At 43.1% G+C, this 250,741-nt stretch overlaps 5 protein-coding genes and 6 non-coding genes across 33 annotated transcripts; 9 read left to right on the top strand and 2 right to left on the bottom strand.

Annotated features, from left to right (window-relative positions):
- Positions 1-22,829: 22,829 nt before the first annotated feature.
- RAD51C (RAD51 paralog C) lies at positions 22,830-62,807 on the bottom strand. Of its 5 annotated transcripts, XM_045069972.1 has the most exons (10): positions 62,611-62,807; positions 59,517-59,775; positions 58,681-58,847; positions 55,271-55,404; positions 42,777-42,908; positions 33,248-33,314; positions 31,573-31,633; positions 29,493-29,539; positions 24,063-24,123; positions 22,830-23,087 (listed from the first exon to the last, which is right to left on the bottom strand). In XM_045069972.1, the coding sequence occupies exons 1-10, from the start codon at positions 62,726-62,728 to the stop codon at positions 23,033-23,035; spliced, it is 1,101 nt and encodes a 366-aa protein (XP_044925907.1). In that variant the 5' UTR covers positions 62,729-62,807; the 3' UTR covers positions 22,830-23,032. The 5 variants fall into 5 exon arrangements, with proteins under 5 accessions (XP_044925907.1, XP_044925906.1, XP_044925908.1 ...); XM_045069971.1 differs by lacking the exon at positions 29,493-29,539; XM_045069973.1 differs by lacking the exons at positions 29,493-29,539; positions 31,573-31,633.
- A 32-nt stretch (positions 62,808-62,839) lies between these two features.
- On the top strand, positions 62,840-188,823 carry TEX14 (testis expressed 14, intercellular bridge forming factor). 5 transcript variants are annotated; one of them, XM_045069968.1, is made up of 33 exons: positions 62,840-63,402; positions 89,816-89,952; positions 117,953-118,067; positions 121,317-121,482; positions 121,916-122,052; positions 127,168-127,249; positions 128,327-128,457; positions 129,592-129,705; positions 130,709-130,832; positions 133,742-133,920; positions 138,113-138,264; positions 139,579-139,769; positions 140,516-140,666; positions 141,880-142,790; positions 146,769-146,875; positions 148,948-149,073; positions 149,274-149,362; positions 150,662-150,943; positions 151,796-151,896; positions 153,472-153,591; positions 155,504-155,570; positions 157,775-157,856; positions 172,814-172,876; positions 173,377-173,504; positions 174,341-174,546; positions 176,263-176,359; positions 177,770-177,835; positions 180,121-180,198; positions 180,929-181,028; positions 184,683-184,775; positions 186,664-186,773; positions 187,957-188,008; positions 188,448-188,823. In XM_045069968.1, the coding sequence occupies exons 2-33, from the start codon at positions 89,817-89,819 to the stop codon at positions 188,482-188,484; spliced, it is 4,593 nt and encodes a 1,530-aa protein (XP_044925903.1). In that variant the 5' UTR covers positions 62,840-63,402; position 89,816; the 3' UTR covers positions 188,485-188,823. The 5 variants fall into 5 exon arrangements, with proteins under 5 accessions (XP_044925903.1, XP_044925905.1, XP_044925904.1 ...); XM_004747278.3 differs by having other exon boundaries at positions 62,842-63,402; positions 177,761-177,835; XM_045069970.1 differs by lacking the exon at positions 153,472-153,591 and having other exon boundaries at positions 62,841-63,402; positions 177,761-177,835.
- LOC123389203 lies at positions 73,039-73,202 on the top strand. Its single transcript, XR_006603802.1, has one exon. It is a non-coding gene; the product is annotated as a U1 spliceosomal RNA (small nuclear RNA).
- On the top strand, positions 82,465-82,628 carry LOC123389204. The gene has a single exon (XR_006603803.1). It is a non-coding gene; the product is annotated as a U1 spliceosomal RNA (small nuclear RNA).
- LOC123389205 lies at positions 87,512-87,675 on the top strand. Its single transcript, XR_006603804.1, has one exon. It is a non-coding gene; the product is annotated as a U1 spliceosomal RNA (small nuclear RNA).
- LOC123389211 lies at positions 94,495-94,712 on the top strand. The gene has a single exon (XR_006603809.1). It is a non-coding gene; the product is annotated as a small nucleolar RNA U3 (small nucleolar RNA).
- LOC123389212 lies at positions 104,951-105,164 on the top strand. The gene has a single exon (XR_006603811.1). It is a non-coding gene; the product is annotated as a small nucleolar RNA U3 (small nucleolar RNA).
- Positions 117,546-117,763, top strand: LOC123389210. The gene has a single exon (XR_006603808.1). It is a non-coding gene; the product is annotated as a small nucleolar RNA U3 (small nucleolar RNA).
- LOC101670330 (glyceraldehyde-3-phosphate dehydrogenase-like) lies at positions 124,754-126,050 on the bottom strand. Its single transcript, XM_045069975.1, has one exon. It carries the CDS (start codon positions 125,976-125,978, stop codon positions 124,977-124,979), a length of 1,002 nt encoding a protein of 333 aa, XP_044925910.1. The 5' UTR covers positions 125,979-126,050; the 3' UTR covers positions 124,754-124,976.
- Positions 188,824-199,821: 10,998 nt separating the features above from the next.
- On the top strand, positions 199,822-223,535 carry SEPTIN4 (septin 4). 8 transcript variants are annotated; one of them, XM_004747285.3, is made up of 14 exons: positions 199,858-201,517; positions 202,171-202,215; positions 203,624-203,631; positions 217,302-217,595; positions 217,970-218,063; positions 218,501-218,587; positions 219,083-219,206; positions 221,676-221,810; positions 221,923-222,040; positions 222,130-222,231; positions 222,420-222,516; positions 222,605-222,767; positions 222,955-223,054; positions 223,320-223,535. In XM_004747285.3, the coding sequence occupies exons 1-14, from the start codon at positions 199,930-199,932 to the stop codon at positions 223,377-223,379; spliced, it is 3,015 nt and encodes a 1,004-aa protein (XP_004747342.1). In that variant the 5' UTR covers positions 199,858-199,929; the 3' UTR covers positions 223,380-223,535. The 8 variants fall into 8 exon arrangements, 7 of the variants coding, with proteins under 7 accessions (XP_004747342.1, XP_012909110.1, XP_012909109.1 ...); XM_013053655.2 differs by lacking the exons at positions 199,858-201,517; positions 202,171-202,215; positions 203,624-203,631 and adding an exon at positions 212,074-212,385; XM_004747292.3 differs by lacking the exons at positions 199,858-201,517; positions 202,171-202,215; positions 203,624-203,631; positions 217,302-217,595 and adding exons at positions 212,250-212,385; positions 215,876-215,936.
- Positions 223,536-224,336: 801 nt separating this feature from the next.
- On the top strand, positions 224,337-250,072 carry MTMR4 (myotubularin related protein 4). 8 transcript variants are annotated; one of them, XM_004747293.3, is made up of 19 exons: positions 224,337-225,017; positions 226,481-226,519; positions 230,255-230,344; positions 230,725-230,841; positions 231,359-231,441; positions 233,231-233,391; positions 233,508-233,604; positions 233,788-233,901; positions 235,013-235,209; positions 235,471-235,599; positions 236,068-236,179; positions 236,665-236,860; positions 237,097-237,282; positions 237,384-237,554; positions 237,697-237,851; positions 243,819-245,217; positions 247,057-247,167; positions 247,434-247,522; positions 247,740-250,072. In XM_004747293.3, the coding sequence occupies exons 2-19, from the start codon at positions 226,517-226,519 to the stop codon at positions 247,915-247,917; spliced, it is 3,588 nt and encodes a 1,195-aa protein (XP_004747350.1). In that variant the 5' UTR covers positions 224,337-225,017; positions 226,481-226,516; the 3' UTR covers positions 247,918-250,072. The 8 variants fall into 8 exon arrangements, with proteins under 8 accessions (XP_004747350.1, XP_004747351.1, XP_004747354.1 ...); XM_004747294.3 differs by lacking the exon at positions 224,337-225,017 and adding an exon at positions 225,148-225,292; XM_004747297.3 differs by lacking the exon at positions 224,337-225,017 and adding an exon at positions 225,346-225,830.
- The last annotated feature ends 669 nt before the right edge of the window (positions 250,073-250,741 follow it).

Raw genomic sequence — 250,741 nt, 5'->3', positions numbered from 1 at the left:
CTGCCAACTGTTTTCATGTAATACTGTATTCTAAATCCCTGACCTGATACTGTTATTTTAAGATTAGGTGGGTTGAGCTCACTAATGTACATTATGGCATCATGTAAAACAGACATCCATTCTTTCTCCTAGTTCAAGATTAAATAATACATGATAGAAAGCATATAGTGAGTAATGCACATAAGTCCTCTATAACTATTTATTTTTGTCTCTGAGGTAAATGGAAAGACCCAATAAATAAGTCTGTTTCCAGACAAGCTAAATGTATTTATACATGTTTTGTTTAAAATATCACCAGTGTAGAACAACTTTTCTATGAGATGCCAAGAAAGCCTTTAAACTCCTCATTTGTCTTTGTTTTCAATCCACCTGTTCATTTCCATTTCAGAATGTCTAGAAAAGACTGACAGAACTTTTAAGGCTGCAAACCTAAAAGTCCACAACTTTACATCCCAATAACTTTAAAATCTCAGAATTTGACATACTATAACAATTCATATCAAGCTACAGCTTCTTACTTTATAATGTAGTTGCCTCCCTCATCTAGATGACATTTGTGACATTAATTTATGACTCAACTCACATATCAAAGGGAAGTGTTATATGTTGAAGAAACATTACTAAGAGTAAAAAAGCCCACACCTCTTTATTTCTATAAATGAGAGGTGTGTTTGCTTATATTAATAAAGATATTCCTTCACAAATATGGATCCTATTCCTTTCATTTGACAGAGTAGCTTTGCCAGAAGGTTGCTGACAGCAGTGCTGGGATCTCAGAGCAGCTGTGTAGGATGATTTTGCCATTGTCAAGAAGTCTTTTTAGTCATTATTTTGCATTGCTTTACTTTCCTTTTCAGTTCCTTTTCTCCTACACTTTCCTAATCCCCTAACTATCTATTAAAAAATAGTGAGCTACGAAAGTGATAATACCAAGAGTATTTAAATTTTTTGAGAGTTTTTTTTTCTTCGTAAGAATTGCTCTCCTTCTAATCCTTAGATCTTTGAAGGAAATATACAATGCCCTTTCATGGATAATCATAGTAATGATGATATCTATAAAATTAAAAAGAATTGTTAGGGGCTCCTGAGTGGCTCAGTCAGTTAAGTGTCTGCCTTCAGCTCAGGTCATGATCCCAGGATCCAGCGATAGAGCCTCTCATTGGGCTCTCTGCTCAGCCTGGAGCCTGCTCTCTCTCTGATACCGCCACCCCTCCCCCCACCTCATGCTCGCTTGCTCCCAGTCTGAAATAAATAAATAAAATATTTAACAACAACAAAAAAAAGAATTGTTGAGTTTGGCAGTTTCTTATCATATGACCCAGGAATTCCTCTCCCAGGTATTTACCCACAAGAAATGAAAACACGCACACCAAACACATACACACAAAAACGTGGTATATAGATGTTCACAATAGTTTTATTCATAATAGCTTAAACTTGGAAATAACACAGATATCCATTAATAGGTGAGTGAATAAACAAATCATGGTATATTCATACAATAGACTACTACTCAGTAGTAAAAAAATTACTGATGAATACAATGTAGGTGAATCTCAAAAACATGCCAAGGGAAAAAAATCCAGGCACAAAAGCGTACATACTATATGATACTGTGTACATGAAATTCTAGAACAGGCAAAAATAATCTATGGTGGTTGCTTGCAACTGAGGTGGCATGGGAGATTCATGGCAAAGGAGTGAAAAGGAATGTGGAGGGGTGGGGGATTAAAATGTTCTATATCTTGGGCACCTGGGTGGTTCGGTGGGTTAAGCCTCTACCTTTGACTCAGGTCATGATCTCCGGGTCCTGGGATCGAGTCCCACATCAGGCTCTCTGCTCAGTGTGAAGCTTGCTTCCCCCTCTCTTTCTCTGCCTGCCTCTCTGCCTACTTGTGATCTCTCTCTGTCAAATAAATAAGCAAACAAAATCTTTAAAAAAAAAAAAAAAACAAAGAAATAAAATGTTCTATATCTTAACTGGGTGGTCATATCTATATATTCATTTGCCAAAAATTATTAAAGCAGGGCACCTGGGTGGCTCAGGCGACTTTATTTATTTAATTAATTTGAGAGAGTGTGGAGTGGGGGGATGGGCAGAGGGAGAAAGAATCCTCAAGCAGACTCCCCACTAAACATGGTGCCCAACACAGGGCTCAATGCCAGGGCTCTGAGATCTTGACCTGAGTTGAATTTGAATCTGTTGCTTAACCAACTGAGAGCCTCCCTGGTACCCCAAGTGTCTGACTCTTGATTTCAACTCAGGTCTTGATCTCAAGGTCGTGAGTTCAAGCCCCATGTTTGGCTCCATGCCTAATTTTTTTTTTTAAAGATTTTATTTGTTGGGACGCCTGGGTGGCTCAGTTGGTTAAGCAGCTGCCTTCTGCTCAGGTCATGATCCCAGCGTCCTGGGATCGGGTCCCGCATCGGGCTCCTTGCTCGGCAGGGAACCTGCTTCTCCCTCTGCCTCTGCCTGCCATTCTGTCTGCCTGTGCTTGCTCTCTCACCCTCTCTCTCTGATAAATAAATAAAATCTCAAAAAAAAAAAAAAAGTTTAAAAAAAAAAGATTTTATTTGTTTATTTGACAGACAGAGATCACAAGTAGACAGAGAGGCAGGCAGAGAGAGAGAGAGGGAAGCAGGCTCCCTGCTGAGCAGAGAGCCCGATGCAGGACTCGATCCCAGGACCCTGAGATCATGACCTGAGCTGAAGGCAGCGGCTTTAACCCACTGAGCCACCCAGGCGCCCTCCATGCCTAACTTTTAAAAAAAATTACTAAAATGTACATTTTCTGTAACTGTATTATAAGTAAATTAAAGTTGGTTTTAAAAATTAAACACAGGGCGCCTGGGTGGCTCAGTGGGTTAAGCCACTGCCTTCGGCTCAGGTCGTGATCTCAGGGTCCTGGGATCGAGTCCTGCATCGGGCTCTCTGCTCAGCGGGGAGCCTGTTTCCTCCTCTCTCTCTCTCTGCCTGCCTCTCTGCCTACTTGTGATCTCTCTCTGTCAAATAAATAAAATCTTAAAAAAAAAAAAAATTAAACACAGGGATGCCTGGGTGGTTTAGTCGGTTAAGCATCTGCCTTCTCAGGTCATGATCCAAGGGTCCTGGGATCAAGTCCTGCATTGGGCTTCCTGCTCTTTGGGGAGCCTGCTTCTCCCTCTCCGTTGCTCCCGTGCTTGTGCTTTCTCTCTGTCAAATAAATAAATAAAATCTTTTAAATTTTTTAAAATAAAAGTTAAACAGAATAGGGGCACCTGGGTGGCTCAGTTGGTTAATCATCTGCCTTCAGCTCAGATCATTACCCTGGAGTCCCAGACTTCCTGCTCAATAGGGAATCAAAGTCTTCTCCCTCTCCCTCTGCTCCTCCCCCTACTTGTGCTCCCTCCCTCTCTCTTGCTTGCTCACTTTCAAATAAATAAAATCTTTTTTAAAAAATTAAACAGAATTGATTAATATGTTAGTCCCTGTCCTTTCTGTTCTTGTATCACTCCTACCCCCTTCGCTCTGTATTATAGGGAGGCTGAACCTTTCAGGCTAGATTCACCAGGTTCCTTGACAGTTGACTTCCAGCTGAAATTTTCTCAGTGGGAGGTATTGGCAGGAAAATGGAAGTTGGGAGGAGAGGTGAAAACCAGGATATTTATTCCCTGTCCCTTATCTCAGTTTTAATGCCTACTGCATCTCCTTGGTAACTTTGCTCCCCCTGAATATGTCTTATCGAAATTCCAATTTTTGCCTATGACAGCAGTCTCTGAGCTCCAGAAACATCAACTTCCTTCATTTGTCCATCAGCCTAGAGATGGAAGTGGCTTCTAGCTTCCTAATCTTGCCTGCTAGGGACCCAGTATTTGTGTTTTCCAAAAATCCATATGTTGAAATCCTAACACCCAAGGTGACACTAGTAGGTGGGGCCTTTGGGAGGTGATTATGTCATGAGGGCGTGGTCATAGGATTAGTGTACTTAGAAGAGAGGCTCAAGAGAGACCCTTATCCCTTTCTACCACTTGAGGACACAATAAAAAGGTGGCTTTCTATAACCAGACACTGAATCTGCCAGAACCCTGATCTTAGACCATCTAGCCTCCAGAACTCTGAGAAATATATTTTTGTTGATTATAAGTCACCCAGTTTATGATATTTTTGTTATAGCAAAATAAGACTGTCTTGGGCGCCTGGGTGGCTCAGTGGGTTAAGCCGCTGCCTTCGGCTCAGGTCATGATCTCAGGGTCCTGGGATCGAGTACCACATTGGGCTCTCTGCTCAGCAGGGAGCCTGCTTCCCGCTCTCTCTCTCTCTGCCAGTCTCTCTACCTACCTGTGATCTCTCTCTGTCAAATAAATAAATAAAATCTTAAAAAAAAAATAAGACTGTCTTACCTTCCCTTTTAACTTTTCAGCCCTTCTATCGCTTGTATAGCCAATTTCCTGATTCTATTCCCTCTGATTTCTTAACTGGATCTCAAGTGATACAGTAACAAATACAACTTTATAAAGAACTATAAAATATATTTTATATATAATATAACTACAAAAGGAGTAAGTGGACACTAAAGCAAGTTTAGATCATAGTTGCTTCTGGGAACACTAAGCTTACTTGAAGTTAGCAGTAAATGATTTTCTAGAATTAAAAGTTATGATAAATTGCCAGGAGTTCAAGGGTAGTGGGAAATAGAATGAAGAGATAGAACACAGCATTTTCAGGGCAGCAAAAACTATCCTGTATGATACTATAATGATGGATATATAACATTAGCCATTTATGAAAGCCCATAGGATGCACAACACAGTGAATCCTAATGTGAACTATGTACTTTGGTTAATAATGAATTAATTCAATTATTGGCTCAATTATTATAACTGTACCTAATATAAGATGTTAAATAATTGTGGAAACGGATGGGGGAAGAGGGCATATATGGGAACTCTCTATCCTTTACACTCCTTTTTTGGTAAATCTAAAACTGCTCCAAAAAATAAAGTCTACTAATTTTGTAAAAGTTAATAAAAATATTTGACATGTGGTAAATAACTGATACTTGTAACTAAGAAAAATCTATTAATTTCAACTTATCTTCAGTTAATATTTTCTTGGTGGTTATGCAAATGTACACGATACTGTCTGTTCTAAAGTATGCCTGTTTTATCTCTTTATAGGCAAAAATAGAAATACTATCTCCAGAAAAGCTTCGATTTTATTATTGCTAATTATAAAAAGCTATCAATTTGAAATTGATGCCATATCTCAAGTGATAAAGCAGATGTTTTTATATTTTTGAAAAAGCATAGTAACAATAAAATGTATAAATATAATCTCAGATCTAGTACCCAGGAAAATGTTTAAGGCCAGGCCTTAAATGTTAAAATGTAAATATAAGGATGTGTAATTTTTCATTCATATTTTTTAAAATGAAGAATGGCTAATGTCTAAGTATTTGTTAAGATGGCAATTCACTTGTGTTGTCAAACTGACCAGTAGGGAGCAATAGAATACATGACAACTGAAAAAACTGAGCACATGGAAGTGTTTTCAAATAAGAATTTCTTCCTCCTTTCTCCTCAATATACCCTAGCTACATCTTTTCCATTCTAAATCAATAACTTTAAAATAATCTCCATTTGCTGCCAAAAATATGACTGTTATATTAATTTTTATTCCTTTTCTATTGCAAACTAATTGGTCATATTGCAGCAACAGTCCAAAGCTGTCAAAAATAAAATTCACATTAGGTAGTAACAGGCCTGCATGCACTATTTCATTGGTTTTAACAAGCAAAAAAGTCCCCCAAAGAGCCTCTTTTTTCTTGATGCTTTTTACCACTACTGATAAAAATCTTTGTTTTTATCCAGCATAGTTCTTTGAGGAACCAAAATTATTTGTGAACTTATTATGACATGCTTATGAAAGAGGAAGCAGGCAGGGGTTTGTGGTAATTTCTGATGAAGTTACTGTAAATGGCTAACGTGGTATAATCCTTCTGTAATTAAGGGTTCTTCTAAAATGAATGGACTTTTAAAAATCCACTTCAATATTTTATTACTAGTTTTCACTTTACAGAAACTAAAAAGTGCTTTATGGTGGAAAAAAATCTATATTATTATCATCTAATCTTTAAGTCCCTTTATATATTTACTTAGAGTAAATACATGCTAGAATTGAGAGTGATATTGATCATGTTCTATTTCAGTCAGCAGATGCCCATTACCCACTCTGGAGCATTCCTCAAAAAATCCAACTGCTTTTTAAAATAAAAATGAAGCAGGCAACTAAATATGAAAACTTCACAAAGGTGGTTTCTATGCCCAGAGAGTTCTGAACACTTTATTCTTTGTTGAGTGTGGATCTAATGGAATTGAGCCACAATGACATTTGTGACTAGAAGGGAAGATGGAAATGATTCCATTAACCTAGAGTGCTGTAACATATGGTAATCATAGGTGGTAGAATAGCTGTGTTGGAAAGAGTAGAAGTAAGCCATGTGGCACAGACATTATCAATTACCACACATGGCAACCATGCTGACACAATGTATCTTCTCCAGAAAGGAAATGATTTGGGCATATGAAGCCATTTGTTGCCTTATGAAAGAGTGATCTATAAATGACATATCTGGCACCAGTAGAAAACACGTGGTTTCTAGTAATCCTGCAAGTTGAGGACTATTAAGATTTGATGAACCTCCATAAACCTAAATAACAATACAATAGTTATTTGAACAAAAGCAGCAAATCAAAATATTTATGCAAAATAAATTTGGGTCCTTCATGTATAAAATTATTTTTTAAATTATCATGTAAGATTTTGGAATTTTTTATCTCTGGAAATATATGCCAATAATTTCATGAGCCTTGGGGCACCTGGCTGGCTCAGTTGTTAAGCGTCTGCCTTCAGCTTGGGTCATGATCCCAGGGTTCTGGGATCAAGCCCTGCATCAGGCTCCCTGCCCAGCAGGAAGCCTGCTTCTCCCTCTCCCACTCCCCCTGCTTGTGTTCCCTCTCTCACTGTCTCTCTGTCAAAAATAAATAAATAAATAAATATTAAAAGGTAATAATAATTTCAAGAGTCTTTAAGGTATAAAGCCTATGGGCATAGGAAAAGGTCAAGATTAAATCTAAGCTGTACTGGGAGATGGAATTACAATAATTTGTTCCCAGTTTTGAAAAAAATACTGAATTTGAAAAACATATTAAAAACTGTGTTCTAAGAAAATCTGATATATAGACATTCTTTCAGATGAGTGCAGGGTAGATTGAAGAGTTTGAAGACTGAAAGATCAGTTGGGCAATGGGAAAGCATGAGAACATAGAGAGAACGAGGTCACTGGGAATGAAAATGAACACAAAAAGCTAAAAGACACTATACAGGAAAATCTGAAATTCTAAGCACCTAAAGATACAAGTTGGAAAGAGCTGGCAACCCACCTAGGGAGGCTCTTAGAGGCTATTCTGGATATCTATTACATATAACAAACTACCTCAAAACTAATGGCTAAAACAGAAACTATTTCAAAGTATTTCCCAGCTCTGTTTGTTGACTGGGCTCAGTTAGGTGGTTTTCATTTGTAGGTCTCATGAAGTTGCAGGCGATAGCAGTTGGTTGGGTATAAAGTCATCTGAAGGTGCAAATGGATTACATGTCTAAGAGGAGAACTCACTTGGATTATACCTTTTTTCATCTATATTGAAAAACATTGGGTGAAAAATTACTAACATGTACATTGTTCTCAAGATGCTAATTTGACTGTGTTGCCAAACTGAGAGCTGAAGCTGGCTATTAACTGGGGGGTCAGCTAGGCCTATCAATTTTAATGCCTACATATAACATTTCCAACGTGATGGCCTTATAGTAGTTAGACTTCTTACATGGTGGCTCAGGATTCCAAGAATGAGTATTCCAGTACATATGACAAAAGAGGCATAGCCTTTTATAAATGGTGTCATAAGTCAGTAACACCACTTCTGTGGTACACTATTCGTCAAAGCAGTAATAGGCCCATTCAGATTTAAGAGAAGGGGACAAAACACATCCCACTTCCAGATGAGAAGAGTATCAAAGAATATTCAGAGACTACCACTACCATAGTGATAATCAGCTGCATGAATTTATGACAAAGTATAGCAACTTGAACTTTGAGGTTCAGAAGTATGAGTGTTCCAATCTTAATTACACAGATGGATGTTAACTGAAAAATCTCAGAAGAGACTGATGTATAAAAATCACAATAACATACAGATTTACAATGAGAACTATTAACCTCCATCCAGACCAGACATCTACATTGAGGCTGAAACTAAAGTAACTAGGATCCAATTTATTAACCAGTTGATCACTTATGTGCATGGAATCAGATTAAGAGCTCACTATGATTCAGATATTTAATAGCATCAGACTGAGATAGTCTGATGCAATCATTTCTAAAGTAAGGATCAGGTGTCAAGACCGATCTAAGAAGGACCCTCAACCTTTGGACAGAGCTTGAGTAGTTACATAGAAGCTTGCTCCATTTTGACCTTCTGTTTTCTACCATACATAGTGTTTATCAAGGCTTCTTTTGATTGACACATTTTAAGAATATGGCCCCATGCCGTATTTTCTCAGGTTAAAGTTTCCAACCGCACTTTTGAGGTTTTGGGCCAAATAAATCTTTGTTGGAGGGCTGTAATGCATATTTTAGGATGTTTAGCAGCATACTTTTACTTCTACCCACCAAATGCCAATGGCACCTGTCCCTACAGTTTTGATGACCAGAGTATATCTACACTGCCAAATGTCTCTTGGGAGATAAAAATCATCCCAAGTTGAGAACCACTTCATTAATATAATTAAGAGCATGGGCTCTGGAGTTAGACTTCTTTTGAATTTCTGATAGGCTGTTTCCTACTTTGAGCAAGTTGTAATTTACAATGTATATTCCTTGTTTTTGGTCACCCAGCAATTATACCATTTTCCTAGCAGCATCCACTCTCTTTGAGGGAGTTACCTCTCCTCCGTTTTATGTAGTTTGGATAGAATTTCTGGCCTCCTCTTACACAAGCCAAAGATAATTCTAGTGAGTTCTCCCAGATTCTATCACATTCTGGAGTCAGACACTGATCTAAGTTAGGTCAAAAGATACTCTCTCCCCAGACTTTAAATGTTGAGCAAGAAATAAGGATAGAAGAAGGGTGATAGTTCATTCATTGGACTCCTACCATTCTCATGGTCCTTGCTGTCTGACACTCTGAAATTAACCAGATTATGCATTTCCAAGCTGATTTCTTCTACCTTCCTACCATTTCCGTGCTTTTTTTAAAAAATGTTTTTACAATAAGTTCTTTTCGGTTTAAATTGCCAGTAAGTTTCCATTATTTAAAACTGAAGAATACTAATAGATGAAACTTACCTGAGGATAAAAATACTTACCCCTAAAAGTTATTAAATGGGTTACTTTAAAATAATACATGTAAAGGACTTAGCATAGTCCCCGGCATGCAGCAATCATACAATAAATGTTAGCTACAATTAGTAAGACTCTTCAAGATTTCATAGTATAATTCTGAGAGCAAATTTATTTCTCTAAATTCCAAGTTCTTGGAGCAAAACTCGCTGACACTAAGTATATCTCTTATAGAAGTAATAATTTGGCAACTGACTAGATATGAAGTCGTTATGAGAGTAGACCTTTGAGAAAGATTCTAAAATTAAGAGAAGTGGAGAACAAACTGGTGGTTACCCAAGGGGAGGTAGGTAACAATGAGTAAACTAGGTTAATTCTCCCAAGGTCGGAAGGAAAAGTGGACATTTTAGGTATTCTTTCATAATAAACAGAAGCCAATTTGGGCTGATTTAAACAAAGAAAAAATTTATGGGAGAGCTAATAAAGTAGGAGAAATATAGTCACTTCAACTATCTTATCCAGCCATTGCTGCTAAGATAAGCATTTTTTTAAAGATTTTATTTATTTATTTGACAGAGATCACAAGTAGGCAGAGAGGCAGGCAGAGAGAGAGGAGGAAGCAGGCTCCCCGCTGAGCAGAGAGCCCGATGCGGGGCTCGATCCCAGGACCCTGGGATCATGACCCGAGCCGAAGGCAGAGGCTTTAACCCACTGAGCCACCCAGGCGCCCCTAAGATATATGCATTTCAATCATTTTTTTCCTAGTTTTGGGTCTTCCACTCAAGTTTCAAGGAGTAGAGAGGCAGGAGCATGATTGACTTGGCTTGAGTTCCCTGCCTACCCTTCACTAATGAGGGGGCAATGACACCAGAATTTACAGTCCCACTAAGACTGCATAAATTGAAGAATGGGAAACACAACTGTACAAAAGGAAAATGGGGAGCTATTAAGTAGGAGACATGTGCTCACTTCAGCAGCACGTATATTAAGAAGGGAACATGTATGTTGATTATCAAAAAACACCATATGAGTGTATATTAAAGGGGTCTCCAATTCAGGCAGAGGATGAGATGCCAAGGGAAGAGAGTTTCAAAATGTTAAATGTTGCTTAAAAGATGAGGACTGTAAGGGGAAAAGGCCTACAACTCCATCAATTTTATTGAACTTTGGAGAATATAACTTCGGTAAAGTAGTGAACGTGAATATAAAAGCCAGGTTAGAAAAGGAAAGGAATGGGATGCCTGGGTGGCTCAGTTGGTTGGATGACTGCCTTCGACTCAGGTCATGATCCCGGAATCCCAGGATTGAGTCCGCATCGGGGTCCCAGCTCCATGGGGAGTCTGCTGCTCCCTCTGACCTTCTCCTTGCTCATGCTCTCTCTCTCTCTCAAATAAATAAATAAAATCTTTTAAAAAATTTTTAAAAATAAAACCCTTTAAAAAAAAAGGAAAGGAATGCTGAGAGGTCCGGTTTTTAGTAAATTCATAAAGTGCTTCTTCCTCTATAGTGTTCTTTATCTAAATTAAGCAACTCAAGGCAGCCTTGAAAGCATAACCAAGTTTATAAATGTTGCACTTCCATTTTCATTAAATATCTGAAAGCCAGTTGTGTGCCAGGGATACCGTCCTAGTGATTAAGATCCCAGCTTTCATGGGGCTTATAGTCCAGTGGGAGAGTTCAATAATACGTTAATAAATAATGCCTTCAGATAGTGATAAATGCAATGAATAAAATTAGATTATTACGACAGTAGCAAAAGAAGAGAGGTCAACATTGTGTAGGATGCTCAGGAAAGGCCTCTTCAGGGCGATAAAGTCTGAACTAAACATGAAAGACAAGGAGTGAACCACATGGAAACCCAGAAAAGCTGGTATAAAGATTCTAAATCAAGAATGAACTTGTGTATGCTCGAGGAACAAAGTTCCATGTAACTGAAACACAGGAACCAAAGTGCAATGGATAGTATCATATGAGCATGGAAAGGAAAAAAAAAGTCAGATCATTTAGAGCATCAGTGAAGAGTTTGGCTTTTATTCCAAGTACAACAGTAAGCCACTGGAGAGTTTTAAGTAGGGAAGTAACATAAGCTGGTATATATTATCTTTCTAAAAGATCCCTTTGGCTGCTACCATAGAAATAGGTTATAGGGGAGATAAGTAAAAGTAGGGAGAAAGTTGGGAGGTTATTGCAGTTATCCATGTGAGGAAAATGACTATATTTAAGACATATTTTGTGTATAAATGACAGGACTTGCTAATATGGGATGTGGGATTGAGGATATGAAAGAAATCAAATATCTTCAATATTTGGTTTGAATGAAACTGGGGGTGTTTGAGGGGCTAAGTCTGAAATATTACACATGTAAGTAAGATTACATATTACACATGTAAGTGAACTCAGGTTGATGGTTGATTATACCAATGTCGAGCTGAGAAGAAAAAACATGACTGATTTACTTACTTACTTACCAATATCCTCCTTTTCATCAATTTGAAATAATTCCTTATCTACCATTTTCGAATCTAATATCTTACCCATGAAAAAAAAACTTTTAAAAATAAGTGAATCGGGGTCCCTGGGTAGTGGGAGAGGGAGAAGGCTCCCCGCTGAGCAGAGAGCCCAAAGTGGGGCTCAATCCCAGGACCCTGAGATCATGACCTGAGCTGAAGGCAGATACCTAATGACTGAGTCATCAAGGCGCCCCACATTTCTCTTTTAAGATTTTTATTTATTTGACAGAGAGACAGAGAAAGCGCACAAGGAGGCAGAGTGGCAGACAGAGGGAGAGGGAGAAGCAGGCTCTCTGCTGAGCAGGGAGCCCAATGCAGGGCTCGATCCCAGGACTCTGGGATCATGACCTGAGCCAAAGGCAGCCATTTAACTCACTGAGCCACCCAGATGCCCCAAGTATCTGACTCCTGCTTTGGGCTTGGGTCATGATCTCAATGTCATGAGATCAAGCCCCACATCAGACTTTGTGCTCAACAAAGAGTCTGTTTCTCTCTTTCTCCCTCCCTCCCCATTCTCTCTCTCTCAAATAAATAAATAAATCTTTTAATAAATGAACAAATGAATGAATGAAGGGGCACATGGCTGGCTCTGTAGTAGTTCATGTGATTCTCTATTTCAGATTCGTGAGCCTCACACTGGGTATAGAGTGTTTGTACATACATACATATATACATAAATAAATATAAAGAAACCTTACAATTCACAAAGAAAAATGCATTAACCAAACTGCTAGTATATTCTAATAATTGTCCTCCACAGAATTTGCCTTTAGAGTTTGGCTGACATTAGAATAAATTTGCATTTTTCATAAAACTGCCTTCTAAGATATCACTTAATTCCCCATAATCAGAGAACCTCTGTCAAATTCAAGACCCAAGGCCACAGCTAACATAAATAAATTCCAAATGGAAAGATTTAAACATAAAACTTTTTGTAAAAATGGGAGCATTTAATAATCATGGAGTGGGAAGTTCTAAATAGAAGACAACACTCAGAAACAAAATAATGGTGAAAGATTGGCTATATAAAAATCATACTTTTATAAGGCAAAAAGTTAGAAAAACTGGGGAAAATACAGGGAATACAGGCCTAATGCCTTCCTTAAGATGTTAAGAACTCTTATAAATTAATAAGACCAACCACTCAACAGAAAAATGGACAAAAAAATATGAACAGCCACTTCATAGAAAAAGAAATAGGGTAAATGGGCGTACCTGGCTGGCTTGGTTGATAGAGCACACAACTTTTGATCTCAGGATCTTGAATTCAAACCCCATGTTATGTACAGAGCTTACTTAAAAAAAGCAAAAAAAAAAAGTAACTTGAAAGTGAAACAAAAGATGTCCAACCTCACTTACCAGAACAACAAAATTACAAAACAACACAAAAAGATAAGAAAATGTAGTATCACAGTATGAGATGTCATTTCTATAAATCAAACTGACAAAAAAAGAGAAAATATTGTGTTGTCAGGGTGTGGAAAACAATTACTCTCAAACATCATTGGTAGGGATATAAATTAATAGTCTCTGTGAAGGATAATCTGGGTAACATTTATCAAAATTTTAAATGCACTCTCACCAATTCCTTATCTCTTCATAAAAAATCTGATCAACCTAAATATCCATCAATAAAAGAATGATTAAACAATAGTATATTTGTACAAGGGAATATCACACATCAATTTTTTCATTGAGAAAATTCTATGTGTACTGATAAATCAATAAGGTATAAATTTGAGTGATAAAGAAAAAATGTATTTTAGATACATGGAATAGCTGTGGAAGGTCACACAAAAAACTAGTAATCATGGTTTCCTCCTAAAAATGAACTGAGTGACTAAGGGACAGGGGAGGAAAGAAGAATTACTTTTCACTGAATTTAAAATCTTGTGCAAATATTACTTTTTAAAAATTAACTGAAAAACAAATAAAAAAGAAAGATGAGAAGAACATTTTTTCTCTCGAAGAAAAAACTCATTAGATTATAAGTTACATAACCAATTGTGCCTTTTTCTTCGCTTTTGCTTATATGACTTCTTAATACAGATTCTCTTTGCTGCTTTGCTTTTGTCTTTAATCTACATTGATTTTTAAATTTTGAAATAGGTAAGACTTATTTCCATGAGTTCTTAGATATTTCTGAGAACCCAACTTTTTATATTCTCATAAAATTGGCTACACATAAAATCATTATCAGAGTAATGGTATATTTATTTATTTATTTATTTTTAAAGATTTTATTTATTTATTTATTTGACAGAGAGAAATCACAAGTAGACGGAGAGGCAGGCAGAGAAAGAGAGAGGGAAGCAGGCTCCCCGCTGAGCAGAGAGCCCGATGCGGGACTCGATCCCAGGACCCCAAGATCATGACCCAAGCCGAAGGCAGCAGCTCACCCCACTGAGCCACCCAGGCGCCCCCAGAGTAATGGTATATTTAAAATCTCACATCTTACTACACATAAGGAGAGCCAAATGCATAGTGAGAGTCAAATGGATAGCTGAAGCACAGAAAGGCCAATGTCAATGATGAACTAAATCTGAAAACAGACAAAGGATTATAATGTGGTTGAAATACACGAAATCTTGTCAACATGTTTTATGCCAAAATCAGTTCTGAGGGAGCAAAATGTTCTGTAAATTTTTAACAGTAACAGTAAATTTAGGCACTGACGTTAACTAAAAATACATATTATGAACAGCCAGCCTCTCTTCTGCAACTCAATGTTTTTTTTTAAAGCAATAGAAAATTTCAACATTATGTCTCAAAACTGAAATGTAATGTATTGGAATAAAATCTCTAGTATTATTGATTTTGAAAATGAAAAATGTGTAAATGTCACTCTTTTCCCTATTTTTTAGTATTGCTCACTTAAACTGAATATTTAATAATGCCTTTACAGGAATGCCTGGGTGGCTCGATCAATTAAGCATCTAACCTTCAACTCAGGTCATGATTCCAGGGTCCTGGGATTGAGTCCTGCATCGGGCTCCCTGCTTAGCAGAGAGCCTGCTTCTCCCTCTGCCTGCCGCTCCCCCTGTTTGTGCTCTGTTTCTCTTTCTCTCTGACAAATAAATAAATTAAATCTTAAAAAAAAAAAACCTTTACAAAAGCAGAAACCACAAAATTTCGAACAATGAATTTTTTTTTCCCAACAATGAATTTAGCAATCATTTAGTCCCATACTGTTTTATAAATAAGAGAAAGACATGATAAAATAAAGGGGCCAAAATTGACATGGCTTATTAATGTCTTAGCTGAAATTACAATGCAGGTCTTCTGACTCTAGTCTTAGTTTTTTCTGCCACATTATAATCTGATAACTAGATGTAAACATTTTAGTAGGTACATTATCAACAAAAAAATACAGTAATTAGAAAATAAAAATAGCTAATCTAAGAAATGCAAGTAAATTTATTAGGGTTAAAATTTAAGCTAGTAGGAACAGTTAGAAAATATTCCAATGACAAATCTACTGTCCTAAATTTCATAAACAATAAAAGTTTCAGGAAACAAAAAGTTTTACTCGCATAAATTTGTAAGCCAGACACTATTAGAAACAACCCAAATGAGGGGCACCTGGATGGCTCAGTCAGTTGAGCATCCAACTCTTGATTGCGGCTCAGGTCATGATCTCTGGGTCATAGGATCAAAACCTGCATGCTCCAAACTCAGTGGAGTCTCCTTCTCTTCCTCTCCCTCTGGCTCTCCCTTCATGTGCGCACATGCTTTCTCTCTCTCTCAAATAAATCAATCTTAAAAAAAAAAAAAAAGTTCATCAAGAGATGAATGAATAAACAAAATGTAGTATATACTTGTAATGGAATATTGTTCAGCCATAAAAATGAAGTTCTTATACAGGCTATACCATGGATGAACCTTGAAAAACATAAGTGAATTAAACCAGGCACAAAAGGAAAAATGTTGCATGATTCCACTTACACAAAACACATACAATAGGTGCTTTTGTAGAAACAGATTAGAGATTACCAGGAGTTTGATGGGCAGGAGACAGTGCACAGAATGGAAAATTATTGCTTCAAGGATGCAGAGTTTCTGTTTGGGTGATGAAAAAAGTTTTCGAAATAGTGGTGATAGGAATGGCTCAGTTGGTTAAGCATCTGCCTTCAGATCAGGTATGATCCCAGGGTCCCGAGATTGAACCCCACACATCAGGCTCCCTGCTCAGTGGGCAGCCTGCTTCTCTTTTCCCTCTCCCTCCAACTGCCACTCCCAATTTGTGCTGTCAAGTAAATAAAATCTTTTTTAAAAAGGTGGTGATAACTATACAACACTGAATTATATATTTAAGAATGGTTAAAATAGCAAATTTTGTATCTATTTTATTACAATTTTTAAAAGTAAAAAAATACTTTAGGGCACATGGCTTGCTTAGTTGGTAGAGCACATGATTCAATCTCAGGGTCATGAATTCAAGCCTTACATTGGGCATAGAGTTTACTTAAAAAAATAATAGTAATAAAGAATCAAGCAAAAATTTCAACACCATTATTAAATTAGATATATTTCATAGTAATAACATCAACCTATGCATGGCAAGTGGTATTCTTATCAGACCATTGGGAAAACAGAATTTATTCTAAGTCTTATTTGAAATATTCATTCAACAAGTAGTTGTTAAATGTGTGCATCTTATACTTTTGATGAATGGATGGATAGAAGGAATGAAAACAGACATGCCAGCCTATCCCATCTATCTTACAGAGTTGCTAGAAGGATGAAATTAAATAATATAAAAGTGTTTGAAAATCACAAGGCAGCGGCGCCTGGATGGCTCAGTGGGTTAAAGCCTCTCTGCTTTCGGCTCAGGTCATGATCCCAGAGTCCTGGGATCGAGTCCCGCATCCAGCTCTCTGCTCAGCAGAGAGCCTGCTTCCTTTTCTCTCTGCCTGCCTCTCTGCCCACTTATGATTTCTGTCTCTGTCAAATAAATAAATAAATAAATAAAATCTTTAAAAAAAAATCACAAGGCACTATATGAATATTTTAAGTTACATATCCCCCCAAATTCAAATTAAAAATATAATACCCTGGGAAAAAATTATAATACTCTGGGAAAAAAAGTCTTCAAAAAAGGATAAATTGCGGGGCACCTGTGTGGCTCAGCCAGTTAAGCATGTGCCTTCTTAGTGGAGAGCCTGCTTCTCCCTCTCCCTCTGCCACTCCCCTACTTGTGTTCTCTCGCTCTAATAAACAAATAAAATCTTAAAAAAAAAAAAAAAAAAAGATAAATGGTGTGTAAAACCAGTAAGGAATCAGTTTAAAAAAAACTACTCGCCTGTTTGAAAAATTATAATTTATGCATTAAAGATACTGGTGGGACTATCTCTAAGGTTCCCTCTAGCAATCACTGGACTGAAATGTTAAGCTTCTATCCTGAAAATAAAACAAAACAAAAATCCTGAATTAGGTTGTCCAAACTTTTCTTTTTTTTTTTAAATATTTTATTCATTTATTCGACAGAGAGAGAAATCACAAATAGGCAGAGAGGCAGGCAGAGAGAGGGGAAGCAGGCTCCCCACTGAGCAGAGAGCCTGATGCGGGGCTTGATCCCAGGACTCTGAGATCATGACCTGAGGTGAAGGCAGAGGCTTAACTCACTGAGCCACCCAGGTGCCCCGAGCTTTTAATTCTATACCTTATTATAGTTTATACCTTTATTAACTTTTTTGAAATCAAACTTATTTTCCAAGTGCATTAACATGGAAAATGCTTCTCAGAGCAGAGCAATTCTGAATTGCTACTATTTGTTTATTCTTCCCAGAATGAGTAATATTTAAAGTAGAATATTAATGGCCTGTGTTGTACTAACTATGGCCAGAGCATGGCAAAACATGGACATATATTGTCCAATATATATTTGGACATATATGTCCAATATATTTATAGTATATATACTATATATAGTATATATATTATATATTGGACATATATGGCAAAACATAACAAATATTGTGGAAATAAATGTTTTTTGTGTGTATGCAAATGTAACTGTGTGTATAAAAGAATTACCAGAAAGGGTGATCAGAGCAGTGGCATGAAAAGCATTGAAAGCCAATATACATCTTTTGGATTTACCACATTGCCTAACCACAAAATGAAAGATGCATGCAATCATTGGTTAGCCAGGAGGTGAGTTTTTTGTTTTTTTTTTTTAAAGATTTTCTTTATTTAGGGGCACCTGGGTGGCTCAGTGGGTTAAAGCCTCTGCTTTCGGCTCAGGTCATGATCCCAGGGTCCTGGGATCGAGCCCCACATCGGGCTCTCTGCTCAGCAGGGAGCCTGCTTCCTCCTCTCTCTCTGCCTGCCTCTCTGCCTACTTGTGATCTCTGTCTGTCAAATAAATAAATAAAAATCTTTATTAAAAAAAAAAAGATTTTCTTTATTTATTTGACAGAGAGATCACAAGTAGGCAGAGAGGCAGGCAGAGAGAGAGAGAGGAGGAAGTAGGCTCCTTGCCAAGCAGAGAGCCAGATGCGGGGCTCGATCCCAGGACCCTGGGATCATGACCTGAGCCAAAGACAGAGGCCTAACCCACTGAGCCACTCAGGCGCCCCCCCCTTTTTTAAAGATTTTATTTATTTATTTGACAGAGAGAGATCACAAGTAGGCAGAGAGGCAGGCAGAGAGAGAGGAGGCTCCCTGCCGAGCAGAGAGTCCGATGAGGGACTCGATCCCAGAACCGAGATCACGACCTGAGCCGAAGGCAGCAGCCCAACCCACTGAGCCACCCAGGTGCCCCGGAGGTGAGGTTTTAATTGATTTACTTGTAGCATGAGGTCACATCATGAGTTGAAACAGAAGAGACTGGCAGGAAGATTTATACTTACAATTTATACTACGTATATTTTATAATTAAGAAAGAACAGGGGCAACTGGGTGGCCTCTGCCTTTGGCTCTGGTCATGATCCCAGGGTTCTGGGATTAAGTCATCAAGCCCCCACATTGGGCTCTCTGCTCAGCAGGGAGCCTGCTTTCCCCCTCTCTCTCTGCCGGCTTTTCTGCCTATTTGTGACCTCTGTCAAATAAATAAAATCTTAAAAAGAAAAAAAAAACAGTCCTTGAAAAATAAAACTTTCAAAAAGCTAAGGAACTATCATTTCTCTTTGTATCCTTTTTTTCCCTTTCACTTTCATAAATGGGAATGACCACCTATGAATACAGTTAAAAATGTCAACAAGTCTGTCCCAGTGCTTTGCAAACTTTAATGTGTATATTTGTCACAAAAAGACCATTATGTCTTGAATTATGTTACCACATGAATTGAGGGGCTGAATAATGGGTTCCCCCAAACATTTACAACCTAATCCTGGAATTTGTGAATGCTAATTTACATGCCAAAAGGGACTCTGCAGATGTGAGTAACAGCCTTGAGATAGGGATATTCTGACTGAGCCCTAAGTGTAATCACAAGTGTCCTTATAAAAGGAAGGCAGGAAACAGATTTGGAAAAAGGCAATTGAATCAGACTGGAAACAGAGAGAGACTGGAAGATGCTACACTCTGACTTTGAAGATGGGCTATGAGCCAAAGAATGCAGGCAGCTTCTAGAAGCTAGAAATGGCAAGAAAATGGATTTTCCCTACACCCTACAGAAGGAATGCAGGCTTGCTGATGCCTTGATTTTAGCCCTGTGAAACTGATTTCAGACTCCAGAACCGTAAGATAATAAATGTGTGTTCTTTTAAGCTACTAAATCTGTGGTAATTTTTTTACCAAAACAATGGAAAATTAATATAATTTCCATTTCTTTTAAAAAGGAACTTCTATGCTTATTAAAAGCACTGTTTATAACACTAAAAAATATAGTAATAACAAACTCCAAAAAGAAATTTAAAATTATGCACAACCATTAAAAACGATCATAAAAAATTATGAAGAGCACAAGAGGATATATATTTGGCTCTTTAAAAAGCAAGTAACAATTTTTTAAAAGATTTTTATTTATCTGAGAGAGAGAGCATGAGAAGGGAGAGAAGCAGAGGGAGCAGAAGATTCCCCACTGAGCAGAGAGCCTGACATGGGGCTTGATCCCAGGACCCTGAGATCATGACCCAACCTGAATGCAGACACCTAACTGGCTGAGCTACCCAGGTGCCCCCAAATTTCCTGAATTTCTACAGACTGCATTCTCTTCCCAAAATTCATGTTGAAGCTCTAAAACTTCAGTGTGACTGTATTTGGAGATAGGGCTTTTAGAAGATAACTAATGTTAAATGAGGTCATAAAGGTGAAGTCCTAATCTGATAGGACTGGTGGCTTTTTAAGAAGATGAAGAAAGATCTCTCTCCATGCACATTCACCAAGGAAAGGCCTTGTGAGCACAGAATAAGTAGACGGCCATCTACAAGCTTCATTGGAACCACACCATGCTGGCACAATGATCTGGGACTTCCAGTCTCTAACACTGTTCGAAAATGTTGTTGCTTAAATTTATGATATTTTGTTATTGCAGCCCAAGCAGACTAAGATTTAAGTGTATAACCAGGAAAATAATGATCTTCTTAGCAATAGTAACAACTTTGAAAGGCTATTTTAAAGATTTTATGTATTTGAGAGAGGGTAGGAGGAAAGGGGAAAGGCGAGAGGGAGAGGTAGACTCCCCACTGAGTGGAGTGCTGAAATACAGGCCGATTGATCCTGAAACCCAGGGATCATGACCTGAGCCGAAGGCAGATGCTTAACCAACTAAACCACCAGATGCCCTGAAAGGCTATTTTATATAGTTTACCTAAAAAGAATTGCAAACAAAAAGAAATACACTTGGCTTTATCTATATTCTGGGTCCTATAGTTCTTTAAAGTAGTGTTATGATGCTTTATGAGATTTCTATAGTTCTGAAGCCTAGAAACACTGGTATTTATCACTTATAACCCCCTCACTCTCTTGATTTTATGATCTGAGCAGAGAGAATATAAAATGATGGGTAATTTTTAAAATAATGCCTGCATTGATAATAAAAATATATGCCTTAAAGACCTCAAAAATAATTACAACCAGTCATTCTTCACTAAAGTAGTAATTTGAAATTAGTTTTATATAATTGGATGACCAAATACCTGATTTGCCTGGGATGGCCCTGATTTATGTCCACTCTCCTGCTGTAACTGTTAGCAGTGTCTAACTTCATTCTCAAAAAAGTCCTGGAAGGGACGCCTGGGTGGCTCAGTTGGTTAAGCAGCTGCCTTCGGCTCAGGTCATGATCCCGGCCTCCTAGGATCGAGTCCCACTTTGGGCTCCTTGCTCCGCAGGGAGCCTGCTTCTCCCTCTGACTCTGCCTGCCACTCTCTCTGCCTGTGCTTGCGTGCTCTCTCTCTGACAAATAAATAAAATCTTTAAAAAAAAAAAAAAGTCCTGGAAAACTATGGTTATTCTATATATAATCAATTACAGAATCATTATATTTTTAAAATTTTATTCATTTAATGGTCAGTCTGGGACTGGAAATACCAAGTATCACTAAAATCTGGAGAACATGGTTGTCACAGTATATGATATTGAATTATTTAAATAATTTTCTTCCACTGAAAACCACAGTAAATTTTGTGAATGAATGGAGAAGTACTAAGAAGAATCAGGTGCCAAAATTTTAGATAATTTTAAAACTACTCAAGAATCCAAATTCTTAATTTATTCCAAGTTTTAAGAATATTCAAAGGAAAATGTCAATACATCTAGAATTCTAGAATGGATCACACCATGTTTCCAAAATGTAGAAATAAATAATTATCAACTTGAGTATTCTGGAAGATGAACATTCTAGACAATTTCTAGATAAGGTAACAGCTCCAAGTCCTTCCCTTAACATAAAGTAACATAAAAAATAAATAAATGGTTTAGGATTTGGGGATTAGGGTCACTAAATTAGGATGGGGGTCACTACTAAAATTTGTATCCTACCATTAAAACTAAATACAATAATATGCTGACTCATGGTGCTGGCTTTTCTTTATAATACTAAAAACAAGCCTTTTTCTTTTTTTGTAGTTTTATGAACACAAATACGACATGCACATAAACTGTCTATTCTTTTTCTTGGCTGCGCAGCCTGGCATTGGGACTGGTGACTCTGATGGCCAGCAGGATTGCTCTTTCCAGTGGCTTTGTGGTTCTTGGAGGATATACTGTGAGCAATCTCCACACAGTAAGATTTGCTACACATCAGCAGCACTTCAAGCTCCTTGACACTGTGGACCAGGAACTTGAGAAACCACTGGGCAGCATGTGCTTTGTTTTCTTGTTGCTCCTGTAACCAGTTTTGGGCATCAAGATCTAGCCCTCGCTTCTGTGCACCCTATTGTCAATGACTCTGGGTTTTCGCCATTGTGCTTAATTTTGATATATCAGTCTGCCTGGTGCTGGATGAACTTCTTGATTCTCTTTTTAACGGTATTGGGGTTCACCAAAGGTCTGAGGGCGGCCATGATGTCAACTAAGAGATGGCTCACAACCAGGTCATTTTTAAGAATTATCAAAACTACATTTAGGGACAGTTGGGTGGCTCAGTTGTTAAGTGTCTGCCTTTGGCTCAGGTCAAGATCCCAGGGTCCTGGGATCTAGCCCAGAACTTCCTGCTCCACGGGAAGCCAGCTTCTCCCTCTCCCACTACCCCCTGCTTGTGTACCCTCTCTCACTCTCTCTCTCTCAAATATATAAAATCTTTAAAAAAAAAAAATCTACATTTAAAGAGAAAAACCCAATAGGAATGTGAAAAAAACAAAGAAAAACAAACCTTTTCTTCCTAGGATTTTCTCGGCAACTAGCAAAGAAAAAGGCAAAAACAATCTGAATGGTAAATTCAGATTGGCTACATGAGATCAGCTTTCCACACTTGCAAAAATACAATACCTGCATTATCTCTGCTGTTACTAAAAGTGAAAACAGGGCAAAATATAATTGTAGAACTGCTTTAGAAAAATTCAGAGAATCATACTCATTTAATGTTTTTCACATTCACTTCATATGCTCTTGATTCATATATGCCACAGTATGTGTTTATATTTTAAAATAAAGAGTCTACTACTTGTATATATTACATCTCACAGCATCAACACATATGTATACTTTAAGACTAGTCTTTGGATTCCTGTTCTTCTGATTCTCGTGACCGTTTCCGGAAATTCAGTGAACCTTCTGTTTGCAAAGAAGATACAACAGCATCTCTAAATCCCTGAGGCTAGAAGATGAAAAAATATACAAGTATGGTTTAAGAACATCTAAAATAACAATTGGTTTTCGAAATATTTTTAAGTTATTGATAAAAGAGCTTTATTCTTGAGACAGAAGTTATGAAGCACTGCAAATGCAGAGGTTAAACCTCTTGAATTGGTGTCCAAGCCAAAGCTGTACTAGAGTATTTCAGATCTAGAGTATTTTATATCTGTACTTATTTATTTATATATTGTTTATACATACACACACGGAAGTAACAGTGCATTATAAAAATACACTCCAAAAGAAAATCTTAATGAACTTTATAGTGACTCTATTGAAGAGTAAAAGGAAGTAACATGTACTAATTACTTAGGTGCTTTACAAATTTATTTTCATAATTAAATACTCAAAATTTAGTTTTCCAATTAGGATACTTTAAATGCACCTAAGCAGTACAAAGACTGAGTTGATAATTCAGTTTCAGAATTTCTTTTTATTTCTGTTTTTGTCTTAAAAATAAGATGCCAAGAATATATCTGGCTCAATACTACTGATAAATATGCATATTTCAGCCAAAAAAGTGTGTTCTATGATTTTAAATTATAGGAAAATTAACATTTTAAAGCAGGATATATTTGGTGGCTATGACAGAGCTATAATATCTACAGACTAAAATGGGTAATGTTAGTATTTTTTCTTGGAAAATCTTTAACAACTTTCACTTTAAAAATTTTTAATATCCTGACATTACATATGGCATGGAACACACTAGCCTACAAATAAGTATTTCCTCTGTTCTTAAGAATAAATTTCAGTACAATTGTCACCGGAATATTCTGTATATATACTATTTTGAGGATAATGTTCTAAGCATCGAAAGCTGTCCTCAAATATGCTTGCTGCCTACAGAAGTTAACAGAAGCAATTTGTAAATGCTCTCTTCAGATAATTACTGCCCACCAACACCAAAACCCCACTCTAATCAAATAATACTGACTGTGATTTGAAACAGTACTGTAGATTCCTTCTGGCTTGGTGATTTGTACAATGTTGCCAACCTGCATAGAGAAAAAGAATAAATATACACAAACACATGATCTTAGTTAGTTCAAATGACTGATATAATAATTTACATTTAAAATTTTTCACTACAATTCTATTGTTTCCTTCCCTAAGGACACAGAAAGCAAAGAAATATCAAAAAGATTCCTTTAATCAATAACTATATGTATGCATATAATAATTATTACATATAATAACAAGAGTTGTTTATATAAGTGGAATTTTAAAGCAACCTAAATGTCCAATGAGTAATTCAAATAAATTTCTACATGACAAAATACTATTGATGCTGCAGAAGATATGGAAAAAAAATTTAACAATATAAGAAAATGTTAATAATATATTAAGTAAAAGTTACGCTGTGTGAGCCCACATTTATGAGTATGTAAATCAACATATATAGAAAAATTACTAGAAGACTACAATCAAAAAGTTGTTACTACAAGATAAAGATTATTTTTGTTTGTTTTGTTTTTCCGACTTTATACAGTAATTGTGTTACTTGTCACGACAGAAGTATTAGACAATTTCTTGGGATATAAATGAGGAGTACATAGTCTTATATCATACTAATACAAATAAGCAAGGAAGACAGATTCGTTCAAAATGATTATATCCAGAGAATCATCTTCATGACAGAACAAGGTCTGTTTAGGTAGAATCTTATTGTGTTCTCTACAAAGTAATATAAAATTGAAAGCTGAAAGTAGTTAGATATAAAATTCTAAGCTCTTATTAAGCTTGCTCAAATATTGTAAAAGCAACAAATATAAGCAAAAAATTTTATTAAATTATTTTTTAAAAATTTTTTAAATTAAGTAATCTCTATGTCCAACATGGGTCTCGAACTCATGTCCCCAAGATCAAGAGGCTTATACTCTACAGACTCAGCCAGCAAGATGGCCTATGCAAAAAAACCTTTTTTTTTTTTTTTAAGATTTTATTTATTTATTTGTCAGAGAGAGAGAGAGTGAGCACAGGCAGAGAGTGGCAGAGGGAGAAGCAGGCTCCCTGCGAGCAAGGAGCCTGATGCGGGACTCGATCCCAGGACGCTGGGATCATGACCTGAGCTGAAGGCAGCCACTTAACCAACTGAGTCACCCAGGCGTCCTGCAAAAAACTTTTTTAAAAAAGATTTTTATTTGTATATCTTATTTGAGAGAGAGAGAGGGAGAGAGAGCAGGGGGAGAAGCAACCTCTGAACTGAGCACAGAGCCAGACAGAGCACAGAGCCCCACAGGGATTGTGGAGCTCAATCCCACAACCCTGAGATCAGGACCTGAGCTGAAACCACGAGTTGGGTGCTTAACTGACTGAACCACTCAGGTGCCACCTAAGCAAAAGCTTTTTAAGTGCTTTTCAAAATTACTCTAAAATTGATATAACTTATTCACAATAGCCAAAAGACAGAAGCAACCTAAATGTCTGACAGATGGATAAACAAAATGTAGTTTTTACATATAATGGGATCTTATTTAGTCTTGGAAAAGAAAGTTCTTGTCACGATGTACAGTGAACATTGAAAACTATGCTAAGTGAAAAAATGCCAGGCACAACAGGATAAATATTGCATCACTCCACTTACATGAGGTGCTTAGAGTACTCAAATTCATAGAAGGTAGAATGGTGGTTGCCATAGACCGGGGGAGGGAAGAATAGCAGTTAGTGTTTAATGGAAGCAGTTTCAGTTGGGGAAGATGAAAAAGTTCAGGAGATGGATGGTGGTGACGACTGCACAATAATGTGAATGTACTTCATGTCACTAAACTGTACACTTAAACAACAAAACATTTTATCATATGTATAATTTACTACAGTTTAATTTTTAAAAAGTGTTTTAAAGTAGGCTCTATACCCAACCTGGCGCTTGAACTCACAGCCCCAAGATCAAGAGTTGTATGATCTACTGACTAAGCCAGCCAGGCACCCCACAATTTATCAATTTTAAAAAACTGACATACATGAGGAGCACTGGGTGTTATATGCAACTGATGGATTGTTGAACACTACATCTGAAACTAATGATGTACTATATCATGGCTAATTGAATTTAAATGAAAAAAACAAAAACAAACAAACAAAAAAAACATACCATGTCCCTCTCCCTACCACAAAAAACAATGATGTAACTGCACAAAATGCAGATTCTAACTTAGAGAAAAATCATAAACTCTCAGAGCTAAAAGAATCACCTTCTTACATACAATGTAATGCTGATTTATTTTTACTGGCTGCTTGGAGTTTGTTTTCTACTTGGTTCAAGGCACATGGTTACAGGGTGTCAGGAAGGCTTGAGTGTGGCTTGGACAGTAAACAGTAGGGTTCTCTCAAATTCCCTTTTGGTGTTTTGCTGTTCTGATATAAAAGAACCCACTGCTTCTGCTTGCTGTAGACTGCCTAGTTTATGGGAGGGAAGGAGAAGAACTCTGATGAGCCTAGCACCTTCTCAATGAGCCTGGTGGCTGGTATGGCTACTCAGGATTGGGGCCCAGTGTTGGTTTTTCCAGGCTGGCCACGAGGCTGCTTCCTCAAGGCTTCCAGAGCTGAGTCACAGGTGATTATGCTACTGGAGGCCTGAGGAGATTCTGAACCTTCTGGAGACTCCAACACTATAGCCATGAATGGGAGAGTGGACTTCCCAAAAAAGAACCTTGCCCACCAATAACCTGAATCAGCCTTGGCAAGACCAGGGTGGCGAGGGATGGCTGCACTTGCACAGGAGATGTTACCAGAAGTGGAACCCAGGACACACTGGTAACAGGTGGCCACAAGCGAGCTGCTGGAGGAGATGGCTGCCATGTAGTCGCTTGTGGGCTGGTGGAAACCTTGGCAGTAACCCCTCATGGGCCTCAACACATTATCATGGGTGCAGGGATCAGGATACTAGGCCACAGAGCCCATTTGCAGAGGGATCCTGGAAGACTGCTCCACAACAGAGGCAGGAGCAGTTTCTGATTTGTTTTCAAAGACAATTCAGAAGGACGCATTGGTTCATTATATGTTACTCTTCAAAGTTTGAAATTGCCCCTCTGCTCAGACACAATTCAAAAGAGAAGCAATCAGCGGTGCCTGGTGGTGCCATTTGTTAAGTATCTGACTCTTGATTTTGGCTTAGGTCATGATCTCAGGGTCCTGGGTTCAAGCCCCACTGAGCGCTGAGCCTGGTTGAGACTCTCTCCCACTCCTTCTCCCTCTGCCCTTCCCTCCTAGTGCACATTCACTTTCTCTCTCTCAAATGAATAAATCAATCTTCAAAATAAAAAAAGAGAACAGGTGCCCGGGTGGCTCAGTGGGTTAAAGCCTCTGCCTTTGGCTCAGGTCATGATCCCAGGGTCCTGGGATAGAGCCCCACATCGAGCTCTCTGCTCAGCGGGGAGCCTGCTTCCCCACGCCCCCCCGGTCTGTCTCTCTGCCTAGTTGTAATATCTGTCAAATAAATAAATAAACTCTTAAAAAAAAAAAGGCAGAGAAGCAATCAGAGATCACAGTCCATTAGTTTACTGTTTTAGGTTTATACTTTTGGACAAAAACAACAGAATCCAAAATGTCATATATTCTATAATTGCAACTGTAGGCAAAAATGAAGTAACTGCTGTGTAATATGTAATATAAGAATACTTGTGTTAGGGATGGAGATTATAAATTTTTACAATGCTTTAGTGTTAATTCTATCTTTAATACAAAATATAACAGATAAAATGGGGCGCTTGGCTGGCTCAGTTGGTAGAACATGTGACTCTTGATCTCCAAGTTGTAAGTTGGAGGAGCTCCACTTCAAGCTGAAATTACTTAAAAAATATTTTTTCAAATAAATAAAAGTTAAAAAAATAAATATATATAACAGAAAAATAGAGGAATAGCTCATTTTAGCCTACCTTATTACAAAACATCACTCTGATTCAATAAAACAAAAATTAGCTAACCTGAAAAATTAGTATCTAAACCACCTTATAATATCACTATATATCCAAAAAGATACCCAATACATCTGAATTTTGAGAAAATTATTAAAAAATAAATAAGTTTTTGGGGCATCTGGGTGGCTCAGTTGTTAGGTGTCTGCCTTTAGCTTGGCTCATGATCCCAGGATCCTGGGATCGAGTCCCACACCGGGCTCCTAACTCAGCAGGGAGCCTGCTTCTCCCTCTCCCTCTGTCTGCTGCTCCCCTACTTGTGCTTATTCTCTCTCTGTCAAATAAATAAAATCTTGAAGAAAAAAAAAAGTAAACAAGCTTTCAAGCTTTTACGTGTTTATTAAAAATCCTAAAGTCAAGTGGTCATTAAAAATTCAGGTTGAAAAATTTCCTCAAATTCCTAAGTAAAAATAAAATAATTTTATGTCATATCTGCATCTCAAGAAATCTTTTTAAACAAAAAACTAAACCAAAGAATCACTTGGCTCATGGCCCCAGCTGAGATGAAGCTTAACATATGGCTGAACTACACAGTTTGGGTCAGGAAGAAATAAGACAGAAGCACAATTTGTGCTCTAAAGCTGAGCACACATATGAAACACTGTGTGGGGGTGTTGATATATTACTCCACTCTATCACCAGATCTTCTTGGAAAAGAATGATATAATTCTGAACAATCTCAGCCTCGTATTATCATGAATATGCTAACTGGAGGAAAACCCGCACAATATACAGGACAGAGACAAAAGTACTTATTTGAATAACTGCTGGAATGTCATTTCATTGTTAGTCAAAGGGTAAAAGTCAGGTGTTTTGGTGAAAGATGGGGACTGGAGTATAATATAGGACACTAAGGTTCAATTCTCAATATAAATTTGGCTAATCAAGATTTTTAGTTTTCTGCTCAAACTGGAAGTTTCATTTTTATAACTATTTTTCCCCAGTGTGAATTTCTATTTTTGTCCTTTCAAGATAAACTAAATTCCGGAACACATACAAGATTTCATGCAACTCTAATGACTTAAAGATAACTGGTTTCTTTTTTTTTTTTAAGATAACTGGTTTCAAACAATGAAGAATAAAACTATTTAATTCTATTAAATGAGGTCAACTTATTTTGATTATAATAAAGTATGCACATTACTTATCATATATCCCCAGCTTGGGGGGGGAAACAGTTTAGAGAAAAGGATTTTACCTAAAAAGGAAGATAAGAGCTATACTTCCAGATTTGCTGGCAATCAACATAATACTGTAATTACATTGTAGAAAAAGCAATTACAGTAAAAGAAACAGACTATTATAGAGTCAGCTATAAAATGTGGATATTACTACTTATTTCATAGTTATTTGGAAAATAAAATTAAATACACACACACACACACACACACACTGCTTAACACAATAAAGGACAGTTAATAAAATTTCAATAAATGGTAGCTATTAATTACCCTTAATCTTTCTGGGCAGACTTGGTCTTCTCATGTAGGTATAGATCCTTCAAAGAGTTATTAAAGGGATTATATGAAATATTATATATAAACTGCCCAGTGAAATACCTATCACAAGCAAGCAGTCCTAAAATGATAGTTTGGGATATAGAAAAAACTTATGGGAACAGAGATCCCCTACATCCATCTAATTCAGGGAATTTGGGTGTTGATTACGTGTCTGCCTTTACCTCAGGTCATGATCGTGGGGTCCTGGGACGGAGCCCCACATCAGGCTCCATGTTCACAGGGAGCTTGCCTCTCCCTCTCCTCCCCACTTGTACTCCATCTTCTCTCAAAAAAATAAATAGAATCTTAAAAAAAAAAAACAACTATCTAATTCAATATTCAACACCATTCTCCAATTTCTTGGAAAGGATGAGTAAGAAGCTGAAAGTCATAAAATGGTTAATGCTTAAAAAATGAGCTTAATTTTCTGATCACATGGGTACCTTAACCAAAGCTAACTTCTAGAATTTGACAAAGGCAAACATTTTCTGATGAATGCATTAAAAGATGAAACATCTTGGTTTGCTCATATTTTTGTATTTTAGATGTATCTCTATTAGTGAATATTTAATAGTAGAGTAAGAGTGGACTGCTACTATATACTCATTCAAGGAGAATCCCTAAAAACATTTACACAGTGGGGTGCACTTTACAGAAAACCTAAATCTGGGAAAGTATAAGCAGTATGTTCAAAAGATTCTCATCTGGAGAACTATTGCCAAAGGGTTTGTTGCTGAGGAAAGAATTCCTTTTGTGATCCAGAATACAATGACTTATTTACAGAACTGGGGAATGGAAGTTAATTGTAAAGCACTATGTGTTACGGAAAAAAAAAAAAAAAGTTACCTGAGCTCCTTGGAATTTTTTTTTTTTTAAGATTTTATTTATTTATTTGCCAAAGAGAGTGCGCACAGGCAGGCAGATAAGTAGACAGAGGGAGAGCCTGATGCAGGGGTTAATCCCAGGATCTCAGGTCCATGACCCAAGCTGAAGGCAGACACTCAACCAACTGAGTGACCTAGGTGCCCCACAGAAATGTTATTTTTAAAAGAGACATAAACCACAAGAATTGGTTTCAAAAGATGTATATAAGTGTAATAAATTCTGCATGAGCTCAGAGTAAGGAAAACCTAATTTGGTCAGGCATGATTTTTTGTTTCAGTTTGGAGAAGAACAAAAATAAATGTAGGCAAAAACTAAGACAATTTCACTGACCAGACCTGATACATATTTAAGTAACCCTTTTTTCCATCTTTGCCCACATGCTTTCTCAATTTCCTCCTTTCATTACAGTATTTCCAAACCAACTGCTTTCAGTTATACAAATTAATCTCAAAGCAGAGGGGCTGGCATAAATCTGACATTTCTAGAAGTGTAGAATAAAAGACTCCACAGCTTTCATTTGCCTGTTTTAAAGAAAATGAAAGCTGGTTTGTTCACTTGCTCAGCAGCTTTAAAAACAAATACAAAGGTTTCATGCTGTCATAGTTTTATTTTAAAGAACAATACTTGTGAAAGGCAGGTAAGTAACTGGGTAACAAAAGTAGGATAGCAAAATACAAAAGAAAACAAAAATAGACACAATTTCGTACAAGAAATATACTAAGCAACTATGAAAAGCCATCCTATTTTCCACATAAATTAGTCCTAAAGCTAACCTCACAAGTTTTCCTTTGTCCTAATTTTATTCTTCTTTCAATCCCTTCTAGGAACACAGAGTACCCACCTCCTTCTGCAAGGCTAATAAATGGTACTTGATTTCAAAGAGCTTTAGAAGGTAGCATTCCTTGGCCACCTACTCATTTCAGGTGTACCCCATCATTTAAATATTCCAAAGAATTTCCTATGTTAGCTAAATGTGCAGTTTAACAACATGTTTCTATGTTTTCTCTAGGTGACAGAGGACAAGGCAACAAAAGCTTTCATTCATGAGACACTATAGATTTCACCCACTGCAGTAGATCAAAGAAAATATAAATGTTTAGTGTAATTAACCCAATATTCAGAATAATTAACTTGTTTCTATACTGACCTTTGCTTTTGGTCCCAATGAAAGATTAGCCGTATTGTAGCAGCATGTCCCCAACTTTCCCCTAGTGGGAACAAAAACAGAACAACTGTATATTGCCTTACTGACAAGGTTATTAAGTCTCTCAGAATGCCTCTGACCAAAAGAGTTTTACTTTACCTAATTTAACATGAGAATATACTTACACTTTCAAAACCCTTGTACACATGGGTAACATCCTGAGATTAACAGATTTTTACCTAGCCGTGGAAATACTGAAGATCATTATCCTTTACTTGCTTTCAGAAAACTTTATAGTTTGAGTCAACATTTTGTCAATCTTCTGTATCATCAGACCTATTGCTGGCTACCAGAAGAAAAGCATAAACTTCGACAGAATATTCTTTTTTTTTTTTTAAGATTTTTATTTATTTATTTGACAGATGGAGATCACAAGTGGGCAGAAAGGCAGGCAGAGAGAGAGAGGAAGGGAAGCAGGCTCCCTGCTGAGCACAGAGCCCGACGACGCGGGACTCCATCCCAGGACCCTGGGATCATGACCTGAGCTGAAGGCAGAGGCTTTAACCCACTGAGCCACCCAGGCGCCCTCGACAGAATATTCTTGAAGAATTTAGTAAAAAAAATCTTGAAGCACTGTGTCCTAACAAAACCATGACTGAAGTTAGAAAGAACCATAAGGGGGGCGCCTGGGTAGCTCAGTGAGTTAAGACTCATTTTTCGGCTCAGGTCATGATCTCAGGGTCCTGGGATGAGCCCCACATCGGGTGTCTGCTCAGTGGGGAGTGTGCTTCCCCCCCTCTCTCTGCCTGCCTCTTTGCCTACTTGTGATCTCTCTGTCAAATAAATAAATAAAATCTTTTTTTAAAAAAGTAAGTCATAAGTCTGTTTACTGTAGTGTGATCTGTATTTAAATGGATTCACCCTTCCTCCTGCTTAAGACTTTCTTTTTTTTTTTTTTTAAAGATTTTATTTATTTATTTGACAGAGAGAGATCACAAGTAGGCAGAGAGGCAGGCATAGAGAGAGAGAGGAGGAAGCAGGCTCCCTGCCGAGCAGAGAGCCCGATGCGGGACTCGATCCCAGGACACGAGATCATGACCTGAGCCGAAGGCAGCAGCTTAACCCACTGAGCCACCCAGGTGCCCTGCTTAAGACTTTCTGAAGGGGTGCCTGGGTGGCTCAGTGGGTTAAAGCCTCTGCCTTCGGCTCAGGTCACGCTCCCAGGGTCCTGGGATCGAGTCCCGCATTGGGCTCCCTACTTGGTGGAAAGCCGGCTTCTCCCTCATCTACTCTCCCTGCTTGTCTTCCCTCTCTCGCTGTGTCTCTCTCTGTCAAATAAATAAATAAAATCTTCAAAGAAATAAGACTTATCACCAAATAATCAGAAACAATCTCTGCTTTCATGGAACTTCTAGTACTGAACAAGCATCACATGAAAGAGATAGAAAAAATGTGCTAAGTTAATAATGCTTATCTGGGGCATCTGTGTGGCTCTGTTGAAAGAGCATGTGATTCTTAATTTTGGGATCGTGAGTTCAAGCCCCACATTGGTTGTGGAGATTACTTAAATAAATAAAAAACTTAATAAAAATGCTTCTCTGGGAATTGGGAGCAGTAGGCTGGGGGTGGGGGATGGTGGGGGGGGTGGAAAAAAAAAAATGCTTCTCTGATTACCCACCCAATGCAGGAACAAGCAAGGCCTGATTTCTATCAATCTTCGTTGTCATCTGATTAGTTAAAAGTACCTAAAAAAAAGAGTGAGAAAATTAGGTGAATCTCTCCCCAAAATTACCAAGGAAATAGTTCTGTGATTTTAGTGTTCTGAATACAACTTAAAGAAAAAAATATTTAGATTTTATTTATTTAATTGACAGAGAGAGAGAGCACAAGTAACCAGAGTGGCAGGCAGAGGGAGAGGGAGAAGCAGGCTCTCCGCTGAGCAGAGAGCCTGATGCGGGGCTCCATCCCAGGACCCTGGGATCATGACCTGAGCTGAAGGCAGCCCCTAAACCAACTGAACCACCCAGGCGCCCCCAAAAAAATATATTTAGGTAATGAAAACTTTTCTGATAAATTTTTATTTTTTTTATTTTTTTATTTTTTTTTTAAAGATTTTTTATTTATTTGACAGAGAGAGAGATCACAAATAGGCAGAGAGACAGACAGAGAGAGAGATGAAGAGAAGCAGGCTCCCTGCTGAGCAGAGAGCCCCATGCGGGACTCCATCCCAGGCCCCTGGGATCATGATCTGAGCCAAAGGTAGAGGCTTAACCCACTGAGCCACCCAGGCGCCCCAATTTCTGATAAATTTTTAAATTTGCCTATAAGTTATCTGAAAACATGATTCCATTGAATATAATCATTTTTAACAGACAAGAGCAATTGTGAAAATGGGAAAATAAAAATATCACAGATAATAAATACACAAGAGTATAAAGAGACCACATAATAACTTCGTAACTGAGAGCACTGGAAAAACCTTACTTCAAAAAATGTAAGTTTTGGATGGGTGCCTAGGTGACTCAGTCAGTTAAACATCTGCCTTTAGCTCAGGTCATGATCTCAGGGTCCTGGGATTGAGTCCCATGTCACCTGCTTCTCCCTCTCCCTCTGCCTGCTGTTTCCCTTGAGCACGCTCTGTCAAGTAAACAAATAAAATCTTTAAAAATAAATAAATAGGGGCGCCTGGGTGGCTCAGTGGGTTAAAGCCTCTGCCTTTGGCACAGGTCATGATCCCAGGGTCTTGGGATCGAGCCCCAAGTCAGGCTCCTCTCTCTCCCTGCCTGCCTCTCTGACTACTTGTGATCTCTGTCTGTCAAATAAATAAATAAAATCTTTAAAATAAATAAATAAATAAACAAAATTTAAGTTTTGGATAAGCCAATAGAAACCAGGGCGCCTGGGTCGCTCAGTCGGTTAAGCGTCTGCCTTTGGCTCAGGTCATGATCCCAAGGTCCTGGGATCGAGCCCCATATTCGGGTCCCAGCTCAGCGAGGAGTCTGCTTCTCCCTCTCTTTCCGACTGCTACTCTTTCTGCTTGTACTCTGTCAAATAAATAAAACCTTAAAAAAAAAAAAAAGAGGGGTGCCTGGGTGGCTCAGGTCATGATCCCAGTGTTCTAGGATCAAGCCTACATCAGGCTCCTTGCTCAGCGCGAAGCCTGCATCTCCCTCTCCCACTCTCCTTGCTTGTGTTCCCTCTCTCACTGTGTCTCTTTCTGTCAAATAAATAAATAAAATCTTAAAAAAAAAAAAAAAAAAGAAAGAAAAGAAAAGAAAAAAAAACCACCATACTAACAGCAGCAATATCAGTAGTGGTGATAAACATTTACTGAGTACTTACTATATGCCAGAAACTATACTAAGTGCTTTACTTTCATTATTTTATCTAGTCTTCACAATAACTCTATGAATGAGGTAATATTATTAATATTTTTTTAGATAATTATTCCAGTTTAACACATGAGAAATCAGAAGTTTAGAAAGATTGAGTCTGGGGGCGCCTGGGTGGCTCAGTGGGTTAAAGCCTCTGCCTTCGGCTCAGGTCATGATCCCAGGGTCCTGGGATCGAGCCCTGCATCCGGCTCTCTGCTCAACGGGAGCCTGCTTCCCCCTCTCTCTCTGCCCGCCTCTCTGCCTACTTGTGATTTCTGTCTGTCAAGAAAAATAAATAAAATCTTTAAAAATAAAATAAAATAATTAAAAAAAAAGAAAGATTGAGTCTGGTATTTTTGATTTTTTTCCGACCACTGTTGCCTCTCTAGAATATATTTAATCAAAAGAGTGTGAGATACTTAATAAATAACTCAATGTTTACATCTTTAGGAAAGTGGCAAATATACAATTACCATTTCTGGTTTTATAGGAAACAGACAAAAATTATGAGAAAAGATTTAAAATCATAAAGAAAATATAGGAATGGTAAAAAATAAAACCCAGTAATCAGGTCAAATGACTGAAAATTATAACTATACTAGTCTGCTAATAATAGGTGTTGCTTTACTCAAGGATGGCTTTTAAGGCTAAAAATAGTACTAATTCTTTTGGATTAAACAGTGACCTATAGAAAAGATTCCATGTTTTGAGGGATAGTAATTTTTTTCTTTTTTTTTAATTTTAATTCCGGTTTAGTTAACATAGTGTTATACTGGGTTCAGGTGTACAATATAGTACAACAACTCTATACATTACTCAGTGCTCATTAAATGCACTCTTTATTTAAAGATTTACTTATTTAAGAGTAAGTGAGCAAACGGCAGTGGGGGGATCCTTGAGCAGACCCCTGCTGAGTGGAACCTGACATGGGGCTCAATCCCAGGACCCTGAGACCATGACCCAAGCTGAAACCAAGTGTTGGACACTTAAGTGACTGAGCCACCCAGGCGCCCCAAGATAAGTGTACTTTTAATTCCTTTTGCCTATTTCACCCATTCCCCCACAAACCTCCCCTCTGGCAACCATCTGTTTGTTCTCTGTAGTTAAGAGTCTGGATATGTGTATATGTATCTACACACACACACATCCCCCCCCCATCTTCTTTATCCATTCATCTGTCAATGGACACCTGGGCTGCTTCCATATATATACATATACATATATATATGTATACATATACATATATATATATATATTTTAAACTGGCTGCATTCCTTTTTTTTTTTTTTAAGATTTTATTTATTTGACAGACAGAGATCACAAGTAGTCAGAGAAGCAGGCAGAGAGAGTGGGGGGAAGCAGGCTCCCTGCTGAGCAGAGAGCCCAATGCAGGGCTCGATCCAGGACCCTGAGACCATGACCTGAGCCAAAGGCAGAGGCTTTAACCCACTGAGCCACCCAGGCGCCCCTGCATTTTTTTTTTTTTTTTAATTTTATTTATCAGAGAGAGGCAGCCCAAGCAGGGGGAGGTGAGGCAGAGGAAGAAGCAGGCTCCCTGCTGAGCAAGGAGCCGGATGTGGAACTCGATCACAACTCTCGGATCATGATGAGCCAAAAGCAGATGCTTTATCCACTGAGCCACCCAGGTGTCCTATCTTGGCTATTATAAGTAATGCTGCTACAAACATGTGGGTGCATATATCCTTTTGGATTACTGTTTTCTTACTCTTTGGGTAAATAGTGCAATTACAGGATCATATGTTAATTCTAACCAACAGATCACAAGGTTCCTTTTTCTCCACATCCTCACCAACACTTGGCTGTTTGTGTTTTTTATTTTACCCATTCTGACAGTGTGAGGTGGTATCTCACTGCGGTTTTGATTTCCCTGATGGTGAGTGATGTTGAGCATCTTTTCATTTGTCTGTTGGCCATTTTGTACATCTTTTTTGGATAAATATGTGTTCATGTATTCTGCCTGTTTTTTGATTGGATTATTTGCTCTTTGGGTATTGAGTTGTATAAATTTGGGGTCTGGTTTTTTTTTTATACTACCCTAAAGCCAAAAGACATTTATTCAACCCTATAAGCATTGAGTTGTATAAATTCTTGATATATTCTGGACACTAACCCCTTATTGGATATGTCATTTACAAATATCTTTTCCCATTCAGTAAGCTGTCTTTTAGTCTTGTTGACTGCTTCCTCTGCTATGCAGGAAGCTTTTTATTTTGATGTACTCCCAATCACTTATTTTTACTTTTGTTTCCCTTGCCTCAAAATGAAGGATAGTAATTTTAAAGTACAGAAAGACTGTTTAAGGTTGACTGAATACAGTAAAAGATTATCAGGCACCTCCCATCCCCAAATTCTTCAGAAAGAGTTATTTTAAATATTCTTCCAATACAGATCTTCCCCCCAGAAATATGACAGATACTACTGCAAGCTGACAGTGATAAAGAACTTCTATAAAAAGCAATGAGAAAAGATACCTACTCTGAAAAAGGCATCAGTTCCATAAGAAAACTGAGAAAGAAAAGGCTGGCTATTCCCCCTGCAGTGATAACACCCTAAAATTTTTGTTTGTCTACAAAGGAGAAATCTGTGCTCCATCTAGGTTTCAATTAGGCACAAACTGGATGACATGACTTTCTTCTAGTTTCTAGACATCACTTTCTTCTAGTTTCCCTTCCCTGAAGCCACAGTGGTTTCCCCATGTATTATCTCACATCGGGCATCTTGGAAAAATCTAAACAGGAATTTAAATTGGTAATTAACTGAAATATATGACTAACTGGCATCCCCAACATGCAGAATACACTTTACAGACTACCAAGTGTTTAAGGTCTAGCAACTGGGATATTTATTTGTATCAAGACTTTTTGGTTAGAGGTGCACCATTCAATTCTGCAGCCATTAGGCACACACTCAGCTTTTTTTTTTTTTTAAGATTTTATTTATTATTTATTTGACAGAGATCACAAGTAGGCAGAGAGGCAGGCAGAGAGAGAGGGGGAAGCAGGCTCCCTGCTGAGCAGAGAGCCTGATGTGGGGCTCGATCCCAGGACCCTGGGATCATGACCTAAGCCAAAGGTAGAGGCTTTAACCCACTGAGCCACCCAGGCACCCCACACACACACAGCTTTTAAAAATTAAATTAAAATTAGACATTCACTTCCTTCACAGCATTAACTATTTTTCAAGTGCTCAACAGCCATGCAACTGCTGTTACATGCATACAGAATGAGCATTTTCATCTTCCCAGAAAATCCTCTCAAAGAGCAATGGTTTATAGAGTACAGGTATCCCCTGCTTTTCAAGAGTTCCTATTATGCCACTTTGCTTTTATGAAAGACCTACATTAGTACCTGTTTTTGCTAACCATAAGAAATCCAGGGGCACCTGGGTGGCTCAGTGGGTTAAACCTCTGCCTTCAGCTCAGGTCATGATCTCAGGGTCCTGGGATCGAGCCCCAACATCGGGCTCTCTGCTCAGCAGGGAACCTGCTTCCTCCTCTCTCTGCCTGCCTCTCTGCCTCATTGTGGTCTCTCTCTCTCTCTGTAAAATAAATAAATATTAAAAAAAAAAGAAAGAAAGAAAGAAATCCAAAGAGAGGGGTGCCTGGGTGGCTCAGTCTTTAAGCATCTGCCTTCAGCTCAGGTCATGATCCCAGCCCTGCATAAGGCTCCCTCCCTGCTCAGCGGGAAGCCTGCTTTTCCTTCTCCCACTTGTCTGCTTGTGTTCCCTCTCTCACTGTGTCTCTATCTGTCAAATAAATTTAAAAATCTTAAAAAAAAAGGGGGGGGGGATTTTCACTTTTCTAAAAAAAAGTGAAAAGATACAGTATTCAGCATTTGTTTTGCACAGAAACATCACCGAAGCAAGAGTACACCGAGGCAGGGCGAGCAGCATCACCAAGCTCCTTCCCCTGGGAACGATACTCAGCATCAAGCTTCCATCACTTTGAGCTATGTCTCTCTTAGGGTATCTGTGCTCTATCTTGATTTACTTTGTGCATTCATTAGCAACATCTGTCCTAAGGTATCAGAAAAACCTAAGAAAAGTTATTTTTTGAGTCTGGGAACGTGAAAACAATTTTCCAAATAAATTACTGGTAGTTGGGGGTGCCTGGGTGGCTCAGTGGGTTAAAGCCTCTGCCTTCAACTCAGGTCATGATCCCAGGGTCCTGGGATCAAGCCCTGAGTCAGGCTCTCTGCTTCGCAGGGAGCCTGCTTCCTCCTCTCTCTACCTGCCTCTCTGCCTACTTGTCATCTCTGTCAAATAAATAAAAATAAAATCTTAAATAAATAAATAAATTACTGGTAGTTGCTTCTTTGCTTTATACCTTTTGGCTTACAAAATGTGTTTTTGTTAGAATGCTCTACTTTTGGGGGCGCCTGGGTGGCTCAGTGGGTTAAGCCGCTGCCTTCGGCTCAGGTCATGATCTCGGGGTCCTGAGATCGAGTCCCGCATCGGGCTCTCTGCTCAGCAGGGAGCCTGCTTCCCTCTCTCTCTCTCTCTGCCTGCCTCTCCATCTACTTGTGATTTCTCTCTGTCAAATAAATAAATAAAATATTTAAAAAAAAAAAAAAAAAGAATGCTCTACTTTTGGATAGTGAGGGAAACTGGGATATACATTACACCTCTCGAGGAAAATGTACATAGATGTACCGGTTTACCAACTGCTAAACATCCCCAAATCAGAATTTGCACTTTTGGCAACTACTTGTAAAAGAATTACAGGCCGACTGCAAAAATACTGGGTTTACCATATTAAAGAGTGAATCTTTAAAATAATGAAGTAGGGGCACCTAGGTAGCTCAGTTGGTTGAGCATCTTCCTTCGGCTTGGGTCATAATCTCAGGGTCCTGGGATCGGGCCTCACATCAGGCCTCTCCCTCTCCCTCTGCCTGCTGCTCTGCCTACTTGTGCTCTCTCTCTACCTCTTTCAAATAAATAGTCTTAAAAAAATTTTTTTTAAATAAATAAAACAGTGAAGTAACAATCACTTTTAAATTAGAAACTTCTCTGCCTTAATATTTGTTACCCAAATGTCCTTCAACTGATACACAAACAAAATATGATATACTGAAAAAATAAAAAGTTAATCAGTCATAAAAAGGATATTAATATATGCTAAAACATGGATGAATCTTGAAAACACTGTGCTAAGTTAAGGAAGCAAGACATAAAAGGCATAGAACAATTCTATTTAGATAAACTATCCAGAAAAGATGAACTCACACAGATAGAAAGCAGACTAAGGGTTCTTAAGGGGATGACAAGAGGCTGCAAAGGGGAGTGATGGCTAATGGGCATGGGATTTCTTTTTAGGGTGACAGAAATGTTCTAAAATTAGACATGATGGTTGAACAACTCTGCAAATATACTACAAACCATGGAATCATACACATTTAAAGGCTAAATTTTATGGTATGTTAGTTAAATCTCAATAAAGCTGTTAAAAAAATTTCTGCTAATAATCAAGTTAATATATCTCTGAAAGGATTCTATCATAGTTTGACAAAAACTTGAAAAGACTCAAAATTGGTAAAGAGGTGGAAAAACAAAAATTCCCATTTACCGCTATAGAGAACATTCTCTGGAACATGCTTTCTGAGAGTGATTTGATAATATATACCAATACTTAAAAACAGAGATATCCCTACCAAAAATAAAAAATAAGTAAATAAAAACAGATATCCCTTTGACAATACTTTCAGGAAAAACTAGATAAATGGACAAAAAAGCATATATAAAGTTTTTTATCTTTATTTATTTATTTTTAAAAGATTTTACTTCTTTGTCAGAGAGAGAGAGAGGGAGAACACAAGCAGGGGGGGGGGGTCAGGCAGAGGGAGAACAAGGAGCCCTACCTGGAACTTGATCCCAGGACTCAATTGAGCCACCCAGCCATCTCAACTGCAGTTTTTTAAATGGTGAAAACCTGAAGCCAACTTTAAAGATAATAGGGGGAGAGGGGTGATTAAAAAACTATTCTATATTGGGACTCAGTAGCGCATGCAAATTTTGATCTCAGGGTTATGAGTTCAAGTCCCATGTTGGGTGTAGAGATTACTTTAAAATTAAGAAAAAAAACTTAGTAAGTTTGGAAAAATAGGTACACCAAACTCAAGAGTAATCATCTCTGGGTAACAGATAATTTACTTAATTTCTACATTTCTGATTGTTTAGAACTTCCTTTACAGAAAGTATATAGAAAACTATGAAATGTATTTATATGCATTTATGAATTTATATAATAAAATGTATTTATATGGTAAATGTATTTATATGGTAACTGGGAAATTTAAAAAAATCAAGCTAAGAAGAATTTATAAAGAGGGAAAAGTATGCCCTCAACCCCACAAAATCCTTCTCCTAGAAGTAGTTATTAGGAACACTTTGATCCTTTCAGAGCTTTTTGTTGATATATATAAATATAATGCATAAATAAAATTTTTACTTTTCTCAAAAGTGGGATCACATAAAATACACTGTTACGAAACTTGAATCTTTTTACCTTTTTTTTTTTTTAAGATTTTATTTATTTATGACAGAGAAAGAGAGCAAGAGAAGGAACACAAGCATGGGTGAGCTGCAGAGGGAGAAGGAGGCTCCCGTTGGAGCCAGGAGGCTTGATCCTAGGACAATGGGATCATGACCACAGCTTTAAGGCAGACACTCAATGACTGAGCCATCCAAGCACCCCTTGAATCTTTTCACTTAATCGTATATCTGGATATATCTTGTTCTGTGTTAGTATGTGTATATTTACGTTACTCTTCTTAAACACTGCATAGTATTCCATGTTACTGTTTACATTACTTTTTTAATCAGAAAAAATAAACCTATTTCTGTTCAACAAACAAAACAAAACTTAAGGAACTATGCAACCCATTAGTCTTGAGTGCCCCCTACTGGGGGCTCTTCCTTGATATTAACAATGCTAAATTACAAATTAATACAAGAAATAATTCAAACACAGGACACTATGCTTTTCAGTATATGGCAAAAAAAAAAAAATCTAAAAACTCAAAAGAAAGGATACATGTTTTGAAATGATTTTATCAAGGAGTTCTTTATGTACTTAGGCTGAATTACAGGTATATGCTAAGGACTATAATTTTCTAAGGAAAATCAAGTTAGGTGGCTTGATCTTTTCCCATCTTCCTCCTGAACAGCTGTGTGTATTGGTGTGAGAGGTGATATGGGGTTGCAGAGTGGAAAGTGATGGCAAACAGGCAGTTAAAAAAAAGCTTGTTACAAAAAAAAGTTGTCACCTCACTCCTTTTTGTCTTGTCACTTCCAACTTATCTTTATACCTAACCTCACATTTCAAATCTAGAAGAGTTACCTCTACCTTCAAACATCTAGGCTGTTCACACTATGTAATTTTTCTATCTTCTGTGTCTGTGATTACACAACATGTATTTTAGTATATGTGCTGCTGAAGCTAGCGCCATACAACATGTAAAAATAAAAGACCCAGAGTAAAAGAAAATGGGGACATTAGAAGAGCTTACCTGAAAAACAACAAATATATTTAGGTAAATAAAACCCAACATTGCCATTACCAAAGGTGGCCATTTCTTTATCAAACAAGTCCATTTTAAAATATGGTATCTTGATTATGCTTGTTATATTCTAGAAAAACTAATACACAACACTTATGACTGGAATTAATTTTTCCTAAAAGTCGAACAAAAACTACATTCAAAACTCTGTCTGTATTATGTGCTTTTAGTCAAATTCTATTTAGCTATTTCTAGACATTAATATTTTATACAAGCTTGACTTTATTATATAATTCTCTTGGCTAATAATACTTACAGCTAATCTGTGGCTATTTGCAAGGCTGATCATTTGCTGGGCTAGGCCATTTAGTAATCGAGTACGAAGGGCTAGGTCATCTAGGTCATGACGAAAAGGAAAAGCAATACCATCCACTATCACTAATCGAACCTAAATACAGAAGAGATAATGAAATTAGGTTTGGTATTAAAATAAAATTTTAAGAAATGGCATCCCAAAAGCATGTTCATTGCAAAAAAAAAAAATCTATAAAATCCAGAGTTCTATTTCTAACTCTCCAAAATAAATCTATTCACCCAACGCTTTCTGCATTAATCACCAAAAGTTAAAATGTACTCTGGTTTGATAATTTATAAACTTGAAAAAGTAATTCAACATGAAGAAGCAATATTTTTCTTATACTTTACCACTATACACAATCTTTACAGAGGCATTTTACACCAATAAAAAGGACTTCTGAAGTCTTAGTAAAATAAATTCTTCAGTATTTCAATTTTACCTTCAAGATTTTTTATGTTTAAAAAACTCTTCAAATATTAAATTATTATATCATCTTCAAAAACTTCAAATTCTAATGGTGAGTGCTATGAAGTGTATAAACCTGGCAATTCACAGACCTATACCCCTGGGGCTAGTAATACATAATATGTTAATAAAAAATTAAAAATTAAACAAAAAACTTCAAATTCTTGGTATACTTTTTCTCCTTAATTTTAAATATAAGGCAACTAATCATTATAGAATCTGCTATAAGACAGAATTCAGCATAAGGCAGCGTCGTCCTGAATTCCAATCAAAAAGGTTCACTTAGAGATGATAAACACTTTCATGACAGTTTCACTTCTAATATAATCCAAATAATGGCTCCTAAAGTGAAGCTAGAGTAATATATAGACTTCACATCCAAGAACAAACAGAATTTGGAAACTAATCCAAATATAAACAAACCAAAAAACCCACCCTGTAAGATTATATATATTTTTCTATCTAATAGGGATTAGACTAAAGAAGAGGATTTGATAACACCATGTCTAAGTAACCCACTTTTGTATCTTTTATTTAGAGTATTCATTCCTTCATTCAGCATGTGCTTACAGATACCTACTATATGTTAGTCATTGTTGCAGGCAGCAGGGAACAATAGAAAAGGTCCTTCCTTTCTTGGAGTTTATGGAGTGGAGTAAAGGACAATTAACATGTAAACAAACACATAAATAATTTCTGATAATGACAGGAGTTATGAAGAAACGAAATTGAATAAAATGATGATGAGGGACGCCTGGGTGGCTCAGTTGGTTAAGCAGCTGCCTTCGGCTCAGGTCATGATCCCAGCGTCCTGGGATCGAGTCCCACATCGGGCTCCTTGCTCCACGGGGAGCCTGCTTCTCCCTCTGACTCTGCCCTCCACTCTGTCTGCCTGTGCTCGCTTTAACTCGCGCTCTATCTCTGACAAATAAATAAATAAAATCTTTAAAAAAAAAAAAATAAAATAAAAAATAAAATAAAATGATGATGAATAAGTAGGTGATAAAGTAGAGGGAGGCTAACTTAGACTAGTGTAGGGAAGGAGTCAATGAAAAGGGAGGCAACAGAACTGAGTCCTGGATAAGAACCTCTACGAGGAGGGGCGCCTGGGCGGCTCAGTGGGTTAACCCTCTGAGCCTCACATCGGGCTCTCTGCTCAACAATGAGCCTGCTTCCCTGCTCTCTCTTTGCCTACTTATGATCTCTATCTATCAAGTAAATAAATAAAATCTTTAAAAAGGGGAGGGGGCACCTGGGTGGCTCAGTGGGTTAAGCCTCTGCCTTCGGCTCAGGTCATGATCCCAGGGTCCTGGGATCAAGCCCCACATCGGGCTCTCTGCTCCTTGGGGAGCCTGCTTCCTCCTTTCTCTCTGCCTCTCTGCCTACTTGTGATCTCTGTCAAATAAATAAATAAAATACTAAAAAAAAAAAAAAAAAAAAACAAAACAAAACAAAAAAACCTCTAGGAGCGAGAGAACCCACATATAAAAAAATAGACACATACTTTTGTGCATGGTGACACATGGTAACTAGACATCTTGTGGGGATTCTTTCATAATGTGTAAAAATATCAAGTCACTATGATGTGCACCTGAAACTACCAGGATATTGTACATCAATTATACTTGAATTAAAAAAAAAAATACATTAGGGGCACTTGGGTGGCTCAGTGGGTTAAACATCTGCCTTTGGCTCAGGTCATGATCCCCCGTTCCAGGGATCAAGCCCCACAACAGGTTCTCTGCTCAGCAGGGAGCCTGCTCCTCCCTCCCCCGCCTGCCTCTCTGCCCACTTGTGAATTCTGCCTGACAAATAAATAAATAAAATCATTAAAAAGAAAAATTACACCAAGGCACCTGGGTGGCACAGTCCTTGGGCATCTGCCTTCCTTCGGGTCCCAATCCTGGAGTCCTGGGATTGAGCCCTGCATCAGGCTTCCTGCCCAGTGGGAAGCCTGCTTCTCCCTCTTCCACTCCCCTGCTTGTGTTCTCTCTCTCATTGTCTATCAAATTAGTAGCAAATTTTTTTAAAAATACACCTTTGTTGTTTCACTTTCATCACACTTAACATAAATAAAAATTTCAACCAGCGTTCATGTTAAAACAGTACTTGTTTGTCACAAGATGTGCAACTTCTTTTGAATTGGACAGCAATCAAGTGCTCATTGGTAGCATGATTTTGCCATAGGTCAGATATGGAGACATAAGAAAAACCTCAAGAAAAACCTCACATATGCTGGTGGTAAGAATGTAAAACTATCTGGCAACTAGAAAAAACATTTCAGTGATCCTTCAAAAAATTAAAAACAGTATTACCACATGACCCAGAAATTTCACTTCTAAGTACATGCACCAAAGAACTAAAAACTGGTACTAAAACAAATGTATATACATACATGTTCATAGCAGCCACAATTCACAATAATCAAAAGGTAGAAAGAACCCAAATGTCCATCAACAGAAGAAAGGATAAACAAACAGAAATGATATATACATACAAGAGATTATTATCCAACCATAAAAAAGAATAAAGTACAGATACAAGTTACAAAGCAGATGAATTTTGAACTATCATGCTCAGTAAAAGAGCCAGGCCAAAAAGATCACATATCGTATGATTTCCTTTATATGCAATACCCAAAATAGGTAAATCCATAGAGACAGAATACAGATTGGTGGTTGCCAGGGTCTTTGCAGGGAGGGAGGAAAGGGAGCAATTCCTTAAAGAGTATGAGTTTCCTTTCAGGGTGATAAAAACATTTTGGAACTAGAGGTAGTGGTTGTCAACACTGTGAATGTATTACCTGCACTGAATTGTTCGCTTTCATTTATTTATTTGACACAACGAGAAAGGCGGGGGGGAGACAAGTGCATGCATACAAGCAGTGGGAGTGGGACAGGGAGAAGCAGACTCCCTGCCAAGCAGGGAGCCCAATACAGGATCCTCTCCCAGGACAGGATCATGACACAAGCTGAAGGCAGATGCTTAACCACTGAGCCACTCAGGTGCCCCTGAATTGTTCACTTTTAAATGGTAAATCTTGGAGGCACCTGGGTGAGCTCACTCAGTTAAGCATCTGCCTTCAGCTTGGGTCATGGTTTTGGGGTCCTGGGGTAGAGCCAAGCCACCAGTCAGTCTTGCTCCATGCTCAGCAGGGAGTCTGCTTCTCCCTCTCCATTCCCCTCCCACTTGTGTGTGTGTGTGCGTCCTCTCTCTCTCAAATAAATAAATGGAATCTTAACAAATAAATAAATGGTGAATCTTACTATGTGAAATTAACCTCAATAAAAAAAACAATGAACACTTTCTGTAACACTCAGTTGGCTACAGAGATTTACAATAAAGAATATTACACATTTTATTATTATTTGTAAATGGTGTGCTAAACATTTTTTATGTCAGCAAATTTATAATAAACTTATGTATATATATATGTGCATACACTTTTTTCTTGGAAAGCCAGTCACTAAACCTTTACCAGTATACCAATTAAGCGGTAAGAAGAAACAGATCATATGTGTGTGTGTGTGTGTTTATTCGTTTATATATTATTCATTCAGTGGTTCCCAAAGGCCAGAAAGTGATAAGATGATATATACACATTGCTGAAAGAAAAAAATACTGTCAACCAAGAACTGTGTATCTGGCAAAAGCATTCTTCAAAAATAAAGCAGAAATTAAGACAGTCCCAAGGTGTCTAAGAGTTGGTTGAGCACCTGACTATTGGTTTCAGCACAGGTCTTGATCTTGGGGTCATGATTCAAGCCCCATGTTGGGCTCCAAGCCAAACATGGAGCCTACTAAAAAAATTTAAAAAAAAGATAATTCAGCTAGAGAATTCATTGCTAGTAGATGTATTGTAAAAGAAATGCTAAACAGAGTCCTTCAGGCTGAAAATGAAACATCAGACAGTAACTCAAATCCACACACAGAAATAAAGAATATCGGTAGGGGCACCTGGGTGGCTCAGTGAGTTAAGCCTCTGCCTTCAGCTCAGGTCATGATCTCGGGGTCCTGAGATGGAGGCCCATATCAGGCTCTCTGCTCAGTGGGGAGCCTGTTTCCCCTTCACTCTCTGCCAGCCTCTCTGCCTACTTGTGATCTCTCTGTCAAATAAATAAATAAAATCTAAAAAAAAAAAAAAAAGAATACCAGTAAATGTAACTACATATCTAAAACTCAGCATTAATGTACTTTCAGTTTGTAACCCCTCTTCTTTTCTTACATATTCAAAAAACAACTATTGGGACGCCTGGGTGGCTCAGTGGGTTAAGCCGCTGCCTTCGGCTCAGGTCATGATCTCAGGGTCCTGGGATCGAGTCCCGCATCGGGCTCTGCTCAGCAGGGGGCCTGCTTCCCTTCCTCTCTCTCTGCCTGCCTCTCTGCCTGCCTACTTGTGATTTCTCTCTGTCAAATAAATAAATAAAATCTTTGAAAAAAAAAAAAACAACTATTAAAAAATAATTATAAATCTATATTGATGGACATACAATGTATAAAGATATAATCTGTGACAATAACATAAAGGGGAATAAATGGAGCTATACAGCAACAAGGTTTTTGTATACTGTTGAAATTAATTTAGTATTAACTTAAACTAGACTGCTATAAATTAGGATGTTAATTCTAATTCCCCAGAGCAACTAAGAAAATAACTAAAAAATATATGATACAAGAAATGAGAAGGGAATCAAAATGGTACTATGGAAAATATCTAACAAAAAAGAAAGCAGGAATGGAGAAATTGAGAATAAGATACAGATCTTCCTCAACTTACATCAGGGCTACATTCCAATAAACCAACACCAAGTCAAAAATATTAAGCTGAAAATGCATTTAATACACTTAACCTATCAAACACCATAGTTTAGTCTAGCCTAACTTAAATGTACTCAGAAAGCTCACATTAGCCTACATCTGGGCAAATCATCTAACAAAAAACCTATTTTATAATAAAGCACTGAATATTTCATGTAATTCACTGAATACTGTACTGAAAGTAAAAAACAGAATGGTTATATCGGTACAGAATGGTTCTAAGCCTATTGCTTGTTTATCCTCATGATTGCATGGCTGACTGAAACCTGTGGGCCACTGCCACTGTCCAGCATCATGAGGGAATACTGGTACCAAGTATCACTAGCCTAGGAAAAGATCAAAATTCAATGTACACTTTTAACTGAGTATGTATCACTTTTGCACCATTATAAAATTAAAAACTTAGGGCGCCCACATGGCTCAGTGGATTAAACATCTGATTTCAGCTTATGATCCCCAGGTCATGATCCCAGGGAACTGGGATTGAACCCTGCATCAGGTTCTCTGCTCAGCGGGAAGCCTGCTTCTCCCTCTCCCTCTGTTGCTCCGCCTGCTTGTGTATGCACTCTATCTCTCTCTGCCAAATAAAATCTTAATATATCATAAATAAAATAAAATAAAATAACTTGTAAGTTGAATTATCCTAAGTCAGAGATTTAGGCATAGAACGGACTTTTTAAAAAGATCTAATTATAGACTTTCTACGAGAGACTCAGTTTAGATCCAAAGATACAAACCAATGGAGCACATGGCTAGCTCAATTGGAGGAGCACGCAACTCTTGATCTCGGGGTAGTGAGTCTCAGCCCCACACTGGGTATAAATATTACTTGAATAAATAAAACTTAAAAACAAAACAAAGATACAAATAAGAGTGTAAGGATGGAAAAAGATATTCCCTTGCAAACAGTAACCTGAATAGAGCTGTAGTGGCTATAGTAATATCAGACAAAAGAGACTTCAAGTGAAAACTTGTTACAAGAGATGAAGAAGGGTAAAAATAAATAATTTATATAATATGAAAAGTGTATAATAATAAAAGGCTCAATTCATCAAGAAGATACAGCAATTATATGCTGTGATAGCAACTGCATAACCTCCTCCCAGTTGCTCCCCAGCATCCTGACTAACCCACCACCTCTCTGCTCACCAATAAAGGTTGACCCATAAAAAAGAAAAAGAGGGGCGCCTGGGTGGTTCAGTTGTTAAGTGTCTGCCTTCAGCTCAGGTCATGATCCCAGGATCCTGGGATTGAGCCCAGCCCCACTGAGCAGGGAAGCCTGCTTCTCCCTATCCCACTCCCCCTGCTTGTGTTCCCTCTCTCTCTGTGTCAAATAAATAAATAAAATCTTAAAAGAAAAGAAAAGAAACAGATATATAAAATGCTCCACTCAAGAGCAGAATATACAGGGGCGCCTGGGTGGCTCAGTGGGTTAAGCCGCTGCCTTCGGCTCAGGTCATGATCTCAGAGTCCTGGGATCGAGTCCCGCATCGGACTCTGCTCAGCAGAGAGCCTGCTTCCCTCTCTCTCTCTGCCTGCCTCTCCATCTACTTGTGATTTCTCTCTGTCAAATAAATAAATAAAATCTTTAAAAAAAAAAAATAGAGTTTAAGAGCAGAATATACATTCTTCTCAAGTGCACATGGAACATTTTCCTGGATAGACCTAAGTGTTGGGCAACAAAATAAGTCTCAATAAATGTACAAACATGGAATCATATATAGAATATTTCTCCGGAATAATCTATATATGGAATCATATATAGAATAATTCTTGGAACAGAATTAGAAACCAGCATCAGAAGGAAATTTGGAAAATTCATAGATATGTGGAAATTAAACAGCACACTTTTTTTTTTTTTTAAAGTAATCTCTATACCCAACATGGGGCTCAAACTCAAGACCCCAAGAGCACCTGGCTGGCTCAGTCAGAAGAGCATGTGACTCTTGATCTTGGGATCATGAGTTCAAGTCTCACATTGGGTATAGAGATTACTTAAACAAACTTTAAAAAACAAACCAAAAAAACCCCAAATAACAACAACAAAAGAAATAACAACAACAACAACTCTGAGATCAAGAGTCAGATGCTCTTATCAACTAAGCCAGCCAGGAAACCCTAAACAACACATTCTAAATGAATGAGTCAAAGTAGACATTACAATGAAAATTAGAAAATACTTAAAAATGAATGAATATAGGGACGCCTGGGTGGCTCAGTTGGTTAAGCAGCTGCCTTCGGCTCAGGTCATGATCCCAGTGTCCTGGGATCGAGTCCCACATCGGGCTCCTTGCTTGGCAGGGAGCCTGCTTCTCCCTCTGCCTCTGCCTCTGCCTGCCTCTCTGTCTGCCTATGCTCGCTCACTCTCTCTCCCTCTATCCCTGACAAATAAATAAATAAAACCTTAAAAAAAATTAAAAAAAATGAATATAAAAACACAACATACCAACTTATAAAATACAGTGTAAGTAGTGCTCCATAGGAAATGTAGAGCTCTAAACAACTATATTTTGAAAGAAAGATCAGTCGGTCTCAATATCTAAAACTTGTACCTTCAGGAACTAGAAAAAAGAAGAGCAAACTAAACTCAAAGAAGGCAAAATAAAAGAAGTAATTAAAAACTAAGTGGAGACAGGGGTGCCTAGGTCACTCAGTCACTGGGCATCTGCCTTCGGCTCAGGTCATGATCCTGGAGTCCTGGAATAGAGCCCCACATCAGGCTCCCTACTCAGCAGGGGACCTCCTTCTTCCTCTCCAGCTCTCTGTCCTTGTGTTCCCTCTTCTCACTAGCTGTGTCAAATAAATAAAATCTTAAAAAAAAAAAAATCAGTAGCAATAATCAAAACAAGAAAGAAACAATGGGGAAAATGGATAAAATCCAAAGTTGATTCTTTGAAAAGATCAACAAAACTGACCTTTAAACTAAGAGAAAAAGACTTGGGCAGCTGGATAGCTCAGTCGGTTAAGCATGTACTCCTGATTTCGGCTCAGGTCATGATCTCATGATTGAGGGACTGAGACCCCTATTGGGCTCTAGACTCCAGGCTCTCCACTCAACAGAGAATCTGCTTGAGATTCTCTCCTCTCCCTCTGCCCCTCCCCCTGCTCGCACCCACCCTTTCTCCCTCTCTCTCTTTCAAACAAATAAATCCTTTTTAAAAAGAGAGAGAGAAATGACTCAAATTACTCAAATCAGGAATGAAAATGAGGACATTATACCAACTTTATAGAAATAAAAACAAAATGTAAAGAACATTCATATGCAAAAAAATTAGATAACCTGGGTAAAATGAACAAATTCGGTGAAATACACAAACTATCAAAACTGACTGAAGAAGAAACAGAAAATGTGAATGGATCTGTAACAATGGAAAGAATTGAATCAGTATTCAAAAGCCTTCCAACAGTAAAAAAAAAAAAAAGACCAGGACCAGAGAACTTCACTGGGGAATTTTTTTTAAGTAGACTCTACCTCCAATGTACGGCTTGAATTCATGACCATGAGATCAAGAGTGACATGCCCCTTCACTAGCAAATTTTATAAAACATTTAAAGAATTTACACTAGGAATGCCTGCATGGCTCAGTCAGCTAAGCATCTGCCTTTGGCTTGGGTCATGATCCCAGGGTCCTGGGACAGAGTCCCAAGCCCCAGATCAGGCAAACTGCTTAGCAAGGAGTCTGTTTCTCCCTCTCCCTCTGCTCCTCTCCTTGCTTGTGCACTCTCTCTCTTCCTCAAATAAATAAATAAAAAGAATCTATACCAATTCTTCTCAAACTTTTCCAAAAAACAGAGGGAATACTTCTGAATTCATTCTATGAAGCCAGTATCATACTGATACCAAAGCTAGATAAAGACATCACGGTAAAGAAAACTACAGACCAATTGCAGATGCAAAAATCCTCAACAAAATACTACCAAATGGAATCCTGCAGCATATTAAAAGGATTTATATAATAATGCTTGGCCAAAGTGGACTCTCAATAAATATTTGATGAATAAATAAATGTGCAAGCCAAAAAAAAAAAAGCAGCTCTATATTCTCATTTTCTTCTAGTGACGAAAGAAATGCTGGACAATTATTTCAAAATTTACAACCCAGTAATTCATCAAGTAGAAAATATGAAATATAGTGGTATATTAATTAAATTTAATTGAATTATGAGGCACCTCGCTGGCTCAGTGAGTGGAGCATGTGACTCTTATCACAGGATTGAGTTTGAACCCCATGTTAGGTGTCAAGAGTACTTAAAAATAAAATCTTTTTTAAGAATTTATGGTTAAATCCACAGATTCAATAGAATCTTTTATCAAAATTCCAACCACATTTCTGCAGAAATGTGGATCGAGTTCACTCATATGGATCGAATTCAGATGAAATTGCAAGAAGCCCTGAATAGCCAAAACAGTCTTGAAAATAACAATGTTGGAAGACTCACATGTCCCAATTTCAGAATATACTATGAAGCTACTAATCAAAACCACGTGATACTGGCAAAGAACAGACATATACATTAATAGAGTCCAGAAATTAACTCACACATCTATGGTCAACGGATTTTCAACAAATGAAACGGATGCCAAGCCCATTCAATGGGGGAAAGAATAGTCTTTTTCAGTAAATGGTACTGGAACAACTGGGTGTCTGCATACAAAATGAAGTTGGACACTTACTTCAGACTATGTATAAAAAAATTAACTCAACATGGATCAAAGTCCAAATTAAAAAGCTAAAGCTAGGGATGCCTGGGTGGCTCAGTTGGTTAAGCAGCTGCCTTCGGCTCAGGTCATGATCCCAGCGTCCTGGGATTGAGTCCCATATCGGGCTCCTTGCTCCGCAGGGAGCCTGATTCTCCGTCTGACTCTGCCTTCCACTCTGTCTGCCTGTGCTCGCTCTCGCTCGCTCTGAGAAATAAATAAAATCTTAAAAAAAAAAAAAAAGCTAAAGCTATTAAACTGGATGGAGTTTAGGACATGCTACTCCAAAATTTGGTACCTTGGCATACTGAGTATCCTTTTAACTATTTATTTATTTGGAAGAGAGCACAAGCATGCACATGCATGCAAGGGACAGAGGGAGAAAGAGAATCTTAAGCAGGCTCCACACCCAGTGCCTGATGTGGTTCGATTCTCTTTCTCCCTTTGCCCCTTGCACTCACACTCTTTCTAAAAAAAAAAAAAGTCACACACTTCAATATGACTGAGCCAGCCAGGCACCCTTAAAGTGGGTTTTTTGTAGTCAACATATAGTTCCATCTTATTTTTTCAGCCACTGGCACAACCTTTTTGAAGGGCAATTTGTGTTTAACCAAAAAAAGAAAAAAAAAAATTGGGGCACCTGGGTGGCTCAGTGGGTTAAGCCTCTGCCATCAGCTCAGGTCAGGTCATGATCCCAGGGTCCTGGGATCAATCCCTGCTTCCCCCTCTCTCTCTGCCTGCCTCTCTGTCTACTTGTGATCTCTCTGTCAAATAAAATCTTTAAAAAAAAAAGTCTCAGAGGAGGCTTACTAAAGTTTGGTCAAAGACAGTCTCTGTCATGTGTAATATTTATCAAGATTAAACATTCACGGGGCACCTGGGTGGCTCAGGTCATGATCCCAGGGTCCTGAGATCAAGCCCCACATTGGGCTCTCTGCTCAGCGGGGAGCCTGCTTCCTCCTCTCTCTCTGCCTACTTGTGATTTCTGTCTGTCAAATTAAAAAAAAAAAAAAAGATTAAACATTCACATACTCTTTAATATAATTCTAATACTTAGAACTTATACCATAAACAGGTACACCTGGATGGCTCAGTTGGTTAAGCATCTGACTTCAGCTCAGGTCATGAACTCAGGTCCTGGGACGGAGCCCCGATCAGTGCTCAAGGGGAGTCCCTCTCCCTCTGCTCTTCCCCAGCTCATGTTCACTTTCTCTTTCTCTCTCAAATAATAAAATCTTAAAAAAAAAAAAAAAAAAAGAGTTTATCCCATAAACATACTTACAAATGTACCCCAAGGATTGTCTCCTTGGATGTAGGGATTATCTTCAAACCATTGTTAATAGTATCTAAAAGGACCACCAATAAGAAGAGGATTAAACAAATTAAGGTACTGAATCTCTTCCCCCTAATTTTATGTAGTAGAATACATAGAATATTCATCTTGTAAGCTGAAATTCTATTTCCATTAAAAAATAACTGCCCATTTTCCACTTCCACTCAGGGCCTTGTAACCACCATTCTATTTTATGTCTGAGTCTAACTACTCTTCACACCTCATATAAGTAGAATCATACAGTGTATCTTTTTTTGACTGGCTTATTTCATTTAACATAATGTCCTCAAGATTCATCCAAGTTGTACCATATGTCAGAAATTCTTTTCTTTTTAAAGATGAATACTATTACATTGTATGTGTATACCACATTTTGCTTATCCATTCAATGGACACTTGGGTTGCTTCCACGTTTTGGGCAATATGAATAATGCTGCTATGAACAAAGGTTTACAAATATCTCTTCAAGACCCTGCTTTCAATGTTTTTGGTGATAAACAGAGAAGTTGAATAGCTGGGCCACAGGGTAATCCTATTTTCAATTTTTTGAGGAACCACTATATCATTGTTTTTGAGGCAACTGTACCATTTTACATTCCCACCAACAGCAAAAGCACCTTCTTAAAATGAAATAATATGTAGCTGAAAAAAAACGAATGTAAAGGTTTATCCACATGTAATGATACAGAAAGATATGCAAAACACTAAGCAAAAACAGAAGGTGCAAAACCATATTACAGTATTATCGCACTAACAAATACTAAAAATAAATATTGCAACATGTATAAAAATTTTTTTGAGAAGACACAAAAGAAACAGTGAATAGTGGTCAACTTTAGGGAGAGATACTAGGAAGCAGTAGAAGGGAAGTTTTTCCATTTTATACCTTTCTAAATAGTTTGTCAGAAGCTATTCCACCATTACTAGAGACAAAACATCTTTCTATATTATTTCAATTTCTTACTTTGGGCATAAATTATATATGAATATATGTTAAATGTGTATAAAAGTAAATTGTAGGACAAGGAAGAAAGGTTTTTGAACAGACTTATGCCACACTATACTTATTTTTCAAGCTAATCAAACACCTCCAAAGATATTCCAAAGGTTAGCTGTATTTCAGTAGTTTGAGCCATACCTTTGAGTGTTCTGAAAGGAAGTCTGGAAGGAGATAAACTTGTGCCAACAGCTCTGTATAGTCACGACAACGAAAATAGTAAATATGGGAAAGAATATTTTCCAGAGTGAAATCCTCCAAAGCTTTTGGGTGCTCTAGAATAAACAAAACAATCTTTAAATAAAGTAATCAGTTTTACTTGTTTTGATATATTGGTGATTGTAGGAAAACAATACATTTGAGTAACAAAATGCTTCACTGTGAATAAGAGAACTATTCACTTTAATTCAAAGATAAAAAAATTAGAACAAAATTACTATAAACTACTCCTACATAATTCTTGACCTCTTATTTTCACCTTCTCCACTATTTCCTTATATGCTAGGCTATCTAGAAATTGTTTATACACATATACAACTCGGGTTTTAAAGCCTACCTTTTCATATTTCTAGTTATTTGCTTCCATTAAATAGAAGTAACATAATGGAGTTTCTCTTTTCTTGTTTTTTTTTTTTTTAACTAGGATTGCAAATTAAGAGTTTAAAGGGAAAATGTTCAAAAGCAGCATCTTTTTCCCGTATGATAACTTTTTCCCATTATTACTATAGCATAATTTGATATTTAAGTAGAAACAATGTAAGATTCTCCCTAGATTATATATTTTTTAAAAAACCAGTTTTGGGGGCACCTTGGTGGCTCAGTGGGTTAAAGCCTCTGCCTTCGGCTCAGGTCATGACCCCAGCATCCTGGGATTGAGCCCCTAGGGCTCTCTGCTTAGCAGGGAACCTGCTTTCCCCTCTTTCTCTGCCTACCTATGATCTCTGTCTCTCTGTCAAAGAAATAAATAAGATCTTAAAAAAAAAAAAAAAAAATTTTGGCAGGGTGCCTAAGTGGCTCAGTTGGTTAAGCATCGACTCAATTTCGGCTCAGGTCATGACCTCAGGGTGTAGAGATGGAGTACTGCATCCAGCTCTGCACTCAGCAGGGAGTCTGATTGAGATTCTCTCCCCCTGCACCACCTTGCTGGTGCTCTCTCAAATATATAAATAAATAAATAAATCTTAAAAAGAAAAAATGGTTTGGTTTTATACATATTACAGAGAGAAGCCAGTTTAAAATTATTGCACTTTAAAACGTCCTTAAGATTTAACATTAAAAGGGCGCCTAGGTGGCTCAGTGGGTTAAGCCGCTGCCTTCGGCTCAGGTCATGATCTCGGGGTCCTGGGATCGAGTCCCGCATCGGGCTCTCTGCTCGGCAGGGAGCCTGCTTTCTCCTCTCTCTCTCTGCCTGCCTCTCTGCCTACTTGTAATCTCTCTCTGTTCAAATAAATAAATAAATAAGATTTAACATTAAAAAAAAAAACAACACAAGAAACTAAATTTCAGAAAGCACTGCCTATTACAAATATAAAGGTTCGTTTTTAACCATTTTTAACCAAAAAATAACAGATTAATCACAGCAATCACTTTATAACCCAGTGCCACACCTATAATATTCACAGTAAGGTTTTAAGACACTATTACAAATACACATTGTGACATGGGTAGTTTTAAGGCCTTTCAGTAGATATACTGGTCATTAGTTAAAAAGGACACCTAGGAGTACCTGGGTGGCTTAGGTGGTAAAACATATGCCTTCTGCTCAGGTCATGATCCCAGGATCTTGGGGTAGAGTCCTGCATTGGGCTCCCTGCAGAGGCTTCTCCCTCTCCTCTACCCCTTACCACTGCTCCTGTTTGCTCGCTCACTCTGTCTCTCACTCTCAAATAAATAAATTAAATCTCTAAAAAAAATAAAAAGGGGCGCCTGGCTGACTCAGTTGGTTAAGCAACTGCCTTCAGCTCAGATCATGATCCTGGAGTCTAAGGATCAAGTCCGACATCGGGCTCCCTGCTCAGTGGGGAGTCTGCTTCTCCCTCTGACCCTCTCCCCTCTCATGCTCTCTCTCTCTATCAAATAAATAAAATATTTTAAGAAATAAAAATAGGGGTGCCTGGGTGGCTCAGTGGATTAAGCCTCTGCCTTCGGCTCAGGTCAAGATCTCAGGGTCCTGGGATCAAGCCCCACATCAGGCTCTGTGCTCAGCGGGGAGCCTGCTTCTCCCTCTCTGGCTGCCTCTCTGCCTACTTGTGATTTCTCTCTCTGTCAAATAAATAAAATAAAATCTTAATAAATAAATAAATAAATAGGACACCAAGTACTCATATAAAAATTAAAATATCCAGCTATTACATTCATTTAAAGGGAATACAAGCATCTTATGAAAAGTATTGTTTTTTGGGGTTTTTTTTTTAAAGATTTTGTTTATTTATCTGACAGAGACAGTGAGAGAGAGAACATAAGCAGGGTAAACAGGAGAGGGGAAGCAGGCTCCCTGCTGAGCAGGAAGCCCCACATGGTGCTCAATCCCAGGACCTTGAGATCATGACCTGAGTTGAAGGCAGACGCTTAACAACTGAGCCACTCAGGCGCCCCAAAAAGTATTGTTTTTTTAAATTACTAAAGAATGAGGACAGGACAATAAACTAAAACAGTCAAACCAGAAACCATTTAATTAAAAAGTAGTTAAAAAAGCAAGAAGTTGGGGTTCCTGGGTGGCTCAGTGGGTTAAAGCCTCTGCCTTCGGCTCAGGTCATGATCCTAGAGTCCTGGGATGGAGCCCCACATCGGGCTCTCTGCTCAGCAGGGAGCCTGTTTCCTCCTCCTCCTCTCTCTCTCTGCCTGCCTCTCTGCCTACTTATCATCTCTGTCTGTCAAATAAATAAATAGAATCTTTAAAAAAAAAAAATTTAAAAAAAAAAGCAAGAAGTTAAATACCTTTGAGTATTTAAATTATTTAAATTGAAATTACCTTTATATGTTTTCTTAAAAAAATCAAACAATAGTTCCATATGAGAAAAATTTTAAAAACTTAACACAGTCATGAAGTCAATTACATTCTACTCAGAACCGCCTAAGGTCAATCACCTTAATGTTCTAAATATTTCCAACATGGTTTTTCAAAGCTATCTTCAGTGGGAAACCTGGGTGGCTCATTCAGCTGGGTATCTGCGCTCAGCTCAGGTCATGATGCCAGGGTCCAGGGATCTAGGCCCCACCTCTGGTTCCCTGCTCAGCTGGGAATCTGCTTCTCCCTCTGCGCCTCCCTCCACTCGTGCTTGCTCTGGCTCTCTCTCTCAGATACATAGATAAAATCTTAAAAAGAAGAAGGAGAAGCAGCAGCAGCAGCAGTGAAGGCCATAAGAGAAGAAGAAAAGGGAAAAGGTCAGTCTAGGTTGTGGGATTTCTAAGTCTAAAAGAAAGATCGGAGAGTTTAACACCAGGACACTGTCAAGTCATTAAGATTCCCGTTCCAAATGGTTTCCTGCTGAGGCTTGAGAGGAATGTTAATCACTTTTATTATATAGAAAGAGGATCACTTGCTAACTTACCCCCTCCCATATGTGTTTCTGCTGTAAGGTGAAGGTGCTGAATGCAGGCAGTAGCAAGGTCTACCACTCTATCAACCATAAAACTTCCTTCAGTATCAATAAAAACTGCTTCACCTTCCACTCCTCCAAAACATTCTGGTATCTGCACATCTACTGCCAACTGCATACTGTCAAGAGAAAGCTAAATGACCAAATCATTATCATAATCATCTCAGGCAGTGTTTTCAAACTCCACATCACCACCCATTACGTACCACATTAGGCAACAGATATGGCTAACTTTCTGCTCCAAATATATGTGAATCAACTGATATTTGGATTAGGGGGAGGGTGTACCCATAAAACCATGATTAAGGACTTTTTTAGTGGTTTTTAGGTCTTTGGGAATGAAACCCTTCCTCATACTAAACCTACCTTCAAATATATCCTCAGGAATTAATATTAAAAAAATACAATAAATATATGTATTATAATACACACACATATAAAATACATTATAATAAATACAACATTCATATTTTATACTATGTTATATATAGTATGTAATAAAAATATAATAAAATAGAAGACCACCTGTTTACCCTAATGATCACATTACAATGTTGCAAAAGAAACATTTTTGGATACCAAAATAATTATACCTATTCAAAGATGCAGTACTGAAGTAACACAAATGGTAAACTGATTTTTTTGTGTGTGCAAGCATACACACACAAAAAATTAAGAGCACATACATGCATTTTTGGGCTCCTGAATGTACACCCACAGCACCATATTCTATTACTTACATAAAATGTCATTAAGCCTACCCTTAAGAAGAGAACATTTTACTTTACCATAATTGTGTCTTTCCAACACCCGGTACACCACAAATTTCTGTTGTTTTGGTTAAGGGTATTCCACCCCCAAGAATATTATCTAGTGCTGAACAGAAGGTAATTATGAAGCTCTGGGTATGCTCCTGCTCAAGAAGTTCCAGTGCTGTACAATTCTTGCCTGACTCAGCTGTAGCAGTGTATCTTGATTTAATTGTAAGACATTCTCTTCTTAAAATCTGTAGAGTTTCTAAGGCTTCCTCTTTAGATATCCCAACTTCTGAAAATAAAAGAAAAAAAAAACAAAACAAAACCTTGAACTCTGATTTTAGAAATTTAAGTCTTAACATGCTTTTGGGTTGTCTTTATTAATTTTAATTTTTAGATAAGAGTGATGCCAAGAGTAAAGAAAAAAAAAACATTCCATTAACTACTGAGTTTTTCAAGTTATAAAGGCATTTATCTATATTTTCTTACCCTTTACATACTTAAAGAATTTACTTATTACCTCAAAAACAGAATTCAGAAACCTAAACCTCTAAAGCATCTGAGTACCTACAAGAATATCTCAGGAAGTAGAAATAAAAATGTACTGGCAAGGCGTGCCTGGGAGGCTCAGTTGGTTGTGTCTGCCTCCAGCCGAATATGAGGCTCCCTGCTCAGTGGAGAGTCTGCTTCTTCCTCTCCCTCTGCTGCTCACCCTGCTTGAGTTCTCAAATAAAAAAATAAAATCTTTACTTTAAAAACAAAAAAAACAAAAAACCTGACAGTCAGTCCTTTTACTATCTCTTTTGGTTTTATGAAGTCATAGTTTTTTTTTTTTTTTAAAGATTTTATTTATTTATTTCATAGAGATCACAAGTAGGCAGAGGCAGAAGCAGGCTCCCTGCTGAGTAGAGAGCCATACTCAAGCTCAATTCCAGGACTCTGGGATCAAGACCCAAGCTGAAGGCAGAGGCTTTAACCCACTGAGCCACCCAGGCGCCCCTGAAGTCACAGTTATTTTGATCTAATAAGGCATCTAAATTACTTTTCGAAAGAGAATGAAAATGGCCTCTAACTGCCTAAAACAAGATTTAACTTTAGGAAGTGCATGTGCATGTATTATTCATAATAAAAACTTTTCATAGATATACTATCATGAAAAATTCACATTATCACTCCAAACTTTTTAATGAGAACAATTATTTGATGCACAAATATTTTAAATAATACACTTAGGGGGGCGCCTGGGTGGTTCAGTGGGTTAAGCCTCTGCCTTTGGCTCAGGTCATGATCTCGGGGTCCTGGGATTGAGCCCCCCACATCAGGCTCTCTGCTCAGCAGGGCGCCTGCTTCCCCCTTTCTCTCTGCCTACTTGTGATCTGTCTGTCAAATAGATAAATAAAATCTTTAAAAAAAATACACTTATGCTTCCTCAATTATACAATTTTATTCCTATCAAACAATACGGCTTGGGAAGAGATAATGGCGATTTACAAAACAAGCTGTTAATGAAAGGAATAATGAAAGGCAAGGGTGAAGGGCACCTGGGTGTTTAGTGGGTTAAGCCTCTGCCTTCCTCTCAGGTCATGATCTCTGGGTCCTGGGATGGAGCCCTTAGTTGGGGGCGGCGGGGGGGGACACGACTCTGTTCAGCAGGGAGCCAGCTTTGCACTCTCTCTGCCTGCCTCACTGCCTACTTGTAATCTCTGTCAAATAAATAAATAAAATCTTTTAAAAAAGAAAAGTGAGGGTTACATCACTTATGAGTTTGATAAGGCAGTGCCTGATTTGGTCAGGATATGAGTATAAACTTGGCACTAATAAAAGGCAATAATGGTGATAAGGAAATGAAGATCCTATCCAGTTAAAAAGCAGAAACTCTGGAGTCAGATTCCTTGGGTTTGTAAACCCTGACTGAATCACTTATTATGAAGTTACTAAGTAAGGATGAATTACTTTTTTTTTTTTTTTTGCTTCAGATCTTTCCTTCTGTAAAAGGGGAATGAGATAATACATGTTGAATAGCTGGGCCATCCAAATACTTAGGCCATCCAAATTGCTCTGTAACTGTTAGCTATCATTATCATGCAGATTCTCTCATTTATTTTCTGTAAAACCAACTTGTTGAAAGAAAAAGAGCCCATCAAGCTTTGGGGAATAGGGGTGCCTGGATGGGGTTCAGATGGTTAAGCGACTGCCCTCTGCTCAGTTCATGATTCCAGGGCCCCGTATCTGGCTCCCTCCTTCTCCCTCTCCCTCTGCAGCTCCTCCTGCTTGTTCTAACAAATAAATAAAAATTTTAAGCACACAAAAACGCTGGGAAACAGTATGCAGTGTAAGACTTAAAACAGTTAACATTGGGTCTACAACATTTATTCTTTAATGGTGAGTTTAAACCTCCTTATTTTCCATTGTTAATGGCAAGGACTTAAAATGTTGCCCTATCTTAAGAGCGGTTCTGAGCACACCCTCGTGTAATGCGTACAGCGAGACTGGCCGCAGACAGCTTCATTTTTGTATTCCTCATGATTCAGCGGTTCCTACCAATGTATAATCTACAGTGCTCTGGAATGAGAGGTTTGGGATTTCTCGTTCCATTTTTCCAGCGAATTACAGGAGAGAAGCAATGTCTTCTTTCTGTTGCTTTCTTTCAGGTGCTGGGGATTCTGCTCCCGTTCTTGCCTCTAGTCCTATCACGAATCCTCCAGTTCTCAAATGTAATCCCTTTGTCCCTTGGATTCTGTTACAGCTAAAACTAAACAAGCTGTCTGGGTACCAATCCTAGCTCCACCTTTCCTAGCCCAGTCATCACGAAAAGTAATTTAACCACCTGTTCCTTCATCAGCATATTGGACATAAATAATCCACGTTAACAGGGTTCTTTGGGGTAATAAATTAGGATTCAGCAGGCACGGGCAGAGAAAGCAATTACTAAACGTTTTCAGGACCACAGCTCCAACCATCACAAGTTTAATTGGATTCAAGGAGCGGTTTCACGTCGCAAATGCAGCTTCGGGCGGAGGAAACTGGCGGAGTGTGGATGGAAAGGAAGCCCGAAGGCGGAAGAACCGAGATGGAGGCGGCACCGACGGCGGTCCGTGTGCCTCAACTTGCCGTCAGAAGTCGTTACCTTTGCTGAGCTCGGACGGTTTCATCTCTAGGAGTTCCTCAGCAGTCTGGAAACCTGCAGACACCAGCTTCACCCGCACCGCTGGGGACAGCGGGAAACTCACTAAATCCCGCTGCATTTCAAAGCCGGACGCCTACGCGTACCCAGAGCAGCAAGCCCCAGCCTCAACTCCGTTCGCCCGCCCGCGCGCGCGCCCCGTGACGTCAGACGTAAGGCGGAAGGGGCGGTGTCTCTGGCCTGACTGCACGCGGCCTTGGGCTGAGCCCCTCTCGGGAGAAATGTTGTATTTTCTTGTGTCTGTACCATTTCTGTTGTGAGTCTTACGAGTCCCATGTAGTGTCTCACCCCCAAACATTCAACCTGTAAAAAGATGGGTGGAGACCGCAAGATGAAGAGCCAGGCCCTGACCACCTCAACCCTGGCCTGTTGGGTGGAACCTCAAGGTTATTAGTAAGAATGATCTACTCCCAGCTAGGGGTAATGCACACACCAGCCAGTTAACGGTTTGGCGTATGAAACGGTCATATAAGGATTATTTGGCGTCTGCAGGGTTCCAGTTTCCTATGTTTTCTCGTCGGGTATCCCCCTTGGCTTCCCCCTTCGCCTTTCCAGCCCTCGCCTAAGCCCTCGCCCGCGCGAGGAATTGTGGGCCAGCCCCCCCAACCAGCCACGGGGAGCGCTCGGTGCCCAATCCCCACGCCCACGCACGCCTTCCCCGCGAGTCCAGTCTCAAGCACGGTGGTTTTGGAGACCGTTGGTTCACTGCCTGCCTAACAGGAAAGAGCTGGAAAAGTAAGCAAGTGATGGTCCAGGAGTGGGCTGGGTGTGGGCTCTCGGTTCTGAGAGGGAATAATTGGGCTACAGAACAGCTCCTGCTCTGGTACAGAGGTGAGAAGGGACCCCCTTCTAAAACAGAGAACTTTGAGGGAATTGAGGCAGTTTGGAAGGTGGGTTCCGAAGTCTTTCTTTGTCTAAGTGAGTGTAATTTCTTTAGGGCAGTAACTCGTTTGCTATATTTGGTGAGATTCTTAGCCTTAATTTTTTTCCCCCTAGCTTAAAGGAACTTCCTAAATATTGCAAATCAGAGCTCTTTAAGTACGTAAAATCTAAGAAGGAAACATATGTTGAGCACTTGAGCAAATCCCACGCATTTCAAATGCTCACAACCGTACCAGAAGGAAAACAAGGACACTGAAGCTTAGAGCATAGTTTTCTTCAAGCCAGAATTAAAACCTAGTATCCTTTCTTCTAACCCAAGCTACCTTCAAAGTCGGAGCCCCCTTTGGATGGGGTTTCGGAGGTCGAATTCGAGAAGTGTTTGTCCCCCACTTGGTAGGACAGGGAAAGTCAGGTAGGACTGGTCAAAATGTGGATTGTTTGCCACGCAGTACCTTAACTACTAGTGTGAGTCACATCTGGGCACACAGTGGGCGTTACATAAATGTCCGCAGGGAGAATTCATGCTTATAAAGCAACCAGGGTCTTGCGTGAAGAGACGGTGTTAACGTATTTAAAGATAGTGCTTTACTTGGTTTGCTCACTCAACGGAATGAGTAGTGTTTAGAACTTTGTTTCACTGGCAGTGGAGAGTTAAGAAAGTAGTTATCTCTATCTGTAGTCATATAATTACGTGTTATTAATATCTTATTCTGGGCCTTGAGTTGTCTATAATTATCGTTTTTTGCATCATTCTTCAGATTTCTTCAATACAGTTTGCTCTATAGTCCGCCTTTCAAACTAGGATCAAGGTTTATGAGGTCAGGCACCAAGAGCTAAATAAAAACTATGGGATTTTTATGGAAGGTACACCTTCCTATGGTGTCAAATTCACTCGATTTTTAAAATTTTTTATTTATTATTATTTTTTAAGATTTTATTTATTCATTTGAGAGAGAGAGATAGCAAGAGCAGGAACACAAGCAGGGAGAGTGGGAGAGAAGCAGGCTTCCTGCTGAGCAGGGAGCTGGATGCAGGGCTCATCCCAGGACTTGACCCCAGCAGAAGGCAGATGCTTAACAGACTGAGCCACCCAGATGCCCCTACTACATTTTTTTTTTTAAGAGAGGGAAGAATTGAATGATTTAAGCGGTAAGCCATTTAAAATATTTTATATTAAATAACATATTGTAAAGTAAAATGCAAACATAAAAATAAATTTTTAAATAATAGTAAGACTTTGAAGAATGATCCTGTTTAACCTGGATACTTCAATAGCCTCCTGAAGCCTCCTAAGAATATGTTGTTGTTGTTGTTGTTTTTGTTGCAATTTAATGAAAAAGTTTGAGAGGCACTACTATGGACAAATGAGCGTGGACCTTGAAGTCATACAAATTTGGGTTTATATCACATCTCTGGAAATTACCAACTGTAAGCCTTGCAACAAGTTACTTAGTTTCCTCACCTACAAGTAAAAGAATAATTCATGGGATTATTAGAAAGATCAAATTAACAAATACGGTGATTTTGATAAAACTTCAAGCCTCAGACACATATTTGGAGTACCAATATCAATTGTACAAAGCTTATACATAGTAGGAACTCAAGATTTTATTTGTTGTCCCAAACTCTTGAAATCTCATTTCTGTGACTCCTATTTTCTCCATATCCATCTGGTTTTTCTGTCTCTCTTGGAAGCTCATCTTCCATAACCTGATCCTAAAATGTTACAGGTTCTTTTAAGACCCCATAGCCGATCTTTTGCTGACTATTCTGTTCTCTTTCTTCTCTTATGCTCTCATTCTCTCTCTCTCTCTCTCTTTCTCTCTCATTCAGTGACTCCATGTCAGTGGTTTTTTTTTCCCCCTTAATTTAAAAAAAAAAAAAAAGATTTAAGAGAGACACAAAGCATGAGCAGGGAGAGGGGCAGAAGGAAAGGGATAAGCAGACTCCCCATTAAGAGCAGAGCTTAACACAGAGTGTGATCCCAGGATGCTGAGATCATGAAAGATCATGACCTCCACAGAAGTCAGACATTTAACCAACTGAGCCACTCAGGCACCCCAATTCTTTTTTTTTTTTTAAAGATTTTATTTATTTATTTGACAGAGAGAAATCACAAGTAGATGGAGAGGCAGGCAGAGAGAGAGAGAGAGAGGGAAGCAGGCTCCCTGCCCAGCAGAGAGCCCGATGCGGGACTCGATCCCAGGACCCTGAGATCATGACCTGAGCCGAAGGCAGCGGCTTAACCCACTGAGCCACCCAGACGCCCCAGGCACCCCAATTCTTAAATTTATATTTCTAGGGGCACCTGGGTGGGTCGGTGGTTGGGTGTCTGCCTTTGGCTCAGGTTCTGGGATCGAGCCCGGCATCAGGCTCTCTGCTCCATGGGAAGCCTGCTTCTCCCTCACCCACTCCCCCTGCTGTGTTCCCGCTCTCACTGTGTTTCTCTTTTTCAAATAAATAAATAAATAAAAATCTTTTTAAAAAATATTTATATTTCTAGCCCGGCCCTGTTCTCTCACCTCCAGATGCAAATATCGGATTGCCTACTGGACAATGCAAAGGTCTCCCAACTCAGCCTATCTTTTTTTTTTTTAAGATTTTATTTATTTATTTGAGAGAGAAAAAACATGAGTGTGGGGGAGGGGCAGAGAGAGAAGGAGAAACAGACTCCCTGTTGAGCAGGGAGCCCGAGGTGGGGCTTGATTCCAGGACCATGGGGTCATAACTTGAGCTGAAAGCAAATGCTTAACCAGCTGAGCCACTCAGGAGCCCCTCCAACTCAGCCTATCTTAAACCTAACTCAGGGTCACCTTGGTGAGTCAGTTGGATAAGCATCTGCCTTCGACTGCAGTCATGATCCCAAGGTCCTGGGATGGGGCCTGCATCAGGCTCCCTGCTCAGTGGGGGGGTCTGCTTTTCCCTTTGCCCTCCCTTTCTCTCTCTCTCTCTCAAATAAATAAAATCTTTAAAAATATTTTTTAAACCTAACTCATTATCTTTTTTAGCCCAAAACCTTGTCCTCTTCCTGCATTCCCTACTTCCATAACCTGAATATCCATCTTTTCCATATGCACAGACAAGAAACCTAGGAATCATTCTCAACACCTTCCCTTTTCACTCCCCGTGTTTAATGCATACACAAATCCTATCAGTTTTCTCTTTAACATATTTGATTCTGTTCATGCCTCCACCTCTAGGCCAAGCTCCCACCATTTTGTTTGCAGGTACTCAAGGCCATTCTAGCTGGTCTCTCTGCATCTTGTCTTCTTCTCCCCTCTAGTCTGTTCTCCCATGCTGCAGCCAGAATGTTCTTTCTACAGTACAGTTCTATATTTCAGCTCATGTCACTTTTTATTTTACTCTTAGGATACAGACCAAATTTCTTAGTAAGACTCAAGTTTCCCTTTTAAGGCTCTCACAGCACCAAATGCCTCTGTGTGATCATTTACTTAGCATATGTCTCTCTGACCAGACTGAAAACTTCAGTAGAGCAGGACCATGTGGATTTTACTCCCAGTGTTTTCCTAGAGCCCCTAGCCCAATGTATGGCTTTGTGGGCACTCAGTGAATATTTATTAAAAGAATGGATGATTAGATGATTGACCTGTACCTCTCTCCCTATATTTTTCTCTTTTGTACTTTTAATCTGTATACTTTAAAAATATAAACTTATAGGAAGTATATACTTGTAGAAAACAAAATATGGAAAATATAAAGAAGGAAACAAAACTGGTTCATAGGGACCCCTGAGTGGCTCAGTGGGTTAAGCCGCTGCCTTCGGCTCAGGTCATGATTCCAGGGTCCTGGGATGGAGTCCCACATCGGGCTCTCTGCCCAGCAGGGGGCCTGCTTCCCTTCCTCTCTCTCTGCCTGCCTCTCTGCCTACTTGTGATTTCTCTCTTTCAAATAAATAAATAAAATCTTAAAAAAAAAAAAAAAACTGGTTCAAAAATTTTCTATTTAACTCAGATAATAATGTTAACATTTTGGTTTATTTTAATCCTTGTACAAGTTCATATAATGTATTTATCTTACATATTTGTGGTCAAATTGTGAAGAAATTTGTTTACCTTTTGTTTTTCCCTTAATAATTTGTCAAAAGCTTTCTCCCATGTAATTACAAATTATTTGAAAATTAAAATTAGTGGTTGCATATGTTCTGTCCTGAAGCCCATCTTTCTAATCTGGCCTATAACTGTATAGTTGAATTATTTCCACTTTTGTTTTGCTTTTGCTGTGATGAAATAATTCTCTCTCTCTCTCAGTACATTTCTTGAAGTAAAATTCCTGGGTCAGAGAGTATGCATTTTCATTCTGAATCATACTGCCAAATGTTTATATCACTTAGACTCCTACTAACAGCATATGAGGGCTAGTTTTCCCACCTCCATCCCAACACTGGCCTTCGGAGTCTTCAAATGTTTTTTATTTTTCCTTTGTTATTGAGGCATAATTGACTTCAACTGGTAATTATGTCTTATTACTAAGAGAGGTTAAAATTTTTTTCAGTTTTATTGTAACTATCCCATTTAGATCCTTTGCCCACTTTTAATTTGTAAAAATGGTAAAATACACATAAAATACCATCTCACCCATTTTTAAGCATACAATTCGATAGTGTTAATCATCTTCACAATGTCGTGCAGCTGATCTCCAGAACTTTTTTATCTTGCAAACTTTGTCTTGAAACGGTGTGCCCATTAAATAGCAGCTCCTCGTTTCCCCTTCCCTCAACCGCTGGCAATCACCATTCTACTCTGTTTCCAGGAGTCTGACTACTCTTGATACCTTACAGAAGTGGAATCATGTAGTATTTGTCTTTTTGTGACTGGTTTATTTCACTTAACATAATGTCCCGAAGGTATAACCATGTTGTAGCATGTGTCAGTTTCCTCCCTTTTTAGATCTGAATAATATTCGATGGTGTGTATGTAACACATTTTGTTTATCCATACATCTGTGTATGGACACTTGGGTTGCTTCCACCTCTTGGGTATTGTGAATAATGGTGCTATAAACATCTGTACATTCTTTCCCACTTTATACCTGAGGTACTTTAGGGGCGCCTGTGTGGCTCAGTTGGTTAAGCATCTGCCTTCGGCTCAGGTCTTGATCCCGGGGTCCTAGGATTGAGCTCTGTGTTGGGCTCCCTGCCCAGCTAAGCAGGGAGCCTGCTTCTCTCCACCCCACCGCCCCCACCCCTGGTCTTGTATGTGTTCTCTCACTCTCTCTCTGTCTGAAATATGTAAAATCTTTATTTATATATATATATATATATATATATATATATAATTAAAGTACCTCTGTTACATATATATATATGTATTTAAAAAAATACATATATATATTTAAAAAAATATGTCTGTAGGGGCACCTGGGTGGCTCATTCAGTTAAGCATCTTCCTTTGGCTCAGTCATGATTCCAGGGTCCTGGGATCGAGCCACACATCCAACTCCCATGTTCAGCAGAAAGCCTGCTTCTCCCTCTCTCCCTCTGCTGCTCTCCCTGCTTGTATTCTTTCTCTGTCCAATAAATAAATAAAATCTTAAAAAAATAAAATATATTTTTTAACAGGTCTCTGTTTTTTTTTATGATCAGAAACAACAACTAATATTTAGTTGTGCTTAGTATAGCCAAGTATTCTACTCAGCTTTGACATCAGAACCCATGCTTTTATTCCATATGCTGCCTATCCTCTCTGATATGCATATTGTATTATACGGGCTAATCTGTATACTGCCTAATCTATATATTGCAAATATCTTCCCATTCTGTCACTTGTATTTAAACTTTGAGGTTTTCTATTTTGTTAATGTTTGTTGTATGCAAATGTAGTCAAAGTTTGTATTTAATTCTGACTTTGGTAACAGGCTTAGAAAGTCTTTTCTTGGGCACCTGGGTGGCTCAGTGGGTTAAGCCGCTGCCTTTGGCTCAGGTTGTGATCTCAGGGTCCTGGGATCAAGTCCCGCATCAGGCTCTCTGCTCAGCAGAGAGCCTGCTTCCCTCTCTCTCTCTCTGCCTGCCTCTCTGTCTACTTGTGATCTCTCTCTGTCAAATAAATAAATAAAATCTTAAAAAAAAAAAAAGGTCTTTTCTTTGGAGGTGCCCAGCTGGCTCAGTTGAAAGAACATGTAACACTTGATCCCAAGGTCATGAGTTTGAGCCCTTTGGGTGTAGAAATTACTTAACTAAATAAGAAAAAAAGACTTTTATTCAAAATTATAAACATAATTACCTGGTTTTTTTCTACATATGGTTTATCATTTAATTTGGATATTTTAACTTTGGTCTTTTTTTTTAAGATAAATTAGGAGAAAGAAAGTAATATTTTCCTTTTCAGTGGTAGCCAATTTTCTATGCACTCTATATGAGTTAATCAGTCCTTGTCCCCACCTTTGTGATATGTCTACTTCTATCATACTTTTATGTACTTAAGTTCTATATTCCTGGCATAAAGCGTATTTGTATGTTATTTTAATATCCTACTAGATCCAGTTCATAAAGTTGTTATTGTAGTTGACATTTTTGTTCATGGGATTAATCTGTGAGGCTCTTACATCTACATTATCTGGTTTTGGCAATAGTTTTTCAGCGTTTGTAAGATAAACTAAAAAGCTTATTCACTTTTTCTGTGTTAACTTATGTTATTATTTAACAAACGTGTATTTCCTTATATTTTTCTAATCAAAGAAATGTGGCTTTCCTCAGAGGATACTAAGGTTTGCAAGGCTCCTGTGAGGATTATAGCACTAATGTCTTTCTTAACTAGTGTGGGCTATAAGAAAGTGAGGGATGGGACGCCTGGGTGGCTCAGTGGGTTAAGCCACTGCCTTCGGCTCAGGTCATGATCTCAGAGTCCTGGGATCGAGTCCCGCGTCGGGCTCTCTGCTCGGCAGGGAGCCTGCTTCCTCTTCTCTCTGTGCCTGCCTCTCTGCCTGCTTGTCATCTCTCTCTGTCAAATAAATAAATAAAATCTTAAAAAAAAAAAAAAAAAAAGAAAGTGAGGGAAAGTCACCTTCTTGCCCTAAGGCAGACTGTCTCAGATGAATGTTTTAATAAGTAGACCAGTAATAATTAAGTTCTTGTGAAATATTGGAACTAGCCTTGTGAAGAGTATGGGTGGTTTAAGAGTTATGTGTTTCTTGTTTCAGAAAGCACTGCTGGGGGCCACCTGGGTGGCTCAGTCATTAAGCATCTGTCTTTGGCTCAGGTCCTGATTCCAGGGTTCTGGGATCAAGCTTGGCATGGGGCTCCCTGCTCAGGGGAAGCCTGTGTCTCCCTCTCCCACTCCCCCTGCTTGTGTTCCCTCTCTTGCTGTGTCTTTCTCTGTCAAATAAATAAAATGTTGAAAGAAAGAATGAACGAACTAAGGAACTGCTGGGAGTGCCTGGGTGGCTCAGTTGGTTAACCTTCTTTGGCTCAGGTCATGATCCTAGGATCCTGGGATTGAGTCCCCCATCGCATTGGGCTCCTCGCTCCACGGGGAGCCTGCTTCTCCCTCTACCGCTCCCTGCTGCTTGTGTGTGCGTACACGCGCGCACGCTCTCTCTCTCTCTCTCTCTCTTTCATGCTCTCGCTCTAATAAATAAATTTTTTTTAATGATTTTATTTATTTACTTGACAGAAATCACAAGTAGACGGAGAGGCAGGCAGAGAGAGAGAGAGGGAAGCAGGCTCCCTGGGTACGGATCCCAGGACCCTGAGATCGTGACTCGAGCCGAAGGCAGCGGCTTAACCCACTGAGCCACCCAGGCGTCCTCTAATAAATAAATTTTAAGAAGAAATAAAGAAAGCACTGCTAGTCACAAATCTTAGAATAGTAGTTTGAGGGGCACCTGGGTGGCTCAGTGGGTTAAAGCCTCTGCCTTCGGCTCAGGTCATGATCCCAGGGTCCTGGGATCGAGCCCCACATCGGGCTCTCTGCTCTGCGGAAAGCCTGCTTCCTCCTCTCTCTCTCTTTGCCTGCCTCTCTGCCTACTTGTGATCTGTCAAATAAATAAATTAAAAGATCTTTAAAAAAAAAAAAAAAAAAAAAAGAATGGTAGTCCCCTAATGTGGGACTCAGTCCCAGAAAAGTGGGGCCATTACCTGAGCCAAAGGCAGTTGCTTAACTGAATGAGCCCTCTGGGTGTCCCTTGGCTTAGATCTTGATCCCAGGGTTCTGGAATCGAGCCCCGTATCAGACTCCCTGCTCAGCGGAGAACCTGCTTATGTTCACTCTCTCACTGGGTCTCTTCATGTCAAATAAATAAATAAAATAAAATAATTTTAAAAACATTATCTTAAAGATATAAAACTCTGAAAAAAAATGATATGAAACTCTAATTTGTTTTGGTAGAGAACACCAGACAGGTCCTGTAAAATAAAAAGATTTGGGAAATAAGGTGATTCTGGTGTGATCTTGGAGAGACAATTGAAGAACTATTGGAACTTGGAAACTCCATTTTTAATTTACAGTGAAGAAAGAAGGATAGGATTAAGACTAGTAAGAATGTATGTGAATGTGGAATACTGGATTACTGACCACTGCCTGATACTGAATTTGCTCTCTTTGAAGAATCTAATATGAGGCAAGGAGGGCTTGGCAGTTTCTTGTAGGAAGGAGTCTCCAGTAGTCTTGTTCTGGATTTCAGAGACAGCCATGAAAAAGAAATGGATGACAGCTTGAAGTGTAGAACACGGGAGAGTTGGTTTGGGGGGAGGGGCGGGGTTAAGGATACTTAGAAACACGATTTATTGATACTTGGGAAGGGAGACATTCTGGTCAAGCAGACAGTTTGCCGTTGTGAGTACCGTCGTCACACTCCAGCTCTGCAAACTCGTGGGACTTTCCCCAAACGTCTATATAGGAATGGGGTGCTTCATGAGCTTTCCCTTAGTTAGCGCGCCTCAGAATTAGATCTAGTGTTTATACAACAGCTTTTTCAAATAAGGATGGTGATTTGCTGTATATTTGAAAGAGAACATATTTTGTACTTGTGCTTGAATGCTTGAACAACCTATTCTTAGCAATACATGCCCTGGATTTTCGTATGTAGTTTTGCCAAATTTAATCTTTTTAGACTTGATCTTTCAATTACGTGGCTTGCTGAACTGCACCAGACATCAGTGACATCATTAGCTCCCACACCTTGAAAGAAGGAACTGATTTATGTCGTTTATCTTTAAATTGTAGCGTGTCTTTTCCTTTAAATTTCATTCAAACAGCACCAGTAGCTAGGGCATAGGATGGGCTTAAATGAGATCAGCAAAAAGGGTGTGGAATATGTAAATAAGCCCGGTGACTGCTGGTCGTGATTATACCGGGCATATATTTCCTAGATTTTGGCAATATTCAGATGTACAAAATATTGCTAATTAGTAACTGTGCCTTGGATACTCTCTATTTCAGAAGGAACGGGGTCAATAGGATCCATGAGAAAAGTGATCCTATATTAAAAGTAACTTGAATCTGAGGGTAAGGTGCTAGGCAACATTCCCAATTCATACTTACCTGGCAGGGGAGATACCATGATCACGAAGGTGGTTTTCCCAGGGCGAGGCTTATCCATTGCACTCCGGATGTGCTGACCCCTGCGATTTCCCCAAATGTGGGAAACTCGACTGCATAATTTGTGGTAGTGGGGGACTGCGTTCGCGCTTTCCCCTGGTATATGTTTAAAAAATAGACTTTCTGAAGTGTCCTTAGTTAGCCATCCTTTTCTGGTGTTAGCAGTAGGCATTTCTAGTGAGTTGTCATTTTGCTTAAAGTATATGGAAAACTGGAGTGCATGATTTTTGGTAGAGGGGGACTGAGTTTGCACTCTCCACTGATTGATACCTTGTACTCTGAAAATACGATTTGCTTATTATTGTTTGGCTTTTTAGCTCATCAGTATGGCTTTCTATAATCATTCTATTGTCTATGATAATATAAATGATGTGTTGTGACCATTGGCCGTTCACTTGGTACTAGTTGTTTAACCGAAAGTAGTGTACTCTTGTGCCCACCACTGGAGGGCTCACTTTGTGCCACCTTAAGCTATCTGGATCTGTTTTTGCACTTGATTGTTCCTTAGGTATATACTGTAAAAGAATAGGAAGAAGAGATTTCAGGAAAAGTTTGAGCACCTAGAAATGCACATAAGGCAGAGTTTGATAAAGGTGGTAAATAATTTAAGGGACTGTCTTCACTTTGTTGATTAAGAGTGAAAGACATTACTTTGAAGAGGGCTCTGTGTTTATTTACTTCTTATACTTAACTGAGTAGTTAACAATTTCAGAGGGGTTTCTTTTCAGGAATGTCTCGAGCTGTATCTTTAGATTTCCCCAAAATGAGGAACTGGGCTATAGTGTAATCTCTGCTAGTGAAAGTATTTCATGTTTTCTCCTACACCTTGGTTTTTTATCCCCTAATAATTTTATTAAAGTAATGTTAGGCGTGTGAAAAGCATCATACAGAAAGATTCAACCTGCATAACACTCCCCTGATCCACCCTTTCTCATTCTGCTCATTCCTTTCTCCAGAGCACTACCCTTTTTTTTTTTTTTTTTTTTTTTAAATAAAGTAAGCTGTAAGGGGGAGCCTGGGTGGTTCAGTGGGTTAAGCCGCTGCCTTCGGCTCAGGTCGTGAACTCAGGATCCTGGGATTGAACCCCATCGGGCTCTCTGCTCAGCAGGGAGCCTGCTTCCTCTTCCCTCTCTGCCTGCCTCTGTGCCTACTTGTGATCTCTGTCAAATAAATAAATGAAATCTTTTTTAAAAAATAAAATAAAAATAAAGTAAGTTGTAGGCCCAACATGGGTATTGAACTCACAACCCCAGATCAGAAGACTGGCTTGCTCTACCTACTGAGCCAGCGAGGTGACCCCCTGAATACTACTTGTAAAACTTGTTTAGCTATTTTGTTATGGAACCTAAACTGGATCACTGACAGAAATACCAAAAGGCACTCAGAAATTTCGGAGTACAGGAGATTTATTTGACACTGGCGGGTTCAGAGGAGAGTGATCTCCAGAAGTCTGAGCCCTGAGCACGAAGTGGGTAATTTAGATCCTTCTACTTCTGCGTATTTGGTACTCTTGGTGCACGAGGGAAGTGGGAGAGGGGAGGACCCCAGATTGGTGGGCGGGAAGCAGGGCAGAGAGAAGAACCCGGAAAAGCCCGGGGCAGGGGCTGGGACCCCTTTGCTGGGTGGTGGGCCATCATAAGACACAGATTTTGGGGGCGCCTGGGTGGCTCAGTGGGTTAAATAAAGCCTCTGCCTTTGGCTCACAGGTCATGATCCCAGGACACGGATCCAGCCCTACATCCAGGCTCTCTGCTCAATGGGGAGCCTGCTTCCCCCTCTCTCTGTCTCTGCCTGCTTCTCTGCCTACTTGTGATCTCTGTCAAATAAATAAATAAAATTAAATTTAAAAAGAAAAGAAAAAATTTTTGAAAAAGACACAGATTTTCCTTATCAATTTCATCATACTTGCCTCAATAAATAATGTTTGTGCTAGGGTTTATACTGAGGATTTGGATGATATTCTCTATCCCAGTACCCTCCTTTCTCTATCCTTTTATTACATTTATGGAACAATTTTCTGTTCTTCAGTCAGTTCCCTTGGTTATTTTATTTTATTTGAAGATTTACTTATTTATTTATTTGAGAGAGAGAGCACTTGCATTTGCACACGTATGGGGGGAGGAGCAGAGGGAGAAAAACTCAGACCTCCTACTGAATGCAGGGCTCCAACACATGACGCTAAGCCAAGATTATGACCTGAGAGAAAACACGACGGAACCACCCAGGTGCCCCCGCGTTGATAATTTTAAATTCCATTTCTTCATTACTTGTTAGCTCTTCAGTTGGAAGGATAAGGATATTAGCAAGGCTTTGGGGCTTTGAAAGAAAATGTTGGGATTTTGCTCCTTACATCTATTGTTGTAGACTGTAGAGTGATAGAAGAAAATACAGGAGTGGGGCACCTGGGTGGCTCAGTGGGTTAAAGCCACTGCCTTCAGCTCAGGTCATGGTCCCAGGGTCCCAAGGTCCCAGGGTCCTGGGATCGAGCCCCACATCGGGCTCTCTGCTCAGCGGGGAGCCTGCTTCCCCCTCTCTCTCTGCCTGCCTCTCTGCCTCCTTGTGATCTCTGTCTGTCAAATAAATAAATAAATAATAAATATATTTTTAAAAAGATTTTATTTATTAAATAAATAAATAAAAATAAGATAGATAATGAATAAATAAATAATAACAAATAAATAAATAAATAAATGTCCTTTTAAAAGATTTAATTTATTAAATAAATAAATAATAATAAAATAATAAATAAATAAATAGAATCTTTTTTTAAAGATTCTATTTATTTATTTGACAGACAGAGATCACAAGGAGGCAGAGAGGCAGGCAGAGAGAGAGGAGGAAGCAGGCTCCCCGCTGAGCAGAGAGCCCCATGCGGGGCTCGATCCTAGGACCCTGGGACCCTGGGACCCTGGGACCATGACCTGAGCCGAAGGCAGAGGCTTTAACCACTGAGCCACCCAGGTGCCCCTAAAATAAATAAAATCTTAAAAAAAAAAAAATACAGGAAGAAATGTGAGTGGTAAAAAATGTGAAGTATTTCCCACTTGTAAGTCATATTTTATTCTTTTATTCTTTTATTTATTCAGGTATAATTGACATACAATATTAGAGAAGTGTCAGGTATACAACAGTAATTGGACATTTGTATACATGTGAAAAAGTCACCACAATAAATCAAGTTACCATCTGTGACCTTACAAAGTTAATATAATACTAACATTCACGTATAATATAGATTCCCCATACTGTACATTGCATCCCCCTATCTTATTTATTTTATAGCTGGAAGTTTGTGCTTCTTAATCTCCTTCATCCATTACACCCCTTGCCTACCTCCCCTCTGACAAACCATCAGTCTGTTCTTTTTTTTTTTTAAAGATTTTATTTATTTATTTGACAGAGAGAAATCACAAGTAGATGGGAGAGGCAGGCAGAGAGAGAGAGAGGGAAGCAGGCTCCCTGCTGAGCAGAGAGCCCGATGCGGGACTCGATCCCAGGACCCCGAGATCATGACCTGAGCCGAAGGCAGCGGCCTAACCCACTGAGCCACCCAGGCACCCCACCATCAGTCTGTTCTATTGGTGAATCTAAGTTTTGTTTTGTTGCAGATTCTACATATAAGTGAAATCATGTGGGATTTGTCTTTCTTTGACCTAAAAATTTCATTTTCTAAGTGTTTGTTTGCTGGTACGTAGAAATACAATTGAGCTTTGGGGCGCCTGGGTGGCTCAGTGGGTTAAGCAGCTGCCTTTGGCTCTAGTCATGATCCCAGGGTCCTGGAATCAAGCCCCATATTGGTCTCCTTGCTCAAGAGGGAGCCTGCTTCTCCCTCTCCCCCGCAAGTGTGCTCTCTTTCAAATAAATAAATAAAATCTTTAATTTTAAAAAAGAAATATAGTTGATTTTTATGTATTAATCTTGTATCCTGTGACTTTGCTAATTTCCATTAGGGGGTGTAGTGGATTTGCGGTGGGTGCTAAATGCTTTAGGATTTTCTACATAAGCTGCTGTGTCATATGTGAATAAAAACGTTTTTCTTTCTTTCTCTCCAAACTAAGGCTTTTTAATTTCCTTGGCTTAAGCTCTAGCTAAAAACCTCCAGTACACTGTTGGATAAAAGTGGGTAAAGTAGTCATTCTTGATTTGCTCTTTATGTGGAAGGAAGATATTTTTAACATGAAGTATATTAGCAATAGGATTTTCATAGATGTTGTTTATCAAACTGATGATAGTATTTCTTAAAAATCATAAATGGGTGCTGAGTTTTGTTAACTACTTTTTCTACAACTATTTCTTAATCGGTGGCTATGATGAGTTATATGGCTTGATTTTCTAATGTTAACAACTTTGTATTCCTAGGATAAGTCTCATAGGATCATGATGTAATATGCTTTTTGTTTAATGCTGGATTTGGTTTGAAGTTTTGGAGCAATTAAAGTAATTTTGTAACTCTGTCCATGATGGATAATAGTCTGTACTTTTCTTGCATGGTCTTCATCTGGTTTAAGTATCAGAGTAATGCAGGCTTCATGAAATAAATTGGCTCTTTCCCTTGGGTGCAACACTGAAGATCCTAGGTGTGTCACAGTGGGCAGAAAAAGGCGAAATAGTGTGAAATGTGTGAGGGTTTGGGCTTTGCTCTTCCTTACACCCACCAATAAATCCAAACTCTTGTCCAAAAAAAAAAAAAAAAAAAGGGGGTGGCAGTGGGAAATGTTTCCTTCTCTTCTGTTTTCTTTTTTTTTAAAGATTTTATTCATTTATTTGACAGAGAGAGATCACAAGTAGGCAGAGAAGCAGGCAGAGAGAGAGGAGGAGCAGGCTCCCTGCTGAGCAGAGAGCCCGATGTGGGACTCGATCCCAGGACCCTGAGATCATGACCTGAGCCAAAGGCAGCGGCTTAACCCACTGAGCCACCCAGGCACCCATCCTTCTCTTCTGTTTTCTCAGAATTATGTTAGATTAGTTTTTTGAGGGGAGCCTGGGTGGCTCAGTCGTTAGGTGTCTGCCTTCAGCTCGGGTCATGGTCTTGGGGTCCAGGGATCCAGCCCTGTGTGTCAGGCTCCCTGCTCAGTGGGAAGCCTGCTTCTCCCTCTCCCTCTCCCACTCCCCCTGCTTGTGTTCCCTCTCTCGCAGTCTCTCTCTGTCAAATAAATAAATAAAATCTTTTAAAAAAGATTAATTTTTTAGCAGAAGAGTGACATGATCGGATTTAGGCTTTAGTGGGATACTTGGCCACTGTGTTGATAGACTGGCAGAAGGGAGATCGCTTAGAAAGTTGCTGCACTCTTTTCTCGGCAGGAGATGAGAATGGCTTGTACCAAAGTGGTAGCACTGGAGACAGTGAGAAGCTGTCAGATTTTTATTCTTTTTTTAAGAAAAAAATAAAGACTGTGGATTGAATGTGTGATATGAGAAGAAAGAAAGGAGAAAAGTATGACCCCTAAGTTTGATCTGTACCTTTAATTCTTTTTTCACTTATTAGATACAGAATCCAGGAGGCTGTATCTCCTGCTCCTCCTCTCCATCCACTCTTTTTCACAGATGATGAGACCAAGATATCAACATCATGGGACCCCTGGGTGGCTCAGTGGGTTAAAGCCTCTGCCTTCAGCTCAGGTCATGATCTCAGGATCCTAGGATCAAGCCCTGCATCAGGCTCTCTGCTCAGTAGAGTATTTATGTTTCTCTTATACAAACATTATGCACAGGAGAGCATTGTCATTGAATGTCATTTGTTTTCCTTTTTTTTTTTTTTTTGTTTTTTTTTTTCTCTGTTTAATTTTACCTTTTTTCACTTGGTTACTTTCTGCTCAGTTAGGAATTGCTAATTCTTCCCACACCTTCCAATATCCTATTGTTTTCTACAAAGAAAGTCATACCAGATATTCTTTCTGGAGATTTTTTACTTTTATTTTTCTCCTATGTAAATCCATCACTTTTTTTTTTAAAGTTTATTTATTTAAATAATCTCTGCACCCAATATGAAGCTTGAACTCATGACCCCGAGATCAAGACTTGTATGCTGTACCAGTTGAGCCAGCCAGGTGCCTGTATACCCATCACTCTTCCAGCCTACTACTGCATAGGTAGGATGTGCAGGTCATAGTTTAAATGAGAATCAAATTCTGTGTTGGAGTTAAATTTTCCTTCATCATGTCAGATGTCACTTTATTGACTTCTACTCTCCAAAAGTTTTTGAGAAGGCTTTCTGATTCCTGATCTTTTTAATGTGACGTATGTGACTAATCTTTGTCTCTTGGCAAAGCTGAAGAATCATCTCTTTGTTTCTATTATTCTATAATTTCCTAATGACGTGTCTTAGTGTGTCTTATAGTCATTCATTTTATGGAGTGCTTGACAAGGGCTCTTTCTTTTTTTTAAATTTTTTAATAAACATATAATGTATTATTAGGCCCAGGGATACAGGTCTGTGAATTGCCAGGTTTACACACTTTACAGCACTCACCATAGCACATACCCTCCCCAATGTCCATAACCCCACCACCCTCTCCCTACCCCCTTCCCCTTGGCCCCCCTCAGTTTGTTTTGTGACATTAAGAGTCTCTTATGGTTTGTCTCCCTCCCAATCCCATCTTGTTTCATTTATTCTTTACCTACCCCCCAAACACCCCACGTTGCATCTCTACTTCCTCATATCAGGGAGATCATATGATAGTTGTCTTTCTCTGACTGACTTACTTCGCTAAGCATAATACCCTCTAGTTCCATCCACGTCGTTGCAAATGGCAAGATTTCATTTCTTTTGATGGCTGCATAGTATTCCATTGTATACATATACCACATCTTCTTTATCCATTCATCTGTTGATGAACATCTAGGTTGTTTCCATAGTTTGGCTATTCTGGACATTGCTTCTGTAAACATTCAAGTGCACGTGCCCGACAAGGGCTCTTTCAACCAGCAAACATTCATGCTGAGAAGTTCTCTTGTATTATTTCATTGGTGATTTTTCCTCCTTGGTTTTTAATTTTCTGAGACTTTCTATATTTGTAAATTTAGAACCCCTACCATGGTCAATTAAAAAAATGTTTTGTTTTCCTTCTCTTCATATTTTTTGCTCAATGCATATATTCAGTTTTTTAGTTTTAGAATCAGATATTTATTTTTTTCTTATTTTCAAATTTTTTTCTTATTTTTAATTTTTTCTTATTTTCTATTTGTGTAGCTTCTTATACTTATTTTTCAGATGCAAGGACTTTTAGTTCTGGGAAGATTTTTTTTTTTTTTTAAAGATTTTATTTATTTATCAGAGAGAGAGGGGGAGAGAGCGAGCACAGGCCGACAGAATGGCAGGCAGAGGCAGAGGGAGAAGCAGGCTCCCTGCCGAGCAAGGAGCCCGATGTGGGACTCGATCCCAGGATGCCGGGATCATGACCCGAGCCGAAGGCAGCTGCTCAACCAACTGAGCCACCCAGGCGTCCCAGCTTTCGGAAGATTTTAATGATAGTCTTTATTTTTGTTTTTAGTTTTCTTCCTGTTGTATAATCGTTTTCCTCCAAATTGTCTTTTGGTTGGTTGGTTTAGCCACTAGCTTTCATTTTGGAGGTTTTTGTCAGACATCTGGTCATCCTTGGTAGTTCAGTGTTCCTTGATTATTTATAGGTATTCAATATGCCATCTCTGCCTATCACCCAGAATTTAGTATAGTGAGAAATTGAAGCAACCTATGTGTTCAGCAACAGGGCAATGATTATATAAATAATGGGCTGTTCATAAGATGGACTGTCTGTCAGAATTTTTAAATTATATTAACAAGTGGATTGGAAGCTCTGAGAGCTAAGATGAGGTGTTCAACGTTTGTTTGCCTCCAGAATAATCTGCATAGTAGTCTTTCTGAAAGCCCGTGGCTGACATCTTTGGGACTTGTTTTGTGGTGATCATATTCTTCAGAGGATACTTCTAGTATCCTAAAAAGTAAAGGCTTGGTTGCCACGGTCCTGGAAACCAAATGGAATATGAGAAGGAGGTCTCAGCATTCAGCCTATGTAATGTATATGTACATTTTCTTTTCAGTAAATGTTTTAAGTTTTCATCTGAACTTTTCCAGAGAGCTCCAGGGATGCAGAATTTAAAATTTAAAAAGTATTTTAAAAATACTTTTAAAAACGTTTCCTGTGGCCAGAGACACTTTTTTTTTTTTTTTTTTTTTTTTTTAAGATTTTATTTACTTGACAGAAATCAAGTAGGCAGAGAAGCAGGTGGGCCAGGGCGGGGGAGAGCAGGCTCCCTGCTGAGCCAAGAGCCAGATGCCGGCCTCCATCCCAGGTCCCCGAGATCATGACCTGAGCCAAAGGCAGAGCCTCAACCAACTGAGCCACCCAGGAGCCCCTTCCTATATATTTTTAATGAGAGAATAAAATTAGTTGGTAAAATAATATATGCAATAATTATATGTTGTGTTGTTTTGACTATTTTCAAAGAAACAAACAGAAAAAACCCATGCTCTAGAGGCCCACAGTTTAGTGGGTGAGGTAACTAAATGCCAGGCAGAGAGAAAAGTAAGGCAGCAATATAGGCTGCAATATAGACTGCTCTCAAGGAAAGCACTCCATCCTTGCCAGGTAGGTGTAATTAGCAGACCATGGGTAGGGAGGGGTAAGAGACAAAGCCTGGGTCCTGAGCTGGGTGGAGGTCTGTTTGAATAGTTCCTCCCCATTCTGTAGAAACTGAGGAAGAGATTCAGAGGCTAGAAGCTTATCTAGAGTCAAGCCGTGTGTAAACTGAATGGCAGTCAAGATCATGGATTCCAAAACGCTTGCTCTGCAATACACCGTGCTAACACGTAGCCAGGACTGTTTTTCCTGGACACCCTTTTTCCTCCATCTCCTGGAATAGGAGGGAATGGTGCCAGGCGGGTGTGGAGCATTAGTATCTCTGGAGAGACTGAAGCTAAGCTGGCTCGCGGTTAAAAGCTCACTTGTGTTCGTTCGCTGAAGAGTACTTCACACAGGGAGATCTGAAGACCTTCGGCTACCCCAAAAGTTGAGAGGGATGGATTTCTTTCAGGAAAATTAGGTTGGGGCAAGTGAGAGGAGGAACTAGTCTGTGAAGCCAGCCACAAGGGGTCGCAGCTGCCAGCTCTGCCCTGCCGCACACACGTGACGTTATGCTGGGAGGTGGAGTATGTAGATTCAAGACTCAGGGCCTTTTGAAACCGTATTTTCCTGGAAAGCTGTACACGATTATCTGTTTTCCCAATGCCGAGATACATAGCACGAAAATCTGGTATTGAGTGTCCCTGTTTGTAGATAAAGGCCAGTTAGAGTTGTTTCAGGAGTGACCCCAACCTATGAGTGGTGTGCACAGCACCGGGTATTCCTGTGGCTGTTTCCAACTCATACTTACCTGGCAGGGGAGATACCATGATCACGAAGGTGGTTTTCCCAGGGCGAGGCTTATCCATTGCACTCCGGATGTGCTGACCCCTGCGATTTCCCCAAATGTGGGAAACTCGACTGCATAATTTGTGGTAGTGGGGGACTGCGTTCGCGCTCTCCCCTGAATTACTGTTTTCAAAAGTAGGTTTTTTGGGTTTTTTTGGAGTATATGTGGTGGTGTTTTGTGAAAGAATCCAGGGGAAGCAGTGCATTTCCCGTGCAGTCCGGAGTCCACATGAGCTGAGCTGAAGGTAGTTGTTATTGTTAAGCTCACTAAGCCACCCTCGTACCCACTAAGTAGCTTTTTCCTTTCTTGTGGAGGATTGATTACCTGTCTTTTTTTTTTTTTTTAAGATTTTATTTGACAGAGATCATAAGTAGGCAGAGAGAGTGTCAGAGAGAGAGGAGGAAGCAGGCTCCCTGCTGAACAGAGAGCCCCGATGTGAGGCTCGATCCCAGGACCCTGGGATTATGACCTGACCGGAAGGCAGAGGCTTTAACCCACTGAGCGACCCTTGCGCCCCTGATTACCTGTCTTTTAAGTGGGTTGATAAAAGTATAAATGGTAGGGACGCCTGGGTGGCTCAGTTGGTTGGACGACTGCCTTCTGCTCAGGTCATGATCCCAGAGTCCTGGGATCGAGTCCTGCATCGGGCTCCCGGCTCCATGGAGAGTCTGCTTCTCTCTCTGACCTTCTCCTTGCTCATGTTCTCTCTCACTGTCTCTCTCTCAAATAAATAAATAAAATCTTTTTTTTTTTTAAAGTATAAATGGTCTTTCACTCTTTTTATTGGAAGTTGAGAAAAGGAATCTTTATTATACTGTCTATCTTTTTTTTTTTCTTATCACTTTAAATGTTAGTACTTGGTTTATGTTTTGTCAGCCAGGAAGGCCTTCTTTTGTTAATTTCGGTAAATTCACCTGCTCCATCTTCTGGAATGACTGGTTTTTCTTCACTATTCAGAGATTGCATTATTTCAACATTGAACTTTCTCTTGTGAAGCTTCCTGGTGTCCAAGCAAACCACCACTGAATTCAGGATTGATTTAAACAATTAGGTACTGAAGATAAGGCGTCTAAAGAAAGCACTTTTAAAATCAAAGAAAAAAGGTGATTTTTTTGCTGGATGCAAATGTCACAGGGGCGCATGGGTGGCTCATTTGGTGAAGGGTCTGCTTTTGGCTCAGGTCATGATCCCAGGGTCCTGGGATGCAACCCAGAGTCCAGGAAGTCCGCTTCTCCATGCTCGTCCTGTCTCTCACGTGCACATGTACTCTCTCAAAATCTTAAGAAAATGTCATATAGGGGTGCTTGGCTGGCTCAGCAGCAGGGTATGCAACTCTTGATCTCAGGTTCATGAGTTCAGAGCTCCATGTTGGAATTAGAGTTTACTTTTTAGGAAAAGTCATATATAGGGGCGTCTGGGTGGCTCAGTGGGTTAAAGCCTCTGCCTTCGGCTTGGGTCATGACCCCAGGGTCCTGGGATCGAGCCCCACATAGGGCTTTCTGCTAGGCCGGGAGCCTGCTTCCTCCTCTCTCTGCCTACTTGTGATCTCTGTCTGTCAAATAAATAAATAAAATCTTTTAAAAAAAAAAAAGTCATATATAGGAGCGCCTGGGTGGCTCAGTGGGTTAAGCCTCTGCCTTCGGCTCAGGTCATGTTCCCAGGGTCAAGGAACGAGCCTCACATGGGGCTCTCTGCTCAGCGGAAAGCTTGCTTTCCTCTTTCTCTGTTTGCCTCTCTGCTTATTTGTGATCTCTCTGTGTCAAATAAATAAATAAAGTCTTTAAAAACAAATAAAGAAAGAACTTAAAACTAGGTATCCTATGTCACCTCTACCCCCCTACACAATAATTTAAGGTACTTCTTAAGATGACTGTAAAGTGGGACGCCTGGGTGGCTCAGTTGGTTAAGCAGCTGCCTTCGGCTCAGGTCATGATCCCAGCGAGTCCCACATCGGGCTACTTGCTCCGCAGGGAGCCTGCTTCTCCCTCTGACTCTGCCTTCCACTCTGTCTGCCTGTGCTCGCTCTCACTCTCTCTCTCTCTCTTACAAATAAATAAATAAAATCTTTTTAAAAAAAAAGATGACTGTAAAGTAACAGGGAAAAACTACTAAAAATTACCCCAAGAAGGATGCCTGGCAGGCTCAGTTGGTAGAGCATGTGACTCTTGATCTCGGGGTCATGAGTTTGAGCTGCATGTTGCCATAGAGTTTACTTAAAAACATTTTTTTTAATTGAATAAATAAATAAAAATAACCCCGAGAACTGGAAGAGATTATGCTGAGTGAAATAAGTCAAGCAGAGAGAGTCAATTATCATATGGTTTCACTTATTTGTGGAGCATAACAAATAGCATGGAGGACAAGAGGAATTAGAGAGAAGGGAGTTGGGGGAAATTGGAAGGGGAGGTGAACCATGAGAGACTATGGACTCTGAAAAACAGTCTGAGGGGTTTAAAGGGGCAGGGGGTGGGAGGTTGGGGGAACCAGGTGGTGGGTATTAGAGTGGGCACGGATTGCATGGAGCACTGGGTGTGGTACAAAAACAATGAATACTGTTATGCTGGAAAAAAAAATAATAACCCCAAGAAATCATCAGTTACTTAAAAAGATATATTGACAAGGCTTTTCATATATATGAACAGTGGCAGTAAACTAGAAGCAACAGAATATTGATTGTACAGTTATCTGTGACTCAATGTATATAGCAAAAGGAGTGGAAAACATAAAGCAGCATGTGAAGTATCATCCTATTAAAATTTTTATTCATATTGAAATTACCATGTTTAATATGAAAGCGTTAATATGGTAATTATATAGCAGGATTTTGGTTTAATGTTTAAAAATATTTTTCTGTCTTTTCCAAATTATCTGTAAGGGACATTTATCACTATTGTAATAATTTAAAATACCCTCAAAATTTTTACTTTTTTTTTTTTCCAAGATTGTATTTTTTGAGAGAGATAGGGAGGGAGAGAAAAAGCAGAGCAGAGGGGAACAGGGAGAAGAAGAAGCAGACTCTCTGCTGAGCAGGGAGCCAAACAGGCAACTCAGTCCTGGGATCCTGGGATCACAACCAGAGCCCTGGGCAGACAGTTAACTGACTGAGCCTGCTTCTCCCTCTCTTGCTTGCATTCCCTCTCTAGCTGTGTCTGTCTCTATCAAATAAATAAATTTTTTAAATCTTAAAAAAAAAAAAAAAAATCACATGTTCTGGGTGCCTGGCTGGCTCAGTTGGGTAGAGCATTAAACTGTGATGTTGGGGCTGTGAGTTCAAACCCCATGTTGTGCTCAGAGATAACTTTTAAAAAATTGTATGTCCTGGGGCACCTGGGTGGCTCAGTGGGTTAAAGCCTCTGCCTTCAGCTCAGGTCAGGATCCCAGCGTCCCGGGATGGAGCCCACATTGGGCTCTTTGCTCCTCACAGAGCCTGCTTCCTCCTCTCTCTCTGCCTGCCTCTCTACCTATTTGTGATCTCTGTCTGTCAAATAAATAAAATCTTTAAAAAAAATCATATGTACTAAAAGGGAAATATCACTGAAGGGTATCAGAATATGCCACCCCCAAACATGCCACTTTGGCATAAGGATTCCTTTGAGCCAAAAGCACTAGAAAAACAGCAGATATAAGGGTAGGTCCTAATCTACCCTTTCCTTCCTGAGATTAGGAGATAAAACTTCCATGTAAAAGATGCCCTCCCTATACCAAAGGAAAAGAAATGTTCCCAGAGAAAGGAAGTCAAACCCGAGAGAATTTTGTACACACCTTGATAAAAAGAATTCATGTTTATGTAACCCCCCCCATGTTACTTTTCCACAATTGCCTCAAAATTAAAAAAAAAAAAAAAAAAGGTGAGGGGAAGAAAACACAATTATCTCTCTTTGTTCAACCTAATATGAAAGCATTTTGTTTTGCCATCTCTTTGGGTTTTCATTTCTTTTTAAGAGCTTCTGTGTTAGGTAAGTTTAAAACTGTAAATTTATGTTAAATTTTTTATTCTTTTACCTGTTAAACTGTCGATGCCAGTTAAATTCCCATGCCCAGCCGAAGATGCTAACAGGGCAGAGGTAAAGTTTTGCCTCTACAGTATCAAAGCCTTTGATACACAGTTTCTGTAAACAACGTTGTTTTGCCTAGGGCACCTACCCAGCAAGGGCAGAAAAGGCGGGGGTGGGAGGTGGGAGACACAAAACAACAACCAACAAAACCCTCTGTTTCTGTTGTCTAAAAGGAAGGGAGGGCTACTCGGTTTGTTACCAAATCCAGGCCGGATGCTGCTTCCTTTTGCGCGGAAAACTGCAAAGTCAAATCTTGGGGAAGCCGGCTTTGACTTCCCAACTACACCGGGCACCTGTCATTGAGCATGGCTGGGTGGAGGTGAGGGACTCGAGGCTGCATTTCACCTGCATTCTCTTATTCCATCCTCACAGAAACCTTGGGAGGTAGGCAGGCGGTATTACTGCTTTACAATTTAGGGAAATGGAGGCTGAGGGTATGACCTAGTCCCGGAGAGGAACAGTGATTCAGAGGAGCGTAATCTATTTGGCGTTGCCCTCCGCAGACCGCAGGCCACTGCCTTCCAAACTGCCCTGCCCTACAGCGCAGAATTCAGCCCGGTAACAAATACGCGCCGGAACTTTTACGTACGCCCGAGAAGATAGAGAATTTTAAAGCCTCCCAGCCACAACTGTCGGTGACTGTCTCTTAAATTGTTGCAAAGCCTAACTAGAACGAATTTATCCGTTCCTCCAACAAGCAAAGTGACGTCAGAGTGACAAGGGACCAGAGGCGGGCATATGGAGATGAAGAGCGCGGCGACTGCGTGTTCGAGCTTCCTCTTCACGAGCAGAATTTCCACTACATGTCCACTGGTGTACGCTGGTCCTGTCATATGAAGAACCTTTTAGTTTGGAACCGAAGGTCTAAAGAACTTGAATGTAATTGACCATAACTGTGTGGTGTGTTGCAGACCAGGGTGGAGAGTCAGGCACCGCCTTCAATTCATACTTACCTGGCAGGGGAGATACCATGATCACGAAGGTGGTTTTCCCAGGGCGAGGCTCATCCTTTGCACTCCGGATGTGCTGACCCCTGCGATTTCCCCAAATGTGGGAAACTCGACTGCATAATTTGTGGTAGTGGGGGACTGCGTTCGCGCTTTCCCCTGATAAATGTATTAAGAACAGTACTGGGAGTTTTGTTTGGGAGGTGTAGGGTTTTCATGCTTGTTACCCATTTTTTCTCTTTTTTGTCTGTGCTCCTGGCTCAGAAAAAAAAATAATTTTTTCTGTAGGTATTGATTGTGGGTTTTGTTAGCATTTTAAGGTCCACTAGTCTCTAAAGGCCAGCCCTTTAGTATAAGTTGGGTTTGTTTTGTTTTGTCTTGTTTTGTTTTAGGGATTTTATTTACTTGAGGGTGAGAGACTGGAAAAAAGGAAAAACAGGAAATAAAAACCGTTGGTGAGGATCTGGAAAAACTGGAACCCTTGTGCACTAGTGGTGAGAATGCAAATGGTTTAGCCAGTATAGAAAACAGTATAGCAGTTCCTCAAAAAATTAAACATAGAATTACCAAGTGAAGGATGCATGGGTGGCTCAGTCAGTTAAGCATCCAAATCTTGGTTTCAGCTCAGGTCATGATCTCAGGGTTGTGAGAGCCCTGCACATTGGGCTCTGCACTGGGCTTGGAGTGTGCAAGAAGAATTATCATGTGATCCACTAATCCTTTTTGGGTATATACCCCAAAGAATTGAAAACGGGGATTTGAAAAGATACTGTACCCTAAAATGTCCATAGCAGTGTTATTTATAATAGTCAAAGGTAGAATCAACCCAGGTGTCATTGATGGATAAAAACAGATAAGAAAAGCGTGGTATATACATACAACGGAATATTATTCATCCTTATAAAGGAAAGAAACTCTGACATGAACTTCCTGGCTGTTGAAGACCCACCAAATGTGTTAGCCTTCTTGGCTTTTTCTTTCTCTTCACCTCTTTGCACACCCATTGTGTCTCTCCATGTAATACTTAGTTATGCCCGATATGCATGTTTGTTGATTCATGTGGATGGGACTTCCCTCTCTTATCCCCTGTCTATGGAGCACCAACATAGTACCTCATGTCTGCCCTGCTATATACCAGCATTGTGATTGCAGGGATCTAATTTTAAGCGTCTTACATAGTACCTGTCACGTTTGAGGACACATGGTGGGTATTCCACAAACACTTGATTGTACAATAGTCCGGTGTGTATGCCACATGTGGAAAGCTAAAATTTCTCTGCATGGATTTTACTGTGCATACCAACAGCTAACAACTGCACAGGACTTGGTGCCAAGCACAGTTATAAGTACTTTACACATACTAGCTCATTGAAGTCTCTCAGCAACCCTCTGGTTATTATTATCTCCAGTTTTATGTATGAAGAAATTGAGGCCTATCAAGGTTAAATAATTTCTCCAAGGTCACAGTTAAGGAGGTGACAGGGCCAAGACTTAGGGTCTGAACTGTGAACCTAACCCACTACATTATGCTCTCTACATCCCCACATAGTGACTGCATATATGTACTAACCTTTCAAAGTTAATAGGCTCCTAGTTTTCTTAATGATAAACATATTTCTAATTTTACTTCCCAGTAGCCACCACTTTTTGATCCTAGGAATTAGTGCTAAATATATTCAGTTTTTCAATTTCACCAGTAATATTGAGAATAAACATTAATCTTGTAGAGTTTTGGGTGCCTGGGTGGCTCAGGTTGGTAGTGTCTGCCTTTGGTTTGGGTCATGGTCTCAGGGTTCTGGGATCAAGTCCCTCATTGGGCTCCCTGCTCAGCAGGAAGTCTGTTTCCTCCCTCTCCCTCTGCCTTTCTGCTCCAGTCATGCATGCTCTCTGTCTCTCAAACGAATAAATAAAATCTTTTTTTAAAAGATTCTCTGTCTCTATTTGACAGACAGAGATCACAAGTAGGCAGAGAGGCAGGCAGAGAGAGACAAGGGAGCAGGCTCCCTGCCAAGCAGAGAGCCCAATGTGGGGCTCGATCCTAGGACCCTGGGATCATGACCTGAGCTGAAGGCAGAGGTTTTAACCCACTGAGCCACCCAAGCGCCCCAATAAATAAAATCTTTTAAAAAAAATCTTGTAGTTTCAGTAACTGTTCCCCTAATCATGTTCATTATAAGTAAAAGTAGACAAGAAGGGAAATGAATGTAAAAGAATCTAGGTTGCTTCATTGCATTTCTGTACTTGATCTTAGCCAGAAGGCTTGACTGAGTTAAAATAAGCATGTTGTTTTCTTTTGGAACAGGATGTCTCGGGCTGTTCATCTTCCAGTTCCCTGTCCTGTTCAACTTGGTTCCTTAAGAAATGACTCCTTGGAAGCGCAACTTCATGAATATGTCAAACAAGGGAACTATATGAAAGTGAAGAAGATTCTTAAGAAAGGTAAGCACTGTGTTAAAATTGCAGATGCAACTTGATTCACATTTCTGAATAGTTTTGGAAGGAAAATCAGGTTCTTGATAAAGCTATGAGTTCTTGGGGAAATTGAGATGAAATTTTCCCTACAGTAGAGGTCTTAAATTGTTGTTTGGAGACTGTTTTGTTTTGTGCTAGGGAACCATAAGGTCTTCCAACTGTTAGACTCCAGATTTCTCCTCAGGCTCCAGCCATCCACTTTTAATTCTGCCTAATTCCCTTTGCTCCTTTAATCAGTCTTCTGAAACCTGTGGTGGAGTGACTAGAGCAGCTTTCACAGCTCTCCCCTTCTTTGCTTCTCCTAGGAACTTGGTGCTTTAGTTTCCAGGGTTTTTCCTGCTGGACGTTACAGGCAGCTCAGCCCACAAGGCAGATGGAAATAGCAAATGTAGCTCAGGCAATCTCCAAAAGAACAAACACTAAACCATACATGGACAAAACCTCTGCTGGTGTTTGGCCCTTGATCTACAGATTCAGACCTGTTTTCGTTTTGTTGTTGATGTTTGAGTAACCAGAAGTCCTTCTGAATTCCCTGTCTCCCTTCTTAGTATAAAGAGAGGTTTATGAAGCTTCTCTCCGCTGTTTGTGAAACAGTCCGGGTGACCTAATTTCACTGCAGTGTTTCTCCATTTACTTCAAAAGCACTCCTGAGGACTTCCAGAAAGGTAACTCCAATTTTCGTAGGATCCAACTATCCCACAAAATAATTCATTCAGAAAGTTCTCAAATGTTTCCATGTACCACCCCTAGAGTCTATGGATGAAGTAGCTGATAGTGAGGTCAGTAATTTGTTTGAAAGGTCCTGTTGGGTTTTTTCCCCTCAAAATTTTGCATTTTATTCCATAACACATTCATGTGCATGTTAACATGAAAACGGATGTTCAGAGGGTGCCTGGGTGGCTTAGTCAGTTAAGCATCTGCCTTTGGGCCCAGTCTTGATCCCAGGGTCCTGGGATTGAGCCCTAATTGGGTTCCCTGCTCAGCGGGGAGTCTGCTTCTCCCTTTCCTTCTCCCTCTGTGTATGTGTAAGCTCTCTTTCAGACAACAAATAAACAAACAAAAATAGATGTTCAGCTTAGGTATGCTGTGACTTCTATTGTCTTGTATCCACACTCTCCATTGTAAAAAGCAGAGTATTAGAACATTTATATCTTAGACATCTGAACATTCTGCATCTTCAGATTCTTGCCATTAAGCTATAGCAGGTGATGGGGTTGACATGTGTAACTGGATATGAAGCAGGATTTCAACTGTGTCTTGGAATTGCATCTAAAGCTTCAGAGTGGAGAACAAGGGGTGACAAGGTGACAAGTTCCCCGCCGGTCTAAACCAGAGCTTCTTAGGAGATGGCCAAAATGGTCCTTTAACTCCATCATCCACCTCAGGCCTACCTAGGAGAAGGGAATGGGGTAGTGGTGGGAGTGTCAGTGGAAACGATTCTCTAAAAGACATTATTCACAGGAATAGAAAACTGTGGCTTTTCCCCTTCTTTCCCAGCTTCAAACCAAATAAGAGGTCCTTCAGGTGAACGTTATAGAGAGAATTGTAGAACTTGCGAGCAGGATAGTTGGGAGTCTCTGTCTCAGCCTGCTGAACAGTAGAAATGTCAGCCTTTGCCAGCTGCCACCAAGGTGGTGTGAAGAGAACCTGGCATGTTACCTGGAATTTAGAGGTCAGGAGGACTGCCATCTGCCTCCTTCCTAATAGCAGCCCTTGATGACTGGGTAAACTTGAGAGACCAGCAGCTGGATTAGCTACACACTTCCACCACTTAGTGGGGTAAGTAGACTCTATAGAGAGTAGCTGAATCATCATCTAAAGGACCTCACACTATGAAGGCAGGAAGAATCCCAACAGAGGCTGGAGAAACAGCAAGAAGTCAGCAGGAGAGGGCACTGGCCACATTAGGGTACTGCGAAGTGGAGTGGAGTTACCTGAAGGGTCCACTAACCTCTCCCACGGAAGAGCAGGCACTAGGAAGAGGCCGAAAGCTACAAAGAGGATCAGCTATGTTTGAAGGCCTTGACCCTTGTCATCTTATTGGTCTTCCCGCTCCAGCTCTAGAGTTGCCAGAAACAGCCTCAAAATCAGACGAGTGGAAGAGCAAGGAAGAGTTTTTGATTTCAACAGGACTGGACAATTTATTACCTGAAATGAGACTGTGCTTGAAGGCCTCAAAGTGACTTAAAGACTAAGGAATCTGCCTGAGATACCTCTCCGGAGAGGGAAAAGGAGATCCAACCAAAAGAACATACTTGAGGGCAGTAAAAGGGGGAATAATGTTTCCTGATTGTATCCTACTTAGTTCAGTTATATAGATTATATGAGTTCTAAAACCCAAAAGCTGAGTTCCTGAGTTCTAGAAACCTCAACCCAGATTTTATTCATTTTTAATTACATGTATATTAATTGACCCGTGAGATTAGAACACCAAGTTCAGGGGCACATGGGTGGCTCAGTTGGTTAGGCATCTGCCTTTGGCTCAGATTACGATCCCAGGGTCCTGGGATTGAGCCCTGTGTTGTGCTCCCTGCCCAGCAGGAGGCCTGCTTCTCCCTCTAACTGCTCCTCTACCTGCTTGTGCGCTCTCTTTCTCAAACAAATAAAATCTCAAAGAAAAAAAGAAAAAGAACAATACCAAGGACAGATGTGTGGCATATGCCTTCCAGGAGTATAACCCAGTACAAGCAGCAGACAAAAGTAATTAAACTACTGAGAAGTACAGGAGGCAAAGAAGTACCTACATCTCAGCCTCCTTGTCTGGGGAGTACTCAAGGGAAAAGTCTTACAGGAAGCTCTATTTAGGCCAGGACCTTAACAAAGAAAAAGAGTTGAGTTGGGGGTGCCTGGCTGGCTCAGTCACTGAAGCATGTGACTTGATTTCAGCTTGTGAGTTCAAACCTCACACTGGGTGTAGAGAGTACTTAAAAAATAAAATCTTTTTTTTTTTTTAAAGATTTTATTTATTTATTCGACAGAGAGAGATCACAAGTAGGCAGAGAGGAAGGCAGAGAGAGAGGAGGAAGCAGGCTCCCCGCTGAGCAGAGAGCCCGATGCGGAACTCGATCCCAGGACCCTGAGATCATGACCTGAGCCGAAGGCAGCGGCTTAACCCACTGAGCCACCCAGGCGCCCAAAAAATAAAATCTTTAAAAAAAACTGAATGTGCTGGAGTGATAGACCCACATGCAGTTGGAGAGTGCGCTCTTAAGAGGCAATCATATGGCATGGATGGTGAGGGGTTCCTAGAAATGCTGGAGGAATGAACAATGGAAAAGTGTTAGATATGGAAGGGTCCAGACCAGAGACAGGCTCTTGGATGAAAGTGATTGGAAGGCACTTTATAACTTCAATATATATAAGAAAATGGGGATATGTCTCAGACCTGGGCAGATTGCCCAAACACTGTCCCTTTTTGACAGAATTTAAGTACAGAGCATCTGACTGTCTCTGAGGAGATTGTGTTAGAAGTGGTTAGATGAGATGAATCTCATGCTTTTTAGTCATGTTACTATGAAGCCCTGAAAAATGTGGTTGGTTCAGAAAACCACATGTCTAGATGGCACTGTGCTTCCTGGCATCCTAGAAGATGTGGGGGAGAAGTATTTTTACAAGTTTAGTGATAAAAAGTTACACACTTCATATATAAGGTACATGTGTTCTTTGAGGAGAAACTGGGATTAACTTTTGCCACAGATAAACAGGTAGGCTGCTTCTGAGGTTTACAAGCCAGAAAGGTGAAACATTCAGGACTGAACTTTAAGTGATAAAGTATTTAGTGCTTCATTAGAGAAATTAATTTGATTGGAGACTAGACCTCCTGAGGAAGACCACTTTGTCTTAGCAGAAAGAATCCGGATTTGATTTGGTATCAGACATATCTAGGTTTGTCCAGCTGTATGACGTTATAGCCTGCATCTGTAAGAACGAGGAAGTAATGACACCTTTCTTCAGTTGTTTAGAGGATGAAATGAAACAACGGATCAAAATGTTATCAAGTAGGTATTCAATAAGTCATCGTGGTTATGATTATTATTATGTGGTATTAGAAGTGTACACCAGTTATTACCCCTCTCTTTGCCTCCTCCTTCCGCCTCTCTCTCAAGGCAAAGGGAACTGGTCTCTTCAAGTCAGCAGACTTTTGTAGCAAGCGAAGAGACAGTCCGATGCTGACCTGTGGCGTCAACATTTTCTTAGCCTAGAGTCCGAGACCCAGGTCGTGCCGGGCGTGGTGGGCGGGGCAATACTGATCCCTCCGCGTTGGAGTCAGAGGCATACAGCGTGTGATTGGCTGCTAGGAAGCCGCATGCTAATGAGATTTGTTACTGATTTAAGTGTTGCTGGAAGATTTACAGGCGAAAAAATGGTGTTTTAAGCTTTGCTGTTTGACCGAATTGTCTTGAAATATAAAATAAGATGCATGAGTTGGCAGAGGAGTTGACAAAAATATCACCATGCGTATAAAGTGTGCGGATGCCATCGACTTATCGAGGCCGTGCATTTGAAAGTAAGACTATACTTTCAGGGATCATTTCTATAGTTTGTTACTAGAGAAGTTTCTCTGAACGTGTAGAGTACCCAGAACCACGAGGAGGAGACGTAGTACCCTTTTCTGAGCGTGAAGCTGACTCTGGGCGTTGTTTTGCTTGCAACTGCTCTTTGTCATTGATGATCGTTCTGCCTTTCTATTTAGAAAGGTAAGAGGGAAAGGGTGCCGTCTGAGTGGTTTGTCTCTACTTCTTTATGTATAAAGTGAGGCGTTTATTACTTGGTTCACATCTTATTAGGTGATCCCTGCTGGACAAGGAGACTTATGTGTCCCAGGACGCTCCTATCATGACAGGAGCTGAAGGCAGTTGCTTAACCCACTGAACCTTGCAAGCATCCCGGTTTAAGTTTCGTTTTTTTTTCCTTTTCTTTTTTTCTTTTCTTTCTTTGTCTTTCTGTCTTCTTTCAGTCTTTCTTTCCAGATTTTATTTATTTATTTGACAGAGCGAGATCAGAGGCAGGCAGAGAGGAGGGGGGAAGCAGGCCCCGCCGAGCAGAGAGCCCGATGTGAGAGGACCCTGGGATCACCCACTGAGCCACCCAGGCGCCCCATGAAACCACAGGTTTAATACACACACACACACACACGTAATAAATGTATAGTTTTAACACATGGTTTGGTGTTTTTTTTTTAGTGAATGTTGAGCTAAAGTTCAGAGTTTACACTAGTTCAGTTTTTTCATTATTAACTGAAGTTTATAGTGAGCTTTCACTTAGTGTTATATAGTTCTTTGGATTTTGACAGATGTATGTTATTTCCACCATTAAGTATCATACAGAATAATTTCACTGCCTTAAAAATCTTTTATCCTCCTCCTGTTTATCCCTTTATGTGAACCCTGGCAGCCGCTGATTTTTTTTTTTTTACTGTCTCTATGTTTTTGTCTTTTCCAAAATATCATTTAGTTGAAACCAAAGAATGTAGCCTTTCCAGAGTGGCTTCTTTCTTTTAGCAACATGCATTTAAAGTTCCTTTGTGTCATTTGTTGGCTTCATAGCTCATTCATTTTTATTGCTGAATAATATTTATTGTCTGGATGTACCACAGTTTATCCATCATCTATTGAAGAACATCTTGGTTGCTTCCAAGTTCTGGCAATTATGAATAAAGGTGATATAAATATCATGTGCAGTTTTTTTTAAAAGATTTTATTTATTTGACAGAGAGAGATCACAAGTAGGCAGACAGGCAGGCAGAGGGAGGGAGAGGGGAAAGCAGGCTCTCCGCTGAGCAGAGAGCCTGATGTGGGGCTTGATCCCAAGACCCTGAGATCATGACCTGAGCCGAAGGCAGAGGCTTAACCTACTGAGCCACCCAGATGCCCCTCCTGTGCAGTTTTTTCTTTTTTTTTTTTTTAAGATGTTATTTCTTTGTCATAGAGTGAGCACAAGCAGGGGGAGTGGCAGGCAGAGGGAGAAGCAGGTTCCACACTGAGCAAGGAGGCTGATGCAGGACTTGACCCGAGGACCCTGGGATCCTGAAGTGAGACAAAGGCAGACGCTTAACCTACTGAGTCACACAGGCATCACTCATGTACAGGTTTTTTTTTTTTTTCTCCAGATTTTATTTATTTATTTGACAGAGAAATCACAAGTAGGCAGAGCAGCAGGCAGAGAGAGGGGGAAGCAGGTTCCCAGGACCCTGAGATCATGATCTGAGCCGAAGGCTTAACCTTTGTTAAGGGCTTAACCCACTGAGCCACCCAGGCGCCCCACCATGTGCATGTTTTTGTGTGGCATAAATTTTCAACTCCTTTTGAGTAAATCCCAAGGAGTGCAAGTGCTGGAATTTATGGTAAGAGTATTTTTAATTTTGTAAGAACTGCCAAACTGTATTCTGAAGTGGCTGTACCATTTTTGCATCCCCAGCAATGAATGAGACTCCCTGTTTATCCACATCTTTACCAGACTTGGTGTTTTGGATTTTTCTTAGTGGGGCATACACACAATACACCTAAGAAACAAATGATGAGGCTACATCTGTAGTTATTTGGAATAGCAAGTTTTCATTCCCCTACAGTTAAATCTGTTATGAACCTGTTAAACAGTGGTGAAGCAAAGCCCCAACGAAAGGTTCTGATCTTAACCCAGCTGCTCTCAACAGTGATTTTCTCAAGCTACAAGCAGAGGCACAGAATACAGTTTGCCCAGTGCTTAGTTTGGGGAGAGAACCCATTTTTCTTTGACAGGGTTAAGGAATTTGCCCGAGATGTCACAGCCATTAAGTGAGGACTGAACTGGTTCCCCAGAACACAAACCTGACACTAACTTCCCTCCTACTCTGGGATCCAGAGCTCTTAAAGAAATGACATCTAATGTTACTCCCTGGAAATCAGTCGTTCTGTGAAGGGGCTGGCTTGCAAAGTTTGTTTGCTGATTTTTCTGAGGGAGTAACCACATTAAACCATCTCCCCAATAAGCAAAGTGTGTGTGGGTTTCCTTTCCTCAATAGAGGCCTAATCAGGAATTACCTTTTATTTTTTAAAGTGCCCTTTAAAAAAAAAAAAAAATTTTTTTTTTTTTTTTTAATTTTCTGACCTGATGGAAATGCTAAGAACTGGTTAGTGTCCTGGGGCCTTTCAGAGCCTGGAACACAATTTGGGTATTTGGGGTTATTCCTCTGTTCTTTAAAGTTTTTTGTTTGTTTGTTTGTTTGTTTTTTGTTTTTACTAGGCTCCTTGCCCAGTGTGCAGCCCAACACCGGGCTTGATCTCAAGATTGTAAGATTCAGACCTGAGCTGAGATCAAGAGTCAGTCACTTAACCATCCGAGCCAACCAGGTGCCCCTCTTTAACAGTATTCTAAGCTAAAGTTTCTTCTTCAATATATTTAAAAGTGTTCCATTTCTCTTCCTCTCCTGAAACACAAGTCTTTATTTATTCTTCTACTTTTAGTAGTCATTTACTTTTTCGTGACCTCATATAGGTTTGTGTTTAGTGAGCACATTCCTAGCCATGTGCAATGCTAAAGGCTGGAGACTGACTCAATGGTTACTGAGTAAGCGTCCCTCCTCTCACCATCTAGAGGTAGAACATAGGGTAGCAAAATCACCCGAAGAAAAAGAAAATCATAACTGCTGCAAGGGTACTAGCTGTGTGGGAATCAGAAAGGAAGACTCCCCAAGATCTAAAAATTTAAAAATTAGTGATGAAAGGGAAAGCTCTTTTTTTTTTTTTTCAAGATTTTATCTATTTATTTGCTAGAGAGAGACACAGAGAGAGAGGGAACACAAGCAGGGGGAGTGGGAGAGGGAGAAGCAGGCTTCCCTGCTCAGTGGGGCCAGGCTCAATCCCAGGATCCTGGGATCATGACCTGAGCTGAAGGCAGATACTTAACGACTGAGCCACCCAGGCACCCAAAAAGGGAAAACTCTTATTTTTTTCTTTACTCTCACCATACTTCTGACATCAGATGTGGGGTTTTTTCCCCCCACACTGAGTAATTCTCCAACACCAGGTGAGTGTCTTACAAATTGATTAAATTCTGATGTTGTCTTCCTGGAGATAGCATCAAATCCCACAGTTTAAGTACTTGGGTTTCCAACACCGTGGACACCAGACCTAAGTAGTGGGTCTTCAGGTTACACAAAACTTTGTCTGACTTGACTATAAGTCAGAGGTTTCCACAACTCATTGCTTGGGCTTGCTAATTAGCTAGAACAGTTCATAGAACTTAAGAAAACAGTTTACTTATTAGATCACCAGTTTACTGTAAAAGGATACAACTCAGGAACAGCCAGAGGAAGAGAAGCACAGGACAAGGTATGGGGAGGGTGTGTGAAGCTTACATTCCCAGTCCAAGTGTGCCACTCTCCCCAGCACCTTCATCTGTTCACCATCCCAGCAGCTCTCCAAACTCATACTTCAGGAATTTTTCTGGAGGCTTCATCACTTACACATGACAGATCATTACCCCCACATCTAGCTCCTTCCTCCTCCCCAGAGAATGGGGTAGGGCTCAAAGTTTCAAGCTGCTTTTTTTTCTTTCTTCTTTCTTTCTTTCTTTTTTTTTTTTTAATATTTTATTTACTTATTTGACAGAGATCACAAGTAGGCAGAGAGGCAGGCAGAGACACACACAGAGAGAGAGGAGGAAGCAGGTTCCCTGCTAAGCAGAGAGCCGGAGGCGGGGCTCCATCCCAGGACCCTGGGATCATGACCTGAGCTGAAGGCAGAGGCTTAACCCATTGAACCATCTAGGCGCCCTGGAAAGAGAGAATCTTTTTTTTTTTTTTTTAATATTTTATTTATTTGTCAGAGAGAGAGAGAGAGAGTGAGCACAGGTAGACAGAACGGCAGGCAGAGGCAGAGGGAGAAGCAGGCTCCCTGCCGAGCAAGGAGCCGGATGTGGGACTCAAACCCAGGACGCTGGGATCATGACCTGAGCCGAAGGCAGCTGCTTAACCAACTGAACCACCCAGGCGTCCCTGGAAAGAGAGAATCTTAAATAGACTCCATACCCAGTGCAGAGTCTGGCTTGGGGCTCTATCGCATAACCCTGAGATCATGACCTGAGCTGAAATTGTGAGTTGGACGCTTAACTTGACTGAGCCACTTAGGTACCCCTCAAATTTCCAAGCTTGGATTTTTCTTTCTGGTAACCAACTTCCATCCTAAATCTCACCAAGAGCAGTCTAATTAGAACAAAAGATGCTTCTATCACCCAGGAAATATGTCAGGAACCAGGATCAAAGACAAATAATAAAACAAAACATGCTCCTAACACTGTTATTATTTAGGAAATTACAAAAGTTTTAGGAGCTCTGGTCAGGAGTCAGGTTGAAGACCAAAATACATATTTCCTTTCCTTTTCTTTCTTTCTTTTTTTTTTTTTTTAATGTATTTGACAGAGAGAGAGAGAGTGTGTGTGTGCACAGCAGGGGGAGTGGCAGGCAAAGGGGAGAGGGAAAAGCGGGCTCCCCACTGAGCAGGGAGCCCCATGTGGGTTTGATCCCAGGACCCTGGGACCATGACCTGAAACAAAGGCAGTTGCTTAACTGACTGAGCCACCCAGGTGCCCCCAAAATACATATTTCTTATTATATCACAGTATCATAGGTTAACTGGGGAAAGAGGGCAAGGAAGTGTATTTCTAGCAAAGGTAACAACAGGTGGGAAGATCTTCTTTGGTAGAAGCATAACAAATAAGAGACTCCAAGAAAGAGGGTGAGTGTGGGACAGTGAGAACTGGAAATGTGAGCTAAAGCATGAGATTGGAGAGACAAGAGGGGAGCCGAGATAGGGCTTTCGAAACCATTGTGAGGTGTTTCACCTTCCTTCTGAGAGCAGTGAGATGCCAGTGAACTATTTTCAGCAAGGTAGAGGAAAGTGTGTGAAGTAACCGTCAAGATCTGAGGTTCTACGATATTTGCAAGCTATCAAGTTAGCCTGTCACAGTTTTGTGGATGGTGGCACAGGATACTAGATTCCTGGGTCAGAGATAAAGGGCAATTTATTATTCCCAGCAATAGCAGTATTGCTCAGTACAATTTTTGTACTGGAGCCCCAGTTCCCAGAGAGTGATACAAAGAAGGCCAAGTATGCCTGTATACAACATAGGCTGCATGACAGAAGACAGGCTTTGGAAAGCCAAGAGCATGAAACTGTCTTTTATAATGGGCATACAACCTGCCTGACATTGTTCCCAGAGGGAGAAATATTCTTTATTGTTTTGGCTAGGAAACAAACGTGCTCTTTACTCTGGAGGTAGACACTGTCTCTAGCTCCCAAGTCTGTTCATGATACAGACATCCTGGAGTAGATGCTCCAGAAGAAAAGCTGATATTCAAAAATCTGAGAGACATGGAGAATTGCTTCTCAGAGTTGACATAATTCGATTTAAAGTTTGAAAAGGAGGGCACCTGGTTGGCTCAGTCAGAAGAGCACATGACTTGATCTCAGGGCCATGAGTTTGAGTTTGAGTTCAAGCCCTGCTTTGGGTGTGGAAATTACAAAAAAAAAAAAAAAAAAAAAAACCAACATAAAGAAAACGAAAGACCCCTTCCTTGGGCACCTGGCTGGGTCATTTGGAGGAACAGGCAAATCTTGATCTAAGTAAGGGTAATGAGTTTGAGCCCCATGTAAGGTGTAGAGATTACTTAAATAAATAAAACATTAAAAAAAAAAAAAAGGATTTGAAAGGGAACCAGGCCACTGCTTGGGAAATGGATTGGAGAAGGGCAATGATGAGTGTAGGTTAAGCTCTGTCCAGCTGAAAGATCTTCGGCCAGCCAAGGAGATAGTAGAGGTGAAGAACAGCAGAGGGGTTTGAAAGGTATGTGGGAGATAACTTATCAGCCTTATGACAGGTTGGCGTGAAGGAAGGTGTCAGAGCTAACCCTTGTTTTGTGCTCCTGGACCAGTTTGTGGGCAGTGGTACCAACACCAAGGTAGGAAACTGGAAGAGGCCTAGTTTTAGGGATCAGGCAGGACTAGCTTGGACATGTTGAATTAAAGGTGCTTCTGAGACATTCAATTCAAGATGTGAGTCAACTAGATGTCAGGTAGGCAGATGTGTAGCTCAGATCTGGCCTCCTCATAGAAGTGTTAAGAAAAAATGAAGAAGGCAATCTGAGAATATCAGAGTTAGGGGGCACCTTGGTGACTCATCAGTTAAGCACCAGCCTTAGGCTCAGGTCAAGATCCCAGGGTCCTGGGCACCTGGGTGGCTCAGTGGGTTAAGCCGCTGCCTTCGGCTCAGGTCATGATCTCAGGGTCCTGGGATCGAGTCCTGCATCGGGCTCTCTGCTCGGCAGGGAGCCTGCTTCCCTCTCTCTCTCTCTGTCTGCCTGCCTCTCCATCTACTTGTGATTTCTCTCTGTCAAATAAATAAATAAATAATCTTAAAAATAAATAAATAAATAAATAAATAAAAAATAGATCCCAGGGTCCTGGGATCGAGCCCCGCATGGGGCTCCCTGCTCGGCGGGGATTCTGCTTCTCCCTCTCCCTCTGCCTGCTGCTCTTCATACTTGTGCTATCAAATAAATAAATAAAATCTTTAAAAAAGAGTATCAGACCTAGAAGGGACTTTCAAAGCAGGTTAGTTAGTCCAATTCCTTATTTCAACATTTTATAGTTAAGGATCACGTTCTCCTCCCTCCCCCAACCTTTACGCCGCTCTCTTTTTGGTGCTCAGAAGTACGGTGTTTCTGTATGTGTGTATATATCACATGGGTTTAAGTTATGCAGGGTAAGATCTCAGGTTCCTTTAGGGAAGCCTAGCTTGTCACTGAGTACCAAGTTGATGACTCGCTCTGTTAGTAATCTTGATGAAAGGAGTTTTGGTCTCATTTTCTTTTTGATCTGTCACAGAGTTGCTGAGTGCTTATTCAGTAGGCAAAATACATGGTGGTTGTCTGTCAGAAAATGGCCAAAAGATCTTCCAGTCAGGACACAGGCTGTATTCATAGCCTTTTCCTCTTCATAGCACCTCTGATTGCTAAGTTGACTCCCATCAATAGGAAGTTCATGCCTGGGGACGCCTGGGTGGCTCAGTCATCGAGGGTCTGCGTTCAGCTCAGGTCATGATCCTGCGGTTCTGGGATCGAGCCCCACATCAGGCTCCCTGCTCTTTGGGAAGCCTGCTTCTTCCTCTCCCACTCCCCCTGCTTGTGTTCCCTCTCTGTCAGATAAATGGATAAAATCTAAAAAAGAAGAAGAAAAAAAAAGTTCATCCCCAGTCAACCTTTCTTAGCATTTGTAAGAAATGCCTAAATTATTTCTCACTGCTCCTCAGACAGCGCACCCCGATTCCCCCTTTTCTTCCTTGGTGACTTCTGCAAACCGCCCCCACCACCCTGTACTTCTACTGCCTACTTCTTTACTTATGGGTTTACTTTAGTCAGGTCAGTTTATTAAGTTTTACCTAGTTGTAGACTTGGGCAAAACACAAAGAACCTCTTTTGTGGGTTACATGGGAGAAGATAAGAACTTACAAGATACAGAAAGGTGGAATGTCAGTGCTTAAGGCAGCAGGAGACAGCCTTGTGGCATGGGTGAGCCACTTAACATTCTAAGTTTCCATTTCCTCAGACTCTGAGGGTTAGTTCTAAGATTAAATGGGGTGATCTATGTAAAGGGTTTAGTAGAAGGCCTGGAACATATTAACGTATTGGAGAAATGATAAGGGTTTTTGGGTTTTGTTTCTTTTTTTTATTTGTCTCTTTTTTAATTAATGAGAGAAATCACATTTAAGTCCATTTTTTGATGGGGGGTGGGTGGGTAAAGGTGTGCAACCTGTCAGACTCACCTGGCAAGTTATTTAAACAAATAATAATAAAACTTATTTAGATTGAATTTTATTTTGATACTGAGCAGCACCAAGAAGAAAACTGAAAAAGTTGTGGTCTCTGTTTAGATAGGCCTGAGAATATTTAAAATAAAGGTGATAAAATTTAAGATTCAAAAGTTATAAATAATATGAATATATACATAATTACCAATTAAAGCAGACCCCCAACACCCCAAATCCCCATAGTAAGCACAGTATACTTGTTATTTTTTTCCTAATTAAAAAACAAAGGGGGGTGCCTGGGTAGCTCAGTCAGTTAAGCATCTGCCTTCGGCTCAGGTCTGATCTCAGGGTCCTGGGACTCAGCCCCTTGTCGGGCTTCCTGCTCAGCGAGGAGTCTGCTTTTCTCTCTCCCTCTGCTCCTCCCCACCATTCTCTCTCAAATAAATAAATAAAATCTTTTAAAAAATGAAGGGGAAAATTGCTTTTCAAAATAAATTTCCGGGGCACCTGGGTGGCTCATTGGGTTAAGCCGCTGCCTTCGGCTCAGGTCATGATCTCGCGTCCTGGGATCGAGTCCCACATCGGGCTCTCTGCTCGGCAGGGAGCCTGCTTCCTCCTCTCTCTCTCTCTGCCTGCCTCTCTGCCTACTTGTGATCTCTCTCTGTCAAATAAATAAATAAAATCTTTAAAAAAAACAAAAAACAAAATAAATTTCCAGTGCAATTCCTCGTTAGTATAGTGGTATCCCCACCTGTCAAAATAAATTTCCAGATTCCCCCATTTAAGACTTGCTTGGTTTCATGAGCACGCTATGAAGGCACACACACAAGTTGTTTCTTTCCACAGCGTCAGCTTTATTCAATCATAAAGCAAAGTTAAATCACAATTATAAAGCTTTTCAGGATTCCAAACTCAAAGACAGTTCACCATGGGATTAAGCTTGGCTGCTTTTTTTTTTTTTTAAGATTTTAATTTAATTTATTTATTTGACAGACAGAGATCACAAGTAGGCAGAGAGGCAGGCAGAAAGAGAGGAGGAAGCAAGCTTCCTGCTTGAGCAGAGAGCCCGATGCAGGCTGGATCCCAGGACTCTGAGATCATGACCTGAGCCAAAGGCAGAGGCTTTAACCCACTGAGCCACTTAGGCGCCCCTAAGCTTGGCTTCTTATACAGCACACAGACAGGACAGAATACAAGCCCCACAACACACAAGATATCCAGAAGGGTGCAGAAAGTTAACCAACCAAACGCAAAGTCAGTCCATGGGTGTGCAGTAGAGATAAGGCCTCCATCTGGTCCTGGTCAGCCCTGGGCACTTACTGCTTCTGATGTTCAAACAGTGAAAGATCTCTATTGTGTTTGGAGATCAACCCGGCAGACCTTTTGGGGGCAGTTGCCTTTTTCAAGTGGTCAGACATAGGGGTGTCAGGTCTGAAGAGTCTGACTGTCTCCTACCAAAATTCTTCCTTGTTAAAGGGATTTAATCAGTTTTGGGTCTCTGCAGACCTCCTCTGGTTCTAGTTGTTATCAGTTCTGGGGTGTCAGCTGAGATTGGTCTGAGCAATATTTTCTAGCTGCAGTACCTTAACTGCTTGTGTCATTGCTTGACACAGGCTCCTGCTTGATATGAGAGACTCCATTTTGCTCTCTACACCTGGATACACTGTCTTGAAAACCCAAATCTTAAAAAAAAAAAAAAAAAAGAAAGAAAGAAAAGAAAGAAGGAAGGAAAAAGAAAGGAAGAAAGAAGGAAAGAATGAAGGAAGAAGGAAAGAAAGAAAGAAAGAAAAGAAGAAAAGAAAAGAAAAGAAAAGAAAAGAAAAAAGAAATGAATCTATCTCACCCGAAGGCGGGGAGTGTAATCCATGAGACGTCGGACTAATTGGCGCCCCCTAGCGCACCCTTATCTTAAAGTAGTCCGGAATTGTTAGCCGCAGAAAGACAAGCTTCTCATTGGCTGTCGGTCCGTAATAGGCTAATTAGGAAGTAGAAAGCTTAGTTTTCTTTAAGAAAAAAAGACTCTTAAGAGTATTCAGAGTGTTTTAAAAGGTGGTGAATAAAAAAATACTTTGAAAATATGTTTATGTGATATTTCTAAAATGGAAGAACGTGGGGGAAATGTCGCCATCAAAGAGAAGTGTGCGGCTGCCATAGACCTAGCCGAGGCCAGCTCCTTGAATCTAAGACTATACTTTCAGGGATCATTTCTATAGTTTGTTACTAGAGAAGTTTCTCTGAAGTTGTAGGGTACCCAAGACCACGAGGAGGAGGCGTAGTATTCCTTCCTGAGCGTGAAGCTGATCCTGAGTGTTGTGTATGCAGCAGCTCTTGATCATTGATGATCGTTCTTCCTCTGTCTTGTAGAGGTTAGAGGGGAGGAATACCGTCTGAGTGGTTTTGGTAGGCTTTCTTGTTGATAAAGAGAGGTAGAATGGTTATTTGGGAACAACCTTGTGGGGTTTCTTTGTTTCTAGTTTTTCTTGTTAGGTTATTTTCTTTTTAGGTGGTTTTTCGTTTTTATTCTTAAGAATAAGAAGAATTTACTTGTAATATGAGGGTGGGGAGCTGGGCATTGTTTTGTTTAAGTAAGAGTGGTTGTCTGTTTTTTGAAAGGAGAGTGGAGGCACTTGGGTGGTTCAGTAGGTTGAGTGTCTTCAGCTCAAGTCTTGATCCCAGTCCCGGGATTGAGTATCCTGTGGGGCTCCTTGCTTAGGTGGGAGCCTGCTTTTTCTCCCATTGCCTGCCGCTCCCCCTGCTTGTTGGGGGTATATGCTCTGTCAAGTACATAAATAAAAACTTTAAAAAAAGTGTGTGGGAGGGGGAATGGTTTTGATCTGCTTTGTGGTTTAAGGTTACTAACAGCTCTGTGGCAGTTAGATTGGAGGGCAGGGTTGAGGTGGCAACTGTAGGGCCTGGTTGGGCACCTACTGCATTCATCTAGACAGTAGAGAAGCTCGTGATGGTGATGAAGAAAGAGAAGCTGACTAGATTTGAAAGAAATTTAATATTGGCAGGATTTGGGGGATTGATTTAGTATGAGTGAGGGATAATTGTCAGGTTTCATGGCTTGAGCAAATGGTTCCTTATGTTAAGATGGGGAGAATGGAGGAGTAACTGAATTACATAGGGCAATGTGGTGGGAAGTGATGGTAGAATTAAGTTTAGGGCACATTTAGGAGAAATTTCTGACCTTTAACAGACAGAACTCCCAAAGCAGACTGAGAAGGGAGAGCCAAACAGGTACGATGGAAACCAGATGAATATGCTTGTTCAAAGCCAAGGAAGGAAAGTGGGATAGAAAAATGTGCAGAGGGCGCCTGGGTGGCTCAGTGGGTTAAGCCTCTGCCTTCGGCTCAGGTCATGATCCCAGGCTCCTGGGATCGAGCCTCGCATCAGGCTCTCTGCTCAGCGGGGAGCCTGCTTCCTCCTCTCTCTCTGCCTGCCTCTCTGCCTACTTGTGATCTCTGTCTATCAAATAAATAAATAAACTCTTCAAAAAAAAAACTTAAAAAAAAATGTGCAGAAAGCATATGAGAGATTAAGATACAGCTAGAAAGGTATCCATGGCATTTAGTGGTGACTTTATTGGTCTTGTGGTAGATATAGAAACTGGTTTGGGATGGGCTGATCAATGAAGGGATGTGAGGGCTTGTCACTGAGTGGAGAGTTCCCAGAAGATCAAGCTGTGATGGAAAGTATAGAGGCGGATATGCATTGGAGGGGGGAGGGGATGTAGGATGTGGGTTGTAGATAGGGACATGGGAGAATTAAAGATGGGGGAACATGAGGCACTTGGGTGGCTCAGTCCATTGAGCATCTGCCTTAGGCTCAGGTCGTGATCCTAGGGTCCTGGGATAGAGCCCTGTGTTGGACTCCCTGCTTAGTGGGGAGTCTGATTCTCCCTCCCCACCCCCCATGCACTCGCTCTCCTCTCTCAAATAAATAAATATTTTAAAAAGAAAATAAAGGTGGGAGAACAAGTCTGAGAGCAGATGGAAGGACTGGATAGAGCAGGAGAAACTGAGATTTAGGAGAGAGTGGTTTCCAGGGTCAGGACTTTTGAGTTGGCCAGAGTTGACGGGGAGTACAAAGGTAGGCAGTTCATCTGCGTAATGAGACCATAGTGAGGGTTTTTCAAATGATAGCTTCTAGCTCTGTGCCCAGTGTGAGGCAAAATCTTTGCTGAGGGAGGCTGGTGAGGAAAGGTAGGAGAGATGAGAAGAAAGGAAGAGGGGTGCTGGGCTGACTGGGTCAATAGAGCATGCAACCTTCAATCTCAGAGTTGTGAATTCGAGCCCATGTTGGTTGTAGAGATTACTTAAACCTAAAAGAAATAGAAAGAAAAGAATTAAAAGAAAGAAAGAAAGGGGGGGAGAAAAGGAAAAGAAAAAGAAAAAAAGAATGTCGTATCTCCTGAAAGTGCTGAGAGTGTGCCTCCTTTCCTTCCCTGCTGTTGAAGCTTTGAGATTGCTTCCTGGTCTCAGAAGTACCTTCCCAGATCATAGTTAATTTCTCTTTCTTCCACTCTAGCTATGTACCGCGTATTTCCTCCTTGATTTTCTCTTTTGGGATTTACAGTGGCCAAGCTTTCACTTTTGTTATTGGTCATCTTTAAAGGTTGGGGGATGTAAGGGAAGTGTATGCTCTAGAGTTGACACCTTGGTCTGCTATTTACTAGCTGTGAGCTCTGGTGAAATTTCTTTTCTTTTCTTTTTTTCTTTTTTAAAAATTTTATTTATTTTTTTGACACAGAGAGAGATCACAAGTAGTCAAGAGGCAGGCAGAGAGAGGGGGAAGCAGGCTCCCTGCTGAGCAGAGAGCTGAATGGAGGGCTTGATCCCAGGATCCTGAGATCATGACCTGAGCCTAAGGCAGATGCTTAACCCACTGAGCCACCCAGGCGCCCCCTGGAGAAATTTCTTAAGTCTGTTCCTCTAACGTAGGTAGCATGTAGCAATAGTAGCATCAACACATGGGATTGTTTTAAGTGTCCAATTAAATAAAGCAAGTATAGTGGTTGACTGCTTCTTTCCCTCATTCTGAAAAAGTCCTTCCCTTGAATGAGAACTCCCTGTCTCTTCCTTAGTCTTCCCTATTAGCAACTCCACCAGGGTTTTTTCCCAGGCACAAACCAGCTTATCACCTTTGAATCCTCTTTCCCTCACCCGCTCTCACCAAGTCCATCAGTGTATCCTATTGACTCGTCTTCCAGAACAGCCCAAGTTTCTCCTTTCTTGCTATGTACACCCAAATGCAAACCACCATGATCTATCCCAAAGACACCTGAGGCAGTGGCCTCAAAACTGGTCCTCACAGCTTTAAACCTATTGGTGGCTTCCCTTCACATTTAAAATCCAGACTCCCCTGACCTCAACCTTGCCTAGAAAACCCTCAGATATCTGGTCCCTGCCTGCACCTCACCTCTCCCTCATACCCTGATACTCATACCCTGAACAGCTCTCTAGCTGTTTTCAAGTTGCTGAAATATACTACTTTGTTTCCTTCTTTGAATCTTTGCATTAATTGTTTTCTCTGTGTAAATGTAACCTCCAAAGAGGGCCTTCTTTGACCACCCAAATCTAAAGTAGACACCAATCTCTCTCAGTTACAGCATTTAAAATCCTTGGCATGCCTCATTATCTAACATTGTCTTGGGTATTTGTTGCTGTTATCTCTCTCCCTCACTAGAATGTAAACTCAGAGTGAGAGTAGGAACCTTTACTCACTTCCATACCTCTGTATGCTCAGTACCTGGAATAGTATTTTAGAACATAACAAAGCGGGATAAAGGTGAAGGTGACTTACCAGCTCTGCTATTTAACAGCTGTGTGACTTTTGGCAAGTTACGTAATCTGTGTCTTAGTTTCTCCATCCATAAAACTAGGACAACTAAGAACTGCGTTTATCTAATATGTAAGGCACTTAGAATGATGCCTGCTACCTGGAAAGCCCTCACTACATAGTAGCTAATAGTGTTAAGAGTTGGCACTAAAGTTATAGCCGACACATAAGGGGTGCAGGAATACCTGGCCCTGGGGTTCCCAAAGGCAGAGAAACAAGTGGTGGTAGAATAAGAAAGGAATTTATTTCAGTGAAGTCACCATTGGGAAGACAGCAAACTAGTGTCTAAGACTAGTGTCTATGATCTCCAAAATGCCCCCCAATACTTCCAGGTTTATATAAAGAAAATGGAGGGCAAAGGTGGGTGGTGGGTACATCCAGACAGCCAGTGAAGGTTAAAAGGATCACTGTCCTGGAGTCAATCCCGGGTGGGTCTTGTTGGCTCAGGGCAATCATGGTTGCTTGAGAGAGTAGTTTTGGTTCCCAACAAGTTATGTTTTTTTCTGCAGGGTCTTTTTGCCCGAGCTAAGAGATAAACTGGAACAAAAACCTTATTTGGAAAGTTTGAAGTCATGGGCACCTGGGTTGGCTCAGGCAGTAGAGCCAGTGACTCTTCATCTCTGGGCTGTAAGTTTGAGAAGGGGAGATTACTTAAAAGTAAAATCTTAAAAAAAAAAAAAAAAAGTTTGAGGTAAAACGGAGGCAGGCAAAGTCCTCTTTCAAATTAATAATGTCAGCTCCACCAAACTAATCTTATATTAGAAACTCAAAAGGTGAGGAAACTGGCTGGTTCAGTCAGTAGAGCAACTCTTAATCTCAGGGTTGCCAGTTTCAAGCCCATGTTGGGCACTGAACTTACTCAAAAAATACATACTTACATACATACTCAAAAAGTGTGAATAGGTAGTGCAGAAAACTGCACTACCCCCAAACCCCAAAGGCTTTGTTTTTCAGCATTGGTTCTCAGCCACCAGGTTCCCCTTCCTGCCACAGTCATGGTACCCTGTCTGTAATTTACCAGCATTTGAAAGTCAAGCTCTTAGGACTGTGATTTCATGCACCTGCTATTGTTTACTGATCTCTTGAATCACCTTGCTGCTGCTTCTTCTTTTTTTACATCTTTATTTTTTTATTTTTTATTTTTTTAAATAAGCATATAATGTGTTTTATCCCCAGGGGTACAGGTCTGTGAATCGCCAGAATCACTTGCTTCTTACTAGCAAAGGCCTGTCATTTCCTTTTGCTTTCAGGGATGAGGCTGCTTTACTAGATCTGTGGAGGGAATGCCTCCCAGGCTTTAAAGAGGCAGGCTGTTGGGGTGCCTGGGTGGCTCATTGGTTTAAAGCCTCTGCCTTTGGCTCAGGTCATGATCTCAGGGTCCTGGGATTGAGCACCGTGCCGGGTCTCCGCTCACAGGAAACCTGCTTCCTCCTCTCTCTGCCTGCCTCTCTGCCTACTTGTGATCTCTGTTTGTCAAATAAATAAATAAAATCTTCAAAAATGAATAAATAAATAAAGAGGCAGACTGTGACTGGCTGTCATTCAGTATTATGTTAATTAAGCATGGCCCTTAATTTTTAAAAGATTTTATTTATTTATCTATCTATCTATCCATTTGAGAGAGAGAGAGAGAGTGTGCACGCACTAGAGAGAGCACTAGTGTGTGAGTAGGGGAGAAGGACAGAGGGAGAAGCAGACTCCCCTCTGCGCCGGGAGCCACCATGCTGGACTCAATCCTGGGACTACCAGGATATCCCTGCTTGTACTTTCTATCTCTGTCAAATAAACTCTTTTTTTTTTTTTTTTAAGATTTTATTTATTTATTTGACAGAGAGATATCACAAGTAGACAGAGAGGCAGGCAGAGAGAGAGAGAGAGAGAGGAGGAAGCAGGCTCTCTGCTGAGCAGAGAGGAGCCTGATTGGAGGACCCCGGGATCATGACCTGAGCCCAAGGCAGAGGCTTAACCCACTGAGCACCCAGGCGCCCCCCCCCCTTTTTTTAAAGAGTTGTTTGCTTAATCACCTGAGCCCCAGACACCACAGAGTTTTTTGTTGTTGTTGTTGTTGTTTTTTACTGTTGAGTGAATGAAAGAAGAGAGGAAGGGATAAGAATTAAAGATGTATTCCTACTGACAGTATTTCCATTCCTTTTCCATCTTTATTTTTACATACTCCAACAAATGCTCAGATGAATCTGAGTATAATCACATACCCAGTTAAATATTTGGTCATTTCCAGGTAAAAACATTTACACCCAAACTCGGCACCATTGTACTTTGTCCACAGCTCCAGGGTTCTCTTGCTGACAGGTCCTATGGTACAGAGCCGAATGCTTTGGTGTAGCACCTCCACTGTTAACATCTGTGAAAGAGGACCCAGGAGTTTCTGCTGTTTTGAGAGATGAGAAGGGTAGTCACAGTTCCTGGGAGCTGAAAGTCTCAGGCTCAAAGGCTGAAAAATCTTTCCTTTAAAAAGCAGACATCTGGGGTGCCTGGGTGGCTCAGTAAGTTAAGCGTCTGCCTTCAGCTCGGGTCATGATTCCCAGGGGCCTGGGATCGAGTCCACTCTCTGCTTGGTTGGAAGCCCGCTTTTCCCTTTCCCACTCTTCCTGCTTGTGTTCTCTCTCTCTCCCTGTGTGTCTCTCTGTCAAGTAAATAAAATCATAAATAAATAAATAAGAGACATTTGAAAGGAGCTGCAAAAAGTTGGCAAATCTAATTCTACATGTGAGTGAAATCATACGGTAGTTGTCTTTTTCTGACTAACTTATTTAGCTTAACATTATGCTCTCTAGCACCACCCATGTTGTTGCAAATGACAATATTTCATTTTTTAAAAAATATTTGACAAACAGAGATAACAAGTAGGCAGTGAGGCAGGTTGGGGGGCTGGGGAGCAGGCTCCCCACTGAGCAGAGAGCCTGATGCTGGGCTCGATCCCAGGACCCTGAGCTGAAGGCAGAGGCTTTACCCACTAGGCCACCCAGGAGCCCCTATTTCATTCCTTTTTATAGGTGAGTAATATTCCTTTGTATATGTATACTACATCTTCTTTATCCATTCATGAATCAGTGAGTGCTTGCACTGCTTCCACATCTTGACTAATGTAGATAAGACTGCTATAATCATTGGAGTACATATATCCCTTTGAATCAGTGTTTTTGTATTCTTTGGGTAGATAACCAGGAGTGCGATTGCTGGATTGTAGGGTAGTTCCATTTTAAACTTTTTTTCTTTTAAGATTTTATTTATTTTTTGGCAGAGAGAGAGAGACAGCGAGAGAGGGAATACAGCAGGGCAAGTGGGAGGGGGAGAAGCGGGCTTCCTGCAGAGCAGGGATCCCAATGCAGGGCTCTATCCCAGGACCCAGGGATCATGACCTGAGCCAAAGGTAAATGCTTAATGGACTGAGCCACCCAGGCGTCCCCATTTTTAACTTTTTTTTTTTTTTTAAGATTTTATGTATTTATTCATGAGAGGCAGAGGAAGAAACAGGCTCCCTACTGAGCAGGGAGCCTGACACAGAACTGGATCCCAGGTCCCCAGAATCATGACCTAAGCTGAAGACAGATGCTTAACCATTTGAGCCACCCAGGCATCATTTTTTTTTTTTTTTTAACTTTTTGAAGAACCTCCATACTGTTTTCTAAAGTGTCTGTGCCAGTTTGCATTAACACCAACAGTGCAGGAGGGTCCTTTCTCTTCACATCTTCACCAACTCCTGTTGTTTCTTTCATTGTTGATTTTAGCATTCTGAGGTAGGAGGTGATAGTTCATTGTAGTTTTGATTTGCATTTCCCTGATGGTGAGTGATGATAGTGAACATTTTTTCATGTGTCTGTGGGCCACCTGGATGTCTGGAGAAATGTGTATTCATGTCTACTGCCGATTTCTTTTCTGTTCTTTTTTTTTTTCTAAGATTTTATTTATTTATTTGACAGACAGAGATTACAAGTAGGCAGAGAGGCAGGCAGAGAGAGAGGAAGGGAAGCAGGCTCCCTGCCAAGCAGAGAGCCTGACGTGGGGCTTGATCCCAGGACCCTGAGATCATGACCTGAGCCGAAGGCAGAGGCTTTAACCCACTGAGCCAGCCAGGCACCCCAACTGCTGATTTCTTAGCTGGATTATTTGTTCTTTGGATGTTGAGCTGTTTAAGTTCTTGATATCTTTTGGATACTGACCCTTTATCAGATATGTCATTTGCAAATATCTTCTCCCATTCTCTAGGTTGTCTTTTAGTTTTATTGATTGTTCCCTTCACTATGCAAAAGTTTTATTACTTTAATGAAATTAGTTTATTTTTGCTTTTGTTTCCCTTGCCTCAGGAGACATATCTAGAAAAAAGTTGCTATAGCTGATGTCAAAGAGTTTGCTGCCTGTGATCTCTTCTAGGGTTTTTGTTGTTTCAGGTCTCACTTTTAGATTGGTAATCCATTTTTAATATATTTTTGTTATGGTTTAAGAAAGTAATACTTGGGTGCCTGGGTGGCTCAGTCAGTTAAGTGTCTGACTGTTGGTTTTGGCTCAGGTCATGATCTCGGGGTCATGAGATCGAGCCCTGTGTTGGGTTCTGTGCTGGGTGTAGAGCCTGCTTAAGATTCTCTCTCTTCCTTTTCCTCAACACCCTGCCACATTGCTGTAGCTTGTGCACCCTCTCTCTCTCAAAAAAAAAAAAAAAAGTGATCTAATTTTTTTTTCTTTTGCATGTTGCTATCTGGTTTCCCCAATACCATTTGTTGAAGAGACTGTCCTTTTCTCATTGGATATCCTTTCCTGCTTTGATGAAGGTTAATGTACTGTATAGTTATGGGTTTATTTCTGGGTTTTCAATTCTGTTCTGTTGATCTATGTGACTATTTTTGTGCCAGTACCATACTGTTTTGACTAGCTAGTAAACAATAAATGGGTCAGCTAAGACATAAAAGAAGAAATAAAAAAGTATATGGAAACAAACGAAAATGAAACCACAGAAGTCCAAAACCTTTGGGATGCTGCAAAAGTGGTTCTAAGAGTGAAGCTGATAACAATACAGGCCTATCTCAAGAAGCAAGAAAAATCTCAAATAAATAACATAACCTTACACCTAAAGGAGCTAGAAAAAGAAGAAACAAAATCTAAAACCAGCAGATGGAAGGAAATAATATAGAGTAGAAATAAGTGATATAGAAACTAAAAAAATAATAGAGCAATGAAACCAGGAACTTATTTATTTATTTGTCAGAGAGAGAGTGAGAGAGAGAGAGCTAGTGAGCACAAGCAGAGGGAGAAGCAGGCTCCCTGCTGAGCAAGGACCCTGATGTGGGACATGATCCTGGGTTCGTGACCTGAGCCAAAGGCAGATGCCCAACTGACTGAGCCACCCAAGTGTCCCCAGGAGCTAGTTTTTCGAAGAAAAACAAATCGATAAAATGGATAAACCTCTTGCCCAACTTTATAAGAAAAAAAGAGAAAGAACTCAAACAAATAACGTCACAAATGAGAGAAGAGATAACAACACCACAGAAATACAAATAACTGTAAGAGAAATAATTATAAAAAACTATATGCCAACAAATTGGACAACCTCTAAGAAAGGATAAATTCCTAGAAACACATAAACTACCAAAACTGAAACAGGAAGAAATAGAAAATTTGAACAGACTGATAACCAGCAAAGAAATGGAATCAGTAAACAAAAAAACTCCCAACACCAGGTGCCTGGGTAGCTTGGCTTGTTAAGTGGCTGCCTTCAGCTTAGGTCATGATCCCACCCCAGTGTGGCCCGGCCTGAAATAAATATTTGTTGAATGAGTGAATTAGTGAATAAATCTTTTCTACTAGGAAATTACCAAAAGACTGTTATGTAAATTGTGGGGACAGTGGTTTTCTACCTATTTTTCTCTGCAGCCTTTTATATCTTCTCAAGAATTGTTGGTCTGCCTCTCTAAGTGCCTCCCTAAGCCTTTGGAGGCCATGGTTGATTTAATTTCTTACTTCATGAGCTCCAGGAATTAACCAGTCTGCTGGTTAAACTGTGGTTTCTTCCTATCAAGAATTATGAATAATCTATGATTTTATAAATTATGCAGCTTCAGGTACATGGAAGCAGGCAGAAGACAGGAGACTCTTGGTTCACAGAATTGAGTGCTAGTTTTTGTTTGTTTGTTTGTTTGTTTTTTAAGATTTTATTTATTTGACAGAGAGATCATAAGTAGGCAGAGGCAGGCACAGAGAGAGAGGGAAGCAGGCTCCCTGCTGAGCAGAGAGCCTGATGCGGGGCTCTATCCCAGGACCCCAGGATCAGGACCTGAGCCGAAGGCAGAGGCTTTAACCCACTGAGCCACCCAGGTGCCCGCATAATTGAGTGATAGTTTATTACTCATAGCAACAACAGTAGTTAGACTTTTAGTTTTTTTGGTGCTGGTTGCTCAAGTCCTAATTCCCACAGAGCCGTGCAAAGAGCTATATAACATTGCACATGTGGTGGGTTGCTGTATGCAGAAGCACCCTGAGCTTATTTTCTCTAATGGATAGTGTACCCTTTGCTCCAAAGGAAACTGTTATCTTTATTATACTGGACAGTGAGCATGCCTGCCTTTGGTCTAAAAGAAGACTGTATTTTCCAAAGTCTGGTATATAAACATCTTCAAAAAGATAGTGTAGGGACGCCTGGGTGGCTCAGTTGGTTAAGTGGCTGCCTTTGGCTCAGGTCATGATCCCAGCATCCTGGGATCGAGTCCCGCATCGGGCTCCTTGCTCGGCAGGGAGCCTGCTTCTCCCTCTGCCTCTGTCTGCCTGTGCTCACTCGCTCGCTCTCCCTCTATGCCTGACAAATAAATAAATAAAATCTTAAAAAAAAAAAGATAGTGTAGAATACAGAGCAGTTAGTACCTTGCTTTTCTGATTTGGAGACATAGGAGCCATCTGTGGAGAATTGTCTTCCCACATTGTTCTTTGCTGCTCTCCTCTATCTACTCTTAGGCTAGGTAGGTCAAGTACTGGTACTGAAGAGAGAGAAATTTGGCAGTTCTGCCCTGAAGGTTAGGGGAGACAGTCTGGGAGGGAAGAAGACATGCCACACATACTTGTAACATAGTGAGACCTGAGCAGTAAGAAATGTGAACCCCACTAGCACTGCTCTCAGCAAGAACACTGATTCTTCTTCTTTTTTTAAAAAATATTTTTATTTATTTATTTATTTCACACACACACACACACACACACACACACACACCACAAGTAGGCAGAGAGGCAGGCAGAGAGAGAGGGGGAAGCAGCTTCCTCACCGAGTAGAGAGCCAGATGTGGGTTCCCGATCCCAGGAGTTCATGGCCTGAGTTCATGACCTGAGCTGAATGGAGAGGCCCAACCCACTGAGCCAGGTGCCCCAAGAACACTGACCCTTCTCACTACATTTCTCCAGTCTGATGCTGTTGACTGATCCTCCTTTTTGAAACTCTTATCTCCTTTGTCACTGTGACCCACTTGTTCAGGTTTTTCTCTTACCTCTTTTGGTTTCCTTCTCTCCCTACTTTTTGGCTTTGTCATTTCAACTTGCCCCTTAAAATATTAGTGGGCTCCAGGACTCCATCCTCAACTGTCTATTTAGGTAAAATGTTTTGTGACTCTCTTCCCCCCATGACTTTAAAATGAAAGATTACAATGTTAAGGACCCCAGTCTTGCCCAGTTCTCTACACTAGACACCTTTGCTTAGATTCATTCTTTTAGTACTAGGTGTTTGGAATATTGTGAGTATACAAGGTCATTTCATAGTCTCTGCCCTTCCCAGACATAGTCTCAAGCAAAGAGCAGGCATTAATCAAATAATCACACAGAGAAGATGTTGGATCTGATGAAGGAGGTCAGGGAACTGTTCCCTGAGACAATGACACTTGGACAGATGTCTTAATGATGAACTGCAGTTAAGCTGGGGAAGGGATTGGGAGAGAACTCCAGTCTGAGGGAAGAGTTTTTGCAAAGGCTCTGTGGCAGAAGGTAATATGGTGAGCAAAAAGCCTGAAGTTCAGTATGACTGAAGTGAAAGGGAATCTGGTGCAAAATAAGGCTGGAGACCTGGTGTGTGGGCCAGACCACTGATGGCCTGGTAAGCTATGTGGAGTTTTGTCTTTAGACCAAGAGCTGAGAGCTCCTGAGTCTTTTTTTTTTTTTTTTTTTTTTTTTTTTTTGAGAGAGAGAGAGAGAGAGAGCGCGCGCGCGCATGAGAGGGGGAGAGTCAGGGGGAGAAGCAGACTCCCCACCAAGCAGGAAGCCTGATGCGGGACTAGATACTGGGACTCCAGGATCGTGACCTGAGCCGAAGGCAGTTGTATAACCAACTGAGCCACTCACGTTCCCAAGAGCTCCCGAATCTTTAAGCATAATTATGTATTGTTTTGTTTAAGCACGCCTTTTATGTAAATAAAAATTAGTTGATTTGTTTAAAAAAAAAATTCCAAAGACCGCGTATATGGCTGGTAATTAGACGGGATGAAGTTTAAAAACCGGGAGTGCTCTGCAAAACTGTCTTTGGCTTGGGTCATGGGTTTCATCATCCACTTAGGTTTTCCTCGCAGGGCGGAGGGAGGAAAAAGGATTCAGCGGTTCCACTGTCGGTCTAAACTGAGGCCCGTCCTGGAGTTCCGGCGCGCTTTGCAGTCGTCAGCAGTCTACGTAAAACTGACGAGTCGGAACTGCCGGGCAATGGGTGAAAGGGGTGAGTGGGGAAAAATGCCTTGCGATTGGCTGTTTATCAGCTGCATGTTAATTAGTGATAACTTGAGATGTCTTCTGAAACGTATTGTTCGAAAACGCTTTGTCGAACTTTGGTCATGGAACAGTTCTTTGGAAAACACATGCTAGTCTACATTTTGCGGGATGGTAACTTTATTTTGAAAAGTCACCATATGTAAAATGTATATGGTTTTCTTTCACCCCGGAAAGTCGGGCGGTGCAGGGTTAAGACTATACTTTCAGGGATCATTTCTATAGTTCGTTACTAGAGAAGTTTCTCTGAATGTGTAGAGTACCCAAAACCACGAGGAGGAGGCGTGGTGTTCTCTTCTGAGCGTGAAGCCGGTATTTGGTGTTGCGTTTTGTGACTGCCATTTGCCATTGATGATCGTTCTTCTTCCCTTTTTCTGGGGAAGCAAGAGGGAGAGAACGCAGTCTGAGTGGTTTTCCTTATTAGTTAAAGATAGCACTCAAGTCCTTTTTTTTGTGTAGGTATTGTTTTGGCTGAGTGCTTTTTTTTTTTTTTTCTTCTGTTTTTGAGTTCCTTAGCTTACTTTGTTTTGTTAAGCACGTTTCTAGTCTTGTTTTCAGAAGCTCTCTGATGTTTGTGTTGTTTTTTCAATTTATTTTGCAGGGATTTATGTTGATGCAGTTAATTCTCTTGGTCAGACTGCACTTTTCATTGCAGCTTTATTAGGTCTTACGAAGGTGGTTGATGTTCTGGTGGATTATGGATCTGATCCAAATCAGTAAGTATAATAATATCACTATCTAGAGAATAGTATGCTTTTAAGATGAGTTGGGGCATTTGGAAAACAGTTTGAGAAGATATTAAAAGAGACTTTGCTAACTTATATCAATGAAATGCAGTTGTATAGCGATGTTGGAACATATTTCTAAGAAGTTTTACTAAGTTCAGTAAAACAATGGGAACTTAATTGTTATTATAGTAGTACAGTTTGCATATTTCCACTCAGGTTATAATTTGTATGATTCTTAATCAGTTCAACATATCCACCAACCAAGTTTATAGTATATTTGGGATCACTTAATCAGAATCACTTGCCTTGCTCTTGTAATTGTGGTCCAGAAGAACCTCAGTTTCATAGTTGGCCCACCTTTTAATGTGGAACAGTGTAGCACTTTTGCTTCTCAGAGGGCTTTCTCAGGCACCAGCTCACTTGATCTTCACAACCACCTTTTAAACCAAGAGGGAGGGGACAGCAGGTACTTTTACAGTTCCTATTGAACAGAACCAGAAACATGATTCTAGCTGATTCCTCCAGGAATTCCAGAATATACTCATAAACATCAGAAAGTAACATTTCTATCTTCTTACACAAGGAAGCCCTGTTTCATGTATTTTAAAAAGGTAAAGTATTGATGTTGGAAGATTTTGGGGGTTTTTGTTTTTTATAGGGTTTCTTGCTTAGTAGGAGAAAATACAGTGAACATTTTGCTGTTTCCTTCTAAGACTCATATACACTCTTCTGTCCTGTGTTAATGTTTAATTTCAAAGCTGAGAAACAAAGGGCTGTCTCACTTGTTTGCAGGTAACAGTGTTATAGGTGGCCACACTGGGAATTCCTGGAGTTCTCAGCAAAAATGCAGCATTTTCCAGTCAATTGCAGTTATGTCAGTTTTGTGGAGGCTTAGAGCTGGATCCCTTAAAGATCAAATCATTCAAAGATTTAATATTCCAGGTTAAGAGTTAAGGCCCAGAAAATTTAAGCGACTAGCCTATAATGGTATGTTAATGGTTAGAGCTGAGACCAGGAGCCCAGGCCTTAAGAACTCATTTTTGACTTTCCTTTTTCAAAAGTCCCCGTGATGGCAGGGGGAGGTAGGAAAGGATATTGTCAAAAAGGGAAAGGCAATTCCCCTCTTTGTATTTTGTGATAGGACTATTTTCATGTGACTTAAAAAAATATCTTTTGATCAAAGTGAAGGAAAATTTCTGGGGGGAAGTTATATTATTAAGTGCTCAAAAGAAATGTTGTGATGACAGGGACCTATTGAACTCATAAAATCAGATGCCTGCGGGTCCAAGTGGAGTCAGTGAGCACAGGCTCTCTCTAAGAAGGGTTAGGCATTTGTTGCTCCTGGGTAGGAAAGGGAGCCAGGAAGGCCAGATCTTCTAAATTTCCAAGAGGCTGAAAATCCCCAATTTTTTTTTTTTTTAATTAAAGATTTTATATATTTGTGGGGCACCTGAGTGGCTCAGTGGGTTAAGTCTCTGCCTTTGCTCAGGTCATGGTCTCAGGGTCCTGGAATCGAGCCCTGCATCAGGCTCTCTGCTCAGTGGGAAGCCTGCTTCTCCTTCTCTCTCTGCCTGCCTCTCTGCCTACTTGTGATCTATGTCTGTCAAATAAATAAATAAAATCTTTTTTAAAAAAAGATTTTAATATATTTGTTTGAGAGAGTGAGCTGGCGGGAAGAGGCAGATGGAGACGGAGAAGGAGGCTGCCCACTGAGCAGGGAGCCCAACATGGGGCTTGATCCCAGGACCCTGAGATCATGACCTGAGCTAAAGGCAGATGCTTAACTGACTGAGCCAGCGTGACCCTGAAAATCCCAATTTTTAGTGAGAAATCTCCCAAATGTTACATATTATCTCTTTTTTTTTTTAAGATTTTATTTATTTATTTGACAGAGAGAGATTACAAGTAGGCAGAGAGGCAGGCAGAGAGAGAGGAAGGGAAGCAGGCTCCCTGCCAAGCAGAGAGCCCGACGTGGGGCTCGATCCCAGTACCCTGAGATCATGACCTGAGCCGAAAGCAGCGGCTTTAACCCACTGAGCCACCCAGGCGTCCCATTATCTCTTAATTAATTAATTTTTAAAACTTTTTTTTCTTTTTTTTTGGACACAGAGTGAGAGATCAGAGGTAGGCAGAGAGTGAGAGAGGGAGAAACAGGCCCCCCGCTGAGCAGAGAGTTCGATGGAGGGCTCGATCCCATGACCCTGAGATCACGCGTGACCTGAGCCGAATGCAGAGGCTTAACCCACTGAGCCATTCAGGCGCCCCCAATTTTTTTTTAAAGTAGGCTCTACTCCCAGCACAGCTCTTGAACTTACAACCCCAAGATCAGGGGTCATGTGCTCTACTGACTGAGTCAATCAGGCACCCCTGAGTTGTAGATTCTTCTTTTTTTTTTTTTTAAGATTTTATTTATTTATTTGACAGAGATCACAAGTAGGCAGAGTCAGGCAGAGAGAGAGGAGGAAGCAGGCTCCCCGCTGAGCAGAGAGCCCGATGCAGGGCTCGATCCCAGGACCCTGAGATCATGACCCGAGCCGAAGGCAGCAGCCCAAACCACTGAGCCACCCAGGCGCCCCTTAATAAGATTTTATTTATTTGAGAGAAAGCACAAGCAGGGGGAGTGGGAGAGGGAGAATCAGACTCCCCCATTGAACAGGGAGTTCCCGTGCAAGGCTCCATCCCAGGACCCTGGGATCATAACCTGAGCTGAAGGCAGACGCTTAACCGACTAAGCCACCCATGCATCCCTGTGTTGTAGATTCTTAATCAGATTGCTGGCATTAGGGTTTTGCAGGCCTCTACCATAGGATTGGGAGATAGAGATATTCTCACTTGAGAGGGTTGATCTCTGGTTAGGATATGCATCACCACCCTGACTGCAGGACACTACAGACATGAAGAAAATTGTTTCAGAGCAGCTAATACCAAGGGACAATGGGAAAAGGAACACCAGATTTAGAACGAGACCCATACCTGGGTATGTATCTCAGCTTTGCCCTTTTGTTTTCTTATCTATTATTTGGAACATGATACCACCTCGAAGGGTAGAAAGGTAAGGGTGGAAAAAGGGGGTGTGTATAAAGCTCCTATTGGCATAGCCTCGCAAATGGTATTATAATCCTCCTCCCAAAGGTTGCCTTTGGAGAAAGGGAGCCTTGTGTCAGCCATCGAATCCCTCACCCCGTTCTGTGGAAGGGAGGAGATTACAGACACTGATACAAGGACCTCCCCTTCCAGCCGCTGCTTTGATGGAAGTACTCCTGTTCACGCAGCAGCATTTTCAGGCAATCAGTGGATCCTCAGCAAACTGCTGGATGCAGGGGGTGATCTTCGACTCCATGATGAGAAGGGTCGAAACCCGCAGACTTGGGCTCTGACATCCGGGAAGGAGCGCAGCACCGCGGTGAGATCCGCTCTGTAACCACAGCCAAGGCAGAGCACTGAGCTAGGAATCGGGAGCCCAGGGAGCGGGGAGGAGCTGATCCTGGGGACAGGACAGGGCTTACAGTGGCCTTGCCTAATGGCACTGGATACACAGGCCTGGATTGAAGCAAGTTAACCAGCTATAAACTCTCAGGTAAATCTAGTGAATCTTTTTGATCATCCATTCAGTGAGGAGGGAGAACTTTTTGAGGAACCAGGGAGTTGGAGGAAATTATTGCCAAATCCCCTCCCTGGAAACATTCCATTCCTGTAAAAAATCACCTGGGCCCTAATTTCCCTGTCAGGGACTCCTGGCTCCTCAGATCATTCAGGTCAGACTGTCCCAGGTCCACTGAAGGCCAGGATAGCTCTTAGTTCGCTCCAGCATTGAACATCTTCACGGCGTATTGCAGATGGTGGAGTTCATGCAGCGCTGTGCCTCGCACATGCAAGCCATCATACAGGGTTTCTCCTGTGACCTCCTGAAGAAGATCGACTCCCCGCAGCGGCTCATCTGCGGCCCGTCCCGGTTTGGTGGTCTCATACAGGGGTGAGTGCTGCCTTGAAAAGTGTGCGATATTTGGTGTCACCCCAGCCTTCCTTGTAGGAGCCCTGCAATGTGGACCACCAAGTTTCCCTCCATATGGGGTCTTGTCTGGCATCTGGCCCACTCTAAGTGGTGAGCTCCGGCAGAGAGGCCTTGGCCCCTGCAATAGTATCCAGAGGAGCACCTTCTGCTGCCCTGCCCCCATGCAGGAATGTGGGGTCGGGGGAGAGTGGTCTGGGCTCTAGTGGGAGCCACCCTGTGGTTAGTGGCTAGCAAAAAAAGAAATTTGCAGGTCTGAGGAGCCCAGCAGAAAATTCCTTCTCAGCAGAGCAGCCAACTGGCTTTTGTGTCATCTCCCAAATCATGGAAATAATGCTCCTTTATTCCTAAGATAGGAAAAGAACACGAATGCTTAACTTACCTTCCTCAAGCTGTTTTAAGCCAGTGTGAGAGATCTGATGCTAGTGGGGTGGGCAGCCTCCATGCCCCCATCACAGCTGCAGGGGGAGGGCCTCAGGCTTCTTTCCATGCTCAACTACCTAGTTCTTTTAAATTCTTAGGGCTTTGTTGACTTAGGGTTTGTACTCATGGAATCCTTTCCATTTTGATTTTCTCTGATGACATTACTTTCTGTAATCAGGGTTGCTAGACTTGTCACACCTTCACAGGCTCTCTCTTCCTGTCCTTCCCTGAGCAAGTCTGGTTTTCTTCCTATGAGCTGGATATTGCTTCTCAGGAAAGATAAGTTAATTCCCTTGAGGCGTAGTTACTCCTAACTGCTCCTCTTGGTGCCACTCTTGTGGGTCACCTTCTAGAACAACCTTTTAAAAATGGAAATGGAGTTGTGCCACTCTCTGCTAAAAACACTTTAAGGCATTCTCTGTACCTATCAGGATAAACTCCCAAATCCCTTATCTGATCCTGGAGGCCCTACTGGGTCCAACTCCTGCCACCTCTTTGCCGGCCCTTGCTCCTCCCCTTTGTGTGGAGCTCCCTCATTCAGAGTTTGGAGAGACTTGTCCCAGTTTGTAATGATTTTATTTCTATATGTTCTTGCTCGTTTCTAATAAGACTGAACACTGCCAACTAAGAAAAGGAGGTGAAACTGAACAAGAGACAAAGGCCTTTTATTTAGGGGTATCAGAATTGCACAGGAAGCACAGATTCAGGAAGCACAGATTCTGGTAGCAAGCAGAAAAATGGGGGAAAGTGAGCCTTATTTATGAGAAAGAACAAGTAGGTAGTAATTATATAACAGATAAAGAAGAGGGAAAAAAACCCTGTTAACTGGTGCTAACTGCTTGAGCTGTTTCTGATTACTCTCTGTTTTATTGATATTGTCAAATGAAACTGCCCTTTATAGGCATTTGTTAACTATTTTGTGTTAAAGTTCATACCAACAGTTTTATGGCGTGAATGCCATTTGTTCTGTTGAGTCTTACTGGCAACTGCTTGTAAAACCATTGTTGCTCCTGGAGTTCATTAGTTAGAAAGGAAGATGGAGCTTCAAAACAGTCTCTCATGACCAGAAATTTTATACAGTTCTACAACACCAAGAGGGCAAGACCCATGTCTGTGTTACTCACTACCAGCCCTTCACTGCTTGTTGGAATGTGCGCCAGCCTCAAGGAAAATCAAAATAAAGTATTGAGAAACAACTTCAGTCACTAATCTAAATGTAGCATCTACTTTATAGTTAGATGAAATATTCTTTTTATGGGGTTGGACCTCAGAGTGCCTAATGGGAGTGGAAGTACACACATTCCCCCTTTTTTAATGTAAAGAAACCACCTGAGTCAGTGAGATAAGAAATGGCCTCTCAGATCTGAGTGGGGCCATGTCAGGTAAGATTCCTCACAGGTACGTGTTTACACAGAGCCTGGTTGGGGCAAAGAAAAACACGAATTGAGAAGGACAGGTGGTTGGATGTTTGTGAATAACCGGAGTCGTCCCCCCCTCCCCCAGCTGAGTTCACTTACATAGACATGGCCTGAGGAATTTAGGTAAAAGAGCAAGAAATGGGGTTGGTCTGAGTGCAGTTGTTGCCTGAGTTGCCACCGGGGAACTGCCAGCTCCTCTACTTCAGTAGAGCTCATACCCTCTGAAGAGCCACTCACACAGCCAGGGGGCCCCAGCTGGGCAGAGGGAGCCATGTCAGTGGGGTGTCCTGCCCTTCTGCCACCTCAAAATCTGTGCCCCTGCGCAGGAGGCAGTTGGCTGTCCCCTGGATCTTCACTTAAACTTTATAGCAGCTTAAAGTGCAGAAGGTATAGCTCATGAAAAGTGAGCTATCATGAAAAGCACATGGAGCCTCACAGAGCTTGCGTGGGGTGAGGATGAGTACACGCTGTCACCCGCAGCTCCTTTGTCATTTGCTCCAGCAGTAGCAGAATGTTTTGTCCTTCAGTCTGAGCCCGAACTGCTGCATCAGAAAGCATTAACTGAGCAAGTGCTGCATGCATGGCTCTGTGTCAGCCTCTGGGAGTGAAAGAAATGTAAGCCACTCCTCTTAAGACACCTTTAGTTCATGGGGGTCCCAGTGTGCAGGTGTGGTTTGGGTGTGATATGCGGGAAGAGCAGTGGCTGGAATGAGCAGCATCAGGGTCTCGTCCCTCCTGCTTCTCTGTGACCCCAGACCAGCAGGTTCCCCCTTCTCTGGGCTTCATTTGTCCCACCTATAAAAATAAAAGTTGGATAAGATATCTTTTTTTTTTTTTTTTTGGCTGGGTACAGTATACTTTATTGATGGTACATGACAAGGTAGGGCTCCCCAAGCCCCTCCCCTTCTTCAGGGGGTCTGGGATGGAAACAGTGGAGGTTGGGAGATTCTCAGTGTTTTAGGGGATAAGTTGGGGCAGGGATTCCCCAGCAGCTGAGGGCCTCTCTCTTCCTCTTGCTCTGGCTGGGGCTGGTGGTTCAGGGGGCTCTTATTCCTTGGAGGCCATGTGGACCATAAGGTCCACCACCCAGTTGCTGTAGCCAAATTCATTGTCATACCAGGAAATGAGCTTGACAAAGTGGTCATTGAGAGCAATGCCAGCCTCAGCATCGAAGGTAGAGGAGTGGGTGTCACTGTTGAAGTCGCAGGAGACAACCTGGTCCTCAGTATACCCCAGGATGCCCTTAAGGGGGCCCTCTGATGCCTGCTTCACCACCTTCTTGATGTGATCATATTTGGCAGCTTTCTCCAGGCGGCAGGTCAGATCCACAACAGACACATTGGGGGTGGGGACACGGAAGGCCATGCCAGTGAGCTTCCCATTCAGCTCAGGGATGACCTTGCCTACAGCCTTGGCCGCACCAGTGGAAGCAGGGATGATGTTCTGGGCAGCCCCTCGGCCGTCACGCCACAGCTTCCCAGAGGGGCCGTCCACAGTCTTCTGGGTGGCAGTGATGGCATGGACGGTGGTCATGAGTCCCTCCACAATGCCAAAGTTGTCATGGATGACCTTGGCCAGAGGAGCCAAGCAGTTGGTGGTACAGGAGGCATTGCTGACAATCTTGAGGGAGTTGTCATACTTCTCATGGTTCACACCCATCACGAACATGGGGGCATCAGCAGAAGGAGCAGAGATGATGACTCTCTTGGCCCCGCCCTTCAAGTGAGCCCCAGCCTTCTCCATGGTGGTGAAGACCCCAGTGGACTCCACAACATACTCAGCACCAGCATCGCCCCATTTGATGTTGGCGGGATCTCGCTCCTGGAAGATGGAGATGGACTTCCCATTGATGACAAGCTTCCCGTTCTCAGCCTTGACTGTGCCGTTGAATTTACCGTGGGTAGAATCATACTGGAACATGTAGACCATGTAGTTGAGATCAATGAAAGGGTCATTGATGGCAACAATATCCATTTTACCAGAGTTAAAAGCAGCCCTGGTGACCAGGCGCCCAATACAGCCAAATCCGTTCACTCCGACCTTCACCATCGTGTCTCGGGCACGCGGCTGGCACTGCACCTGAAGATGCGGCTGTCTGTCGAACGGGGAAGAGCAGAGAGCCTGGATAAGATATCTTTTGATTTTTTCCAGCTTTGACTATCTGAATTCATTATCTACTGCTGCATAATGAATCCACCCCAACCTCCTCAAACTTAGCAGTTTCAAATAGCAATAAACATTTGTATCTCGTGTACTTTCTGTGGGTCAGGACTCAGGGAATGCCTTAGCTGTATGGATCTGGCTCAGGATTTTTTTTTTTGTTTGTTTAAAGATTTTATTTATTTATCAGACAGAGAGCGAGCACAGGCAGACAGAATGGCAGGCAGAGGGAGAAGCAGGCTCCCCGCCGAGCAAGGAGCCCGATGTGGGACTCGAACCCAGGATGCTGGGATCATGACCTGAGCCGAAGGCAGCTGCTCAACCAACTGAGCCACCCAGGCGTCCCTGGCTCAGGATTTCTTACAAAGTTGTAGTCAAGATATCAGGTGGGGCTTTATCATCTGAAGGTTTGACTGGGTCTGGAGGATCCAGTTCCAAGAAGGCATAGTCACACGGCTGACAGATTGGGCCAGAGTGTTGGGCTTCTCCACAGGCTACTGGAATGTCCTCACAACATGGCAGCTGGTCTCCTGTAGAGCAAGTAATCAGAGCATCTTTAGAACAGAAGCCCGGATGGATTTCGTCTTGGAATTCAACCAGTCTGTCATTTCTTTTTTTCCTTCTTTTTTTTTTTTCTTAAAGATTTTATTTATGTATTTGACAGACAGAGATCACAAGTAGGCAGAGAGGCAAGCAGAGAGAGAGAGGAGAAAGCAGGCTCCCCGCTGAGCAGAGAGCCCGATGTGGGGCTCGATCCCAGGACCCTGAGATCACGACCCGAGCCGAAGACAGAGGCTCAACCCTCTGAGCCACCCAGGTGTCCCCAGTCTGTCATTTCTTCAGTGTCTAGTTGGGCTAATGGGTCTGCCCTATTTGACCATAAAGGCAGGATTACCAGGAGGTAGAAATCACAGGGCCCGCTCACAGACTGGCTATTATATCATCTGTAGTTCCAGGATAAAAAGTCAAGTAGTCAAGACAAAATCAACTACACATTTTCATAGCTTGGTTCAGCTTTTTCCTCTGGATATATAGGTGCTTAACTCTTAAATTTTCTTCCATTTAAAACTATTTCTAGAAACCCTAATGGCTCTCCTAATCGACTGCTTAAAGCTGGAGTCATTTCTGCACAGAATATCTACAGCTTTGGCTTTGGGAAGGTAAGAGGTTGCTGTGGACACCCAGCATTTTGGGGGTCAACTGGAGAGCCACCTGGCCCTGGCTCTGGCCCCCTTTCCCCCCTTTGTGCAGCTCTTCCATATCCCCTCTGGAGAAGTTGTTCTCTTCTGCAGGACAGTGACCCCTCAGTGTTCCTGTCTGACTGAAAAATGGAGAAAGCCCTGAAAATTTCCCTTGAATGACCTTGGGTTACATTGGGAGAGTTTAGAAAATGTTCCTTTAATTCCCAGTGAGGGCCCCAGACTTGTCTCCTTGAAGAGGAGCAGAGACCTCTACTGACCCCTGGGGTCTTGTGTGTGTGTGTGTGTGTGTGTGTGTGTGTTGAAGTTTATTTATGTATTTAAGTAATCTCTACACCCAGTGTGGGGCTTGAACTCGGGAGCCCGAGAGCAAGAGATCAAGATTCCAAGAGATAAGGAGTCAGGAGCTCTTCCGACTGAGCCAGCTAGGTGCCCTGCTCAACACCCCTCCACACCGCCCCACCCCCAGTCTTCTTTGTGATTGACCCTCCATAGACTGGCCCTCCATAAGTTTTTGTTGGAATGCCTTTAAGGAATTGAGATTTTAAACTGAGAAATATTTTGAGGGAAAATCGTATCTTTTGGGTTCTTGGTTCTGCTCAACAAAGAGAGACATTTGGGCATGTGGCTGGGGGTCTTGGGTGCTGCTTGCTGACATTTTAGTCTCTAGCCCTGCATCTCTTGGTTGTGCTAAGGAAGCCTTGGTGGGGAGGGGAAGGAGGAGTGTCACCTTTTGTTGTGTTTTGGCCTGGGTTCTGTGGGGGCCTGAACCTCAACCTAGAACTTCAGGCGGGTGTCTGACCTCTTTTCATGAGCTTTGGTTTCCTCACTAATGAAAGACAAGGAATATTACAACCTTGCAGGGGTTCTAGGCAGATTAAAGAGAGCACAAATTAAAGAATAGTGTCCAGGGCATGGGGGAGTTCAGCAGGTTGGTCAGTAGCAGATATTGTTACTTTTGGCTGGCTGACAAGATTCTTGGGGCATTTTACTTTTCCTCTTCTCTCCCCTTGATTTGAACCTGTGCTCTGCTTTCAGTTTTATCTCACAGGGGGAGCACAGCTGGCCTACCTAGGATCTCTCCCAGTAATCGGAGAAAAGGAAGTGATTCAAGCTGATGATGAGCCTACTTTCTCTTTCTTCAGTGGCCCCTACATGGTCATGACCAAGTGAGCAGCAGCTGGCCTGTGGGAGGTCTGACGTAGTCCCACAGGAAGGGTGGGCTTCACGTGACTCCTTTAAGTGTGGAGGCTTTCTCCTCCAACACAAGGAAACATGAAGAACAGATGTCTAAATCAGGGTTTCTCAACCTGGACACTACTGATGTAATTTTAGCCGGTACCCTTTGTCATTGGGGGCTGTCCTGTGCCTTGTAGGAGATTTAAGAGCATCTCTGGTTTCTACTCATTAGATGCCAGCAGCAACCTCCAGTGACCCCCTTCCCTCGCAGTTAGGACTGTGACAACCAGAGTGTCTAGAGACATTGCTAGATTCCACCCCCTCTCCATTGAGAACAGCTACTCTAAAGGATTACTCATGATGCTGTTTTCTGTTTTCTAAAGAGTTTGAGGCAGTTTAATGGTGACTATCCGGCCTCTGATATAGGCCAGAGGATTGACTGAGGCTTCCGTGGAATCGGAACAGGCATCAGCTGTAGCTCTCAGCAGCCAGCTGCTGCAGGGGCAGCAGTAATGGGATTTGGCTATGACAGAAGTCCCTGGGGTGTTTTCAGTCCCCAGAGACCTGGCCCCTGCAGGGTCCTAAGAGTTGTCATGCCCCAGGTCTGTTGCCCTCCTTGAACCTGGATGGTTCCTCCATGCCTCAAAGAAACACCCTTCTGAAAAGGCCTCTGCTGGCCTCCTGAGGCCCTCTGTCCCCTACACCCTTTGTTTCCTGCCTTTGCCCCAGATTTGTAGCCAGGTCCCTTCATTTCTGTCCTATTGCTGTGGTCTTTGTCCAAGTCATCAGCACCCTTCATCCAGACTGGCCCCTAGCCAGTCCCTCCATTCCCTGACACCCCTTCCTACCATTCCCCACACTGCTGGTGCTGTTGGCTTTCTAAGATGCAGACCTGATCGAGTCATTCCTGCCCTTGAATCCTTCAATGACTTCTTGTCACCTATACTAAGTTCCCCCAGGGTGCTTTAGGTTATGGGGGTTGGAGTATGAGAGGATGGGGAGGGAGGACTCAAGAGCGCGGGGGTGGGGGCTGATTTATAGATTCTGTGTAACACCACTTCTCTGGTCTTTGGCTGGGAGAGCAGCTCACTCCCTGCTGCTCACGCTTTCCCTTGTCCTTGCAGCCTGGTGTGGAATGGGAGCAGGGTCACAGTGAAGGAGCTGAATCTCCCCACCCACCCTCACTGCAGCAGGCTTAGGCTGGCTGATTTGTTAATTGCGGAGCAGGAGCATAGCAGGTGAGAAGGAAGTCCAGGGGCCTGATGCATTACAGTCCAGGTCTCTCTTTACAGACCCAAGTTCAGGGCTATACAGTACTGTCCCTGGGGTGTGGAGATCAGCCCCCCTCAGCCTCAGTATTTCCTAACTGTTGGAATGGGTTATTTGATTGCAAAGGCTACCGAGAGAGAGAAGGTGGAATTAAGGGGTAGCCTGAGTGGTGGGGATAGTGGTAGTGAGTGGCTTAATTCTGTTAACTGATTCACTTCCATAACCTGTGTCTCTGATGGTCCAGCCTCCCATCCAGCAGCCCCCCCAGGCCCTTCCCCTTTCTGGCCTTGTGCTCATCACGATAGCATGCACAGTCCTGTCTTCATAGACCATGGCTGTGCATGAGATCTACACAACGGAGGAACTGAGTCTCTGCCATTGAGAACATGCTCAGGGGTGTACCCTAGTGCCCTGTGCTTCCTGTGGCTTCGGGGTTAGCCCTTTAGCTCTTGCTGAGGCAGGATCTTGGTTCATGGTTTCAGTCCAGGACTGCTGAGTGAATGGATCTGGTTCCTTGAGTAGGCCACTCAACCCCTGCGAGTGGTGTGTCAGAGGCTAACCTCTTCCTTTTGGGGAAGTCACTGTAAGGAAGCTGGAAAAACACATGTACACTGTGTGGACTTTGCCATGAGACTGAGGGGTCTGTGACCTAGGGGAAGTCCCTGACAGCTCTCTGACCTAGGTTTCTTTATCTCAAAAATGAGTATAATGATCTGTTTCTTACAGAGGGTTGCTAGGATGTGAATGATGTCCATGGGGTGCCTTGGTCAGTAGCTCTTGGTGACATTGGCATTGTCGTTACCGATGAGAGGCCGTAGATCCCCCTACTCCCATCCCCCCACCATCCTGTTTTCTTAGAAAGACATAATGTACAAATGCTGTGTGTTTAGAATGTGTTCAAGGGGCCTAGAAGGAAGGAAAACCCTCATTTTTCCTTTTTCAGCCACATCTGAAGCTGCTTTTGTTTTGTAGCAAGCTCCGACACCCCCACCTGCTGCAGCTGATGGCCGTGTGCCTGTCCCAGGACCTGGAGAAGACCCGCCTTGTGTATGAGCGCGTCACGGTCGGCACACTGTTCAGTGTCCTCCATGAACGGGTAAGCGGCTGTTTCTGAGCGTTTCCTCCCCTTGATGCCCTCCCCACTTCTCCCCGCTGCCCTCTTCCCCCTACCCCAGCAGTGAAGTTTCCATTTTTGTTTGCAGGGAAGATAAATGTCCTAATTCTTTACTTTCTAGGGCTATATATCCACCATTTACGGCTGATAAGCACCTGGTTGGAACTAGTGTTTTATTGTTGTCTGTCCTGTTTTTTCATCGGACCTCTAAGAGCTCAGTGGACCCAGGAAACAAACAGATGCATTTCTAGCTAACTGTAATCAAGTGGCCTGTGGCTGGCTGGCTGGCTTTCTTTCTTTCAGATATTATTTATTTATTTGACAGAAAGAGAGTACATGTGCACAAGCAGAGGGAGCAGCACGCAGAGGGAGAAGAAGCAGGCTTACCACATTGACCTGAGCAGAAGGCAGCAGCTTAATCAACTGAGCCACCAAAGATGCGCCAACCCCTGGTTTAATTCCCTGTATTTTCACTTGTGCCTTTCCTGACCTTTACTGTAGAAAGGGGTTTGTTTATATACACATCTGAGTCACTCCCTTTCACTTTTCAAATTTTCTTGTGGGAACATCATTCAGGGCCTACAGACTCCCTAGGAAGTGTGCTTTGGCCTGAGGTGGGCTTCAGAGAGGTCCTGAAGCATTTGCTTTTCTTTCTCCATCACTTTGTTCTACAGATGGTGGGCAGGAGTGAGAAGAGACCCTCCAGGAAAGGCCTTACCCCAAAATGGCTAGCCATTCCTCCTGCCTGAGCACTTCCTATTAGTGTTATCTCTCCTTCCCTCCCGTCCCTTTTTGTCTCTTGTCATTTGATGAAGGCATTACCTGAAAATGCCATTTCTCTGGGGAGCAGTATAGAGAGTCCAGAAATAAACCCATGCTTATCTGGTCAGTTAATGTACATCAAAGGAGGCAGCAACATACAATGGGGAAAAGGCAGTCTCTTTATCAAATGTTGTTGGGAAAATTGGACAGCCGTATACAGAGGAATGGAACTGGACCACTTTGTTATGCCATACACAAAAATAAACTCAAAATGGATTACAGACCTAAATGTGAGCCTTGAAACCGTCAAACTCCTAAAAGAAATGATGGGTAGTAATCTCTTGGGTATGGGCCTTAGCAACATATTTAAGGATATTTCTCCTCAGGCAAGGAAAGCCAAAGCAAAAATAAACTATTGGAACTACACCAAAATAAAAAGGTTTTGTACAGCCACGGAAACCATCAGCAAAACAAAAAGGCATCTGACTAAATGGAAGAATATATTTGCAAAGGAAATATCTGATAAGGAGTTAATATCCAAAATACATAAAGAACTTAACACAACTGACTAGAAAAAGAGCTAAATAATCCCATTAAAATGGACAGAGGACCTCAATAGACATTTTTCCGAAGAAGACATACAGCTGGCAGACGTGAGAGGATGTTCAACATCTCTTATCATTAGGGAAATTCACATTAAAACCACAGTGAGATACCACCTCACACCAGACAGAATGGCTAGAATCGGAAAGACAATAAGTAAGTGTTGGCGAGGATATGGAGAAAAAGGAACCCTTCTGCACTGTTGGTGGGCATGTAAATGGTGGAACCACTGGAAAATAGAATTGAAGTTTCTGAGGAAATTAAAAATAGGAGTGCTATATGATCTAGCAATTCCATTACTAGGTACTTATGCAAAGAAAACGAAAATGCCAGGGTATCTGGGTGACAGTTATTTAGGCAACTTCCTTTGCCTCAGGTCATGATCACAGGGTGCTGCGATTGAGTTCCATGTAAGGCTCCCTGCTCAGCGGGGAGTCTGCTTCTCCCTCTGCCTGCCCCTTCCCCTGCTTGGGCTCTCTCTCTCTCAAATAAATAAATAAAATCTTTAACAAAAAAAGAAAATGAAAATACCAGTTCAGAGGTGTTTCGGTGGCTCAGTGGGTTAGGCCTCTGCCTTTGGCCCAGGTCATGGACTCAGGGTCCTGGGATCGAGCCCCACAACAGGCTCTCTGCTCAGCAGGAAGCCTGCTTCCCCCTCTCTGCCTGCTGCTCTGCCTACTTGTGATCTCTGTCAAATAAATAAAATCTTAAAAAAAAAAAAAAACAGACTCATAAATACAGAAACCAAACTCATGGTTGCCAGAAGGGCAGAAGGTAGGGAATGGGCAAAATAGGTGAAGGGGATTAAGAGGTACAAGCTTAACAGTTATAAAATAAGTCAAAAAGTATAGTGTAGGGAATATAGTCAATAATATTATAATAATGTGTGGTGACGGGCGGTGACTATAGTTATTGCGGTGAGCATTATGTAACGTACGGAATTGTTGAATTACTGTGTTGTACACCTGAAAATAATACAACATTGTATGCCAATTATACTTCAATAATAAGTTTTTTTTTTCCCCCCAAAAGAATGCCATTTCTCTGGGGAGAGACCAACATGACTTTAATCAACCAGATATGTTGGTGTGAGTGAATTTCTTTCCTCTTAGTATCAGTCATCTCACTGGGGTAGGGGCTGGACTGGTCCTTTAAACTTCCGGTTCTCCCAGCAGCACAGGCTTGAACGGGGTGAGGTGCAGGACAGGTTCATTTGTGGTGGTGTGGTGGTGGTGAGCCCACCCTGGATACACATACTAGGCTTTGAGAACTTTCTTCTCATTTTTTGTGGTGTGAAGCAGCTCAGTTCAGGGAAAGGGCCCAGCTTTGGAGCCAGAGGGGCCCTGGGTCAGTGGGACTTTAGGTCAGTCATTTAACCTCCCTGAGCTTCACGTTCCCCATGTGTAAAATGGGGACTCTAGGTAGCTGTGAGGAACAATTGAAAAGGCTTTGGAAACCTCAAAGAATTCTGCAGCATCCGGGGCCCAGGCCCTGTTGTTCCTGGCTGTTTTTTCCCTTGATTCCAGCGCTCCCAGTTCCCCGTGCTGCACATGGAGGTGATCGTGCACCTGCTGCTCCAGATTTCTGACGCCCTGAGATATTTGCATTCCCGGGGGTTTATCCACCGCTCCCTCAGCTCCTACGCCATCCACATCGTTTCCACAGGAGAAGCAAGGCTCACCAACCTGGAGTATATGATGGAAAGGTGGGTGCTGTAGAGAAAGAATCTGATCTGGGTCGGCCTCTTCCTCATTGGTGAGAAAGAGGTTTCCCAAATGCCTTGCCCTGTCTGCCAAGGTTAGGACTTTGGGGAAGTTACTTCTGTTCAAGACATTCTCATTTTAATAAACATTTAACAAGCAAGGGCCCCTATTAGCCAATGGTGTAAATGCTCTATCTACTTCAAAATTTTCAACCGAGGTATGTTTCTTACTCCCATTGCTGTGTAATATGTATGTTGGAGAGGGACACTGACTGTATTCCAAGTTCCCCTATCCATAATTCTGCTCTCCCTAAGTTTCAGCCCCCCACTGTGTTCTGTGGTTGCTGGTCGGTGAGGAGGGAGCACGCAGGGCCACGTGGTATTTAGGGGCCAGCCTGAAGTAGCTATATCGTTGCTTCCTCCTTTGTAGTCCCTTCCTCACTGCAGGGAGGCTGGGAAATGTGTCATAGCCGTGCATCCTGGAAGGAGAGAGAAGATGATAGGTGCTGGAGAGCCTTACAGTTGGTCATGCCTCCTACTCCTGGGCCAGGTACTTGGCTGGGTGGGCTCTAAGGGCATTCCTGGCCCTTGAGGCCATCAGGGCAGTGAGGGGGCAGAGAGAAAAACAACCCCTTCATTCAAGGGTTGGTGGATGGACTTCATTTCCCATTTGGCAGGTGTCAAAGTCCTCTTAAGAGTTGGGGGTACCTGCTGTCTCCATCTGTAGGCTCTAGAAGGCAGAGGATCTCTCCTGTGCTTCTTTGCTGCCTTCCACAGCTCTGAGCCCTCAGCCCATTGTTGGTTCTGCTCTGCTGTGAAGCTTCTTGCTCAACCCTGCCTACCTCAGCTTGCCTTTGCCCCCACCTACCCCCGCAGACACTGAGGCTTTGTTTTAGTCTCTTGGTCGCTGGTTGTTGCTTTAGTGTATTTTTTCCTCTTGCATAGTCTTGCATAGTCTTTAGTGTATTTTTTCTCATGAAGTGAAAAGCTCTGTGAGGGCAGGGATTTCTGTTTATCCACTGCTGGATCTCAAATGCCTAAAACAAACCTTTACACATTAAGCACTCAGCATATGTTTTTTGATTGAATAAAACAGAAAGGCTTACTTCCCAGACTGCACATGCCCCTAGTCCTTCTGCCTGCAGAGGAGAGTCAGGGGACTTTGTTATATTTGGACCCTGTGGGCCTTGGCAAAGAATTTGAATTTTTTATCCCAAGAATACTGGGGTGATACAAAGGGCTGTTTTTTTGTTTTGTTTTGTTTTGTTTGTTTGTTTTGAGCACTGTGGTGTCATGGATGATTGACAGGCTAAGAAGGTCCCTCTGGCTCCTGGATGTGAAGAAGGGGCTGATAGGGGACAAGAGAGAGGCAGGGAAGCAGTTAGGGTGTGACTGCAACAGTTCTCCAGGTGAGTACTGTCTCCATTCAAGCTGCTCAGCCTCAGATCTGGGCCATTCTCAGTTCCAGTTTAAAACTTCCAGTGTCTCTCCATTGCCTACAAGATTAAGACCTGGCACTTTGCAGGGTGTGGAAGCCTTCCAAGATGGGGCTCCGCCCACAGTGCCAGCCTTGTCACTTCCCTGGCATCTGAAGCCACTTTCAGTCTAGGCCATCTCTGGGTACTGCTGCCTCCATCTGGAATAGTTGGTACTCACCTAGTTACCCTTTAAACTCACCTCAGGCACAATCTCCCACCACACCTATGAAGCCCTGATCCCCACAGCACTTTGGATAATTCCATTCTTCTGCAGCCAAGTACGTCTGCCCCACCAGAGGGGGACCTCTGAGAGGGCAGGGACTGTGCTTGTTCCTTGTCAGCTAGGGGCCTGCCACATTATAAGTGCTCAGTGAAACATCAATTAAGTGAACAGAAGAGTCTGGATGATGGGAAAACTTTAAATGGTTCAGAATGGGATTGACCACTTTAGCTATCTATGCAGGAGCTATAGAAGCTAAGGGATTTGGACATTTTTGCCTTTGAAAACAGCAGGGGTTTTTAAGGAAGGCTGCAGCAGTCCAAGATATTTGCTGGTGATGGAGCAACATCTGTTGTTGACATGGAGGCATGACCGTTTCTTCTGCCTGAGCTCTCCTATAGAAATGTGAAGCCTAGAGTGAAATCGATCTTTGGAGGTGGCTCAGCCTCACCTTGTCTTTCACAGATGAGGAAACTGAGGCTGAGAAAGGGAAAGAGATGATCTCAAGTAAGGTGGTAAAGATGTTTCCTGTCTATTGGGGCAGAATGGATTGGAGGTTAAGGGTAGGAAGCTCAGCTAGGAGGCCATATTTCCCGGTCTGCTGGTGATTAAGGAAACAGAATAGAAGCAAAAAATGAGATGTACTGAGGAGCTAGGATCCACAGATTGGTCAAGTAAGGGGCTGGGAGGTAAATGAGTAAGAAGGTGTAAGTTTTCTTTTGGATTTGTTGACCTCAGAATGGAACTTCAGGCTGAAACGTCAGTCGTGAAGCAGTTTCAGCCACAACAGCATACCCGTCTTTGACAACTGATAATATGAGCTGAGATCCAAGAATCCAAAATAACTTTCCAATTTCACATTTATTTTTGGTAACATTCTATTTGGGCTGGTTGGTTTGTTGAATGTCATTGTCAAGGGTAACACTCCATCTCGTGGTATAAAAATGATACAGCAGTTTTTCTTACTCTTCAGATTCTTCTTAAAGGAATCTTTAGAACTAGCATTGACCTTGCAAGTGGTATCACATAGCTATAGCCAAATATAATTTTAATGATGTCAGAGCTGAAGCCTAGAAAAATAACTGCCCTAGAATGACATCCAGAAAAGAAGCTCCCCTACTCCCCAACTAGATTTAACCAAGAAAGAAGGGGGATTATAAGAGAAGAAGTTGAGTAGAAATAAAACAGAAAAAATATAAATGCTGGTTTGTGAGTGACTTGTCTCTCACAGACTCTTAGACAAGTCTGAGAGACCTGAGAAAGTAGGTGAGTATTTTCCTTGAAGAATCACCCCACAAGGTAAAGAGCCAAGCATTTTACATCCTCACAATATATCTCTGATAGTAAAACACTCCATTGCTTTACCTATGATATAAATATGATATTGGCATGTCTCTAGGCTGTTCATACTATACCGGTCCACACCTCTCTATTCAGTAATACAACCAAAAAGTCAATACCAACTTTTCTAACTTGATGGCTTCCTGAACTCACTACCATCTACCAAAAGGTCAAAGAAATATTATTTCTGGAAGAAATATTATTTAGGGAACTTTGATTAAAGTCTGAGATGTCCAGCCTATCCTCAAATCTACCTTTTGCCAGACCAGCAAAGAACTTCTGGCCACTTGCTTTTTAAAAATTTAATTACTGGGGACCAGGATGGCTCAATCAGTTAAAGGTCTGACTCTTGATTTTGGCTCAGATCATGATGTCAGGATTATGAGATGGAGCCCTACATCAGACTCCACACTTAGCAGGAAGTCTGCTCAAGATCTGCCTCCCCCCACCCCCCAAAGCATACACTCTCTCTCTAAAATAAATAAATCTTTAAAAAATTGATCGACTAGCATTCACAGTTTTTACCAAATGCCTACCATAACATTCATATTAATAACTTACTTGTATAGTGCTTTATGGCTCAAACTCTTGCTGCACACAAGATCTCATCAGATGCTCATGAAAGTTTAGATATACATGATATAAAAGACAGATAAGGTGTCTCTTCTCATGGAGTTGACTCTAGTAGAGGGGAGAAGAAAATAAATGAACAAACCTTCAGAAAATAAGTATTCTGGAGCCAATAAAAAGGACTATGGGTGGTCAGGGAGATCTCTGAGGTAATTTTTGAGCTAATACCTTTGTTAAACAAGAAGCAGCCAGTCACCCTGGGATCTCTGGGTAGCCCATGCCATGCAGAAGCAGCCAGTTTACAGTGCGAACACCTGAAGTGATGACATCTTGGAGAAACTCAAAGCGGTCCCCCATGACTTGAATGAATGAACAAGAGAGAATGGTCAGATGCAGTGGAGGGTGGGCAGGGCCCACTCTGGTAGATTTGAACAGCAGGCGGTGAGCGTTAGCTCAGGGACTAGCTGGGTTTCTAGAAGCTCAAGGAGATTGCCTGTCTTCAGAGGCAGATGTTTCACAAATGTACTATATGATGGTCATGATGAACCTTTAAGGCATGAACCTGACCTTATTTTTCCTTCTGTAGCCAAGATGGACGTATACACAAGGACCTGACTGGAGTGCCCCTCCCAACCCAGCTGTACAACTGGGCTGCCCCAGAGGTGATTTTACAGAAGGCAGCCACAGTGAAATCGGATGTTTACAGCTTTTCTGTGATCATACAGGAGATTTTAACAGGTAGATCCAAGAGCATATTGACTGTGACCAGAGTCTCTACTCTTAGATTAGATTTTTTCCCTCAAGAGTTACTTAGTTTATGAAAATGCAGGACATAGAAAATCTCTTTAAGGAAACTTCTTTGTGCTTATGGAAGATATGAGATGATCTCCCAGAAATCTTTCTCTTTTAACCTGTTCTTTGAAACTTAACAAGGTCCTCCTATCATCCTGTCATCGGCAATACATTTAATCTGAGAAAAGTTTTTAAACTGAGTATTGCTGTCAATGCTTAGGGGTCTCTGTGAGATGCCCCTTAAGAACCTGTAAATGAGGGGCACCTGGATGGCTCAGTCGGTTCAGCTTAGGTCATGATCGTGAGTCTTGGGATCAAGTCCCACATTGGCAGACTCCCTGCTCAAGGAGGGGGGGCTGCTTCTCCCTCTCCCTCTTCCCCTTCCATTGCCTGTGCTCTGTCTCTCGCTCCCAGTCTCTGTTTCTCAAATAAATAAAACCTTAAAAAAAAAAAAACTTGTAAACAAGGAGGAAAGACTGGCCTTGGAGAAGTAAAGTATGAAATCAAACATACCTAGGGTTCAGTGTATATATAAGCAGTGTCACTTGAAAGACACGAAAGCGTTTCCAAATCTGCAAGACCCTAATGTGAAGGAAGTGATCACATATCAGAAGACACGGAATTTTTCAGGAGAGGGGAGCACACGTACACACACACAGTAAAACCACATTCACTGAGGGGGGTGAGAGTCCCTTCCTATTTAGCAGTGTTTACAGTCTGAGAGGCAAAACCATACCTTCCATGAGAGAAATGCATTGGCTTTTGGATCCTGAAGCCATGAAATATTCCTTGTGGTGCCCAGGTCTGCCAGCAGGGAGCCCATGCACGCATGATTCTAGCACTGTCTCTGCAGCAGGGATTGCCCTCATAAATGGGTAAAGTAGCTTCTTGTTTATATGAATGGACTTCCAGGTAGCTTTTTCTATAAAGAGAAATTACTATTTAACAGGGTTGAGCGACTTTACCTGATTTCTTTTTTTTTTTAAACATTTTTTAAAGCATTCTTTTTAAAAAAATTTTATTTATTTATTTTACAGAGAGAGAGAGAGTGAGAGCAAGAGCAAGCACAAGCAGAGGGAGCAGCAGGCAGAGGGAGAGGGAGAAGGAGACTCCCCATTGATCAGAGAGCCCAATGTGGGGCTTGGTCCCAGGACCCCAGGATCATTACCTGAGCCAAAGGCAGATGCTCAACCGACTGAGCCACCTAGGTGCCCCTTAAATTATTAATGCTACTCTTTCCTATGATTTCTTCCTTAACAGATAACATACCCTGGAATGATTTAGATGGCTCAGTTATCAAAGAAGCCATAGTCTTGGGAAATTATTTAGAAGCTGATGTCAGGCTTCCAAAACCTTACTACGATATTGTTAAGTCAGGCATCCAGGTCAAGCAGAAAAACCGAACTATGAACCTTCAAGATATCCGGTACCTTCTGAAGAATGACTTAAAGGTAAGCTCTGAAGCCATTAGTTTATTTCAGCTTGCTCATCACAGTCGTTTAGGGAGCTTAGAGACCAGGAAGAGGCTAGAGATCAAGTTGTAGGAAGATCGGGAAATCCTCATTTCATCACACTCTTTCTGGGCTCCCAAGAAAAGGACCTTCTAGCTGCTTCACTTGGTGAGGACAGCCGGGAATTGATAAAGGAAGCTGGGGAAATTCAGCACATAGAGGGGCATAGGCACAGCATGTGATTCAGTGACTGAGAGCTATTGTTATTATTTAATTTAATTTAATTTTTTAAGAATTTTATTTATTTGAGAGAGAAAGAGAGAAAGAGAACACTAGCAAGGAGAGGCAGAGGGAGACAAGCAGACAACCCAACATAGGGCTTGGTCCTGGAACTCCAGGATCATGATCTGAGCCGAATGAAGGCAGATGCTTAACTGACTGAGCTATCCAGACTCCCCCTATTATTATTATTTTTAAAATATTGGTAATAATAATGAGTTAACTAATTTGAGTTATAGTCAGTCTGCCCAACAGGAAGAAGAGGGAATTTATTTGATACCTAGATCTGTTTCAAAAACATCAAAAAACTGGCTGGCTCAGATGGAAGAACATGAGATTCTTAATCTCAGAGTTGTAAATTTGAGACCCATGTTGTGTATAGAGATCACTTAAATAAAGAAACCTTAAAAAAAGTGACATTCAGATGATTATAAATTATATCCTTAATGATATTTTGCTTGTTAAAGGATTTTCTTGGAACCCAGAGAACTCCGCCAACTGAGAGCCCCACGGTACAGAGATATGAACTCCATCCTGATGTCAATGTCTATCTAGGACTGACCTCAGATCAGCTGAAAGAGACCCCTAACTTGGAAATAAAAGAGCTGAAAGAAACGGGTATGGCCTTAACCCACAGGTTAAGCATTATTTGACATGAATGTCTTACGACAGTTGTAAGCTACAACTAATCAACTCCACAAACTGTACACATCACTTACACTTGGAAATGGTGGATGCTTTAGGGAAAAATCAAGATCCTTGAAATTACTAAGTTAAAATTTTTTGGCTTCATATATACCTTGGTTCAATCCAGAACTAAGCAGTAACAACTAGTTTATTTCTAGCATGATTGTTCTTAGGACTTGATTTAATTGCTTTACAAATGAAAATGGTGATATTTAAATTCAAAGCTATTATCTGTTCATTATAGAAAACTTGAAATCATACAAGGAAGAAAATGACTTACTATTTTAATTCTGCCACTTAGAAATAACTTGTTAATGTTTTGGTATTTCCCTCCAACCTTTAGTACCTTTAGAAATCTTAGAATTCAGAGCTAAAAAGGACCTTGTAATCATTCAGCATAATATCCTCATATTCCAGATGAGAAAGCTAAGGGCCAGAGAACGTGTGGCTTGCTTAGGACTCCAGAGCTTATTATAGAGCTGGGATCCAGGCCAAGTGACTATCCTCTCTATCTCTTTGGATAGGGCTGGAAGCCTCTAGAATGGTGTCGTTCCCCCACCCCCTCCTAGCCAAGTGCTCATTACTTTCGCTTCTCCATCCTGTTCTCTGCAAGTTATACACCATCAGCCACGGGTGATGGGATGTCCATTCTGGGGTTATTTTTTGAATTATGATTCTTCCCATGATGAATTGCATTCTCAGACACTGTTTTGGTTACTTCTATCAAATACTCACCAAGAGCATGACTTTAACTGACATGAGTATTCAAACTCCTATGTATGTTTAAAAAAAAAAAAAAAAGCTATGAATTTAGTCATTAAGATTTAGGGGTCTGTAATTTCCATGTCCTGACAGTTATGTGTGTTTTGAACGCACTATAACTTAAGCTTACAACATTTTCCCCAGGGTTTGATCTGTCCCCAGTTTTCTACCTCAACTCATGTCAAAATGGAAATTTTCGTCTGTTAGAAATACCCTTGCACGCTCTGTGAGTGTATCTGGTAGTCTTCCACACCTGTGAAGGGACTGGGAAAATAAAAAGCTGCTTTCTCTATTCTCACACCACTTGAGCAACATTCCAGGGCTGCTTAGCTGCTGCATGTGATCACTTTAATCAGTTGCACGTTGCCATTCTTTCCAACAGGTAGTCGGCTTCATTCACCCAGGGGTCCCCCTTCTTCCCCCGAGAAAGCAACACCAGATCCTCAGGTCCTAGATCCAAGTATGATGACCAAGGAGATTCAGAATCAAGACACTGCTTCTCCTGCTGGCCCGGTGGCAGAAGAGGCTAGGAGCCCCAGCCCAGGTCAGGCAAGCCTCTGTAGCTTTGAAATCAATGAAATCTACTCAGGCTGTCTGGACAGGGGAGATGGCAAAGAGGAGCCCCCAGAAGCGGGTTTATCCTTTGAGGGGGCTGGACCAAGCCAGGCAGATGAACTAAAGTCCATGGAAGAAGAGCTCGAAATTATGGAGAGAGAGGCATGCTGTTTTTGTGAAGAGGACGAGAGCTCTTCAGGAGCTAGCACAGAGCTCTCCTTTGAGGATTGGGATTGGCAAAATGGTTCTCTTAGTTCACCCAGCCTGCCTGAGCCAACCAGAGGAGCCAAGGACCATGTGAGCAATAGGTGTGTGACCGAGGAGTACATCAGTAAGTGTGTGCTGAATCTGAAGATTTCACAGACATTAATGCACCAGAATGCCGATTTGCTCAGGAATATCCAACAGAAAATCGATAAACTTGAGATGATACAGAAGGAGCAGGAGGAGTGCAGGTCTTTGTGGGCTTCTTCAAGAGAGTTCGCGAACATCTATGACTCCCGTTCAGCCTTGGGCCCCCCAGCTTCCAGCTATATACCGCCTGTCATACAGCTGCCAGGAGGCCAGCAGCTGGACACCAGTGGCAATTGCCTAACCCTGACAAGGTCTTCCATAGTGAGAGACTTCCAAGGGGGACATTTTGGCAAAAGGTCCAGGAAAAGAAGTGGCTGTGACCGGAAAGCTGTCACCCAAGTCTCTGAAGAAAGCACTGGAGATCAGTCAGAGAAGAGCCATCAGGTACAGCTAAGAAGTGGGAGGCAGGGCTGTGTGAGCAGGATCTAGAACATGGTTCAACATTGCCCCTAAGCCCTGTACAAGGACTAACATAAATAAAACCAGCTCATAGTGGGGTCCTTGGCTTCAGGAAATAAGGCCTCTAGGATGGGACTCCAAGGTAGATACTCTTCGTCTGTCATTCCAAACCCAACATACAGCCCGTGTTCTTTATAAATCCTGTGCATCAGGTTGGACCATACGAAACTGCTGTTTTATAGGTCAGAATATTCAAGTATTAACAATTTAGCATGATTCACTTACTAAATATGGTCCATTGGGCAAGTATTAATTTCCATCCTCAATTGCTTATTCATTTACTCACTCATTCAATAAACATTTCTAGAGCCAGAGGCTCTATAGTTAAACCCTGGGATACGGTGATGATTGAGTCACAGGCTTTACTTATGAGTAGCTCCAGTGTGGTACAGAGGGCCCTGGTCATCAAAGAAGACACCTCAAAGGAGGCGAGAAGACACAATGGGAACTGGTCTAGGAGGTGTAGCTTGAAGCTTAGTGAGGTTTCAGAGTGGCTCCTGCATCAGCTCCTTAAGGGCAGGGCCTGGGTCTTACACATTCTGTGCCTTAGCAAGGGTACCTGGCACAGAGAAGGTACTTGATAAATGGTCATTGAGGGAATGAATAAATGAACAAGTTCACATATAGAGAGCTGGCTGTCTCTTGAATCCGAATTTTAGAGATGGATCAGCCCCATCATTTTCCATCATTTACCCCATACTCATCATTACTGAGTATGAAGCTCAAGCTCAGTGACTTGAACTTCCTGAAGTCCAGGTGTTACTGAGATGATGTTAGGATAGGAGAGGTGAGCCTCCTTGGAAGAAGGATTTTATTACTGAAGTTACTTAGAGTTGCTGGCCTATGGTGGTAAAAAGCTTGTCAGCTTTTAGTGGTTTTAGTTTTAAAATTCTCCACCTCAAGTGCATCCCTTTATGGCCTGCACGGGCTGGACAACAGGGTGGACAACTCCCACCGCCCGCACTCCTTACTGTGCCTCCCTGCCAAGGGCCGCAGCTGATTACAGGCACGTTTCTTCACTCCTAGTCTGGTGTTCTTTCACGGTCCCCTGCTGAGTTTCAGTGAGACTGCAGTCCTCACTTAAAACGTTTGGGAAGCACTGGCATTTGTTTCTGTATAAAGAGAAGGCAAAAAGAATGTACTTAGACTCTAATTCTTTTTCTTTTGAAAATTCAGATTTCCTAGAAAACTATTAGAAATAACTTTTCTTATATATTATGTTTTGGTTATCTATTTCTGTGGAGTAACAGCAACAACAAAACCCCAAACTTAGTGGCTTAAAATAACAGTGATTTATTACTTTTCACAATTCTATGGGTCAGGAATATGTTAGGGCTAACCAGTATGATAATTTTCACTCCATGTGGCATAGGCTGGGATCACTCCCTTGACTGTATTCAGCTGGAGACTGGGCTGGGCCAGAAGGTCCAAGGCCTCATTTATATGCCTGGTGCCTTGGATTAGTCCTTTAGTTTCTCAGTTCCTAAATTTTTAATTGCACCAAAGGAAACATTACAAACGTCCCATTATTCTAAATACCTATTTTGAATATATTTCTTAGTATATTCTAAGCTCTCCTTGGTGACCATGACATTTTTCGGAACTGTGTTATTTGATGCTCCATAATAAAGTTGTTGCCTTCAGGCCCTGCTAAGGAATCTTTGCCCCCACGCAAAGGCCTCAGTAGCTCATACTTTAGGGAGCTTATGACCATTTTGTTTTATAGCATTTTAAAATTATTTATTATTTTTCTTAACATATTATGTATCCTTTGCTCCAGGGGTACAGGTCTGTGAATCATCAGGCTGACACATTTCACAGCACTCACCATATCACATACCCTCCCCAATGTCCATAACCCAACCACCCTCTCCATACCCCTCCCTGCCCAGCAACCCTCAGTTTGTTTTGTGAGATTAAGAGTCTCTTATGGTTTGTCTTCCTCCTGATCCCATCTTGTTTCATTTTTTTCCTTCCCTAACCCCCAAAACCCCCACCCTACCCCTCAAATTCCTCATATCGGGGAGATCATATGATAATTTATCTTTCTCTGATTGACTTATTTCGCTCAGCATAATACCCTCTAGTTCTATCCATGTTGTTGCAAATGGCAAGTTTTCATTTCTTTTGATGGCTGCATAGTATTCCATTGTATGTATGTGTGTACATCTTCTTTATCCATTCACCTGTGGATGGACTTCTAGGTTCTTTCCATAGTTTGGCTATTGTGGGCATTGCTGCTATGAACATTCGGGTGCACGTGCCCTTTCAGATCACTACATTTGTATCTTTAGCATAAATAGCCAGTAATGTGATTGCTGGGTCAGAGGGTAGCTCTATTTTCAACTTTTTGAGGAACCTCCATGCTGTTTTCCAGAGTGGCTGCACCAGCCTGCATTCCCACCAACAGTGTAGGAGGGTTCCCCTTCCTCCGCATCTTTACCAACATCTGTCATTTCCTGACTTGTTAATTTTAGCTGTTCTGACTGGTGTGAGGTGGTACCTAATTGTGGTTTTGATCTGTATTTCTCTGATGCCGAGTGACATGGAGCACTTTTTCATGTGTCTGTTGGCTGTCTGGATGTCTTCTTTGCAGAAGTGTCTGTTCATGTCTTCTGCCCATTTCTTGATTGGATTATTTGTTCTTTGGGTGTTGAGTTTGATAAGGTCTTTATAGATTTTGGATACTAGGCCTTTATCTGATGTCATTTGCAAACATCTCCTTCCATTCTGTCAGTTGTCTTTTGTTTTTGTTGACTGTTTCCTTTGCTGTGTAAAAGCTCTTGATCTTGATGAAGTCCCAATAGTTCATTTTTGCTCTTGCTTCCCTTGCCTTTAGCGATATTTCTAGGAGCTTATGACCATTTTTATGCACCCTCTTACCTTTGCACATCTTACTACCATCCCAGTGCAACACATTTGTTGCCTTAACTTGCTGCAGGCTAGAAAATATAATGAAGTTTGTTAAAATTAGAATAAGCAGATCCAGGATTTTCTCTTTGGAATAAAATACCCAGGCTTTAATTTAATTTACTTCTATTTCCAAAGTATTGTAGCTTTTATTTTATTGTGTCTTATTTTCATAGCATCCCCACTGATGGATTCAGGGAGATACTATTTTCCCTGTTTTATGGATGAGGAAGCTGAAGCAGAAGACTCTCTCAGGTTATTTCTGAGTAAGGATTAGACTAGAAGCCAGGGTCCAAGGCTCCTGCCACAAAGCTTGCTACCTTAATAATAATACAGGGGAAAATTATTGGACTTTTTAAAAAAGATTTTATTTATTTCACAGAGCATAAGCAGGGAGAGTAGGAGAGGGAGAGGCAGGCTCCCCACTGAGCAGGGAGCCTGACACGGGGTTTGATCCCAGGACTAGAGGGTCATGACCTGAGCCAAAGGCAGACGCTTAAACACTGAGCCACCCTAAAAGTTACTGGATTTTTTTTTTTTAAGATTTTATTTATTTATTTGACAGACAGAGATCACAAGTAGGCAGAGAGACAGGCAGAGAGAGGAGGAAGCAGGCTCCCTGCTGAGCAGAGAGGCCTATGCGGGACTCGATCCCAGGATCCTGGGATCATGACCTGAGCTGAAGGGAGAGGCTTTAACCCACTGAGCCACCCAGGCACCCCAGGTTACTGGATTTTTGAAGTCTGTTTTTTCTGCTCATCCTTCACTTGCTCCCAGTCTAGACTGCATTTCTGGGGGCCAACATTGCTGTGTAATGTTGTAAAGACCTCCAGCTGAGAGATGAGTTACTAGATATAAAATACGCACAGGGAAATCATCTTAGTAGGTTTGGTTATTTCTACACATTTAGTAAGAATGGCTTGAAAAATAGAATGTGAAAGTGAAGAGGAATTCCTTCATCAAAGCACTGAAACATGTTTACTGCTTTTTAAGCTACCAACTTTTTGTGGACCTGGAAAACAGAGCACAAGTGAACAATCACAGCCCGCTCAAGGAGCCAAGCACAGTCTGGAAAGAAACAGGAGCCCAAATACCAGCAGGTGGGTTAACGTTTTGTTCTCTGTGTCACCGTGCCTTTAGACTCCCACGTGACCCCAGAGGCACTTAATGATCTTCATGTGTCTTGTGACAAAGAGACTGTGGGTGATGAAGAACACTAACACAGAAACAGATCTTGGCAGGTTTTCTCCTTCAGGTGAGCAGAAAGAGTCATGTAACGGAAACCTGTAGGAAAAAACATCGAAGATAAAGGAGCTGGCAGGTTAATCAGGTGGAACTCAACATTTGTCAAAAGCAAAGCACCTTGCTCTTCCAAAGCTGCCCAGATTGTTTTTCTTAAAAAAGGAATGCCAGGTATTCCATCTGTCAGTGCTCCAGAAACCAAACTATTTAGAAACAAGGGTTCCTCAAAATAAGCATCCCTGACTCCAGAGCAGGGGCTGAGTGGTTTAACTGTTACCATGCAGCCTCTGATTTCCAGCTAAATCTATGAAATGAATTGGCTTCAGCACTGATCATGGGAAGAAGAGCGTATGTGTACACTGAGTTCTTAAGAATTTAGGTAAAACAAATTTTATTTTGCATAGGGGTAATTATTAAAGGCCCATAAATGTGTTTCAAGATAGACTAGTGTGTCAATTTCAGTTTTCCTTTCCTGTGGTTAAATGGTAGCTTTAATCCATGCCTTTGGAATCAGTTCTTCTGGAAAAAAGTAACTTTTTGTTTCTCTCCCAGTGGTGACTGAGACTAATGACAAGAGTTTGCTTTTCCTTTCACATCGGTAAAGGTGTTCATTAGGGAGAATCAAGGAAAATAGCCCAGACATTTTAGTTCAATGTATTTTACCTTTACAAAGGGAATTATTAGAGAACCAACTAACTGGCATCAAAGGGGTTAGAGCTCACATCATTGAGAGAAGCAGATGGGGTGACAGTATGGCCATTAGATAACAAAGCAAAGCCGTAGTTGTGGAATCCGATACACCCATTCACCATGTTCCCCCAAAAGAACAAAAAACGGACTAAAGAAAAGTTTAACATTTTGCTACCAATCCACTAAGTCTTTTTGTATGTTTTCCAAAGACGCTTAGCCAACTGAGTCACCTAGGTACCCCCATGTAGGTACTTTTATATCCTGACTTTTCATCTTACATTAGAACAAGAGCATTATCCCACTTTATTAAAAAATATCCAGGTTGTGCGCCTGACTGGCTCAGTCAGAAGAGTATGCCACTCTTGATCTCAGGGTTGTGAGTTTGAGCCCCAGTTGGGTATAAAGATTACTTAGATAAATATTACAAAAAGAAAACATCCTGCAAATGTGAACTTGTTGGATTTCCCCCATTGTTGAATTTTAGGTAGTTTCATGCTTTGATCCATTTTAAATAGGGTCGCAGTGACTTGTCTTTGCAAATTTTTCTGCACTTTGGATTATGTCCTTGGTGGATTGCCAGAAGCAGAGTTACTAGGTCAAAGGGTTTAAACATTTTAAAGATACTTGATAGCTGCTGCCAAATTGCTCTTTAAATAAGCCAGTCAAATCTGACCTTTCCAGGTCAGCAGTCTCTTGTGTTCTGGTCCAGTGGGGAAGCAGGGCATTCAAGATAATGAGTAATTCATACATATGCCACAGGTCCCGTGTTTTTGAGGAGTTATTTTAATAGACGATGAGATGTATATATAATCAAGGATATGTAGAGGAAGAAAGACTCCCTTGCTTTTCAGATGAGGAAACTTGATCCACAAAGACAAGTATGCCAGAGGCAGGCAGCTGGTTAGTGGAAGGTAAGGTCTAGAACTCAGTTAGACTAGGCTGAAGAGCTCTGAATGTGCTTCAGGATCCCTGGTGTCTTAAGGCCGTGTTTGAGAATGTTAGTTACTGTGCTCTCACTGACTCACTGGTGTGTCTGTTACTGGAGAATTCTGTGTTCTGTGGCATTGTTGGGGTGGGGGGTTCTGCTAGACCTCAGAAGTCTGTCTAGTGAAACTCGATTTCAATTGTGAGTTTCTTCCTGTGAAAATTTCTCAAGAGTATTTTTAGAATCATGAAATCTGAAATTTGGAAACTGAAAATAATCTTAGAGGTCTTCTAACCCAGTCCCTTCATTTCTTAGCCAAGGAAGACCTAAAGAATCCAGTGCCCAAACCAGGCTGACTCAGCTTAGTAGTGCACTTGTCACTGTGTCAAGGCACTCTAAGGGCCCTGCTGTGTCATCCAGCCCTAGCCAGGGCTCTACTAGGTAAGGAGTCTGTTGTCTGAACATTGTGGAGTCTTGCGCTCTCTGGTGGTGGGCAGGAGTCAGTGCAGCCCCAGGAATGATTGAGAGTAGGGGCTGGTCCTCTGTGTGGGCTGGTGGGCTCAGACTTGTGTCAGAAACTTGAGCAAACCGGTGTATTTGTGTCCACCCTGCTCCCCTTCCCCCAAACCTACATAATTTAGGATCAGTATGGAGTCTGTATCTTCTGAAATCTGTAATGCAAAGTCAAGAAATAATGAAGATGATGGAGAGGTACACTTAAAGTGGAAAAGTGAGTAAAGAGCCATCAGTTCTGTTGAGCCAAATGAAACTTAAAGTATATTTCTAACCTGCTTGTTATCTCTAAGTACACAGTCTGTATTGCACCAGCCTCCCACGTTCTTTTCTTCTGTTGGATCATTCCAGTTTAAAAATTAAGGCCTTTCTGATTACAAATGGCAGAAAGGAAATGTCTTTTTTTCTTTCTTTTTCTTTCTTTTTCCCCTCATCCTCCTCCTTCTTTTGTTTACCACTTACTCAGGAAAGATAAGCTTTTATTAAGATGGGTCTTTTAACATTGTCTAAATGAACATGTTTTGTGTTACTAGTCCAAAGAAAAGAGACTATCAAGCCTGCCACTGTATATATTGTTCTGTTCAGTGATTTATCTTTTAGGGAAAAACTTTTTTTCATTTCTAGACTTTATAGGAAGTATTTCCAATGTACATATATTGATGCATATTATATAATAAACGTAGCAAAATAATATGCAGTAGAAAATTTTTTTAAAAGATTTTATTTATTTATTTGACAGGCAGAGATCACAAGTAGGCAGAGAGGCAGGAAGAGAGAGAGAGGAGGAAGCAAGCCCTCTGCCAAGCAGAGAGCCCGATGCGGGGCTTGATCCCAGTTCCCTGGGATCATGACCCGATCCGAAGGCAGAGGCTTTAACCCACTGAGCCACCCAGGCGCCCCTATGCAGGAGAAATTTAATGTGTAACATTCATTATGAAAGTAGAGAGCATGTAGTGTCACTTTTGCATATCCTGTGGGCATTTCCTTTTGTATCAGTTTTATAAGCTTGAAAGGATAAAGTGTCTATGTTTTTTTAATACTAATGTTAAATGACATTAGCAAAAGTATAGAACATTAGGAATGAAGATATGCTCATGCAGATACACATACAAAATAAATAAAACACACACAGACACACACATTCTCACAAATGATTTCTGCCTAATCTAAAGGAGCTGGACAAACTGTAGAATCCTTTCCATTAGTCTGTAGAGATTGTGAGCCGCAGATGTTATTTTCTTATAAAAATCTTCACAACAAGTTCTATCTTCAAGTTTTTTGCTACCTTCCATTCTAAAATCAGAAATGTACTGAAATTCTGTCCTTCCTTCTGTTACCAATTCTTTTCTCTCTTCTTTTTCAAGCCCAACAGGGCAAACTAGGGATGGTACAGTTCTAAAAAGACAATTATTATGACAATATGAGTTATGAAAGTATTATATAGCTCTTTAAGAAGGAAAGGCTTTTGTCCAGTGTTCACGGTTCTGTTTTAAATGCTGCTTTCCTGTCTCTCCAGTGGAGGTGAAAGAAATGGCAGAGAGAGTGGCTACTGGGCAGCTGGCGGTACCACCTTGGCATCCTCAGAGTGGTGTGTCTTTAGAGGATGAGGCTAAAAATGAGCCTGATCTCCTGCTGCAGCCCCTGCTGAGGGACCCTGAGAAAGTGGGCTGGCAGTGCACTGTAGAGTATCCCAGGAAAAATGAAGAGTCAGGAGGAAATGGCAAGTGTGACAAAATGGACAACAGTGACTGTGACAGTAACCAGCACCGCAGACAGCATGGGCCTCGAAGCTTTACCAGTAAGTTCAGTTGGAGGAATAGGGATAGATGAGCTCTATCAAGTAACTCACTCAAAGATAAGTAAGCCTCCTGGCATATTTCCTTTGCTTGGTCTTCTCTCCATTTGCATCTCTCTGGGAACCCTGAACTGCAGGGGAAAACAAATACCCTATTGATTCCCCTGTCCTTCCTGAATGTAAAGAAATCCAAAGATTCGTGAGTTTTCCTGTTACTGGAGCAGACCCATTTGCTCAAAGAAAGTTAAATAATCTCTACACAGTGAGCCTGTTCCTGGCTCTAACCTGGCAGGGAAATGAACCTTTCTTACCTGAATACAGTGGTAGAGGACTGTTCCCTACTGCCCATTTCCTCGTATTGCATTTTAAGCCAGAAAAACTTCACTGGCTCCCAGAAATTCTGTGCCAGAAGAACCCAGAGACAAATGGCATTGACTGTCATCACTTTATAGATTTATAGGTTAAAACTGAAGGCCATGTAGTTCCACTTGGTAATTTGCTTGCAATCAGGGGATGGAATATTATTTCTTCATTGTTTATAAGTCTCAAAGAAAGATGCATCTAAAATTTTCACTTAGGTAGAAAATCTACTTGTCTTGGGCTCCTTAGTGTTTAGAATCTGTTCCTTTTCAAGCATTGCTCTTGAATGGGTGGGCAAAAGGATTGATGATACAGGACCATGTATTGGGGTCAGGCCAAACTTACAGTCTCCACTCTCTGGACTGACCCTGACAAATGGGACATGGCCACTCTTGGCAGAATAGTCACTCACCTTTTCTCTCACACCACTCTTCTCCCCTTCCATGCCATCTAAATATCACTGAATGACTATGGCCCTGGTTCTGTCATCATTAGATATCAGGCACCTGTCTCCCAGAAAAAACGAGCAGCCAGAGCATAGTGAAGCCTTTCAAGCAAGTTCTGATGCACCTGTGGTCATTGAGAAATCTTACAGCGTAAGTAATATGGCCTGCAGAGCCAGGTTGCACCCAAGGACCTAATAAAGTCAAATTGAGCTGTTATGTATTATGCTAGTAAAATAATATCTGTAGTACTTCTTTTTTGTTGGAGTACACACTCTCATGTCTGTGACATTAATGAGGAAATCTTTCTTCCCTGCCTAAATACATTTTGAGTCATTTCAACTCAAAGCACTGTGTATCTTAGAGTTTGTGCAGAACACAGAAAGTGTCAGAGTCAGGAAGCCCTTGAGCTTCCTGTCTAGTTGGATAGATACTACCAACTCTGGAAGCACAGTGTGAGGTCAGGTATCAAAGCTCATGGCCCAGCAGGTGACTGAGGTCCGATTGGAGCAGCAAGAGCAAGGCCAGGGTTGTGAAGAGAGTTCCTTCACCTAGAATGTCCTCTAAGACCCAGAGACAGCTCTCAGTGGAAGGCATGTGTTCATGCCTGACAACTGCACCTCCACAGGACCAATACATTGAGGCTGCAGCCCTGCAGGGGTTTAACACACCCTTGAAGCATGCAGTTGGGCCACAGTCCAGCCAGGCTAAGGAACCAGAATTTTTTATCATTATGATATGATGACACAATCACTTAAAGAATATAAACAGCAACTGAAAATAAATACTATAAAAATACAGTTGTGATGACATTTAAGATCTTTCAACGAACATACTATTGTATTTAATCATAGCACACAAACCATTCACAAGGACAACTTAGACAATTTTATTCTTTTTCTCACATGGACGCGGGAAGGATAGGCCATGTTAAGCACACTGGCTTGGCTGGAGAAACAGGTCTGTCAGGGAATTGAGGAGGGGTGGAGCAGAGATGCTGAAGAAATAACTGGGACTTTTGAATTTTCAAGTTTTATTTTTATTATTGAGATTGCATTGCTATTTTTTTCAAACGATTTATTTATTTAAGAGAAAGTGCACATGCACAAGCTGGCACGAGCAGGGGGAGGGGCAGAGGGAGAGAGAGAATCCTTGAGCAGATTGCCCCTGAGCTTGGAGCCCAAAGAAGTGGGCTTGATCCCAGGACTCTGAGATTGTGACCTGAGCAAAAACCAGGAGTCAGAGGCTTATCCAACTGAGTCACCATGTGTCCCTGCATTGCTACTTTTAATACCATGTTCCTTCATTTGCTTTGAAACTGTAGCACCCACAGAACTCCTCAGCTCTGAGCGGCCTCAGCTTCTTGGTCTAGAGAACAAAGTATCTGTGGCTGGCTCTTCAAGCTCAGGCCCAGCCTGGGTTGTCTAGGACCTTTCTTAGAATTTCAGAGCAGAAATGTCGCCCAACCCCCTCCCCCTCCATTGTGCAGATAAGGACTATGAGTCTCAGGGCTGTCACTGGCCTCACTTGCTGCAGAGGGTTCACAGTTTATAGTGGGGAGAGAGGGCAGAGGCAGGTGTGCAAGCAGGCAGGGAGGGCTGGCTCAGGGAGTATCACCCTGACTGCTGGGTAATTTTAGATAACCCCATTATTAACACTGCATCCAACTATAAAGGATTTGTTTATAATGAACAACAACCTAAAAGTGATTTCCTACATTATTAATAGGATCAATCCGTGCGATCAACTTGTTCACCAGAATCTTCTGAGGACATAACAGATGAATTTTTAACTCCAGACCATGAATATTTTTATTGCTCGACTGCTCAAGAAAACTTAGCTCTAGAGGTAAAAACCACAGTTTAGGGAAAAGTACTTTTCAGCTTTCTCTATTGCCTTAATTCTTTTAAGTTGTTTTTATTGAGAAAAAGAGCTTACACATAAAAGTGTATAATGTTGACTTAGCAGTCTTTTCAAATTTTGAGAAAACATCTGAAAAATAAGATGTTTGACGTCATAGAGAGTTTCTCCCAAAACTGTGGTTCCTGCATTTGTACAGCGCTTCGTACTTTTTTTCAAAACACTTTTCTTCATGTTACCTGATTCACATATTCTTCCTGTGGAGAAAAGAAGGCGGCCTGCTGTTATTCCTCTGTGTGAAGAAGTGGTGATCCGCATATGTGGGGAATTCAGCTTGGCAGGCCAAGCGTCGGTGGCGGGAGAGCCAGTATCAGAGGCCAGGACTCAGCATGAGTATGACGCTGGGCAGTGCATGGGGCTTTCTCGGGAACTTGCCCGGGATTGGCAAGCACCTGTTTGTACAAAATGTTTTCATTTGTAAAATGAAGCTGTTTGGATTTTCTTATTCATTTGTATAATTTCTGCCTCACCTTCCTACTAACCTACCACCTTTTTTGGGCATTTTACCAATATGGAAGGTGGGGTGGAAGAAAGGGAGGATAGATTGTATGTTTCTTTTTTTTTTTTTTTAAAGATTTTATTGATTTGTCAGAGAGAGAGAGAGAGAGAGAGAGAGCGAGCGAGCGCACAGGCAGACAGAATGGCAGGCAGAGTCAGAGGGAGAAGCAGGCTCCCTGCCGAGCAAGGAGCCCGATGTGGGACTCGATCCCAGGACGCTGGGATCATGACCTGAGCCAAAGGCAGCTGCTCAACCAACTGAGCCACCCAGGTGTCCCTGATTGTATGTTTCAAACACAACATTTGACTGACAAGAATTCAGTGATGCAAAAAAACATCATTTCCACTATTCTGTACTTCTGATAACTCAGAGTAATTTTTCATTATTAATCCATCAGCTATTCTTGATTTTACTGTGAGCAGATTGGGATGTTAAGAAAATCTTTAACAAAAACGTACAAAGTATATATATATATATATATACACATATAATGTACATGTGTATACATACATATATATGTGTAAGTGTGTGTACACATACATAAAGTGTTACATGGAGAAAAGTACACAGCTCTGATGTGTGCAGCTCATGGACTTGCACAGACTGAACACATTCATGTAACCAGTACCCAGATCAGGAAGCAGTCCTCCAGCAGACGCCCCCCGCCCCGGCCTCCTTTAGTCACTGTACCCTTTCAAAGGAACCAGTATTCTGACTTCTCACCCCAGAAAGTAACTTTGCAGTCTGCGCTATTTTTCCAAACTTTTTCTTCTTTTCTTTTTAACTTATTTATTCATTTATTTATTTATTTATAGATTTTATTCATTTATTTGAGAGAGAGGGAGAGAAAGAGCAGGAGTGGGGCGGGGGGGGCGGGTGATGGGGAGAGTGAGAAGCAGACTCCCAGCTGAGCAGGCTCCCATTGCAGGGATTGGTATGGAGCGCCATCCCAGGACCTTGGGATCATGACCTAAGCCAAAGGCAGACACTAACAGACTGAGCTGCCTAGGCACCCCCCAACCTTTTTTGGGTTTTCTGATGAAGTTCCTAAGAATCAAAACATCTTTGTTGGAATGCTGGGGAGAGAAGGAGATAATGACATAAGGAAAAGTCACATAATTTCTCCTCACAGTGGGAGGCAGGGGAGGGCTTATTGAGGAACACAGAGTACAAATGATCCTTAATGTCTTTGAAACGGGTTTGTTCTTTTTCTATTAAAGATGCAGGAAACTTACAAAGATTTTCAAGGTTTTAAGAACATCAGTAAACTCTCCTACCTTTTGATTAATATCCTTCATTCTTCAGTGACCCTTCTTCCTTTACCCTTTTATTCTTTTGTAGACCTCAAGTCCCATAGAAGAGGATTTTGAAGGAGTACGAGATGCATTTGCCCAACCTCCGAGCTCTGGTAATAAGCTCTTAAGGCAGATTCCTTCTCACTTGCCTTCACTTTCTATTAGGTGACAGATCTTTAGAGCTGGAACAGTCCTTAGAGATAACCTCCTCCAGGCCTTTGATTTTACAGATGAAGGAACCTAGGGTCAGGGATTTCCCTTCATTAGAATGAATCTCTGGCCCCTCTCCAGCCTCCTGACAGCCACAGATCATGTTATCTGTACTTCCCCTTGCAGGGGAAGTGGTTTAGTGGTTCCTGTTCCTCCTCCTCACCCTCCCTCTCTGCCCCCTCCCGTCGTCTTTCGTTAGATTCCTCACCCCTTTCGGGCACACATGGGTGTTTCGTTGTCTTCACTGAGCTGACTTGAGGGGTTTGCCCAGGCCATACAACTGGTTATAGACACAACAAAAACTAGAACTTGCTCTTCATGTCCTTTTCCACCCCAAAAAGCATTTTCCTTTGCTTGCTTAGCATCTTGGCAAGGAGTTAATAACAGCCAGTAGTGCGCAGTCAACATAACATCCTTCCCTTGGGAGGCCTTGAGTTCTATATAACTCAGCAACTGCTTTCTCTTCCCTGGGAAGTTAACCTTGGATCAGCTGCCCGGGTGAGGTAAGCTATAAGTGAGCCCCTGGTTCTGATACAGACATTTAAAAAATTGTGCACTTTTACTCTTTTAGGGTGTATAGCCATCAGTTTTAAAGCCAATTACCTACCCCCTGAGCCATGTAGATGTCTCTGGTCATGTCTCAACATTCTGAACCCAGGCATGGCGGGCTTGGGTTCTGAACTTACTCACTCCCTTCCTCCTGCTGCACACTGTCTTCTGTCTCTAACCTGATTCATGCCCCTGTCACAGCCGAGAGCATTTTAAGAAGCAATAAGCTGTGAGATGAACAGTTAAATGCTCAGGACGACATGTGTTTAAAGTCCCCAGACCTGGGTCTTGGGTCATCCACTCTTTTCTGTGGAGCCTCTGTCCATGATCATATTCTGTGTGAGCCTTGCCTACATGTAGCCATTTCACTTCTGTTTGGAAAAGGGTTGAGTGGGATAGAGAAGTTATGGGGCAGATAGGTCAGAAACCCAGGGCTAGTTTGAGATAGACATCTGAAGTATGTGAAGAAGCCTGATTTCTACTCCTTTCCTGCTTTTGGCCTTTCTCTCCCTCCTTTTCCACTAGGGCTCTGACATGTATCCCTTCCATACCAGGCAATGCCATGGGTAACAACTGGGCATACTCTGGGTCCCAAGCCCAGTTCTGCCACTTTTTTTTCCCTTCCCACTGCATGACCTTGGGCAAGTCATTTCACCCCAGGACTTCTCTCTCCTTTTATACAAAGGAGAGAGACTCTAAAATCTTGAAGTGTTCCTCCAGCTCTAATTGTGTTTATTAGGCATTCCATTAGGCTTTCTAGGTATTTGAACAAGTGTCATGAGAAGAACCCCAGTGCTTCTCTGCTGGTGGGGTAGAGACCTCCTTCGTATCTGCTAAAGGTGACACTGCTTTGGTGGCCTTCCCCATTGCCCACTACACCACGTGTTCCTAAGGAATGGCAAGGGGATCATGAACATTTGCCAAGAGGGAAGGCTCTATAAACCAGAGCAGTATGGTGGTGGGAAGGAATATGGATAGTGGCCCTGTTTGGCCTGAGATCAGCAAAGTATCTTACTGAGAATTGGTGGGAAGTAACTTTGGACACTTGATGTCAGGAAGAACAGAAGAGAGTTGAATTAGTGTTGTCTCACCACCCTGTGCTTTAAGTGGGGCCTGATGGCTGGCCAAGAGGCCCAGTTAGCCCTCTAGGAATGCCCAGCTAATGGTCTTTTCTGTTTGGAATCTTTACTGAACAAACAGTTCTTGGTCTCAACGCCCCCTGGTGTCTGTTGACAGGAACCAGGTCAGTTTGCCTTCCTGAAAAGACAAAACAACATTTGTCTCCAGAAATAACTGAGTGGTTATAACTGAAAGGCCAGTAAATGGCTTGATTGTATTCTGAGTGTCAGAATGTAGTTACCCCCTCGGAGCAAGGAAAATAAACTTTCAGAGCAAAAACCTCTCCTACAGCACTCAATCCAAACCCAATTAGGAAGCACTTTGTTTATTCAGATTATTTCTCATTCTGGACCAGACCAAGGGGAATTCTAGGGAGTGAAAATAACAGTCTGAGTTGGCAAAAGTTCAATTAAAAAATGCATTTACTTTATTCTTTCAGGTGAAGAAAAGTTCCAAATGAGAAAAAGACCTGGAAGGAATGCTGAGATTTTGGACAGGTCTCAATTCCAACCCATACGAAGGTATGTGCTAGTATTTTATTCACAGTTTCAGGCTCACAGAAGTAATGTTAAGTAATGATAATACCCGTATTTATATATTGCTTGTTGTCAAGTGTTCTAGCCACCATGATGAGGGAGCAGGAGGCTGGCTGAAGACAAAGCAAAAGCTGGTGCCTTGCATCCCCTCTCCATCAGCTCCCCCTGAGTCATATATGTAGCATCCCTCAGGCAGCCCTGACTGCCATGAACAATAAGCAAATAGTTAACTTGCAGAGCTCACAATCCTGCTAGACAGGAGTCTCCCTTGGCTTACAAATGTCCTAAATCTCACTAACAAAGACGATTGATAGCAGGATTGGGACACCCCTCCAAAAAGTCTCCCAACTATCTTAATGTTAATGGCTGGTCTAAAGACAACATTGATCCAGCAGCAAGGGCAAGGCCTCCGGCAGGCCTGGAACATCCTGGCACCTTGTAGGTCCTCTTTAGCATATGAAAACTCCATTGAAACCTCTCTTCCCCTCACCTTCCCCCAGCCTCGGTACATAACCTGCCATCCCTCAAAACCCGGGGCAGCAGCTCTTCCTGCCCACGGGTCCTGTCCCCGTGCTTTAATAAACCACCATTTTGCACCAAAGATGTCTCCAGAATTCTTTCTTGGTCATCGGCTCCGGACCTCAGCCCACCAAACCTCACCTAGGTTCTAGAACTTCATCAACCATGTCAGAAAAATTAGCTTTGGGCACCTTAACTTTCTTAGGACTTGTTCAACAGGATTGTGAAGAATTATGAACAGGAGTCATTATCTGTATTATCTGTATTCAGAAATCTGAATACTGATTTCTCATTACAGAGAAATGAAGACTTAATATTCATATAAAAACATAGACATATGGGCGCATGGGCGGTACAGTAGGTTGAGCATCTGACTCTTGGTTTTCCCTCAGGGCGTGATCTCATGAGCATGGAGTCTGCTTGGGATCCTCTCTCTCTTCCTTTTCACCTCCTGCTCATGCTCTCTCTCAAATAAATCAATCTTAAAGGAAACACATACCTGAATGTTTATAGCAACTTTATTTATTTACTTATTTTTGTGACTTTATTTGTAATAACCCAAAACTGGAAACCCAAATGTTGTCCACAAGTCAAGGATTTTACAGGCTGGTACATCCAATACTATGGAATACACCCCAGCAACAAAAAAGAATGAACTATTGATAACATTTAACAATCTGGATAGATGTCCGGAGGGTTGTGCTGGGTAGAAAGAGCAATCCCCCAAAGTTATTATATGACTCCACTTATATAACATTTTCGAAATTATAAAATTATTTGAGTAGTTTCCGGGGAATAAGGTAGAGGCAGGCAGTAGGAGGGAAGTAGACATGCCTATGAAACTGATGAAGTTCTAGAACCTAGGTGAGGTTTGGTGGGCTGAGGTCCGGAGCCGATGACCAAGAAAGAATTCTTGAGACCTCTTTGGTGCAAAATGGTGGTTTATTAAAGCACGGGGACAGGACCCGTGGGCAGGAAGAGCTGCTGCCCCGGGTTTTGAGGGATGGCAGGTTATGTACCCTGCTGTTGGGGGAAGGTGAGGGGAAGGGAGGTTTCAGTGGAGTTTTCATATGCTAAAGAGGACCTACAAGGTGCCAGGATGTTCCAGGCCTGCCGGAGGCCTTGCCCTTGCTGCTGGATCAATGTTGTCTTTAGACCAGCCATTAACATTAAGATAGTTGGGAGACTTTTTGGTGGGGTGTCACAATCCTGCTATCAATCGTCTTTGTTAGTGAGATTTAGGACATTTGTAAACCAAGGGAGACTCCTGTCTAGCAGGATAGTGAGCTCTGCAAGTTAACTATTTGCTTATTGTTCATGGCAGTCAGGGCTGCCTGAGGGATGCTACACTTATGGAGGGGAAAGGGTGAAGAGGGGGTGCAAGGCGCCATCTCCTGCTTTGTCCTCAGCCAGCCTCCTGCTCCCTCATCATTCCCCCTGAACAATTTTGACCCTTAAATCTTTAAGGTGGTTGAAGGTGGAAGGTCACATCTTCTGTACCTTCTTCCTGCTGAATAGGGGCGTAGAGCTGTCCCTACCTACTGGGGTCAATATTCATCAGTGGAGGAATGTATAGGGGAGTTACGAAAGGCGGAGGCAGCCGAATACAGCCCTTACAGTGAAGGAGTGTCTTTGCACGTGGTAAGGATCATCTGTGGTGAAGTCATTGCAGCAATGGAGTCTCGGCACCAAGTAGAAAAACATGGAACAAAGCAACATATTAAAGTTAATAAGGCGATAAGAATGAGAAGCCCGGAAAAGGAGATTTGGCCATAGCCCTCCTTCAAGCCAGGAACTTAACTAATCACTAAGAGAGAGAGAGACCTTGTAGAGCCTTAATCTGGGCATTCATATCCTTTATTAGTCCTGTGATACTTTTGTGATAGTCTGGGATGTACACACAACATTCTGTCTTGATAATTGCACATGTGCAACCCTGGGCTGCTGTCAGGACATCTAAGGCCATCCTATTTTCTGGAATGCCTTGGTATCTGTGAGACTTCGGTATTAAGTAGGGAGATTAGCTGGAGTGGTGATAAGTTTTAGTAATGCGCCCATGAATCCAGGCAAGTCCTAAAGCACAGCGACCTATCCCACCCTGGAGGAAGCCAGGGCCACAGGTTGGTTCCACATATCCAGTGGGTTCCATTTGGAGCTGGCCATCTAATGCCAGGTCGCCTTGCCCAGTCAGTAGCAAACCAGTCAGTAGCCTGGAGTACTATTACTTGGGAACACATTTCTAGTGATAGCCATCCCAGATACCGTGCGTTCTTTGCCCAAGTATCACTTGTATGATTTCTTTTGTTCCCAGCATAAAACTGCCTTCTGAGTGAGCTGTCCAATGGGTGTGGGTATGAAACACAAATATGTATCCTAGATTTGATATATGCCATCCTTAGTATAGCCATATGGAGGGTCTTGTAATTTAGACCCATATTTGATTGGGGAGTTATGGCTTGACAGCAATCCCCTTTCCTTCCAAATAGCTCCATGGGCATGTAATACCAGGAAGGCATATTTGGAGTCAGTGTTAATGTTTTTAGGTTTTGGCAATTGAAAAGTGCTAGTGAGCACTACAGTATACCTAGCTTTTCTTCTTCTTTCTATGAACACTACTCTCATCAGAAAACCAACTGTCATTCGTATTTTTAACAGGGGCATCTTAAATCTGGACAAATAGAGTAAGCAAGATCAATAACCTTTTTTGCTCTATAGAGAAAGTAGTACAGGTCAGGTTCAGGCATACAGGTAACTAGGTTTAAAGTCTGACAAGTTTTAAGTATTATTTCTGGCATATCTGTTAGTGTAGCCCAGTATTTAATAAGTCGGCCTCCATCATCCATTGGTGGCCTTTGGCTTCTAAGACAAATCTGGACCTGATGTGACATCTTTACAGTCAGGGACTGTCCCATAGTGAGCTTTGAGGCTCTTTTTATGAGGGCTGTTCTATGCCTAGCTAAAGCATCTGTTTGCAATCGCACCTCAACAGAGGTGGCCTCTAGGATAAATATGACTAAGGGATGAAACCAATAAGACCTTTGAGTGGTCCAGCCTTAACAATATCCTGATTACAGAGGATCACTGGCAAGTGAGAAAACTTGTCAAGAGATAAGGGGAGTCCCCCATGGATCATTCAATCCAATCATAAAGAATGTGGGGTCATCCATTATCTCCACAAGTCCATAGTTAATCCTATGGAGTGCGGTATGCTGGCTTTTAGGCAATTTCATTATTCCAGTTGTTTAATCATGTGCTGTGGGGTCTGCTAATATCCCCACAAAATAAAAAAGCAAGAAGATCATCTAAATGAGCTATTGTGTAACTTCTCTGAAGTTTACCTCAAATTGTTTAGCTTAGGTAAACAAACATTTAAAGACAATCAAATCTAGAATTTAACACCCATAAAGATGTGTTACTAAAACAATTTTTCTCTCTAAAATAACCCTCATTTGGGCGCCTGGGTGGCTCAGTGGTTAAGCCGCTGCCTTCGGCTCAGGTCATGATCTCAGGGTCCTGGGATCGAGTCCCGCATCGGGCTCTCTGCTCAGCAGGGAGCCTGCTTCCTCCTCTCTCTCTGCCTGCCTCTCTGCCTACTTGTGATTTCTCTCTGTCAAATAAATAAATAAAATCTTTAAAAAAAAAATAAAAAAATAAAATAACCCTCATTTACAGAGATAGCCAAATCAGGACTAATTCACTTGTGAAACAAGTCCAGTTTTAACAAACTTGGCCCATTATTTACATAAGCTCAGCAAGAACAGTTGAGTGTGATCAATAGATCTTTTAGAATCTGCTTTGCTGGAACTTCTTATAAGGAATCTCTAGGTTGAACTTTTAGTAGCCTCTCCAGGCCAGAAGCCAAGCCCTGTACTTGCCATCAGGCATGCCTGGTATACCTGTTGATTTGGGCGAATTCCTCTTCTGAGACTGCACCTACCAAGGAGTGACATTCTTTACTCACCTGGTGAGGCTGCTGGGAACTCTGTAAGCAAGGTATCAGGCCAAAAGTCCCAAGGGGCTTTATGGCTCCAGGTTTCATAAAGTCAACTGTGTGGTCATATCTGAGTCTTTTCAAATATGACATCCCAGTCAAAGCCTTGGTAAAATAACCAGTTTCCAATGGTGTCCTGTTACAAGGAGAACAGATTCTTATTGAACTTATGCAAATGACTGATTGCCATGGAAGAAAGAATACTTAACTAAGACCTTTTGGTTTCAGAGGGTTCAGATAGAGAGAAAAGGTGAATGCTTTGAGCACTTTACAAATGAGCACTTTTACATCTCTGTAAAGTTACAGATAACTTAAGAAAAAGTATCCCTAGTCTGGAAGAGCAAACATTAGAGAGAACCAGCAATGTTTAAAGTAAGATAGGGGCGCCTGGGTGGCTCAGTGGGTTAAAGCCTCTGCCTTCGGCTCAGGTCATGATCTCAGCGTCCTGGGATCGAGTCCCGCATCGGGCTCTCTGCTCAGCGGGGAGCCTGCTTCCTCCTCTCTCTCTGCCTGCCTCTCTGCCTACTTGTGATCTCTCTCTGTCAAATAAATAAATAAAATCTTAAAAAAAAAAAATAAAAAATAAAGTAAGATAAAACATTAAGAGACACAACACTATAATCTTTTAGTTCATTTAGTCCCATGTTACTAATTCTGGTGAATGCGGCTTTAGTCAGTTCTGGAAATTCTTACCCATTTCAGTTTTAGGATTTTCAAGCATATCAAATATCTATATTTGTCCTGAAAGTCCTTTACAGGAATCTCCTTGAAGATAATTTTACAAGAGAATTAAAACAATTATAAATGACAAAAATTCAGAATGGATATGGTTAGAGTTGATGAGGAGAGTTTATACAATTTAGCTGCAAAGAAATCAGGTTACAATTTCTGTGACACATAACATTCCCATAATTACAGTATCAAGCGGTGATCTCTCAAAACGTTAAAACTTTAGGAAGTGCGTAGAATCTCTAGAATAGTTATAGTATTTTCCCAAATGTAACCCAATGTTTGTCACTGGTTCAGTAGTACTTCATGAGCAACTTCACATACCAAGAAAAAGCCTGAGTTAAAGAGATTTACAATTTAAATCTTGTCAACATTTGCTAAAATCTTAGAAAGTTTTGAAGCACATGCCTAAATATAGTTAGGGATGTTAAACACCTAATAAAACAAAACATAGAAACTGGTTTTTCGGGGCAGGCAAAGAGAAAACCATTTACATTTTCTTAACAGCAGATCAATTGATCTAAGAAAACATTGTCCTTTTGAACAGAGAATTTCAGTCTTGCACCAATGTACCTTTAAAACCTATTCATTTCAATCTTAGTTCATTCTTGACCATAGCTAAAATTCCTTTTCTGAAGATTTCCCTTCACAAACCTTCTACAACTTTCCTTTGCATTCAGGTTTTGTCCCAAGTCATTTCCTTCCAAACAACCATCTCATTTAGGACAAAATTACCTTCCTTTACCTTCAACAAAATGTATTCCCATTCCTTAAATCTTACTTACATATCTCCTACTTTCCTACATACAGAGTTTCCCTTTATTTCCATCAGTCTTAGTTTCACTAAGCAGAACTTTGTATTCTTAGAAACACCTTTAGTTATTAACCAATTGTGAACTGTTACAACAGTTCTTTAGATGACAAATTTATGAAACAGTGCAAATTTATGAAAAGTGCCAAACACGTTTACCAACAGTTTTATTATTATTTTTAAAGATTTTATTTATTTATTTTACAGAGAGAAATCACAAGTAGATGGAGAGGCAGGCAGAGAGAGAGGGAAGCAGGCTCCCTGCCGAGCAGAGAGCCCGATGCGGGGCTCGATCCCAGGACCCTGAGATCATGACCTGAGCCGAAGGCAGCGGGCTTAATCCACTGAGCCACCCAGGCGCCCCTACCAACAGTTTTAAATACTCTTAGTTTCTTTGCAGTAAGAAGTCAAAAGCACAAACCTACATCCAGTAATTAACGACTTAGCATTTTATCCTGTTTGGTTAGGACCTAGATGTCCACAATTTATTTCCATTTGTCATCCAAGCAAAACTTTAAAAAACTTTCAGGTTACCAAAGACTTTGAAAGTTACTTCAGCAATTACCCATTAGAACTTTGAGATAGAGGGCACCTGGGTGGCTCAGTGGTTTAAGCCGCTGCCTTCGGCTCAGGTCACGATCTCAGGGTCCTGGGATCAAGTCCCATATCGGGCTCTCTGCTCAGCAGGGAGCCTGCTTCCCTCTCTCTCTCTCTGCCTGCCTCTCTCTCCATCTACTTGTCATCTCTCTCTGTCAAATAAATAAATAAAATCTTTAAAAAAAAAAAAAAGAACTTTGAGATAGACAATTAACCATCAGTTTAGTCATTTCTTTGCTAACAAATTAACAAGTAACACAAGCTTATTTGACCTTCAGTAAACTTTGATAGAATAAAAGCTTCACATTTACTGCTGTTAACTTCAAAGACGCATCTATCTTAATTAAACCAACAAACTTAACTTAGTTCCAATACTGATTAACGTTCCACCTGGGCCCACTCCACTTTGAATGTTTACCTGAGACATGCGTGGGAAGATCTGGAGTGGGGAGTGTTAGGTCCAGGGGGTGCTCTTCTTGCTCCTTGACAGTGAAGCGAGAAGGAGCTCTGGGGTGCATGATCTAGAGGGGAGTCATGCAGGCTGCACACACATTGGTGTAGAAACAGAAGGGGAAAACAGAGGAAACAAAGTGCTTCCAGGAGGCAGAGAAGGGATTCCCGGTTTCAGAGCTCATAAGCCCCAACAGAGGAGCAGACGCCATGCTTTCCCACCAGCAAGGGGGAAGGGGTTAGGCCGTCCAAGTCAGGCCAGAGAACACAGGGAAACTTCCCCGAAACGAAGAGTTTCGGCAGCTGCTTGGGAATATTCCTTATGGTCTCGGTCTCGAGTCAGACCAACCCCAGTTGGCTCCAGTTATAGCCATTAACACGGGACGTGAGTGAGGGAGAAGGCCCCACATCTATTAGGAGTAACAGAGAGAAATAAAGCCAGAATCCCCTTTGCTAGGGATGGCCCAGCAACCTGGGTTTACTAGAAGAAGGCTTATTTACGTAATTACCATCCAATGTCAGGAGAAAGTTTACTAGCTGACTCATTTGGGCAAACACATTTTGCAAAAGCCCCTTAGCCCTTAGTCTGGGGTCCTGGTGTAGAGCAATGAAGGCCTAGGTATGAGCAGTGAAGGTATCCTAGGTCCATTTGCCCTGTTTCCTGCAGAGATCTAACTGATAGATCCCACTGAGGCCATGCAGTGTTACAGGAGCTCAGTCCTTTCCTAAGTTTTGCAATCCAAATTATTTCCAGTGGGTTAAAAGACACCCCAAGGTAGAGTCCTTGGGAACTGAAGAAGCCTACTGAGGCCATGCTTCCAGAAAAGTAATGAAGGTCCATTACCAAATCCCCCGACTCCTGGGTGGCGTCCCACACAGGGTAGGTCAGAGGTTTTAGGTCCCACACAGGGTAGGTCAGAGGTTTTAGGTGTCAAAAGCGACCGGAGGCGTCCCTCAACAAAAATCGCTATTGATCACCGTCCTGCCTTCCCCAGAAGGCATTCCTGCCGTAAGAGGCCCTGGAGGGGTGCCGGCGTCCCTCCACTTCCCCATCGCATCCTAGGCTACAGATGGGTGCCTGGTGAATGGACTAAAATGCTTGTGCCATGCTATCGTTATGTCCTGAAGACTGCATACTGTTTTGCCATATTAACCCATGGAAATGCTAGAGAAGTTTTGGCAAGGGGAAATTGGCAAGGGGAAATTTCATAGCTTTAGGCGGTTTGCCCAAGACACTGACGAGAAACAGTAAAGACTGAAATCCATCTTGGTCTAAGCGACATTCCAACACTTGTGGTCCTTACAGCCAACTTCCCTAGGAAACGGTCCCCGGTTGCATTTTAATTCAATCGGGTACTGGTTTCTGCCGGCTCCCAGTGGAGGTCTCGCGGCCAGAAGTGGCTAGACCGGGCATGTGGAGGGGATCACATTAGATCAATCAGGAGGAAACCTCACACGGGAGTCTTAAGATTGGCAGCCGTCCTGGTGACTTAGGTGGCTGTCCCGTGCCCAAGAGAGACAACTTTCTATAAGAACAGGAATAAAGAGAGGCCATCAAGTTTCTGGGTCTTATTGCCATTCCGGCCAGGGTACTAGCTTACAGCCAAAAGGCAGACACTCTCCTCCCCATAGAGTAGCCATGGGCTAGAGGATTACAGCCTGAGCAATTGACATGCAAGTGTTCCAATAAGACCATACTCCTTGAAAAGCCCCTGAAATCAGAGTAAATGGAGAGAAAGTACTCACCAATTTTGCACCGAAGCTCAGAGTTCAAATGTAAAGACTCACAGCCCCACGTTCGGGCGCCATATGATCAAGTTTTAGAACCTAGGTGAGGTTTGGTGGGCTGAGGTCCGGAGCCGAAGACCAAGAAAGAATTCTGGAGACATCTTTGGTGCAAAATGATGGTTTATTAAAGCACGGGGACAGGACCCGTGGGCAGGAAGAGCTGCTGCCGGCCAGGGTTGTGAGGATAGGCATGTTATATGCCCTGCTGTTGGGGGAAGGTGAGGGGAAGGGAGGTTTCAGTGGAGTTTTCATATGCTAAAGAGGACCTACAAGGTGCCAGGATGTTCCAGGCCTGCCGAAGGCCTTGCCCTTGCTGCTGGATCAATGTTGTCTTTAGACCAGCCATTAACATTAAGATAGTTGGGAGACTTTTTGGTGGGGTGTCACAATCCTGCTATCAATCGTCTTTGTTAGTGAGATTTAGAACATTTGTAAACCAAGGGAGACTCCTGTCTAGCAGGATAGTGAGCTCTGCAAGTTAACTATTTGCTTATTGTTCATGGCAGTCAGGGCTGCCTGAGAGATGCTACACTTATGGAGGGGAAAGGGTGAAGAGGGGGTGCAAGGCGCCAGCTCCTGCTTTGTCCTCAGCCAGCCTCCTGCTCCCTCATCAAAACAGCAACATGAGGGGCGTCTGGGTGGCTTGGTCAGTTAAGCATCTGCCTTAGGCTTGGGTCATAGAGGGCTCCTTGCTCAGCGGGGACTCTGCTTTTCCCTCTGCCCCTTCCCCTGCTTATCTTTTCTCTCTCTCTCATAAATAAATAAAATCTTAAAGGGCACCATGAGGGATCCCTGTGGTGGTGGAAATGTTCTGTATCTTGACTATATCAATGTTGGTATCTTGGTTTGACACTATGGATTTGCAAGATGTTACCATTCAGTGTAACATGGGTAAAGTATGTTTCTTTAAAATTCATGTGAATATGCAATGACCTCAAGTGAAAAGGTCTAATTATAAAAACTAATAATAGATGTAAAATGTCTGATACAATAACACTCAATTTATTTTCCCTATCTCTAGGCCTCAAACTTTTTTTTTTTTAAGATTTTATTTATTTATTTGACAGAGAGAGATCACAAGTAGGCAGAGAGGCAGGCAGAGAGAGAGAGGAGGAAGCAGGCTCCCCGCTGAGCAGAGAGCCCGATGCAGAACTCGATCCCAGGACCCTGAGATCATGACCTGAGCCGAAGGCAGCGGCTTAACCCACTGAGCCACCCAGGCGCCCTCAACTGTTTTTTAAAATTAACATAAAACATATCATTTTTTTCAGGGGTACAGGTCTATGATTAAATCAGTCTTACATAATATACAGTGCTCACCATAACACATACCCTCCCCAATGTCCATTATGCAGCCACCTCATCCCTCCCAACTCCCTCCACTCCAGCAACCCTTGATTTATTTCCTAAGATTAGGAGGCTTTATGGTTTCTCTCCCTTTCTGGTTTCGTCTTCGTTTTTCCCTCCCTTCCTCTATGATCTTCTGCCTTGTTTCTCAAATTCCACATTTCAGTGAGCTCTTATAATTACCTTTTTCTGATTGGCTAATTTCACTAAGCATAATACCCTCTAGTTCCATCCATGTCATTGCAAATGGAAGATTTCATTTTTTGATGGTTGCATAATAGTCCCATATATATGTATATATACACACTACATCTTCTTTATCTAGTCATCTGTCAATGGACATCTGGGCTCTTTCCATCATTTGGCTATTGTGGACATTGCTGCTATAAACATTGGGGTGCAGGTGTCCCTTCGGATCCCTACATTTGTATCTTTGGGGTGAATACCTAGTAGTGCTATTGCTGGGTCATAGGGTAGTTCTATTTTCAACTTTTTGAGAAACCTCCATATTGTTTTCCAGAGTGGCTGCACCAGCTTGCATTCTCACCAACAGTGTAGGAGGGTTCCCCTTCCTCCGCATCCTCGCCAACATCTGTCATTTCCGGACTTGTTTATTTTAGCCATTCTGACTGGTATGAGGTGGTATCTCATTGTAGTTTTTGATTTGTATTTCCCTGATGCCAAGTGATGTTTAGCCTTTTTACATGTGTCTGTTGGCCATCTGGATGTCTTCTTTGCAGAAATGTCTGTTCATATCTTCTTCTGCCCATTTCTTGATTAGGTTATTTGTTCCTTGGGTGTTAAGTTTGATAAGTTCTTTGTAGATTTTGGATACTAGCCCTTTATCTGATATGTCATTTGCAAACATCTCCTCCCGTTCTGTCAGTTGTCTTTTGCTTTTGTTGACTGTTTCCTTTGCTGTGCAAAAGCTTTTGATCTTGACGAAGTCCCAGTAGTTGATTTTTGCCCTTGCTTCCCTTGCCTTTGGCAATGTGTCTAGGAAGGAGTTGCTGTGGCTGAGGTCGAAGAGGTTGCTGCCTGTGTTCTCCTCAAGGATTTTGATGATTTCTTGTCTCCTATTGAGGCCTTTCATCCATTTTGAGTCTATTTTTGTGCATAGTGCAAGGAAATGGTCCAGTTTCGTTTTTCTGCATGTGGCTGTCCAATTTTCCCAACACCATTTGTTGAAGAAACTGTCTTTCTTCCATTGAATATTCTTTCCTGCTTTGTTGAAGATGAGTTGACCGTAAGATTGAGGGTCCATTTCTGAGCTCTCTACTCTGTTCCATTGATCTATATGACTGTTGTTGTACTGTCTTGATTACAGCTTTGAAATAGAGCTTGAAGTCTGGAATTCTCTCTTCTGCCTCATTTATCCTAGCAGTTAGACCCTCCATTTTTTATTGTACCTCATAAATGGCCTTTTTGATTTTGACTTGGTTAGATTTTATTTCTCCAGAAAAGGATTCTCTAGGGTCTTCTATGCTTTTTTCAAGCCCAGCTAATATCTTTATAATCATTATTCTGAACTGTAGTTTTGACATCTTGCTAATGTCCCTATTGATTAGGTCCCTAGCAGTCAGTAAGTATTGCCTGAGGTGAGTTTTTCCATTTTGTCATTTTGTGGGGAGAAGAATAAATGAACAAGAACACAAAATGCCAAAAGAGTAACAACAGCCCCAGAGAAATATACACTAAACAAATCAGAAGAGACCGGAAACCAGGCGGAAAAGGAAAAAAAGGGAGATAAAAAATGAAGAATATGATCAGGCTGGTGAATAGCACAGAGCCACTGCTAGATTTTGGGTATATTTTGTCTGTTAGAAGAAACTGCCTCCCAAAATCTTAAAAAAAGAAAAACTTTCATTTATATAAAAATAAGGTTAAATTCAATGAAGGAATGGAATATGAGTGTAAAAATGAAAATTTTAAAAAAAGATTTTAAAAAAGGAATTGGTAAGTTGGTTGAAGAAAGAAGAAGAAAAAAAAGAGAGAATGTGATAAGGCAGGTGAATAGAACAGAGCCATACACTAGATTTTGGGTATATTTTGGTCTGTTAGGAGAAGCTGTATTCCCCCTCCCCTTTTTTTAAAGACAAAGTCCCTTTTTTTATGATTTTATTTATTTATTTAACAGAGAGAGAGAGAGAGATATCACAAGTAGGCAGAGAGGCAGGAAGAGAGGGGGGAAGCAGGCTCCGGCTGAGCAGAGAGCCCGATTCAGAGCTTGATCCCAGGACCCTGGGATCATGACCTGAGCCGAAGGCAGAGGCTTAACCCACTGAGTAAGGTTAAGTACAATGAAGGGATAAAATATGACTATAAGAATAAAAATTTAAAAAGATTTAAAAAAAAAGAACTGATAAGAAGTTGGTTGAAAAAGGAAAGAAGAATAATTCAAAGAAAAGAAAAGAAAAAAATAAAGAAAATTTGAGAAGTTTAAGTTGAAAGACTTAAGAATCATGGGGGGAAAGCCATGAATTCTATGTACTGTATTCCCCTAGCGCTGAAGTAGTGCAGTTCTCATTGATTGGTGACCTTGGCTGGACATTCTTGTTGATCTTCTGGAGCAGGGGCCTATTGCAGTGATTCTCAAGTGTCTCTGCCTGAGGCGGAATTGCATTACCTTTGCCAGGAGTCAGGCTGAGTAATCTGCTCGGGTTTGCTCTCAGCAGCTTTTGTTCCTTGAAAGCTTTCTGTCCAGCTTTAGAGGCTGAGAATGAAAATGGTGGCCTTTCAATCTTTGGCCCCAGAGAAGCCAAGAGTTGGGGCCTCACTCCTCAGTGTGCTCTCAGAGAAAAGCAGTCAATCCCTCCTGTCTCTCTGGTCTTCGGCCATACACTGTGCTCACCCAGCCTGTGACCGAGCATTTCTATCTCTGGCACATTGTCCCATTTAGAGTCTCCAAACCTATCAGATTCCTGCAGTGCGCTCCTATGCCATTCCTCCCAGTGGAGGAAGGGGGGGTCTCCCCGATCTGCCACTTATGGCATCCCTGCCCGAAGGGCAGTGGCCAGACTGTGCTGTGGATCACAGTTTATGGTAATCCCAAGCTAAGAGACCCCTCCTCGGCTCGGTCTTTGCAGCCAGTTTCCCCACTCGGATACTTGGGAGTTCTGCCATACTCGGGTACCCCCCAATCTTTCTGTGACCCTGAGGGTCCCAAGACCACACTGTCCTAGTGAGGATTCCACCCCCTACCTAGCCACCAGAGAAACATCCCTCGTGGCTCAGATTTCTAAAAGTTCCAATTTTGTGCTCTGCTGCTCTATCACTTGCCAGTGGCCAGCTGACAAAGACCCTCCACCCAGGTCTATCTTCTCATAAATCACCTCTGATTCACTTGTCTGCACATCCCACCTTGCAGAAAATGATCGCTTTTCTGTTCATAGAGTTGATGCTATTTTCTTTGTTCTCCAGTTGAATTTGTAGGTGTTGAGAATAGTTTGATAGTAATCTAGCTGAATTCCTAGGACTTAGCAAAATTTAAGTCTCCTGCTCCTCTGTTATCTTGGACTCCCTTTCAACTTTTTATTTATAATAATTATAGTTAGTGTTTCCTAAGCAGCTACCCTATACCAGTACGTGGTATTCTCAAATTTAATTTATGTAACAGTGCTCTGAGGTGTATACTGTTATCTCCATTTTGCGAATAAGGAAAGCAAAGTTAATATTTTCTAAGGCTGTAGTTACTAAGTGGATGTATTGGTCAGGATAGGCTAAATTATGCTATATAACAACCCACCCCAGATTTGAGTGCCTCAAAACAGCAAAAATTTATTTTTTGCTCATGCTCCATGTCCATCATGGATTGACTAGAAGTATTCTGTGCTACTTTATCTTCTATCCAAAAGTCAGGCTGAGGAAGACTCCATCTTTGTATTTCCTTGATTGCTCAGGTAGGAAAAAAGGGAACATGACCTTAAGGTTTCTCTCCAAAAGTGATTCCAGTCACTTTCACTTATATTTCACTGTTTACAACAAGTCATGTGGCCATTTATAAAAGGAGGGCAAGAAGTGCTGTCCACCTGTATGCTTAGAAGAGAAACAAATACTCCAGTGAATAGAATTAATAAAGTCACAACTCAGTCCAAAATCTGTGCTCTTTCCTTTGTACCATTAGTTTCATAGGATTATTGCAAAGATTAAAAATATGAAAACATACAGAAGAATTTAGCAATACACAATTGTAGTTTGTACTCAACAGATAGTGAAATGGAATCCTAGACAGTGATTAAAGTAGAAACAAGTTAAATTTGTCCTCGGTATTCTTTTCTGGTCATTTTTTGGCATAAGTCTCTCGTGGCCTCGCCTGATGATCCATGCAGGAGACTGTCTCACAGTTGATAAGGCTCCACGGCTGTGCCCTTTGCTCCAGCCTCTATGCCCACCAGATTTCCTGTGCTCTCTAGATTTCCTCAGGAACTTACTGTCATATACCATCATTGGCTGGTTTCAGATGGGCTGATGCTTAGAGGGTATTTATTTAATCTCTGGGGAGGAAACTGAGGCCCAGAGCAAGGCCCAGACATGCCTGAGAACATATGGCTACTCAGTAGCAGACCCAGGACCAGAACCTACTTTTTATTTCTGAGTTTAGTGCCCTTCCTGCTGCTTCTCACAGGGCTGACAAACTGGTCCCCTTGTACCAGGTTGGAGCATTCTGCTGACAGGGAATTCATATAATTTTTCTCACTTTCTCTCTTACAGTTCTGAAGGTGAACAAGAGGAGACATTAAAGGAATCACCAGAGCAGCTGAAAGAGAAAGACATGTAGGGCCACCAAAGGGTTGCCTAAAGATGCTGTGTAAAGTCTTGGTTTTAGGGGAATAGTATTTCCTTATTTGTAAGAGAATACTTTCTTCCCATTTTTACATATACATTTAATGTGAGCATGTTTCTTTCACCAAAAAGCTGTTACGAGGATGTGATCTAAATCAATAGCATCTTATAATCAAGGAAATACATGATGATGATGATGTTAATAAGTTTACACTTGAGGTAGATGAAATCTGTTTTCCACATAAATATATTTTCATCTGTGGAAATAGTTTTTTTTTTAGCTGCTGAGATATGTTTAAAGTTATTATCTCTTTTTAGGATATTCCCTAATATTCTCTTTCAGATACATAAGATATTCTAAGATAGTCTAATTTTGACCTACTGCCAAGTAAAGATTATTGTCAAAAGCATCCTTAAAAAGTACCCCTTGGGAATATATTGTTTGATTTTTCTAAACATCTCCTAATTACTTTGTGCTTTTAATTTCTTAGATCCCTGACAGACATTCAAGACCTCTCCAGTATCTCCTACGAACAAGGTGGTTCTTTTAAGGAAGTCTCATGCAAAACACCCAGAATAAACCACGCACCTACAAGTGTCAGCACTCCGCTCAGCCCAGGTAACCAATGCAGGGGGAAGAAGTGTTTGGGAGAAGAACGGTTCCTGCCCCACTGGCTTTGGGAAGTCAGGCTATGAGAACAGACTGGCAGCTGTTTCCCCATAGTGCAGAGGTGTCTCTTTAGTTCTAGAGCTGGTGGGAATAATCCCATGGGGACCCACGTAGGCATTGGTGGTGATGGTTATTTTTTTTTTTTAGATTATTTATTTATTTATTTATTTATTTGAGGGAGAATGAGTGAGAGAGAGCATGAGAAAGGAGAAGGTCAGAGGGAGAAGCAGACTCCCCAAGGAGCTGGGAACCCGATGTGGGACTCGATCCTAGAAGTCTGGGATCATGACCTGAGCTGAAGGCAGTTGCTCAACCAACTGAGCCACCCAGGCGCCCGGTGGTGATGGTTATTGAGCAGCTTTGGGAGTTTTTTTTTACTTAGGTGGTAGAGACATGCAAATGCAAACTGTACTTTGTACTCTAGCACTACTAAATTTAGTGCAAATACATTGGCTTCTCTGCTGTTTGTAACTCAAAACCTATTGTGCTTAAATGTACATAGTTTTGAGTCCTGCAATCTTAACAACCAGCATCAAATAGCCTTTCTGTGGTGTCTTTAGTCCCAGTATATTTGTGGTTCAAATAATCTCCCTTTATTTTGATGGCCAAGTTTAGAGACTGTCTTTTTTTTTTTTTTTTTAACTTTGAGGAGTTATGTCTCATATCAGCAGTTATTTTAGTTATTAACAATTCAGAGAATCCCTGGAATAGATATAGAGTTTTATGTTTTTGTTTTTTAATAATGTAAAGGACCTGGACAATGATTGCCCTCTTTTCTACAACAGGGTCAAGTTCTTCAGCTGCCAGCCAGTATAAAGACTGCCTTGAAAGTATCACATTTCAGATTAAAACAGGGTCTACCTCATGCTGGAACAGTCAGGAATCTATTCAAACTTCATCTGATACATTTTCAACAGTTCGAGAGAAAGCAAAGAGCCTAGATTCCTTTCTTACTTCCTCTGAAACTGTCCCTTCAAGATTGACTGATCTTGTAAGTATACTGACTGCACTTTCCATGCTCACGGAGTCAACCCAACGGCTTTAGGGATCCAAAGTACTAAGATTTCTCCAAATCTATTTTACAAAGAAAACAAGAAACAAGCTGGATCTTCTCTAGGCCTCCTTGGGGTGTCTCTCTGAGTCTGTATTATAGGATATATCTTGGGTTTTTGTGTCCCCCCCCTGCCCCCGCACCAGAAATAATGTTTGGCAATTAATTTCTTTCTTTCTTTTTCTTCCTTCCTTCCTTCCTTTTTTTTTTTTTTTTTAAAGATTTTATTTACTTATTTTAGAGAGAGAGAGTGAGAGAGCAAGCACACAAGCAGGGAGAGTAGCAGGCAGAGGGAGATGTAGTCTCCCTGCTGAGCAGGGAGCCTGACTCGGGGCTCAGTCCCAGGATCCTGGGTTCACAACATGAGTTGAAGACAGATGCTTAACTGACTGAGCCACCTAGGTGGCCTGGCAATTTCTTTAAAGAGCCAAACTGCCACAGTTTATGATGCTACTACCTTCACCTGCAGTGTACTTTCTGTCTACACATCTCCTCCTCACTTGAGGAGGCTTGAGTTCTCCCTTTGATGCCTCCTCTGCTTGGTTCTCTGAGAGTTTTGACTGATCACCTTGTCTGAGCTCCTGGACCAATAGTCTGCAATAAAAACACATATTTTGTGTACTACCTTCTCCTCTCTCCTCCTCCTCCCCCGCTATCCTTTTCTTTTTCCCCTTCTCTCTCCCTCATATTTCATATGTATGATCTCTTCAAGAAGACTACAAATTCCTTATTTGGTACTGTTCATTAAAAATCTGTTGACCATTCTATAGGCAGATCGATGTCTTGCTTTGGCCCTCAATTAAAAATCATCTGTTGGGTGCCTGGGTGGCTCAGTGGGTTAAGCCTCTGCCTTCGGCTCAGGGTATGAGCTCAGGGTCCTATAATCGAGTCCTTTTTCGGGCTCTCTGCTCAGCGGGGAGCCTGCTTCCCCCCAACCCCCCTCCTGTCTCTCTGCCTACTTGTGATTTCTCTCTGCCAAATAAATAAATAAAATCTTAAAAAAAAAAAAATCAACTGTCATCTTCTTTTTTTTTTTAATTTTTTTATTTTATATTTTTATTTGACAGGGAGAGAGATCCCAAGTAGGCAGAGAGGCAGGCAGAGAGAGGGGTGGAAGCAGGCTCCCTGCTGAGCAGAGAGCCCGATGTGGGGCTCAATCCCAGGACCCTGAGATCATGGCCTGAGCCGAAGGCAGTGGTTTAACCCAATGAGCCACCTAGGTACCCCAACTGTCATCTTTGGGCATTTGACTCACAAAAGGTCCACTCTGAAGTAGGGCGATAAAGAACTTTATGCTTCATTCAGCCATCTGTTAATTGGGCAGGTTCTAAGTGCCAGATAGCTTGCCAGGTCCTCTTCTAGGCATCCAAATATAAATAAGATAGACATAGTCTCTGCTCTGGAGGAGCTCCCCATCTAGTGAGAAAGGCTGGCGTGATCCAACACAAAGGCAGGTACTGAGCACTGGGGAGGCAAAGAGGGGTGAGAAGGGATTGCAGAGGAGGGGCCTTTAGAAGGAGTTTGACTCAATCAACAAAACAAGTGGCTTCTTCCATCAGTGAAACACAGGCTTAATCTTGGAAGTAAGTGAACTTCATGGGTCTTTAGAGCTCAATGCATGTGTCATCAATTACCATGTTTATGTCTTACTTATAGAAAAGATTGTCTGCATTTACTGGGGCTGGTTCCTCCAGCATTGCTAAGTCACCTGACATATCGTCCCATGCCACCCAGAGAAGGAGCCTGCCGAAAGGTAATGTGTTTAATATAAAAATAGAACCAAAAAAAAAAAAATCCAATTTAAGGGAACCTTAGTCTCATCTTTGATGCTACATTAGATTCAAATAGAAATGCTATTTTCCCTCTGATTATAAAAGTAAAACATATTCATTAAACTTAGAGAATTAAAAAGAGCTATAAAAAAACCTACTATTTAATTCTACCACCAGTTTTTAAACTTCTTGTATTATTTTGGTATGTATCTTTTTCATCTTTTTTTTTTTTTTTTTTTAATAAACTCTCTGCCCAATGTGGGGCTCAAACTCAAGACCCCAAGACGAAGGGTTGCATGCTGTACTGACTGAGCCAGGCAGGCATCCCTCTAATTTCATATTTCTAGAAATATACAAAAATGTATATATTTTTAGCATAGTTGAGATCATAACTGTGTGTCAGCTCTGGGCTTTTTTTTATTCTTTGATGCTATATTTTGAGGATTTCCCCTTAGTCAGTGGAAGTTACAATAGTCCATTCTATATATATTGCTTAACCAAGCCTTTATGTTGAAGATTTATATTGTTTTTTTTTTTTAAAGATTTTATTTATTTATTTGACAGAAATCACAAGTAGGCAGAGAGGCAGGCAGATGGGGGGCGGTGGGGAGCAGACTCCCTGCTGAGCAGAGAGCCAGATGCGGGGCTCAATCCCAGGACTCTGGGATCATGACTTGAGCCGAAGGCAGAGGCTTAACCCACTGAGCCACCCAGGCGCCTCTATATTGTTTTCTAATTTTTGCTTTTTGTACGAAAATCTTTGTCTGCACCTCTGATACCTTTCTCAGGATAGATTCTTAAGAGATAGTTTTCAAATCAAAAGATATGAGAATATTAACAGCCCTTGAGGTGTTTTGCCTTTGCTATACTAATTTTAATGTCTTATGTTTTGGCACAGTTCTTGGATTTTTGTGAATTATGCTGAGGGGTTTTGGTTAGTGTTACAACTGAGCAGTTAGGGAAAGGCCGAAAGAATGGTTGCTTTGTATCCCTTGGCCTGATAATCTATAGAGAAAGACCTCCCACTTTATGTTTTGTTCATTTTGAGTGGTTCAGAGCCTCTCTATCCCTCTGCGAGCCCCCAGCCACTTAGTAAGAATTTGTACCTCATGTACCCCAATATCCTTGAGAAGGAAAGGACACGGATCAGGCAGTACTGGGGTGGGTATGGGGCAAAGTAGGAAAGGGTTTGAAGTAAAAGGGGGAGTAAACCCATTCACATGTTAGGAGGTCTCAGGTAGGACTGCTAATGTGAAAGAAAGGCTATCTCCCTGCCTTAGTTTGTTTTACTGTTGAGAGGTCCTAAGTCTATGTGGAAGCTGTGAAAATCCAGTTCAGGGCCAGGAAGGTATTAAGTCATTTTCCCCTTTATCTTTTTTAAGCACTAGTAGAAGCCATTTCACAGCGTCACATTGATGAGCTACCACCACCATCTCAAGAGCTGCTTGATGAAATTGGTAAGGGATGTTCAATACCGAATGTGCTCCGTGGCCTTTTTTGTTATGGTCACTGACCACAGTGTGGTTCTTTGTCTCATGTGTAAGCACTGGTACAAAAGCCTCTCAGAATGTCTCATAGAATGTACAATTCAGGAAGGAGCGGTTTTCCAATGAAATGGGCCTCGCACTACTACTGAAACCTGGCCAGGATAATTAGCCTGTGTCTGTTGTCATTTTGTTACTTAAAGGACCTATGGAAATTATTCTAAGAGAAATAACACTATTTGAGTGGTTTATTAAGATGAAATTCTTTTATTAAAGGAATTTTTCACTTCCTTTTTGAACCAAACCAATGATAATTTGGAGGCGTGGTGTCTAGCTACTGAGGCCAAGACATATCCTGTACTTTTCAGTTTTGCCATCAGCGGGAGGTATTTAAGGTATCCGGATCATGGATGAGTTACTTTTCTAGTGGCACAAGAACTAGGGTGCCAGAGTCAGAACTGCCAGAACCTTCCTTAGTTTCTTTTTCTATACTCATGGGCCCTTCTTACCTCATCACACCTCTCCTCCAATTCCACAGGGTCACAGGGTTGTTGGGTTAAGCTCTTAGGGCTCCCAGCCCTACACCCTTTCCTTCTATAGAGATCCCCAGGAGTCTTTGCAAATTCCTTCTCTCTAGTTGCTTTTCTTAGTATAACAATAGAACTGCTGCTTGTAAGAGTAGAGGTCACCTATACATGTCCAGCTCAGGTAAATTCTCAGTGTCATTTGTTCTTGGTCATGACTTACGGCAGGATTTTTAGGATACTTTGCAGTTTGACCTTAGTGATACTTTCTCTCTGGATCCTGCTGTCTTCTCTCTTAGTCACCATATGGACTCCCCCATTTCAGCAGCTGTTAGCAGGTTTCATCCTGGGCTCTGCCTCATGGCACAGCTGTACCACGGTATATGCTGCAGAAACCCTCCCTCATTTTACATATGGGAATTATCTGGATCAGGTTTCTAGGCGATGTCTGTACTTTGACATGAGTCAGCAATTTCCCAGAAAGACAAAAGCACAAGGGCACCTGGGTAGTTTCTCCTAATAATGGACACTCCCATGCAATGATTGTATATTATTCTGTTGTTCCACCTCAAGAGAGCTTTGGGGAGTGCCCTGGTGCTGACACCTGTTCTTTGGGAGGACCCACATCCAAAGCTCTAGTCTTCTGACAAGGGCCTAAAGGGGAGGATCCTCTTGAACCCTAGGATAAAGATGATCCTTTAAGATCAACAGGGGACTATTTTAACAAGGATAAAAATGGAATTTTAAATTTCAGATTATTTGAAATAATCAAATGGGGCCCCTTGATGCCCAGGAGTGGCAGGAAGGGCCTATTTCCTGACTTGCAGGAAGAGAGAGCCCTGTGCCTGCACACAATAGGGCTGCATCAGGGAACCCATGGTCCCTGTGTGTGCGCTGCCTCCCATCTATCTTCCTGCTTTGCTCTGGGAGCACTTGAACCATACTGTAAAGCTAGCAAATGCAAAGCAGTATGCAGGGTCTAGCAGACACTTGTCTTGGTCTTGCAGTCAATTCTTTAGGAACTAGAAATTATGGATATTCTTTGCCTTCTGTCTCTTCATAAACTTAGTAAAAATATGAAATATAGGCTACAGAGGTGGGAAAAATTGGAAGTTGCTTTGATGTTGTTCCACACTATTTGAGAGAGAATAAAATACAGATTAGGAGAATAGATCTTAGAGCTGGACCATCTAGGTTTAAATCCCAGCTCTGCATCTTACTCTCTATGTGATACCAGGCAAGGTCCTCAACCTTTCTTTACCTTCATTTCCTCATCTGCTAAACAGAATTGGCAATCACATGATCAGTCTTGTAGGGTTGTTGTGAAGATTGCAAACATTAATCTTGAATGAATGTGTGTAAATTAAAAACAGTACCTGCCACGTAGGGCTCTGCAAATGTGACCTATCATCGTTACCATTTTTGTTTTTATTTTTACTGTTGGAGGGAATTGAACGACATAGACCAATGGTTCTCAAACTTTACCAGCTGTCAGAGTAACCTGGAGGGCTTGTAAGATATGATTGCTTGGCCCCACCCCCCGAGTTTCTGACTCAGTAGGTCTGGAATGAGGCCTGAGAATTTGCGCTTCTAAGTCAGAGTATGCTGAGTATAACTGAGTGAGTATACTGAGGCTGATCTGAGGGCTGCTCTTCGAGAACCACTGCCCTAGAGAATGGTGTGATATGTAAAGGAAGAAGTAAGTTGCCTTCTGCTTTTGTATACTTGTAACAGAGCACTTGAAGAAGCAGCAGGCCTCATCCAGAGTGTTGGGGGAGAACTCAGCAAGTCATCTAGGCATCACTGCAAAAGGTAAGCCAACTACCCAGGTCCTTTTCATCAGGGCCTTGCTGTAACACTGTCTTTGGCAACACATTGGTATATCTGGGGTCCTGTGGACCTTGAAGTCAGGGACACTTCCACCTCAGTTGCCACTTTTGTACTGCAAATGATTTCATGTCTCTGAGCCTCAGTCATCCTCATCTGTAAAATGTGGATGATAATTCCTACCTCCTGAGGTATGCACAGTGCCCGCTACATTATAAGATAGTGAACAAACCTTCCCTTCACAGGACTGCTGGCAGGATGAAATGAGATACCATTATGAAATGCTTGGCATAGATTAAAGGGTTCTACACTTCCCCACCCAAATTCCTTCCTTGGGGCTTCAACCTAGAAACATCTAACAAGTAAAATCAGGGTAGTCCCCCACGTAAATCTGGGCAATTTGTTTCCAGGGTCTCCTGCCTCTTCTTCTATGTGCCCTTTCTTTCTTCTGCTTGCTCTGCTTCCTCTGTCTCTCTTGAGTCTTGGCACAGGTGAGGTTTCCTGTTGCTTCACCTGGCACCAGAGAGCTCCCAAGACCCCAGAAGCAGCTGCTGTGAATACAGGCGCCCTGCGGACTGCCACCTGGTCTCTGGTTCTCGTGGGAAGAAGTCGTGCAATGCATACTTCAGGGAGCACTGATTAGCCTTAATTTTAAGGCAAAATTTCTCAATTGTTTTTTGATGTTGTTCTAATAAAGTCTTTCAACTGTTTTTAGACCAAAGGCACTTAGAAGAACAAGAAACTAACTGTGAAAAAGAAGATAGCAGTATGCTTTGGACCAAAGAAACTCAGGATCTAGAAGAGGACACAGAGAGGTAACAGAAAAAGCTGGATTTCTGAAAGGATTTAGTGTACATATCAGTTTGCATTAGTTTGTCTTCTGATATTGACAAATAAGACGGGAAGAAAGGGTCTTTCTTCATATTGTCCTAATAGCCCCTATTCCTGAAAGTTTTTTGTTTTTAATTACCATTGTCATAAGATAAACCTAACAGTTCAGTAGTGTTAAGTTTATTCACATTGTTGTGCAAACAGTCTCTTGAACTTATTCGTCTTACTAAACTGAAACTGTACTCGTTAAAAACCAACTGCCCATTCCCCCTTTCCTCAATTCCTAGCAACTGCCTTTCTACTTTCTGCTTCTATGTGTTTGACTCCTCCTGATACCTCATAAAGTGAAGTCATTCATTATTTATCTTTCGTAACTGGTTTATTTCACTTAGCATAATATCCTTAGGGTTCATCCATGCAACATGGTCAGAGTTTCCTCCTTCTAATAAACTATTTTATTTGAGAGAGAGAGAGTGTGTGCCACACAAGCAAGGGGGCGCAGCAGCAGCAGAGGGAGGGGGAGATCAGGTTCCCTGCTGAGCAGGGAGCCTGATGTGGGGCCCAATCCCAGGGCCCAGGATCATGACCTGAGCTGAAGGCAGACACTTAACCAACTGAACCACCCAGGTGCCCCAGAATTTCCTTCTTTTTTAAGTCTGAATTCCTCTGTGTGTGTGTGTGTTACATTTTGTTAATCCATTCATTTATTAATAGGTACTGGGTTACTTCTACCTTTTGCCTACTGTGAATAATGCTTCTATGAACGTAGGTATACAAATATCTCTTCTGGATATCCTGCTTTCAATTATTTTGGATATGTACCCTGAAGTGGTGTTGCTGGATCACATGGTAAATCTATTTTTAATTTTTTGAGGAAATACCATACTGTTTTCCACAGCAGCTGCACCATTTTACATTCCTACCAACAGTGCACAAGGGCTCCAGTTTCTTCACATCCTTGCCAATACTTGTTATTTTCTTTCTTTTTTTTTTTTGATATTAGCCTCTTTAGTGGAATGAGTATGAGGTGATATCTCGTTGTGGTTTTGATTTGTATTTCCCCAGTGATGAGTGATGTTGAGCAACTTTTCATATGGTCCATGGCCATTTGTAGACTTTCTCTGGAGAAATAACCATTCAAGTCTTTTGCCCATTTTTTTTTTTTGAAGATTTTATTTATTTATTTGGCAGAGAGAGCACGAATAGGCATAGAGGCAGATGGTGTGGGGGATGGAAGCAGGCTCCCCGCTGAGCAGAGAGCCCAATGCGGGGCTCGATCCCAGGACCCTGAGACCATGACCTGGGCCGAAGGCAGAGGCTTAACCCACTGAGCCACCCAGATGTCCCTTTTGCCCATTTTTTAATAGGACTTTTTTCTTGTCAAGTTGCTTTTTTTCTGTTTTTGTTTGTTTTTACTTCATTTTGCGAGGCGGACATAGGTTTCGGCTTTTTTCAAAAATGTTTCAGTTAAAGGCCTTGGAAGAGAATTTTTAGATCTTTGTAGCCAAATAAGAGAAAAATGGGGGCAATCATCCAGACAGTTGAGTCTAAAAACACAAGGTTGCCTCAAAAAACCCCATTCCATTCCTGATTCAGGGCTCTCCTTTGACCCATGCTGCAAGGTACACCACTTCAGTTCACCTCTCATGCCTTCTGACTTCTCTTGCCTTGTTCCGTGATTCAGGAATAGGACTGGTGTGAGATGAGTGAGACACAATCCTTAGGCACAAAGTTGAAGGAGAAGACACCAAAAAATGCAGAGGTTGGGGGCATTACTCGGTGGCTTACTTGGTTAAGTGTCTGCCTTCCCAAGGGTCCTGGGATCGAGCTCTGCATCAGGCTCCCAGCTCAGCAGAGAGCCTGCTTCTCCCTCTCCCTCCACCTGCTGTTCTTCCTACTTGTGCTTTCTATATCTCTGTCAAATAAATAAATAAAGTCTTTATTTTAAAAAACACAGGAGTCAAGATAGATTATTTTAATGCAGTATTTTTAAAAATGAAAATTGATGCCAAAAAATCCACGATGAGCAGAATGTCTAAAATTTGAAGAAAAAGAAGATCTGAATCTATCTTTGTACGATTCCCCTTATCCTAATCCTGGTCCTGAGAATCCTTAGGGTACCCTGCAGAATTCTTTCAGCTGCAGATGATAGAAAACCCCACCATTGTGCTTTGATGGGTTTGTCTCACACAAGAGGCAGTCCCATTGGTTGGCAGGGCATGCCTGCTGTAGCAGCTTGGTGATGTGACCAGGGACTTAGGCTCTTTGATATTCTTGCTTTGCCACCATGGCATGTTGACCTTTATTTTCAGACTTGTCACCTCCTCGTTGCAAGATGGCTACTATCCACACACCAGGCAGAGATAAAAGGGTGGGGCAAAGGAATATTGTGACTCTGCCCCTTTTTATCTGGAGAGCAGAAACTTTCCCAGAAGCCCTCCCCAGCAGTGCCTGCCCACTTATATCTCAGTGGCCAAATGTGATGCATGACCACCCTAAGTTGCAAGGGAGACTATAAATTGGGTTTTTAGCTTTTTAGCTGCTATAGAAGAGGAAGGCAAAGGAGAAGAGTGCTATGAATATCTTTTAGATAGTGAATCCAGTTTCCGGCACACTCTGCAAGGGCTAAATTATTCTGTGTGAGGAAGGAAAAGAAAGAGACTTGTAAGGGAAGTCTGGGAAGTAGAGGAGGAGACTGGAGTCCTGGGACCTGCAAGGAAGGTCCTTCCTGGGGAGACAGAAAAAAAAAAAAAAACAGAGAGGCAAAAGTGGGAGAAGATACATACTTCTTTAAAGTTTTAGTAATCTTTTTCTAGGGACGCTTGGGTGGCTCAGTCAATTAAGCATCTGCCTCAGTCTCTGGCCATGATCCCAGGGTCCTGGGATTGAGTCCTGCTCTTGGGCTTCTTACTGAGTGGGGATCCTACTTCTTCTATCTGCTGCTCCCTTGCTTGTGCACACTCTCTCTCTCTCACTGATAAGTAAGTGAAATATTTAACAAATAATAATTTCAAAAAAAAAATCTTTTTTTCTATAACGTATGATATAAATCCCACCCTTCCATCTCCTTAGAACACCTTCAGTAAAAATGTACATCATTATTCAAGCAAGATAAGATGATTAGCTCAAAAAATCCAAGTTAAATTTGGTTGTATAAAGTGCTTTGCTCTTGATTCAAAGTTAGCTGCTATTACTGTTTTCCGAAAGGGCTGGCTGTACTGGGCACAGATAGAGGCCCACAGAGCAACTTTTCAGGCCTTCCGAAAACACTGTCTGCATCCTGTAGCCTCAGAGGTAGTTCTTCCTCCAAAGTAGGTGTAGGAGTGTGTACAATTCTAACCTCAGATGGAAATTGACTTAATGACCTAGAATTGAGACTGAGTCTAACATTGGATTTGGGAGATAACTATTCTTAGGGGTGCTGAGGCTTTCGGTCAAGGGCCTAAAGAAGAGTTTGGTCTGCATTTAAATCAGATCTAAGTGACCTCTGCTGCTCTAGATACAATCTCACCGAGTTCTTATTTTCTCATGTGTACAGTGAAAGCACTGGTTTGAAGGGCCTTTCCCACTCTAAAACACTTTGCCTCCTTGTCATGGGATAAGAATTGTCTCAAATTTCTTCACTTGCCCTTGGACAGAGCTCACTCTACTCTCGATGAGGACCTGGAAAGATGGCTACAGCCCCCCGAGGACAACACGGGGCTACAAGATCTCCCTGAAGGCTCTACAAGGTTATTGTTCTCCCATCAGAGGATCATTTTCTTCTTTTTCAGGAAGGAGGTCTAGATTTTAGGTTTTTTAAAAAATACTTTGACTCCTTAAAGAATGAGTGTCTGGTGATGTCATTACATTGCTGTTGTTAAGCCAGCCTTGACTCCTGTCAGCCCCTCTTCCTCCAGCCACCTACAGTGCTCAAGATACTGATTCTCAGACTGATATTAGTATACAGAGAGCCCTCTAAGATGGCTGTACCTTGGCCCTGTCACCTGCAATATTTCATCAGTCATTTGAATTAAATCAGAAAAGGCATGCTTATCAAATTTTTAGATAACACAAATCTAAGAATGAATGCTAATGTGATAGGTGGTAGACTGTGGGTTCAAAATATTCTTGACAGGTGGAAATGTTAGATTTCTCTAAAAGATGAAGGTTAGCATTGAACTGTGTAGAATGCGAGGGATCTGGCCAAATGGAGAATTTTGGACTGGAAGGTCCTCCTCACTGTAATTTCATTGGAGGGAGGAAGTTGTGTCTTATTTTTATATGCTCAGCATTTAGCATGGACTTCAAGACATGGTAAGAATTCAAGAAATTTTTCTTGAAGAGTCCATAAGTAGCGACTCCATGAGGTCTCAGTTTGATGCTAAAAAGGTCAGTGCAGCATTAATGCTGGATAGACAATTGTATTGTCCAAGCAAGGCGATGTTTCACACTAGAGAGAGGACTCCTGGGACATAGTGTGGGGTGTCTTTCTGGGTGCCATATTTTAAAAGAGATGTTGGCAAACAGGAGAGGGTGGCCCTAGAACGGTCAGATGTCTGGAAACCATGAAAGTCACTGGAGAGGCTTAGCCTGAGAAGCACAGATGGGGTAGAAGAATTGATAGCTGCCCTCAAACACCAGAGATACTATAAAGTGAAGAGTGTGTGCTTACTCTCTTCTTCCCCAAAGGACAGAGCTAGTGACTATAAACTGCAGAGTTAGGTATTTTTTATTTAGCAAAGCATATGCTTTCTAAGAGCCATAGCTTTCTGATAGAGAAAACTACTGCCTTTACACTCCCTTGACTGGAAGCTCCTTCCACTCAAGCGCAGGCTAGACAACACTGGGTCCAGACATTTGGCTGGAGGTAGAAGAGAGCCTGAAGGCTTCCTCCAATTCTAGAGCCTATGATTATGTTAGTGATGAGAGATTAGGAGGGAAAAATCCTTTTTGCTCTAGCTGGCTTTATTTTCTCTCTCATTTTACATATTTTGTTTTGAATATTTAGCTAATGAGAACAGAAGAAAAATCCGTAAACAGTGTCAAGTTGGTTGAGCCAGCATCTTTTGAGCACGGACAGTGAGCCAGGTGCTGTGCTGAAGCAGAGGGATGGATGTCTCTGCCCTTCAGCAGCTTACCGTTGTGTGGGGCAGATGCTTTCTGCTTACTAGTTTGGCAAACATGGTCCTTAAAATCATTAGATACTTTAATCGGATACTTCAGAGAGAGTTTCAGGAAATAAAGTGAGATAATAAAATAAATGGTGGTTATAAAAAGGACACCAATTAGAACATAAGTGAAATGCTTTGTGGGGGTTGGGTGGAGGTGAATAATATAGCCTAGAGGTTGAGAGCAAAGTCTGGGACAGACTTCTTGGGTTGGATCCCAGTTCCAGGACTTAGTGAGGCCTGTACCTTACTTCTCTGTGCCTCAGTTTTCCCATCACTTAATGGGGATGGTAATGGTACTGGTGACTCCCTCATATAGAAGTAATAAGAATTAAATGTGTTCATGTACGTTACCGCACACAACCCAATGCCTGGCCACTAGTGCTATCTATTGTGATTTCTTTGGAACAGTCCTGTTCTCCTGGGCATTGTGCATATGGTTTGATGCTTGAAATCATTGCCATTGAAGGGAGGAAAATATTAAGGATCAAGAAGCTGGTGAAAAGAAAAGAAAAGGAGAAGAAAGGGTCAAATCAGAGAGAAGGAAATCGGACAGCTTTTTAGGAACTTCTGAAGAAGGTATGAATGAATGATTGTTTAGCTTGGAGTCTTTGGACTGTGATGAACATCTTAGTTATTTAGAAATATTTCCCAGATGCGATACCTAATCCTTCTGTGTTTTTCTCCTGTAGTTCAGCCTATGTTTTCTGTTAATTGCCAGTCATATCTTCATCACAAAACCGTAACAAAATCCAATTCTATTTCTAAGCAAGCCTTTGGCTAGTCTCCTCATCTTATCTTGCACACTGTCTGGAAAGATGTTTTGCTTCTAATTGTCTAGTGTCTTCAAAGGAGTAATATATTTAGCTCACACAGAGGCTGTAGAATCTTATAAGAAATCATAAACTGTGGAAATTAAGTGGAGTCTACAAGTAATTCGAGAGGTATAAATTAATCTTATTTCAAAACTATTTCAACAGAGCTTTAGGCATCATTCACAAATGACACCCCTCTATGTTTAGGTTCCTCCTATTTAGGAAGTTAGAAATATTAACTCTTTCAAAATATCTGGTATCCCTTACATCCCTTCCCTGGTTCATTCTCATTCTCCTCCTTTGTCTGCCCTGTTTTTGCTTTGTGGACTGTATCTCCTGGGTTTCCTGGCCAGCAGGCTTCCCATTGGTCAGTGCACCTCGTCTCTGCATAGAAGTGGTATCCCCCCAGAAGCACAGCTTCTGTAAGGCAGCCTGTCCTTCTCAGCTGCAGCTGTCACTGGGTTCCAGTAACTGTTCTGTCCCACCTCCATCACAGTCCCTTTAGACTTAGGAGTGATAATGGCTTGCGTCTGCTGCTAGTCACTGGATGTCTTGCCATCCCTTGTTTGCTCCCTTAACTCTGACTGTACCTGTGTAAGTCGTCACCTCATTAAAGGGCTTGGGGTGTACTTGATTTCCTCTGGGACCCTGACTGGCACAAGGCCCAGTGTGTGTGAGCATTTAGCTAGTGTTGAAATCACTGAGAACATAACGCAGGGGCTTTGTGAATTAGCATTAGTGTCCATGGCTATGACGGGGAGCTGCGGAATGTTAGGAGGGAATGCCCATTGACCGTGTTTTTAGAAAGATTCTCTCTCTGTAGAAGAAAACGACTGTTGTCCACCCTAAACTAGAGAGAGAACATTGTAATGTGACTTCTAAATCCTGGCACACTTTGACCCAGACAGTAATCTGGTTGTGTTTTCTTCTTTCTATATTTCATCAAGAGGAACTAAAACCCTGTTTTTGGAAGCGACTGGGTTGGTCTGAGCCATCCAGGTAATGAGTTGGATATGCTTATAGGTCAAAGTTCACTGTCTGTAGAAATAGGAGCAGGCTTTAAACATGAATGATCAAGTTACTGATAATTTTTTAAAATGATAATGAATTCAAAGTTGCTGGATTTTTTTAATCTGTTAATGTTTATAGTTAATTAAAATATAAGGGGAAATTCATGCCAACTTTGGTAAAATAGTAGAGTCAGCACAAGAGCAGTTTTAGACAGGGAGGACAGAATGGTGCTATCCGTTGCTTTGCAGTCATTGTGCATTCCCATGATATGCTAGTTGATTATCCCCTTTGAATTTATAAAGATCCAAATCCCTTTCCCGTGTGTTCAGTTGAATAGAAAGAAACTGCTGTTTGTGTCTTTAAAAAACATGTACACCAACTCAAAACTCCTTTTTTTGTTGTTGTTTTTTAAAAAATACACACACAGGATAATCGTGCTGGATCAGAGTGATTTGTCAGACTGATGGCATTTGGATCGCAGGTGGACTCCTGGCCAGAGTTCGAGCATCCTGCTGGTGAGCTCCAGCCTCTCCTCATCTGCTTCAGACACCATCAGGGCAGTGACCCCCTAGCTTACACTTTGTTCAGCCGCCGCAGTAGACGGAACCACTGGCCCTTTCTGTTTGCACACTTAACTGTTTGCACATTTAACAATTTATTTTTAGTTCACATTTCTGAAAAGTGAAAGGCAGCTTTTGTTGTAAAATTTTCTCATTGTTTCCAGAATGGTTTTTGGTTTTGTTGTTTAAGATTTTTGAAACTTTAACTCATCTTATATAATAAAATGTTTACTATTAATACCATTTAGGTTTTAGCTGTGTAAGAGAAATTTCTTTGTTTTAGTTATTGGGAGAGGAACTGCCACCCAAAGAGTCTTCAATATCTGTTATAAAGTTGGATGTATAAGCAGCTACTGCTACCACCTCTCCTATAAACCGGCACCAGTCATCCGCATTTTAGACTAGAAATACTACCCTCCTCTTGGCTAGGATTGCCATATTCCCATTCCAGCTAGAATTGACTTACATGATGAAACTACAGCTCAGAATAAAAGTCCAAGATATTTTGAACTCTTTAAGGTAAACAAACATCATTTCTGTATATTTCAGATTGTATACCTCACCTCATTAGTGCCTTAGAGGATGAAATTGTGGTAAGATGAAGATCACAACCTTTTTTCTAATTTAGCAGCTAGTGACTACTGGCCAGATGTATACACATGTGTAGCCTGGTTTTTAGAGGATCGATATACCTTCATCTACCTCAAGTTTAGAGCCTTCACATATGAATAAAAACTTTTTCTTAGAAGCTGTGTGCTGTTGTACAGTACTAGCCAGCTAACATTTTATTCTTAGCAAATAAATAATAGGTCTTTTGTTTGTGAAAACTGAATTGTTCCTGTTGAGGATGGTCATATTCATACAATTCTTACTAGCACCAAAGAATTTTAGCCTGCACAAATAAAATAAGAAGGTACAAATCTGTTTGACCATTTTGAATCAAGAGACAGATGCTTGTCATTATAACCAGAAGAAAATCAAAGCAAACTACTTTACAAATAATACTATGTGTAAGAAACTTGGAGCATACAGGGACTTGTAATATATAATCCTTCCTCTCATAAACCTTTAGTTGGTGACACAAAACCAACATACATAAAAATATAAGGGCTGATAGCAGCATGATAAATAGTGAGTTGTGATATTATAGCATTCTCTGTTAGTATTCATTAAGGCTATGAATACTCTGTTAGTGTTCATTAGGCTCACAGAGTCCTACGTAAACTCCCACTGATATGATTTGTAATCTTTTGTCTACAATGTCAGTAGACTCTTCTAGCTGGCCAGTGACTATTTTATAATGGCCAACATTAACAATAATAATGCTGGTAGATTGGGGCGCCTGGGTGGCTCAGTGGGTTAAGCTGCTGCCTTCGGCTCGGGTCATGATCTCGGGGTCCTGGGATCGAGTCCCGCATTGGGCTCTCTGCTCGGCAGGGAGCCTGCTTCCTCCTCTCTCTCTGCCTGCCTCTCTGTGTACTTGTGATCTCTCTCTGTCAAATAAATAAATAAAATCTTAAAAAAAAAAATAATGCTGGTAGATAATGTTTATTGGTTATGGAGCAGCTGTTAGGTGCAAGATTCCATGACCTAAGATCATACTGGAGCAAATGTATTTGTATACTTATACATAGCAGCTTTCCCTGAGACTGTAGATCAAGAGTGTCCTAAGCAAAGTATAAGGATTGTGGAAGTGAACCAAGAGCTAACTTTAGATTAAAACTGATGGTGAGGGCGCCTGGGTGGCTCAGTGGGTTAAGCCGCTGCCTTCGGCTCAGGTCATGATCTCAGGGTCCTGGGATCAAGTCCCGCATCAGGCTCTCTGCTCAGCAGGGAGCCTGCTTCCTCCTCTCTCTCTGCCTGCCTCTCTGCCTACTTGTGATCTCTCTCTGTCAAATAAATAAATAAAATCTTTAAAAAAAAATAAAACTGATGGTGATATGTTCTCTATGAACCTAGTCCCCATCCTCACATCTGCTCTGTGGGTTTGGTGCTGAATTTTTGGAGTATACGGAGTCCTTCATTTTTCCTCACTACAAGGAAGCAGAGAATAAATATGTAAACAGTTCCAGACACATAAGAGATTGTTAAATATTGGCTCACTTTTTTTTTTTTTTTTTAAGATTTTATGTATTTATTTGAGAGAAAGAGTGAGAGAGAGAACACAAGCCAGGGGAAGAGGCAGAGGGAGAAGCAGACTCCCCCTAAGCAGGGAGCCCAATGCAGGGTTCAATCCCAGGACCCTGGGATCATGACCTGAGCTGAAGGCAGACACTTAACTGACTGAGCCACCTAGGTACCCTGAGTTTTTGAATGTTATTGAAATTAAACTGGCATAAATTCAAATTAGAGTGTTACAAATTTAGGATACAAAATGTAATCCTCATAGTTACCACGAAGAAAGTAGCTATTGAATACACACAAAAGGAAATGAGAAAGAAATTTAAACATTTCACTAGAGAAAATCAACTAAACAAAAAAGGAGACAGTAATGCAGGGGACAAAAAAGTTATAAAGGCATATAAAAAACAAATAGCATAATGACAGAAGTAAGGCCTTCTTCTCAGTAATTAGTTTAAGCATAAATGTATCAAACTCTCCAAAAGACAAAGATTTGTAGAATGGATAAAAATACATAATCTAACTCCATGCTGTCTATAAGCGATTCAGTTGAAATCCAAACACACAAACAGATTGACAGGGGAAGGATGGACGAAGATATTTCATACAACTACTAACCAAAAGAACAGGGGTGGCTATGTTAATATTAGACAAAGTAGACTTTAAATCGAAAAAGGTTATAAGAGGGGCGCCTGGGTGGCTCAGTGGTTTGGGCTGCTGCCTTCGGCTCGGGTCATGATCTCAGGGTCCTGGGATCGAGCCCCGCATCGGGCTCTCTGCTCCGCAGGAAGCCTGCTTCCCTCCCTCTCTCTCTCTCTCTCTCTCTGCCTGCCTCTCTGCCTACTTGTGATCTCTGTCTGTCAAATAAATAAATAAAATCTTAAAAAAAAAAGGTTATAAGAAACAAGGACATTATATATTAATAAAAGGTTCAATAGGGAAAGTATAACAATGTATGTACCTAATGAAAGCCACCAAAATATAGGAAGCAAAATGGACAGAATTGAAGGGAGAAATAGACAATTCTGTTATAACAATTGGGAGACTTCAAAAACCCACTCACAATAATGGATAGACCAACCAGACAGAAGATAGATAAGGAAATAGAGGAGTTAACATAACAAGCCAACTAGATCTTATATTGACAGAACACTCTACTCAGCAACAACAGAATATGTATTCTTCACAAGTACAGCTGAATACTTTTTAGGGAAAACCTAAAAAATAGGCCAATTATGGCTCATTAGATTTTAAAAGATTGATGTCATACAGAGTAGCTTCTCTGACCACAATAGGATGAAGTTAGAAATTAATAACAAAAGGAAAACGAGAATTCATAAAGTCATGGAAGTTAAATAACACACTTTAAAAAAAAGATTTTATTTATTTATTTGACAGGCAGAGATTACAAGTAGGCAGAGAGGCAGTCAGAGAGAGGAGGAAGCAGGTTCCCTGCGGAGCAGAGAGCCCGATGTGGGGCTCGATCCCAGGACCCTGAGATCATGACCTGAGTCGAAGGCAGAGGCTTTAACCCACTGAGCCAACCAGGTGCCCCAACACTTTTTTTTTTTTATTTTTTTTTTTTAAAGGTTTTATTTATTTATTTGACAGACAGAGATCACAAGTAGGCAGAGAGGCAGAGAGAGAGAGAGAGAGAGGAGGAAGCAGGCTCCCTGCTGAGCAGAGAGCCCGATGCGGGACTTGATCCTGGGACCCCAAGATCATGACCCGAGCCGAAGGCAGTGGCTTAACCCACTGAGCCACCCAGGCGCCCCCCCAACACTTTTTTAAAAAAGATTTTTACTTATTTATTTGAGAGAGAGTGAGTGAAGGGGAGGAGGAGTAGAGGGAGAGGGAAGCAATCTCCATGCTGAGTACAGAACTCTTTTTTTTTTTTTTTAAGATTTTATTTATTTGTTTGACAGAGATCACAAGTAGGCAGAGAGAGAGAGAGAGATTGGAAAGCAGGCTCCCCACTAAGCAGAGAGCCCAACGTGGGTCTCAATCCCAGGACCCTGGGATCATGACCTGAGCCGAAGGCAGAGGCTTTAACCCACTGAGCCACCCAGGTGCCCCTAAGTACAGAAATCTTGAAACGGAGCTTGATTCCGTGACTCCAAGATCATGACCTGAGTGGAAATCAAGAGTCAGACACTTAACAACTGAGCCACCTGGGCGCCCGAACACTTTTTTTTTTTTTTTAAAGAAAGATGATGTGCCCCAGATACCTTAATTTTTTAAAAAGATTATTTATTTTAGAGGGAGGATGTGAGTGAGGGGAGAGGGAGAGAATCTTCAAGCAGAATCGCCGCTGAATGTGTAGCCAGACACAGGGCTCAATCCCACGACCCTTGAGGTCATGACCTGAGCTGAAACCAAGAGTCAGATGCTTAACCAACTGAGCCATCCAGGTTCTCCTAAATAACACACTTTTCAAACAACCAAGTGATTAAAAAATCATAAGGAAATCAGAAAGTACTTAGAGATGAAGACAAAAACACAACATATTAAAACTTAAGGATACAGCAAAAGCATGGAAATTTATAAATAAAAACATGAAAAAAGTAAGAAAGATTTCAAATCAATAACTTAACACTATACCTTAGGGAACTAGAAATAGAACAAACTAAACCCAAAGCCAGCAGAAGAAAGGAAATAAAGATTAGAGCAGAGATAAATGAAATAGAGAAAAAAAACCAGTAGGCTAAAATCAATGAAACCAAAAGTTGATTATTCAGAAAGATCAACAAAATTGAAAATACTGTAGCTAGATGGACTAGAAAAGAAGGGAAGACTCTAAATTACTAATTTGGTAATTACTAATTACTAAAATCAGAAAATGAAGTGGGGTGGCACAGTTGATTACATGCCAAATTCTTAGTTTCAGCTCAGGTCATGATCTCAGGGTCATGAGATTGAGCCCCACTCCGAGCTCCACTTAGCGCAGAGTCTGCTTGAGATTCTCCCCTCCCACTGGCCCTCCCTACTGTAAGCTCTCTCTCTCAAATCTTTAAAAAAAAAAAAAATTCAAGTGGGGACATTACTGATTCTACAGAAATAAAAAGGATTATGAGGGAGTACTATAAACAATTTTATGCCAGCAAATTGGATAACTTGGATGAAATGAACAAATTCTTAGAAGCACAATATCTGCAAGACTTAATCATGAAGAAAGAGAAAAGCCAAATAGACCTATAACTAGTAAAGAGATTGAATCAATAATCAAAAATCTCCCAAGAAAGAAGAGCCCGAAACCTGATGGGTCCACTGGTGAATTCTACCAAACATCTCAAGAGGAACCAATGCAAATCCTTCTGAAAATTTTCCAAAAAATTGAAGAAACACTTTCTAACTCATTCTGAGGCCAGCATTACTCTTGATGCCAAAGCCAGATAAAGGCACAAAACTACAGATTATCTCATAGGAACACTGGTGAAAAAATCCTCAACAAAAAACTAGCAAACAATTCAGCAGCATATTGAAAAGATTATACACCATAACCGAGTGGGATTTATTCCTGGTACTCGAGGATGGCTGAAAGCATGAAAATCATATGTACAGTTACCTTATGCCACAATTTAATACGTGATAGACTGCCTCAATAGAATGAAGAGGAAAGAAAGCATCATCATTTTAATTTGATGGAGGAAAAGCATCTGACAAAATCAATACCCTTTTGTGACAAAAACACTCAACAAACTAAGAATAAAAAGAAACAATCTCAATATGATTAAAGCCACATATGAAAAATCCATGGCGAATATCATACTCAATGGTATTGAAAGACTGAAAGCTTTTCTTCCAAGATCAGAGACTAGAGAGGATGCTTACTTTTACCATTTCTGTTTAAATAGTATTGGAAGTTCTAGCCGGAGCATTTAGGCAAGAAAAATAAAGTTATCTTAATTAGAAAGGAAAAAGTAATGACAGTATCTGTTTGCAGATGATATGAACTTATATAGAAAACCCTAAAGATTTCACCAAAAAACTGTTAGAACTAGTAAATGAATTCAGCAAAGTGGCAAGATACAAAGGCAATACAGAAGATTCCATTGCATTTCCATACATGAATAAGGGAAAATCTGAAAGGGAAATTACAAAAACAATTCTATTTACAGTAGCATCAAAAACAATAAAATAGGGGCACCTGGGTAGCTCAGTGGGTTAAGCCTCTGCCTTCGGCTCAGGTCACCGTCTTGGCTTCCTGGGATCGAGTCCCGCAGAACACTGTCAAATAAATAAATAAAATATTTTAAAAAATAATAAAATACTTAGGAATTAACCAAGGAGGTGAAACACTTGTGCCATGAAAACCACAAAACATGCTGAGAGAAATTAAGACATAAATGGAAACATATCACATGTTCATGTAACAGAAGATGTTATATTGTTAACATGTTAATATTGCCTAAAGCAATCTATAGATCCAATGCAATCTCTTATCAAAACCCCAATGACTTTTTAAAATTAAGACTTTATTTATTTATTTGTTAAGAGAGAGCATAAGCAGGGGAAGCAGCAGGCAGAGGGAGAAGCAGCCTCCCTGCTGAGCAAGGAGCCCAAAGCAGGACTCAATTCCAGAACTCTGGGATTGTTACAGGATTTTTTTTCTCTGTAGGTGCCTACGGTTCTTGGTCACACCACTCTGAAGAATGAAGAGGAAGACCAGACAGAGGGGTGGGTAGCAAAGCAAGGTTTATCAAGCAATAGCAAAGTGATAGTGCTTTGCTATTGAGAAGGGAGGTGACCAAAGTTGGTTTTTTTGTTTTGTTTTGTTTTGTTTTTGCAGAACAGTGTGAATGTATTTAATACTACTGAACTATACACATCAGCATAGTTAAGATGGTAAATGTTATGTTTTTTACCCCAGTAATTTTTTTGAATTATGGAACAACCATAAGCAGGCTAATTAGAAATTGTGTTGTATAGATTTATTGACAGAGAAGGGTGCCCATGACATGTTACTGACTAATGCAAGTAGTAGTATGCTAGTAGGTACATTATGACCCCATGAAAATGTATGAATATCTACATGTGACAAATGCATCGATATCTAGAAAGATGCTTATCAAAGTAGTAAAATGGTCATTTCAGATGATTTCAACTTTTTTTTTTTTTAAGATTTTATTTATTTATTTGACAGAGAGAAATCACAAGTAGGCAGAGAGGCAGGCAGAGAGAGAGAGAGAGAGAGAGAGGGAAGCAGGCTCCCCGCCGAGCAGAGAGCCCGATGCGGGACTCGATCCCAGGACCCTGAGATCATGACCTGAGCCGAAGGCAGCGGCTTAACCCACTGAGCCACCCAGGCGCCCCTGATTTCAACTTTTTATAATTCTCTTTAAGCTATTTTCAGTTTGGGGGCATCTGGGTGGCTCAATGGGTTAAAGCCTCTGCCTTTGGTTCAGGTTGTGATCCCGGGGTCCTGGGATCGAACCCTGCATTGGGCTATCTGCTCAGCAGGGGGCCTGCTTCCTCCTCTCTCTCTGCCTGCCTCTCTGCCTACTTGTGATCTCTGTCTCTGTCAAATAAATAAACAAAATCTTTAAAGATAAATACGAGATTTTTTTAAAAAGCTATTTTCAGTTTGGAGAATAGAAAGGGTTTAAGAATACTTAAATAGTTGGAGGCAGGACTATAATGTCATAATTAAGCATCCATAAATGTGGTCAATTTTGTTAGGATTCACTTGAAGAAAAACTGCTTGAAAGAAAGGAATGGTTAGTGTAAAGCATAGGAAAATGAAGTTTTAGGGGCCAGACATTGGGGATGGATGCTTAGCTAAAGCATTGTGGGTGGGCATATGAGGGGTCCACTATGCATGTCTAGTGCTGTGTGACAGGTGTTGCCCTCTCGTGGACCATCATACTAACTTCTTGATCCAATTCTGTGTTCACCAAGCAACTTCTTCCTCTTGAAGTTGGTCTATCTACAGGGAGAAAATGACCTGGCTTTCCATTCCACTCAACAATTGTGTGTTAGTAAGTTGTTATTCTGGTTTACATATTGGGCTCTGTGCTTGGTTAATGAGAGTTAGCACTAGAGAAATTGATTCTACATAACCTATTGCTACATTAGAAGTCGCCCCAAAACTTAATGACTTAAGATAGCAATAACCATTTTACTTATTTGAGAGAGAAAGATTGAGGGAGAGCCCAAGTGTGAGCAGGGGGAGGGGCAGAGGTCTCTGCTGAGCAGAAACCCTAACTCAGGGCTTGATCCCAGAAATAACCATTTATTTTCTCTAATAGTTTTTGTATGTCAGGAATTTAGAAGTAGCTGCACTGTGCAGTTGTGGCTCAGGGTCTCTCCTGAGGTTACAGTTTGATGCATTTCCAATTTGGCTTACATAACTGGAAAATTGGCCTTGGCTGTTGACTAAGGACCTCAGTTCCTTTCTACCTGGGTCTCCCATTGAGTATCTTCACCACATGGTAGCTAGTTTTCCTGAGTGAGCAATCCAAGAGACCAAGGCAAGAGGTGCTATGTCATTATGATCTAGCTTCAGAAGTTACATACCATTTGGGGCACCTGGGTGGCATAGTCGGTTAAGTGTCTGACTCAGTTTCAGCTCAGGTCATGATCTTGGGGTCTTGAGATTGAGCTCTGTGTTGTACACTGCACTCAGCGCAGAGTCGTCTTAGGATTCTCTCTTCTTCTCCTTCTGCCCCTCGGGCTTGTGCTCTCTCTCTCTCAAATAAAGATTTATTTATGAGAGAGAGAAGAGTGTGAGCTGGTGGGGAGTGTGTGTGCAAAATGGAGATGGGAAAGTGGGAGAGAGAAGCCTCAAGCAGAATCCCTGCTGAGTGAAGAGCCATTGTGGGGCTCCATTCCAGGACCACAAGATCATGACCTAAACCAAAACCGAGAGTTGGTTGCTCAACTGACAAAGCCACTCAGGTACCCCTAAATAAATAAATATTTAAAAAAAGAGAAGTCAAAGACTATCATTTTTGCTATATTCTATTGGTCACAGAGGGTAAATCTGAATCAGAGTGAGAGCAGGACTACACAAAGGTATGACTACTAGGAGTTGAGAGTCATTGGGGGCCATCTGAAGACAGGCTACCACAGAGCCCATCAACTAAGTAGCCATCCCTGGCAATCCTGCTCCTCACTATATGCCTTCCATTAAAAAAATAAACAGTTTAATATTGTTTTTACACCTGTCATCACATTTTATCTTCACCATACTTCTGCCAGTAAGAAAAGGGAGGATCAGCTGCAATGAACCCACCTGTGATTCAGGTACAGACTGATTTAAGTTAGACTATTTACGATGAGGAAAAGAATCAAGATTCTGTGTATGTTTTGCAACATTTCTGCAAAAATTATCCTTTTGTGTTTACTTATACTGAAATTGAACACTGACAAGAAAATGTATATATTTCCCCAATATTAAGAGAATATAAACAATCAAACAACTGAGCTGATTTTAGTAAGATCAAAAGAAGTGAGAGCAGACTTAGTGTTCCATGATGGTAGGGAAATTCAAAATCACCCTCTCAATAAATTTATAAAGAGAAATATAATCTTCTCAGACAAATAAGTACTATAGTCTCATGGTTAAAGGTTATATAACAATAAGTCATTGTAAAAAAAAAAAAGTCATTGTATTAAAAGTAGAATTTCAGGGATGCCTGGGTGGCTCAGTGGGTTAAGCATCTTGACTTTATTTCGGATCTGGTCAGGATCTCAGGGTTGTTAGATTGAGCCCCCCCAATGGCCACACTGGGAATGGAGCCTGCTTAGAGTTCTCTCTCTCCCTCTGCTCCTCCTTGCCCCCCTCTCTAAAAAAAAAAAAAAAAAAAAAAAAAAAAGGAAGAAAGTAGAATCTCATAGGAAAGCTTTGTTCAAGTCAGCCAGTATATATTTTATAACAATAAGATATCAAATAAGTATAAATAGGAAACATCTTCACTTCAACCTGGCTTACCATTAGTATTTTCAGATATCTAACTTATAAATATTATTCTACTTTTATCCTTTTCTGTAAAACAAGATATAATGGTTAGCTAAGTGTTTTATATTCTAAAGACTTGTGTCAGTAGCTCAAGGTTTCTTAGTCTATTGAGATTCCTGTTACCTAAAAATATGTTTGGTTTTGGTTTCAACTTTGTCTTTAATCAAGGTGAATTTAAAGATCCAGAAACAATGAATCTGACCATCATATAACCATGATGATCCTTCAAAGTGGGATGTGGATATGGTAGAGAGGAGACTGTCAAAGGGAAAGAAAGATGATCGTGTCTCTGATCCAAAATGATCATCCAAGATGCAAAGGCACTCTTTAAATCAGGAAAGAACCAGAGTCCATCTAATCAGGATAGCTGAGGGGAGAGGATTGTGCAAAGGACACTAACATTTGTTATATGACATCTACCAGACATTGATTTCCAGATGAAGAAACCAAAGCTCAGGAAGGTCAAGTAACTTGTCTAAGGTGCACAACGAATCTTTAATGATTGAAACCAATGACTAACTTCGAATCCTTCCTACAATCTTACGCTCACTCCTGGGCCAAGAATATGAGAATTTATGATTTGTGCAATCTGGATTTTTACCTCAGGGTCAACCAAACCACCTCTGAAACCTAGAAAAGGCTGGAGCTCTATTTTTTTTTTTTTTTTTTTTACTTCTATATAGTGCAGTATTAAACTAAATTGGGACAACTCTGTAATTGTGTCTTACTAAAACTGGGACTAACACAGAGTGATTGAGTTAAGTAGCCTTGCCTTAGTAGAATAATCAGGTTGACTTCTTTTCTGGATGAGTCCTGGAATTCCTAGAAGGGAGAATCTGGAGCCTTTTATGTGGTACTATGAAAATCTGGTTTTGCTAAGAACTTGACCAAAGTCTTGGCGGTGTCAACTCCAAAGATAAGTCCTCAGTTTCCTTGCAGTTACTGCTTGAGATTCTCTGAAGAATTGTTTCTGAAGGGGCATCTGGTTGGCTCAGTTGGTAGACCATGCAACTCTTGATCTCAAGGTCGTGATTTTTAACCCACACTGGGCATGGAATCTACTTAAAAACAATTGTGGCTATATGCCAGGATGTTTAGTAGGAAGCTCCTTCCTTTATGACATCACCAGGCAGGTAGCTAAGGGGACTATTTGAGACACTCTTAGAATAACAGTCACTTTTGTGGGAGTGCAAGAACAGCAGCATTTAAAACTGAGGGGAAATTTCCAGACTCCACTAAGACCCTCAGTATAAGCCAGCCAGTAAAATATGGGATCTGCCCAGAGGAGCTCCATGTATCGGATGGTCAAGACTAATAAAGCTGGGTCCAAGGTAGCAGTTTCAGCACCAAAAGGGTCTGAGGATACCAACACAACTTCTCAGCGGGAACAAGGGTACATTCTTGCCTCGAGCTCACGACATGCTTCGGTCCAAATGAGCCCTTCACTGCTTCGAAGATCAGAAGCTGGGCATCTCACCACTCTCCATTCAACATCAGACTATCCTCAATCCAGCTCCCCTCAGTCAGGGCCTGGCCTTGCTGGAACACCCATCCCTCGAGGAAGTGAGATTCGATCAAAATCAGAAACATCCCGCCATCCCTCTCCTCATCGAAAGAGCCATCAAAATCAGATAGCTTCCCATGCTGTCCAGATGCAGCGCAATGTTAGTCTATCCAGAGAGGAATCGACAAGAAGAGGGGTTGAGAGCAAGCCAGGGCGTGACATGAGTAATCGCAACTCAATCCCAGATGCCAAATCCTCTCGCCGGTTGAGTTTTGTGGACCAGAAGGATAACTTACAAATCTTACAAGAAGATGACCCACCCTCCAAGGTCCAGTACCCACAAGGGGTCAAAATTCGCCGTAGGACTTTAGTTTGCCCAAAGGATGAAGCAGTACAAACTGAGCCCATCCGAAAGGGTTTGACGGCTACGGAGATCAGATCTCCAAGGAGACCCTCTAGCCCAGAACATAGCAGTGCCCGTGTCAGTGCAGACTCTCGGACAGCCCTGAGAAGGATCCTTGGCCAGGAGTCTGAAATGAATCGTCCCAGCTCAATCTGTACAGAACCCAAGGCTTTGCATAAGAATATGCATGTGGAATCGTCCCTCAGACTCTCTGTCCTTAAGGATTTGGATGGTGGACGCCGAGTTTCTGCACGTCCAGATCCCGAGTCTGTCCCCAAGCATTCTGTCTTTGCTGACATCAAGTCCTCCCCAAAGATCTCAATACCAACAGAAGTAGAGTCTAACCTGAGGCCCTCAACCCGAGGAGACAACGAGGTTGGCCGCAGGGTAACCATCTCCCCAGGGGGACAATTACTACACCCAGCACCCCGGGTGACATCTCGAGCAATGTCTGAGAGCCCTCCCAAACCTACGTTTGTCACTCCAGAGCGCAGCTATAAGCAGCACACCCAAAGGCCTTCTGAAAGTGTCTACATGTCTCCAGGACCATCCCAAAAGCCCTCTGTCCACGCAGAACTGGAACTGACCCCTCGGCCCTTACCCCCTCGGTCCTTACCTAGGTATGGGCCTGATTCCTCATGGTGGACCTTACTCAGTCCTGAAGTTGAAACACCCCAAAGCCGGCCGACAACACCTGATTTTGAGTCTGAGTCCCCTCCTCCCCCAGATCCTTTATTGTCGTTTTTTGAAATGGACTCAAATCCTTTCTGTGAGGAAATGATGTTCCAGAGAGAGAAGGCAAGTCCATCACCACCACCAGCACCAGCAACACCACCACCACTCTCATTACCAAAGGAGTCTCTAAACCAGGCTCTGTTGAGCGAAGTGCCACAGGCCTTCAAGTGTACCTGCAAACAACCCATTGAAAGGTTTAGTGCTTTCTTCGTGGGTATGTGAAGAAGCAGTCTGCCCAGGTGCAGTCCCAAAGTAGTGAGGTGGGACATTGGGGTGGGCAGGAAAAGCCCCTTCTTCATTCTAGGCCTCAGAGCTGCCCTCCTGCCAGTACTAAAGCTAGTCCCACCCGTGAGTCCATTGCTCCATTCCTTCCCCTCCAGCTTCTCTGAGCTCCAAGCTAATGACATCGGTGACGATGCTTGGGCTGGCATCAGCCATTGACTCTTCCAGGCAACGCTGCTTAACCTTTCAATGGAAGGTAGTAGAGAGAGGTTTGCAGGGTGGGAAGTGCATCCCAAGAATGGGGGAATGAAGAACTAAGCTGGGGTGAGGGCTGGTAAGGACTAGTAAAGAAAATAAGTTTCTCAGGGAAGTATTTTGACAACAAAATGGAGAAGGTGGGGGCATAGATACATTAGGACCCTGACTTCCAAGAGGGAAAAGGCATTAATAGCGGCACAAAGAGGGTGGAGAAAAAAGGGAGCAGGGAAATTAATCTTAGTCTTCAGGGGCTTCATGGAGAGGATCAAGGGCTGAGGGCATCTTTGGGAGGGGAAATGTGGAACTAGAAAGGGAGATGTTAAGTAGTGGGGGGAGGGATGTACATCCCACAGTGTGAAAAAAAGCAACAATCTCTGTTACTTTCAGATGTCTCTGAGGAAATGTACACTCGTGTCATCTGTTGGCTAAAAGGTCTGTGCTTTTCCGTCCTATGGATCCATTGTGGGGTCTGGGAGGCAGGAGGACAGGTGGGAGGGTGATCTCTGTGTATCTATAGAGCTAAGTCTGTCAGGACCAGGGTTTGACTTGAAGGAGCAGAGGAAATCCTTATCTTGTCTATAATTCCACTGTTAGAGTCATTCCTTTGGGACTTGGAAACTTTTTGTTTTCAGGAGCCTCCTTTCAGTGGGAAGTAGTCACTTTTGGAATGGAAAACAATTTAAGCCCATTGCCTTACAGTTGAGCTGGACTTGCCTCTCATGTGATTTAAAAAAAAAAAAACCAAAAACAAAAAACAAGTCACCAAGACAAACTACCTATTTCATAGTCTTCCTCAGGGCTGACTCCACACTAATTCAGGTTGATGGGTCTCCTCTGTCTCTCTCTGGTTCCTCAGAATTCTCCTCAAGCCCCGGTAGCTGGACCTGGGGAGCATAGACTGCTACCCAGCAGGGTCTTCAGGGATGTCAGGCCTCTGCCTTGAGGCCATCAGTAGGTCCTATAACAAACTCTAGAATCCTTTTTTTTATTTTTTTTTAAGATTTTATTATTAAGTAATCTCTACACCCAACATAGAACTCAAACTTATCACCCTGAGACCAAGAGTCACATGCTCTACCAACTTAGCTAGCCAGCTGCCCCCAACTCTAGAATCTTTAAGAGAAGTGTCCCCAGACACCCTCCTCCCACTTTGTTCCCTTGACCTCTCTGGTGGGAGGGAAGGTAGGGACCAACCCTCATTTAGTGAATCTTAGTAGCAAAGAGTTCCTACTTTGAATGTTATAGCTCAAAACATGCTTTAGTCTGTGAGCATGAGGGAGGCCAGGGCTCTGGATGAGGAAGTTCCTGGGGGCTTGGGGGAAGAGCCCTGGGAATGCAATCCAGTCCCAACCAGCACAAACCCTCTGAGTGATGGGCAGCGAAGAGCAGAGAAGGGTATCCCTGCCCCTCAGAGGGAGCAAAGCTCTATAAGGTTGAAGTTAGTAGAGAATGGACTCTGAAGTGATAGTATTGGGTTTGAGCCCTGTCTTTATTTTCTCACGGTGACCTTGGGTAAGTTATTTTCTCTCTCCAGTCGTTAGCTTCCTCATTAATGAGAACGGTAGCAACCTCTTAGGATCCTTATAAGGACTGACCAAGCTACTACACGTACAGCGTGGTGCTACAGTACTCAGCGTGGTGCCTGGCAACAGTGAGCCCTCAGTAAATGCTAGCTGTTGCTATTTGGGCCACTTGCACTTGGAAGGATGCTGGGCCAGGTTATGCCCAAGTCTACTAAATATCTTTAGTAAAATTCTCTTTTTCCCCCTCCTGTTGGTACTCTCTGAATTCCATTTGCTGCCCCCGGGAATGCCTGACTTCTGCTTCTCCATTATGACAGATGAGGAGGTAAGAACACCCCTGGGAAGTTACTTCCATTCTTCCTGTGCTCCCCCTTATCCAAGTCCCCCTCTTAACCTCTCATGGAAGTAAGAATGGAGGGAGATAGAAGTGCTCCTTATGGTTCGGCAAGTTGTTCACTGCACAAGGGCACCTAACAGGGCAAGTGGGGGCTAGAATCCAGCCTGCGTTCTCCTTACTGCACTGTGCACCTGTAGAACTGCATCTCCCCAGAGGGCGATTTGCACGAAGGCGCTATTTGAGGTAGTTGCAGCCCTGGAGAGATGATAAATCCTGCCAAGTGCTCCATGTGAAGGCTGTCTGGAAAGCCATACATTGGATCAGTCTCCACTTGGCTCTCCTTGCTACAGCCTACGGCACTCCAGAAAGGGAGTACTTTTCTGGGTTACACACTATTTGAGTTCTCAACTTTGAAAGGCACAGGGTAAACTCTGCTCTCGGCAGCCCTGTGTCCTGAATTTGGCAAAGAGTGTCCTGATTTCACAGTGCATTGTTCCTCTAAGTACTTTAGTTCTTCTTGGCCCCTGTTTGATGAGATAGTTTGAGCTTTTCCTGCCTCCATTCTTTCTCTCACCCTATCTCTACCTTACCCAAAGCCTAGCATGGGCTTCTAATGGGTCCCACCCATGGGCTAGCCCAGGATGGACAGTTAATGACAGATAGAAACAGAAAACAAACAAGGGAGGTGGGGCAGGATAGCCTGAGCTCAGATAATGAAAGAGCTGAAGGGGAGGTGCCAGAAATGTGGTTGCCACCCCCTCTTCCATGACTTCCTATTCAGCCCTACGCCCTGAGCTCCACTGTGGGTGGGAACAGCTACTTCTAGAGATTACCTCCACGCAAGACGGTAAATCCTTTTCTCCGTCTTCTCTTCTTCTCTTCCTTCCTTCCTCCCTCTATCCCTTCCTTCCATAAACAACTTTATTCAGATGCCTAGCACTCTGCTAGGCACTGTTTGGCGGTGGGGTTGTGGTGCGGGCAAAGCACTGAAACCTCAAGAGTACACACATTCTTTAGCCATGAGAAACTTACCGTCTGGTTGGGGAGATAAGACACAGACAGGAAACATTTAAACAACAATATGAAATAGTTTGTGCTCAAATGTCCAAATAAATGCAGCAGACTGAATATGGGTTCTTGCAGGGTCTTAGGAGAGAGGGAGTTGTCATCAAGGGGATGTGTGTGTGGCAGGGGATCAAGTTATATCCTCCTTCTCAAAACCAGGGGTATCTTAATAGCTAGCCTCTTGCTCACTCCTTTGATGCACTTACATACCTTTGGGAAAGGATTAGTGTTTTCCCTCCTTCAGGATATGACGGTTTGGGCTGAGCAAGTTCCTCCCTGTTCCCCCCACCTTCACCCTCTTTCTTGGTGCATCTTGTTTTAGTTTTGGAAGTCAAAAGCCTTGGCAGCAGGACGGCTCCTTCCCAAAATAGCTCTTATCCTGTCTCGATAATTGCAGCTCTCTAGCCCTGTTCTGCAGCAGGACTGCTCCCCAGAAGCTGGGAAGAGAAGCTGGGGAGAGACTGGGCCTGCTGGTCTTTTCTGGCTCTTTGGAAGTGGGGTGGCATGGAGAAGGCCAGGGACTTCTCAAAAAGCGTGAGAGTGCTAGGCCTTCCCCATTCTGTTCTCCAGGCTGCATGGCCCACAGGCCATCCCACGAGAGAGAATCTGTGGTACGGATGTCCAAGGCCTCTGGTTCTTCTGATCTGGGAATGGTTGACTGTAGAGTCTGTTCCAGATTCCATTCCTGGCAGGCATTCTCTGGTGGCCAGCCACAGCTCCTGGCTTGGGGGTGGCCATATGTTTGTTGTTGAGCTTCACAAGCCCTTCTGGGTCCACAGCTGGGGCCAGAGCCCAATTCAACCATTTCTCTCTTAAGTGTCAGTCTCTTCCCAAGTGGCTCCTCAAGGCCCTTTTGTCCAAGGAGCAGAGCTTACAGATGCTTCTCATCCTTGGATTGGTACATTAGGGGCTGGAATCTCCCCAGAGAAGGTTATGCTGAACTGAGGGAAGCATTCCTAATGGTTTTGTTTTTGGTATCAGAACGAGCAAAAGCTCAACAGGAAGGTCCCCTATTGGGTCAGCTGGGGCTGTCTTCTCACAAAGCCCTGGGGAATTCCTTGGAATAAAGCAGCTCTTGATGGGAAGGGCTGCACTGCCCCTGATGGATGGGGCTGCCTTGGCCCCAAGGTCCTTGTCCTCAAGGCACCTAACCTACTTGCCCTTGAAAACGATGTCTCAGGCTGTCAGCAGACAAGGTGGTTTACTCCCTTCTATGTCTATCAATTATGCAAGAAACCAACTCTGGAAAAGAGGCCAGGAACCAGGGGAGGCCATCTCAGTGATACCTAAGGCAGACTTTGGTGCCTTTAAAGTGACATGTCATTTGGCCTCTGGGATGGTATGACCAGCCTCTCTTTGGCTTTTGAGTCTTGGGGAAGTTTTGCTCAGGTAGACTTCCTCGACAGAAAAAAAAAAACAGAGTCTAGGAGAAATGCTGGGCTGCTTCGCATTCCTGGGAATGTTAACAGAGTGCCAGGAGGAGGGCTGTCTGAAAGGAACCCTTGAACCATCTTTCCCACTGCCCTCATTTTCTCTTGCTTTGTATAGAGGCCTGTAGTTGAAAAGAGAGGGAATTGAAAGAATGGAGCAGAGCTGCTGAAAGTGGGGCAGGGCACATTGGGGGGCTTTTCATAACAGCCTGACCCCTGCCACCCAGCTGCTCTTTTGTCAGGTGATGCCTTGTTTTCCAGCTACCATGGGCAGCGAAGTCCAGAGCCAAATGGGAGGCTGATAACCTCTGACCCACACTTGCTATTTTGGGGACAGTCTAGGTTGACCAGCTCATCAGGGTTTGCCTGGGATATTCCTGCTTTAGCAACCTGTGTCCTGGGACCGGACCTCCCAGTTCTGGGCAAACTAGGGCAAATGATGACCCTAGGACAGGCTAAGGTGCAGTGTACATCAGCAGGAGCCACTGGAAGCACAGGGTAGGGGTGTGATGTCCTGCCTGCCCTGTGAGACCTGAGCAGATTGTCCCTCTGCCTATGAAATGGGGGCAGGAAATTCCTATGCCCCTCCCTTGGGCTTGATGGCAGAATTGAGGCCAGAATCCCTTGGGTTTTGTTGTTGTTGATGTTCTCAGAATGATTCTACATAGGGAAGAATCTGCCACTTTTGTTTTGGACTCTCTGGTGTATTTCCAGAAGCTGCTCCTTGGTTCCCTGCCTGGAACCCATCTCCAACATTGTATCTTACTGTCAGAAGAGCTTGGTGGTATTTGAGATGGTGGGTTTTTCAAGTAAGAGGAGAAATAGTAGGCCTGAGTAGATGAGGGAGCTTGACTTCAAAGGGCAGAGAGCATCCTTGGGCGAGGAAGAAAATCTGTGACACAGAAGTCACCCTGACAGCTGCTCAGCCACAGGAAGGTTATCCTGAGGGACAGAAACGACCATGTCCCTTTCCCCTCCTCTGCTCAGCTGCCTTTGGCCCAGCTGCCGAGGGGAGAGGCAAGAGACAGCTGCACCTTGGGGGCTGAAGGAGTGCCTGGAGGAGGGGAACAGAATGTGAGGCAGTTCCTGAGAGGCACTGAAGGTGGGAGGATAGGGCTGGCCGGAGTCACTTCCTAGGCATGCCCACCACAGGCGAAGTCATTTAGCTCCGGGAGTCTCCACAATGGCTGTTTTGGGGAATTCCGCTCAGTAAGTCTGAAACCAAGACATGCTTTCTAGAGATTGGAGTGCTGTTTCGGTGGGGAGGCTGGCTCTACAGTTGGTGGCAGCATGGGCATTCCAATGTCACTTTAGTCTCAGGCTCTTCTCTCCTCCCTCTACACCCATTACACATGCACATTCCTCATTTTTTTGGAGGGAAAGCATTTGACATTATGACAGCTGATGGTTGCTGATTTGGTGTTGATAGTTTTCTCATTAGCTGAGATAATAGCTACCACTCATTTTAGTATCTACACCTTTTTCTTTCCTTTTTTTTTTTTTAAGATTTTATTTATTTATTTGACAGACAGAGATCACGAGTAGGCAGAGAGGTGGGCAGAGAGGAGGAAGCAGGCTCCCTGCTGAGCCGAAAGCCCGATGCGGGGCTCGATCCCAGAACCCTGAGATCATGCCCTGAGCCGAAGGCAGAGGCTTTAACCCACTGAGCCACCCAGGCACCCCTGTGTACACCTTTCTAAGCATGTTACTTTAGTGAATCTTTATAGCAATCTCATGAGGCGGATTTTTTTCTCCTGATTTCACGGGTGGAGAAACTGAGGCTCAGAGCTGACGCCTCAAAATCGAGAGCACTTTAGGGAACATCCTGCCCTAGGAATTTATACATGGTATAGAAACCCTTCTTCCATAGCCATATCTTCCTGCAAAGTCACTTCTCAATATTTCAGCAGTACCTTCAGACATCACGGATTGCGAAGGGAAAGGCTTTAGTAAGGGTAACATTTGTGTCTCTGCATGTGAACTATGACGCTGGGAGGTGAGTATGAGCTGGTGAACAGCCAGAATGAAGGGCAAATTCTGGGCCAGTGAAGCCCAAGAGCCTCAAGGCTTCCCTGTGCTCCAAAAATCAGAGTGGAAAGCCAATCAATGAATCCTTTCAGTCAATTCATATTGATCAGATACCTCTTGGGGGCAGAGGCCTGGTCATCCAGGAAGATATGACATCACATGTTCACTGAATTGAAATGAGTAGAGGTTAAAATCGAACATATACTCCCTGTCCTTGAGGGACTTGTGGTTCGTTTGGGAGAGGAAAGTATACAGATGGGTCACTTGAAAGGGCATGGACATTGAAGAACCAAACAAAGTCCAGTGAAATAAGTTAGCAAGGCTTCTAGCACAGAGGCACTTGGAGGGTAGTCCAAGTAGACACAGATTTTGACTCTGTATGATGAAGACCTTTTGTAAATTACTGCCAAAGATTGATGGGCAGTAGAGTCAGTGAGTTTTTAGCCATGGGAGGTATTCAAGAGCAAGTTGGGAGGTAAGGTGGAGGCCCTTGAAGGGGGGGTTGCAACTCCAGTGCATATGTAAGTCCCATCTCTCAGCTCCTGTGCCCTGCCCTACTGCAGAGAAGGTGCTGGAAGGGCCCTCTGCATGCCTCTTGCCCTTGCTGGCTCCAGAACTGCCCCTCACCATAGCCATACAGCAGGTGCCAGGAAACATTGTGCTCTCTGGCCTTGCCACCCATATTTCAGGCTTGCCCCAGGATCCTGGGACACTGGGGAACAATAGGAACAGGGGAGGGGCTTGGGATATTTTGATTTCTTCCCACAGGCCTTTCTGGACAGACAAGGTAAGATTTCCTTGAAAGATGCAACCCAGTGCTAGCCCTTTTGGTCCCACTAGAGTCCTCTGACTATATCATCAGTGACTCATCACCTCTGGGGGAAGGGAGGTACATTCAGTTCCTGTACCACTTAAGAGAAACTCTGCTACCCAGAGGCAAGAGTGGCCTTTGCTAGTCATATAGATCTGAGACCCTGATTTCTTGTGGTAATCACTATTTATTCTTAGCTTTTGAACCTGGGCCTTGGCTTGGTCCACGTGCAACATCCTCGTTTAGTTTGGTGCCCCACAACCTTCACCCGTGGGTAGGCAGGAAAGGCCCAATGGCAGGGACCACGAGTTTTTTTTTAAGGTTACTTATTTGAGAGAGAGTGTGAGCACATGAGCAGGAGGGAGAGGGGAAAGCAGAATCCTAGTGAAGTGGGGAGTGGGATCCAGGGCTCGATCCCAGGACCCTGAGATCACCACCTCAGCCGAAGGCAGACTCTTTTTTTTTTTTTTTTTTTAAAGATTTTATTTATTTATTTGTAAGAGAGAGAGAGTGAGAGCGAGCACAGGCAGACAGAGTGGAAGGCAGAGTCAGAGGGAGAAGCAGGCTCCCTGCGGAGCAAGGAGCCCGATGTGGGACTCGATCCCAGGACGCTGGGATCATGACCTGAGCCGAAGGCAGCTGCTTAACCAACTGAGCCACCCAGGCGTCCCACGAGTTTTTTTTAAACACAGACCACATTGGCCTGACCTAAGCAGAGGGAGCCCTGTCTAGCAGGCTGGAGGTGTGTGCTGATCTGAGTTTTTCAGGAGATTCAGGCTTTGTGCCAAACAAAGTGTCCACTCCCCAGATCCTTGGCCTGCATACCCCAACTCCAGTGGTACCTGGGAAATTGTACTCTAGTCAAGGGGGTCAATTCCTGGTGGGATGTTGAATCATAAGAGCCAGAGCTCCAGGAGCTGAGGGGCACTGAGGCAATGTCGGGTGGCCACCTGCTAACTGGAGGTGGGGAGGAACACTCAGTGGTCAGTGACCCATACAAGGGCTGCTGAATCTCGGCTTCACTTCCGCCTGGGTGTCAGACTCTACCATACCAACCCCAGAACACGAGCGCTAGAGTTGTGGGGAGTCTGGTCCTAGCTTTCAGTGGGAGAAACGGAGGCCTAGGGAGGGGAAGGGACATTCAAGCAGTAAGATAATCACTTAAGCTGGCATGGGGTCCTAAGCCTAGGCCAGGTTCTCTCAGATACCCAGAGTGCGGCAGGGTTAGCACTCAAGGTTTACGGAATGGCTCAAAGTCTGCCTTTAGCTTTTAGCATGGTTCCTGTTGGGCATCGGATACAGCGATTACAAAGGCACTGTGAGCACCAAGCTCCTTAGAGTTTTGGCTTAAAGATGAGTCCCACAGTCCCAGGCCGCTCCTAGGGGCTCACTTCCCCTAAACAAGCTTGGGCACGAACATGCCTCAGGACTCACAGAGCTCGCTGGCGCCTGGGCAGCAGGTGCCAGCGCGGAGCTGGGATTCCAGCCGCAGCTGAGGATGAGCTAGCCTAGCTGCTTTCTGAGATGTGTCTGTGTCTACACTTGGACTATAGCCAGGGACTGGGGCAGTGGGAGGAGGGAACTTACAATCGTGGAAAACAAGGCTTTGTGATGGGGCCTGTCTTCCTTGACATGGGCTTCCCCCACCTCCCACCCCGGCCCAGCACCCCTAGCCCAGGCCGTGCAGAATGCCAGTGGAAGTCTTATGAGAGCATACATGAGTACTAGTGGCCTACAGCTAGTTCCCAACAGTGGGCCTTTGTGTAGCTGGAGTTTGATGTTCGGGTCTGACGGCAGCAGCTGCTGCTACTTCTGCAGGATTCCAATAGCCATTGCTTTTTCTCTAAAGAAACTCTTTCATGTCTTTGTTTTCCTTCAGATCTCTTGGTCTAGCACAGGCCTTTTCCAGGAACCTCTCTATACCTTCAGAGGTTCCCTCTTATCTGAGCCAAGCTGCTGGCCCTTATCCTAATTTAAGTCTCTCATTTTCCGGTGTGGAAAATGAGGTCCAGAGAGGTAAAGTGAGTTGCCCAAGGTCACCCAGCTAGGCAGGTTTCTCCTCACTTGCTAGCTTATGAATACCCCTGATTTCTTTAAGCAATGGCACCCCCCCCTTCCATCCTTCAGTCCACCAATGCCAAATATCCAATAACATCTCCAATAGTCATGCCCCATTTTCTGAGCTGGTTCTCATCTGCATACCTAGGCCCTTTCCCTCTCTTTGCTAAGTTCTAACTTGATCCCAACCATGACCACTGGTGACAGATCAGACAGAAATAGGGTAGGCAGGCTCTGGCACTTCCAGAGAGAGAGAGAGAGCGAGAGCGAGAGAGAGAGAGAGCGAGAGAGAGCCATGTTTTACGTAGGCCTCAGTTTTGTCTAAAGCGTATTCGGGCCAGTCAGCCTGCTCTGGGGAAGGCTCTTGGAAATCAGGGAGAGGCATGCTTCTGGAAACTTCCACAGAAGCTGACCAGCTCAGACCTGTATTAGCTCAGGAAATCCCTACCAACTCCCCACCCTCTAAGCATCTACTTCTCTCTTGCTGCTATGACCCTTCTGAGCCTCTAATGCCTCTAAAGCCGCTGGGGCATCTGTCCCCACAGCATCTCACCTGCTTGTCCAGCGTAGAACAGGCTCAGGCTGGGCTGGCCTCTCCTGAGGCCCTCCCACTTTCCTCAGCCTCAGACAAGGCTCTACTGCCCCATAAAGTCCACTAGGCCTCTTCCCTTCCATCCTTCCAGCAGATGATCCCTCGATAATTTATGCAGCAAATCCTCTTTAATCTTTAATCTAGGGTCCTGCAGGAAGGGAACCTCTTGTCTCGTCTTCATAGTTTGGGTAGAGAGGTTCTCTACCTCTACCGCATTCCGACATTCTACTTTAGGAGGTGTGGAGTGTGTAGGGACAATCTAAAACTTGGACGTCAGTCGGGTTCATTTCCTGCAAACCTTTGGTAACTAATGTTTTATCTCCCAACTCATGGGGCAAAACCCCTCTCCTTCCAAAAACATCTCTGGGCTTTTGCTCAAGTCCCCACTGTGATGTGCTGCCTGAAGAGGCCACTCGTAGGGGCTGAGTAAGGAAGAGCCAGGTGACCAGTGCAGAGCTGTACTAAGCTCCTCTGCGCACCCTTCGCTTCCCGGGGTCTCGGGCTGCAAGGCCCACCGCACGCGCCGCCCGCCGCCCGCCGCCCGCCCCGGGCACCCCGGCAGGCGCCGGCGATCTCTGAGGGCAGGCCCCGCCCCAGGGCCCGCTGGCCCCGCCCTCGCCACAGGCCCCGCCCCCGCCGGTCCGCACTCTGGGCGGCAGGCGGGGGCCGGCGGTCCGGCGAGGTCGGCTCGCAGCTTCGGCCGCGGGTCCCTCGGACGCTGTCCAGGAGGAGCTGGCCCGGCCCGGGCTGCAGCCATGGTAAGGCGCGCGGGCGCGGGGCACGGCCGAGGCGCGCAGGGCCCTCTGCTCCCGGCGGCTCCGCGAGGACCCGCGGCGCAGCAGCCCCGGCTGTGCGGGGCGGGAGGCGCTGTCTCCGGCTGCGGGCTGGCGGGCAATGCTGGTGGACGGCGCTGCGTCGCAGCTTCCAAGTTTCTCCCTCTGATTCGAGCGGCGACGGAGCGGACCCCGAGTCCTAGGGTGCTGCCGGTGTTCTTGGACTGAGGGGTGGGTCAGTGCTGAGCGGAGGTGGGGGTGGGGGCCCGCCAGTAGAGACGCGCATGTTGGGCTGTGGAAGGCGCGTCAGCGACAGGCGGAGCTGAGGGTCCCCCGCCCTTGCCTGAGTCAGCTGTTACCTGGGTGACCCTCCTCACCCACCTGCCCTGGGTTCAGGGGCCAGTACCAGCTTCCATTGGGAAACACACAGAAGAGGCCTAAAAATACTGCCTGCCTCCCCAGGAGGGATGGTGAGACGCTTTGGGCCCTCCTTCCTGCAGCCTGGCACAGAGCAGCAACCAGGCTCTTCCCACTGCGTCCTCTGCCCGGGGGACCCCTGAGAGAGCGAGCGAAGCCTTGCCCACCATCCTACCCGTGGGTGATATCAGCTCTGTCCCTCTGCCTCTGAGACAGGAACCATGGGAAGCTTCCTCCTGCTGCACTGTACACTCCCCCACTCCCCCAAACCAGGTCCCTCTGCAGCAGTGGGGGTTGGGGGAGCTCATTCCTGCCACCTGTCTGGAGGAGAAATAGTCACCCCCCCTCCTGGGACCCCCAGGTGGGAAGCTTTGATGTCTGACTATAAGGGGGTCAGCTTTTCTGCTGCCATCCTGCCAGAGCCTGCCACAGACGCATTATGAGGGGGGTCAGGGTCTCTGGCCCTCATGCCAGCCTCTCCTCCCAGTTTGGAAGCCCCCCAGCCTTTGCCCTCGCCTTGGGAGGCACAGGCTGTTTACAGGAGGAGATCCATGATCAGCCTGTGGGGCAGGATGTTGGCTGTGGGCAGCCTCCAGAAAGGAACTCCCTGGGCCCACTGGAATCAGAGGCTTCCAGGTCTGGAAAGGCCAACATTTTGAGCTTTTGTCTTTCAAGCTGTGTCTAGGCTGCGGCCCAAGGCTTGGCTAGGAAGTCTTGGTGACCTTGTGACCTTCCCCAGAAGGGGGTTCCTGGGAGAGGCCAAGTGGTGCTTGTCTTTATCCCTGCCCCACTTCTCCCCACATGGGTACGGACGCAGTGATCGTTCCAGTGATGGAAGCCTGGGGAAGCATGGACTGTCCCCAATGCCAAGCCCAGCAGGGACCAAGAGGAGCTTTTTCTGCCACACACTGAGTTCAGTTCAGCTGAGGTCTTGTTGCTTTCAGCTTGGCTGAAGCCACCCTGTTCTTCTCTAATTAAAAGACACTCCACCACCACCAGAGTCGTCAGCTATAGGCCCTTTAGGCCCAGTTCTTAGGCTGACGTGTTCATGTCAAGCCAGACTCCTCTGTAAGGGGTCTGTCTCTGAAAGGAGATCAGTGTCCCAACTACTTTGGAGGTCAGTGGGTACAGCGGGGGAGTGCTCTCCAGCCCAGGAACCCAACGGGGTTTCAGTTTGCATGGGAAAAGAATGACGGGTCAACATTAAAAATTGTCCTGTGACTTGAAATGCACCTTTTCTCCTCAGGTTCAAAAGCTTGAGGTATCTCTCCCTCGCCTTCCTGAGAAGCAAGACAGGGCCATTCACAATTGGACATTAAGGCCCTGAAATTAAGATAATATTCAAAATCATAGAGTGTGTTTCTGGCCAAACCAGAAACGCTGGTCTTCCGACTCCATGTGCACACTCCCAGCCAGGCCCCTCGGTCTGTCTCCCACCTAATTGGCCGTTCTGAAGCTTCTGGGGTGCCAGCTTCCCTTGGGCCAGAGCTCATGCCCCTCTGAGACCAAGTGCTAGCAGCTCCTCCACTGACTCTCTGGGAACAGTGGGGTGATGGAAGTGATATAGGTCCCCGTGAGTCAGAGGTCAGGTATCCTTGGGTGGGAGGAGTCCCCTGTGGCTGGGACTCCACAGGGAAATCTAGGGGCAGATTTCCCAAGACAGTGGGGTTCCCTGCTAGGAAAACACAAAGGGACATTTGGGCAGAAAAGCAGGGCTATTCCCATGAGAACATATTTCCAGGGGATTATAAGACCTCCCACCCTACTTCAGCATGGCTTAAAGTTAAGTTGAAAGAGATTGGAGTCCTTTAGGAGTGGAGTCTCCTGGGTGGCTGTCCCCATGTGCCGATGGGCCAGATCACCTTGGGGACAGCTCACGACCCTCTGGAGGCCTCAGGGTCCTTGGGGGTTAATAGGAGAGGTCAGGTTGATCAAGAGCCTGTGCTGCAGACAGACTGGGGAGGCTGGTGCTGTGCCCACCGGGGTAGGCAGAAGGCAGGCGTCATGGGACAGCCAATCAGAGGAGGAGGGGACTGCAGAGAAACAGTGATCCTGCTGCAGCTGAGCTGTCCTTGGAGGGTGGGAGCCAAGGGAAAGGGAGGAGGAGGGGGTGGGGAACGACATTCCACAGGCTTTTTTGGCCCCTGACAGAGACAGGGGGGGTCAAAGAGAAAGGGAAAGGAGCAAGCTAGGAAGCTGGATTACAACAAGAGCATCGGGATCAGGCTGTTTCCGTGTGTGAGGAACTTTGCCTGGGAGATAAAATTAGACCTAGAGCTTGCCGAAGCCTGGGACATGGACCATTCACTGGGATGGCAAAGCAGTTCTGTCCCTGAGGACAGGACTGAAGCTGGGGTAAGGTGCTTCTCTGGGAGATGGGGGTGGGGGGGACCCGACCTCTCTCCCTCCTGCCTTGATGGGGATTGGGGCTTTAAGTAAAAAAATGATCTGGTCACTGTGAGAGCTGAGGTTGGGGGAGGGCAGATTGGAGGTGAACACCCTAGTGTCCTAACTCCTGATGAGCAGCCAAGACTGGCAGGGAATCCAGGAATGGTGGGTTCCTGGTGACTATTGGAAGACTGGGGATGTTGGGGTCCCCATCAGTGTCTTCCTCTCTCCCTTAACTGCTGCCCCTCTGCTCAGTGTGTCCTTGCGGAAACCTGGTGGAGCATAGTCATCTTTCACCGGGACCAAGTGCGGGGTCACTGTGGGGTTATGCAGAGAGGCAGGATTTTCTGGAATTCCCCAGACTCTAGCTGCCAGAAAACAAGACCTGCTGCACCCCATGCCCCCTACCCCCCGCAGCCCCATCCCTTCTCTGTTGCGATATAATGAATTCTCCAACCTGCGACACTTTGTGTGAAAAGGGGCACAATTCATCACTATGCCAGGACAGCAAACAAACTAGGATGGACAGTTACTCCACTGGGATCCCACAAATATTATGGGTGAGAAAAGCCTGTTAGGCTTGCTTCAGGACAGCCTCTTTTGTTCACTAAGCCCCCACATGCTGGTTCCAGTTCTAGGCTAAAGGGCGTCTTTCCTTCCCTCTGTCCAGGGGGGCCCTGGAGACTATAGCTACAGGCAGGTGTGGGGACGTGAGAGGCGACAGCCTGAAGGTAATTCTTAGGGAACTTTTCCCTGCATCCTCTCTATCTCAGTCCCTTTCCTCTGGCATAAACCTGGCAATGTGTATGTCTGCCTCCCTCAATTCTTGCTCTGTAAACTGGGGACCTGCAGAAGATTATGGCCACGTTGTCTCCCCGCACTCTGGCCGGGACTCCATAGTGGTCTGGGATAGCCCCCACTGGCTTGGCCAAAACCCAGAGAGTGAGTCAGCCGCTGAAGCCGGTCCTTGTCCATTGTCTGGAGGTGGCATGTGGGTATTGTGAAGCAGAGCTGAGCCCAGCACTGCCAGGCACTCCACAAAGGGGGCTGGCTCCCCAATGAGAGAGGAAGTTTTTGGGTCTGGAGGGGGATGGCAGGAGTGGGGGGAAGTGACCTCTCTTCCAAGCTGGAGATGGTGGTGGACAGGTCTCTACAGAGTTGGCCACTCTTTGCCTACCCACCCCTGTGGTTCACGGCTCAGGCCAGATCCTCTCCTACACTGCTGGCTGAAGCTTACCCCAGGTAGAGGGGGCAAGAGACAACCAAAGGGTGTTTCCTCCTGCATGTGCCTCCCATTTAGGGGCTGTCAGTAGCCTAGTGTCCTCATATCTTCCCTCACTGGGTCTCTCCTAGCTCACTTCCATCCTGCGCTCAGCATCCACTGGCAGGTTTACCCTTCTGCCCTCTGGCCTTGGCATAGGTTCCAATGTGGCACGGTGTCTGGATGGGGGGGGGTCAGATGTCAGATCAGCTGTGCTGAGCTCTTTGCAGTGAGCCCTGGGAAGTGGGCACCCCCAGTAGAGTCTGTGCCTTGGTACTAGAGCTCACTGACCTGCAGTGACGGCTGGCACAGAGCCCCTGCTGGCCCTTGATTTACCTGGGCCGGCAGCTCCCTTCACCCCACCCTACTCCCTGTCCCTCACTCTGACTGACTCTCTGCACTCTCCTTAAAGCCTGAACCACGTCCTCCTCTCAGCTCTAACACCTCCATTGCTCCCCGTTCTTCAGTCTGGCTTCCTGGCCTTTAGGGCAGTCCCTGGGCCATGTCTTGGCCAGACCCCCAGGAAGGGCAGGGCGGTGAGCACCCTGTTCAGAGGGAGCATCAGGACTGGAGCTACTCAGACCCCAACAGCAGTTGAAAGGACTTTGGGGACTGCCCAGGGCTGCTCCTGGATCCTGGGGTCTCTCCTGATGTCTCCACTGGGAGGCCCAGGAGCAGGTGAGGGAGGGATGGGGAGCATTCCTCTGGCTTGGCTGCGAGTGCAGTTTCTTTCCCTTCTAACTGCAAGCGCTTTCCTCTCTCCCCCTCTTACCTTCTCCTGTCTTCCTCCTTCATTCTCCCCTTCGTGCCACCTACCCACCCCTCACCCCCCCAGATCAAGCGCTTCCTGGAGGACACCGATGACACAGAACTGAACAAGTTCGTGAAGGATTTCCCAGGAAGCGAGAGCTGCCACCAACCAGAGGCCAAGACCTGGGGGTCCAAGCCCCAAGTCCTGGAGCCAAGGCCCCAGGCCCCGGACCTCTACCAGGATGACCTGGAGTTCAGAACCCCCTCGTGGTCCCAGGCCTCTGACAGCCAGCAGTGCTTCTCTGCCTCTGCCCCTCTCAGCCCCTCAGCCCGGCCCCGCAGCCCCTGGGGCAAGCTTGATCCCTATGACTCCTCTGAGGTAGAACCTCCAGCCCTTGGCCTTCGGTGGGCTGGTGCAGGAAGACCCAGGGAGGGAGCAGAGAGATCCCGAGTGTATGTGCGTGTATGGGCACGTGTGTTTGTATAGGTGTGTGCACATGCATGCATGCATGTTGACCTGGGGTTCTCTGTCTTGTGTCAGCCCTAGCTCCGTGGCATTGACCCTCATGTGCACTGCAAACTGTTAGCAGGGGCAGAAGCCTAGCTGGTGGCCCTGGATGGGCCCTCGAAGGAGTGTGACAGTGCTCCTCCAGGGCGGGGGCAGAGACCTAGGAGGGAGGGAAAAGGCTGGTGTTGGGTCCTGGGGCCCCTCTTGCCTCTCATTCTGATGCACTCTGCCTTCCTGTCCATTAGGATGACAAGGAATATGTGGGTTTTGCGACCCTACCCAATCAAGTTCACCGGAAGTCTGTGAAGAAGGGCTTTGACTTTACCCTCATGGTGGCAGGTAGAGGAGGGGAAGAGCTGGACTGGGTAGGGGTTGTTGCAGGTAGGGATGGTATATATGTGGGGAGGGGGTATGGGTAAGGAAGGAAAAAGCAGCCAGTGGCTGTGTCTTTTTGGCAAATAACCAAGAGCCGTAGGTGGCCAAAAGTGTGTATGTGGGGGGTGAGGGGACGTTGAAGTGGTACAAAGAACACTTGATCAACAGCTTTCCAATATTTGCCTTTTTCTGTGTGACCTTGGGCAATCTCTTACCCTCACTGGACCTCATTCAAATAAGAAGGCTGGACAAGCTGTTTTCTCTGCTCCCTTCCAGCTCTAAAATGCTATGGTTGTTTGTCTGTTCCCAATTAGATAAGAAAGCAGCTCCCTCCACAGCTTGTTCTAGGGGGGGTGCCTCTTGGCTATAGCTCTTATCTTCTGTCCTCTCTCCCCCATCAGGAGAGTCTGGCCTGGGGAAATCCACTCTTGTCAATAGCCTCTTCCTCACCGATCTGTACCGGGACCGGAAACTCCTCAGCGCTGAAGGTAAGGAAAGGAGAGGGGCGTGCAGACAGGCCTGCAGACTTGGGAAATCAAACCCATGCCAGAGCCTGGGGGCTGGGGGCCTTCCCCAGCAGGCAGGAAACCATGGCTTCCTAGAGGGATTGACGGCATCTCTCTGTAGGCCTATGTAGCCTGGCAGCCCACCAGCCAGCTCCCTCAAGATTTGGGTGCCGAAGCAGGGCAGGGACCAGAATCCTGCTCTCTGAGTCTCTGACCCCCAAAGGATTCCAGGAATCCAAGAAAAGAGCCGGGAGCAGAGAAGAGGCTGGGGCCAGAGCCAACAGCCACCGGCATTTCCTGTGTTGGGAAATGTGCTCCTTGCTGGTTCCCAGAGAACAGGCCCCCAGTCAGCTTGGGGTGGGAAGGGGGGCAGTGTGGATGAGGCAGTCTGGGCAGCAGAGCTGGTTGGGGTGGGCGGTTTGTCCTGACTGGGCAGGTCCTTGCCCTTGCCCTGGCCTCAGTTTCCCCCTTCTCCAGAGCGGATCATGCAAACTGTGGAGATCACTAAACATGCAGTGGATATAGAAGAGAAGGGTGTGAGGCTGCGGCTCACCATTGTGGACACACCGGGTTTTGGGGATGCAGTCAACAACACAGAGTGGTATGTCTGACCAAGCACAGTCCCAGATGCCCTCTTCCCATTACACACCCACCCACCCACCCACCCACACACACACACACACACACACACCCCACACATGAGCATCCATTGGCAAAGACATAACCAAAATTCTCAGGAGGAAAGTCTGTGGCTTTGAGCATGCCACTGCTCCTTACAGGGTAGCTGTCTCCTCTGTAAAATGAGAGGGAAAGGGTTGGAATAGATACTTTCTAATGTCCTTTGTGACTCTGACCTATACTTAGTGGGGGTGAAGATCTAAGACAAGTAAGCCTCAAAAAAGTAAATCCAACTGAAAACATGTAGCACAGGGCCTGACATCTAGTAGTTGCTCAATAAACATCTCCTTCCCTCCTTCCTTTTCTTTCACCAGCCACATTTTAGGTGCCACAAACCACTTTTATTAAAGGGATGAGAGTGCCTTGAGGAATGGGTGAGGAGGAGAAAGAAGAGGCGAAGGGGAGACAAACAGGTTGAACTTTGTTTAAACTCCAGGCACCCTCTAGGCTAGAAGAAAAGGTGGCTTTGCCACACATGCCATCATCCTTGGCTTTCTTTTTTTTTTTTTTTTTTTTTAGGAACTGGAGGGATGCTTAGGTAATGGTGGGACTCAAGTTGTTGGAAGAGAAGGAGAATGAGTGATAAAGACAGGAGAGAAGGGGGTGCCCTTAATGAAGTCAGGCAGGGGTTGCTAAGACCACTAGACTGAGTTCAGACCTTGACCTAGCATTAAGTAACTGCATGGGCTTGAGCAAATGACAGCATTCCTGTTTCTTCAGCTGAAACATCCCGGCCTTACCACTTTGCCCAGTTGATCTGAAAATCACCCCAAATGACGCATGTGAATGTGCATTAAAAATGAAAGTAAGAGCTGTTTACACTTATGGATTTTAAGATTATAATTGTAGCACCAATGTGAAATATAAGTGCAGGGTCCCTTGTTGAAAATGGTGACGAATTTCAAGATGGCCACCGCAGAGAAGCAAACCAAGGGTGGGCCCTTCTGAGATCAGGGGCCTGTGCCGACTCCACAGGTGGCCCGCCCAGAAAGCTGCCCCTGGGTAATCGCCTCACAGACTCAGCGGACCCTTATAGACCTTTCTGTGCTCTGGATCCCCAAGATTTATCATTACTGTATATGATGTTTTGACTTAACGTGCGCATTCATCTTCAACTGCAGTGTCTTAGCCTTGAGGGGAGGGCCATTTCTCCTTATAATCTTGCCCTGGCACTGTGCTGGCACACAGTTTGTGGTCTCCTGATGGAAATATTCCCAAAGGATTGAGGTGACCTCCATATCATCATTGCTAGGTATATGTCTCAGCACCCCAAGCTTGCCGTGAAACTACGCCCACCGGCACCTGGTTCCCACTGTAGCAAATATCATCCCCTCCTTCAGTCAATCTACTTACCTCTTCCTCCTTTCCCTCACAGTAGTAATTTGTTTGGCCTTTCACAGTATACAGTGCTCCTGCACATACATTCGTTCAGTCAACCAGCAGGAATTTATTGAGCACATACTAGGTGTCCAGCCAGTGCTGGGCATTTTAAGGGCTACAGAACAAATGTGAATCATCCTGATTTGTGAGTGGCTTATGGTCCTAGTGGGGGTCAGGGGTGGGGGAGAAGCTGTTCTCTCACATGTGTGTCAATCAGCTCAAGTTAGTGAATAGGCCAGGCAGTGTTGCAGCAAACACGCCGGGGAGTCAGAAGGTCAAGGGCTTGGGTGGGTAGAAAATTTGCTAGCCAAAATGATTTGGATGGTCTCTTAGCTGCTGTAGATTTAGTTTCTTCCTATATGAAATGAAAGTGACGGTGCTTACATGTTTACCTGTCTGGGCACCTGTCAGGGAGGATGAGGCTAAATAATAGGCGAGTGAAAGACTTGAAAACTGGAGTTCTTGAATGTGTGTGTGTGTGTGTGTGTGTGTGTGTGTGTGTGTGTTTATAAAATCATATGAAGTATGATTTCACGGTGTGGTGGAGAGAAGGGGAGAGCACTGTGCCCACTGCAAGGAGTCTTCACAGAAGAGAGCGTTCTTGGCTATGGCTTTGAGGGATGGGGTGTGTTTAGAGAGGTGGAGGTGAGGGTAGAAGCACACGAGCAAAGGTTCAGAGGCTGGACTATGAACTTGACTGTGAATGTGACTGAGGGCTTCCAGGGGTGTTCACCTGCAGGTACCTTATTCTTACTGGTCTGGTCACCTCGGTCTCCTCTCATCAAACTAGTATTTATTGAACTTTGCCTGTGTGCTTCATCTGATTTTCTAGTGGGACAGGCGAGATACACCCCTGTTGCTCCCAGGTACCTCCCTGGAGACGTGGGCAAGCAAGCCAGGGAACAGCAGAGGCTTGAGGACACTGCCCAGGGCGTGGGCCACTCTGTAGTCCCTGAGCTCAAGAGGCAGTCCCCACTCCCACAGTTTCTCTGCTTGTCTGTCCCTGCCCCAGCTGGAAGCCTGTGGCAGAATACATCGACCAGCAGTTCGAGCAGTATTTCCGAGATGAGAGCGGCCTGAACCGCAAGAACATCCAAGACAACAGGGTGCACTGCTGCCTGTACTTCATCTCACCCTTTGGCCACGGGTATGGTCCGAGCCTGAGGCTCATGTCACCGCCAGGTGCTGCCAAGGGAGCAGGCTGAGAGCGCCAGGGCAGGGCTGCTGCTAGCCTGTGGTCACACATTCCTGTTCCCCAGGCTCCGGCCGCTGGATGTTGAATTCATGAAGGCCCTGCATCAGCGGGTCAACATTGTGCCTATCTTGGCCAAGGCGGACACACTGACACCTCCTGAAGTGGAGCGCAAGAAACGCAAAGTGAGGGAAGCTGGTGGGGGATGGGGAGCAGGTGGGCTTCTGGAAAGAATGGGGTCCCCAGAACTGTGGGCCTCTCATGTGTTTGCCAGATCCGAGAGGAGATTGAGCGCTTTGGAATCAAGGTCTATCAGTTCCCAGACTGTGACTCTGATGAGGATGAGGACTTCAAATTACAGGACCAAGCCCTAAAGGTGGGACCACCCCAGGGCATCCCTTTTCCATCTTGTTTCTTTGGAGCAGAAGAGGGAAGCAGAATTCTTTGTAAGGGGTGGGAGAGGACCCTGGTTTCCTAGAGTGAAGCAGAGAAAATAGAGATACAGGTGGAAAGGAACAGGTAAGAGTGGGGGGGTATTGACAGTGCCCCCCCAACTTCTTCCAGGAAAGCATCCCATTTGCTGTAATTGGCAGCAACACTGTGGTAGAGGCCAGAGGGCGGCGAGTTCGGGGCCGGCTCTACCCCTGGGGCATCGTGGAAGGTAAAACACTGAGCTTGTGACCAGGGTATTTCCTTGCCCTCAGAAGCTCTCCCCATGCTCCTGGCTGACCCCTAGCCTTGCTATGCAGTGGAAAACCCAGGACACTGCGACTTTGTGAAGCTGAGGACAATGCTGGTGCGTACTCACATGCAGGACCTGAAGGATGTGACGCGGGAGACACATTATGAGAACTACAGGGCACAGTGCATCCAGAGCATGACCCGCCTGGTGGTGAAAGAAAGGAATCGCAAGTATGGCCAGAAGCCAGGATGGAGGGCGGGGTGTGGGGGTGTGTGTGTGCGGAGGGTGTGGGGAGCCCAAACGCAGCCTTGGGTGAGAACAAGCCCTTCCTTGGTTCTTCTTCAGGCCCTGGGCTCAGTCCAAGCAGATGCTGGGTTCCCCTTAGCCTTACCAAGTCCCTTTCCCCCTTCCCCTCAGCAAACTGACTCGAGAGAGTGGTACCGACTTTCCCATCCCTGCTGTCCCACCAGGGACACATCCAGAAACGGAGAGGCTGATCCGAGAGAAAGATGAGGAGGTGAGAGCAGTAGGGGGTGGTAGGGATTGACAGCATGGAAGGCCCCTGCTTGGTTATAAACCTCAATATTTCGTGGTTTGGGAGTAGGAAGATCCGGCTCTGGGACCTATTTGGGTCCTGGATTGAGGGATTGATTCTTCTACCCAGGGTCTCCATCATAACTCTGGGCTACGATGGCCCTGGCTAAGGGATCAGAGCTTGGGTGCACTTCCCTAACACTGTAGAATTCTAAATGGCCCCATTTCGCTGTGTGTGCCTATTCCAGCTGCGGCGGATGCAGGAGATGCTGCACAAAATCCAAAGACAGATGGAAGAGACCCATTAGCTGGCTTTGAATCCTGGATATTTAAATCTCCTCGTCCTGCCCATGCCGGCCCCTCCCAGCACCAGTTCTGCTCAGGCCCCTGCAGCTACTGCCACTTCGCCTTACATCCCTGCTGCCTCCCCAGAGACTCAGAGGAAATAAAGTTTAACAAGTCTATAGCTGCCTTCTGGTGTCGTTGTCTGTGTCTTTACCTCCTCCTGGAGACCAAGAAGATCCTAGGGCCCATTTTTTAAAGGGTGCTGAAGGAGGGTGCTGGTTTCTGGCTTTTAAGAGGAAAGGGGGAGTAGGGCAAACTTTCCTATGAGGAGAGGAACCCTCTCTATGAGGGTTCAGTCTCCACTTAGAATCCAACCTGGCCTCTCCATCAGACTGACCACTTCTATCCTCTCTTTTCTGGGGCCTGACCCGCTCTCCATCTTTTCCACATACGGTATTTTCAGTTCTATAGATGCTTTGGATCTGATATCCACTCTTGGGAAAACATGGTATTACCTGCATGCAGCTTCCTGACTTCCTGTTTCCCCTGATTTGGGGAAAAGGGGTATACACAGAATTAAGCTCTGCACTCCCAAGAAGCCTGTGCTAGAACACTGTACAAATACTGAAACCCCTGGGATCATCCAACACTAAAGTAAGTGCTGGGAATGAGTAAAGTACAATCGTCCTCGAGAAGTTCAATATTCTTGTAACAAATCTTAAGCATCTGCTAGGTTGCAGACACTTCTAGACCCAGGTTAAAGCAGTGAACACGGGCAAGATTCCCGTTTTGCTGGATTTACCAGCTGTAGTAACAGTTCCAACATTCAGTAAACAGTGACCCGTGAAGACATTCTGGTCCCGGGGCCTGGTATTTCAAGCATTCAGGCCAAACCCCAAAGTGAAGCTACCGCTTCAGAGTCCAAATCAACGGTTCTCCGTTTCTGCCGGGTTGGTGGCATCTCTTGGCCACGGCGACCTCCAGCGGCCACCCTCCGCCGTGCTGCCTGCTTTGGCTCCCCGCAGGGGAGAGCAGAAGGGAGGAGCAAAGAGCTGGGCGAGTCCCGTTCCCACTCTGCTTACAGACCGGGCGGTCGCCGCTAGCTCGTGGCAATCTGAGATCCAGATTTCGTTCTCTCTCAAATGAGAGATCTTGACTCGGGACTGACGGCACCATGCAGGTCCTGAAGGACGGCAGGGTCGGCTCGCTGAGGCAAAGTAAGGGTCGAAGGAACCCGTCACGACGCAGAAGAGAGGAAACCCTCCCGCCTCCATTCGGAGAAGACCGAAGACACAACCTCGCGCCCAGGCCTCCCTCCTCTCTTAGCCTGCGGGGTCTTTTCTCTCTTTCCGGGTTTGGGACGAGATGATGACCGCAGCGAAACCAAAACTGGAAACGGATAAACTGCGGTGCCACCGGGAACCTATCTGAGAACTACTCCCGAGGCGTGGTCGTCGCCGGAAGTGGCTGTAAGGCCTAAGCCCTTACAAGGGCCCGCCTCCAATTGCGCTACCAGTAGGCGACAGCCACCCCCACTTCCGGCCCCTGGAGCCTCTTCCAGCAGCCCCCCTTTTACTGCTCTGTCATTGGCTGCCGCTGGGACGCGCTGTGATTTCCCATTGGTCGAGCCTCCTCTCCGGGGCCGTGCCTCCTCTCTCCAGGTACTGTCTTGTCTTCCGGCACCCGATAGGCTCAAGGCTGGGAGGGCGTCTGCCCCATTTGACCAATGAGCAGAGTGAAGAGTGAGGGCGGCGGCTGCGTGGTGGGGGCAGGGCGGGACTTGGTGTGGCTATTGGCCAGGGCGGGCACAGACCGGAGATACGATTGGATGGGGGAAGAGGTCCCGTGGTGGGGTCGAAGCTGCGCGGCCTCGGCAGCTGGGGGAGACGGAAGTGGTGAGAGCGCGGCCTCGGAGGGTCGGGCGGACGCCGCCTGGGTGAGTCACCGTGCCCTGTGCACTGCCAGTCTGGGAACCGCAACGACCGCGTCTTGCCTCGCCCCGCCCCAGCCCCTCCGGCTTTCATGGGCTCCGCCCTCTGTCATTCCGGGCCCCGCCTCCGAATCTTTAGGCTCCGCCTCTAGAACCTGGACACCTGGGCTCTCCTGCCAGCCTGGCCCGCCCCCACCCCGGGGCCAGATCCCCTTGGTCCGGGAGCCCTGGGCATCCCAGGCCTGGTCCTTGTCCCTCTTTCCCTCCCTCCGTTTCCCTGAGGCTGCGTGCCAGTGGGCGGTGAGGCAGCACCTCTGGCTTGCCTCTTGCTGGCTCCCCCGTGAGGAAGGGTGGGCTGTGATCAGGGAGGCGGGCAGGACCACAGATGGAGGCTTTTATCCCCGCAGCCTTCCGCAGGGAACTGCTGGACTTCTGAGCTCGGATAGCAGGCATGAGCGAAAGTGTCAGGAAAACCTGGGCCTGCCTCCCTAAGTGGGCCAAGGAGGCCCATCCTGAATTTCTGTTACTAGGGCCCATTTGACAGGTACTGACTCTGAGGCCTTAGGCTGGCCTGATTCTGTCTCTGTTGTGTGGCCTCCTCCCACAAACCAGCATCCCACTTGGTGTCAAATACTTTAAGCAGGACCTATTCAGTCCTGCTGCCCAGAAGGCATTCCTGCTGCCAGAGGCATTCGGCTCACAGGTTGTGGTCCCCTCCCTCTTGTCCTCCAACTCTGGACTCTGCCCCCAGTAAACAGATCAGGTGGGTGCTACTTCCAGACTTGGAGGCTGGCAGAGCGTTCTTGTGGCTTCATGTCCCTCCAGGGCCAGAAGTAAGTCCAGGTTGGGCAGCCTCTCTTTTCAGAGTTGGCAGTTCTTTTGCTTTCCCAAAAGGAACAGTGTTTGGAGTGTTCTCCTTCTGGTCTGGGAATCAGGACTCTTGAGTTCTGCCGGATAATCTTGGATGACACTCATTCCTGCGCCAGAACTTTGGGGCTGACTCCATGCCCTGCAGAATCACTTGTTGCTTTCTTCCCGCGTAGCTCACATTGCCTCTGTCTGGCAAGGGGACACGGGGAGAGGCCAGTTCTCCGTGAAATTCGCTGAAGAGGTTAGGAGTAGATGTGTGGCATTGGCGGAATCTAAGGTAATGTTAATGGTGCTCTTTAATCTTATGTTTCTGTCTTTTTACAGTAAGAAGCAGGCAGCCAGGACCCTCACCACAGTAGAATGGTGAGTATTCTCTTTCCTCAGACTGTTGTATTTTCGGTAATCCTTCTGTCTTTTTTGTGAAGCTGTCTTGCCCCTCCTGGACCTTGAGCTCTGTGCTACTCGGTTCAGCCTCTAAACAGGCTCATCTCTCCTGGAAATAAATTAGGGTTTCTTTAGGTTGCAAAACACCAGCCAATATACAGCACTGGGACAGGAAGCCTCTAGAAGTCTTTTCCTGCACATGTTATGTATGCTATACCTTCCGAATATTACCACTGGCTCTCATAGCCTTTCATAATGGCCCTTCTCTTACTCTTCTTGGGTGCCTGGTGGAAGCTCTCTGTTCTGGTCTGAAAAGCCAGGCCTCCTTTATCTCAAGATACTTGTGCTTCCTAGTGAGCCCCTTGAATATTGTGGGTGCTGTATTGGGAGTGAGGCCATCAAAACAGTGGGGGTTCTCCAGCTTTAAGATGCTGCTGTCTTTTAAGCTACTGCACTCAATAGCTGACTGGATATATAGTGGGATAGCACCCTCAAGGGGCCCAGAATATCACTGGGCTGCACAGGGGGTGAGGCTGGGGGTGAAAATGATCCTGCATACCTTCCATTAACTGTAAATGCCCTTCTCTCAACTCACATTCAGGGAACCCCTTAGCTAACCCCTGAGAACTAGGAGGAGGAAGCGTGAGATGAAAAGAGAACAGAGAGTTGCAGGCCCAGGCCTATACTGGGCCCTTGCTCTGGCTGTATCTTTTCAGTTTCTTCGAGTGTCCCCTGTGCAGGTTAAGGAATTCAGTTGGTGAGAGGACTCTCTCCTTTCCTCCACAGGCATGGGGGTATGTGGTTCTCGTCTCTTCCCTAGAAAGCCTGGTGGTCTTGTTTCCCACCAACTGATAGCCCCCTTTCTCTTTTCTTCTGTGACTCTGAAAAGACCATGGACTTTAGAGTGAGCGCAGTCTATTTTTGAATCCTAGCACCACTGCTTGAATAGCTTAGGTAACTCTCATATTTTCTTTCTAAGCCTGACCTCTCACCAGCAAAACAGTTAATTCTTGGAGAGTTAACAGTTAATTCTTGGAGAGTTGACAGGTTCTAGTGAGGCAATGTTTGCAGCCTGCCTGGCTCATAGTAGATGCTTAATACAATGTCAAGTTTTCTCCTATTCCCCCTTCCCCCCAGAGCAAAACCAAAGCCCCAGTTCCTGAAAGTTACCAGGCAGAGGAAGTGTGGGGTCCCAAACAGCTCCTTCCGAGACTTTTGATGATACTTTGAGTCTGATTCCTCCTTATTCCTTGGCCCTCTACCCAACTCCCTCCATACCCTACTCTTGGGTTTCAGGTTTTGTTTTGCATAGCTTTTGTGGTCCGCAGTTCCCGTCTTCTCTTTCCCAGCCCCGCCCCCCCCCCAATTCTTCTCCAAGAAGGACTTTCTTATCTAGACGTCAGAGGATGTGAAACAAGGGAGAGATGGAGCTGAAGGTAGGGTTGGGCAGGGGCCATGGAATAAAACACTTCAAGAACTTACCTTTCGGGAGTGTGGAGTGGCCAACCTGGCATAGACCAGTGTCTGTTCGGAAGGGCAAAAAAGGGAGTGGGATTTAGTGACGTCATGGGATTGGAGGACACTGGTGGACAGGGGTGTGGTGGGTGGTGGTTTTGTAGGAAAAGGAGGAGGCCTTGCAACTGTAGGTGAGCCTTATCTTGGGAATTCAGGACAGGCACTGGGGGAACTCAGAGTGGGGAGGACATGGGGACAGAGTGTGAAAAGAGGGGTGTGGGCTGGTTCACTGAGAATATGGGAAGTGAAAGAATGTAGGAGGGCTTGCCTTACCCTCTGACGCGGTCTGGGGGCAGTCCCGCCGCCCAGACTGCGAAAGCCCCCAGACGTCCCCTGAGGACGCCTTCGCACGCGGCCGGAGGGGACCGCGAGGAGGGAGGAGCCTGGAGCCGTGGGCGGGGCCTCGAGGATCCGCCCCCACGCCCCCTTCTCGCGCGGCCCGGGGCGCTCCCCTCGTCTGGCTCCCCTCCCTTCCGCGCTCGTGCCGGAGGGCGGAGCCGGGCTAGCTCCATTGTGGAGAGGAGGGGAGAGGCGCGCGGGAGCCGCGCGGAGGCCCCGCCGCCAGCGCGCTTGCCTCCTGGTCGCCGCGGCTGCACCTGGCGGGCCCGCAGCCGTGATGCGGCGGGCGTCCGGCACTGGCGGGCAGCGCAGCGGCTCCGGGGACATGTGTGCTGGCCCAGACCGCCCGCGACCATGAGCCTGACCGCCCGCGTTTCCTGCTCCATGCTCAGCTGCTTCGTAAGTGTTGGCCTGGTCTGCGGGGGCCCGGGGGTCCCAGTGCTTGCTGCACCCGCAGCCCCGCCCAGCGCCAGCCCTTGCGATTCCGAATTTTGGCTCATCCCGCTTCCCGTGGCCCCTGGCAGTGGAGGGGGGGTTTCTTTTCTTTCTTGGACTTGCTTTCATCTTCGGGGGCCGGGGATTATGGAAAGCGTGTGTGTGAATGTGTAAATTCTGTGACCCATCTTGGCCCCGCAGCCACTGCCCTTGACTGCAGATCTCCAGGCCCCGCCCTGCAGGGGTACATCCCTTTACCTCCGCCTCTCCATCTTGGTCCCACCCGCAGCATCCTTGCTTGGGGATGTGGGATGTGGCTGATCTGGGATGTTAGGGGGCCCGTCGGGGAGCACAGGATATCTGAGCTGTTTGCCTGGCTCCGGTCCCCTCCCCCTTCCACCACTCCATACCTCACCTGACACGCCAGTCTTTTCTCCTTGACTGTCCCCCAGACAGCCTCTCTTCTCCATCTTCCCTGCCTCTGCAGGGCTCCTACCTCTGCATCATTCCCAGTCCTCCCCTCCTCCCCCCCTCTGGCTTAATGCTCCTTCCCAGCTTCCCCCATCTGTCCTCTCAGATGTTCCCACCCCTCCCCTCCTTACCCCCCCTCCCCCCCCCCCGCCGTGGGTGGCTGCCAGGCCTCCTCTCTCTCTCTCTCTCTGTCTGTCTCCCTCCCTTTCCCTCTCCCCTGGCCTTCCTTGGGTCTCCTGGTTTCTCCCAGACCCGTGGGTCCCCTCTTCACCCCTCCCTGCTGGTTGGGAGAGGAGTTACTTCTGCTTGCTGTGGGTATTCCGTAGGAATTCCCCTCTGATCAGCAGGCAGGGCAGGTTGCTTGGTAGGTGGTGGGGGCTCTTCAGCACTGAGGACCTAACTGGAAGATAAGCTCAGCTCCAAAACACATCCTTCTTTTGAAAATATCCATGAAGGCCCTCTAGAGGCATGGGACTGAATCCCCCAACCTGTTCTTCTTTGTCTCCTTCACCTACCAGAGTGAAGAGTCTGTGGCCTTAGGTGCCTGCTTTCCCTCCTGTCTCCATAACCAGCTGCCACACCTGGTTCCTTTTTCTCAGGGCGGCACTTCCCATTCCCACTTCTGTCTTTCCCTCACATTGTTGCCTGTCTTTTTCTTAGTTTTCTCTCTTCCTCCATTTGGGAAATTTTGGTTCTATTTGGTTCTGCTGTTCTTCGAGGAGTGCAGACTCCCAGTTCCTCTTTGGAGCTTACTCTTCCCTTAGGCTGAATGGGTTTGAGTATCCCCTCCACATCACCCTTTCCACCAAGCCAGTCCTCTTTTCCATCCTCTGGTGACCAAACCTTTATCAGGGTGTACGGGGTGTATGCAGGTTTATTGAGGGGAGGGGAGCAGAATGAGGTCTGATGGGCCAAGTGGAGCCTGCTGACTTAGGGCTGAGGCCTTCCCTACAGGGTGAGGAGGGGCCCCCCAGCCTGGAGTACATCCAAGCCAAGGATCTGTTTCCCCCCAAGGAACTAGTGAAAGAGGAGGAGAATCTGCAGGTAAGGAGGAGGTGGGGGCCCAGGGTGGGTGGAGCTCTCTGCCAAATTAAAAACACCTTTCCTTCCCTCCCCACAAACAACATCTCCAAAGGGATCCAGTACTGGGGCTTTGGCTTCCTGTTTCCGGGTCTCTTGAGGGAGGGGAATCTGTCTGTACTTGCGTTGTGGAGCCTTTGGCCCCAGGGAAGGAAAGGCAGCTTTCCTGTGCAGCTGTTGCCTGGTGCTGTTACTGTGGAGAGGACTCTTCTGTTTTGCCTTGGCCCAGCTTTTCCAGAGGGGATCCCATGGGTCAGGGTTGGGGAGGGGAACGGAGAGGTGGACTGAAGGTTCCTCTGGAACTCTCCTCCTCCTGGACTGAGGGTTCCTCTGCCCCTCGACAGGTGCCCTTTACAGTGCTGCAGGGTGAGGGAGTGGAGTTCCTGGGCCGGGCAGCCGATGCTCTCATTGCCATCTCCAACTACCGGCTGCATATCAAGTTCAAAGATTCTGTCATCAACGTGAGTTTCTGTCTTGTTCTCCCACACCCAAGGCAGAATCCCTGCCTGGTTCAAGGTGAGATTGCTCCAGTGCTGGTCTTGATCCTGTCTTCAAATGAAGTTGGGGTTCCCTTCTTTTTCTTGCTAACTTTTTGCTTTCCTGCTATGGGTTTGTCTTTCTGCCTCTCCCTTCTTCTTCCCTCCCCTCTTCTCTCTTTCCTTTACTCTGTTGCTGACCCTTCTAAGGGGGCACAGTGGCATTGTTGGGAAGAGTGCCACTTACAACTGTGTGACCTTGTTTAAATCACCCAAGGCTTAATTTCCCCCTGAATAATTTGGTCTGAAAATATCTGCCTTGTGGGGTTCTTGTGATTATTCTTTAAGGTCACATAAGTAGAGGACCCTGCACAGTTACCAGGCACTCAGCTGGCCCTCAGTCAGTGTCGGCTTCCTTCCTTGTGTGGCTACATCGGCATCTAGGCTGGGATGGGCACGAGGAGTGACAGGAGCTGAGCTTTAGTTTGCCCTTCCTCTAAAGGTCCCCCTCCGGATGATTGACACTGTGGAGAGCCGAGATATGTTCCAGCTGCACATTGCCTGCAAGGACTCCAAAGTGGTGAGGTGAGAACAGTGGGGCTACACTCAGGTCCTGTGTCCCTGCTCCTGCCCAGACCTCTCTGATGTAGGGTTTCTCTGGAGCAAGAAGGAAAAATACTGTCTCACTTCCCACATGTGAAAGAAAAGGTAGAAACCCTCTCTTGCTTGGGAGGTCAACTTCCTGACCCACAATGTCTTGATCTGAAAAAATGGGGATAACGTATAGCTCATGGAGTTGTCATAGGGATTAAACAGGGTAGTGAAGGTGAAGGCACCTAGGGTTGGCATTGTGGGTTGATTTATTAATTCACTTAACATACATTTATTGACCCCTCTACTCTATGGAAGACTGTTATAAGCACTGGGAATATAGCAGAATACTAGTAAAAAGAATTTCCTGCCCTCATGGAGCTTATATTCCAATGGGTAGTTACCAGCAGTAAATAATGAGTAAAATATATTAAGTGATAGTAAACGTAAAGGTGAAAAGTAAAGCGGGGAAAGGGAATACGGAGTGCTGTGTTGTAGCTCTAAACAATAGGATCAGAGAAGGTTGCATTGAAAAGGTGACATTTGATTCACGACCTGAAAAAAATGACCATGTAGATATTTGAGTGAAGACGGTGGCAGACAGAACAGTGCGTGCAAAGGCCCTGAGGTAGGTATTTTACTTAGCGTATTGGAAGAACAGCAAGAAGGCTTGTGTAGCTGGAGTGAAGAGCACGTGGGTGAGAGTAGTGAGGTATAAGATCTGAGAGGTAAGGTGGGTGTCAGAGTGTCATAATGACTGGCCTTTACTTTGAGGGAAATGAGAAACCACTGCAGGGTTTTGAGTAAAGGAGAGATATGATCTGATTAATGTTCTGTAGAATGACTCTGGCTGCTCTATTGAGAATAGATGGAAGGGGGTCAGACACAAAGGCAAGGGAAGAGGCGGAGGGGACTAGTTAAGAAGCTATTGTAGTTAGCCAAGCGAGAGAGCGTGGGGGCCTGGCTAGGGTGGTAGTGGCCAAAATGGCAGGAAGCATTCAGATTTTTGAGGGGAGAGATGACAAGATTTGCTGACGGATTGGATATGAGAGAAAGAGAAGTCTGGAATGACTCCAAGGATCATTAAAAGAGTGTCCAGAAAAAAAAAAAAGTAGAGTGCCCTCTTTAGAGTCTGTCCTGTATGTGCTCAGGACTAGGGATTCAGAAGGATAACCCACACTGGCCTTCTCTTCCAGGAGGTTGAGGTCTAGTTGCCAAAGGAAGACTTAACAGTAGCAGTATGCTATGGGAAAACTTACTGTTTAAAACTCTCAAGCATGTTAAGACTAAGAGAAGAACGGGTCTGTAAAATGGAGTGGGCTTGGAAGGCTTCAAAGAAGAGGGGGGACAGGGCTGTCTTCAAAGTGTCAGTAGGATGTGGCTTGGCTGAGAGGAGGCGTTATCAAGCGGAAGTGAGAAACAAGGAGACAGGAATGGTGTGAACAGGACTTCCTGCCTGCAGCAGGAGTCATGAGAGAACATGGAGTACCGAGACATTCAGGGACATGTGGTAGAGTTTGGATTTGATGTAAGAAATGGTAGGGCCCCATTTGAAGGGATAAGTATATCCCAAGGACTAGAGTTCTTGGGAAGACAGTTGTCAAAAAGGTAAATTCTCTTGGGTGTTGGCCAGTGTCCCTGGTCCTCCCCCAGGTCCCTGTGCCTTACCTCTTGCTTTAAATCCTCCCCTCCCCACAGCCTTCTTGTGGGCCTTGTTTTTGACCATTATGACCCCAAGGCACACCTGCCCCGTGCCTCACTCTGTGGCTTCTTGCCTTGGCAGGTGCCACTTCTCCACTTTCAAGCAGTGCCAAGAGTGGTTGTCACGGCTAAGCCGGGCCACGGCGCGACCTGCCAAGCCTGAAGACCTCTTTGCCTTCGCCTACCATGCCTGGTGCCTGGGGCTGACTGAGGAGGACCAGCATACCCACCTGTGTCAGCCGGGTAAGGCCAGGCTGTTTTATTTGGGAGGCTTCATATCTCTTGATTCTTAACCCTCCTCCACCCACGGACATGGTGCACTTGGATGCTGACAGGCAGGCATGGGGGCTGTGTTGCAGGAGAGCACATACGATGTCGGCAGGAGGCTGAGCTCACGAGGATGGGCTTTGATCTGCAGAATGTCTGGAGAGTCTCCCACATCAACAGCAACTACAAGTGAGAGGGCAGGAGGGGGAGGAGAACCAAAATACCAAGCCAGACTCAGATCTCGCTGGGCCAAGTCCCTGGTTCTGTGAGAGAGGAGGACTCCTTATCTCTCTTCCCACAAAGCCATCCCTGGGGATCTTGTTATCATAGGCCTTAGATTGCGCTTGGTGACCCCATCTGGTCTCTTCACAGATTGTGCCCCAGTTACCCACAGAAGCTCCTGGTTCCTGTGTGGATCACAGACAAAGAGCTGGAGAATGTGGCTTCCTTCCGCTCCTGGAAGCGGATCCCGGTGGTTGTGTATAGGTGAGGCAGCAGGGGACAGGAAGTAGGGAGGACATTTTTTATGCAAGAAAGAGTCAAAAGTGGAGATTTTGTCCGGTTGAGTGGGAATTGATACCCTGCAGAAAATGAAATAATTTCCAATCAAAAACTACGTCGGCTTTTTTCTTCTAAAGATGAGGCTTTTGGAGAATACATTCACTTTACCTTTTTTGGAGGGTGTGTGTGTGTGTGTGTGTGTGTGTGTGTGTGTGTGTGTGTTTATAAAATGTTGCATGAATGTGTGTACAATGTTGTGTGTGTAAATTGTCGCATTAGAACCGGGGTTGGCCAACTATGGCCCAGTGAACCAAATCCAGCCTGCGGCCCGTTTCATGTACAGCCCAGTGCTATGAATGGTTTTTACATTTTAAAAGGGTTGCTTTTGGGGCGCCTGGGTGGCTCAGTGGGTTAAAGCCGCTGCCTTCAGCTCAGGTCATGATCCCAGGGTCCTGGGATCGAGCTCCACATCGGGCTCTCTGCTCAGCAGGGTGCCTGCTTCCTCCTCTCTCTCTGCCTGCCTCTCTGCCTACTTATGATCTCTGCCAAATAAATAAATAAATCTTAAAAAAAAAATAAAATAAAATAAAAGGGTTGCTTTTTTTTTTTTTTTTTAAACAAACCAAAAAGAAAATGCGTGACAGAGACAGGCTGTGACATGTGAAGCTGAACATTTATTGTTTCTTTACTGAAAGTGCTTGTGGATCACCTGCACTAGAACACTGTAGCGAAAGTAGAGTGAAACAGATAGTAGCTGTGAGGTTTTGGAGTTGTTCTGCTCTGGGCTCAGGCTTGTTCTCCTGCTGGGTGTTGGTACCTGGAGCAGGTGCTGTGCAAAGTCAAGAAGTCAAGGTCACCTTGGGAACACAGAGAGCATCCAAGAAATGTGTGTGACAGTGCTTTGTAAACTGTAGAGCCCTCTGGATATGTCAAGGGCTTTTGGTTGTTATTGTGGCCTGGGTGAATGGGTAGCCCCTGTGGGCTCTGGAGGTCTTGGTCTAGCCCCCTGAGGCCTTGGCAGTAGGCCTGGGGCGGGGGCGGGGGTCAGTGGGCACTGCAGATGGCAAGGGAATGATGGTTTCTTCCCTTTCGTCAGACACCTCCGCAACGGGGCTGCCATCGCCCGCTGCAGCCAGCCGGAGATCAGCTGGTGGGGCTGGCGCAATGCAGACGATGAGTACCTGGTCACATCCATCGCTAAAGCCTGTGCCCTGGACCCAGGGACAAGAGCCACTGGGGGCTCCCTCAGCACTGGGAATAGTGATGCCAGCGAGGCATGTGACACTGACTTCGGTAAGGTGTTGTGGGCGGTGCTGACCCCCTGGAGAGCCCCCACCTTGGCCTTACTGGCTTTTGGGGAGCCCCTCCCTCCCCCCACCTCCTGAGAGGATGGGAAGAAGATGACAACACACAGGGTGCCAGGGTCTCTGCCCTTTGGGAGGCTGTAGGAGGACCGGGGTATCCAGTTGTCTGTTCTCTGCTGAAAGAGTGTGTCCCAGGGCAGGGTGATGCTGGGCTGGCTGACTCAGGGTCTACTCCCTGCTGTGTGTTTAGATTCCTCCTTGACCGCGTGCTCTGGAGTAGAGAGCACCGCAGCCCCCCAGAAGCTGCTGATCCTGGACGCTCGCTCCTACACGGCGGCAGTGGCCAACCGGGCCAAGGGTGGAGGCTGTGAGTGCGAAGGTATGGCTCTTACAACCCCCGCCACATCCCCCGCGCATCCCGTCTGTAGCCAGTCTGCGCTCTGGGTGGCCTCGATGAGGAGGGGCCTGGGGGCAGCTTGTACAGTGGAAAGAGCCAGACAAACTTGGCTTGGAATCAGGACTCTGCCTCTTATCTAGCAGTGACTCATTCGCTAGATCGGTCTCAATTTTATTATCTTATCTGCAAATTAGGGATGATCATAAAAATTATCAGCATAGAGCAGCTACTGTATATTGAGAATTTACTGTGTGTTGTCATTACGAGTAGTACCGTGACTATCACTCGTTGGTAATGTCCTCATTACTGCTGTCAGCATGTGGCACCTGAGCATCCAGAGCTGAGTGGTCCCCCAGCCCGGGGAAGCCTGGTCCACGGGGACCGCTCTTGTCCTGGATGGCTGTTTCTGGGACGCGCTCTTAGGCTCCACCCTCGTCTGTACGTCTACAGAGTACTACCCCAACTGTGAGGTCGTGTTCATGGGGATGGCCAACATTCACGCCATCCGGAACAGCTTCCAGTATCTCCGGGCTGTGTGTAGCCAGATGCCTGACCCCAGCAAGTAGGTGGTCCCTGCCTGCCCCGTTCTATCTCCCCTCGTCTTGTCCTTCATTCAGTTCTTCTGGTTCTTAGAAGATGAGCGGGGCTAATGGGAGGTGTGGAGATATGGGAGACCTGAGGGCCTGGTGCAGCGGGCCGGTTCCAAGAACACATCTTCTGCTCATTGGCCAGCACTGGAACGGCCACAGCACACTGGGTCCCTTTGGTTTGGATCTGAAGTCCTACTTAAAGAACATAGAGAACTGGGGAAAGCACGGCTAAATGTGATGCTTCCCACTCCTCCCTCGGTCCCCAGTCCCTTGTGTGCCTTGAGTCTTGTCTTCTTTACCTCCCTGCCAGGTAGCTCCTGGCAGAAGGGCCCCGCACTGGACCTCTTGGCTTCAGCCCTCCCTGGGGACTTCATTTGGTGTGGCTGGCATGGGTGGTGGAGAGACTGTTGGAGCCACAGTGCCCTTGGTGACAGGCTTGATTTCTGCTCTCCTGTAGCTGGTTGTCAGCCCTGGAGAGCACGAAATGGCTGCAGCACTTGTCAGTGATGCTGAAGGCGGCCGTGCTCGTGGCTAATACCGTGGATCGGGAGGGCCGGCCTGTGCTGGTGCACTGCTCCGACGGCTGGGACCGGACTCCACAGATCGTAGCCCTGGCCAAGATACTGCTGGACCCATATTACAGGACACTGGAGGTACTGGGTGGGCTTGGGAGTGGAAGATCAGAGGGAAAGGGGGGTGGGGAAGGTGTTGGGCCCTATGGATCTGTCTTGGGGATCTTTTAGTATAGGACATTGGTAGCTTTGAGTCCTCTCCTAGGATCAGTTCTGCGCTTCCCTGTAGCGGCCAGCTCCCTGCCTTGGGCATCCCCTGGGGAGTAGCACACAAGCCTTTCCAGAAAGGCCCTATGCTTGGCCTCTCTTTTCTGCAGGGCTTCCAAGTTTTAGTAGAGTCTGACTGGCTAGATTTTGGACACAAGTTTGGAGACCGCTGCGGCCACCAGGAGAATGCAGAGGACCAAAACGAGCAGTGCCCGGTGTTCCTCCAGTGGCTTGATTCTGTTCATCAGCTGCTCAAGCAGTTCCCTTGCCTGTTTGAGTTTAATGAAGCATTCCTGGTAAGTCCTCCACTCCTGGTAAAGCCTGTGACTGGGGGCGGGGGTGGGGGCGGGGGAGAGGTGGCCAAGGCTCCCAGGTGTGAGCTAGTACGGCCTTCTAGGTCAAACTGGTGCAGCACACGTACTCCTGCCTCTACGGCACGTTCCTGGCCAACAACCCCTGCGAGCGAGAGAAGCGCAACATCTACAAACGGACCTGCTCTGTGTGGGCTCTCCTGCGGGCTGGCAATAAGAACTTTCACAACTTCCTCTACACACCTGGTTCCGACATGGTAAGTCCCAACCCTTGTTCTGTGGCCACTGCTTGGAGAGCTCCAGGGAGAACAGCCTGAGCAGTGGGGAGAATGAGGGCTGAGAGAAAGAAGATGGACCTGGACTGGCTCACAAAACACTGGCATGGGGCTGCTTCCCTAGGTCCTGCATCCTGTGTGTCATGTCCGGGCCCTGCACCTCTGGACAGCTGTTTATTTGCCAGCATCGTCTCCATGTACACTCGGGGAGGAGACCATGGATCTCTACCTTTCTCCAGCGACTCAGAGCCAGGAGTTCTCTGGCCGCTCTCTGGACAGGTAACAAGAGTCTTTCTTGCTCTCTCCTCTCTCCACTAGGAAGGCAGTGATTGCTTTGTGCCTCACCTCATGTTCTCCTTTTTTAAAAATAAGATATTTAAAAGCAACTTCTTGTCTCAGTTGAAGGAGAGACTTGCCCCAAGACTTAGAGCTAGCCCGGAGGGCTCTCTGGATGTTTTCAAGGTCCTCACTTAAGATAAGATTGGTTACCTTCTTTCCTGGAGCTATCACCCTATGTGACATAGTTAAGCAGGGGAGAGGAGAACAGAGAAGAAAGGACTATTTCAGGAAGCTTTGTGGGAATGGTTTGATTTATGTTCACTATAGAAGACATTGGGGTACTTGGTATATTAGTAGTAGTGACCTTTGCTATATGCAGCAATAGCTTCTGGAAGCATCTGATTCTCAGGGAAGTGGGTTCCCAGAAGAGGGATAGTCTTCCCCTTCTCCCTCAGAAAAAGGCCAGAATTTAAAGGTAGACATAAAAATTAAAGTTATCTTCTGGCTGAATACTTGGGGGAAGTGGAATGGATGTTGGTTATAAGAGTAATGCATGTTCCTATTTAAAAAAAAGTTGAGGGGCGCCTGGGTGGCTCAGTCGGTTAAGCAGCTGCCTTCGGTTCAGGTCATGATCTGGTCCTGGGATTGAGCTCCTCACTGGGCTCCCTGCTCAGTGCTTCTCCCTCTCCCTCTGCCTGCTGCTTTGCCTACTTGTGTAGGCAACTGTGACTCTCTGTCAAATAAATAAATAAAATCTTTTTTAAAAAAATCAAACAGTGTAAATGTAGAAAATGAAAGTCTCCTTTTCAGACCCTTGTCCCCACAGGCGTCCACTGCTAACACTCCAGTGCCTGTGCTTCCAGATGTTTATTTCTACATAGATACAGCCACACTGTCACACTGTCATGTAGAAACATTTTTGGGGCACCTGGGTGGCTGTTTGTTAAGCTTCTGACTCTTGGATATCTGTCCAGGTCATGATTTCAAGGTCATGGGATCGAGCCCTGTGTTGGCCTCTGTGTTCAGCAGGGAGCCTGCTTGAGATTCTCTCTCTCCCTCTTCCTCTGCCCCTCCCTCCCATGTGTGCATATGCTCTCTCTCTCTCTCAAATAAATAAATCTTTTAAAAAAAGAAACATTTTAAGATGCTGAAAAACAGAATCATACTTTGCATACTGTTCTGCAGATTGTTTTTCCCATGTTGTGTTAGGCTGTCACCCCTCTAAAGCACATATAAAGCTGTTTTATTGCTTTAGCGACGCATATAACAGTCTAAAATTAGAGTATTAGAGTGTAGCATAACTTTTATAACCAGTTTACTATTGGCCATTTAGGTGATTTCTGTTTTTTTTTTTTTTTTTTTTTATTGTTTTTGGGACTGCTTTAACATTCTTAACTATGTGTATGTTTTTGAAAACAGTTGTGGGTAAAATACACATAATATTTACCATCTGAACCATTTTTAAGTGTACATTTCAGTAGTATTACTTTATATGTGTTACCTTTGCATTTGTGCTAATATTTTTGCCAGATACATTCCTAGAAATGAAAATGTTGGGTTCAAAGGATATGTACATTTCAAATTTTGATCTTTATTGATGGAGGATTCTTAAAGTTAAAGTATAACTTAAGTTATTGGTTGAATATTATAAAGGAAAACAAAAAGGCCCACTCCCCCCTAAATTATTGGTTTTAGGGTCTTGAGTCCATGGTCAGGGCCCATGGATAGGTTTCAGGAATTCTGTGATTTTCTTCCTTTCCCAAACAATGCAGAGTTTGGGTATAGGTTCATAAGTTTATTTTTCCAGGGAGAGGACCCATTTGAGAGAACTTATCAAATTCTGGGTAAGTTCTATCACTCATTTAATAATCACTGCCTTAAATTAATACCTAATCTTTCTTTTATCTTCCTTCCTCCCTTCCTTTCATTCTTTTTCTTTCTTATTTTATTTATTAGGATGCTAGGCTGGCTTAGACAGTTAAGCTTCTGCCTTCGGAGCAGGTCACAATCCCAGGGTCCTGGAATCAAGCGATGTGTTGGACTCCCTGCTCAGTGGGGAGCCTGCTTCTCCCTTTCCCTCTGCCTCTCCCCTTGCTTGTGTTCTTTCTCTCTCAAATAAATAAAATCTTTACAAAAATTTAAAAAAATACATTTTTTATTTGAGAGGGAGAGAGCAACTATGAGCAGGGGGTGGGGCAGAGGGTGAAGGAGGGGCTCAGCAGGGAGTCCAGTGTGTGTGGGGTGGTGGGTGTTGGTCCCAGGACCTCAAGATCATGACCCAAGCTCACAACTCAAAATCTGATAAGCTGAAGTCAGATGCTTAACTGACGGAGCCACCCAAGTGCCCCTAATACCTAATTTTTCAATTCAGTAAATGTTTCTTTAATACCCACTAGCTCTCTAGTACCATACAGGTTTGTGGCTTGTATAAATGCAATAGAAGATATTGATCCTATTTAAGATACTTTGTAAAAGCTATAATAAGACGGACATAGGACAAATAGAGATCAGTTGTAAGTTAGCATCTAAGCAAATAAGAATGTGTGTAGTTCAAAGCTATTGGGAGAAATAAGAAGTTAGAAAGGGGTCATTTGGTGACCATTTACTTAGATAAGTTTTCGTGGAAGACCAGGCAGGAGCTTTGGCTTTTTTGTGTCTTTAGCATCTGGCTTGGCCTGGCACATAATAGGTGCTTTAGTAAGTGTTTAAATGAACAAACAAATGAATGGAATAAAGGGAGTTGTGAGCTTGGTAACAAGGTAGTGGAGAGGTCCAAAGGAATTACATACATGAAAGATAGTTTAATGAACAAAAGAAGAACCTATCTAGAGTTGGTGGGGGTTAAGAAGGAGCCATTTTGAGGACCAGAAAGAAAGAAACACAGGATAGTTCATTGAGGGCTTAAACATTATCCTGAGGACTTTATTTAGATTCAGTTGTCAATAGTTAAGTCATTGTAGGAAGTCACTATGAACTGGTGACAACAGGATTTTTGGAGAATGAGTCAATGAGGTGGGTAGATGGAAGCACAGAGATCAGCCAACACTATTGTAATTCAGATATGAAGAGGAGAGTTTGGAAAGAGAAAGGATTAAAATCAGAGACTGTAGAGAAGTCATTAGCAGACTATGGAGTGACCGAATATGGGAAGATAGAAGTAAAGAATAGAGGGGATCTATCAAAGACAGGTCCTGGGTCTCTGAGCTTAGAAACTAGGTGGATATTGATACCAACCCAAAGACATTGGGAAGTTGAGAGTCATTTTGGGCAAGAGAAGGAGAAACAGGCAGGTTGGGATTGAAATATTAGCAAAGAGAAAGTATACAATAGGCAGTTCAAGATGGAGAGTTGGATTTGGAGGGCCAAATAGTATGCAAATAAAAGCAATGCTTTCTCTAACACCTGACCTGACTTATCTTTGGTTTTACCTTTCTCTAGATCAAAAATACCCTGTGTTCTGTTCTCTTTTCCACTGAAGTTCAACATATTCTGCTATACCCAGCTCAAATCTACCCTCTGTGTGGCCCTTCCTGACCACCCTGTCTTTGTTCTAAACTCCTCATGCATTATTGTCTCTATCAACATTATTATTATGATCATTAAAAATTTTATGTATTTAATATTTATTTATTTATGAGAGAGAGAGAGAGAGAGAGCGCGCGTGTGCTTGCGCACATGTGAGCAGGGGGAAGGTTAGAGGAGAGGTAGAGAATCTCAGGCAGACTCTGTGCTGAGGGCAGAGCGCAACACAGGGTTGATCCCAGGAACCGGAGATCATGACTGGAGCCAAAACCAAGAGTCGGAAGCTTAACTGACTGAGTCATCCAGGTGCCCCTTAACCAGCATTATTGATTAAATCTTTTGTCCAGATAGGAATCAGCTGTGGAAGATAGGAGACTTGATATTGTTGAATTTGGGTCAAGAGTACGTGGGAGGTCTTCATACTCTTCTACTTTTGTATGTTTGAAAGTTTCCATAATAAAAAAGTAAAACAAAAAAAGGGGGGAAAAAAAAGGAAAAAAAGACAAAGCTAGCTGTGGTACTTTTTAAAAAAACAGATGCCTGGTTCTCATTCATAGGTCTTAGACGGACCTGGTTGTCTGTATATCTAGAAAAATCTATAGGAGCTCCTAATGTACACCAGATATTGAACCCCACTGGTCTGTTGCATTCAATTGGTACCTAGCAGTGGACACTTGATTTTAGATTTTTTTTTTAAAGATTTTATTTATTTATTTGACAGAGAGAGATTACAGGTAGACAGAGGGGCAAGCAGAGAGAGAGAGGGAAGCTGAGCAGAGAGCCCGATACGGGACTTGATCCTAGGACCCTGAGATCATGACCCGAGCCAAAGTCAGTGGCTTAACCCACTGAGCCACCCAGGTGCCCTTGATTTTAGATTTTAAGATCATTTATTCATCTCTCAAAATTATTTGATTGGCTGGTGCTAGGGATTCAAATAAGACAGTGCTGCCCTCAAGGCACTTTCAGAGAAGGAGATAAATAAGTAAACCGTAAGTGTAACAATATGACAAGTACTGAGCAATGTGTTTTGAAATGGATTGTTTAATTGGCTTTAAGAGGTGGGTACTATTACTTTTCTCCGAAGATGATGAGGGAACTGAGGCTTAGAGAAGTTAAGGTCGCATTGTTAAAAAATCACTAAGCTGGGATTTGAGCCCAGGCTATGGGACCCCAGAGACTGTAATCCTAACCATTGCTGTTGCCTTCCTGGAATTGTATACCACAAGACAAAAAAAAAAATCAAAATCAAAATCAAAACTGATCACGAAAGTAAAATCATGGGGCGCCTGGGTGGCTCAGTGGTTTGGGCTTCTGCCTTTGGCTTGGGTTGTGGTCTCAGGGTCCTGGGATCGAGCCCTGCATTGGGCTCTCTGCTCGGTGGGGAGCCTGCTTCCCCCTCTTTCTCTCCCTGCCTCTTTGCCTGCTTGTGATCTATCAAATAAATAAATTAAATCTTTAAAAAAAAAAAGTAAAATCACACATAAGAATCTTTAAAAAACATAGTACGTTTAAAAATCACTTAAAAAATCAGCCATATTTTAACTCAACCTTTGAGGAATTTTTCTGCATGGGCTGGACTGACTAAGGCATCTGAAAATAGGAGTCTGATTAAGTCTCCACTGTTTCCTGGCAAGTTTCCCTGAAGTTTTCATTGCTCTAAGGACTTTTGAAATGTGTTAAAAATCAGACATTCTTGAAAATGTAACCCATTTGGTGTGCACGAATGCCTCTAGAACTCTTGAATGCTTTATACTTGGGGAAGTTTCCACGGTAACTTCGGACTCCAAGGCATGCAGTGCTGCTAAGTGGTTGTAAAAGGCTGTCTTGGTTTCTGCTGTGAGGAAGGATCATTTATAATAAGGAAAGTAGTAAAAATGACAAGTGGTGTGTATAGTCTTAGTAAGTTTGTTGTTGGCTGCCTATAGTTTGAATCCTTGTAGGGTCTCTGTAAGGTATAATTTATAATGATCATTTTATAGAGGAAGAAAGCACATGTCTGAAAGGTTAAATAACTCACTTGCAGTCATATGGCTAATCAGTGTCAGAACCAATATCATCTAGTTCCAGAATTGTCTTCCTTCTGTCTTACTATGTATGGTAGAGGCAGCTGGACATTAGATTTCAGACTCGGGTATAGTCCTGGCTGGCACAGTAGGTTTAGAAGGCATCAACATAAAAGGCACTGAAATCACGAGTGGCTGAGATTGCCCAGGGAGATTGTGTAGGGTAAGGACTAATAACAGCTGGGGACAGATCCTGGCTTCTGGAGGACAGAGTTCATGTCTTTCACTTTTTGCACAGTAGACTTGTTACAGTGGACATTGGTTATTTGTAATCATAAATGTTCTTTCTTATGAACTCTGGCTTTGATGGTCTGATTCTGTATATTGGAGGTGGCTCCCGTTTACTGACCTGGAGGTGTTGTTGTGTCTGTCATTTCAGATTACCTAAAACCAGATCAATGGATGATCTGCTTTCTGCCTGTGACACAAGCAGCCCCCTGACTCGCACATCTAGTGACCCGAACCTCAATAACCACTGTCAGGAGGCCAGAGTAGGCCTGGAGCCCTGGCATAGCAATCCTGAGGAATCCGAGACCTTCGTGGAATCTGGGGCAGGAGGTCCTCAGCAGCCTGTAGGAGAAATGGGTCTTCCTTCCTCTCTGCCCAGCAGCCAGAAAGACTACTTGAGCAATAAACCCTTCAAGAATCACAGAAGCTGTTCTCCAAGTTACAAACTGCTTAGTACTGCAGTGCCCCAGGAGATGAAGAGCAATATCTCTGATCCTGAGATCCAAGTCCTGGAAGAGACTACGACACCAGCTCTAGACCCTCCTGCCCACAATGAGCTGAGTAGGACTTCAGATGGCATGGAGGAACCACCTGAACCTTGTCCTGAAAAAGAAGCTGTCAGTGCACTCTCTCAAGTGGCTTCCAACAAAGGTCATGGAGTTTGTGATTTTCCTGAGTCTTCCCAGGACTCCCTTACAGGTGCCCCCCAACGGGCCTTGATAAATTCCATGCTAGGTGCGCCCTCCAGATGTGCTCCAGATCACAGTCTGGGCACCCTTTGCAACCCACCAAGTGCTACCTGCCAAACTCCTCCAGAGCCAAGCACTGACTTCCTCAGCCAGGATCCCCCGGGGTCTGTGGCAAGTATCTCCCACCAGGAACAGCCCAGTTCTGTGCCAGATCTGATTCATAAGGAGGAATACACTGGCAAAAGAGGGAATATTAGGAATGGGCAGTTACTGGAAAATCCTCGCTTTGGGAAAGTGCCATTGGAATTGTCCCGAAAGCCAGTTTCTCAGAGCCAGATCAGTGAGTTTTCTTTTTTAGGATCCAACTGGGACAGCTTCCAAGGAATGGTGACTTCATTCCCAAGTGGGGAGACCACTCCTCGGCGGCTGCTTTCCTATGGCTGTTGTAGCAAGAGGTCAAGCAACAAGCAGGTGCGGGCAACAGGGCCCTGCTTTGGGGGCCAGTGGGCTCAGAGAGAAGGGGTGAAGTCACCAGTCTGTTCTAGTCATTCCAATGGACACTGTACTGGTCCAGGAGGGAAAAATAACCGGATGTGGTTGTCCGGTCATCCAAAGCAGGTCTCCAGCACAAAGCCTGTTCCACTGAGCTGCCCTTCTCCAGTGCCTCCTCTCTACTTGGATGATGATGGACTCCCCTTTCCTACGGATGTGATCCAGCATAGATTACGGCAGATCGAAGCAGGGTACAAGCAAGAGGTGGAGCAGCTACGTCGACAAGTGCGTGAGCTTCAGATGAGGCTCGACATCCGTCACTGCTGTGCCCCTCCAGCAGAGCCACCCATGGACTATGAGGATGATTTTGTAAGTTTCACCACCGTGGTCTATCCATTCATTTATTCTGTTCATCCAGCCTTCCAACATTTATTCATTGGGTACTTGCTGGGTGCCAGTGTATTAGGCGGTTGGCCTGTAGGATGAAGGACATAGTGTGAAATCTCAAGGGGCTTACAGTGTATTGGGAGAGATAAACTAGAGGGAGAGACATCTAGAATGATGATCTTAAGTGTTACCATGGAAGGAAGCATTAGGTGTTAGGGGCTGGGATGGAGTGCAGGCTATCCTGAGAAGGTAACATTTGAGCTGAGTACTGAAGAATTTGTCATATTTGTATATGTAGACAGTGAAAAGGAAATACCATTCTGAACAGCTTGAAGGCAATAAGTACTCCAATGGGATGGCTTAATCAAAGGGGTAAGGTGTGTGTGTGTATGTGCGTGTGTGTGCGCACGCACGCGTGCATTTACATGCATGTACAGGTGTGCTGGGGCCATGCGGGAGGGAGTTGGGCAGGAGCTGATACTGGAGAACTAGACAGGGATACAGAGAACTAGACAGGACACAACTAGAAAGGTCAGCTTGAGGTCCCTTGTTTGGATTCTGCCCTCAAGGCAGCACAATTTTCGGCCACTATCGTGATAAGATTTGTATTTTAAAAATACTATCCTAGCAATAGTTTGTCAAGTGGATGAGGCAGCTGAAACCCAGGTTGGGAGGCTGGAAGGTGTTTTGGAATAACCCAGGTGAGAGGTGATGAGGACTGTCTAGGCTTCACTGTGTTGGGAGCCCTCTGGTTTGGGGACACAGTTCTGGGGAGCTTCTACGAGTTAGCTTCTTGGCTACTATATCCTGTCATGAACACAGGCACTTCTGTTCCTCCTGTTAAGACATTCCCACTTGCCTGTTGCCTGCTTGTTGGGACGGGATGGTCAGGACTTACAACTTACTATTCAGGATAATGGTTTAAAACAGGAGTCCACAAACTTTCTTGATAAAGAGCCATATATTATATTATATATTTTAGACTTTGTGGTACATACAGTCTCTGTCCTACCTGTTTGACTCTGCTATTAAAGCACAAAACCAGCCACAGGCAATACGTAAATAAATGTGGCTGTCTTCCAATGAAACTTGATTTACAAAACCAGGCAGTGGGCTAGATTTGGCGTGTGAGCCTAGTTTCTGAGCCCCTGGTTTAGAATTTAATGAGAATATAATATTTTCATGCTGTGATAAAGCATATTGGTTAAGAGCATGGGTCTGAAGCCAAAGTTAAGTTGACCCTTGAACAATGCAGGGGTTAGGGTGCTGACCCCTCGTGTAGTCAGAAATCCCCATATAATTTTTGAGTCCTCAGAACTTAACTTCTAATAGCTCCTGCTGACCAGAAACATTACTGATAACACAGTCACCTAACATACATTTTGTACATTAGACGTATTGTATGCTTTGTTTTTATAGTAAAGTAAGCTGGAGAAAAGGAAATGTTCCTGAAAAGATCGTAAGAAAGAGAAAATACATAGTACTATACTGTATTTCTTGAAAAATATCTGCATAGAAATGGTCCCATGCAATTCAAACCTGTGTGGTTCCAGGGTCAATTGTAGTAGGTTTAAATTCCAGGTTTACTGCTTATTATCTCTTGACTTTCTCAATGCTTGTAAAAGAGGGATGACAATAATAATATTTATTTGTAATAAATATTTGTAAAAGAGGGATGACAATAATAATAAACATCTAAGTTTCTTGGGAGGAATGAAAGAAGTACATGCATGTAATCTACTTAGAATAGTCCCTGATGCCTAGTAAACAATGAAGGTTAGTGATGGTGAAGATGGATTGATATCTTTGCCTTTTCTTCAGACATGTTTGAAGGAGTCCGATGGCAGTGATATAGAAGATTTTGGCTCTGATCACAGTGAGGACTGCCTTTCAGAAGCAAGCTGGGAACCTGTTGATAAGAAAGAGACTGAGGTATGTGCAGGCAAATACATAGTTATGTAAGTATGGTATAAGTATATACTTACAAAATAGGAGTTATCCTATTTCTAGCATGAGGAGTAGCATGAGTGACATGAGTGACAAGAGCTCTCTCCTAGATGATTGTCTTTTTAGAGGCAGGTAGTGGCCAATTATAAAGACAGACCTTGTTGTTTTCTCCTGAGATGCTTTCCTTGTTGCAATGTTGCTCTTCCATTTGGTGACAAGGACCTGGAATTTTTCCTTGTGCCTTCTGTTAGGTGACTCGCTGGGTTCCAGACCATATGGCATCACATTGCTATAACTGTGACTGTGAGTTCTGGTTGGCCAAACGAAGACACCATTGCAGGTAAGATGTCCTGTAGGATTCTGTATGGCTCATAAAGCAGCAACATACATATATAGCTAAGTTGAGTTAATCTGAAAATGGAGACAGCTTTATAGGAATTTTTTTTGTTTTCGCCCAACTTTTCTCTCTATTTACTAATGTAAGGCCTTTTGGAGTATCATTCATTCTCCGCATATGGGCATTTCTGATGTACTCTTCCCTCTTTGTGCTTTGGCAGAAATTGTGGGAATGTGTTTTGTGCTGGCTGCTGCCACCTGAAGTTGCCCATTCCTGATCAACAACTCTATGACCCAGTTCTCGTCTGTAACTCATGTTACGAACACATCCAAGTATCTCGTGCCAGAGAACTCATGAGCCAACATCTGAAGAAACCCATTGCTACAGCTTCCAGCTGAATGCCAGAGGAGATGACCTGTCCAATTTTAGCAGGTTTGAAGGGAGGATCTGCTTCAGGTGTATTTTTGAAGGTTCCTTGGTATGGCTCATGAAATCACAGAGCTCAAAGTTACCGTCTTGAGAAATCCTCCTTGGTACCATAGACTGGAGCAGAGGAATTCCAATTTGGCAGGAGGTCTTCTACTGGTGAGACCCTCACCTTGGGGTAATGGTTCTGGATCCAGACCCAGAGTCTGGAAGCTTAATGTTGAGTTGGTGACTCCCACTTTTCTCCTGGGGGGGTGGTCACAAGATGATGATTTCATAGATACTGCCTGATGATGTGCCCCAAACAGCAATAGAAAGGCATATGTATAACCAAACTCCAAGTGATAAACAGATTCATCTCTCCTCCACCTTGAAAAAAGCAGATTCTAGTATATAAGATAGGAATTCCTATTTGAAACGAACTATATTCTGTTCCTCTGTGCTCTGTGTCTGTGCATGAAGGCTCAGTCTTTAGAGGCACTCCCTCTAGTTGCAGTAGTTCTGTCTTTCTGTGGAGTTGGTATAAAGACTGGTTCTGCAAGTGGAGGTTCTGCTGTATCTTTTCACTTGGCTCATCAGCCAGGATCAGTGAATATTCACTTTAGAGCAACAGTTCTAAGGAGTGAGACATTTTGGGGAGCAGAGGAAAACTCTGCTGGTGTTCCGTTCTGGCAAAAATCTGTTATTTGGAGCTGTGAAGGCAGTAAGTAGTCTCTGTTACTCAGTGGCAGCTCTTGAGGTATGCACTGTGAAGAATGAGAAGGGAAAAGCAGAAATGATCCTTGTCAAATATTTGCTGATTGTGCCCTGCCCTTTGCGCCTGACTTTTCCTAGTTGTCCTGGTGCTAACACAGGAGTTACACCTTGATCCTCTCCTGGCATGAAAATAAAACAATGGTTTTTTGTTGTTGTTGTTGTTGTTGTTCCATTGCCCACTTCCCTAATGTTGTCTTTCCCTTGGCTGCTGCCTCCTCTGGGTCACACTGCTTCTTATCCTGAACACTTGACACCTTGAGGGTAGAATTTAGCATTTGGTTTTTACCTCCTAGAATATGCTGTTTGGTATGTGAGGGTTTCAGTACAAATGCTGCTGTCTTATTTCTGTGCACTTAACAATGGAACCCAAACAGAAGAGAAAAAAGCCTTGATACCAAAATTGGGAGAGAAAATGCGTCCACTTGGACCAAACATTGGTGTTTTTTTTTGTTGTTGTTGTTGTTTTTTTTTTTTTTGGTCTGTCTGTCTTTTTTTGTTTTGGTTTCATCTTAATATGTACCAGTGGCACTTAACCAAAAGATACAGTGACATAGCCATGTACTGTGGTTGGGACAGATATAGTCTCCTTGACCTATAATGAAACCACTAGTATTTCCTTTATACATTTTCCTTAATCCATGGGTGTATAAAATGTAAATTACACTTAGGCTTATCCTGTTTTAAAACTATGGTAGCTGTCTGTCTAACTGCTACTTTCATGTTGCTTCCTAGAAAAAAAATTTTCATTTGAAAATAACTAGGATCTGCATTTAGAACAAGAATTGTTACTTGTCCTGACCTTTTCTTCAGTCCTACAGAGAAGCATCTGTGCTTTTATACTTGTCATGGATGTAACCTAAAAAGTTTCGGCGTATTTAGGTCAGCCTAGCAGAACTTTTTTTCATTTAAATGGAGTTGAATAATGGAGATTTGTGTCTGGGAAATTCCTGAGATCATTGAAAAAGTAACAAACTATTCCTTGTCTCTGATATGTAAAATTCTCCTAAGCATTTCTCAATCATTAAAATTTACTGCCAGTTGCGAGTGGCTTTTTAATTAACTTGAGTTTCATTGCACTTCACTCTGCCCATTTTCAGGGGGAGTAAGATTGGTAACATTTGAGGAGACTGTATCTGTCTACTTTTGTGTGGCTGTTTTGAGGGACTGTCCCATCAGTGAACATACTGCATGGCCTTGGAGAGAGACTCTGGGCTCTCAGCTCAGATGTATTCATCAAATACTCCTTTCAGAGCTCTTGTGGGTGTAAGTGACATGATGTGGCCAAAAATCCAAACTGTGCAGTTGCGTTGTGACAAACATGCAATGTGCTGTAAAAACTCAATACAATTTAAATAAAATCTCTATATTAGTGCTGCTTTGTTGGGTCTTTTTATTCATTTTAGTTTCTAAGAAAACTCAATACTCGTTTATTCTTTGACCACAAGAAAAGACTAAAACATACTCCTTCCTCCCAACCATTTCCATTTCTAAATGGACTTCCTTTTTATCAGCAGGGCACCTGCTCTATTCTTATTTATGGATCACTAGGAATTTATCCTATGGAAACTGTAGAATTCTATCCCATCTCATGTGAGGTTTATTTCTGTTTAATGGCTAAAATTGCACTAGCTGGTTGACCAGGCACACAGGATTGTATTTTTTTGTCTTCCCATTCCCTCCTCAGAGGCACCTCAGTTCTCACTAAGCCTGCCCTGAGCAAAAATATCGCGGTAAAAAGGTCTATTAAAAAAGACATAAAATGGTACTATCTAAAAGGTGAATCGTTTACTCAGGATACCGTAGCCCCATCACCATTTTTATTTTGGAGAGACAAGCAATCAAACTGTTAGTTTATACTAATGGTTCCTCAGATTGTAGAGTTAGACCCTTTGTTCTCCAGAATGGCTGACTTTGAATTGCCAAGTGCATACTCTTAAGAATTCGAAATCCGCGCCCCCCCCCCAACTGGCTGTGGTGATAAACACGAATCTTCATACTCCACGCCGGATAACTGGGCTTATCTCTTTGCAGGATTTAACC

Source organism: Mustela putorius, unplaced genomic scaffold (genome assembly GCF_011764305.1).
Source record: "Mustela putorius furo isolate JIRA1106 unplaced genomic scaffold, ASM1176430v1.1 tig00003962_pilon_pilon_pilon, whole genome shotgun sequence".
Classification (NCBI taxonomy): Eukaryota; Metazoa; Chordata; class Mammalia; order Carnivora; family Mustelidae; genus Mustela; species Mustela putorius.
The sequence above is the reverse complement of the archived record's forward strand: the minus strand, read 5'-3'. Positions and strand labels throughout refer to the sequence as shown.

Excerpts from the sequence above, each read along its gene's own strand:
- LOC101670330 (XM_045069975.1), bottom strand. The coding sequence starts at position 125,978 with ATGGTGAAGGTCGGAGTGAACGGATTTGGCTGTATTGGGCGCCTGGTC.
- RAD51C (XM_045069971.1), bottom strand. The coding sequence starts at position 62,728 with ATGCAGCGGGATTTAGTGAGTTTCCCGCTGTCCCCAGCGGTGCGGGTG. Across the intron at positions 42,909-55,270 it reads TCCTTTCAGAACACTCAAAG|GTTCGATTAGTGATAGTGGA; the intron begins GTATGGCTCAAA and ends TTCTGTATTTAG. Across the intron at positions 24,124-31,572 it reads CATTGGGACCAAAAGCAAAG|GTTGGCAACATTGTACAAAT; the intron begins GTCAGTATAGAA and ends TTCTCTATGCAG.
- SEPTIN4 (XM_004747285.3), top strand. The coding sequence starts at position 199,930 with ATGGGATCTGCCCAGAGGAGCTCCATGTATCGGATGGTCAAGACTAAT. Across the intron at positions 201,518-202,170 it reads GTTTAGTGCTTTCTTCGTGG|ATGTCTCTGAGGAAATGTAC; the intron begins GTATGTGAAGAA and ends TGTTACTTTCAG. Across the intron at positions 222,768-222,954 it reads GTGAAAGAAAGGAATCGCAA|CAAACTGACTCGAGAGAGTG; the intron begins GTATGGCCAGAA and ends CCTTCCCCTCAG.
- MTMR4 (XM_004747299.3), top strand. The coding sequence starts at position 228,749 with ATGAGCCTGACCGCCCGCGTTTCCTGCTCCATGCTCAGCTGCTTC. Across the intron at positions 230,345-230,724 it reads AAGAGGAGGAGAATCTGCAG|GTGCCCTTTACAGTGCTGCA; the intron begins GTAAGGAGGAGG and ends GCCCCTCGACAG. Across the intron at positions 233,605-233,787 it reads CACATCAACAGCAACTACAA|ATTGTGCCCCAGTTACCCAC; the intron begins GTGAGAGGGCAG and ends GTCTCTTCACAG.
- TEX14 (XM_004747278.3), top strand. The coding sequence starts at position 89,817 with ATGTCTCGGGCTGTTCATCTTCCAGTTCCCTGTCCTGTTCAACTTGGT. Across the intron at positions 151,897-153,471 it reads TCATTGAGAAATCTTACAGC|GATCAATCCGTGCGATCAAC; the intron begins GTAAGTAATATG and ends CATTATTAATAG. Across the intron at positions 186,774-187,956 it reads TTTAGGAACTTCTGAAGAAG|AGGAACTAAAACCCTGTTTT; the intron begins GTATGAATGAAT and ends TATTTCATCAAG.